The sequence below is a fragment of the Ornithorhynchus anatinus genome, chromosome 1 (assembly GCF_004115215.2).
Source record: "Ornithorhynchus anatinus isolate Pmale09 chromosome 1, mOrnAna1.pri.v4, whole genome shotgun sequence".
NCBI lineage: Eukaryota > Metazoa > Chordata > Mammalia > Monotremata > Ornithorhynchidae > Ornithorhynchus > Ornithorhynchus anatinus.
In genome coordinates, this window is record NC_041728.1 from 118,969,993 (window position 1) to 119,238,478 (window position 268,486).

General features: G+C 42.4%; 1 protein-coding gene and 3 non-coding genes across 5 annotated transcripts; 3 read left to right on the top strand and 1 right to left on the bottom strand.

Moving 5' to 3' along the window:
* The first annotated feature begins 7,340 nt into the window (after positions 1-7,340).
* On the top strand, positions 7,341-7,477 carry LOC114817730. Its single transcript, XR_003765590.1, has one exon. It is a non-coding gene; the product is annotated as a small nucleolar RNA SNORA7 (small nucleolar RNA).
* Positions 7,478-14,654: 7,177 nt separating this feature from the next.
* LOC114815918 lies at positions 14,655-14,792 on the top strand. The gene has a single exon (XR_003763713.1). It is a non-coding gene; the product is annotated as a small nucleolar RNA SNORA7 (small nucleolar RNA).
* A 6,840-nt stretch (positions 14,793-21,632) lies between these two features.
* LOC114816639 lies at positions 21,633-21,769 on the bottom strand. The gene has a single exon (XR_003764438.1). It is a non-coding gene; the product is annotated as a small nucleolar RNA SNORA7 (small nucleolar RNA).
* Positions 21,770-44,764: 22,995 nt separating this feature from the next.
* PIK3CB (phosphatidylinositol-4,5-bisphosphate 3-kinase catalytic subunit beta) lies at positions 44,765-243,258 on the top strand. Of its 2 annotated transcripts, XM_029067136.2 has the most exons (24): positions 44,765-44,891; positions 106,195-106,293; positions 157,179-157,365; positions 162,629-162,854; positions 169,839-170,062; positions 172,761-172,940; positions 173,816-173,986; positions 174,976-175,053; positions 182,763-183,014; positions 184,828-184,924; positions 186,480-186,610; positions 189,565-189,615; positions 197,214-197,402; positions 206,805-206,926; positions 208,050-208,193; positions 211,261-211,360; positions 216,615-216,793; positions 218,864-218,973; positions 219,801-219,879; positions 235,061-235,228; positions 236,580-236,703; positions 237,671-237,816; positions 238,738-238,870; positions 241,869-243,258. In XM_029067136.2, the coding sequence occupies exons 3-24, from the start codon at positions 157,210-157,212 to the stop codon at positions 242,004-242,006; spliced, it is 3,198 nt and encodes a 1,065-aa protein (XP_028922969.1). In that variant the 5' UTR covers positions 44,765-44,891; positions 106,195-106,293; positions 157,179-157,209; the 3' UTR covers positions 242,007-243,258. The 2 variants fall into 2 exon arrangements, with proteins under 2 accessions (XP_028922969.1, XP_028922979.1); XM_029067146.1 differs by lacking the exons at positions 44,765-44,891; positions 106,195-106,293; positions 157,179-157,365; positions 162,629-162,854 and having other exon boundaries at positions 169,939-170,021.
* Positions 243,259-268,486: the final 25,228 nt, after the last annotated feature.

The following is a 268,486-nucleotide window of genomic DNA, read 5'->3' on the forward strand; positions in this document are numbered from 1 at the left end:
TAACCATTCTCAAGTGACCACCCTCGCCATTCCCCTTCATTCCTGCTCCCCCATGAAAAATAGTGTGGCTAAGTGGTTAGAGCCTATCCACTGATAGACTCAGAGGATCTGGGTTCTTATTTCGGCTCTGCCACTTGTCTGCTATGTGACCTTGGGCAAGTCACTTAATTTCTCTAGGCCTCAGTTACCTCATCTGTAAAATGGGGATTGAGACTGTGAGCCCCATGTGGGACAGGGACTGTGTCCAACCTGAATGAACAGTGCTTGGCACATAGTGAGCACTTAAAAAATACCACCATTATTATTAACTTGCATCTGCCCCAGGACTTAGAACAATGTTTGGCACATGGTAAATGCTTAACAAGTACCATAATTATTATTATTATAACCTCACCTGCAGTCTTTCTCTTTCATTTATTTATGGCATTAAGCATAGCTCAAGCTGGTAAGGTGGTCTTTTGGCATAAGCCTCCCCGCAAAACTCCACAAGTTCAAATCTTCTTATTCCATCTAGACTGAAAGCTCATTAAGGGCAGGGAACGTGTCTGCTAATTCTGTTGTATTGGACTCTCCCAAATGTTTAGTACAGTGCTATGCACATAAGTGCTCAGTATATACAAGTGATTGATCTATTTCAAGCCTTCTTTAAGCCAGGTCTCATGGTCAGGAGGAAGTCTAAGAACATGGATAAACAGAAAACTAGCCCTCCAAGGCCTGGTCATTCCACCAGAGCAGTGACAAGAAATCATTAGCATGGCATAGTGGATAGAGCATGGGCCTGGGAGTCAGAAGGCCATGGGTTCTAATCCCAGCTGTGCCACTTGTCTGCTTTTTTTACCTTGGCCAAGTTCTTTCACTTCTCTGTGCCTTAGTTACCTCATCTAGAAAATGGGGATTGAGACTGTGAGCCCAAATCCATATTTATTACTCTATTTATATATATATATATATCTATATCTATATATGTATAGATATATATATAATTCTATTTATTTATTTTGATGCTATTGATGCCTGTGTACTTGTTTTGTTTTGATGTCTGTCTCCCCCTCTTCTAGACTGTAAGCCCATCATTGGGTAGAGATTGTCTCTATCTGTTTCCGAATTGTACTTTCCAAGCACTTGGTACAGTGCTCTGCACACAGTAAGCACTCAATAAATGTGATTGAATGGATGCATGAATGACAGGGTCTATGTGCAACTCAACTGGCTCGTATCCACCCCAGCACTTAGTACAGTGCCTGGCACACACTAAGCACTTTTTAACAAATACATCATTAGATCTGGGCTGATGCTTGGTGACACTACTAGCTTACTATGTGATCTTGACCGACAGTTTGTTTTACTGTTATTATTCTTATTATTTCTAATATCAGTACCAATATTAATGCAACTAACATTTGTTAAGCAAAAAGCACATTAAAGTAAGTGCTAGGTAATAACACAAAAATCAGTGTATGCACAGGTCCTCGCCCACAAGGTGTTCACAGTCAAAATTGAGGAAGCCAGTCCCATGGAACAGCAAGAATGTTTCCACGTGCATTTTAGCTAGACCACAAAGACAGAATTAGAAAATGGCCTTCCTGTAGTGCAAACCTGTTCGGAAACAGAAAAAAAATAGTTATGTTCATGTATTAATTTGTAGTAATGTTTATCTCCCCCTCTCGGCTATAAACTCGTTGTATGCAGGGAACACATCTCCCAATTCTATTGTACTGTTCTTTCCCAAGTTCTTAGTACAATGCTCTGCACACAGTCAGTGCTCAATAAATTCCATTAAGGATGATCATGATGATGAACTGTTGGACACGGGGTGGTTCAAAGCATGGACTTCTAATCAACCAATCATTGGATTTACTGAGCACCTACTATGTTCAGAATGCTGAATACTAAGTGATCAATTTATCAGTGATATCCCTCTAGAATGTGAGCTTTTTGTTGGCAGGGAATGTGTATACTGACTATGCTGTATAATAATCTCCCAAGAGCTTAATACAGTGCTCTGCACCCAGTAAGTGCTCAATAAATGCCACTAGTTTATTGATTGAGTGCTTAGTACGTGTAGAGCACTGTACTAAGCACTTAGGAGAGTACAGTACAATAGATATGGTAGACACACTTGGGAAAGTGCAGTAGAAATTATTCAACATGATTCCCTTAGAATCTAGTGGAGGTGGTGGGCGGGGGTGGGAGGAGGGTCTAAGAGAATTTAGTGGGGCATTACCAACAAGAAGTACTAGAGTAGATAAGATATATACATAAATGTGTGTGTTAGGGAGATGGAAGCTGTATGGGTTGGGATTAAGTGCTTAGTTGGCACTGAAGGGCAAAAGTGGTTGCTAGGGGATAAGAGGTTGGAAGATTCAAGATTAATTTGGGAAGGCTTCCTGGAGGAGACATATCTTCAGCAGGGCTTTGAAGATAGGGAAAGATAGGAAATGAGAAGGGGGAGGGAGTTCCAGGCAGGGGAAAGGATGTGAGCAAGTAGTTGATCATCAGAGAAACTAGAACATCTACATCCACTCCCTTGGAGAACTCATTCACTCCCCTGGCTTCAACTACCACCTCTATGTGGACGATACCCAAATCCACATCTCCAGTCCTGATCTCTTTCCCTCTCTGCAATCTTGCAACTCCCCCTGCTTTCAAGATATCTCTACTTGGATGTCCTCCCATCACCTCAAGCTTAACATGTCCAAAACACAGCTCCTTATCTTCCCACCCAAACCCTGTCCTCCCACGCACTTTCTCATCACTATAGAAGGCACCAGCATCTTCCCTATCTCACAAGCCCATAACCTTGGCACTATCCTTGACTCCTCTCTCTTATTCAACCCACATATTCAATCCATCACTAAATCCTGTTTGTCCTGCCTTCACAACATTGCTAAAATCCACCTTTTCCTCTCCATTCAAACTGTTACCACATTTATACAATCACTTATCCTATTCTGCCTTGATTACTGTATCAGCCTTCTTGCTGACCTCCCAGCCTCCTGTCTCTCCCCACTCCAGTCCATACTTTACTCTGCTGCCCTACAGAAATGTTCAGGACATGTTTCCCCACTCCTCAAGAAATTCCAGTCATTGTCCATCCACCTCCACAACAAACAAAACTCCTCATCAGTGGATTTAAAGCACTCAATCACCTTTCCCCCCGACCTCATCTTGCTACTCAACTACAACCCACACACTTGGTTCCTCTAAAACTAAGCTTCTCACTGTACCTCGATCACATCTATCTTGCTGCCAACTACTCACTCATGTCCTGTCTCTAGCCTGGAATGCCCTTCCTCCTTATATCTAACAGACAATTTCTCTCCCTCCTTACAAAGCATTATTGAAGACATGTCAACTATCATCTCTATGCAGATGACACCCAAATCTACATCTCCTCCCCTGTTCTCTCCTCCATCCCTTCAGGCTCGTATCTTCTCCTGCCTCCAGGATGTCTCCACCTGGATGTCTGCCCGCCACCTAAAACTCAACATATCCAAAACTGAGCTCCTTATCTGCCCTCCCAAACCCTGTTCTCTCCCTGACTTCCTTGTCACTGTGGACGACATGACCATCCTTCCCATCTCACAGTCCCACAACCTTGGTTTCATCCTTGACTCAGCTCTTTCATTCACCCCACATATCCAATCTGTCTCCAATGCCTGCCGGTCTCACATTTACAATATCACCAAGATCCATCCTTTTCTCTCCATCCAAACGGTTATCGTGCTGGTACAAACTCTCATAATATCCTGACTGGATTATTGTGTCAGCCTTTTCTCTGATCTCCCTTCCTCTTGTCTCTCTCCACTCCAGTTTATTCTTCATTCCACTGCTCGGATCATCTTCCTACAGAAATGCTCTAGGCATGTCACTCCCCTCCTTAAAAACCTCCAGTGGTTGCCTATCAGCCTCCACATGAATCAAAAACTCCTCACTCTTGGCTTCAAAGTTCTCCATCACCTTGCCCCCTCCTACCTCTCCTCCCTTCTCTCTTTCTACTGCCCACCCCTTACACTCCGCTCCTCTGCAGCTCACCTCCTCACTGTCCCTCATTCACACCTGACCCATCGTCGACCCCTGGCCCACGTCCTACCGCTGTCCTGGAATGCCCTCCCTCCTCACATCCACCAAACTAACTCTCTTCCCCTCTTCAAAGCCCTACTGAGGGCTCACCTCTGCCAAGAGGCCTTCCCAGACTGAACTCCCCCCTTCTTCCTCTGCTCCCCTTCCACCTTCTGCTCCTCCCCCTCTCCCCTTCCCCTTCCCTCAGCACTGTCCTCATTTGTATATATTATTTATTACCCTATTTATTCTGTTAATGAGATGTACATCTCCTTGATTCTATTTATCGTGATAATGTTGTTTTGTTTTTGTTTTGTTCTGTTTTGCTTTGCTGTCTGTCTCCCCCGATTAGACTGTGAGCCCATCATTGGGCAGGGATTGTCTGTATCTGTTGCCGAATTGTACATTCCAAGTGCTTAGTACAGTGATCTGCACATAGTAAGCACTCAATAAATACTATTGAATGAATGAATGAATCGAAGAAGCCTTCCCTGACTAAGCCCTCCTTTCCTTTTCTCCCACTCCCTTCTGCGTTGCCCTGAGTTGCTCCCATCCCAACCCCACAGCACTTGTGTACCTATCTGTAATTTATTTATTTATATTAATGTCTGTCTCCCCCTCTAGTCAGTAAGTTCATCATGGGCAGGGAATGTGTCTGTTTATTGTTATATCATACTCTCTCAAGCATAAGTGCTCAATAAATACAATTGAATGAATGAATGAAAGAATGAATGAAAGAACAAAACTCAGTGGGTAGGTTAGCTTGAAAGAAACCAAGATTGTGACCTAAAGTGTCATGAGAAAAGAGAGAAGATAAGTAGGAAGGATAGAGCTGATTAAGTGCTTTTAAGTCAGTCGATGTTCGGGTGTTCTGCTTGCTGCACAATGGAGATTTTTGAGGCATGGAGACGTTGTGTGCAGAATGAAGTTTGAGAAAATGTTTCTGGAAAACAGACTGAAGCATTTTCTGGAAAAGGGAGAGATGGAAGGCAAGGAGGTCAGTGTGGAAGCTGATGCAGTAGTTGGGCTATAACAGGTTCCTGGACCCACATGGTGGATGTTTGGATAGACAGGAAGTGGTGATATTGCAAATGTTATGGAGGTAGAACCAATAGGATTTGGAGACACACTGGGGTTGAAAGAAAGAGAGGAGTCAGGGATAATGCCAAGGCTTAAGGTTGGTTGTCAGCAGAGATGGGAAAATTAGGTAGAGAGGATTTGGAGGGAAGAAGAATATGAAGAATTTAGTTTCAGACATTTTGTGCTTGAGGTAGAGACTTTCATGGAAGACACAACCAGCCTGGAAGCAGGAAGAGATGGAAGATTAGAGGAGAGAGGTTGGGGCTAGGGAGAGAGATTTGGGAGTCAGGTGGTATAACTGAGAGTACTAAGTGCTTTGAGAGAGTGCAATATACAAAATACAGACACAGTTCCCTCCCCAGATTGAGTTTATAGACTAGAGGGGGAGATGGACATTAAAACACATGAAGAAATGGATATAATCTAATCAACAATGAATATAAGTTAAAATTCAATATTCAAGACTATCAACAATAAAGTACTAAAGTTACATGAGAAGCAGTGTGGCTTAGTGGAAAGAGCCTGGGCTTGGGAGTCAGAGGTCATGGGTTCTAATTCCAGCTCTGCCACTTGTCTGCTGTGTGACCTTGGGTAGGTCACTTAACTTCACTGTGCCTCAGTTACCTCATCTGAAAAATGGAGATTAAGACTGTGAGCCCCATGTGGAACAACCTGATTACCTTGTGTCTAGCCCAGTCCTTAGAACAGTGCTTGGTACATAGTAAGCACTTAATAAATACCATCATCATTATTATTACGCTGCTACACTTGGAGTGGCCGGTCTTTAGTTCATTCACCACTCCAGGTAAGGGAAGCCCTTCATAAGAAGCAGTGTAGCCTAGTGGATAGAACACGGGCCTGACAGTCAAGGGACCTGGGTTCTAAACCTGGGTCTGTCACCTGCCTGCCTTATGACTTTGGGCAAGTCGCTTGACTTCTCTGTGCTTCAGTTTCCTCATCGGTAAAATGGGGATTCAATCCCTGTTCTCCCTTCTCCTTAAGCTGTGAGCTCCATGTGAGACAGGTACAATAACCCATCTGCATGTAGGGCATCTACCCCTCCAGACTGTAAACTCATCCTCTAGACTGTAAGCTTGTTGGAAACAGGGAATGTATCTACCAACTCTGTTATATTGTACTCTCCCAAGTTCTTATTACAATGCTCTGCACACAATAAGTGCTCAATAAATAATGGCACAGAGTAAGTGCCTAACAAATACCATAATTATTATTATTAAAAACTGGAACGATGTTTTTTGTGGTCAGAGTGCTTCCACCTTCAAGGCGAGTGTCTTCATCCTCAGGGAGTCAGGAGGACGAAAGGGGTATTGAGGCCCTGGACTTTCTCAGTCCCTGCATCAGCCGTCCCTGCAGGATTTTCATCTTAGAGAAGCAGCATGGCTCAGTGGAAAGAGCCCTGGCTTGGGAGTCAGAGTTCAAGGGTTCGAATCCCAGGTCTGCCACTTGTCAGCTGTGTGACTGTGGGCAAGTCACTTAACTTCTCTGTGCCTCAATTCCCTCATCTGTAAAATGGGGATTAACTGTGAACCTCAGGTGGGATAACCTGATTACCCTGTATCTACTCCAGCGCTTAGAACAGTACTCTGCACATAATAAGCGTTTAACAAATACCAACATTATTATTCTTCTTATTATCTTATTAGTATCTCACAAGTCTCCACCTTTTTTAGCTATGAAATAGAGACTATAATTCCTTCCCATTCCTTGTTCAGGGGAATGTGGGGAGAAATGAAACCAAAGCAAACTAAAAAAAAATCTGACAAGTACTTAAAGCTTTTAAGCAAAGCCTGATAAATGAATAGTGATTGGTATTTCTATCATTGTAACATTTGGGCAGAAAAATCAGTCACCAACTAGGATAATGTTTGGAAATGGCAATGTTGCCAAGAGTGGTGAGGCAATTTAGGGGAGGGTTGTTCTTTGGGATTTTGTTTTTTGGGGGGTATTAAATAGAGGTGTTTGTTACTTCTGGTGTGAATTTTTGCAATTTTATTAAGTTCCACACTTTTTCAGCTGACAGCGTTGAAAGTCCAAGGGACGGTATAAATAAACTTTCTGCTTTAGCACTACCAAAAAGGTATAATTGCAGTATCTGCCTAGGTGTGAAGTCTGTTAAAGAAGGTAGGTAATGGTAGATTGAAGGAAATCTTTATAAAAATCCCAGGTAGATTCATCCTCCCCTCTCAGGTTCTCATTTGGAGAGTTTCCAGTACTCTACCAGTCTCGATATTGGAGGGAGAGTCAGACAGAGGCATACCCATTTCATTTCTAGCTTAGACAGTGGCTAGCAAGTGGAAGGCAATCTGCTACAATTCAAAACTTACCTATGCTGGGCAGCAGTGGAATGGGAGATAGACCAGGGTGGAGATTCAAGTTTATTGTGCTGAAGGAGGCATTGGTAATCCACTTTCATATTTTAACCGAGAAAACTTTGTGGATATACTACCAGAACAATTGCAGATAGAGAGGAGGTGTTTTGGGAGAGATGTGTCCTTGGCACTGCTAGGGGTCAGAGATGACTTGACAGCATAAAATAAGACAAAATTAATCTTAATGTTTTTGTTTATGTTGCTACAAGGAAGCACACTTAAGTATATAAAATCACAATTCCTATTAAGTGCTTTTTGGTTTGATCCTGAGGGTGAGTTTAATTCACTGAAAGAAATAGGAAAATATGGCAGAAGTACTAACACTAGATCATGTTCATTTTAGTCATCCCCCCAGAAGGAAGCTCTTTTTTCTGTCTTGGGGATTTTACCATGTAGTTTTTCTTAGGTAGTCTTTGTCCCTCCTGAAGGTGAAATTAGATGAACCCAAGGGATCAAATCTATGGAGAAAATAGGCCATAGGGTAAAATCTAAGGAGAACAAGAACTCTGTTTTCTACTTTATGTTCTCCTGACACCTAAATGAATATTGTTCTTGTTGATGATGATGATGATGATATATCACTACAGAGACTGGTCTCCCTTTGCTTCCTCCAGGAGGCCTTCCCAGCCTGGATTTTATACCTGTCTCTCCTGCCACTGAGCTATTCCTCACAATCTTCCTCCTCCTGGGAACTTTCTCCCCTTCTTCAAAGCCCTTCTGAAATCCCATATGATCCAGGAGACTTTCATCAATTGTTTTCCAATCTCCCCATTTTAATTTCCCCAAATTGCCACTTCAGGATCTCTGCACCACCTAAGCACTTAAATATCAATCAGTGATAGTCTGTGAGCACTTATTGGGTGAAGAACACTGTACTAAGCATTTATCACCACTCCACATTGCAGTTTTGTACATTTCATGTACTGGCTACCTCTTCTGATCTATAATTTATTTTAGTGTCTGTGACCTAAACACTTGAACACACACACATCCTTCCCATTACTTAAATATATATTCATCATTCCCTATTATTGTAATTTATTTTAATCTAGACTGTAATCTAGACTGTAAGATCCTTGAGGGCAGGGTAGTCTAAGTAGGAGGGAGAACAGGTATCGACTACCCTTTTTGCAGTTGAGGAAACTGAGGCAGGGACTTCCCCAAAGTCACACAGCAAGGAAGTGACAGAGCTGGGGGTTAAAATTCCAGTCCTCCAATTTCCAGGTTCATGCCTTTCCACTAAGCCACGCCCCTTACAAATATATGTGTGTGTGTATATATCAATATATATTGAATATATATATTCAATCCAGTGGCCTCTACCTGGCTCTCACAGACTTTGATTGACCATGTTCATTTCCTAACTGAAAGCAAAGCAGCAGCAGCGCCAGAAAGGGGTCGCCAGACCCCTTATTAAGGATGCTGTGGGAAGATAAGGTGGCACAGAACTGGTCAACTCTGAGACATAAATTTTTAAAGAAAAGTAAATGTGTTTGTGCCAATGATTTGATCAATCCATCAGTGGTATTTATGCAGCACTTACCCTCTGCAGAGAACTGGACTAAGCACTTAGGAAAGTGGATTCCAAAATAATATTCTAACTAAATCTCCGTGAGGATTGATGATATAATGTGTGTGCTAGGCAATTATTATCAATATTGCAATGGAACTAGAACTGCTAGAGGGATAAAAACTGTGCACAATTCGGGTTTTTGCTTTTTACAAATGAGCAGCATTCAGCATTTAGTTCTTTTACCTGAATTTTCTCATCTACACATTTTCTCAAATAGAGTAGAAAAGATGGTGATTCGTAATTCTCTGGATAATTTTTGACACTTGTTTAGATGGATAATGCCACACTTGGATGACAACCCGTTGAGCTAACTTTAGCCCTGTTACAAAGTGGAAGTGTATTTAGTCTTTGAGAGCAGCAGTCTCAATGTACACACACACACTATTCAGTTACTTCCAACATTTGACTTGCCTTATTCAGAGGATAAATATTAGCTAAAATAACAAGATTATACCTTTCTGGTTTAGACAAATGCCCCAGGATCTTTATCACTGACTTGAACAGGGATCAGAAATAGCAATCTGCATTCCAGAATTGGCTTTCAGCTGAAGGACAGCCCTCACTTTTCAACATTCTTGGAAATCTAAACTGCACTGCAGCATCAGCAGTGACCATGAGAGCAAAGAATGGCAAGTCAATAACTGAAATTGAATCACGGCTGAGGAGACAACTTTCCTATACTTAGAGAAGTCCGTTTGCTTAGATAATCTTTCATTTAGCTGAAAGTAATTTACATTTGATCTTGTAACCAAGAAAAAAACAAACAAAAAAACCCCTACTATTCCACAAGCCATTCATGGTGGTGTCCACACCACCCAAAGTGTGACTATTTGTCAATTTTGCAAGTTGATCAATGAAGACAGCCAAAACATACTTCAGGGGGAAAAAATCCATTTTGCAACCTGAATGATCCAATTTGGATGACTGCATTGATTAAATTAAGTGGATAGTTGGCAAATCTCCACTTTGTCATCATTGACAATGACATTTATTGTCAACATCATTTATTGAGCACCTTCATTGTGTCTTCCCATCATTTCAGTACCACCCTTTCCTTAGCTAGAGCCCTGCATGAGATGGCAATCTACCCCATCCTTTTCAGTCAACCCGGGCACCTCCTCATCCTGGCTTCCTCCCCAGTGAATGCTATGACCTGGATCATCCAATTAAAATGTGATCATGTGGCCCACTGAGACCTTTGCACACTGAAGAAATTAATGTTATTCCAATATGACTAGAATGAATGTGAGAGAAATCAGTAGCGATTTCAGAGGCCTGATACTATCATATCCCTGTCAAGACTGGTTAGGTCTAGAATTGAGGTATTACTAGACCCTGAGGAGAATTTTCCAAAATGGATGCATCTGATCTTTAGAAAGCTCTTCTGAGTCATGATTTGATGTACAAAACTTCCCGCTCTGCTGTACAACTGTGGCCCCCATGACTCTGCCACACCCCATAATGGAACAAGCATCAAGATGGTGGACCTTAGACTGTGGTATTGCTTAAAATAGTACAGAACAGACTGGCTGCCCTTCCTTCAAGCATTAATGACTTCAGCATTGATGGTGTCTCAAGTGGTGCTTCTCATTTTGCCAAGCCATTCCTTAAAGAATAGATGTTCGACAATTGGCTGCACTTGAACGCCGTCTCTCTAGACTGTATGCTGACTGTGGGCAGAGAATGTGTCTGTTATATTGTACTCTGTCTCTTGTCTGCTGTGTGATCTCGGGTAGGTCACTTAAATTCTCTGTGCCTCAGTTACTTCATCTGGAAAATGTGAGCCCCATGTGAGATACGAACTGTGTCCAATCTGTTGAGCTTGTATCTACAAAGTAGGCAAGGAGTAGAGTCAGGACTAAAACCCAGGTCCCCCGACTTTTAGGCCGGTGCTCTTTACATTAGGCCACGTTTATTTTGCTGCAAATGCTCTAACTTTCTGAGCTAGTATTTAGAATAGTCCTTGACACATAGTAACACCACCATTATTACCTACCACCATTATTATTATCCTTATCATGGGGAAACTTCCCTTCACTCTTGTCCAGTTCCTGTCCCAATTACTATTTCTCCTCACCATCACTGAAACCTTGCTCTCCCCAGGTGACTGTGTCTCCCTTATTGTTCTCTCTGGAGGGGGCCTCATCTTCTCCCAGACTCACTGAGAAAGGAGGAGGAGTAGGCTTCCTTCTTTCTCGTCTCTAGACTGTCAGCTTGCTGTGGGCAGGCAACATGTCATCCAACTCTGTTGTATTGTACTCACCTAACCTTTTAAGCCGTGTAGTGCTCTGTATATAGTAAGTGCTCAATAAATACCATTTATTGATTGAATGATTGCTACCAAAAGCCACTTCTGTACCATTCCACCTCCCCCACCTCTTTCTTTTCCTTTCTTTAAAGCCCATATCATCCGCCTCCACCACACACTCCAGTTGCTAATCACTGCCATCTACCACCCCCCAGGCTCCACCTCCAACTTTCTGAGCCATTTTGTTCCCTTTCTCACATTTCTTCTTTCTCCATCCTTATATTAATCCTGACTTCAATAGCCAGCATGACTTAATAATAATAATGTTGGTATCTGTTAAGCACTTACTATGTGCCAAGCACTGTTCTAAGTGCTGAGGTAGGTACAGGGTAATCAGGTTGTCCCACGTAGGGCTCACAGTCTTCATCCCCATTTTATAGATGAGGTAACTGAGGCAAAGAGAAGTTAAGTGACTTGCCCAAGATCACACAGCAGACAAGAGACAGAGGAGGGATTCGTTTCCAGGTCCTTCTGACTCCCAAGCCTGTGCTCTTTCCACTAAGCCACACTGCTTAGTGGATAAGGCACAGACCTGGGTTCTAATTCTGGCTTCCCCACATGTCTTCTGAGTGACCTTGAGTGAGACACTGAACTTCTCTGGGCCTCAATTACCTCATCTGTAAAATAGGGATAAAGACTGGGAGCTACATGTGGGATAGGGACTGTTCCCAACATGATTAACTTGTATCTACCCCAGCCCTTAGAGGAGTTTTTGGCACACAGTAAGCACTTATTATTATTACTATTATTATGATGATTATTATTAACCATATGGTTGTTTCTGAAGACTCTTTTGCTGCCAGCTTTCTATCACTTAAATTCCACTGACCTCCTGTTCCCCTCCAGCTCACCCACTCATCAGCTTGGACACGCACTCAATCTCATTATCTCTAGTCACTGTACAATCTCTATCCTCACCAATTCTGAAATCCCTCTAACCGACAAGAACCTCCTCACCTACTTTCTCTACCACACATCCTCTCCCTGCAAATCTACCCTGTTCCCCCTCAGAGACATCTGGTCCTCTGACTCCAACTAATTGCCTCAGGTCATATTTATGTTTATATTCAGAAGCAGCATGGCCTAGTGGATAGAGCTCAGGTCTGGGAGTCAGAAAGACCTAGGTTCTAATCTCAGCTCCACAACTTGTCTGGTGTGTGACCTTGAGTAAGTCACTTAATTTCTCTGTGCCTCCTCTGCCTCAGTTGTAAAATGGGGATTAAGACTGTGAGCCCCACATGTGGGATATGGACTATTTCCAACCTGTTTAGCTAGAATCTATGCCAGTGTTTAGTTCAGTGCCTGGCACATAGTAAGTGCTTAATAAACACCATAAAAAAGTGTCTCCCTCTAGACTGTAAACTCATTGTAGGTAGGGAATGTGTTTACCAACTCTGTTATACTGTACTCTCCCAAACACATAGTATGGTTCTCAGCATAAAATAAGCACTCAATAAGTATCACTGACTGATTGAATTGATCTACTCCAGTGCTTAGCAATAATGTTGGTATTTGTTAAGCGCTTACTACGTGCAGAGTACTGTTCTAAGCGCTGGGGTAGACGCAAGGGACTCAGGTTGTCCCATATGGGGCTCACAGTCTTAATCCCCATTTTACAGATGAGGTAACTGAGGCACAGAGAACTTAAGTGACTTGCCCACAGTCACACAGCTGACAAGTGGTGGTTCCGAAATTCGAACCCATGACCTCTGACTCCAAAGCCCGTGCTCTTTCCACTGAGCCACGCGTTTGACACATAGTAATTACTTAAATACTACAATTATTATTGCTGAGTGAGAACATGAAAACAATGGTTTTCTCTTAAACTTAGGACCTGTGAATTCTCTGCCTCAGCTTACAGTGCAGTAAATTTTATATGTGAATGAACTATTCATGGGAATTTGGAACCTGGGGCAAATTATTTGTTCTTGTTGCAGTAGCTGGCTTTCAAGCCCATTCTTCATCTGCTTTGTCTGTTTTTGCATCTTTAATCTGGAGCTGTTGTCACTTGATTCATTACTTGCTCTTCCACATCATCATGCTGTTTCTGAAACTGAACCATGAGCAATTTATCAGACTAAGTATACTGATAAAGGGGAAGGAAAGGAAGTCAAAAACACAGCAGCTCTACAAAGCACCTTCCGAATAAACATTTTTCTAGACTCTCGGGAGGGGTGACCCTTGCCAGGCTTCTCTGACCATGCCAGCCTGTAGAGTGATTCAGTAGCATTATGCTCTTTAATGTGCTGATGCCAAGGGCTGGTCCTGAAAGGAGTTCTAGTTGGAGTCATTTGATCTGTTCTTGGTCAGTGGATTTCATCTGACTTCCAAACTCCAATCTATCAGGAACATAAGTAAGTAACTCGTGAATTCACATATTAAAAACTACACCACTATTGGTCTTAGACTGTATGTTTGCAGATTTAAAAAAAAATTCATTGGACCCTCTTATATGCAGGATAAAATTTGTTTTTGTACTCTTATCCTGTGTATGGGATACCTTATTTTGGAAAAACTGACCAGAGGGGTGACTTTGAAAAAGTCAGATCATCCATTTTTGGAGTATTGTATTAAGCATTGGGATGGATACCAGCAAATTTCATTGGACACACTCCTTGTCTCACATGGAGTTCACAGTCTTAATCACCATTTTACAGTTGAGGTAACTGAGGCAAGTTACCTGCCCAAGGTCATACAGCAGACAAGTAACAAGGCCTGGTGGATAGAGCACGGACCTGGGATTCAGAAGGACTTGGGTTCTAATCTTGGCTCCATCACTTATCTGCTGTGTGACCTTGGGCAAGTCACTTCATTCCTCTGGGTTTCAGTTACCTCATCTGGAAAATGGGGATTAAGACTGAGCCCTGTATGGAAAGGGGGACTGTGTCCAACCCAATTTGCTTGAACCACCCCAGCGCTTAGTACAGTGCCTGGCACAAATATTACAGTTTTAACATTTGTGACACATCCCTTAACAAATGTTACAGTTATTAAGTAACATTAAAACCCAGATCCTTCTGACTCCAGGCTCATGCTCTAGCCACCAGGCCATGCTGCTTCTTCTTATGCCATCATCATCATCATCATCATTATTTACTAAGCATGAACTGTATGCAGACCACTCTACCAGGTTCTTGGGACCTTTACAGTGGAAGTAGAAGAGAGAATCCCTGTCCTTAAGGAGCTATTAACCCTCTGGTGGAAACAAGCAGGTGTAAATTGCAAAGATATAGTAAGAGCTCCCCTCTCAGGGTCACACCTGGAGAGTTTCCAGTACTCTGCCAGTCTCAGCTACGGGAGGAAGAGTCAAACAGAGGCCTGTCCATTCCATTCCTAGCTTGGGCAGTGTCTGGCGAATGGAAGACAATCTGCAACCAGTCAAAACTAGACCATGCTGGACAGCAGTGACACGGGAGAGAGTCAAGGGCAGAGACTCAAGTTTACTGTGTGGAAGGAGGCAGTGGTAAACCAATTCTGTATTTTTACCAAGAAAACTCTATGGATCCACTACCAGAACGATTGCAGATGGAGAGTGGGACTTTTTGGGAGAGATGTGTCTATGATATCGCTATGAGTCAGAAATGACTCGATGGCATAAGACAAGACAAGTAAGAGCTAGACTTAGAGCATGGATACAACTAGTGAAAGGAAAGCACATTATCGAGCAATGTGCTAAGCACTTGGGAAAGTACAGTATAACAGAGTTAGTAGACATGTTCCCTCCTTATAATGCACTTACAGGCTAGAGGGAATAATGGAATAAATAAGTGAACTATTAATAATGATAATGGTATTTGATATGTGCTTACTATGTTCCAGGCACTCTATTAAGCGCTGGGGTAGATACAACCAAATTGGGTTGGACACAGTCCTTGTCTCATGTGCTGCTCACAGTCTCAAACCCTATTTTACAGATGAGGTAACTGAGGCACAGAGAAGTGAAGTGACTTGCCCAAAGTCACATAGCAAACAAGTGGTGGAGCCAAGATTAGAACCCATTACCTTCTGGTTCCCAGGCCTGGGGTCTATCCACTATGCCATAAATAGATATAATTAGCTAATGAAAGGAAAAGTTAAAAGAAATGGAATAAACAGGTATAAATATATAAGTGCTGAGAGTAGCTGAGGTCATGATCATGGAGTTAGGGATTAGTCAGAAAATGCCTCTTGGAGAAGGTCAGTTTTTAGAAGCAGCATGGCTTAGTGGAAAGAACACAGACCTGGGAGTCTGACCTCACTCCCAGGAGACCTGGGCACTAATCCCAGCACTGCCACTTGCCTTCTGTGTGACTTCAAGCAAGTCATTTAACTTGTCTGTGTCTCATCATCAGAGGTATTTATTATCATTATTACTATTGTTATTATTTATAATACTAATATTGTGAAATGAATAATAATGGTTATAATGATACTAATGATTGTGGTATTTAAGTCCTTAGTATGTGCCAAACACTGTACTAAGCACTTGAGTAGATTATCAGGTCTCATGTGGGGCTCCTAGTAGAGAAGCAGCGTGGCTTAGTGGAAAGATCCTGCGCTTGGGTCAAAGGTCATGGGTTCTAATCTCATGTCCACCACTTGACTGTTGTGTGACTTGGACAAGTCACTTCACTTCTTTGTGCCTCAGTTACCTCATCTGTAAAATGGGGTTTAAGGTTGTGAACCCCATGTGGAACAACCTGATTAGCTTGTATCTATCCTAGCACTTAGAAGAGTGCTTGGCACATAGTAGGTGCTTAACAAATTCCATTATCATTATTATTATTAAATAAGAGGAGGTACAAGTATTGAATAACCATTTTGTAAATGAGGGAATTGAGGCACAGTGACGCTGAGTGACATGCCCAATAACATACAGCAGACAAGTAATGGAGCCTGGATTAGAACCCAGTTCCTCTGACTCTCAGGACCATGCTCATTCCACTAGACCATGCTGCTTATTATGTCTCCCATCTTGGGGAGGAAAATACAACTGAATTGGTAGACATGTTTCCTGCCCACAAGGAGCTTACAGTCTAGAGGGGGAGACTGACATTAATGTAGATAAATAATTCATAATACGTAATTCATAGTTATATACGAATATGCTGTGGGGTTGAGGGTGGGAAGAATACCAAAAGCTCACAGGTCATAGATCCAAGCTGCATAAGGGAGATGAAGCCAAGGAAAAGAGAACTTAATCAAGGAAGATGGATTGGAGAAGATATGACCTTAATAAGGCTTTGAAGGTGGAGTGAGTGATGGTCTGGTGAATGTGGAGATAGGGGGTGTTCCAAGCAGAGGGTGGACATGGGAAAGGGGTCAGCAATGAGATAGATGAGATTGGGGCACACTGAGAAAACTGGAACTAGAGGAGCGAAGTGTGCGGGCTGGTCTGTAGGAGGAGATCAGAGAGGTAAGGAAGGAAGGGATAAGGTTCATTCATTCATTCAATAGTATGTTTTGAGTGCTTTCTATTGGGCAAAGCACTGTACTAAGTGCTTGGAATGTACAATTCGGCCACAGATAGAGATAATCCCTGCCCAGTGACGGGCTCACAGTCTAAACGGGGAAGTCAGACAGCAACACAATACAGAACAAAACAAAAACAAGACAACATCATCAAGATAAATAGAATCAAGGGGATATACACCTCATTAACAAAATAAATATAGTAATAAATAATATATACAAATGAACACAGTGCTGAGGGGAGGGGAAGGGGGAGGAGCAAAGGGTAGGAGGGAGGGAAGGGAGGGGAAGCAGAGGGAAAGGGGGAGCTCAGTTGGGGAAGGCCTCTTGGAGAAGGTGAGCTTTCAGTAGAAGAGGGGAAGAGAGTTAGTTTGGCGGAGGTGAGGAGGGAGGGCATTCCAGGACAGGGGTAGGACATGGGCCAGGGGTCGATGGCAGGATAGGCTTGAACGGGGGACAGTGAGGAGGTGAGCGGCAGAAGAGGGGAGTGTATGGAGTGGACAGTAGAAAGAGAGAAGGGAGGTGAGGTAGGAGGGGGCAAGGTGATGGAGAGCTTTGAAGCCAAGAGTTAGGAGCTTTTGTTTCGTGCGAAGGTTGATAGACAACCACTGGAGGTTTTTGAGGAGTGGAGTGACATGCCCAGAGCATTTCTGTAGGAAGATGATCCGGGCAGCGTAATGAAGAATAGATTGGGGTGGGGAGAGACAGAAGGAAGGGAGATCAGAGAGGAGGCTGACACAATAATCCAGCCGGGATATTATGAGAGCTTGTACCAGTACGATAGCCATTTGGATGGAGAGGAAAGGTCAGATCTTGGCGATATTGTAAAGGTGAGACCGGCAGGTGTTGGTGACAGATTGGATGTGTGGGGAGAATGAGAGAGCCGAGTCAAGGATAACACCAAGGTTGCGACCCTGTGAGACGGGAAGGATGGTAGTGCTGCCCATAGTGAGGGATGTCAGGGAGAGGACAGGGTTTGGATGGGAAGATAAGGAGCTCAGTTTTAGACATGTTGAGTTTTAGGTGGTGGGCAGACAAATAGGTGGAGACATCCTGGAGGCAATAGGAGATACGAGCCTGGAGGGAGGAGGGGAGAACAGGGGAGGAGGTGTAGATTTGGGTGTCATCTGTATAGAGATAATAGTTGAAGCTGTGGGAGCGAATGAGTTCACCAAGGGAATGAGTAATAATAATAATATTAATGATGTTGGCATTTGTTAAGCGCTTACTATGTGCAGAGCACTGTTCTAAGTGCTGGGGTAGATACAGGGTAATCAGGTTGTCCCACATGAGGCTCAAGGTCTTAATCCCCATTTTACAGATGAGGTAACTGAGGCACAGAGAAGTTAAGTGACTTGCCCACAGTCACACAGCTGACAAGTGTCACTTCTGCTTAGAATTCCTTAACTCCCATTCTCTCCTGGACCCCCTCCAATCTGGCTTCCGTCCCCTCCACTCTACCGAGACTGCTCTCTCTAAGGTCACCCATGACCTCCTTCTTGCCAAATCCAGTGGCTCTTACTCCATTCTAATCCTCCTTGACCTCTCTGCTGCCTTTGACACTGTCGACCATCCCCTCCTCCTCCATACCTTATCTCACCTTGGCTTCATGGACTCCGTCCTCTCTTGGTTCTCCTCTTATCTCTCTGGCCGGTCATTCTCGGTCTCCTTCGCTGGAGCCTCCTCCCCCTCCCATCCTTTAACTGTTGGACTTCCTCAAGGGTCAGTTCTTGGCCCTCTTCTCCATTTACACTCACTCCCTTGGTGAACTCATTCGCTCTCACGGCTTTGACTACCATCTCTACACAGATGACACACAGATCTACATCTCTGCCCCTGCCCTCTCCCCCTCCCTTCAGGCTCACATCTCCTCCTGCCTCCAGGATGTCTCCACCTGGATGTCGGCCCGCCACCTAAAACTCAACATGAGCAAGACTGAGCTCCTCATCTTCCCTCCCAAGCTCGGTCCTCTCCCAGATTTCCCTATCACCGTGGATGGCACGACCATCCTTCCCGTCTCTCAGGCCCGCAATCTCGCTGTCATCCTTGACTCGTCTCTCTCGTTCACCCCACACATCCTATCCGTTACCAAGACCTGCCGGTTTCACCTTTACAATATCGCCAAGATCCGCCCTTTCCTCTCCACCCAAACGGCTACCTTACTGCTACGGGCTCTCGTTATATCCCGGCTAGACTACTGTGTTGGCCTTCTCTCTGACCTCCCTTCCTCCTCTCTGACCTCCCTTCCTCCTCTCTTGCCCCGCTCCAGTCTATTCTTCACTCCGCTGCCCGGCTCATCTTCCTGCAGAAACGATCTGGGCATGTCACTCCCCTTCTTAAACACCTCCAGTGGTTGCCTATCAACCTCAGACTTCAAGGCTCTACATCACCTTGCCCCTTCCTACCTCTCTTCCCTTCTCTCTTTCTACCGCCCACGCCGCATGCTCTGCTCCTCTGCCGCCCACCTCCTCACCGTCCCTCGGTCTCGTCTATCCCGCCCTCGACCCCTGGGCCACGTCCTCCCACGGTCCTGGAATGCCCTCCCTCCTCACCTCCGCCAAACTAATTCTCTACCCCTCTTCAAAACCCTACTTAAAACTCACCTCCTCCAAGAGGCCTTCCCAGACTGAGCTCCCCTTCTCCCTCTACCCTCTCTACCACCCCCCCCACACCTCTCCGCAGCTTAACCCTCTTTTCCCCCCATCTCCCTCTGCTCCTCCCCCTCTCCCTTCCCATCCCTTCAGCACTGTACTCGTCTGCTCAACTGTATATATTTTCATTACCCTATTTAGTTTGTTAATGAAATGTACATCACCTTGATTCTATTTAGTTGCCATCGGTTTTTACGAGATGTTCTTCCCCTTGACTCTATTTATTGCCATTGTTCTTGTCTGTCCGTCTCCCCCGATTAGACTGTAAGCCCGTCAAAGGGCAAGGACTGTATCTGTTGCCGACTTGTTCATTCCAAGCGCTCAGTACAGTGCTCTGAACATAGTAAGCGCTCAATAAATACTATTGAATGAATGAATGAAAGTGGCAGAGCCAGAATTCGAACCCATGACCTCTGACTCCCAAGCCCGGACTCTTTACACTGAGCCATGCTGCTTCTCTATAGATGGAGAATAGAAGAGGGCCAAGAACTCACCCTTGAGGAACCCCTACAGTTAGTGGATGGGAGAGGGAGGAGGAGCCCGCGAAGGTGGCCGAGAATGAATGGCCAGAAAGATAAGAGGAGAACCAAGAGAGGACAGAGTCCATGAAGCCAAGGTGAGATAAAGTGTGGAGGAGAAGGGGATGGTCAACGGTGTCAAAGGCAGCTGAGAGGTCAGGAGGATTAGGATATAGTAGGAGCCACTGGATTTGGCAAGAAGGAAGTCATGGGTGACCTTTGAGAAGGCAGTTTCGGTGGAGCGGAGGGGATGGAAGCCAGATTGGAGCGGGTCCAGCAGAGAGTTGGAATTGAGGAATTCAAGGCAGCGAATTCAAGGTGAATGAGTGCTCTAAGCGTTTCTGTTTGATGTGGTGGTGGATGGGAGGAAGTATACGGGCAGTCACTGAAGGTTCATGAGGAATAGGGAGACATGAACTAAGTATTTTTTCAGATAAAAAGATCCGGGCAGCAGAGTGAAGTAAGAACTGGAGTGAGGAGAGGCAGGAGGCATGTACGTCATCAAGGAGGCAAATGCAATAGTCCAGGCAGGATAGGATAAATGCTTGGATCATTTTCATTTTATCGCTTCTATAAACTTCCTTTCTCCATCTGTCCTTTCCCCACTCACTTCCTCATGAATACTGGAAAAAACTCAATGAACACTATTGTTCGATTGGAAGTTCCTTAGTGTAGAATTACCTGAAACATGACATCTTTTATATAAAAGTACATTTTAGCCAGTTTGGTATTGATAACATCTACATTAAGACCACTGCAACTGAGAGAAACATCCAACCGTTGCAGCTTATCTCCTTACACACTGCCCCTGCAACCCTCACTGCCGCTAATTAAACTCGAGCTGATCGTCCCTGGTTTACTGCAGAAAACAGAACGGCACCTGCAGCGTGAGGCCTCATGTGACCTTGGGAAACCTAGTGATTGTAGTGGCCGTTATTGAGATTTCAGGAATGCTGTGGACTCTGAATCAAGAGGTGCTTGAAATTCTGCTCCTCCAGCCGTAGCTCTTTACTGACTTGTTTTCATTTTGTGTATTGTGTGTTTGTCCTTTCCCCTTATGCTGTTTCAAAGTTTTATTATTTCATCATGCTTACCAACTCTGTTGTACTCTCCCAAGCACTTAGCACATTGCTCTGCACAGAGTAAGTGCTCGATAAATACAATTGACTGATTGATTGATTGCTCCCAATGTGTCTGTCTCTAGGTCCTCGCCCCAGCCTGTATTCATAGATTGTGAGCTCTTCAAGGAGCTGGCTCTGCATCTAATTCCCTCCTGTATTATCTTGTCTTGCATGTCTTGTGTTGTTGAGTCATCTCCAACTCACTTCTGTCTGTCTCCCCCATTTAGACTGTGAGCCTGTTATTGGGCAGGGATTGTCTCTATCTCTTGCCGAATTGTGCATTCCAAGTACTTATTATAGTGCTTTGTGCATAGTAAGTGCTCAATAAATACGATTGAATGAATGAATGGACACATCCCTCCCAGAATGTCCCAACTCCATCTGCAGTCGTTTTAGTAGTGTATCCATAGAGTTTCTTTGGTAAAAAACACCCTTGACTCTTTCTCATGCCACTGTTGCCCAGCATGGGTGAGTTTTGACTTGTAGCAGATTGCCTTCCACTCGCTAGCCACTGCCCAAGCTAGGAATGGAATGGGTATACTTCTGTTTGATCTCCCTCCCAGAGCCTGGACTGGTAGAGTACTGAAAACTCTCTAGGTGTGACACTGAGAGGGTTCTATTTTCTTGCCCAGCACTTAATACAGTGCTCTGCACACCAGAAGTACTGAATAAATACTATTACTACTACTACTAATAATAATGATTGTATTTGTTAAATGCTTACTATATGCGAAACACCGTTCTAAACACTGGGGGGATACAAGGTGATCAGGTTGTCCCTACTACAACTGCTAACACTGTCCTACTATATTTTCACCAAGATTATAGCTTCCTGGGCTAAAATATCACCTTCAACTACAGTGTCAAACAAACAAAAAAGCCAATCATACTTCTTCCAGTCTGTTTTTCTTAACCCTCTGGCATATAGCAATAGCTCAACAACCACAGGGTAGGTTTCCAAACCTGTCAGATCACTTTCCTTCAGATTATCGTGTGCCTTTGTTCATTTGAATGGTACTCATTTATAGCAGCATACATTTTTTTAGTCCCTAGAGGGATATTATACCCCTTACTGTGCTTTTTCCTCCCACTTCCTCTTTCCTGTAATAGTTCCTTAGTGAGTAGGAGTGTCAGCGTAATCCAGTAGAAGAAAGCTGTACTAGGCTGATGAGACACTGAGTTCTAATTCTGATTCTACTGCTGACCTGGCACCTTACCTCCAAAAAGTCAATTAAGCCCTCTATGCCTCAGTTTATCTCACCACACCCCTTTGTACCATATCAAAGAACTCCTCCCTCCTTTCTTCCCTCTCTGAGCACCAGCTTTCAAACATGCTCATGTCTCCCTCATCCCCTCCCACCCCAAAAATCCTTCAGTCCCAAGGCTCAGCTCCAGTTATCACTACATCTCCCTCCTACCAGACCTCTTCAAACTCCTTGAGAGAATTGTTTACAACCCTGTCTCCATTTCCTCTGCTCTAATTCTCTCCTTTATCCATTCCAATCTGGCTCCCATCCCTTCATACTGTGAGAAGCAGCATGGCATAGCAAGAAGCAGCATCACATAATGGATAGAGCATGGGCCTGGGAGTCATAGGTTCTAATCCCAGCTCCACTACTTGTCTCCTGTGTGACCTTGGGCAAGTTGCTTAACTTCTCTTGGACCTCAATTATCTCCTATAAAAAAATGGGGTTTGAAACTGTGAGCCCCAGATGGGAGGGGCACTGTGTCCAACTCAATTTGCTTGTATCCATCCCAGCATTTAGTACAGTGCCTGACACATAGTAAGTGTTTAGCAAATACCATCATTATTCATTCCACAGAAACTGCATCTCAAAGGTCACCAGTGGTCTTCTTGCCAAATCTAACAGCCTCTTCTCCATCCTAATCCTCCTCGACTTCTTAGCTGCCTTTGAAACTGTCAACCATTCCCTCTGGAAAAGTAATCCTCCTTTCTCTCTGGCCTCTCATTCTCATTCTCCTTCACAGGCTCTTCCACTGTTTCCCACCCTCTAAATCTGGGAGTTCCTCAAGTCTCAGTTCTGGGTCCCCTTTTATTCTCCATCTATACCCTCTCCCTTGCAGAACTCATTTGCTCCCATAGTTTCTACTATCAGCTTTATGTGGATGATTCCCAAACCTATGTCTCCAGCCCTGATCTCTCTTCTCTGCTGCCCCACCTTTTCACTTGCCTTCAGGATATCCCTACTTGGATGTCCCTCTGGGTTGAGAAGCTGCTCAAAAGAATTGATTATAGGGCCAGTGATTTACATTCTCTTCTCATAATGAGATCATTGAACAATTAATATGTCAGTCATATTTATTGAGCATTTACTGTAGGAAGAGCATTGTTCTAAGCAACTGGGAGAGTACAATATAACAGAGGGGGTAGACAGGCTTCTCGTTCCCAAGGAGTTCATATTCTAAAGGGGAACATAGACATTAAAATAAATAACAGATATGTACCTAAGTGCTGTGGGGCTGAGGGTAGATGAATAAAAGGGTACAAAGTGCAAGAGTGACAAAGAAGGGAGAGGGAGTAAGGAAAATGAGGGTTTAGTTGGGGAAGGCCTTTGGGAGATGTGATTTTAGGAAGAGTTTGAAAGTAGGGAGAATCTGCTGAATAGGAAGGGGGAGCCCAGATCATGTTCCAGGTTATGTTTTCACCAGTGTAATGGGTAAAACAAGCATAGGAATTTAAGCAATCAGTGCCATGCATTGAGCACTTACTGTTTGCAGAACACTGTACTACGCACTTGGAAGAGTACAACAGAGTTGGTAGACACGATCCCTGCCCACAGTAAACTTACAGTCTGGAGAGGGAGACAGACTGTAATATAAATAAATAATTTGCTATGTAATTGACAGATCTGTACATGAGTGCTTTATATCAGTTTTAGATTAGATTTTCCCACAGTGCGGCTAATATATCTATTTCTTTGGCAGTTTTGGTGGTTCGCCTTGCAATAAACTGATATTTCCAGAAAATGAAGCAGCATGGCCTAGTGGACAGAACACTGGCCTGGGAGTCAGAGGACCTGGGTTCTAATCCTATCTCTTCCACTTGTCTGCTCTGAGACCCTGGGCAGGAAACTTAACTTTTTTGCACCTCAGTGAGCTTATCTGTGAAACAAAGACAGAAACTGTGTCCATACTGATTTTCCTGATTATCTTGTATTTACCCCAGCACTTAGTACAGTGCCTGGCACATAGTAAGCATTTACCAAATATCAGTTAAACAGAAAAAAAGGATTGTGTGGCTTCCCATTCTATGGAACCCAGGGTAGGTGTTATGGCACCCCATACAGGTTGCTGAGAACTGGGGGTTAACAGGAATTTTTGAGAGCAATGTATTTTATGGAAGACTTTCCCTAGCTAATATATATTACAGCTTGGAAATGTGCCTCTGAGCGTACTCAGGGCTTCACCACAATTCAGGGATTATATATTGGTTTTCAACCAAGGTTTAATTTGTGCCAGGCCTCAGCCTTTAGAGTTGACAGTTTATAGCCTCAGCTACTTTGACATTGGCAGTTCATAGCCCTAGCATCTGTGAGGTTGCCATTTCAGTTAAAAGTTCAAAAGGAAGAGCTAAATTTTAAACTTGCTCACAACTTAGATGTAAGAATGAAGCATTCATTCAGAATGACAATAGCAGACTGTTCTTTCAAATAAATTGTTATGGCTGAATCTGCGGTTGTATTATTGTCCTTGATCATAATGGCAATACTGTTGCCCATTCAATAGCATTACAAATTAAAAATGTAAAATTATGTAATTGCCCAAGCCTCGGAACCCTTTTCATAAGAAGCAGCGTGGCTCAGTGGAAACAGCAGGGGCTTAGGAGTCAGAGGTCATGGGTTCTAATCACAGCTCCACCACCTGTCAGCTGTGTGACTTTGGGCAAGTCACTTAACTTCTCGGTGGCTCAGTTCCCTCATCTGTTAAAAATGGGGATTAAGACTGTGAGCCTCACGTGGGACAACCTGATTACCTTGTATCTATCCCAGTGCTTAGAACAGTGCTCGGCATGTAGTAAGCATTTAACAAATACCAACATTATTATTATTAGAAACAAAGTATTATTTTCAGCCTATGTGAACTTGAAAGTTTTGCTTGAGCTAAAACCTGGAGGTAATTTCCAGTTCCTGGGTTTGCTCAGTCATAGCCAGACTTGTCCTTGTCCTGCTCTTGAACTTCCATGGATAAAAATAGCCTCCCTGTCCAGAGTTGATGAACTAGCTAACAGCCAGGCCATTTTTAGTCTCATGATCTGTAGGAGTGGGGCAGGCTGGGGTATGCAGGAAGCAGAGAAAGTATCAAAAACATGGAACCATAAAGAAGAAGGGATGGAAGGGTCTAAGGAATCACAGGAAAGGAGTAAAGGTTAGGGGTGGGTAATAATAATGATAAATGTGGTACATGTTTAGTGCTTATTGTGTGCCACACACTGTACTAAGTGCTGGGGTAGATAAAAGGTAATCAATTCCCATGTGGGAATTCCCATGTTCACAGTCTAAGAGGAGGGAGAACAGGGTTTGAATCCCCATTTTACAGATGAGGGAACTGAGCCACCGAAAAGTTAACTGCTTGTCCAAGGTCACACAGCTGGTAAGTGGAGGAGATGGAATTAGAACTCAGGTCCTCTGATTCCCAGGCCTATGCTTTTTCCACTGGGCCATGCTGCTAGTCTGCAGCATTAAGATTCTAGTTTAATTCCTAATGCTAAACTATAAACTTCAGAATATGATAATAGTAATTTGTGGTATTTGCTAAGTGCTTACTCTATGCAAATTACTTACTGAGAGCTGGGGTAGATACAATATAAAAGAGTTACTCGATCCCTTGAGGTATTTATATTAATATCTGTCTTCCCCTTCTGATTGTAAGTTCACTGTGGGCAGGGAATGTGTCTATTATTTTGTACACTCACAAGCACTTAATATAGTGTTCTGCACATGGTAAGCACTCTATAAATATGATTGAATGAATGAATGATTGAATGAATGAACAATATAAGCAGATCAAACACAGTCCCTATCTCACGTGGGACTCAGGGTCTAAGGGGGAAGGAGAACAGATATTTTATTTCCATTTTTCAGATGAGGTAGAGAAGCAGCATGGCTCAGTGGAGAGAGCACAGGCTTGGGTGCCAGAGGTCATGGGTTCTAACCTTGGCTCCGCCACTTGTCAGCTGTGTGACTTTGGGCAAGTCGCTTCATTCTCTGTGTCTCAGTTCCCTCATCTGGAAAATGGGGATTAAGACTGTGAGCCCCACGTGGGACAACCTGATCACCTTGTATCCCCCCCAGCACTTAGAACAGTGCTTCGCACGTAGTAAGTGCTTAACAAATGCCACCATCATGAGGAACCTGAAGCACAGGGAAATAAAGTGACTTGCCCAAAGTCACATACAGAGAAGAGTCAGAGTTGGGATTAGAACGCAGATGTGCCAACTCTCAGGCCCATGCTCACTCAGCTAAGGCACGCTGTCTCTAGAAAATTAGACTAGTGGTTCATACTGACCTATGAGTCTGTGATTTTTTATAATAGACACATGATAGTACCTAAGCCTTCACCAAAACAGAACATTGGGGGTAAACTAACAAACCCTCTCACCAGCATTAAGGTATAATTTTATATGTCACCCAAATACCTGTGATATACATTGGAAGATAAAAGCTGGAGGTGAGGAGTGATTTCAGGAAGCTGAAAGCTCTTCCTTTCATTCATTCATTCAATCGTATTTATTAAGTGCTTACTTTGTGCAGAGCACTGTACTAAGCACTTGGAATGTACAATTCGGCAACAGATAGAGACAATACCTGCCCAGTGATGGGCTCACAGTCTAAACAGGGGAGACATACAGAAAAGCAAAACAGAACAAAACAAAACAAAACAACATCATCAAGATAAATAGAATTGAGGAGATATACACCTCATTAACAAAATAAATAGGGTAATAAATAACATATACAAATGAGCACAGTGCTGAGGGGAGGGGAAAGGGGAAGAGCGGGGTGGGGGGAGGAGGAAGAGGAGGAGAGGGAAAGGAGGGCTCAGTCTGGGAAGGCCTCCTGGAGGAGGTGAGCTCTCAGTAGGATTTCTGTACTAAGCACTTGAGAAAGTACCATACAATAATAAACAGTGACAATCCCTGCCCACAATTAGCTCGCAGTCTAGAGGAGGGGAGATAGGCATCAGTACAAATAAACAGACATCAATACAAATTCAAATAAAATTATAGATATATACACAAGTGCCATGGGACTTTGGGTCAGGGAAACGAGAAAAGAAAGCAAGCCAGGGTGATGCAGAAGGGAGTAGGAGATGAAGAAAAGTGGGGATTAGTCTGGGAAGACCTCTTGGAGGAGATGTGCCTTCAATAAAGCTTTGAGGAGGGGGAAAGTAATTGGTAGATTTGAGGAGAGAGGGCATTCCAGGGCAGAAGCAGGATGTGGGCTGGGTTGATAGTGAGACAGGGGAGATTGATGCACAGTGACACGCAGTGAGAAGGTTAGCACCAGAGGAGCAAAGTATGTGAGCTGGGTTGTAAAAGGAGAGAAGCGAGGTGAGGTAGGAGTGGGCAAGGTGATGGACTGCTTTAAAGTTAATGGTAAGGATTTTTTGTTTGAGGAGGTGGATAGGCAACCATTGGAGATTTTTGAAGAGGTGGGGTGACGTCCTTAACGTTTCTGTAGAAAGATGATCTGGGCAGGGGAATGAAGTATAGACTGGAATAGGGAGAGGCAGGAGGTTGGGAGGTCAGCAGGAGGCTTATGCAGTAATCTAGGAGGGATAGGATAAGTGATTGTATTAATGTGGTAGTAGTTTGGAAGGAGAAGAAAAGGTGGGTTTTAGTGATGTTGTGAAGGTGGGACTGACAGGATTTGGTGACATCGATTATGTGGGGTGAATGAGAGAGAGGAGTCAAGGATAATGCCAAGGTTAGGGGCTTGTGAGATGAGAAGGATGGTGATGTTGTCTATAGTGATGGGAAAGTCAGGGAGAGGTCAGGGTTTGGGTGGAAAGATAAGGAGCTCTGTTTTGGACATGTTAAGTTTGAGGTGACGAGACGACATCCAAGTAGAGATGTCTTGAAGGCAGGAGGAGATGCGACCCTGGAGAGAGGGAGATCAGGGGAGGAGATGTAGGTTTGGGCAGTTCATCAAGGTCTAGTTCTGGGTTCCCTTCTATTTTCCAACTATACTCACTCCCTTGGAGAAATCATTCATACTAATGGCTTCAGCTACCATCTCTCTTTGGACGATTCCCAAATTTACCTCTCCAACTGTGTCCTCACACTTCAACAGTCTTGCATGTTCTTCCTGCCTTTCAAGACCTTTCTAATTGGAAGTCCCACCAACAGCTCAAACTTAAAATGTTCTAAACAGAACTCCTCATCTTTGCACTTGAACTGTCTTCCCTTGTCTTTTGCATCACTATAGACAACACCACTATCCTCCCTGTCTCACAGGCCAGTAACCTTGGCATGACCCTCAACTCCTCTGTCTCATTCAAATCCATATATTCAACCTTGTTACCAAATCCTGTTGGTCTGTCTTCTTCCCTAAAATCTGCACTTTCTTAACCATCCAACTGCTACAATGCTAATTCAAGCACTTATCATATTCCATCTTGACTATTGTGTCAGCCTCCTCGCTGACTCCATTCCATAATTCACTCTGCTGCCCAGATCAGTTTTCAAAAAAAAAGTTCAGTTCACATCTCCTCACTCCTCAAGAACCTCCAGTGGTTGCCCATCTAACTCCACATCAAACAAAAACTTCTTACCATGAACTTTAAAGCACTCAATTAAAGCACTTTAAAACACATCCTACCTCTGGCCTGGAATGCCCTCCCTCCTCACATCCTCCACACTAGCATACTTCCCCTCTTCAAACCTCTGCTGAAAGCTCACCTCCTCCAGGAGGCCTTCCCAGACTGAGCCCCCCTTTTCCTCTGCTTCTCCTCCCCTCCCCATCATCCCAACTCCCTCCCAGCTCCACAACACTTGTGTACATATTTATTAACTCTATTTTATTAAGGATGTGTCTATATCTATAATTCTATTTATTTATATGATGCTAATGATGCCTGTCTACGTTTTTGTTTTGTTTTATCTGTCTCCTCTCTTCATTCAATAGTATTTACTGAGTGCTTTCTATGTGCAGAGCACTGTACTAAGCACTTGGAAAATACAATTCGGCAACAGATAGAGACAATCCCTGCCCGATAACAGGCTCACAGTCTAAACAGTCCCCTTCTAGACTGTGATCTTGTTGTTGGATAGGAATTGTCTCTATCTGTTGCCAAACTGTACTTTCCAAGTGCTTAGTACAGTGCTCTGCACACAGTAAGCACTCACTAAATATGATTGAATGATGAATGAATCCTCCCTGTAACCTGGAATTCCCTCCCATTTCATATGACAGACCACCACACTCCACAGCTTCAAAGACTTCTTAAAATCACATCTCTTCTAAGAGGCTTTCCCCAATTAAGTCCTCATTTTCCCTTTTCCCTACCTTCTTTTGCATCACCTATGCACTTTTATTTGTAGTCTTTGACCACTTGTTATTCACTCCACCCTCAGCCCCACAGCACAAATGTACATATCTGTAATTTATTTTAGTGTCTATGTGTGTCCCCACCAACCCCCACCCCAAAGACTAAAGGGTGCTTGTGAGAAGGGAATATGTCTACCACCCCTGTTGTATTGTATTCTCTCAAGTGCTTAGTTCAGTGCTCTGCACACAATAAGTGTGCAGTAAAAACCACTGTATAAAACTGAGGCAGGAGGAAAGGTAGTATTTCCTCATTATATCCCAATTAGACTACTATTTCAGCCTCCTCATTGATCTCCCTGCCTCCTGTCTCTCCCCTCTCCAGTATATTCTCCACTCTGCTGTGAAAAACTGTTTAGTCCATATCTCCCCACTCATCAAAAACCATTGGTAAATGTCTGCCATTCCACTTTCGCATCAAACCGAAACTCCTTACCATAGGCTTCAATCAGCTCTCTCTTTCCTACCTCTCTCCCTCCTACGTTACCTTACTGATCTACTACAATCCAATCCACACACTTCATTCCTCTAACACCAGCTTACTCTGTACCTTGACCTCATATCTTGCCGCTGACTCTTTGCCCATTCCTCCCTCTGGCCTGAAACTCCCTCCCCCTTCATATCCCACAGACCACCACTCTCCCGACCTTCAAAACCCTCCTTAAATTACATCTCATCCAAGAAGCCTTGCTTGACTAAGCCCTCATTTCCCCTAACTGCCCTCCCCTCTGTGTCTCCTATGCACTTGGGCATATACCCCTTAAGTACTTTGATACTCCCTCCAGTCCCCACTTATTTCTTGTGGTCTTATGCTTTCGAGTCACCGCCAACCCATAGAGTCACCATGGACAAATCTCTTCCAGCACGTCTCACCTCCATCTGCAATCGTTATGGTAGTGGATCCATAGAATTTTCTTGGTAAAAATCTGGAAATGGTTTACCACTGCCTCCTTCTGCACAGTAAACCTCAGTCTCCACCCTTGACTCTCTCCCATGCCACTGCTGCCCGGCTCAGGGGAGTTTTGACTTGTAGTAGGTTGACTTCCCCTCGTTAGGCACTGTCCAAGCTAGGAATGGAATGGACAGGCCTCAGCTTGACTCTCCCTCCCCTATCCGAGACTGGTAGAGTACTAGAAACTCTCTAGATGTGACCCTGAGAGGAGCCCACTTACTGTTTCCCCTATCTGTAATTGATTTTGCTCTCTGTCTGCCCTTTTGACTATAAATTCCCAATTAGCAGGGTTCATCCAGTCTACCAACTTTATTAGCTAGTACTTTCCCAAGTGTTTGGTATAGTGCCCAGCACCCAGTAAAGCACTCAATAAATACCACTGATTGACTGACCCAATCTCTCTTCTATTTAGCTCATAGCTCACTTTGCTGCCTGTTTCATTTTTCTAAAATGTCATTCTGCACAGCATGACCTAGTGGAAATAGAAGAGGACTGGAAGTCAGGAAATCTGGGTTCTAAAACCAGCTTAACCACTAGCCTGCAGTGTCACCTTGGGCAAGTCAATAATGATGACATCTGTTAAGTGCTTACCATGTGCAAAGCACTGTTGTAAGTGCTGGCACTATTGCAAATGCTGGCACTGTTCTAAGCAATTAAAATAAATAAAATAAAATTGTGGTATTTGTTAAGTGCTTACTATGTGCAAAGCACTTTTCTAAGCACTGGAGGATACAAGGTGATCAGAATTGTCCCACGTGGGGCTCACAGTTTTAATCCCCTTTTGACAGATGAGGTAACTGAGGCACAGAGAAGTGAAGCGACTTGCCCAAGGTCACACAGCTGACTAGCGGCGGAGCAGGGATTAGAACCCGTGACCTCTGACTTCCAAGCCCACGCTCTTTCCACTGAGCCACACTGCTTCTCTAACTACATTGGGCCTCAGTTCCCCATAAAATGGAGGTTCAAACACTTCTTCTCCCTCCCCTTTAGTCTGTGAACTCTACACATAGGACACTGAGACTGTGTCGTATCCGACTGCATCAATTCTACCCCAGCTTCTAGCACAATGCTTGGTGCATCGTAGGTGCTCAGCAAAAACTAAAGTTACTATTATTTATTATTATTCATCCAGGGTGATTTCGTTCATATCAATCGACATACTCTACTAAGCGCTTGGGTCCACTCCACTGTGTACATGTCTTTAAAGTAGGTAGCTTCCCCATATCTGTAATTTTTTTAGTGTCTGTCTCCACAGCTAGATGATAAGCTCCTTGAGTGCAGGGAACCTGTCTACTACTTCTACTGTACTCCCCCAAGTGCTTAGTTCAGCGCCCTGCACTAATTACTCAATAAATACTATTGATTGAATGAATATTAAAACACTTATTTATTCACCTTTCCAATAATTTTTCCTCAGATATGTATATTATTTTGTGACTGTCTCCCCAATTAGCTTGTAAATTCCTCGAGGGCAGGGATTGCCTCTTGGTGTCTTCACTCCCCCAAGTGCCAAGTACAGTGCTTAGCACTCAATAAAGCACCGATTACTAAAGTCCTGAGGACATTATATTTTCTTCACACCTAATCTGCATCCATAAATCCCGTCTAAATCTGCAGCTGGATTCCTAATTCTCTTTACTCCAACTAAACTTTTTTTATGGTATTGGTTAAGGATTTATTCATTCATTCGTTCAATCGTATTTACTGAGAGCTTACTGTGTGCAGAGCAGTACTAATAATACTACTACTAATAATGATGATGGTATTTGTTAAGCACTTACTATGTGCCAAGCACTGTTCTAAGTGCTGGGGTAGATACAAGTTAATCAGGCTGAACACAGTTCCTGTCCCATATGGGGCTCACAGTCTTAATCCCCCAGATGAGGTAACTGAGGCACAGGGAAGTGAAGTGACTTGCCCAAAATTACACAGCTGATAATCTGTTACCGATGTGTACATTCCAAGTGCTTAGTACAGTGCTCTGCACATAGTAAGTGCTCAATAAATACTATTGAATGAATGAATAAGTGGAGGAGCTGGGATTAGAACCCACAACCTTTGACTCCCAAGCCTGTGCTCTTTCCAACAAACCAGGCTTCTTCTACTAAGCCCTTGGAAAAAACACTTCAGCAATGAATAGAGACAATTCTTACCCACAATGGGCTCACAGTCTATAGAGGAGAGGCGTGGCTCAGTAGAGGAGAGGCGTGGCTCAGTGGAAAGAGCACGGGCTTTGGAGTCAGAGGTCATGAGTTCGAATCCCAGCTCTGCCACTTGTCAGCTGTGTGACTGTGGGCAAGTCACTTCACTTCTCTGTGCCTCAGTTACCTCATCTGTAAAATGGGGATGAAGACTGTGACCCCCTACGTGGGACAACCTGATTCCCCTGTGTCTACCCCAGCGCTTAGAACAGTGCACATAGTAAGTGCTTAACAAAATTATTATTAGAAGGGGGAGACAGACATCAAACCAAGTAAACAGGCATCAATAGCATCAATATAAATAAATAGAATTATAGGTATATACACATTATTAATTGTACTCCTACAAGTGCATACTTCAGTGCTCTGCACTGAGTAATTAATAATACTATTTATTGATTGAATATTAAAGCACTCCATTTACTATGTGGCAGGCACTGAACTAAGTGCTGGGATAGACATGAGGTAAGCAAGTTAAACACAATCCTTGTCCCACATAGGACTGACAGTCTTAATCCCCATTTTACAGATGAGGTAACTGAGGCACAGAGAAGTCAATCGATTTGCCCGAGGTCACACAGCAGAGATGTGGTAGAGTTAGAATTAAAACACAAGTCCTCTGACTCCAAGACCCTTGCAGGTATGCCTTAGTTGTTTTGATGTCTCCCCCTTCTTCCCCCCCATCCCCAAAGCTGTAAGCCTGTTGGGGGCAGGATTGTCTCTATTGTTGTATTGTACTTTCCAAGTGTTTAGTACAGTGCTCTGCACATAGTAAGTGCTCAATTAATCTTCACCACATCCTTTAACAAAAAAAAGTAATAAAAAAGTATCAGAACTGGAGAGAGATTAGGGATGATGTAGGAAGAACAAAACGAGGATAGATTACAGAGATCTATTCAACTACTGGATCTGTTACCTTTGGAATTGATATTCTCCACACGCTCAGGCCCATAGCACTAGTGTACATACCTACAGATTATATATTTTAAATTAATTATTCATCCATTTGATTGTATTTATTCATTCAATAGTATTTATTGAGTGCTTACTATGTGCAGAGCACTGTACTAAGCGCTTGGAATGAACAAGTCGGCAACAGATAGAGACAGTCCCTGCCATTTGACGGGCTTACAGTCTAATTGGGGGAGACAGACAAGAATATTTACTGAGCACTTACTGTGTGCAGAGCACTGTACTAAGCACTTGGAAAGTACAATTCAGCAACAGAGACAATTATATTTATGTCTGTTTCCCCCTCTAAACTATAAATTTGTTGTAGGCAGGGAACGTGTCTACCAACTCTGTTGTTATCTTACTTAACTTACTTCACCAAATGCTCAGTACATTGCTCTGTATACAGTAAGCACTTAAAAATTTTGATTGACTGGATCAAATCTACTTCCAACCTGCTTCCACCAGACATTTTATCTTTATCTTATTTGCAATCTACCTGCCAAGTATTTTTGCCTACATTTGCAGAACTCATAACCATGGATCTGCAGATTTCTACTCATTTGCTCTTTGCCAATTTCCAAGAACTGTCCTGAAATTAAATAATCAGTATTACAGAATTAATCATGTACATTATAACAATTAAAAAAAATTATGGGGAGCATTTGCCTTGGGTAATTTTTTCAATTCCCCTCAAGTTATTCCTATGATTAATTCCTCCATTTCTCTGGGCAAACTGTGGGTACATGTACTCTGCCACGTTAATCAGTTTGGACCACCCAAATAGTAACTGCCCCAAGCCAAGTATAACTGAGTTTGAGTAGGAAGCCAAGAGTAAACTAAATTGTCAGCCAAAGCCCATGTTAGGAACAATTGTCAGGAGAGTAAAAATAATAATAATGTTGGTATTTGTTAAATACCACAGTGCAGAGCACTGTTCTAAGCACTGGGGTAGATACAACGTAATCAGGTTGTCCTACGTGAGGCTCACAGTCTTTATCCCCATTTTACTGATGAGGTAACTGAGGCCCAGAGAAGTTGTGACTTGCCCACAGTCACACTGCTGATAAGTGGTAGAGCTGGGATTAGAACCCATGACCTCTGACTCCCAAGCCCATGCTCTTTCCACTGAGCCACGCTGCTTCTCCTAATGAAATGAGGACCCTAATGAGTAATGAAATGGGACCCTAATGAGGGAGATGAAGTTCTTTGGTGGAGGTTTCATAAGTTTTTCATTTAATGGAAAAATGAAAACAACATTGAAATAGGTGTAAAAAGGATCACAAGGATTCACACACAATCATGGAGGGGAGAAAGAGCAACAAAGCAAGCCTCCTAGCCTCCTTCCAAGACCTGTCTGCCTTCTACAATAATAACTGTAACATTTGTTAAGCACTTCCTATGTGGCAGATACTATACTGAACTGGGATAGATAAAATCTAATCAGGATGGACACACTCCCTGTCCCACATAGGGCTCATAGTCTGCTATGTGAGCTTGGGCAAGTCACTTAACTTCTCTGTGCCTCAGTTTCCTCATCTGTAAAATGGGGATGAAGACTGTGAGCCCTGCCTGGGACACCCTGATTATCTCATATCTACCCCCAGTGCTTAGAACAGTGCTTAGCACATTGTAAGAGCTTAACAAATACAATAATTATTATTATTATAACAACCAAAGTCAGGAAACTCAAGCAACGATTGATCAATCATAATTACTGAGCGCTTATTGTGTACAGAGCACTGTATTAAGCCCTTAGCAGAGTACAGTATAACAGTATATCTGTTGCCGACTTGTACATTCCAAGCGCTCAGTACAGTGCTCTGCACATAGTAAGCACTCAATAAATACTATTGAATGAATGAATGAACAGAGCTGATAGAATCCCTGCCCACAAGGACTGTCCAGTCTAGATGGGGACACAAGCATTAAAATACATTATGGATATGTATATATGTGTAGTGGGGGTGAGGGTGGGATGAAGCAGCAAGTCCTAGTGGATCAAGCATGGGCCTGGGAGTCAGAAGATCCTAGGTTCTTATCCCGGCTCTGCCACTTATCTACTGTGTGAGCTTGGGCAAGTCACTTAACTTCTCTGTAACTTCTCTGTACCTCAGTTCCTTCATCTGTAAAATGGGGATTAAGGCTGTGAGACCTATGTGGGACAGGGACTCTGCCCATCCCCATTATTTTATATCTACCTCAGCGCTTAGAACAGTGCCTGGCACATAGGAAGCACTTTATAAATACCATCATCATTATTATTATTATTAATAGTAATAATAAGGGCATAGAGATCTATGAGAAGCAGCATGGCCTAGTGGAAAGAGTATGGGCCTGGGAGTCAGAGGACCTGAGTTCTAATCCCAGCTCTGCCAGTTGATTGTTATATGACCTTGGATAAGTCACTTAACTTCTCTGTGCCTCAGTTTTCTCAACTGTAAAATGGAGTGTAAAGAGCCCGGGCTTGGGAGTCAGAGGTCATGGGTTCTAATCCTGTCTCCGCTGCTTGCCAGCTGTGTGACTTTGGGCAAGTCACTTAACTTCTCTGTGCCTCAATTACCTCATCTGTAAAATGGGGATTAAAACTGTGAGCCCCATGTGGTGCTTTGCACAAAGTAAGCACTTAACAAATACTTTTTTTTTATTATTTAGACTGTAGTGCTCCATGTCCAACAGGAACTGTGTCAATCCTGATTTTCTTGCATCTACCCCAGCACTTAGTTTGTCACATAGTAAGTACTTAACAAATACATTAATAATAGCAGAAGGGAGAGGAGTAGGGGAAATTAATATGAATTTGGGGAAAACCTCTTGGAGGAGATGTGGTTTTAATAAGGCTTTAAAAGTGGGGAGCCTGATGATGGTTTGTCATATCTGAAGAGGGAGGGAGTTCCAGTCCAGAGGGAGGCTGTGGACAAGGAGTAGAAATGAGATCCATATACATTGAGAAAGTTGTGTTAAAGTGTGAAATGAGTCAGGTTAGATAGGAGGGGGAGAGCTAATTGAGGGCTTTAAAACTGATGGTAAGGAGTTTCTGTTTGATCTGTTTGATGCAGAGGTGGATGGGCAACTTTCTCGCTTGTAAGTGGGAGGAATGGGACATTTCTGGATCCATCAGTACCTTCTCTGGGACCATATGCGCTGTCCTTCAACTGGGAATCAGTTTTGTGTCCACCCTTTGCAAATCAGAGAAGTTACGGCCTGGGGAAGTGCTGTGGAAAGGACTGACACATTTTGTTTATGCACTCACTTCAACTGAGTAATCCTTTTGTTTGTTTGTTTGGTTCACAGTCTGTCTCTCATTTCATTTGCATAGGTATTTCAATCGTTCTTGACACTTCTGGGCCTCCCCCATAGGCGGTGAAACGTCTTTGTAATGAAAGCTTCCCTTATCTCTTCCACATTAAAAAAAAATACATTTCCAAAACGATTATCAGAAGCTGGGGAACTTCAATTGAGCTGGTTTGCCCTATTAAATTTTGCATTTGCATTTTTAGAGAAAAGATTTTCTCCCTTTTGAGATTTAATTCAGCACATTTTTTTCTGGATCAAGTATAAGCCTCTTAAAGTGAAGACAAGAGGGGAGAAGGGGCAGAATTTTGTGCAAATACCAGTCTAGACTGTAAGCTCCACCTCTAGACTGTACACTTCGTATACCCAAGGAACATGTCCACCAACTCTGTTTTATTGTACTCTCCCAAATGCGTATTATAGAGCTCTGCTTACAGTAAACAATCAATAAATACCATTGATTGATGGATTGGTTATATTAACAAAAAGAAAACCCCAATCGCTGCTTTCATTATACCACGTGAAATGTAGTGGAAGTGTAGTCAGTAATAGGAATGTTTTCTGGCCAAAGCTCTACTCTGAGGACGAAAGTGGAAATGAGTCACCATGTGCCACCCTCAAACCTCGTTTTAAGACTTGATGTTTTCTGTTTTTTTGTTTTGGAATAGGAAATGAAACTTGGTTTCATAAAAAAAATCAAGAAGAATAACATGTTACATAACTTTCAGCTCCCTTAAAATTCCTTCATTCACTATAAAGGCAAGTTAGGACTAGTAGAAGTTTGTTTGTAAATAAACATGAATGTGGATCATTGATAAGAAGCACACTCATTTCAAAGTGTGTAATATGAAAAAATCCCTCAGGATAAATGGTTACTCATGGCCAGAGACTCAGTCTACTATAATTAAGTGATGTTTTTAAAGGGCTCGAAAATTACTCTGGTAAAGATCACCTCTTTGTCGTTGGTGGCCTAAAACCCTGTAGACTGAATAAACGAACTCAAGGCAGAGGCTGTTGGAGATGAGGGGAAGAGGAAATGAACCGATCAGTGGCATTTTGGGAACAGCTAAGAGAAAGGACTAGTCTGAAGTAATGAATGGGAGGGTTAGTCCTTAGCCCCAGTTTGAAGGATCTCTCTAAAATGTTCCTGACTCAATCCCTAGGGCTGCCCCCCTCCACCCTCCTCCTTAGATGTGTTCTGTCTGCCCCTGCTGTGCACAGTGTTCTGCCCCCTGGAGTTGTGTGCATGTTATCTGAATGCCCCCGTCTGAATTTCCAACACCTCCTGGAGATAACTTATTTAGGAATTACTTTCTCCCCCTGAAATGTTAGATCCTGCTCTAAGAATACCAGGGGTTGGGGCTCTGCTTCCAAAGCTCCTGCACGTTACTTTGGGCTCTGGCTTTTCTCTTTGGGCCTGGCCCTTCCTCACTAGTTTTAGTAGTCTTAAATTCTAGTATTTAATAACAATTATGGTATTTGTTAGTAATAATTATGGTATTTGCAGGCACTGTTCTAAGCGCTGGGTAGATACAAGATATTTAGGTTGGACACAATCTCTGTCCCACATTGGGCTCACAGTACCAGGGACTGTGTCCAAGCCAATTTGCTTGTATCTACCCCAGCGCTTAGTACAGTGCCTGGAACATTTTAAGCTCATAACTAATACCATTATCATTATTATTATTGTTAATAATAATCTCCATTTTACAGATGAGATAACTGAGGCATAAAGAAGTAAGTGATTTGTGCAAGGTCACACAGCAGACAAGTGGCAGAGCCAGGACTAGAACCCATGACCTTAATAATGATAATTATGGCATTTGTTAAATGCTTACTAGGTGCCAGGCACTGTACTAAGCACAGGGGTGAATACAAACAAATCAGGTTGGACACAGTCCCTGTCCCTCATGGGGCTCACAGTCTTGATCCCCATTTTGCAGATGAGGTAACTGAAGCACAGAGGAATGACTTGCCCAAGGTCACAAAGCAGACAAGTGGCAGATCCAGGACTAGAACCCATGACCTTAATACTAATAATTATGACATTTGTTAAGTGCTTACTATATTCCAGAAAGGAAAATGAAGCACAGAGAAGTTAAAAAACTTGCCCAACGTCCAACTACCACCTCAGTGCAGATGATACCCAAATCTACATCTCCTGCCCTGATGTCTCTCCCTCTTTGTGGTCTCTCATTTCCTCCTGCCTTCAATACATCTCTTCTCTATTAGAAGCAGTGTGACTCAGTGGAAACAGCCTGGGCTTTGGAGTCAGAGGCCATGAGTTCGAATCCCGGCTCTGCCACTTGTCAGCTGTGTGACTGTGGACAAGTCACTTAACTTCTCTGTGCCTCAGTTGCCTCATCTGTAAAATGGGGATTAAGACTGTGAGCCCCACGTGGGACATCCTGATTCCCCTGTGTCTACCCCAGCGCTTAGAACAGTGCTCGGCACATAGTAAGCGCTTAACAAATACCAACATTATTACTTGGATGTCTTCCTGTCACCTCAAGCTTAACATGTCTAAAACAGAACTCCTTATCTTCCCACTCAAACCCTGTCCTCCCCCTAACTTTCCCATCACTTATACAGAGCCCCACCATCCTTCTTGTTTCACGGGCCCCTAACCTTGGCAATACCCTTGACTCATCTCTGTCTACCCACATATTTAACCCATCACTAAATCCTGTCAGTTCGACCTTCACATCACTAAAATCCTCACTTTCCTCTCCATCCAAACTGCTACCATGTTAATCCAAGCACCTATCCTCTCTCATATTGATTTCTGTATCAGCCTCCTTGCTGATATCCTAGCCTCCTGTTTCTCCCCACTCCAGTGGATACTTCACGCCGCAGCCTGGATCATTTTTGTACAAAAATGTTCAGGCCAGGTTTCCCTACTCCTCAAAAACCTTTAGGGGCTGCCCATTAATCTCCAAATCAAACAGAAACTCTTCACCAACCGCTTTAAAGCACTCAATCACCTTGCCCCTCAGACCCCACCTCGCTACTCTCCTACTACAACCCAGCCTGCACACTTTGCTCCTCCAATGCTAACCTTTTAGCTATACCTTGATCTCGTCTCTCACCACCGACCTCTCTCCTACACCCTGCCTCTGGCCTGAAGTGCCGTCCCTCCTCATATCCAACAGACAGTTTCTCTCCCCCGTCCCCCTCTACCCCATTCAAAACCTTACTGAAGGCATATCTTCTCTTAGTCCTTCTCTAAGTCCTCCTTTTCTCTTCTCCCAGTCACTTCTGCCAAGTCTTGGCTTCCTCTCTTTATTCATCACCCCCTCCCACTCCCACAGCCCTTAGGTGCACATCTGTATTTATGTTATGTTAATGTCTATCTCCTCCTCCAGACTGTAAGTGCCTTGAGGATAGGGAATGTGTCTGTATATTGTTATATTGTATTCTCCCAAGCTCTTAGTTCAGTGCTCTGCACACATTAAGCACTCAGTAAATAAAATTGACTGATTGACTTGCCCCAGGGAGTTTACAGTCTAGAGGGAAATACATTAATGAATTAATTATGGATATACATATGTGCTGTGGGGCTGAAGATGGGTGTATATTGAGTTCTTAAAGAGTACAGAGTCAAGTGCAAGGGAGATGCCTAAGGAGACTGTAAGCCCCTCAATGGGCAGGGATTGTCTCTATCTGTTGCCGAATTGTACATTCCAAGTGCTTAGTACAGTGCTCTGCACATAGTAAGCGCTCAATAAATGCTATTGAATGAATGAATGAATGAGAGGGAGTAGGGGAAAAGATGATTTAGTTGAGAAGGGCCTCTTGCAGGAGATGTGATTTTAATAAGGCTTTGAAGGAGGGGAGAGTGGTGGTCTGTCAGATATGAAGAGGGAGTGAGTTCCAGGCCAGAGGGGAGGATGTGGCTAAGGAGTCTGTGGTGAGATAGACAAGATCGTCCTACAGTGAGTAAGTAACCTAGTGCTAAAGGAGCAAAGTGAGTGGCCTAGGTCGTAGTAGTAGGAAATCAGTGAGGTAAGGTAGGAGGGGGGTGAGCTGTCTGTCCGTCTCCCCCGATTAGACTGTAAGCCCGTCAAACGGCAGGGACTGTCTCTATCTGTTGCCGACTTGTTCATTGCAAGCGCTTAGTACAGTGCTCTGCACATAGTAAGCGCTCAATAAATACTATTGAATGAATGAATGATTGAGTGCTTTAAAGCAGATGGTAAGAAGTTTCTCTTTGATGTAGATTTGGAATTTGGGAATCATCAATGTAGAGATGATAATTGAAGCTATGGGACTGAATGAGTTCTCCAAGTGAGTGGGTGTAGATGGTGAATAGGAGATCAAAAGCTGAGCCTTGATAGACATACCTCACCCCAAATTAGAGGCTGGGAGACAGAGGAGGAGCTTGATTATGTAATGCTGTGCCAGAATTAGTGAGCTAAGGAGAATGAGTTAGCTAAGGAGAATGACTTCTACTCTGAGGCCATAATTTGTAAGGCTGAACATCCATTCTACCTCATTTCCATGACTGCAATGGGAAACTGAACTCTTCAAGGTTATGGACCTAGAGCTTGAACAGCCTTGGGCTGGGCTAGGGCCAGACTTAGTGAGGGGTAACGCTCCCCCTGTCTTTCCTTTCCAAGTTTGAGCCTCCTTGGGCAGGGGAGTCTGCGGTCCGAGGTAAGCATGGGTTATGGTAAGCATGTAAATCTGTGGTAAGTCTGATTCCACTACCTTTGAACACTACCTTCCCTCTAGACTATAAACTCATTCCTCTAGACTGTAAGCTTGTTGTGGGCTGGAAACATGTCTACCAACAGTTATATTGTACTCTCCCAAGTGCTTAGTACAGTTCTCTGCACACAGTAAATGCTCAATAAATATGATGGATGGAATATGAGCTGTACATGAATGGGAGGTTCTGGGAAAGGAAGTAATCACTAAGCACTACAGCTGAAGCAGGAGCAGCAGTAGTAATAATAATTGTGCTATTTGTTAAGCATTTACTCTGTGCCAGGCACTGTACTAAGTGCTGGGGTGGATACAAGCAAGTTGGGTTGGACACAGTCCCTGTTCCACGTGGGGCTCACAGTCTCAATCCCCATTTTACAGATGAGGGAATTTAGGTACGGGGAAGTTATGTGAGTTGCCCAAGGTCACCCAGCAGACAAGTTGTGGAGTAGCAGGAGAGCAGGAGCAATAGTAGGAGGAGCAGGAGCAGTAGTAGTAGTAGGAGCAGCAGTAGTAATAGTAATTATAATAATGTTGGTGTTTATTAAGTGCCGAGCACTATTCTAAGCGCTGAGGTAGATACAGTGTAATCAGGTTGTCTCATGTGAGGTTCACAATCTTAATCCCCATTTTACAGATAACTGAGGCACCAAGAAGTTAAGTGACTTGCCCAAAGTCACACAGCTGACAGGTGGCGGATCTGGAATTAGAACCCATGACCTCTGACTCCTAAGACCGAGCTCCTTCCACTGAGCCATGCTGCTTCTCTTAAATAAGCAGTAAGTAGTAAGAGCAGGAGCAGCAGTAATAGGAGCCGGATCAGGAGCTGCAGTTTTAGGTGCAGGAGGAGCCGTTAGTAGTAGGAGCAGGAGCTGCAGTGGGAGGAGGAAGAGGAGGAGGAGCAGGTGGAGCAGCAGTAGTAGGAGCAGGAGCTGCAGTAGGAGGAGCAGGAGCAATAGTAGGAGGAGCAAGCAGAGGAGGAGCAGGAACAGTAGGAGCAGGAGCAATAGTAGGAGGAGCAGGAGCAATAGTAGGAGGAGCACAGCAATAGGAGAAGGAACAGAAGCAAGAGGAGCTGCAGTAAGAGGAGCAGGAGAGCAGGAGCAATAGTAGGAGGAGCAGAAACAGTAGTAGGAAGCGCAGGAGCAATAGTAGGAGGTGCAGGAGGAGCTGTAGTAAGAGACTCGGGAGAGGAGGAGCAGGAGCAGGAGGAGCTGCAGTAAGAGGAGGAGAGCAGGGGCAATAGTAGGAGGAGCAGGAACAGTAGGAGGAGGGGCTGCAGTAAGAGGAGCAGCAGAGCAGGCGCAATAGTAGAAGAAGCCATAGGAGGAGTAGGAACAGTAGGAGGAGGAGCTGCAGTAGGAGGAGCAGGAGAGCAGGAGCAAATAGTAGCAGGAGCAGCTGCAGGAGGAGGATCAGGAGAGCAAGAGCAATAGTAGGAGGAGCAGCTGTAGAAGGAGTAGGAACAGTAGGAGGAGGAGCTGCAGTAAGAGGAGCAGGAGCAATAGGAGGAGGAGCAGGAACAGTAGGAGGAGGAGCAGGAGAGCAGGAGCAATCGTAGGAGGAGGAGCAGCAATAGGAGGAGGAGCAGGAGCAATAGGAGGAGGAGCAGGAACAGTAGTAGGAGAAAGAGTAGCAGTAGGAGGAGCAGGAACAGTAGGAGGAGGAGCTGCAGTAAGAGGGGCAGGAGCAATAGGAGGAGGAGCAGGAGCAATAGGAGGAGGAGCAGCAGGAGGAGGAGGAGGAGGAGCAGGAGAGCAGGAGCAATAGTAGGAGGAGGAGCAGCAGCAGGAGGAGGAGCAGGAGCAATAGGAGGAGGAGCAGGAACAGTAGTAGGAGAAAGAGTAGCAGTAGGAGGAGCAGGAACAGTAGGAGGAGGACCTGCAGTAAGAGGAGCAGGAGCAATAGGAGGAGGAGCAGGAGCAATAGGAGGAGGAGCAGCAGCAGGAGGAGGAGGAGCAGGAGAGCAGGAGCAATAGTAGGAGGAGGAGCAATAGTAGGAGGAGGAGCAATAGTAGGAGGAGGAGCAGCAGCAGGAGGAGGAGCAGGAGCAATAGGAGGAGGAGCAGGAACAGTAGTAGGAGAAAGAGTAGCAGTAGGAGGAGCAGGAACAGTAGGAGGAGGAGCTGCAGTAAGAGGAGCAGGAGCAATAGGAGGAGGAGCAGGAGCAATAGGAGGAGGAGCAGCAGGAGGAGGAGGAGGAGGAGCAGGAGAGCAGGAGCAATAGTAGGAGGAGGAGCAGCAGCAGGAGGAGGAGCAGGAGCAATAGGAGGAGGAGCAGGAACAGTAGTAGGAGAAAGAGTAGCAGTAGGAGGAGCAGGAACAGTAGGAGGAGGACCTGCAGTAAGAGGAGCAGGAGCAATAGGAGGAGGAGCAGGAGCAATAGGAGGAGGAGCAGCAGCAGGAGGAGGAGGAGCAGGAGAGCAGGAGCAATAGTAGGAGGAGGAGCAATAGTAGGAGGAGGAGCAATAGTAGGAGGAGGAGCAGCAGCAGGAGGAGGAGCAGGAGCAATAGGAGGAGGAGCAGGAACAGTAGTAGGAGAAAGAGTAGCAGTAGGAGGAGCAGGAACAGTAGGAGGAGGAGCTGCAGTAAGAGGAGCAGGAGCAATAGGAGGAGGAGCAGGAGCAATAGGAGGAGGAGCAGCAGCAATAGGAGGAGGAGCAGCAGCAGGAGGAGGAGGAGCAGGAGCAATAGGAGGAGGAGCAGGAACAGTAGTAGGAGAAAGAGGAGCAGTAGGAGGAGCAGGAACAGTAGGAGGACCCGCAGTAAGAGGAGCAACAGTAGGAGGAGCAGGAGGGAGGAGCAGCAGCAGGGCTGGGGAAGGCGGGGGACGGCGCGCCCCCGCGGCTGGGACCTAGAGCCCCGGGCCCCGCCGTTGCCTAGGAGACGCCGTCTGGGCGGGGCGCGGGAGCGCGCGGGGGCGCGGGCCCGTGTCGGGAGCGCGGCCGGCGTTGCAGGCGTGGGAAGTGGTGGGCGGGAGGCTGTAGAGCTGCCGCCGCTCGCCCCAGGACCGGCCGCTCGCCCCCGCTTCGGCGGACGATCCCCCGCAGCCACCGCAGGCACAGGTAGGTGTCGGAGGGGGAGCGCAGCGTGGGGGGCAGTGGGTGGGCCCGGACCCGACGTGCCTCCCCGGCCAGCCACCCCCGCCCACCCATCCCACCCTCCGGAAAGCGGCCGGGAAAATCCCCTCCTACCAGGGGCTGCGGAGAAGATGCCTCCGGGGCAGGGGCCCCAGATACAGATAATAATCACGTCGGCGTTTGGGCTCAGCACTGCTCTAAGCGCTGGGGTGCAGGCGGGCTCATCAGGTTGGCCCACGTGGGGCTCACAGCCGTCCTCCCCCTTTTGCAGAAGAGGCAACATGCAAGAGGAGGCCCATGCAAGAGTATCTGCTGAGCGCTTACTACGTGCGGAGCACTGTACTAAGCGCTCGGAATGGACAGGTCGGCAACAGATGGAGACAGTCCCTGCCCGGTGACTTGCCCAAGGTCACACGGCTGACAAGCGGCCGAGGCGGGATTAGAACCCACGTCCTCCGACTCCCGAGCCCGGGCTCTTCCATTCATTCGTTCAATAGTATTTATTGAGCCCTTGCTAAGTGCAGAGCAGTGTCACGGAGCCACCCTATTTCTCATATATATCTAAAAAATATGTACACATATATACACACATATATTGTAGACATTAAATAAATGCAGATTGGCGCGCACGTCTTGGAAGTGTCACCTGCAAGGCTCCTAAAGGGCCCGCGGGAGAGGCCTCCTGGAATTTAAAAAACTCACCAGAATTGACAATAATGACATAATGATGGCATTTGTTAGGCGCTTACTCTGTGCAAAGCACTGTGCTAAGCGCCGGAGAGGGTACAAGGTGATGAGGTGGTCCCACGTGGGGCTCACAGTCTTCATCCCCATTTTCCAGATGAGGTCAGTGAGGTACAAAGAAGTTGAGTGACTTGCCCAAAGCCACACAAGCTGCCAAGCGGCTGAAGCGGGATTTGAACCCACCACCAAGCCCGGGCTCTTTCCACTGCTTCTCAGCGTTAGGAAGGCTCCGGACGAGCTAATAATTACGGGGTTTGCTGGGCGCTTCCCCTGTGCCAAACGCTGTTCTGTACTTTGAAGTGGCCCGGCGGCTGGAACCGCTTTGCCAACCGATGGCAGCAAACGTGCATTTGGATATTTTTTCTTTCCGACTGGCAGTTTAGGCAAGGCTCGATTGCCCAACAGGAACGATTGTCCGAAATCTGCCTTTTGTGAAAGCAGTTAAAGGCCGCTTGGGGTGGGGGAATCATTTGGAAAGTAGTTAAGGGCCGCTTGGGTGGGGGAATCATTTGGAAAACCTTTTTAAAGTGAGTTTATTTTTATTATAGAGTCTCAAGTGACCCATTATCGTAGCTGCTATAAAATATAAACATGCTTGGGAGTCTGGAAAGAGACTGCCCTTTCTACATAGGGAGCAGCAAGTGAGGAGTGATAGTGTATTGTGAAGTCACCCTGGCTTAAAACTACAGTGGCAGTTTCAGTGCACACCGAAAGGATGCTTAGAAATCTGGTCCGTAATGATGAAATCAGTATGTTAATCAGGGGTATTCACTGGGTGCTTATCATGTGTAGAGCACTGTACTGAGCACTTGGGAGAGTACACCAGAGTGGAGCAGACACGTTTCCTGAACATAATGAGCTTCATGTCCCTATTCAAGTTATTGTCCCCGAAGCAACGTTTTTTGTACTGCTGGATAGAACAGATGGTTGAAACAGAAGTTACCTTTTTTTAAATAGTGTCTGTTAAGCGCTTATTATGTACCAGGCACTGTTCTAAGCGCTGGGGTAGCTAATTAGGTTGGACACAGTCCCTCTTCCACCTGGGGCTCACAGTCTTAACCCCCCCTTTCACACGGGAGGTAACTGAGGCACAGAGAAGTTCATTCAATCGTATGGAGCGCTTACTCTGTGCAGAGCACTGTACTATGCGCTTGGAAAGTAAAATTCAGCAAGAAAGAGACAGTCCCTGTCCATCAACGGGCTCACAGTCTAGAAGATGGAAGAAGTGAAGTGACTTGCACAGGGTCACACAGACAGGTGGCAAAGGTGGGATTAGAACTCAGGCCTTTCTGACTTTCAGGCCTGTGCGCTATCCACCAGGCTTCGCTGCTCTCCGTGAATGAGAAGCGAAACTACACCGAAAGTTGTACACATAATAAAATCCGTTCTGGAAATACAGGTGTGGTGCCCGGATCCCAAATTTCGAAACTGAGATCCCGTTTATCAAAGCAAAAGTGAGTTTTGTGTATCTAGGATAAGTGCACTCTGAGGGTGTAGAACGATTTATCCTGTTGATGGTAATATCTTGATTGGCCCTCATTGGAGATGGTGGGCACTACAGGTCCCTCCGTGGCTGAACTGGCCAAAGTGAATGAATAATTTCCAATTACACTCCTTGCATTTTTCTTTTCGCAAGCACTAGATTTCAGGATAGCAGTTTATCAAGAAAGCTTTATTTTCACGAGAGCCGAAAGTACTCATGTGGGTACCAAATATTTGTAAGGCAGAAAGCTCTTCGATTTACAGTGTTGTTTTTTTAAAATAATATTTTGCTACAGCTTCTCTTAACTTCTGTAAACAATAGTTTAAGTAAACACACCCAGTAGAAGACATGGATACAGCTGAACAAAATAGAAGAACAATATTGGTTGGATTATTTTAACATCCTTCCTTCCTCAAAGGGATGCTAATAAGAGAGTTGATGGGAAAGTGCTTTGGAAGAATGAAAGCGGTTTACAAAAACAAGGTGGTATTATGAGAATTGGTCTAGTCAATTATACCCACATTGTTGAAGTGCTTTTCGTTGCTTTGGACGGGTAAATCATTGCATTTATCTTCCACCCAACTTTGATTAAATGGTTGACTTTAACAATTTAGTGTTTAGAATATGTATTTTTGATGAGTTCAGAATTGAAGGAGAAACCTTCCTGTTTCTCACGGACATTGTTGCTTATTGAGGGAGTTTCCCTGTAACTGATAATTATCAACTCTCTCCAGTTACCAAAACAAGCAGGCCAAAAGGTAAACTGCAGTGGTCAGAGCAGTTATCGTCCTAGGGGAGACAGTCCAGGATAGGAAATTCAGAGGTCTAGTCATGGGACTTTATTTTTCCAAGTCTTTCTACCTTTGCTCCTTTTATCTCTGTACTTCTTTACATTTCTGAGTCCTTGGTAAACTCTGGTAAGGGCTGGAGTAACTCTCTCCTTGCTAACCTTCACCATCCCTGACTTGGAGCTTTATTAGAATTTATTTGCCCTATTTATGAAGAGGATCTAAAACTACGATTTGAGGTTTCGATCGGTGTAGTGGAAGGTTTGACCCATGCTGGAAGCATAAGCCCCCTACTTAGCAGTAAAGAAAAAGGAAGGGGAGGAGGATTGAGAGAGGGGAGAAGGGGGATCGCCTGGAGGGGTAGAAGGAGGAGAGGAGGAAACTAATTCCTCCTTCACAGAGGAGGCTTTTGCCTCCAGGCAGAAGGATTCAGATATTTTGACAGCCCCACCGTAGCAGTCAAAATGAATCTTTCAGTGGAACGGGTTCATCAGCAGCAAAGGTATTTATTGAGCTCGTGCTCTGTGCAGAGAGCATTGTACTAAGCGCTTGAGGGAGAGTACAATGCAAGGAAGTTGGTAGAAACGTTCGCTTGTCCACAGCTTGTTTCCAGTCTAGATGGAAGTAAACAAGGAATACACCAGAAGCAAACTGAATAAATGTCTGGGCCACTTTCAGATCAAAAAACCCCCATCAAACTTACCATCCAGTAATTGGTTAGGGAAGATACAGGTGACTAGGGGCAGAGTAATTATCCCCTAGGCGCTGTATTTCTGATTTGAAAGACAATTGGGAAAGGCTTATGAATCTAAATTGCTGGATCATGCAGGCATTTCTCAGTTTTGAGTTAAGACAAACCCGTCACTTAAAAACGTTTCTACTTTGCTTCCTGTTTCAGCTTTACAACGTACTGCTTTCAAATTTATGACAATAGCCACCTTTCTGGCACCAGCTGGGGGAAAGAGGAGCCTGTGGGGAAATGGAAAACACTTTTAAAAGCCTTGATGAGGGTTGGTGGGGGAGGAAGGGGGAGGTTAACTGAGGGCAGGGCGCAGAATGGGAGAGGTGATGGGGAAGGGAGGGGAAGGAGGTTGTTTTTATTTTGTATATTGTGCCTTTGTCCTTGTCTTTTATGCTGTTTTAGTGTTTTACTGCCTCACTGCTTGGATGTATACATCCAGTCCTCTCTCCTACCTGTATTTATCTTTATAGACTGTGAGTCCCTCTAGCAACAGGGTCAGTATCTAATTCCCACCTGTGTAACCTTTACCAACGTTTAGTGTGGCTTTGCTCACACAGTCAGCGTTTAATAAATCTCATTACTCTCTCTACCTGATGGTCTGATAGAGTTACCAGGGTGGGTCAAAGTGCCCATTTTACTTCAAAGATGGGAAAATCAGCCAAACTATCGAGTCCATTTTCCTTTCCTCTGACTCAGTATATGAATTAATGTCGCTACATGGCCCATCTATAATTGAGTAGGTAATTCTGGGTAATTTTGGGACCAATTCTCTATTTGTAATGTTGTTCCTATAGAAAATTCGTTCTGACTCGCTGCATTTCAATTTGAGACACTTTTCAGGAACATATTGTGTCAAATCTCAGGTACAGTCAATAATTCTTGGCTTTTGGGGGACAGTAATGACACGGTGAAGCAAAATCTACAGGTAATCCAAAAAATTCATTTCAGAAAATGCCTTCACTCCCCTCCTTAACCAACTCAATTACCAGAGCTGCTAATTAGTAGCATAACTGAATGATTTGATTGTTACCTTCTCTGCTTTCTCCATCTACTTTGGTGGATTAATGAGCGGAGAGGACGAAAGAGAAGCAGCAGTAGGACTAGTAATAAGGGGCTTTAGCTAATCAACAACTACAAAATGAACCCTGAATAATTTGGGTTAGGCTGCATTTGGCTATCTTAGACTTAATGCTTTTTGGAGCCCAAAGACTTGAATTCCAGGCATTCCATACCTGCTGAGCCAGAATGAAGAGAAGGCTCGGTTTTGAAGTGACACCAACAAGCAGTGAAGCTTAACAGTATTCCTTGAAGGAATTTGCATTTTGCTGGCAAAAAGGCCTTAACTAATGCCATTAGAAGCCAATTTTCAGCCTGTCAGGCTTATCTTAATGCAATTGGAAGATACTTTTATGCAGATACGGTATAGATTTTATTTACTCACAACATTAGTGCCCTTTTGTGAAGATACCTGAAACTGTTGAACATCAAAAGATTGAAATTTTAAAAGGTTTGCTTTTTCTCGGGCACAGATGGGCCAGTTTCATGTAGTTGTTCAAAGAATTCTGTTATTGGAATAAAAATAGCTATACTAAATTCTGTGTTTTAGAAGTGTAATGTTTTAATTTTTTAGTTCATTGAGATGAACTACTTAAACTTCTGCACTGTCTGTAAAATGGCTTTGGGAGGCAGAAGATGTGGGCTCTAAACCCGGCTCTGCCACTTGCCTGCTGTATGACCTTGGGTAAGCCGCTTCACATCTCTGTGCCTCAGTTACCTCATCTGTAAAATGGGGATTAAGACTGTGAGCCTCACGTGGGACAACTTGATTACCTTGTATCTACCCCAGTGCTTAGAATAGTGCTTGGTACATCGTAAACGCTTAACAAATACCATTATTCATATTATTATAATCAATCAGTGCTATTTATTGAGAGTTTGTATGCGGAACGTGTACTAAGTGCTTGGGAAAGTACAAGAGAGAAAGGTAAGGGAAGTGACTGAGTATAAATTTGTATACAGAAATGTGCTGCATAGGGGAAGGATTGAATATCTAGGTTGTGTAGGGGGTAGGAATAAATGAATAGGTGATGCAGCAGGGAGGGTGAATGGAGATGAGGTATTAGTCAGAGAAGACTTCTGATGAGATTTTAGTTGGGCTTTGAAGATGGGGGGAATGGGGAATGTGAAGAGGGAGGAAGTTCCAAGCAGAGGGAAAGGCGAGAGCAAGGAAGAAGAAGATGGAGGGCCCAAGTTCAAGGACCTTTGTATTAATGGAGCAAAGTGTGCAGGTTGGGTTGTAGTGGAAAAGGAGTGAGGTTAGGTGCTGGAGGTTAAGTGCCTTAAAGCCGATGGTAAGGATTTTCTGCTTGTTGCAAAGATGGGTGGGCATTGAGTGGAGGTTCTTGAGGAGTGGGGATACATGAGAAAAATGATTTTTTTTGTTTGGAAAAATGATACGAGCGGCAGAGTATGCATAGTGATGTCTAATGTGTAGCTTAAAGTCTGAATTGATTTTGATGTTAAAATATAATTTTCCCAATTTTGGTCTCTCCCATCATTGTGGTGATTATGACAACTAAGATTTCTTCATCTCTTTAAGTCCTAAATGCACATCAGGATTAATGGCTTGCAAAGTAATGACTTGAGCGGGAAGCTCTGAAATTAAAGAACAAAAGACTAACAAAATCAGCCTTCTGGTGTGCCCTGATGGCTCTTGAAAAGTTGGACGGCAGTGTGGTCTAGTGCATTCTCATCATTCAATCAATCAATCAATCAGTCAATCAGTCGTATTTAGTGTGCACTTACTATGTGCAGAACACTCTTCAGGGCTCTTGGGAGAATACACTCTTACAGAATTGGTAGACATATTCCCTAACCCCAGGAACCGTACAGTCTAGGGGACTACCATCATTTTGGTATAGTCATCAACTAAATTTGGTTTCTCATATGAGAAACCATATGAGATGGTTACTCTTACTGTCTTTGCTTAGATAGCTACAATGAATGTTTTTTGTCTAGTTTCACATCTTTGGAGCGGCTGCAAAATATTCTTTAAAACCCCTGATCTGATGGAAAGCCTTGGGACACAGTGAATCGATTCTGCCACTAATTCTAGTTTAGACCTTGGAAGAAATGTACTCTAGAATACACTCACACCTCCTTCATTTTATAAAATTGAGTCGTATTGTTAACTGAGGCATTGATTTCCCAGGAAGGTGAGATCGTGATGTGTGTGATCTTGCCTGTCTTCAAAGGCTTTCTTCAGCAGCTACAACTGCTGAGGCTGCTGCATGTAGTATTGAATTCCTAATAGTAAACTACAAGTTCCTCATCCTTTTGCCCTTGCTTTAAAATTTGAATGAACATTATCTATAACCTGTAGTCTTAAGCGCTAACCTTATAGTCCTCTAGGTTAATCAAGTTATAGGCAGGGAACGAGTCTGCTAATTCTCTTGCATTGTCCTCTCCCAAGCGCTTAGGATAATGCTCTGTACATAGATTGATTTAGAATGTCCAAGTACTGTACAACCAAGATGTACTGTGCTTAGTTTGTTTGGAGCATCATTCAGAAGTTTTCTATAGAGTAAGGAGGATAAATGATTGGTGGAAAAAGTCAAACATCTTTAAAAGTTTTCCTTCTCTGAAAAATGAAGAGTAAGAGTGAAAGCCCAATGTGGAACATGGACTACATCCAACCTTAGTAACTTGTATTTGCCCCAGATCTTAGTACAGTGCCTGGCACAAAGCAAGTGCTTTCCTTTTGAAAAAACAAAACTAAAGGAAGGAATCAAACATCAGCATTACTAAGAATGAATGCCACAGTAAGTTGGCAGCTGTAAAAATCTGGCCTTTTTTTTCCCGAATGGAGAAAATGATTGAATTATTTACCAATGCTCTATTTCCCTTATAATAATATCTTTACCAGGCACTAAATATTCCAACTGGGGAGCACATGTTGTGCCAACAAATAATTTAATACTGTTACTCAGAATGAAGTTAGGACAGATTGTGTTAGGTATTGGACCATTTAATTTGATCTACAGTAGAGTCTTAAAAGTTAATTATCCAGATTTCAATTTATACTGATTATTTGGGCGTGGGGTATTAAATTTTAGGCGTGAACCTGATTGTAGGCATCTTTAATTTAAAATTCAAGGAAACCCCTTCTCTCCCAAAGTAACTTGAAATTAAATTCCCACCCAGTGTCTCTGGTTAACTGCTGGAAATCAGAGTACTTTTTAAGCCCATTTCTTAAAACAAAGAACTTGTGAATGCCCTGATTATTATTTGTTAATAAGGGCTAAGAGATCATGAAAAGTTTACTTGTTTACAGTTTCTCCCTCTTCTGTTGAAAAGTAAGTTGTGTTTCAGAGCTGTTTTGGAATATTTCTGGAGATCAGAAAGCACTCCTTAGACAGACTGCTGTCATTTATCGTTGTTTCCTCAAGTAAAATGATTTGCTTAATCCTTCTATAGCACATTCTTCTAAATAAGTGTTATTTTGAATAACCAGTATGGGCTTTTTGGTGCATATATTTGCTTATGTCATCATATCTGATTATTAGATACACTTGCCATGTTGAAAATGTAAGAGAAGCAGCGGCGCTTAGTGGAAAGAGCACAGACTTGGGAGTAAGAGGTTGCGGGTTCAAATTCCGCCTCTGCCACTTGTCAGCTGTGTGACTTTGGGCAAATCCCTTGACTTCTCTGTGCCTCAGTTACCTCATCTGTATAATGGGGATTAAGACTGCGAGCCCCAGGTGGGACAACCTGATAACCTTATATCTGCCCCAGCCCTTAGAGCAGTGCTTGGCACATAGTAAGCGCTAAACAAATGCTATTTTTATTATTGTTATTATTATTACTACTATGTGTCTTGTAGTACCTACACACTTTTTATGCCTTTAGGAAAATCCTCTCGGATTCACAGAGGTATAGTGAAATACATCCTTAAGACACAGGCAAGGACTACAATTCTTGCTAAATATTTTAAAGGGGGAAAAACTGAAGGGATGACCTGCCCAGAGCAAATAAATACTAGAGTTTTAATACTTGGCGGGACCTACTTTAAAGGAACAAACCCCTCAGAGCAATGTTTCAGAGAAAGTTTCACTGTACTGTACAGGCACTTGCAGCTAGGAAAGTTGCTGCTTTTTTCGAACACAGTGGCCCATTTTTTCCAGGATTCTAAGAAATCCACTTTGTTTAGAAAATGAAATGTTCATCAACCAAATTGCCCTCTTTAATGACATTCTCGGTGCTGAATCCCAACCCCCTTCCTACCCCACACTCTGTCCCTCCCTTGAATAGAGGGGAGGATTTAAAGGGTCCTCTTCTGCTTTAAAGATTGAGAAGAGAATAGTTACCCCTCTGTGATTCTAAATATATACTCTCCTTCCCACCCTTTTACGATATTTATTTAGTACTTGCTAGTAATAATAATTCCAGTATTTGTTAGGTGCTTACTGTGTGCCAGGCACTGTACTAAGTGCTGGAGTGGATACATGCAAATCGGGTTGGACACAGTCCCTGTCCCATATGGGGGTCACAGTTGCAATCCCCATTTTACAGATGAGGAAACTGAGGCCCAGAGAAGTGAAGCAACTTGCCCAAGGTAACACAGCAGACAAGTGGCAGATCTGGGATTAGAACCCAGGTCCTTCTGATTTGCAGGCCCAGGCTCTATCCACTACACCATGCTGTTTCTCACTGTTCTGGGGTAGATACAATATAAACTGGCTCACAGTTCTTAATCCCCATTTTGCAGATGAGGTAACCGAGGCACAGAGCAGCATGGCTCAGTGGAAAGAGCCCGGGCTTGGGAGTCAGAGGTCATGGGTTGGAATCCTGGCTCTGCCACTTGTCAGCTGTGTGACTGTGGGCAAGTCACTTAACTTCTCTGTGCCTCAGTTCCCTCATCTGTAAAATGGGGATTAACTGTGAGCCTCACGTGGGACAACCTGATTACCCTGTATCTCCCCCAGTGCTTAGAACAGTGCTCTGCACATAGTAAGCGCTTAACAAATACCAACATTATTATTAAGTGATTTGACTAAGGTCACACAGCAGGCAAGTGGTAGAGCCTGGGGTCAGATAGAACCCAGGTCCTTCCAACTCCCAGGCCTGTTCTCTCTACCAAGTCAAACTGACTGTTCTCTCCCTACTTCTCTGATTATTTCTTCTGTTTTGTCCACTGACTCCTCCTGAATAATAATAATAATAATAATAATGGTATTTGTTAAGCGCTTACTATATGCAAAGCACTGTTCTAAATGCTGGGGTAGATACAGGGTAATCCGGTTGTCCCACTTGAGGCTCACAGTCTTAAATCCCCATTTTACAGATGAGGTAACTGAGGCCCAGAGAAGTTAAGTGACTTGCCTGAAGTCACGCAGCTGATAGGTGGCAGAGTCGGGATTAGAACCCATTACCTGGCTCCTAAACTCGTGCTCTTTCCACTGAGCCATGCTCCTTCTCCAGTATTTCAGCCTCTTTCCATGGGTGTCCCTCAAGGCTGTGTATTGGGTCATTTGCTCTTCTCGATTTACATCCATTCTCTGCAGCTCATTCACTTACCTGGCTTCAACTCCCACCTCTATATGGATGACTCCCAAATCTCTCATGCCATGACCTCTCAATATCCTCAGGAATTCTGCATCTCCTCATGCCTCCAGGACGTCTACAATTGGATGTCCTTTGAAAACCGTGAAATTCACCATGTCAAAAAGTGAACTTCTGATCTTTCCCCTTAGCCCTGTCATTCCCCTTCCCCCGGAAAACCGACATTCCTATCTCAATGAGCAACTTCTCCATCCTCCTCATCCCAGATGCTCACAACCTTGGAGTTATCCTCAACTCTTCACTTTTGTTCAATTCCCACATTCAGTTTATTGCCAATCCTAATGGATTTTCCTATACATTTCTTGGAACCTCCCCTTCCTTCCCACCCAAACTGCTACCACTGTGGCAAAATGTTTTCATCTTGCCACAGCCAAACTATTGCATCCACCTCCTCCCTGGTTTCCCATCTTCTATCCTCTCCCATGTCCAAGCTATGCTACCTGCTGCTGCACTGGATTGGGAGTCACATGACCTGGATTCTAATCCTGGCCCTGCCAGTTGTCTGCTGTGTGGTCTTGGGCAAGCCATTGAACTTCCCTGTGCCTCAGTTGCCTCATCTGTAAATTGGGGATAAAGATTGTGATCCCAATTGGGATTTACCCAACACATCCAATCTGTCACCAAAACCTGCCGGTCTCACCTTCACAATATCTCCAAGATCCTCCATTTCCTCTCCACCCAAACTGCTACTTTGCTGGTACAATCTTTCATCCTATGCCTACTGGATTATTGCATCAGCCTCCTTTCTGATCTCCCATCCTCCTGTCTTTCCACGCTTCAGGCTATACTTCACTCTACAGCCCAATTATCTTTCTACAGAAAGGCTCTAGGCATGTCACTCCCCTCCTCAAAAGCCTCCAGTGGTTGCCTTACAACCTTCTCATGAAGCAAAAACTCCTCACTATTGGCTTCCCAGCTCTCCATCCCCTTGCCCCCTCCTACCTCACCTCCCTTGTCTCTGTCTACGGCTCAGCCCGCACACTTTGCTCCTCTGCCGCTAACCTCCTCACAGGGCCTCATTCTCTCCTACCTTTGGCCTGGAATGTCCTCCTTCCTCACATCTGCCAAACTAACTCTCTTCCCTTCTTCAAAGCCTTACTAAAAGCTCACTTCCTCCAGGAGGCCTTCCCAGACTGAGCCCCCCCTTTTTCTTCTGCTCCTCCTCCTCTCCATCACCCCTTCTCCCTTCTCTGCTCTACCCCCTTCCCCTCCCCACAGCACTTGTGTATATTTGTACATATTTATTACTCTATTTTGTTAATGATGTGATATATCTATAATTCTATTTATTTTGATGGTATTGATGCCTGTCTATTAATTTTGTTTTCTTGTCTGTCTCCCTCTTCTAGACTGTGAGCCCGTTGTTGGGTAGGGATTGTCTTTATCTTTTGCCAAATTGTACTTTCCAAGTGCTTAGTTCAGTGCTCTTCACAGAGTAAGCGCTCAATAAATACGATTGAATGAATGAATGGTGTCGAACCTGATTATCTTTTATTTACTCCAGTGCTCAGCACACAGATACCATTAAAAAAAGTGGGCATTCAATATGTACTACTAGATATTATGAAAATAGACACAATGTCATTTCTTTTGTAAATGGGTTGTAGTGGCTTTAAAGTTTCCAAAGCATTTAACGAGCAGAGTTGTATCTGAAAACTAAGAGAACAAAAAACAACACAGCCTGAGAGAAACTATTTAATTGGCACTATTATTTATTGAGCATTCAATTTTTGGAGTGCAATGATAAGAGACAGGAGAATTACCACATAAACAAAAGACAGTTCTTGCCTCTTCTCCGGAGTTTACAAGTGAAATGAAGCTCTACAGTGCAAGTAAAAGTGGGGATGCAGGGAGGGTATGTTAAGGAAGCAGTTGCAGTACCTGGAGCCAGGTAAGGCCAGTTTGGAAGGTTTCAAATTTAAGATCACTTTAACACCATTTAGTTTAATTTCTGAAATGACAAATCAAAATATCAATTATTTGTATTTATGGAATGCGTACTGTGTACAGAGCACTGTACTAAGTGCTTGGGAGAGTACATTATGATAGAGTTGGTAGATATGTTACCCGCCCACAGCGAGCTTACAGGCTAGAGGGGGAGACAATATAAAAAAATTACGAATGTGTACCCAAGTGCTGTGGGGCTGAGGGAGGAGTGAATAAGTTCTTAATACAGTGCTGTGCACACAGTAAGTGCTCAATAAATATGATCAAATGAATAAAGGGAGCAAATCCCAGTACAAGGACGATACTGAAAGGAGTGAGCAAAGAGGAAATGAGGTCTTAGGGAAGGCCTCTTGGAGGAGATGTGCCTTCAACAAGGCTTTGAAGGTGGGGAGAGTGATTGTCTGGCAGATAGTGGGAGGGCTTTCCAGACCAGAATCAGGAACTTGGGCTAGTGGTCCATGGCGAGTTAAAGCGAGATCAACATACAGTGAGAAGGTTAGCCTTAGGGAAGCAAGGTGTGCCACCTGGGTTGTAGTTGAGGTAAGGTAAGAAGGGAGTAAAGTGAATGAGTTTTTCTTTGATGCAGAGGTGGATGGGCAATCACTGGAGGTTCTTGAGGAGTGGGAAAACATGGACTGAACATCCTTCCCATTTAAAATTAATGCTTATTTTTCATTATATTAATCAAACAAATGGCTATCATCAGTCAGTATTCCAAAGAATCAAGTGTATGCACAGGAAAACACAAAACTCACACAATTCCAAAGAGAAGCACATCCATGTGCACACAAAGAGTGAGGACTCAGGTTGGCAGGGTTTAGGCAGGTGTTCAGTCTGTACCTGGCATGGTCTAAGGAAAGGACTTCCAAAGTCCCGACTCGATTGCTTCTTCTCTCCCCCGACCATATAATAATAATAATGTTGGTATTTGTTAAGTGCTTACTATGTGCCAAGCATTGTTCTAAGCGCTGGGGTAAATACAAGGTAATCACCTCCAACGTGGGGCTCACAGTCTTCATCCCCATTTTACAGATGAGATAAGTGAGGCACAGAGAAGTTGAGTGACTTGCCCAAGGTCACTCAGCTGACAAGCGGCGGAGCTGGGATTAGAACCCATGACCTCTGAGTCCCAAACCCGGGCTCTTTCCACTGAGCCATGCTGCTACTCACACCATATCACACATTCCCGCTTTCTTCCTCTTCCTGTGAAGTTTTTGGTTTGGGGATTTTCATTTGCCTGTCTCCTTCATCTCCACTCTCTGTTTTTCTGTCAACAGCCCTCCCTTCTAATTGACAAGTGAAATTCAAGATAAGAGGGAGATTTACCCCTCTTTTCTGCCATTCCAGCATCCCTAGTCTGGGAATATAGGGCAGGCGAGTCTCCCGCAGAGTGGCTGCAGGTCAGTCTAGAGGTGACTCGCTTTGTTTTCTCTAGGAATGGAGGAAGTGTAGGAATTTCAAGGGAGATTACACCGTGCTTAGTGTAGGGCTCTGCCATAATAAGGAGGTATTTAAGTACTGTTGACTGAGTATTGCCTGACTTGGCAGTACAATTCATAATTAAGGCATCAACAGGTTTGAATTAATTGGCCTATCTGATTTTTAAAACATAATACTCTGTAGGTTTTCATGGTCAGGTCTTAGTTGTAGGGTCTCAAGGAATAGAAGAAACCAAAATTGGAGCATAAAGTTACCAAAAGTAACTCATCCATCCCATTATGATAATTGACTTTGACAGTAGCAGTAGCTTCTCAGAAGAAAGCTTTTTCATTCCCCAAATTAATAAGATGTTAAAATGATCTGATCATTACTTCCTTGTCAAGCTTAAATGACTTGAGTTGCAGGAGTGTGTGACTAGTTCCAGCCTTAGAGGTTGGACCCCTAAGCATAGTTGTTAATAATAATAATAATAATAATAATAATAATAATAATTATGGTATTTGTTAAACACTTACTATATGCCAAACAAGTGCTTACCAAATGCTATTATAATTATTATTATTATTTCTATCGGAGTCCAACCTCCAAGGCTGGAACTGTTAGTAAGGGTGTAAGACAAGGATGTATTTTATTGCCTATCTATTCATCCTTTATAATGAATACATGATGAAAGAAGCTAAATTGGATGAAGATGAATGGGGAGTAAATATTGGAGGAAGGAACAGAAACGATCTTTGTTATGCTGATGCTACTACCCTACTAGCAGAAAGTGAAGATTTGAAGGGCTGACTATTAAAAGTTAAGGAAAAAGATGGGCCTATATTTGAATGTCAAGAAGACAAAGATCCTGACAACTGGAAGTTTTAACACGTTTGTAGTAGATGGAGAGAAGGTTGGAAATAGTTGACAAGTTTTCTTTCCTGGGATCTGTAATCAATAATAAAGGAACTAGTAGTCAAGAAATACTCCAGAGATTAATGTTAGGAACACTTGCTATGAAGAGCCTGGAAAAAGTCATGAAATGTGCTGATATAATAATTGTCACGAAAATAGAAATGGTTAATTCTCTGCTGTTTTCAGTGACAAAGTATGGATCTGAAAGCTGGACAGTGGAAAAAACAAGATAGAAAGAACATTTATTCTTTTGAAATGTGGTGCTTGAGAAAGCTTTTTGTGAATACCTTGGACTGCCTGAAAAACAAACAAATGGATTTTGGAACAAATTAAGCCAAAGTGGTCTTTGGAAGGCCAAATGACTTTAAGATTAGCATATTTTGGACACACATCAGGAGGACTGATTCTCTGGAGAAGACACTAATGTTTGGAAAAGTCCATGGAAAACGTGGAAGAGGCAGACCAGCAGCTAGATAGAGACCATAACAACCATAACGGAACTGTTAGCAAGGTTATGGATTATGGCAGAGGATAGGTCGTTTAGGAGAAAATAGATCCATGGAGTCACTGTGAATCGGAAATGACTTGACGACACTTGATAAATAGTCCAAGTGCTTTTCTAAGCGCTGCAGTTCTGCTGCATACTTTTGAATGACCCTGAAAGTGGCACTTCACTCCCTGTACTCAGTCTTCTTAGGGATCAGAAAGGAATAAAAGCACTTTTCTATATCTACTTTAGGGCTATTGGGAAAATTAGAATATGAGCTCCTTGAGTAGGACCATCTTCTGTGTTCCTTCAGTGGGTGTACTTTCCAAATTGGTCTTCAACTAATTAGTGGGAAGTTCTGGCATCTTCCTTGGGGTATCTTTAATAATAATGTTGGTATTTGTTAAGCACTTACTATACGCAGACACTGTTCTAAGCGCTGGGGTAGATACAGGGTAATCAGGTTGTCCCATGTGAGGTTCACAGTCTTAATCCCCATTTTACAGATAAGGTAACTGAGGCACAGAGAAGTTAAGTGACTTGCCCACAGTCACACAGCTGACAAGTAGCGGTGAAGTGATGTACTTCTATTGTATGAGTAAAACACTTACTATCGGCAGGGCACTATATAAGCACTTGGAAGAGTACAACATAACAGTTGATAGACACATTCCCTGCCTGCAGTGAGCCATTGCAGAGAAACCATAGAAGTCGCATGACCTAGTGGATAGAGAGTGGATAGAGTGAACTGTGAACCCAGAAGGACCTGGGTTCTAATCCTGGCTCTGCCACTCTGTGAATTTGGGCAAGTCTTTTAACTTCTTGGTTGACTCAGTTACTTCATCTGTAAAATGGGGATTAAGACTGTGAGCCCATGTGGGACATTGACTGTGTCCAACCAGATTAGCTTATATCTACCCCATAGCTTAGTACAGTGCCTGGCATATAGTAAGTGCTTAATAAATACTATTAAAAAAAATGTACAGAACCCAGTCCTAAGCACTGTGGAGAATACTTGTACTTTGAGGCATGGTTTCTGAGCAACAAGGAGCTCACAGTGTAAAAATCAATTAGTCGTACTTTTGAGCACTTACTGTGTGCAGAACACTGTATTAAGCACTTGGAAGAGTACAGTACCCCCAAATTAGCCAGTATGTTCCCTGCCCATAACAAGCTTATAGTCCAGAAGAAAGACCTGACTGGGAAACAATTAGAGACAAAAATAAAACAGGTAGGAACAACAGCCATGAAAGGCAACAGCTCAGTTCCTCATCTCTTCATTGCTCCAGCCCTGGTGAGTAGCCCAAGCTCGTTGTGGGCCTGGAATGTTGTCTACCAACTCTCTCTTATTGGGCTCTCCCAAGCTCACCCTACAGTGCTCTGCACACAATAAATGCTCAGTAGATAACAAATGATTGAGTTCCACATTCAAAGCCCTTCTAAAGCCCTTCTAATAACCCCTGTCCTCCAACAAGCACTTGCTGATTAGTTCCCAGCAGCCGTAAGGCCTACTGCGAACTAATTTATCCATCTTGAGCATTCTTTATTTCTACGGGAAGCAGCATGGCCTAGTGGATACAGCACAGGCCTGTGAGTCAGAAAGTCATGGATTCTAATCCTGCTCCGCCACTTGTCTGTTGGGTGACTTTGGGCAAATCACTAATCTGTCCTCAATTACCTGTAAAACGTGGATTGAGATTGTGAGCCCCACGTGCTTGTATAATAGTGATGGTATTTGTTAAGTGCTTACTATGTTTCGGGCACTGTACTAAGCGCTGGGGTGGATACAAGCAAATTGGGTTGGACACAGTCCCTGTCCCGCACAGGGTTCACAGTTTTCATCCCCATTTTACAGATGAGGTAACTGAGGCCCAGAGAAGTGAAGTGGCAAGCCCAAGGCCACATAGCAAATAAGTGGCGGAGCTGGGATTAGAACCCATGACCCTCTGACTCCCAAGGCCCGTGCTCTGTCCACTATGCCATGCTGCTACTCCAACGCTTAGTACAGAGGCTGGCACATAGTAAGCGCTTTAAGAAATACCATTATTATCATTATTAATGTATTTATCAATTGCATGTTTGATCACTTTGATTATGCTAGTTATAAACATTTTCTGTATCTCTCCCCCCATTACAGTGCAAGTTCATGGGCAGAGAATGTCACTTCTCTGTTTTTTACTTCCCAATCTCAGTGCAGTTTGTTGAATCCAGTGGGTGCTGAATAAATACCATCACTACTAGGACACATTCTTTCAATTTCAGTTTTACACAGAGAACAGTCCGATCACCGTAGGCATATGTAAGTAGATAAGCAGAAGATTGCTCAAGTGATTGCTCTGGGCCTGATCCCTTGTGAATCACTAAATTGCACCTTGTAAACAGCTGTGACTTGAGCAGCCTGTTCACATTTGGACAGTCCATTAATAATACAGTGGGGAGTAAGTCCATGTAAAATTGGTCTTTAAAATGTGATGAACTCAATCTAAACTGTGAATTGCTCTGCTTTTCTTGTTTTAGGAGCAAACACATGCTGAACCTAAGGGCCCAGTCATTTAAAATAGCTCTTGAAAAATTCTTTACCTCTCCAAAGCAGTGACTTTCTAGTTTAATGTCAAAACACTGAATTGTAAATAGGAGCCTACAAAACTTGCTCTGAGTTTTCACATGAACTGCCAATTTCAAAATAATAGCCCCACAATACTTAATATCATGTTTTCATGAAAATATTTTGGTATTTATAAAAATGATCAGCTGTAATAAACTTTCACCTGACAAGTGATTAACCAGTCCTCTTTCTGAACCAAAGAGTATCATTACTATAAACACTACTTCATAAACCATTTTTCTTAATCTCTAAAATGATCAGAAATAAAAGTTTTATTTAAACCCTGAATTTTAAAGTATCCAGAGGTCCCATCCCAGTTCCACCCATTCTGTTGTGTGACCTTAGGCAAGTCACGTAATTTCTCTGGGCCTCAGTTTCCTCATATAAAATGGGAATGAAATATCTGTTCTCTCTCCCCCACTGTGACCGTGAACATCATGTGGGTCATGGACTGTGTTCACCCTGATTATTGCATATCTATTCTGTTGCTTAGTACAGTGGTTGGGATATAACAAATATTTAACAAATACCACAGTGTTACTGTTAGGCAGGATTGGGATGACCCACTGTGGAACTTAAAATTTAGAAAAGTGCAGAACTACATTTAGTGGGAAGAAGTAGAGTACGTGAAGCCCAGTTCTTAGAACAGTGCTTGGCACGTAGTAAGCACTTAACAAATGCCATAATTATTATTATTTTGGCTAGGCAGAGTTATTGTAACATTTCTGTGATTGATAGAAACGTTCCCTGCCCACAACTAGCTTGCAGTCTAGAGGGGGAAACAGACATGAATATAAATAAGTAGATTACAGATATGTACGCAAGTGCTGTGGGGTTGAGGGTGGGGTGAATTCCAAGTGCTCAAAAGGTTCAGATCCAACCTTTGGATGGATGATTCAGAAAGGAGAAGGTGTCAGGGAAAGAGGGCTTAATTGGCCTCTTGGAAGAGATGCAAGCAGTGATAAAACTTTGAAGATGGGGAGTGTGGTGGTCTAGCGTAATATGGAGGGGGAAGGAGTTTCAGGTCAGTGGGAGGATGTGGGAAAGGGTTCGGTGTTGATATAGATGAGTTGGTAGGAGTTGTAGTCCGGCAGATTTGGGGAGGAAGGGAGTTCTAAACTTGGAACAGTACGGGTGATAGGATAGTGGAGGTAGAATTGAAAGCGAGGTACAGTTAGAAGGAACTAAAGAGGAGCAAAATTGCAACTGGGAAGTTGCAGGTGAAGAGAGCACATGTGTGAGGGGGTGGCGAGCTGAACTAGAGCCTTGAATGAAGAATCTTGCTTTATGCAGAGACACGTGGGAAGCAGTGTGGGTTTTGAGGAGTGAAGAGATGTCCTCGTTCCATCGAGATGTCTGTCTCCTCCCTTCTAGACTGTGAGCCCGTTGTGGGCAGGGATTGTCACTATTTGTTGCCGAATTGTACTTCCCAAGCAGTTAGTACAGTGCTCTGCACACAGTAAGCACTCAATAACTACGACTGAATTGAATGAATGAAGAATGAATTGAATTTAATGAGCCTTACTTTGTGAGGGAGAGAAAGGGATACCAGGAGGGAGGATTCAGTAAAGAGGATTGGTAAAATTAGCCTCTCCTTGCTATTCATGTTAAAAGTCTTTACAATTTAATGCATTCAAATTCAAGGACCAATTACCAGTTTGAATGTTCATATATTTATTTACATTATTACATTTAATTTCTCGTTTTAGCACTTCAGTCTCTTTTTTTTAGTCACAGGAGCCTGAAAAGATGAAAATTCTGTTTAAAGTCAAGTGAATTGTTGAATGGCAGCCCGTTAAAATGAATAACATTTCCAAAATGCTAAGCTCAGCTGGCATTTAAATTTTACATTAGGAAGTAAATGAAGACCTTTAGGAGGAGCATTAAGTCATTTCGACCACTAGGAGATCGATCCGTTGCATTGCTAACTATATGGAACACACCTATCAGTAAAACACTAACTAGTCCCCTAGTGATTTGAAACTTGGTGCACCTGAAAAAGAATTTAACTTACTAGGGAGTTAATTTGTTCCCTGTAGAATTGTTTGAATCACTCAGTCCCAACCTCTCCTTGTTACTAGTTTAAGTATATCCGCTAATAACAGTAGTAATAATTGTGGCATTTGAAAGCACCTACAATGTGTCAAACACTGTCCTTCTAGACTGTAAACTCCTTATGGGCAAGGAGCATGTCTACTAATACTGTCATATTGTATTCATTCAATTCATTCATTCAATTCAATCGTATTTCATTCATTCAGTTCATTCAATAGTATTTATTGAGCGCTTACTATGTCTAGACCCCTGTTCTAAGCACTTGGAATGTACATAACGTCAACAGATAGACAGTCCCTGCCCATTGACGGGCTTACAGTCTAATCAGTATTTACAGTATTTATTGAGTGCTTACTGTGTGCAGAGCACTGTACTAAGCACATGGGAAAGTACAACAGTAGAGACAAACCCTGCCCTCAGTGAGCTCACAGTTCATTCATTCATTCAATCGTATTTATTGAGTGCTTACTGTGTGCAGAGCATTGTACTAAGCGCTTGGGAGAGTGCAATATAACAATAAACAGACACATTCCCTGCCCACAATGGGCTCAAAGTCTAGAGGAGGGGGAGACAGACATCAATATAGGGAGCAAGACAGGGAGATGCAGAAGGGAGTGGGAAATGCATGCTCTCTATTTGCGAGTCAATTTTTCAAAATAGAGATGACAGCAATGAAGTTTGGTTTATCGTTACCAACTAAAGTAGCCTTCATTTTATTATTATTATTATTATTCTACAGTCACTTGAAAATATAAATAAGCAAGACATGAGTACCAGTCAATACATTTTATAAAAGCTAATCTTTTACCTCGAAAAGAAGTGTGAAAAAAAGTTCTCAATTGTCTCTTTTCTTTATCTTGAACCTTGAGGGCAAAGAGAATTCTTGAGGCCTAAAAGTCTTTTGGAATGTACTGAAAGATTAATCTTGTGACAATGCCCAGCAGGCAGAAGTTTGATGCCTCTTTATCATGAAGATAGATTAGGAAGTACTTCAGTTTTTTTTCAGTGTTCTGTCCCACCCCCACTGGTAACCATAATAGCTGTCCTCTATGTTTTCCTGAGAGATGAACTGAGCCTAAGGTTAGCATTGAAATGTAAAGGGAAGGATTATGTGTTTGCTGTGTATTGGAGCCAGAGACCTGGGTGTTTCAGTTTGAACAAAACTGAGTTGAACCCTGGGCACATTAGAATGTCAAAACTTTAACTCAGGGCAAGTTGCTTGATTTCAAATGTAAGAAACCCCTCCCCTGCTTTTTGAATTACTCCCACCCATGTGTATCATCAAGCATCATTGATATTTAATAATAATAATGCTGGTGTTTGTTAAGTGCTTGCTATTCATTCATTCATTCAATCATATTTATTGAGTGTTAACTGTGTGCAGAGCACTGTACTAAGTGCTTGGAAAGTACAATTTGGCAACAGATAGTGACAATCTCTACCCAACAATAGGCTCAGTCTAGAAGTGGGAGACAGACGACAAAACAAGTAGACAGGCATCAATGCTATCAAAATAGATAAATAGAATTATATATACATCATTAATAAAATAGAGTAATAAATATGTACAAATATACCAAAGGGCTGTGTTGGGGGGAAGGGGATAGAGCAGAAGGAGGGAGTAGGGGCAATGGGGAGGTGAGGAGCAGAGGAAAGAGGAGGGGGAAGTCTGGGAGGGCCTCATGGAGGAGGTGAGTTCAAAGTAGGGCTTTGAAGAGGGGAAGAGAGCTAGTTTGGCGGATGTGAGGAAGGAGGACATTCCAGGCCAGAGGTAGGACATGGGCCAGGGGTCAACGACGGGACAGGCTAGGGGGCTCGTCCGGGATGTGCCAAGCACTGTTCTAAGCACTGGGGTAGATACAAGGTAATCGGGTTATCCCACGTGGGGCTAACAGTCTTAATCCCCATTTTACTGATGAAGTAACTGAGGCACTTGCCCAAAGTCACACAGATGACAAGCGGCGGAGCCGGAATCAGAACCCAGGAACTCTGACTCCCTAGCCACTCTTTCCACTAAGTCATGTTGCTTCTCACTGAGAATGAGTATTTGAGTGCTTACTATATGCAGAGCACTGTACTAAGTGCTTGGGAGAGTACATCATAACAGAATTGGTAGATGCATTCCCTGCCCAAAATAAGCTTATAGTCCAGAGGGGGAAGCAGACAATAATTAATATAAATTAATGGATATGTACGTAAGTGCTCTGGGGCTGAGGGAGGGATGAGTAAAGGTGAATGGGTGAAGAGAAAATGAGGGCTAAGTTGAGGCAGACCACTTGGAAATATGCTTTAATAAGACTTTGAAGGTGGGGAGAGTGATCATCTGTCACTCGATATGTCACTCTGTCAATATAATAATAATTGTGGTATTTGTTAAGTGCTTACTATGTGCCAGGCACTGTATTCAGCACTGGGGTGGACACAAGCAAATTGGGTTGGACACAGTCTCAATCCTCAGTTTACAGATAAGGTAACTGAGGCCAGAGAAGTGAAGTGACATGCCCAAAATTACCCAGAAGACATGTGGCAGAGCCGGTATTAGAACCCATAACCTTCTGGCTCCCAGGCCCGTAATCTATCCGCTACGCCATGCTGCTTCCCTACTAAGCCATATAAAGAGTTGTTAGATTTTCGTTGCCCACAGTGAGGGTACAATCTGGAGGGGGGGACAGACATTAATGTAAATAGATCATTTATAATGTATAATTTATTGACACTTGTTTAGATATCACCATATGGTTGTCATCTTCATTTGAAAAAGGTCAATGACTTTCTTTTCCAGAACTTTTGAGTGTCACCAGAGTTAGGAGTAAGAGCAGTGTTACTGGACTTGTTGCTCAGGTATTGTTCCCTAGAAAATACTTCCCATATCTTCTCTCCTTCCCCAGCTGTCATGAGCTGAAACAAAGACATGTCCTTACCAGAGGTGTCCAGCCAGAGGTGCCAATTTTTCATTTTGAGCAGGAGGTAGAGAATAATAATAATAATAAATGTGTACTGTGTGCCAGACATTATACTAAGCACTGGGCTGGATGCAGGCAAATTAGGTTGGTCTCAATCCCTATTTTACAATTGAGGTAACTGAAGCATGGAGAGGTGAAGCAACCTGCCCGAGGTCACACAGCAGACAAGTGCAGAGCTGAGATTAAAACCCAGGTCCTTCTGACTCCCAGGTCCACTAGGCTACCCTACTTGATGGGGGATGGGCATTTTCCATGTTTGCTGGGAGCAAACTGTATTCTATTGTACTCTCCCAAGTGTTTAGTCCTCTGTACACTGTGTGCTCTGCAAACAGATAAGTGCTCAGTAAATATCAAGGGTCCAGGATAGTAGCATGGCTTAGTGGAATAGCACGGGCCTGGGAATTAGGGCACCTGGGTTCTAATCCTGACTCTGCCATCTGCCCTGCTGGGTGACCTTAGGCAAGTCTCTTAACTACTCTGTGCCCCGCTTTCCTTAACTGCAAAATGAGAATTCATTTCCTGTTCTCGCTCCCCCTTAGACTGAGTCCCATGTGAGACAGGGACTTTATCTGACCTTACTAACTTGTGTCTACCATAGGGCTTAGAAGAGTGCTTGACGTGCAGTAAGGACTTAAAAACTTTTTTAAAAACTGAAAAAAACCCCAATGGTTCTGTGCATGTGTGTGGTGTTGGTTAAGGTGTGAGCACTGCAACACAGGTTTTTGTGCATCCAACATTTTTCAGGAATACAACCCCTGTGATAAGGGAGAACTGCCTGGAAAGGAGAAAAAACAATCAAGGAATGATATTTATTGAATGCCTAATGTTTGCAGAGCATTGTACTAAGCTCTTGGGAGAGTACATTACAACAGAATTGGCAGACACGTTCCTTGCTCACAAGAAGCTTGCAATTTAGAGCAGGAGACAGACATATAAATAATTAATTTATGATGTATAATTTAAATAATATAAAGGGAAATAGCTTTTGGTTATTAATGAATTATAGATAGGAAGTTAGGTTTCTCTGCCTGAGAACCATAAGGAGTGGAGGCATGTTGTAATCACTGTGGTTCAGGGAGCACTCAAGTGAGGCTTTTTTAGCAGCCTTGTCAAAACGGGGTCTCTATAAAGATGAGCTGTATTAAGAAAGGCTCAAAATGTTTATACTTTTCTAGTAGATGCATCAAGTCCTCAAGCTCTTACCCTGCTGAGAAACCAAGTCATTAACTGATTTGCTCTCAAGCAAAGATGTTACTCTCTCCCCTGTTCAAAGCCGTATTGAAGGCACATCTCCAAGAAGCCTTACCAGACTAAATCCCTCTTTTCCTCATCTCCCACTCCCTTCTGTGTCACCCTGACTTGCTCCCGTTGCTCCCCCCCAACCACTCCCAGCCCCACAGCACTTATGTATATATCTGTAATTTTATTTGTATTGATGTCTGTCTCCCCATCTATACTGTGAGCTCATTGTGGGCAGCAAATATCACTGTTTATTTTTGCATCGTACTTTCCCAAGCCTCTAATGCAGTGCTTTGCACAAAGTAAGTGCTTAATAAATATGATCGAATGAATGAATGACTAGAATTCTGACCTCCTGAGTGCTCCCTAGCAAGACCATGTCATGTCACTTTAGATTTGAGCAAGTTATCTGTGGTTGCTCATGAATAAGGGTTGAATTGTAATCCTTTTCTTAAAAACCTCCTTTAGAAAGATATTCTTGATGGAAAAATATATGTGAAATTTGTGGGAGGATTAGATTGGATTTGCTTTCCAGATAAAATGTACATTCAGTACATTGCTGTAGTTTTGTTGAATCAATCTGTCAGTCATACTTATTGAGCTTTTACTGTGTGCAGAGCATTGTTCTAAGCCCTTGGGCGAGTACAGTACAATAATACAACAGACATATTCCCTGCCTGCACCAAGTTTACAATATAGAGGAATGTAGGAATATGGGGGAGGGTGGAAAATATGTGGTTGATTAAAATTTGCAGACCAAACCCGCTGTTATTTTAACCAAATTTTGGCTTCTTCAACCATCAGATGTCAAGCGCTGCTAACATAGCAAGCAGCACATATGACTGGTTATTCTGGGGTAGATGCAAGATGATTAGGATGGACATGGTCCATGTCCCACCTGGGGTTCATGATATTAATCCCCATTTTACAAATGAGGTAACTGAGCACAGAGGTCTGAAGTGCCTCGCCCAGGTCACACAGCAGAAAAGTGGCAGAGCCGGGATTAAAATCCAGGTCCTTTTGACTCTCGGGCCTGTGTCCTATCCACTAGGCCATGATGCTTCTCTAAATGTTTCAGAATGGGTTGTAATATAATGCCCTTTGGTTTACTCTCCCCCACGCCCTCCCATGCCCCATCCAAGTCCTCACTGGGTTGTCAGCAAGCCCCTTTGGGTTTGGCATCAGGATTGCTCTACAGGATTGTTTGTGTGGGGATGCAATGGTGCGTAATGTCTTTTGGGAGAGCGCGCCCATTGGGTTTGCCAGTGGGCAAGCTCTTCTCGTGACTCTGCCACTCTTCTTCCAGTAAGACACATTTCAGAAACACGTGTGTCGGAGGTGGATTGCAGGCAGCAGTGGCCACGGTCACTTTGCGTGAGTCAATTTGCTGCTCCAACAAGGTGGCGTAGCTGTGCTTAGAGTTAGTTGATTGCACAGGAGGCATGTGAAGGGCTGCTCCTCACCACTCCCCAGCTCTATGGAATTACAGGGAAAACGAGATTCCAGAGCATCTACTGGCTCTGTTTGATCTTCCACTTGATCCCGGGCACCGGCTTTTCATTCTCAGTGAAAAGTTACAGAATTTGTGTACATATCTATGAATTATGTATTATAAATTATTTACCTGTATTAACATAGGTCTCCCTCCTAGTCTGCAAGCTCCCTGTAGGCAGGGAATGTGTCTACCAACTCTTATATTGTACTCTCCCAAGCGTTAGTAAAGTGTTCTTCACACAATAAGTATTCAAGAAATACCAATGATGATGAAGATGATGATGGAATGAACTCTGGGTGTGCTTTGAGGGAGACAGGGGAGGGCTGGGGGAGAGCAGGGAATGAAGGAGGAAGCATAGTACAGGACTTAGTACAGTGCTCTTCTGTACCAGTGATCGAGTCATAGGGATGGGGAAGGAAGTGGAAGCAATGGAGACAAAGGCGACTGTGTCTTCCTCCTTCCGTTTACCCTCCGGTTGCTACTGGGCACTGGGGACCAAGAGCAAGGGTGTCCCTGTTGGCCCCTTCCTGGATCCTCCCAGCAGCATCAGCTTGCCTCATTCCCGCCTGATCCGCTGCTCTGGTGGCTCGTGACTGGTTGGGGAGCTATGGTGGCCCACCCTGGGTGGCCGAAAGCTGAGGGGGTGAAGCTGATGGCATCGCCCCCATGGTGCCAAGCCCTTGGGGACAGTGGCCCTGATTGTGCCCAACTCTTGATTATGCTCACAAAGTCATCTTATTACATTTATTTTAGTTTTGGATAGGTTTCATTTCCATATTTTTCCAGTTATGGGTAAGGCTAATCAAGCTGATATATCCAGGAGTGCTTTTTAACCCTAAAAAAAGTGAACCTCATGGCCTATTGGATAGAGCATGGACCCGCGAGTCAAAAGGCCATGGGTTCTAATTCCGACTCCGCCACTTGTCTGCTGTGTGACCTTGGGAAAGTCACTTTACATGTCTTTGCCTCAGTTATCTCATCTGTAAAATGGGGATTAGGGCGGTGAACCTGAGGTGGGACAGGGATTATGTCCAACCCAATTGGTTTGTATTCCCCTCACCCCCAGTACTTGGCACACAGTAAATGCTTAACAAATACCATATTATTATTATTATTCCTTCAAGCACCCCAATTTTAGGAAAATTTGTATAATAATACTCACCCCACGTTCAACGTGGTTCTGATGCACAAAATCACGTTGTAGCAAGACTTGTAGGGTTGGTGTTTCTGTTACCGCTGTAGCCAAAATGAGCAATGGAAGCATATGTTATGACAGAGCTGACTGCCGTACTATGAGATGGAAAGCAGCATGGCTTAGTGAAAGAGCTTGGGTCTGGAAGTCCGAAGACGTGGGTTCTAATCCTATCTCTGCCAGTTGTTTGCTGTGTGACTTTGGGCAAGTCACTGAACTTTCTGCCTCAGTTTCCTCAACTGTAAAATGGGGATTCAAAACCTGTTCTCCCTCTTACTTAGACTGTGAGCTCCAGGCGGGACAGGAATGGTGTCTGACCTAATTAACATGTACCTATCCTAATTAACATGTACCATGTACCTAGAGAAGCAGCATGGCTCAGTGGAAAGAGCCCGGGCTTGGGAGTCAGAGGTCATGGGTTCGAATCCTGGCTCTGCCACTGGGTGACTGTGGGCAAGTCATTTCACCACTCTGTGCCTCAGTTCCCTCATCTGTAAAATGGGGATGAAGACTGTGAACCTCATGTGGGACAACCTCATTCCCCTGTATCTACCCCAGCGCTTAGGACAGTGCTCTGCACATAGTAAGTGCTTAACAAATACCAACATTATTATTATTATTATTATTATCCCAGTGCTTAGAACAATGTTGGACACATAGTAAGCGCTTAACAGATGCTTTTAAAAAGGAAAAAAAATATGGCTTTAGCAATTTTTAAATACCCTCTGATGTAATGCATCCGACTAGATATGGAGGCATCCTGGATATTTAAATAGCAAAGTAACCCTTTCCTTATTCTAAAGTGACTTCCTCTTTTAACTCAGGTGCTTACTGGCTCTGCATCAAATACCTACATATTTATGCCCTTTCTCTTCTGTTCTAAAAAAAAAAAGTGTTTGTCAAAAGAGAGAGATTGTTTCCCTCTCTGTCTGCAGAAGCCAGAGCTGGTTGAGGGCCAGCACCTGAATATTAGGAAGCAGTGTAGTCTAGTGGAAGGAGCACAGGCCTGGGAGTCAGAAGACCTGGGTTCGAATCCTGGCTGTGACACTTGCCTGCTGTGTCACTTCTGGACCCTTTATGCAAACCACCGTCAGCTCCATAGCACTTAATGTACAAATCTGTAATTTATATTTATGTCTGTTTCTTCCTTTAGACTTTAAACTCCTTGTTATCAGGGAACATGTCTTCCAACTCTGTTTTATTGTAACTTCCCAAGCACTTAGTTTAGTGTTCTGCAAACAGTAAGCACTTAATAGGATTGATTGATTGACTTCTCTATACCTCAGTTTCCTCATCTGTAAAATGGGGATACCTGTTATCCCTCTTATTTATGTTGTGAACCCCATGTAATAATAATAATAATAATAATAATAATAATGGCATTTGTTAAGCGCTTACTATGTGCAAAGCACCATTCTAAGCACTGGGGGGATACAAGATGATCAGGTTGTCCCACATGGGGCACACAGTCTTAATCCCCATTTTATAGATGAGGTCACTGAGTCCCAGAGAAGTGAAGTGACTTGCTCAAAGTCACACAGCTGACAAGTGGCAGAGCTGGGATTAGAACCCATGACCTCTGACTCCCAAGGTGGTCTCTTTCCACTGAGCCACGTTGCTTCCCATATGGAACAGTGACTGTGGCCTATCTCATTCTCTGGTATGTACCTCAGCGCTTAGCAATCAAGCAGTGGTATTTGAGTGCTTACTTTGGGTAGAGTACTATACTAAGTGCTTGGGAGAGTACAGTGCAACAAAATTGGTAGACATATTTCTTACCCCCTTAGGAGTTTACAGTCTAGAAGGAGAAACAGACATTAAAAAAAATATGGATATGTACATAAGTGTTGTGGAGTGAATATCAAGTGCTTAAGAGTTACAATTCCAAGTCCCCTGAGGAGGCTATTTATTTATCCTTGAACCATGGTACTCCAAGAATTTAAGAAAAGATGGTCTCTGGCCACACTCATGTGCTTGCTTTTCAGAACCTATGACTGGGTTCACATCTGTTGATATTATTTTCTTTAAAGAGTATTTAAAGTACTTACTTTCTAGCAGGTACTGTGATAAGCCCTTGGGTAGACACATGGTTGGACACATTCCATTCCAAATGCTTAGTACAGTGCTCTTCACACAGTAAGCGCTGAGTAAATATGATTGCATTTCATGTCCCACATGGGACTCACAGTCTTCACCCCCATTTTACAGTGAGGCTCAGTGGAAAGAGCACGGGCTTTGGAGTCAGAGGTCATGGGTTCGAATCCCCGCTCTGCCACTTGTCAGCAGTGTGACTGTGGGCAAGTCACTTCACTTCTCTGTGCCTCAGTTCCCTCATCTGTAAAATGGGGATTAAGACTGTGAGCTCCACGTGGGACAACCTGATTCCCCTGTGTCTACCCCAGTGCTTAGAACAGTGCTCTGCACATAGTAAGCACTTAACAAATGCCAACATTATTATTATATGAGGTAACAGAGGCACAGAGAAGTGAAGTGACTTGTTCAAGGTTACACAGGAGACAAGTGGTGGAGTTGGGATTAGAACCCAGGTCCTTTGGTTTACAGGCCCGTGGTTTTTCCACAGTTCCTTTCTGCTTCTCAAAATCTCCATTGAAAGAGAAGCCCTTTCCTGATCCTGACTGTATGACTTTTTCACCACAAGGTTCAAGTTAGAGGAATAGTCAGCTGGGGAGCCTGATTTCTAGCCCCTCCCTCATTTGAGCACTTACTATGTGTGCAGAGCACTGTACTAAGCGCTTGGAGAGTACAGTACAACAGAATTAGCAGACATGTTCTCTGCCCATAATGAGTTTACAGTCTAGAGAAATGCCCCAAAACCAGGAGGTCACCAAACATCACTGCTGTCCCCTCAGTAATCAAACTAACAGTAGCCCAGGATGCCTATCTAAATAATAATAATAATGTTGGTATTTGTTAAGCACTTACTATGTGCCAACCACTGTTCTAAGCGCTGGGGTAGATACAGAGTAATCAGGTTGTCCCACGTAGGGCTCACAGCCTTCATCACCATTTTACAGATTAGGTAACTGAGGCACAGAGAAGGTAAGTGCCTTGCCCAAGGTCACACAGCAGACAAGTGGCGGAGTGGGATTAGAACCCATGACCTGACTCCCAAGCCCATGCTCTTTCCACTAAGCCACACTGCTTCTCAAAATATAATTTTGGTTTAAGGTAAGGCAAGAGGATCCTCCCTTCAGTAGAATATAGACTTTATTTTTTGGGTAGGGGCGATGTGTTGTATAAAATAATCATTCATGACCATCTCCCAGTGTACAGGTTGCTGATTTCTGAATAAGGCTTTGAATAGCCTTTCCCCATCTCTTCCTCTACTTGCTTTGGGCTAATTGACCTCCCATATTGAAGTCATCCTGTGCCTCTCTGAGCTTTTTGCCTAGCTGCATGAGGGTCTGGAAGGAGGGAAAGGCACCTTGGAAAATAACTCATTCTTTCTTAGTACGTATAGTTACACATTTCCTTTTGAAATTCTCTTTGTACTATGATGATGGCTTCTGGAGAGCTATTGTCTGACAGGCAACTAAAAATTGGTTCATTTATCCCTGTCCCATATGGTTATGAATGTTCTTTTTTCAGTCAATAATTCAGACTCCTGCAACTGAATCCTTTCTATCATGCGTCATATCTACCTAAGCAAAGAGACCCCTTCGCCTGAGTTTGCTCTCTTTACTGCAGGTATAAAGAGGACAGATGGGGTTAAGGGAGTTAGGATGTTTGCATCATCAGTGAGCAAGTACACAATGACTGCTGGTGGGGTGGTTTAATGGCCGAACCTGTATCTCCAGAACATTCAGGATTAAAGTCGAAGCAGTTACCATGACTAGGAGCTTGTATTCACTTTGATGAACAACAAATATGAGTAAATGCCTCTCCCTCCCCCTATAGTGGTACAGCATTAGGGAAGAAAGTATGAGAGGAGAAAAGAATCTCATCAAAAGGAAGCAGGTTCGCTAATGAGAATTGTGGTAAAAAGTTAAGATGTACAGGATTCTTTTGTTCTAAAATAATGCCTAAGACATCTGAAGGAAAAAGAGGGAGCCAGAGGAAGAGTGTGTAGCTGTACTCACAGTTTCACCATTTTGCACTTAACAGAAACGTAGGCAGGAAGTGAAAATCAGTGTGGGCAGAGCACTTGTTATGCTTAGGCCATAGGAATGAGAAACATCTGAGAAGAAGAAATCTCAGGGAAGACAAAGTAGGCCCAGGGTAAGAAAGTCTTTTAGATGTCACACCCTGGATGTACTAAAAAGGAAGAATTGTAAATGATTTGAAATTTAATAAAGGAAATCAGTGGATTATTTTGAAAGCCGGTCAGCCGGTAAGGCAACATAAGCTTGAAAGACACACTGGCAAGAGCTCACAAAAACTGGGGGTGAGCTAAGGGAAGAAAATACATTAGGCAACATCTGGGTGAAAGAAGGAACTACAGGATCTCAACTTCCATTGAAGTAAGAAGTGAGCTTCTGCAGATAAAGATTGCCAAAATGGAGCTTTGGTCCGTTGCATAGAAGTAATAGTAACTGTAGAAATCTGGTCGGTTTTGAAATTAGGGTCAAAAGGCAATAAAACCAGGGAGAGGAAAAGGTTGAATTTCACCGCTCAACTTGGTGATTGCAGGAAAGGGGATTAACAGACTTTCATTTAAATGCCCAGGAGCAAGTTCATAAGTAAAAATGCTTCTAAATTGCACAGCACTTTTTAACTAGTGTAAAAACCTCGCACTGGGAATGGGAAAGAGAAAAGTTATCAGGTAATGAATGAAATAATAAATAAAAATTATCAAATAATCACTGGGTGTATGACACTGTAGCCAAATGAGGGTGCTTGTTTTAATATATGGTTTAGTTTCAGATATAAATAGCAATTGAAAGAAAGATTGCCCAAGAGGTTAAGATTAAATAGTGAGAAATTACAAAATTATGAAAGTGCATTTGGGGAACAGAAGGTCAGAAGGATGTAATTTGAGCTTTTTGGAGATTTAGAGGGGATTTTTGACAACAGAGGAAGATGGTTTGAAAATTGATTGCTTTTTCATGTGGAAATAAGTTAAAGCCAGGCACAACCTTCTTTAAAAAGGATAAAGAAATGCTGGGAACCAAAAGGTGAAAGGGCATTCCGGTACTGATTTATTTATTTCTATTGATGTCTATTCCACCTCTAGACTGTGAGCTTGTTGTGGGCAGAGAATGTCACTGTTTATTGTTGTATTATACTTTCCCAAGCGCTTAGTATAGTGCTGTGTATACAGGAAGCACTTAATAAATACCGTTGAAAGAATGAACGAATGAATTTGTTTAAGTTTTTGGCCTGTTATTATATGATCCAAAAACTGATAGCCAGAACCATAATGCTTAATTTCAGTTTTTGTCCTGTTCAATTTTCGCTGAGTCTTCATGCCAGCCTTTGAATTTTAGGTCAAACTTCTAGCCCTCAGATCTTGCCTTTGTTTGCTAGGAGCTTGATTTTCCAAAACTATCAGTTTTGAAGTCAGTTCCTGTCCATTAGGTTTGCTGGTTTAAAATATATATATATAAAAGAGGACTTCTTGCCTGTAGACTTAGAGACTTACCCACTGCCTTGCATGACAATTGTTAGTATTTGGGTGAATGCTAATGCGATTTATACTAACAAAGATATGGAAAAGTGGCATAAAGAGAACTTTTTCCTTTTCAGATATACTCACCTGGAATAACCCCAAATCACTGTCCATTAGGAGTTCACCTTCAAATCACTCCAGTGTGTCAATTAATTTTATTTATTGAATACTTACTGGATGCAGAGCACTGTATTAAGCTCTTGGGACAGTACAATATAACAGAGTTGATAGAAACGTACCCTGCCCACAGAAGAGCTTGTAGTCTAGAGGGGGTTGCAGGCATGAATATAAATAAAATAATTCTGGGTGTGTACATAAGTGCTGTGCAGTTGAGAGAGGAGTGCAAAGAGGGTATAAATCCAAGTACAGGAGTTTGAAGGTAGAGCGAGCAAACTTCTAGTGGATATGAAGAGAAAGGGAGTTCCAGACCAGAGGCAGGGCACGGGCCAGGTAGATGAGATTGAGGTACCGTGAGCAGGTGGGCATTAGATAATAATAATAATAATGATGGTATTTGTTAAGTGCTTACTATGTGACAAGCACTTTTCTAAGCACTGGGGTAGATACAAAGTTATCAGGTTGTTCCACATGGAGCTCACAGCCTTAATCCCCATTTTACAGATAAGGTAACAGAGGCACAGAGAAGTTGTGACTTGCCCAAAGTCACACAGCTGACAAGTGGAGGAGTTGGGATTAGAACCCACGACCTCTGACTCCCAAGCCTATGCTCTTTCCACTAAGCCACGATGAGCGAAGTGTGTGAGCTGGGTTGTAGTGGAAACTCCGGGAGGTAAGGTAGAAGGAGGCTAGGTGACTGAGTGCTTATAGTAAATGGTAAGGAGTTTCTGTTTGATGTGGAGGTGGGTGGTTCTTGAGGAACCTAAATTTAAATCCAAAATCTTGAGACTCGGATCTGTAAGCCCTGAACCCCTCCATTAATCTAACTCCTTTTATCAAGTGATCTACTCCTGTATTGGTAAGTTTCATTCTCTGCCCTCTTCCTTGGTTCCTTTCATGCTATTTTAGCTCTCAAATGTTTGGCATCATGTTGTTTCCCTTTCCTGGCTCTTCTTCACCTTTCCAGACCACCCTCCCCTCAGCCAATAACAATGAAAAAGGAAGATGCCATTAAGAAGTAACCATAAGGAAGTCATCAACTAAAATAACAGTAATGCAGTAGTGAAAATTTAGGAAAGTATATTGGGCATTTTGTATTTCTTGCATTCATAGTTTTGCAGATATAAAACGTTTAAAAATGAACGTGGGTGTGGATGTATTTAACAAGAAAATATTGATAAGAAGGTAATGTCTTAGTCACTTGGAATTTAACATCTTAAAATATTTTTGAGAAATGGGCATAAGGAAGTATTAGGAGGCTTAAAGATTATTTTGATTGCAGTTCTGGAGAACTCTTTTTCTTTGACATTAAACCAGGCAATTCTTGATTTCATAAGTTAATTGGGAATGAGACTGGTGTGGACAACAGAAAACCCAAAATCTGGTAGTGTAATAATTTAAATGCATTTTTACCAGAATTCCTTCATAAGAAATATTTGGATTGACTTCCAACAGTGTTGGTTGGTTAATTAACTGATTGTTGGAGGCTTAATAAATGCTGGAGTGAAATGGCCAAAACCTAGACAACAGCATCAGTAATAATAATAAGCAGCAGCAAGGGGCTTTGATAATGTGCAACTTAATGATAATAATAATTGTCATATTTGTTAAGCGCTTACCATGTACTGTATGAAGCGCTGGGGTAGATACAAATTTGTCAGCTTGGACACATTCCCTGTCTCGCGTGGGGCTCACAGTCTTAATCCCCATTTTACAGATGAGGTAATTGAAGCACAGAGAAGTTAAGTGACTTGCCCAAACTCACACAGCAGACAAGTGGCGGTGTCGGGTTTAGACCCACAACCTTCTGACTCCCAGTGCCGTGCGCTAGCCTCTAGAACTTGCTGCTTGCATAATCAAGCTGTAACCTGTAAACAAGCAGCATGGTGTAGTGGTTAGAGCATGGGCTTGGGGGTCAGAGAGACTTGGGATCTAATCCCAGATCTGCTACTCGTCTACTGTGTCACCTTGAACAGACTTAAATCTGTAAAATGGGGATTAAGACTGTGAGTCTCATGTGGGACATGGATTGTGTCTAACTTGAATATCTTGTATCTACCTTGGTGTTTAGTACAGTGCCTAGCATATAGTAAGCCCTTAAAAAAAAGTCAATCCCTGGGGAGTTGGATGAGTGTTGATTCTACACACAACTGCATCTTTTCAAGTTAACCATTCGCTGTAGAATGGGGAAGAAATTGAACTTAAGTGGCAGGCTGCAAAATCATGGTCTGTCACTGTGTGTGAGCATTTCCAGTCCTACGTGCCAGTCTGTGTTTTTCAATTTTTTGCCCATTTTGCTTTACTGTATACACACAGAAAGCATATATTTGAGGAAGATTTCCTCCCACTGGATCTTTTTATATACTGCTAAACATATTTTGTAATATGTATTTGGTCATAAGGAACTGAAGAAAAAAATGCTTCAGTTCTTTTTTATACTACTGTACTCTCTAAAGATGATACAATACACATCCATCACTTTTGAAGATAACAGTATTGATGGTGAGGTTTTCCATGTGTGAGTGTGGCTAATAACACTTCTGTCAAATGACAAGCCCTCCCACATTGTAGGCATTTAAAGGAAGTTCCTTTCTGCACCAGCCCACTTGCTACCTTCGGCAGTAAGAAGTGATTCTGCCACTTGTTTTCATCATCCAGCAGAGTTTATTGAGCCCCTACGCTGTGCTAAGTGCATGGGAAAGTACAGTAGAATTAACAGACATGATATCTGTCCTCTAATCTAATCTAAGTGTTTCTAATCTTGAGTGAGGGGCAGGTACCAAAATACAGGTGGAATGAAACCATAGACTATAAAAACAGATACTTAAGTGCAGTGGTTGAAGGGAAGAGGTGAGTACCCCGTGCTTAGGTAATGTTGAATTGGTATTTGGGATAGGACATATAAGAGGGTGAGGAGATGGGAGGTTAATCAGGGCTAATGCCTCATGGAAGAGATGTGATTTCAGAAGAGCTCTGAAGATGGGGGAGCAAAGTGGACTACCAAATTAAGCAGGAGGGAGTTTTGGGTAGAAGGGAAGACTCAAGCAAAGAGGTCAGTGTTGAGAGCTATGAGAAAGGCACAGTGAGTAGGAACAAAATGAGTGATGTGGGGTCTAGCAGGAAAAGAGCAAAGATAAGTAGAGGCGAGAGGTCTGAATGAGTGCCTTAAAGCCAGTAGCCAGAAATTTACTCTTGATGCAGGGTGGAATGGACAACCATTGGAGGAGGTATTGGAGGCATTAGTAACTTGCAGGGATGTTAGTTAGGATTACTGGCACAGCATGATATGACAAGTGCCTTTGTTGGCCTGGTGGATGTTTGGTTGTACAGGAAGAGATGGATTTTGCAAATGCAGGGGAGGAAGACGTGGCAGCATTTGGTGCAGAGTGAATATAGGAGTTGAAAGAGGAGGGAGAGTCAAAGATAATGCCAGAATAATAAGCTTGAGAGATGGGAAGGGTGCTGCCAGTTGTGATATGAAAAGTCAGGGGAGGAGAGGGTTAGGGTGGGAAGATGAATTCAGTTTTGGAAATGTTGAGTTTGAACTGGGATAGGACCCCTTTGTCTTGGCTTCACTGACACCATTCTCTCCCTGTTCTCCTTTCTGACCACCGCTTCTCAGTCCCTTTTGCAGGCTTCTCTGCCTCCTACCCTCTAATTGTGGGAGTCCCTCAAGGCTCAGTGCTGGGTCCTCTTCTGTTTTCCATCTACATCCACTCCCTAGGAGAATTTATTCACTCTCATGGGTTACAGTACCATCTCTTTGTTGCTGATTCCCCAATCTACCTCTGTACCTCTGACCTCTCCCTCTCTGCAGTCTCTCATTTGTTCCTGCCTCCTTCAAATATTTCTACTTATCTCCCTTCCTCCTCTCTCGCCCCGCTCCAGTCTATTCTTCACTCTGCTGCCCGGCTCATCTTCCTGTAGAAACGATCTGGGCATGTCACTCCCCTTCTTAAACACCTCCTGTGGTTGCCTATCAACCTCCGCTCCGAACAAAAACTCCTCACTCTAGGCTTCAGGGCTCTCCATCACCTTGCCCCTTCCTACCTCTCCTCCCTTCTCTCTTTCTACTGCCCACCCTGCACGCTCCGCTCCTCTGCTGCCCACCTCCTCACCGTCCCTCGATCTCACCTATCCCGCCGTTGACCCCTGGGCCACGTCCTCCTGCAGTCCTGGAATGCCCTCCCTCCTCACCTCCGACAATCAAAAATCAAATTCTCTTCCCCCCCTTCAAATCCCTACTTAAAGCTCACCTCCTCCAAGAGGTCTTCCCAGACTGAGCTCCCCCCTTTTTCTTCCCTCTGCTCCCTCTACCCCACCTCTCCGCAGCTAAACCCTCTTCTTCCCCCATTTCCCTCTCCTCCTCCCCCTCTCCCGACCCACCTCCTCAGCACTGTACTCATCCGCTCAACTGTATATATCTTCATCACCCTATTTATTTTGTTTAATGAGATGTACATTACCCTGATTCTATTTATTTGCCATTGTTTTTATGAGATGTTCTTCCCCTTGACTCTATTTATTGCCGTTGTTCTTGTCTGCCTGTCTCCCCCGATTAGAATGTAAGCCCGTCAAAGGGCAGGGACTGTCTCTATTTGTTGCCGACTTCTACATTCCAAGCGCTTAGTACAGTGCTCTGCACATAGTAAGTGCTCAATAAATACTATTGAATGAATGAATGAATGAATAATGCCCTGGTTACACCTCAAACTAATCATGTGCAAAACAGAACTCGTCATTTTCCCACCCAAACCCTGTGTTCCCCGCAACTGTCAATCACTGAAGGCACCACTATAGCCTCATAAACCTGTAACCCTGTAACCTTGACATTATCCTTGACTCATTTCTCTCATTCAACTCACATATTCAGCTTGTCATCAAATCCTGTGAGTTCTTCAATCACAGCATCTCTAAAATCCACCTTTTCCTCTCCATCCAAACTGCTACTATGCTAATCCAAGCATTTATCATGTGCCACCTTAACTACTGCATCAACCTCTTCACTGACTTCCCTGCCTCCTGTCTCTCCCCACTCCAATCCCTACTTCACTCAGCTGCCCAGATTATTTTTCTAAAAGAACATTCAATCCACATCTCCCCATTCCTTAAGAACCTCCAGTGATTGCTCATCCATCAAACAAATTCCTTACCATCAGCTTTAAAGCATTCAATCAGCTCACCATTTCCTAACTTATCTCACCGATATCTCACTTCAGCCCAGCTCACATGCTTTGCTCTTAAGCCCCAGTTTTCCTCATCTCCCACTCCTTCTGTGTTGCCCTGACTTGCTCCCTTTGCTCTCCCCCCTCCATCACCCAGCCCCACAGCACTTATGTATATATCTGTAATTTTGTTTATTTGTACTGACTGATGTCTTTCTCCCCGGCTCTAGACTGTGAGCTTGTTGTGGGCAGAGAATGCCACTGTTTATTTTTGTATTGTACTTTCCCAAGCACTTAGTACATTGCTCTGCACACAGGTAAGCACTTAATAAATACCGTTGAGTGAATAAATGAATACTTGCTGTGCCTCCATCTCTTCTATCCACCAACATCTTGCCTCTATCCTCCCTCTGGCCTGGATCTCCTTCCCTTTTTATGTCTGACAGACCACCACTCTTCCCACCCTCAAAGCCTTATTGAAATCACATCTACCAAAAGGCTTTCATCGACGGAGCCCTCATTTCCCCTTCTTCGTTTCCCTTCTGCATTGCCTATGCACTTGGCTCTGTACCCTTCAAGTACTTGATATTCACCCCACACTCAGCCTCAGAGCACTTTTGTACTTGTCTACTCCACCCTAATCCTTCTCAACCTCTCAGCTGCCTTCAACACTGTCCACCTCCCCCTTCTCCTGGAAACATTGTCCAACCATGGCTTCACCATTACTGAACACTCTTGCTTCTCTTCCAATCTCTCTGATGCCTCATTCTCAATTTCTTTTTCAGGCTCTTCCTCTGCCCCCCATTCTTTAACTCTGGGAGTGCCTCCTCAAAGTTCAGTAAAGTCCCCTTCTATTCTCCATCTATACCCACTCCCTTGTAGAACTCATTCACTCTCATTGCTTCATGTGTATGTCCTAAATCTACATCTCCATCCTTGATCTCTCCTCTCTAAAGCCCCACATTCCCTCCTGCCATCAGGGTGTCTCTACTTGGACAAAACTCTGAAACCTTAAACTTAACACTTCTGAAACAGAGCTCTTTATCTTCCCACTCAACCCTTGACTTTCCTGTAACTGTAGACAGCACCACCGTCCTCTCTGTCTCACCAGCCCTTAACCTTGATGTTGTCCTCAATTTATCTTGTTCATTCCACCCACATATATTCAATCTGTCATGGAAGAAGAAAGGCACAAATGCTTTTTTTATCATCACGAATCAGTGGTGTTCATGGAATGCTTAGTGTGTGCAGAACATTGAACTAAGTGCAAAATAACAAGGTGATAAGGTGTGTAAGGGATGGGAAAGGGATGGGATTGGAAATTCAGGTGGAATGGATAGATTTTGAAAGCAGGTGGGAGATCTTGAGAAACAACCAAGGAGACTGGATGAGGAGGTAGGAAGGAACTGGGGAGGTAAGGAGGAGATAGTTCACACCTGTTGGTTTTGATTTTTGTCAACAAAGTGCTTGGCAAGATCATCAAGGTTGCGAAAAAGGTACTGGGCATTTCAGGAGGGAGTTAAGTCTGGAGTAGTAGGTGAGAACAATGGGCGTGGAAATCAGTAACTGAGGAGAAATAGCATTGTTGAGAAAAGAGGGCCGAGTTATAACAGATGAGAATGAATGTGGTCTAATCAGCATTTACCTGGTGCCAGGATTTTCCCCAACAATGTAGGAGCAGAGGGAACAGAGGTGATTAAGACTTGGAGTTGGGGACATGAGATTGAACGAGGGACTCAAGTAGGGAGTGCAGGGAGAGAGGCAAGAGATAGAGTTGAGTTGATAATCTTCTCAGAGCCTCTCCTAGGAGAGCCATTCCGTTTTGAATTGCTGTGTGTCAGGCTGTTCTCTGCTTCTGTCTCCCAGCTGTTCTTAGCTATGCAGCATTGCCCCGAGGTCATGCTTTTTTGTGTCTTTCAAAGGTTTCTTCTGTCGTCATTGTTTTTTTGTCCTACTTAATCTAACCATATTGTTGTTTGGATGCTTTCCTGCCATTCCTTCTCCTTACGTGCTCCACCCAGAGAAGATGTGTGGGAAGGGACAAGCATTACTTTGATGTCAGAGGATTGACTCATTGTTTAAATGTTTTGCCATTTGATGTAAACCTCAAAGTGACGCTGATGATGCTACTCTAAAAGTCAGATGTGGTACTTGGGAGAATTCAGGTTTTAAAGTCATAAAGAAGATTAGGACACTATCCTCAATTTGGCTTGAAGCTTGGAGACATACTGGTGCCACGCACACTCTCTCAGTTGTCCTGGCCTTCTTGATTTGATTTCCTATCTCTCTGTCTATCCTTCATCACTGAACACTGTTCTCCCTAAGTAGACTTTAACAGATAGCATTGGAGATTTTTGACTGTGTTTAGGCTTGCCTGATGCAGGCTGGTGTACATCCTCAGTTGATGCTGGAGAAGCAGCATGGCTCAGTGGAAAGAGCATGGGCTTTGGAGTCGGAGGTCATGGGTTTGAATCCCGGCTCTACCACTTGTCAGTTGTGTGACTGGGCAAGTCACTTAACTTCTCTGGGCCTCAGTTACCTCATCTGTAAAATGGGGATTAAGACTGTGAGCCCCACGTGGGACAACCTGATTCCCCTGTGTCTACCCCAGTGCTTAGAACAGTGCTCTGCACATAGTAAGTGCTTAACAAATACTAACATTATTATTAACAGTTCATGATCTTTCCTGTGTCATTTTGTCTGTGTGTTTTTGTCAATCAATCGGTTGTATTGAGCACTTACTGTGTGCCGAGCACTGTACATTAGTGAGTATCTTGACTAAAGTAATTCCCGGATGTGTTGTTCAAGGACTTTCAGGAAAAGAGCTGGGAATTATGTTCAGAGACCTTACAAAAACAATCAACACCTTCAACTCCAGCAACTCCAAAACAAGTTGGGTGCTTCCAAAAGTCTATCAGAACCCTAATTAGCCATGGTGATAAGGCCAGCTGTGTCAAACTGAAGGAACCCTGACTAACCCATTTCCCATCACCAGTTTTGCTAAATCTGAGAGTGTATTAGATCCAGTCCCATAAACCTGCTTTGCACTCATTCTTGAAGTTGAAACAATGAATCCTGAAACTGGAAGCCCTTTTGGACCAATAAGCCAGTGGTGCTAAGCTTAATGTAAAATACCTTTAGGCCTTTCCTAATGGAAGAATTGAAGTTATTAGTGATCATTTTTGCTTCTTAGGAATGCTTATAACTATACAATGGGCTCACAATCTAGAAGGAATAATAATGGTGTTTAAGTGCTTTATTATGTGCCAAGCACTGTTCCAAGTGCTTGGGGGGATACAAGGTAATCAGGTTGTCCCACGTGGAGCTCACAGTCTTAATCCCCATTTTCCAGATGAGGTAACTGAGGCACAGAGAAGTTAAGCGACTTGCCCAAAGTCACACAGCTGCCAAGTGGCAGAGCTGAGATTAGAGCCCATGACCTCTGACTCCTAAGCCTGCGCTCTTTCTACTGAGCCATGCTCTCTTCACTATACCATGCTGCTTCTCTGTATTTCATATACCTCACCTTCTTGTGGACAGAAACTACAATGTTTATTTTTCATGTATTCCCAAGGACTAGTACCAAAGGACACTCAACAAATATCAGTAATAGTAATAATAAAATTGATGAGGCAGGAACAGGAGTGGGTTGTCCTTTCTTGACGGCAAGGGGCACCCTAATTCATGTTATTACGGGAGCGGAGGGAGGAAGTCCTTACTGTCCTCCTTAAATGTATCAGTGGGAAACCAGCTCTCCCACATTCCTCTTCCAAACCAGGGACATTTCAGGCCTAGGATCAGCTCAGGACATGGAAGAAATTGGTTGTCTAGGAGCTCAGACCCACCACCAACATTTCTTCGGCTACTACTAATTATTATTATGGTATTTGTTAAGTGCTTAATGTGTCAAACACTTTTCGAAGCATTGGGGTAGATACAAGTTAATTAGGGTAGAGATTCCCTCTAAGTAGGAGGAAGAGCAGGTATTGAACCCCTCCATTTTACAGATGATTAAACTGAGGCATAGGACTAAGTGACTTTCCCAAGGTCACACAGCAGGCAACTGGCATAGCGCGGATTAGAACCCAGGTCCTCTGACTCCTAGGCCCGTGCTTCATTCACTCATTCAATAGTATTTATTGAGCGCTTACCATGTGCAGAGCACTGTACTAAGCGCTTGGAATCTACAAATCGGCAACATCGGAACCGTGCTTGTTCCACGCATCCTGGGGTTTTCAGAACTTTTTTTTTTTTGGCGGAGGAAAACCTTTAAAATTTAAAGTATTCTGTTCTGGGAATTGAATGTCTCTTTTGGATCCAGGCTGGCATCAATAAAATATACCATGGTGCCACAACTTTAATCATTGTGCTTGTGTAGGAGTCATCGTGACATTTTCGTGATTATCCCTGTCTTTGGTTCAGATGTTTTTTTCTGGGCTTGGGCTGTTTAGTCATCAGAAATCATCCCCCACTCTCCTCACCTCCACCCCCACCCTGCCCCTTTTTAGACAGCAGTTTAATTGTCTAGGTGCAGAAGTGGATGCTTTTGTTTGATTATTTAGTCAGAGAGTCTGGGCAGTGGGTGTTTGTTTACAGTCTTTTAAGATCTGTTGCCCTGAGGCCTAACTAACTAAGGAATGGCAGTGGTGGCCACCAGGAGCCGCACCTACTTGTGTGGAGACCGCAGATCCTCTCAAATTTTACAGGTTGTTGTGTTGTAATCCAAACATTAGCCATGAAGTCCTTGAACACCTTGTGTTGAATGGCCTCACATTACATACCATACACTTAACTCAGGTGGGGTTAACCTATTAAAAATCAGGCATTAAGCAACTCTAGCAAAAAACAAAACAAAACACTTTTCTTCTGGTATTCACTGCACTTTTATTTCATTAAGCTCCTTGTGGGCAAGGATTGTGTCTATCAACCTTATTGTGTCGTACTTTCTGAAACTCTTCATTCAGTGCTTTATACACATTAAGTGCAGGATAAATACCACTGATTGCTTGATTGAAGCATCTCCAGGGTAACAAGTAACTAACATATTTGGGACATTAAAAGTATTTTTCTAAATACTGCTTTCCTCACCCCCTCATTTTCCTATCTTTTTCTGAGATGGCTGAGAACTTAGGGTTACTTATGCACTATACATATTCATTCAGTCATTCATTTGAACTTACTGAGTGCAAAACACTGTACTAATCACTTGGGAGAGCACAACGAGTTTATATATACTCGTATATATATTCTATATAATATATTATATATAATATACTATATACATATATATATTTCCTCCCTTGTTCTCTCCCCCTCCCTCCAGGCTCATATCTTGTCCTGGTTGCCTGCCCGCCACCTAAAGCTCAACATGTCTAAAACTGAGCTTCTTAGCTTCCCTCCCAAACCTTGTCCTCTCCCTGACTTCCCTGTCACTGTGGACGGCACTACCATCCTTCCCGTCTCACAGGCCCGCAACCTTGGTGTCATCCTTGACTCTGCTCTCTCTTTCTCCCCACACATTCAATCCGTCACCAAACCTGCTGGTCTCACCTTCACCATATCGCCAAGATCCACCCTTTCCTCTCCATCCAAACTGCTATCATGCTGGTACAAGCTCTCATAATATCCCGACTGGATTATTGCATCAGCACCCTCTCTGATCACCCATCCTCCTGTGTCTCCCGACTCCAGTCTACTCTTCATTCCGCTGCCTGGATTATCTTTCTACAGAAACGCTCTGGGCATGTCACTCTCCTCCTCTAAAACATCCAGTGGTTGCCTAACAACCTTTGCATGAAGCAAAAACTCCTCACTCTTGGCTTCAAAGCTCTCCTTCACCTAGCCCACTTCTATCTCACCTTCCTTCTCTTTCTACTGCCCACCCCATACACTTCGCTCCTCTGCTGCTTACCTCCTCACGGTCTCTCGTTCTCACCTGTCCCACTGTGGACCCCTGGCTCACGTCCTACTACTGATCTGGAATACCCTGCCTCCTCACATCTGCCAAACTAACTCTCTTCACCTCTTCAAAGTCCTACTGAGAGCTCACCTCCTCCAGGAGGCCTTCCCAGACTGAGCCCTCTCTTTCCCTCTGCTCCTCCTCCCCTCCCCATTCCCCCTACTCCCTCCCTCTGCTCTTCCCCCTTCCCCTCCCTACAGCATTTGTACATATTTGTATATAATATTAATTACTCAATTTATTTTGTTAATGATGTGTATATATCTGTGATTCTATTTATCTTGATGATATTGCTGCCAGACTACTTGTTTTGTTTTGTTGTCTGTCTCCTCCATTTAGACTGTGAGCCCATTGTTGGGCAGAGATTGTCTCTATCTGTTGCCGAATTGTACATTCCAAGTGCTTAGTACAGTGCTCTGCACATAGTAAGCATCAATAAATGCGATTGAATGAATGAATATATACACACTCTTAGAATGGCTTCCTCTTAGATATACATGCATTTCCCATCTGTGGAGTTGCTAATGTCATTTTGCGACATCTTATTGGAGGTATATATAATAGGTAAGATTGTGACACAGGGAGAAATAAAAATGTTCTAGGATCCAGGGCATTATGCATCTGAGACAATATTTACAAGCAAACGATTGGAAGGCAATATTGGTGATAGATTGGTCTTCAATATCATCTACCCACCATTGTCCCCATGCCCACATCCTCCCTTGGGTCTGGGATAATAATATAATAATAATAAAGATGATAATTGTCATATTTGTTAAGTTCTTATTGTATACTAAGCACTAAACTAAGCACTGGGGAAGAGACAGGATAATCAGGTCTCACATGGGGCTCACAGTCTAAGAGGGAGAACAGGTGTTGAACACCCATTTTGCAGATGAGGAAACTGAGACACAGAGAAGTTAAGTGACTTGCTCAAGGTCACACCGTGGTGGAACCGGGAGTAGAACTCAAGTCCTCTGACTCCCAGGCCTGTGCTCTTTCCACCAGACCATAGTGCTTATCTGGAACTCCTTCACCCTTTCCGTATCTGACAGTCCACCACTATCCACTTGTTTTGTTTTGTTGTCTATCTCCCCCGTTTAGGCTGTGAGCCCGTCATTGGGTAGGAATTGTCTCTATCTGTTGCCGAATTGTACATTCCAAGCACTTAGTACAATGCTCTGCACATAGTAAGCGCTCAATAAATACAATTGAATGAATGAATGAATCCCAACCTTCAAAACTCTCCCCACTTTCAAAACACTTCTCAAACCACACCTCCACCAAGAGGCCTTCCCTAAGCCCTTATTTCTCTTCTCTGACCTCCTGTCTGTGTCCTCTGTGGATTTGGAACTTTATTCTCACTCCAGCCCCACAACACTTTGTACCTATCTTCATTATGTACTAGTTCCCCTATCCATAATTTATTTTAATGTCTTTCTGTCTGTAGAGACTGGAAGCTCCTTGTGGGCAGGGATTACACATCTACTAATTCTGTTGTACTATTCTGTACACAGTAAATGCTCAGTAAATATCATTGATTGATTATCTCTCACACACACACACACACACACACACAAAGAGTTAAAATCTTACTGTCAATAGTGTCCTTCAAGTGTGTAATATAAAAATACTCTGATGCTTGTGATTAGGTTTTTTTTAAACTTTTGAACCAACATTGATACTCTTGCTTCAAATACAATAGCCACTAAAATTCTGTAGTAACATGTCATATAGAATTTAATTTCTACTTGCTGCTGCCAACCTTTAACTGTCCTAATGGCCCAAAGGTGAGCAACCATGTGAAGAATCAAGTGAACAAGAAGAGTTTAGACAGGTGACTTGAAGTTATCATTTTTCCAAATGGGCTTCTGAAACTCATGAAATTGTATTGATTTGAACTCCAATCCTGCCCCAAAAGCAATCTTTGTGTCTTTAGTTTGGAATAAGCTCTTTGTAGGCAGGAAATGTGTCTACCAACTCTCTTATTATTGTACTCCCCCAAGCGCTTAATACAGTGTTCTGAACACAGTAAGCGCTCAATAAATACGATTGATTGAAATTGTTTTCAGCTGATTTAGTTGGGGAGAAGTAGTCTTAACCTTAGGAAAATAAACCTCAATATTTTTTGCACTGACGCCAGTCTATATAGGGGAAATTAATGTTATTTTTCAAGTTTGAAGAATTACATCACTGATGTTAAAACCAGATCAGTGTCTGTGACTGTGTAGGAAAAGGCAAATACGCTGCCTGGAGCCTCCTTCATACTGTGCTCCCTCAGCTATGTGGTTGCGTTTTGCTGTTGACAGCACTTGCACTGATTTTCCTAAAGTTTCCCAAAGTTCCCAAAGTTTCTGGTGGTGAAGAGCCACTTCTCTTCCCACTCAGATCACTTCATTTCATTCTCTCCATTGTCCTTCCTAATTGACTAAACACATTTCTGAAATCATGGGAATACATTTTTCAGTGCAATATAAACAGTGATTCAAAACCACTAAAATTTAAGTATCTAAACTGGCATAATTGGCAGAGGGCAAACAGTCGTAAATCTTTACTTGAGTGTCTTGAAATGTAATTTAAAGCACGAAGTTTGTAATCATAGCATTTTACTTAACACCTTGCGTCCCATATCACAGGGATTTCCAAGCGTTCTCCCACTAATCCTCCAACTCATCTGTAATGTAGCTACGTTCATATTAGTATTTGTGTCTACTTGTTATTGAAATCTGATGTCTTCATATTTCTGTTTTAGGTAATCTCTCAGCTGGTCTTGAGTTTTGTTTGAGTTCCAGGCTCATTCTAAAAAGGTTTTCGTTATGGCACAATAGTTCTTTACCCAATGGATAGGCAGACATATTCATAGCTACCCACCCATCTTTTACTTACCAAACCATGAGCAAGTTTACATTTTCAGTATCTATTCCTCTTCTTTTCTCCTTTGTCCTCTTTTATTTTTACTTAAAATCTTTTTTTTGGGTATATTTCTATGGTCCTGAAGTTTTGTATTTTTTTTGTCTTTCACTGACCTGTATTCTTTTTTTCCCCTCCCTTTCCTGTATTCTTTGTTTCTTCCCCACCATCCACCCTTCCTCATCTTGCTCTTTAATTTCCTCTTTTTTATTTAATATTACTTTCTGATGGGGGGCTACTGTTCTCTTTTTCACCAAGCCATTTTCTGTTTGAGTGGGAGCAGTGGCCTATGTCTGGCACTTCTTCAGTTTTGAGTTCTGTGGGAGTCCCCCTCCCCCTGCTCAAAGAGTTGTGGGCCTGCTTCTCAGGCCAGGCAGAGAACAGAGAAGGCAGTTTGGCCCAGATATATTTGGGCTTCATTACCAAAGGGAGTTTGTGGAAGTTGTCTCCCCCCCCCCCACTGCCCCAGTGGGCTCTGGTTAGGCCACTTACATCTGGTTCTGATAGATGATGTGGTCTGTGCGAAAGGCATTCATTCAGGATGTGAACGCTACAGCTGAATCCAAAGGGCTAGATTGATTGGTTCGAGACAGCAGGTAAGACTGATGGAACAATTCATTCAGTTGTACGTATTGAGTGCTTACTGTGTGCAGAGCACTGTACTAAGCGCTTGGAACGTACAGGTCAGCAACAAAGAGAGACAATCCCTGCCCAACAATGGGCTCACAGTCTAGAAGGGGGGAGAGATATCAAAACCAGTAAACAGGCATCAATAGCATCAATATAAATAAATAGAATTATAGCTATATACACATCATTAATAAAATAAGTAGAATAATAAGTATGTACATATATATATATATATATATATACAAGTGCTGTGGGGTGGGGATGGGGGTAGAGCAGAGGTAGCAAGTGGGGGCAATGGGGAGGGGAGGAGGAACAGAGGAAAAGGGGGGATTAGTCTAGAAGTAACCCTCCTTACATTCAGTGAAGATTTCAGTCAGTGGTATTTTTTGAGTAGTGCCCACCGAGTACAAAGCACTGTGCTAAGTGGTTGGGAGAGAGGACTAAAGGAGGTTTTTTTATTTAATGGTATTTGTTAAGCACTTACTATGTGCCAGGCACTGTGCTATATTCTGGATAGGTATAAACTAATCAGGTTGAACATAGTCCCTCATGAGGCTCCCAGTCTTAATTCCCATTTTCAGAGAAAGAAACTGAGACCCAATGAAGTGACCTTGAAGTGAAGTGACTGACCAAGGTCACAGCAGACCAGTGGCAGAGCTGGGATTAGAACCCATGTCCTTCTGACTCCCAGGCCCATGCTCTGTCCACTAGGCCACACTGCTTCTCAGTAAAGATACATGTTCCCTACCATCAAGGAGCTAATATATTAGGGTAGTCAGGCCAAAATTATTTCCAAATAGTGGCAGAAAGATGGAGAGTGGGGATAGGACAGGAGATTGTACAGATATTTCAGGATTAAAATTTAGTGTACAAATACATCTTTCACCTATGTAGAGTGAACACTGAAAGAAGCTGTAGAATAGAACAGCCTTCATGTTACCAAGCTCCCTTCTACAGTCCTTCTTGTGGGCCTAGGAGACAGAAGGATCTTGCTTCCGGTCCCGGCTCCACCACTTATCTGCTGGGTGACTCACTTAACTTCCCTGTGCATCAGTTACCTCATCTGTCAAATGGGGATTAATTCTGTGAGCCCCATGTGGGACAGGGACTATGTTCAACCTGATTACCCTATATCTACCCCAGTGCTTAGAACAATGCCTGGCACATGGGGAAAAAAAATTCTAATTAAGCCTCCTTCTCTGAGGGAAACTGTACACTTGGACAAACGTGGCTTTTTCAGGATCTTACGGGTCATCGTGTTATGTTACTATTGTTAAGAGTGAAACTTTTTGAAGAGAAAAAAAAGAGTAGATACCAGAGAAAATGGGATTTGATATGCTTTTTCGGTGGCATCTTGGAAGACTTTTCCAGTATGCAAGTTTCTGCCTCTTCTACAGAGACTTTCCTTTTCCTGAAGCCATCTTTGGTTATTAGAATTTTTTCAGTGTTTATGGAACTTACGTATTTGCATGTGGTTAGACCCCTATCGGGGCAGGAGAGTTTGCATACATCAATGAAGTTTAGAGCTACGCCATTGAGAGATTCTCTTGTCAGGGCTACCCGTAATGGAAAGGTCTGAGCCGAAGCTTCAAAGTTGATTAACCTGTGCTGGGCGTCAGCAGCATGGGAAAGAGTCAAAGGTGGATTATCAAGCGATTAAAGTGTTGATCAGAGACTTGAGTTCTTACTGCGCAGAAGAAGGCAGTGGTAAACCACTTCCATATTTTTTTTTTTTAACCAAGAAAACTCTATGGATAATCCATTGAGTCACTATGAATCTGAAGCGACTTGTTGACATTTGAAGAAGACCACCCATGATAGCATCAGTACCCAAGTTAAAGTCACCTTCCCATCCCCAAGCATGCTAGATAGATTGGACACACCTGGGGTATCTGCTGTTTGCTCTCCCCTGCCCTAGGAAGCAGCATGGTGTAGTGGATAGAGCATGGGCTTGGGGGTCAGAAGGTCATGGGTTCTAATCCCAACTCTACCACTTCACTTGCCTGCCATGTGGCCTTGGGCAATTTACTTCACTTCTCTGTGCCTCAGATACCTCATCTGTAAAAAGGGGATTGAGCCTTTGAGGCCCACGAGGGATGGAGACTGTGTCCAACCCGATTTGCTTATAACTACCCCAGTGCTTAGTACAATGCCTGGCACATATTAAGTGCTTAACACAAACCATAATTATTATTATTACATCCTAGGCTAAACCCATTCCTCAGTCCTTTCTGGAGCCAACCTGAACCTTTGGCTTGTGTCCAGATGCAGCCAGCCAGCCTTTCCGGTATCCTCTGAACCAGAAATGAAGCAGAATAGTTCTACCATTGGGCAAGCCTTACCCCTAAAATTAGACAGATCCCAGTGAGGGTGGAGGCCTGTACCTGTCTCGACACTCATTATGATTTAGCCCAAATTGACTCCTGGGAGAGCTGGTACTGCGGGGTTTGGAGATGGGGTGATCAATGTAATTTATATACATATCTGTAATCTCTTTATATTAATATCTGTCTCCCCCTCTAGACTGTAAGCTTGTTGTCGGCAGTGAATGTGTCTGCTAATTGTTATATTGTACTCTCCAAAGTGCTTAGTACAGTGCTCTGCACACAGTAAGCACTCAATAAATATGATTGATTGACTGATGAATGGCCGATTGACTTGGGTTTTAATCCCACCTCCACCACTTCCCTGCTATGTGATTTTAGGCAAGTCATTTAACTTCTCTGTGCCTCAGTTACCTCATCTGAATAATTCATTCAATAATTCAGTCATATTTGTTTTAACTTCTCTGTGCCCCAGGTCCCTCATCTACATAATTCATTCAGTTGTATTTATTAATAATAATGTTGGTATTTGTTAAGCACTTATTATATGCCAAGCACTGTTCTAAGCTCTGGGGTAGATAAAGGGTCATCAGGTTGTCCCACGTGAGGCTCACAGTCTTAATTCCCATTTTACAGATGAGGTAACTGAGGCACCAAGAAGTTGTGACTTGCCCAAAGTCACACAGCTGACAGGTGGTGGAGCCGGGATTAGAACCCATGACCCCTGATTCTTAAACCCATGCTCTTTCCACTGAGCCATGCTAATTCTCACTGAGCCACGCTGCTTGAGACAGACATTAATTTATGGATATGCACACATAACTGCTTTTAGGCTGAGTGTGGGTTAATTACAGAGTGCCCAAAAGATACAGAATCCAGTGCAAAGATTATGCAGAAGAGACAGAGAGGCAGGGAAAGAGGGCTTAATTGAAGGATGCAATTGAAGGAGGTGGAGGAGAAGTAGGATGGAGAAGAGGCCATTGAGGTTAGCAAGAAGATCATAAGAGAAGCAACATGGCTTAGTGGATAGAGCACGGGCCTGGGTGTCAGTAGGACCCGGGTTTTAATCGTGATTCCACCACATGTCTACTCTGTGATCTTGAGCAATTCAGTTCACTTCCATGGGCCTCAGTTACCTCATGTTCACTTCCATGGGCCTCAGTTACCTCATCTGTAAAATGGGGATTAAGAGTGTGAGCCCCATATGGGACAGCAACTGTGTCCAACCTGATTACCTTGTATCTGCCCTAGCACTTAGAACAGTGCTTGGCATATGGTGTAAAGAACATGGTAAGTGCTTAAAAAGTACTGTAATTATTATTTTTACTATTATTGTTGGTGATCTTTGAGAGGGTGGTTTCTGTGGAATGAAGGGGATGGAAGCCAAATTGGAAGGGGTTGAGGAGAGGACTGGTAGGTGGGAGATGGGGCGATAACTGGAGGAAGCTATGGGATGAAGGAAAGGATTTTTTAGGTTAGTGAATTAGTCAGTTGGATTGGGAGAGAATAATAATAATAATAATGTTGGTATTTGTTAAGTGCTGACTATGTGCCGAGCACTGTTCTAAGCGCTGGGGTAGACATAGGGGAATCAGGTTGTCCCACGTGGGGCTCACAGTCTTAATCCCCATTTTACAGATGAGGGAACTGAGGCACAGAGAAGTTAAGTGACTTGCCCACAGTCACACAGCCGACAAGTGGCAGAGCTGGGATTCGAACTCATGAGCCCTGACTCCAAAGCCCATGCTCTTTCCACTGAGCCACGCTGCTTCTCCAATAACAATAGAGAACAATACAATAAAATGATCAGACATAATCCCTGCCCATAGGGAGCTTGTTTACAGTTTTAGAGGGGCAGACAGATGGATATTTTCATTACCCTATTTATTTTGTTAATGAAATGTACATCGCCTTGATTCTATTTAGTTGCCATTGTTTTTACGAGATGTTCTTCCCCTTGACTCTATTTATTGCCATTGTTCTTGTTTGTCGGTCTCCCCCGATTAGACTGTAAGCCCGTCAGATGGCAGGGACTGTCTCTGTCTGTTGCCGACTTGTTCATTCCAAGTGCTTAGTACAGTGCTCTGCACTTAGTAAGCCCTCAATAAATACTATTGAATGAATGAATGAATGGATGGGAGATAGGGAAGGGTGGGAAAAGAAACCACAGTAAACAGTTGAAGATGGTCAGGGAGGGATTAAGGGAGGGGCCGAGTGTTTTGATAAAGCGAAGGGATGGAGTTGGAGGCTCAAGTGGATGGGAGAGATTTTGAGAGGAAATGGGAGATCTCTTGAGATACTGCTGGGAAAGTTGGGAGAGTTGAATAAGGGACAGGAGGAGAGAGGAACTGGGGAGGAATCAATATAGTAATCAATAATCAACCCAATAAAGCAAGGGGCAGACTGGTCATTGGGTTATACTACCTTAACCGCATGTCTAAAGTTTCCAAAATGAGGGCACCATGGTTGTGGTCATTTTCAGATGTTGTCGTTCCTGGAAGCATGTGCATCTATGTTTGATGACTTTTAAAATGGGGTATCTGCTGTAAAGAACTCTCTAGGTCGCTGCCATGTCCTTTGAAATAAATAATGTTTCAAGTTGCGAGGTGCAGGGAAGAGAGAGTAAGTTATATTAATTAAACACTGTGTGCAGAGCACTGTACTTTAGCATTTGGTAGAATGCAATACAATATTGCATTGGTAGCTGTGATCCTTGCCATCTAGGAAAGTAGTGTGGTGTTCTTGTCTGTCCGTCTCCCCCGATTAGACTGTAAGCCCGTCAAAGAGCAGGGACTGTCTCTATCTGTTACCGATTTGTACATTCAAGTGCTTAGTACAGTGCTCTGCAAATAGGAAGTGCTCAATAAATACTATTGAATGAATGAATGATGAGGAAAGGAGACATTTTGGTGCCTGCTTGCTTTACCGTGGGAAATGCCTATTCCTGGAAAATACCTGGGTAAAATTCAACAGTAACCATAGTGTTTTAAGGGCTTACTATGGGCTAATCACAGGGAAGCAGTTTGTTCCAATATTGACAAAATAATAATAATGTGGTATTTAAGCGCTTACTATGTGCAGAGCACTGTTCTAAGCGCTGGGGTAGATACAGGGAAATCAGGTTGTCTCACGTGAGGCTCACAGTCTTAATCCCCATTTTACAGATGAGTGAACTGAGGCCCAGAGAAGTTAATAATAATAATAATGTTGGTATTTGTTAAGCGCTTACTATGTGCAGAGCACTGTTCTAAGCGCTGGGGTAGATACAGGGTAATCAGGTTGTCCCATGTGAGGCTCACAGTTAATCCCCATTTTCCAGATGAGGTAACTGAGGCACAGAGAAGTGAAGTGACTTGCCCACAGTCACACAGCTGACAAGTGGAAGAGCCGGGCTTCGAACCCATGACCTCTGACTCCCAAGCCCGGGCTGTTTCCACTGAGCCACGCTGCTTCTCTAAAACCAGTTTGAGTAGTCCAAGTTATAATCACAAAAGTCTTAGGCCAATACACTGATACTGATTCATCGTTTGTTTATTCATATTTTGGACAAATCTTTTTGTTAATATTTAAGGTGCTCTTTATTGACTTGTTAAAATATTTAGGTGGAACTAAGGAAGGAGAGTTTCAAAGCCAGTTTTGGCTGGCGTAGTACATTTGATTTTTTTCCTCAGAGATAAAGTTACACAAGCATAGCTAACCAAAGTTCATGTCATTAATTCATTTATAGGATCATGGGGCAACTTTATGATCATTGAACCATTTGGTTCTTTCCCTCTTATTAAAATGAGTATTTTTGAAAAAGTAATGCTTTCTGTGACTTGTTATATCAATGTTTTACCTGTGTCTAGATAGCTTTTATTCTTAGTGTTCCCTATTAAAAATCTCTACCCCAAAATGTGGATAATGGAAAAAGCAGCATTCCTTTCCTTTCTATAGCCAATCAATCAATAGTATTTATTGAGTGCTTACTGTGTAACAGCACTGTTCTAAGCACTTGGGAGAGCACAATAACAACAGAATTAGTGAACACATTCCCTGCCCATAATGAGCTACAAGGAGTCAGTCAAAACTTGCAAAATGATAATATCTTTTGCGTAGTAATTATTGTTTGCTATTTAATTGATTATCTTGGATTAGTGTTTCAAAAGCAGATTGAAGTGAACTCCAAAGTTATAAGACCTTGTAGTAGGTAGGAAAAACTTGTAGCAGCATGTTTGAGGAAGAGCCATAATTTATTATTGATAAGAAATAATATTTGCAGCACACCAAAAATCTAGAGTTTCTACTACTAAATAATCTACTACTAATAATAATGTGTTTTTTTTTTAAATCACCATGTGTCAGGCACTGTATTAAGCACTGGGGGTTACAAGCAAATTGGGTTGGATACAGTCCCTGTCCCACATGGTACTCACAGTCTCAATCCTGACTTTACAGCTGAGGTAACTGAGGCAAAGAGAAGTTAAGCGATTTATCCCAAGTCAAGATAAGTGGCAGAGCTGGTATTAGAACCCATAACCTTGTGACTCCCAGCCCCATGCTCTATCCACTATGCCATGCTGCTTCCCTTCACTAACTAATGTTAGTGTTTATGAAGCAGGCTGGGCTCTTTGTCCTACACTCACTCATTAATTTAAATGTTGTTCACATTGAAAGTGGGCTTACTTGCGCAAACCAGAATTGGCTGAGATAACTGAACGAAACTATTGAACACAGACATTTCCTGTGTATGTACTTTTTTGATTCAGTTCAGTGATATGCTAGCTGTGTTTATGTTTAGAAGCAGCGTGGCCTAGTGGATAGAGCACAGGCCTAGGAGTCAGAAGGATGTGTGTTCAAATCCTGGCTCTGCCATATGTTGACCTTGGGCAAGTTGCTTAACTTCTCTGTGCCTCAGTTACCTCATCTGTAAAATGGGGATAAAAGCATGAGACCTGTGTGGGACAGGGACTGTGTCTGACCTGATTAACTTGTATCTAACCTGACACTTAAGAACAGTGCTAAGTAAGAACTAAACAAAGCATAATAATAATAATAATAATAATAATAATAAAGATAATAATAGGGGAAATTGTAAAATATTTGTACATCTGAGGTGAATATCAAAATGTTATGCCTACAGGTCCATAGTCGAGTCAGAGGGGAGAATAGATAGGTGGAAATAAAGAGCTTAGTCTGGGAATGCCTCTTGGAGGAGATGTGACTTTAGGAAGGCTTTGAAGATAGGGAAGAGTAGTGGTCTGTCAGATATAAAGGGGTAGGGAGTTCCAGCCCTGAGTGAGGATGTGGGCAAGGGGTCAGTGGTATATTAGGATGGACATCTGAAGGTGAGTTTCACGTAGGATCATTATTCATTCATATTTACTGAGCTCTTACTGTGTGCAAAGTGCTTATTGCCTGTCGGTATTTCCAGCCAGCCTCAGTGGGTGGGGAGTTACTGAGAGTAGAGCTGCTCAGAATTCCTTGCATTTCTAGCCCTGCCAATTGCATTTTAAAGGCTTCCATAATCACTTACATTCACCACACCCCTTATTTAAACAGTAAAATAAAACATTATGTAAGGCAAATGCCTTAATAAATAGAAAGGGATCTATTCGCCACTTGTTAGTCTCTAGTCACAAATACATTTAAAGGCTTTTTGGGAAGGCATCTTTTTCCATCCAGGTATTTTCCATCTCCACCTCTTGTCGTGTTTCCTCTGACAAGCTTTCACCAAGGTGTTAGCAATAGGAATGGTAACAGAGAGGGCCAAAGGCAAGCTCTGATGATTTCTTCAATGCCTTTGCTGCCTTTTCTATGTTCCTAGGGATGTGGTGGGAAAGGGATGGATGGGTAAAAGAGGAAAAGTTAGAATTCTTTAAATTGTTCTTGTTTTATATGGTTATGAGAACTGACATATGCTCATGGTAATAAGATGTCAAAGGATGGAATCTTTTATTTCACCGAACCAAACCATATATCCTTTAACAGGCATGCTAGGCAAACTGTAAATTGCATGTAAGTTAGAACTGCTCCTCAGTACTTCTCTCTTGGACAGCCCAGCTTTCTATCTTTGTCAATATGGGCAACTTTGAATTTAATGCTATGATCTTCACTTTCTGGACTCACTGTGTGAAAATACAGGGGTGGTGTTGGATAGGACTACTGTCTATTCTGAAAGTAGGGTACCCTAGTGAGAAGCAGTGTGGTCCAGTGGAAAGAACACCATCCTGGAAATCAGAGGAACTGGTTTTTAATCCCGGTTCTGCCACTTGTTTGCTGTGTGACCTTGGGCATATGACTTAACTTCTCTATGCCACAGTTTCGTCATCTGTAAAATGGGGATTAAATCCTCCTTCCTCCTTCCGAGACTGAGCCCCATGTAGGATAATCATTATAACAGTGGTACTTGTTAAACACATACTGTGTGCCAAGCACTGTTCTAAGCACTGGGGTAAATACAAATTAGGTTGAACACAGTCCTGGTCCAACGTGGGGCTCGCACTTTTAATCCCCATTTTACATATGAGGTAACTGAGGCCCAGAGAACCCACAACCCAGATCCTTCTGACTCCCTGGCCCGTGCTCAATCCACTCGGAGTGCATTCAACCTGATTATCTTTTTTGTATCTACTCCAGTGCTCAGTACAGTTATTGACACACAGTAAGCACTTTACCAAAAGCAGCTTCACCCTCTCTCTGGAGGTTGCAGCTCATCTTCAGGTCGGGCAATTGGGTGGACTGGAGCTGTGGTTGAAAGTTTTCTAAAGTCACCTAACAGCTGGAAGTGCTACTTGTAACTTGGAGAGATGATCCACCTACTTTGGTGTGTGAGATTGTGAAATATTTGAAGTCTCCTTTGTATGAACTTTGTTGATGAGTGCTCCAGAATACTTCAAAATCTTTTCTGCTCTAGGCAGATGCTGTTGTTACAGGAAAAAAAATAGGGCAGAGAAACAATCATTTGAAGATGTGTACTATTTAGAGTCCAGGAAATAAATCCAGGGTGGGGTTTCATTTGTAGAATGTTAAGTCTTTGAGGCTGGTTAGAACTTCTGCAGCTTCACTTTCAGATGTTTTGTGAGTTATGGCCATTAGGCCTCCTTTTGACAGACTGGTAATTTAGCAGCCCACAGCAAGCTTACAGTCTAGAGGGAGAGACAGGCATTTATGAATAAATAATTTATAATATAATTTGATTTAAAGATATGTACATAAGTGTGGGGTTGGAGTGGGGCAGATGTCCAAAGGTCACAGTTCCAAGTGTGTAGATGACACAGGAGGGGAGAGTGAGCTGGGTAAAAGAGGGCTTAATCGGGGAAGGCCTCTTGGAGGAGATGTGACCTTCAGAGATGGAATCAGTCTGCAGCCTACTACAGAAGAGATCAGAAACCTACTTTGATGACACATGTATTTTTTTTCAGTTTCTGTGTTTATGTGTGTGTTTACAGGCAAGTATCTAATCATCTGCTTCATTCTAATTTATCTGCACTACTTCCTGTTATATCCTTCCTTCTGCTTTCACTATAAAGAGTTTTTTTAAGTCTCACTCATTAAATTGTAAACCCTTTGAGGACAGGGAGCAGTTTTTCAGAACTGTTGGACCCTTTCTGTGTGCCTGGTATAGTACTTAGTATTTGACAGGTGATCCATACAGATTGACTGGATCCACAGGCTAAATCTGGCATCCTGCTGGATTCCAAAAGACCAGGCTGAAGAGACTTAGCTTGTGACTGTCTCTGTAGTACCTCCAGTTTGGGGCCACCAGAGCTGTAACCAGTCTCTGGTGTAGTGGCTAGAGCACTGGCTTGGGAGCCAGAAGGTGATGGGTTCTAATTCCCCCTCTGCCACACGTCTGCTGTGTGACCTTGGGCATGTCACTTCACTTCTCAGTTACTTCATCTCTAAAATGAGGATTGAGACTGTGAGCTCCGTGTGGGACAGAGTGTCCAACTGGATCCAGTGTGTGGCACAAGTTAAGAGCTTAAGAAATACCAGTGTTATGATTAATCTGGAGGTTTATGGTCAGGACAGGCTGTGGGTTCTGGCACTGCAGGTTTTCAGTTTCGGTGTGGGCCTCAGCCCAGTGGTATCGCTGAGGCCCACGAACACGACTTCGGTCTCTCACCCACCTCCACCTCACCTCACCCACCTCACCCACAAAACCTGGAAATCTCTCCCATGAGCTCCCAGAACCACCATCCCAGCTGAGAAAGGCACCATGGTAACTGGTATTCATTAAGAAGTTGTATTTAAGTGCTTGCTATGTCCCAGGCATTGTACTAAGCACTGGGGTAGATATAAGATAATTGGGTTGAACAAAGCCCCTGCCCCACATAGGGCTCACAGTCTTAATCCCTATTTTAAAGGTATAGAGAAGTGAAGTGACTTGACCAAGGTCACAGAGCAGACAAATTGCAGAGCCAGGACTAGAACCCAGGTCCTCTGACTCCCAGTCCCTGGCTCTTTCCACTTGGCCATGCAGCTTTTGCCACCTTCCCTTCTGCTTCCAAAGGTCCCCACTCCTGGCAGGGATAGTAGCTGCTCCCATGAGCTCCCGGACCCTTCTGTTGCCACTGAGCCTTTGAGACAATGTTGTCAATTTGATCATAATAATAATTGTAGTATGTGTTAAATACCTTCTATATGCCAGGCATTGTACTAAGTGCTGGGGTAGATACAAGATAATCAGGTTGTACACAGGCCCTGTCCCACATGGGGTTCACAGTCTTAATCCCCATTTTACAGAAGAGGTTATCGAGGCACAGAAAAGTGAAGTGACTTGCCCAAGGACACACAGCGGCCAAGTGGCAGAGCTGGGGTTAGAGCTGGGATTGAGAAGCAGCGTGGCTCAGTGGAAAGAGCACGGGCTTTGGAGTCAGAGGTCAGGGGTTCAAATCCCGGCTCGGCCATTTGTCAACTGTGTGACTTTGGACAAGTCACTTAACTTCTCGGTGCCTCAGTTACCTCATCTGTAAAATGGGGATGAAGACTGTGAGCCCCACGTGGGACAACCTGATTCCCATGTCTACCCCAGCGCTTAGAACAGTGCTCGGCACATAGTAAGCGCTTAACAAATACCAACATTATTATTAACTCAGGTCCTTCAAACTCCCTGGCCCATGCTCTATCCACTAGCCCACATTGAGTTGTTTTTTAATGGTTCATCACTCCTGATGTGTCTGCCTTCTCTCCACTTAGATTAGCCCTACAAGGGACAGGGATCAGGTCTATTCCCCACCTGTGTTTTATCTCCCAGTGTTTAGTACAGGGCTCTGCACACAGTATACGCTTAATAAATACTACTGTTACTACTGAAAGTTATTGGGTGCAGTGTGGTGCGATGCTGCAGGGGAACTGGAGGAGGACATCACTGTCCCTGAACACCGCTGACCTATCCCTTTGTCCAGGGGACTGCTTGCTCTTTGGAGAATGCCAACCTGACTCCTGCTTTTACTTCTTTTTTTTTTTCAAAGAGATAAAATCTAGGCCTGTTGTGTTTCTGTTACTCCTTGATATAGAGAATAGAGTTTGATTTAGTAATAAGTAATAGAGTAACAATAGCGTGATTAGACTTAGGAAAGGAGATTTTGGTTATCCTGTGGATAACATTCTCTGGCTCTCAGGATGTTGTAGCCTCAATTTAGTAGGTTCAACAGTTTTTCTCCTGCCTTTTGTCTGGAGTGATGTACAGAGCAGGTCTGTCTGGGCAGGAGGCAAAGGGGAAATAGTACAGTTAAATTCATATGCGCATATCTTGTACACAATATATCCTGTTTGGGTAAACGAACTTCCTTATTATTGTTGGTAGTAAGCATTTTTGTAGCATTTCAAATTTCTCCAAAGGGCTTTCTGATGAGGAATTACTTTGCGAGATGGGTGTTCTTATGTATATTTTAATGCTACTCAGAGTGATTAAATAACTGGACCCCAGACTCCCCTGACAAGCTGGTCCAGGCAGTTTGGAGGGAGATCAAATCCAAAAGATGTCAGATAATCCTTTTAACCTTAATTACTCGACTGAGCAATTACACTCCCCTGTGGAGGTGTTCATTAGTTGTTCCTAATAGCCCTTCAGTTCTTGAAACACCCCATTCAAGTTTTCGAGCTACCTCACCCTTCTTTTGTTTTTCTCCAACTTAATTCCTGCTGAATTCCAATTACCTTCTAGTCAGTCTTGAAAATTGAGCGATATAGTAGTTGCAGTTCTGGGGAAGATTTTTAAGATAATTGGAACAGGAAAATAAGAAAAATGTATTTTAATTCATATTGGGAAAGTATGGAATTTTACTTTTTTTTCCTTTTCTCTGAGGAAAGTCATTAATGACAGTTCCATACCTAATGATGCACTGGAGGATTATTTTGTGTTCTTACCCACTTGTCTAAAATCGGATTTGGAATTAGCAAATGGAGGGGCAGTTTGGCTTACTGGAAAAAGCCTCGGATTCTGGGGACCTGGGTTCTGCCCCTTGCCGGTTGAGTGACCTTGGACAAGTCTCTTACTTTAGCTGTCAGTGTTCTTGTATAATGGGGATTCAGTCCCTGTTGTCCCTCCCTCTTAAACTATGAGCCCCATCTCTCCAACTTACTCCCTCTACTTTACCCTCCTCCCTGCCCCACAGCATTTGTGTGTATATATGTACATATTTATAATTCTACTTATTTTATTAATGATGTGTAGTTATCTATAATTCTTTTTGTTTATATTGATGCTATTGATGTGTGTTTACTTGTTTTGATGTCTGTCTCCCCCTTTCTAGACTGAGCCTGTTGCGGGTAGGGATAGTCTCTATTTGTTGCTGAATTGTACTTTCCAAGTGCTTAATACAGTGCTCTGCATGCAGAACGTGCTCAATAAATACGATTGAATGAATGAATTTATCCATTCAATCGTACTTATTGAGTGTTTACTGTGTGCAAAGCAGTGTACTAAGCCCTTGGGAGAGTTCAATATAATAATAAACAGATACCCCAGCATTTAGTATAATAATGATAATACTGATTGTGTATTTAAGCTCTTACTCTGTGCCAGACACTCTTTTAAGCTCTGTGTTCCATATGAGCAAATCGGGTTGGGCACAGTCCCTGTTCCAGTGTGGGGCTCACAGTCTCAATACCAGTTTTACAGTTCAGATAACTGAAGCCCAGAAAAGTGAAGTGACTTGCCCAAGGTCACACAGCAGCACAGCAGACAAGTGGTGGAGCTGGGATTAGAACCCACAACCTTGTGACTTTCAGGCCCATGCTCTCTCCACTTGGACATGAAACTGGGCATCCAAAGTGGCTGGAAACTTTCCTGAAGGTTCTGAAGAGAGGAGTGGAGCATCTCAGGGAACACTTGGTGGGGAAAGATGGATAAGACAGAGAGAAATAAACAGAGAGACAGCCTGAGAGGAAAAGGCCAGGATGAGGAGCAGACAGAAACAGCATGGGAATAGGGACAGCAATGGGTGGGGGGGTGGTGGGGAGAGAGGAAGAGTCTGCAAGGCAAAAAATAAGACAGAAGAAAAAAAAAGGATTGCAGGAACAGGGGATGAAGGCAGAGAAACAAAGGGTCACTTTGCTCAGATGAGCAGAGTGATCCCCATAAGAGTTGTGTAAAGAAAAGGGTGACAGAAAGAGATGAAAGGAAGTGAGTCAGGAAGGGAGAAGGAGGGACCATTGATTGAGTTTTTCTGCTTCTATTACACAGATCTGTAGAAAGAACAATCAACTTTACTGAAGATTGTTTATGTCCATGTCTTAAAATTGCACAGGCCACAAAAAGACCCAACATAATTTTTTAGTCAGCATCTGTGGCACGTGAAGTAAAGATTACAGTCATTCTTGTGAACCTGTCTTGATAATTCATAGTGTTCTTTTTTCTTTCTTGTTCTTCAGATCTTGTGACATTTTTCAGGAAAGCATTCTGAATTTTTTTTAATTCTCACAAGAGAACACATTGTCTCAGAAAACTGAAATGGTGGAGACTTCTCTCCAGTAAGTATCTAAGCTTGCATTTTAAAATACTTATTTCTTTCCAGAAAAATAAGGCTTTTTTAGGTGTTTGCAATATCAGTGGATTAATTTATGCTTTATTCAGTATACTCTGTACTTTTGTTTTAGCCCTTCTTTCAAAAGTATAGGCTTTTAGGAATAATGAATTCTAAATGGTTACGATCTAGCTTCTTCTAGTGCATTGAATTGTTATCTATGTTGCCAAGGATGGAGTCTCTGGGGATGTCTGTGGGATCACCAAAAAAAATAGGGGGGAATGAACATAAGCAATCATTTATATTGCTTGTTTTGGATCCTGAAGTTACCCAATAGATCTCAGCTGTGTAGAACTTGGCACAGTGGCCCATTCTAATTGTAACACCAAAAAATGTAGGGTAGTCATAGCAGGACTTGCATAAATGCCTCTGGAGTTTTCCAAGAAAATGACTTATTTTAGTCTATAGTAAAAGTATTTCTTTATTTCTAGAGAAAACCAGAACTGTTGAAACTTGTTGCCTAATTAAATTACTAAGGGAGCTTTGTTATTCGTTATAACTTAAGCATTAGATATGTACTACATAACATCTGCACAGACTTATAACAGGAAAGATAAATTTTTCAAGCATGACCCTTTCCCTCTTAAAAAACAGAACTTGATGCTATTAAAGTAGTATTGTTCTAACAGAGAGAAGTAATGCTAGCCTGGGCACTAATACTTTAGTGGGTGCTCACTTTTTATTTTAAGTGTAAAAGGGAGGAAGTGATCTAAAATCCACCTTTTATGCAAACTTGAATTGTGCAGCTGTTACTTCCTTGAAAAGCAGAAGAGGAAACAAAGTCAAGATCTAAGTGGAAAGACGTTATCAATCTGGATATTTCTTAAAAAAAAAAAAAGAAACCTTAAAAGGATTGTTGAATTCCCTCACAATAGTGGTGCTCATTTTCATAGATGACGTTATTGCCAACAGTTGCTGACCCTTGTGAGTTGTGCCTGAAAAATTCAAGGCGTGTCCAAATAATCCTATCTGTATTATACACGGACAATATTCTTCCTATCAGTTTAGTTTATCCATGGAAGTTTTAAAAACCATGGCAAAGCAGTGTGGTGTCTGTCTCCCCCCTCTATACTGTAATCTTGTTGTGTGCAGGGAATGTGTCTGTTTGTCGTTATAGTGTACTCTCCTACCTGCTTAGTACAGTGCTCTGCACACAGGAAACACTCAATAAATATGACAGGAAAGAGCAGGGGCGTGGGAGTCAGGGCCTGGGTTCTAATTCTGGCTCCACCACTTGTCTGCTGTGTGTCCTTGGGCAAGTCACTTAACTTCTGTGCCTCAGTTACTTCTTATGTAAAATGGGATTAAGACTGTGAGCCCTATGTGGGACACAGACTATGTGCAACCCAATTAGCTTGTATCAACTCTAGTGCTTAGTATAGTGCCTAGCCCATATTGAGCACTTAAGCCATTTGCAAAATAAAAAACCCTCCGATTTGCTATTTGGCAAACTGAAATGCTTGGAAAAGGAGAAGGGAAGGGAAGAAGCAAAGGTCTTTTTTCATTCCAGAGAAAGGTCTTTGTAGTTTTACAAATGTGCAGAGCGCGGTACTGAGTGCTTGGGAGAGCACAGTATAGCAGAATTTGCAGACACGTTTCTGGCCCATAAGGAGCTTACAATCTAGAGGGGGAGATAGGCATTGGAGGCTTCATCGTTTCTTCAAGCTAATGGTATATCACTTGGTAGATTCATACTTCAGGGTACACTAAATACTTCCTTTGTGACCTCAAAAAGCTCGTACTTTTTGAGCAACTTTGAGGTAAAATAAGACTTTGGTTTTATTTTCCCATTAAAACTGTGTGAGTTATTTTCCTGATTCTGTCCTAAAAAAGTGATCCTTTTTTTGCCAGATCACTGAAGCATTAGGGTAGAACCTCTACCATGCATTCTAATGGCCCTGACTATTGGACACCCAAATAATGAGTAATCTTTTCCCTTCCTTTCTCCTCCCACTGTTGGGGGCGCAATACAAACCCCAAACTGTCACTACTTCTTTCTTTAAATTATTACTGTAAATTATTTATAATGTCTCTCTTCCCCTCTAGACCGTAAACTCATTATGCACAGGGAATGTGTCCACTTAATTCTGTTGTATTGTACTCTCCCAAGTGCTTAGTGCAATGCTTTGCACATAATAAGCACTCAATAAATACCACTGATTGATTGATTCCTCTTCACCTTCTGGGACAAACTGATTACTTCTCTCTTGGAAAAACTCACTGAGCTTTCTATCCCTAGAAGAGTGGGAGAATGTATTTGAGTCAACCCTGGACTTGTGTTGCTATTTTTATTTTGTTGATCTCCCCATTTTAGTGGCATAATGCTCAGTCCAGTGGTAATAATAGTTTTGAACGCCCAATTGTTGCAGTTCAGAATAAAATAGAGAGCAATGAAGTGACTCTTTTCCTGATCTCAAGGAGCTTATGCTCTAATGGGAGAGACAAAACAATTTTTAGCAAGGTCAAAATAAATAGTTGAGTACATATGTACACAAATGCCGAAGGAGGTATGAGTACATTCACAGCTACTGCAGTGTTTTGTACAAAGGAAGCGCTTAGTAAATACTGTTACACTACTGTTGCTTGGAAGGATAAGGGATATTGGCACCCAGAAATTAACAGCTCTTTTTTGTGTTAAAAAAATGGTATTTTTAAGTGCTTACTATGGGTCAGGCATTGTACTATGTGCTGGGGTACACACAAGATATGTATATTGAACACAGTCCATGTCCCACTTGGTGCTCAAGCCTTAATCTCCATTTTACAGATCAGGTAATTGAGGCACAGAGAAGTTGACGTGCTTGCCCAAAGTCACAGCAGAAAAGTGGCAAAGCTGGGATTAGAACCCAGATTCTTCTGACTCCCAGGCCCATACTCTATCCAGGCTAGGAGTGGGAAGGATGGAGAGGAAGGAGCAGTTTGAGGAATAGAATTGTCGTTCCAATAGGGGCTTCTGCTATGTAAATCTCTACATTCTCTCCCCCACACTTCTGCTTCCTCATAATAATAATGATGATAATAATTGTGGTATGTAAGTGCTTACTATGTGCCAGGCAAATGCTGGGTGGGAGATTACAAGCAGATGGTGTTGGACATGGTCCCTGGGGAAAGAGCACGGGCTTGGGAGTCAGAGGTTGTGGGTTCTAATTCCGACTCCACCACTTGTCAGCTGTGTTACTTTGGGCAAGTCACTTAACTTTTCAGTGCCTCAATTACCTTATGTGAAACGGGGATTAAGCCTGTGAGCCCCACCTGAGTCAACCTGATAACCATGAATCTACCCCAGGGTTTAGAACAGTGCTTGGCACATATTAAGCGCTTAACAAATACCATCATCATATAATTATTACTATTATTATTGTTATTATTATTGGGCTCACAGTCTTAAACTCCATTTTACAGATGAGGTCACTGAGGCAGCGGGTAACTGACACAGAAAAGTGAAGTGACTTGCCCAAGGTCACACAACAGGCAAGTAGTGGAGTCGGGATTAGAACCCAGATCCTTCTGACTCCCAGGCCCATACTCATCCACTAAGCCACACTGCTTCTCCTCCTGCAAACCAAGCGCCAAATTTTCTGCTCCCCACCAGTCAGCATCATGAGCCATTCATTCTTTTAGGTGGTTGTCAATGCTGCTGTCTCCTGGGAGTAGTCTCAGCCCTGTTGCATAATCCTGATCCAACTCTGGGCTCGGATCTGTGAGCCCCTTGTTGGGTAGGGATTGTCTCTATCTGTTGCCTAATTGTACTTTCCAAGCTCTTAGTACAGTACTCTGCACACAGTAAGTGCTCGATAAATACGATTGAATGAGTGAATGAATGAATTTATGATCTTGGATCTGCACTTAGATCTGTGACCTTTTGGTCTTTGTTTTTTGCCCCACCCTCAGCCCCAGTGCACTTACGTGCACATCTAAAAATTATACATTATAAATTATTTATATTAATGTCTGTCTCCCCTTCTAGACTGTAGGCTTATTTTGGGAGGGTATCGTGTCTACCAATTCTCTTGTAGTGTGTTCTTCCAAACATTTTGTGTGCTGCACACAGTAAACTCTCAAATACCATTGATTAACGGATTGGGCTGCAAACCACTAGGCAGATTCGACTTCAGAAACTCTCCATTTGGAAACAGCTGTTAGGAAAATAGAAGTATGAGAGGCTCATTGCTCCTGTCCTGTGCTGCAATAGTGATTTAGCACACTCTTTGAACGTCAGTAACTGACAAGGGACCATCACCATTAAATGACCACCCAGATCATGGTTTTAGTACAATGTTATAAACTTTTCTAAGTAATTTTCTGCTGCTGGCTGAATTCCAGGCTCTAGGCCAACCATGTCCATCAGAAATTCATCTACACCTGCTTCAACCTTTCACTCTCTTCCACCAAGCAACAGTATTTCTCCAGACCTAATGACTCTTATGCCAACTGCCCACACTAGTTGTTTCAGATGTGTAACTCCCTCCTCAAGCCCCTTGTCCCCAACTCCCTAAACCCCTGCCCCCCCATCTCTTTCCCCTGATGATAGGACCACATACTTTATTGGTAAAACTGAAACCATCAGATATGATTCCCCTAAAATCTCCCCTGCTCCTCTCCAGTCCCTCCCTCTTCCTGCCCTCTTCTTTGACTCTTCCATCTTTTTCAGCAGTATCTCAAGAGGAGATTTCCTGTCTCCCCTTAAAATCTAACCCCTCCACATGCACCTCTGACCCCATCCCTTCACACCTTATTAAAACACTTGCCCCATCTCTTTTTCCCTCTGTGGTCACAGTCTTCACTCATTTACTTTCCAGTGGCCCTCCATTTCCAACATGCTCATGTATCCCCTTGTCTTATGCCGTCTAGTCGTGTCCGACCCATAGCAATGCCATGGACACATCTCTCCCAGAATGCCCCTCCTCCACCTGCAATTGTTCTGGTAGTGTGTCCATAGAGTTTTTTTGGTAAAAATATGGAAGTGGCTTACCATTGCCTCCTTCTGCACAGTAAATTTGAATCTCCACCCTTGACTCTCTCCCGTGCTGCTGCTGCCTAGCACAGGTAAGTTTTGACTTGTAGCAGATTGCCTTCCACTCTCTAGGCACTGTCCAAGCTATGTATGGAATAGGTCTGCCTCTGCTTGACTCTCCCTCCACTAGTCAAGACTGGTAGAGTACTGGAAATTCTGCAGGTGAGACTCTGAGAGGGAAATGTATCCCCATCCTAAAAAAAAACCCAAAAAAACCTTCCCTCGACTCCACGGCTCCCTTCAGGTATTGTCCCATCTCCTACCACTCCTCCAAATTTCTTGAGTGAGTCTTTTTCATGAGCTGCCTGTACTTCCTCTCCTCCAGTTCTCCTTGACCCCCTCCATCATGTCTTCTACCTACTACAGCTCCTTCTTAGCAGTTTCTTTTGCAGGCTCCTTCTCTTGCCTTTCAGTCAACTTGTCCCCTCCTACGTTCTTCACTGATTTCCTAATGCAACCCGGTGTGCACACTTCAATCCTCCAGTGCCAACTTACTCACTGTACCTCAATCTCGTCTATCTTACCGCCTACCCCATGTCTGTGTCCTTCCTCTGACCTGGAACTCCCTCACCCTTCACCAGCACTTTCCCTGCTGTCAAAGCTTTATTAAAATCATGTCTCCAAAAGGTCTTCACAGACTAAGTATTCATATCCGCTACTCCCTTTTTTTTTGTGTACCTGTGCACTTGGTTCTATACTCTTTAAGCACTTGATAAATTGTGTACGTTTACGTTTTGCCCCACTCTCAACCCCACAGCATTTTATTTACATATCCAAAATTTATTTTAATGTCTTTTTCCCTCTATAGAGTGTATGCTTCTTATGGGCAGGTAGAGTGACTTCCAGCTCTGTTATATTGTACTCTCCCACGAACTTAGTACTGTATTCTGGACACAGTAAGAGCCCAATAAGTACCCTTGATTAAGAAACATTTAAAGGGACCCTCTCCTTTTCAATATTGGACCTTCTTTTATAATAATAATAATAATGATTATGGTACTTGTTAAGAGCTTATTGTGTTCCAAGGACTTCATTTACAATATCACTTTTCTTAAAAAACAGCTCCAAGTGCACCTATCAGTGAAGAACTTGGAAAGGAGTTCACACAATTCTTTCTTAAGGCATACTTTCACTCTATTTTGGAAGGATCCCTGGGGAATGAGGGAACATTCTTCCTACAGTGGTCATCTTTATGGATAGAACTTGATGAGATTTAGGAAGAAACAGTTGTGTGCTTGTGCCTGAGATCAGTCAAGAGGCATGTTTTCTTTACTGCAGGATTCGTCAAGAATGTCATTCCCGTTATAAGAGAAATGAGTGTGATACTAAACTTAAAATGGTACTGCATGTTGGAGAGTGAACAGAAATCCTCTGAAGATGTAGTTTCTTTCTTGATCAACTTCAGTGACAGGTCTCAAATATCCCAAAGTACTAAATGAAAGAGAAAACTGACACTTTAAACATGTCTCCTTAAAAGCTCAATAGATTGTTTTACCAGTGTAAAAGGAATTATGCTGCTTCTTTGTCTTCTGAATTAATATTTAATATAATATAAATAATTTAATATAATAATATTCCTATTGTAGACTCTATTTTATTCTCCCAAGTGCATAGTGTAGAGGAGAGCCGAGCACTGGGAGTCAGGAGACTTGTTTTCTGATCCCAGCGCTGCTACTTGCTTGCTCTGTGATTTTGGGCTTCATTTTCTTTATCTGTAAAATAGAGATTAACCACCTGTTCTCCTTCCCCCCCTAATCTGTGAGCCTCAATGTGACAGGGACTGTGTCTGATCTGATTGCATTGTACCTACCCCAACACTTAGCACAGTGCTTGGCTCATGGTAAGTTTATTATCATAATTCATTCATTCAATAGTATTTATTGAGCGCCTACTATGTGCAGAGCACTGTACTAAGCGCTTGGGATGAACAAGTCGGCAACAGATAGAGACAGTCCCTGCCGTTTGACGGGCTTACAGTCTAATCGGGGGAGACGGACAGACAAGAACAATGGCACTAAACAGCGTCAAGGGGAAGAACATCTCATAAAAACAATGGCAACTAAATAGAATCAAGGCGATGTACAATTCATTAACAAAATAAATAGGGTAAGGAAAATATATACAGTTGAGCGGACGGGTACAGTGCTGTGGGGATGGGAAGGGAGAGGTGGAGGAGCAGAGGGAAAAGGGGAAAATGAGGCTTTAGCTGCGGAGAGGTAAAGGGGGGATGGCAGAGGGAGTAGAGGGGGAAGAGGAGCTCAGTCTGGGAAGGCCTCTTGGAGGAGGTGATTTTTAAGTAAGGTTTTGAAGAGGGAAAGAGAATCAGTTTGGCGGAGGTGAGGAGGGAGGGCGTTCCAGGACCGCGGGAGGACGTGACCCAGGGGTCGACGGCGGGATAGGCGAGACCGAGGGACGGCGAGGAGGTGGGCGGCAGAGGAGCGGAGCGTGCGGGGTGGGCGGTAGAAAGAGAGAAGGGAGGAGAGGTAGGAAGGGGCAAGGTGATGGAGAGCCTTGAAGCCTAGAGTGAGGAGTTTTTGTTTGGAGCGGAGGTCGATAGGCAACCACTGGAGTTGTTTAAGAAGGGGAGTGACATGCCCAGATCGTTTCTGCAGGAAGATGAGCCGGGCAGCGGAGTGAAGAATAGACCGGAGCGGGGCGAGAGAGGAGGAAGGGAGGTCAGAGAGAAGGCTGACACAGTAGTCTAGCCGGGATATAAGTTGCTCAGTAAATACCATTGAGTATTCTTTGCTTGTATTCACCCCAGCACCTTGTACAATACTTGGCACATAGTAAGCACTTAACAAATACCATCATTATTATTATTACTAACACTGAACTAAAAAGAAACTTTAAGGTTTTCCCCTGGTGAGAGATATTCTGTTACAGAAACAGATGTTTCATTTTAAAAAATCAGTATGAAAATATAATTTGCAGAGAATCTCATCCATCTAGCTAAAATTGTACTAAACAACTCCTCTTGCCTCAAAAAAAGTTAATTCATGGACAAGATAATGGGGGATATTGAGGATTGGAGATATAGCTTGGTCTAATGGATAGATTATGGGCCTGGGAGTCAGAAGAACCTGGGTTCCAAACCCTGCTCCAGCCCTGTCCTTCTCTGTGAAAGTCACTTAACTTTTCTGTGCCTCAGTTACTTCATCTTTAAAATGGAGTTTAATACTGTGAACCCCATTTGGGACTTGGATGTGATTAGCTTGTATATACCCCAGTGCTTAGTACAGTGCCTTGCAAATAGTAAGCACTTAACAGATATTGCCCCCACCCCCCCACACACAAAGGAATAGTTAATAGAATTTCTATTTTAAGGTTGTGTTGCAATCATGTTATTGAATGGTAAAGGAATGAAAGCTGGAGAAATTTTTTTAAGGAACTCCATAACATATTATATAAGCATATTGTATAATCAGAGCCCTCAATTTCAAAACCAACTTCAGTCAGTCAATCCCAGACTGAGATCCTCCTTTCCCTCTGCTCCGTCATGATTCTCTTTATCTTGATGATGTTGTCTTGTTTTGTTTTGTTCTGTTTTGCTTTGCTGTCTGTCTCCCCCATTTAGACTGTGAGCCTGTTATTGGGCAGGGATTGTCTCTATCTGTTGCCGAATTATACATCCCAAATGCTTAGTACAGTGCTCTGCACATAGTAAGCATTCAATCAATACTATTGAATGAATTAATGGTATTTATTGAGCGCTTACTATGTGCAGAGCACTGTTCCAAGCACTTGAGGAAGTACAGTACAAGATCATAAGCAGTCCTGTTCCCTGCCCATAATGAGCTTACAGCAGCTGTTGCTGTATTGTACTCTCCCAAGCTCTTAGTACAGTACTTTACACAGAGTAAGAGTAAGCACTCAATAAATAAATATGGTTGAATGAATGAGTTAATGAGGCAGACGTTAATGTAAGTAAATGAGCAATTTAGTAAATAATTTAAAGATATGTACATAAATTCTCTGGGGTTAGGGATGGAGCAAATATCAAATATCCAAAGGTCACAAAGCCAAGTGCATAGGTGACGTGGAAGGGAGAGTGAGCTGGGGAAAGAAGGCTTAATCAGGGAAGGCCCTGTGGGCAAGATAATAATAATAATTTATGGTATTTCTTAAGCGCTTACTATGTGCCAAGCACTGTTCTAAGCAGTGGGATAGATACGAGGTATTGAGGTTGTCCAACGTGGACTCACAGCCTTAACCCCCATTTTATAGATGAGGTAACTGAGGCAAAGAGATTTGGCCAAGGTCACATAGCAGACACTTGGCGGAGCTGGGATTAGAACCCATGTCCTCTGACTCCCAGGCCTGTGCTCTATCCACTAAGTCACACTGGTTCTCATAATTGTGCTTTGAAGTTGGAGAGAGTGGTGGTCTGGAGTATATAGAGGGGGAGGGAGTTAGAGGTTAGGGAGAGGGCATGGGAAAGGGATTGGTCAGGAGATAGACGAGATCAGGGCACTGTGAGTAAGCTGAAATGTGCGGGCTGGGCTGTAGTAGGACATTAGTAAAGTGAGGAAGGATTGAGTGCTTTATAGCCAATGGTAAGGAGTTTCTGTTTAATGTGGAGGTGGTTGAGCAGCCAATCGGAAATTCTTGATGAGTGTAGAGACGTGGACTAAACGTTTTTGTTAATAGAGGATCCATGCAGTAGAGTGAGGTATGGATTAGAGTGGGGAGAGACAGGAGACCAGGAGGTCAGAGAGGAGGAAGGTACAGTAGTCAGGGCAGGATAGGAAAAGTATGTGGATCAGCATGTAGCAGTTTGGATCTTAATGTCTATATCCCCTGTGAGCGCTTCATAAATACGATTGAACAAATGATGGACAGGTAAGAGCGGATTTTGGCAATGTTGAGAAAGTAGAACCAAGAGTATTTGGTGAGACATTTAATTCGTAGGTGGAATGAGAGAGTTGAATCAAGGACGATGCCAAGGTTACAGGCTTGTGAGACAGGGAGGATAGTGGTGTTGTGTACAGTAATGGGGGAAAACCAGTGAAGGACAGGGTTTCGGTGCGATGATAAAGAGTTCGGTTTTAGAACTGTTTAATCCAAATAACTCAAGTTACACAACCAAGTAACTCTGTCTTAAAGGCAGGGGGAAATGCAAGACTGCAGGGAAGAAGTGACGTCAGGGCCGGAGATATAGTTTTGGAAACATCTGCCTAGGGAGGGTAATTGAAGCCTTGGGAGCAAACATAGTTCTCCAAGACTTCATGCCATTCCCCCATGCCACCCATTTGTTCTTTATCTGTGTTTGCTTCAGGCCCCTTCAATAGAATTAGATATTTGCGTAGTTAGTAAAAAAGATTATAAAGATTATATTGTTTACATGCTGCGTACTTCTGGTTCCGGAACAATGGGATGTGCTGTAGCTTTTTCTTAGAAAATTCTTGGGGTTAGATGGGCTGTGGAGTCTGTCACAGACAGTGAGATATTGTAAGTTTCTGTGTGTCTGTAGCATGACCTTTTCTAACTGTTTTCTTAGCTACAAGTGTCTTATTAACCTCTTGACTCGCACATGACAGAGGAAGCAGTAAAGGAATATATTGATAGCTATTATGTTTGCTTGTAGTAAACAAGACACTTAAGATACTCAGTGCAAATATTTGGTTTATGACTTATATCACATAGTTATTCCTGGGCATGTTTAATATGAAACTGAAGATCACTTTCCTGAAATTTTTAAAAATAGAAAATCAGTATTCCATCTACTTTCTCAAATAAAATTCGGAATATACAGTATTCTGTAGTTCTACAGAGCACCCAAAATCTGTGATCTTGTTTCTAAGGGAAGTCCTGCTATATGAACATGAGGTCTATAGATTTCTAATCTCTTTCCCAGCATTACACATTTTTTAAAACAGTGTTTGTTATGAGCTTACTGTGTTTGAAGCACTGTTGATACAAGTTGATGCAAGGGTTGATACAAGTGAATCAGGTTGGACACAGTCCCTGTCCCACATAGGGTTCCCAGGCTTAGGAGGAAGGAGAATGGTCATTTAATCTTCATTTTAGAGTTGAGGAAACAGGCACAGAGAAGTTAGGTGACGCACAGAGAAGTTAGGTGACTTGCCCAAAGTCACAGAGCAGGCGATTGGCAGAGCTGCAGTTAGAACCCAGGTCCTCTGACTCTCAGGTCTGTGCTTTCCCCTAGGCCACTTTCTAGACCGTAAACTTATTGTAGCCAGGGAACGTGTCTGTTTATTGTTGTATTGTACTTTCCCGAAGCGCTTAGTCCAAAGCTTTGCACACTGTAAGCACGCAATAAATATGATTGACTGACTCAGCGCATCCTTCCCCAGCTCCCTCTCTTGGCCACCTTAAATCTTTCCCAATTTTCACTTTCTTATTCACACTTTTACCTGATGTTTAAATGTGGACAGGAAATGAGATGTGGATTGGTGTTGCCATAATAATGATGGTATGATGGTATTTGTTAAACACTCGCTATTTGTCAAGCAGTCAATCATTTATTGCTTACTATGTGCAGAGCACTGTACTAAGTGCTTGGGAGAGGCAATATAACATTTAACAGACACATTCCCTGCCCAAAACAAGCACACAGCCCAGAGGGAAATCTTTCTCTCTCTTTTTTTTTCAAATGTATTTGTGAAGTGCTTACTATGTGCCAGGCACTGTTCAAAGCACTGGGGTAGATACAAGCTAATCAGGTTGGATTCCCAGGCCTGTGCTCTTTCCACTAAGCCATGTTGCTTCGCTGTACAAGCACACCAATGGACAGTGCTTTTTAATGTAAAAATTTTTATTCTGGGTAAAGCAAATAGTCTGTAGCACCATAGGATACTAAATGATTACCTTCCAGGACAACATGCTTTTACGTTCTAACATCCCTACCATTTCTCTTGGGTATTAATGATAATAATAATAATAATAAGAATAATGTTGGTATTTGTTAAGCACTTACTATGTACAGAGCACTGTTCTAAGCGCTGGGGTAGATACAGGGTAATCAGATTGTCCCACATGAGGCTCACAGTCTTAATCCCCATTTTACAGATGAGGTAACTGAGGCACAGAGAAGTGAAGTGACTTGCCCACAATCACACAGCTAACAAGTGGTAGAGCCAGGATTTGAACCCATGGCCTCTGGCTCCCAAGCCCGGGCTCTTTCCACTGAGCCACGCTGCTTCATGGACTTTCCACCCATAGATTAATCCCAACTTTTCTTGAATTTACTATTTTCTGTTTCTAAATTTTATGCAGTTGTGTTCCATAGACATACCATTTATTCCATCTACTATGTGAAAGCATTACATCATCATCGATGGTATTTATTGAGCACTTACTGTGTGTAGAGCACAGTACTAAGCATTTGGGAGAATCCAGTACAGCAGAGTTCAAAGACACGTTCTCTGCCCATAGTGAGCTCAGATCTGGAGTATTTCCTTATATTTATCTGGAACTTGCCCCCTCTAAGCTTCAATAGGCATTTCCTAGTTGTGGTGTTATAAGATTTTAAAAATGACAATTCTTAGTTGATCCTTTCCACACCCTACTTGACTTTGTAGAACTCAGTGCACCTGTTTTTTCAGGATACATGCACCTTTGGTGTCTTCTCTATTGAGATTACAATTGTTAGTTGCTTTTCTGATTATTTTAGTTCCCAATTTCTAAGTGATTTCTAGTTTAACTTATCCTGTATGACCACAACTTTCAAAACTTTCCCTTCACTCCTCTCCCACTTCTCAAGAACTCGGTCCACACACTCTACTGCAACCTCCGTACCTTTGTACACATTCCTTAACCCACGCTGTATCACACACAGGAGGAAAAAAAATGATAGTATTTGTTAAGCGCTGTTCTAAGAGCTGGGGTAGATACAAGGTAATCAGGTTGTCCAATGTGGGGCTCACAGTCTTAATCCCCATTTTACAGATGAGGTACCCGAGGCACAGGGAAGTCAAGTAACTGGCCCAAAGTCGCACAGCTAAGTGGCGGAGCCGAGATTAGAACTCACGACCTCTGACTCCCAAGCCTATTGGATGGACCATGAGCCTGGAAGTCAGAAGGATTCTAATAGCAGCTCTGCAACTTGTGTGCTGTGTGTGATCTTGGGCAAGGCATGTCACTTCTCTGTGACTAAATTACCAATTACCTCATGTGTAAAATGGGAATTAAGACTGTGAAGCCCCATGTGGGACAGGGATTGTATCCAACCCAATTTGCTTGAATATCCTCCAGCGCTTAGTACAGTGCCTGACACATAGTAAGTGCTTAACACTTACCACTATTATTATTTTTACTAACCCTTCTGAAGTCAGTCAGTGGTAGTTTTTGAGCTGGTAGTTTTTGAGCATTTATCGTGTGCAGAACACTGAAGAAGAGTATAAGTAAATGAATATTCATTCATTCATTCAATAGTATTTATTGAGTGCTTACTATGTGCAGAGCACTGTACTAAGCTCTTGGATTGTGCAAATCAGTAACAGATAGAGACAGTCTCTGCCCTTTGACGGGCTTACAGTCTAATCGGGGGAGACAGACAGACAAGAACAGTGGCAATATGAGTTTGACTCAACTCTATTGTATTTAGGTTTTGGAATGGTGTGCAATATACAAGTGCTAGAGGTGGCTGACAGTTTGTTGTGTCTCCGATGGTTGGGCACCTGGTTTGAGGAAGTGGGCATCGAATGTGAAGAGAGCTGTGGTCAGATTGGGTGGGGAGGGATGAGGGTGGGGTGTGGATGGGAGTTCCAGACTGACGGAACAGCACGAGCGAGCGAGGGCCTGGAGATGGAAGAGTCGTACGAGGCATGGCTCCGAAGGCTGACTCGGGAGGAACAGAGAGCGAGTTACAGTCAAGTGGATAAAGACAACATATGTTAAGATGAGAAGAGTTGGTGGAACATTTTGAAACTGACTGTGAGGAGTTTTGGTTCAATCTAGTGGGAAGTGGGAACTAGAGGGAAATGGGGAGCCATTGGAAAGATTTAAGGAGGAGATAATAATATTGTTATGGTATTTGATAAGTGCTTAGTCTGTGAGAGGCACTGTAGTAGGTGCTGGGGTAGATAGAAGCAAATCAGGTTGGACAGTCCCTGTCCCACTTGGGGCTCACAGTCTTAATTGCCATTTTACAGATACAGAAACTGAGGCACAGAAGTAAAGTGATTTGCCCAAGGTCACACAGCAGATAAGTGGCAGAGCTGGGATTAGAACCCATGACCTTCTGACTCCCAGGCCTATGCTCTATCCACTATGCCACACTGCTTCTCTATGTGAGATGATCCTGGCAGCACTGACTCTGGGAGCAGTGTTGAGGTCTATCTCCCCTCCTACTGCCCAGCACAGAGAGCGAAGTTGTAAAATAATACCTGAGTATTGTGCAGAGGGAAGGACCTAGTTCTTGAAGCTTCTTGTTAGACGTGAAACACAAGCTCTCAACTAGCTTTGCTGAGTCACAAGAAGAGGGCAGGGTGGAGCAGTGTGACCTCATGGAAGGTCACGGGGCCTGGGAGTCAGAAGACCTGGGTTCATTCATTCATTCATTCAATAGTATTTATTGAGCGCTTACTATGTGCAGAGCACTATACTAAGCGCTTGGAATGAACAAGTCGGCAACAGATAGAGACAGTCCCTGTCGTTTGATGGGCTTACAGTCTAATCAGGGGAGACGGACAGACAAGAACAATGGCAATAAATAGAGTCAAGGGGAAGAACATCTCATAAAAACAGTGGCAACTAAATGGAATCAAGGCAATGTACAATTCATTAACAAAATAAATAGGGTAATGGAAATATATACAGTTGAGCGGATGAGTACAGTGCTGAGGGGATGGGAAGGGAGAGGGGGAGGAGCAGAGGGAAAGGGGGAAAAGAGGGTTTAGCTGCGGAGAGGTGAAGGGGGGGTGGTAGAGGGAGTAGAGGGAGAAGTAACCTCGCCTCTGCCACTTGCCTGTTCTGTGACTTTGGGCAGATCACTTCAACTTCTCTGTGCTTCAACTTCCTCATCTGAAAATGGGGATTAAATACCTGTTCTCCTTCCTAATTTAGACTGTGCATCAGTTCCATAACAGGCTGGGTCAGACCTGATTATCTTGTATTTAGCCCAGAACTTAGTACAGTATTTGGCACATAGTAAGTGCTTAACAGATTTTATTATTATTGTTGTTATTAAGGAAGGCAGCATGACTTAGTGGAAAAGGACACGAGTTTGAGAGTTAGAGGTCATGGCTTCTAATCCCGGCTCCACCACTTGTTAGCTGTGTGACTTTGGGCAAGTCACTTAAGTTCTCTGTGCCTCAGTTACTTCATCTGTAAAATGGGGACTAAGACTGTGAGCCCCATGTGGGACAACCTGATTACCTTGTATCTACCGCAGCTCTTAGAACAGTGCTTGGCACATAGTAAGCATTTAGCAAATACCATTATTATTATTATTTTCTCAGAAATGTGGAAAGAGAGAGAAAAAAGAAGGGAAGAGATGGAGAAGGACCAGAACAGGATGGGGTAAACATCGGTGAGGAAGGCAAGGAAGAATAAAGAATAAACTTGAGAGGAAAAACAAACAGGAGGCACAATAAAGAGAAGGAATGAGAAGCTCATACGCTGGGTGGAGGAGAGAGAAGGAGGAAGATAGGGTACAACAAGCAAATAGCAAGAAGCAGCGTGATTTAGTGGAAAGAGCATGGACCTGAGCATTGAGAGGACCTAAGTTCTAATTTGCCACTTACCTGCTGTGTGACTTTATTCAAGTCACTTAACTTCTCTATGCCTCAGTTATCTCATTTGTTAAATGGGGATTAAGACTGTGAGGCCCGTTTGGGGCATGGATCGTGTCCAATTTAAGCCCACTGTGGGCAGGGATTGTCTCTCTTTATTGCTGAATTGTATTTTCCAAGCATTTAGTACAGTGCTTTGCGCACAGTGAGCACTCAATAAATACGATTGATTGAATGAATGAATGAATGAACCTGATTATACTGTATTTATCGCAGTGCTTAGTACAGTCCCTGGCACATGGTAAGCTTATATCAAATAATCAGTGGAAGAAAGGGAAAAGCAACAATGAGGAGAGAAGTTCCAGAGGAACACAAAGCAGGAGGCATCTTGTTTTGGGTGGAAGGTTGTGGACACAGTAGGAAAGTTGCGATTAATTTCTGGAGAATGGGCAGGTGAGATGGTCAGCAAAATAACTATAGAAGGTTAGGCCCCTGGAAATTCCTTGTGGGGTTTGAGTGGTGTGAAAACCACGTGTTGCTGTAGAGGATACTTGTATTCATTGTAAAAAACCAGGTACCCTATTCTTTGTGATCAGTACTGATCCTCTCCCTTGCCATTAATTGATATTTTTCCCCTAAAATGTACCTTTCTGCTTTAATCTTCAAAATACACCTATTTGATATTTCAACTAAGTATTCCTGCCCCCCTTGGAAGCCCTTTTCAGGAGAATGTTTGTCCTGCAATCAGTTGAGCTTGTTTTCTGTGCAGGGCACTGTATTGAGTAGACCTGATCCCCTGCTTCAAGGATCCTACAATCTAGTGGGATACCAGATTTTATAGAGAAGCAGCGTGGCTCAAAGGAAAGAGCCCGGTTTTGGGAGTCAGAGGTCATGGGTTCGACTCCCGGCTCTGCCACTTGTCAGCTGTGTGACTGTGGGCAAGTCACTTCACTTCTCTGTGCCTCAGTTACCTCATCTGTAAAATGGGGATTAAGTGTGAGCCTCAGGTGGGACAACCTGATTCCCCTGTATCTCCCCCATCGCTTAGAATAGTGCTCTGCACATAGTAAGCGCTTAACAAATACCAACATTATCATTATTATTATTATATACTAAAATAGATTCTAGATAGAAAGCAATAGAGTATACTGATATTCTGAAATGCATTCGGGAGAGGGAGGGTTAAGGAGTAAGGGATGTGTGAGTACACAGGTGGTTAGGTGACACATGATGAAGTGGCAGAAGGGGGGTTATGAGGCAGGGCAATGGGAAATAAATCAGGGAAGGCTTCCTCGAGGAGGTGTTATTTCAGAAGGGGTGTTTTCAGAAAGGGCCTGACCCTAGGAGAAAATCCGCTCTGACTTTAGTAATTCACATTTTAAGAAAAAAATCTTCCAATTAAAATTGTTTTTAACTCTTTGACTATATACATGGTGATGATGTTGTTTGTCATCACAGACTCCACCCTTCCCCACCAGGCCTGGTAAAGTATAACAGCAAACAATGACTTCAAATCACCAGGTCCTTGAATGGTGTGCACACAGTAAGCACTCAGGGAAATACCATTAGTTGATTGTTTGTGTGACTGAGTGCTTTCCCCATGATAGTGCAATGAAGTAATATGACTATAAGTAGATACTGTGGACTGTGCAGTACAAATGATTAGACTGTAAGCCCGTCAAAGGGCAGGGACTGTCTCTGTTACCAATTTGTACATTCCAAGTGTTTAGTACAGTGCTCTGCACATAGTAAGCATTCAATAAATACTGTTTAATGAATGAAATGTAAAATGATTTGTTGTCTAGACTGTAGACTGTAAGCTCATTGTGGGCAGGGAATGTCACTGTCTTTTGTTGGGCTTTTACAAGAGCTTAGTATAGTGCTTTGTACACAGTAAGCATTCAATAATTTTGATTGAATGAATGAATTCAGGGCCAACTTGACACTCTTAGAAACAATAAGACAAATAGGACTTTTGTCATAATTAAAATCAGTGGTATTTATTGAGCATTCACTCTGCAGAAACTTTACTAAGCACTTGAGAGAGGACAGTACCTCAGATTCGGTAGACACATTCCTGCCCACTAAAAATTGATACTCTAGAGGGGAAGAAAGACATTAAATATCCAAGTACTGTAGAGCTGAAAGTGGGGTGAATGTCAAATACTTAAAAGGTACAAATGCAAGGGCAAGAGTGATGCAGAAGGGAGAGGGAGTAGAGGAAATGAAGACTTTGTTGGGGAAAGTCTGTTGGAGGAGTTGTGATTAGTTGTGATTTTTAAAAGTCTTTGAAGGTGGGAAGAGTGATTGATTGTCATATATGAAGGGGGAGTTCTAGGCTAGAGAAAGGACATGGGCAAGAGGTCGGCAGCAAGATAACCAGATCGACTAGTAAGTTGGTGTTGGAGGAACAAAGTGTTTTGGTGAGGTTGTAGTAGGACACCAGCAAAGTGAGGTAAGAGAGGGCAAGGAGATTGAGTGCTTTAAAGCCGCTGGTGAGGAGTTTCCGTTTGCAAAAGTAGAAGAGTAACCTTTGGAAGTTTTTGAGGAGTGGGGAAACACGGTCTGAACGGTTTTGTAGAAAAATGATTGAGGCAGCAGAGTAAAGTATGGACTGGAGTGGAGAAAGACAGGAGGCAGGGAGGTCAGCAAGGAGGCTGATACAGTATTCAAGACAGGATAGGATGTGATTGTAATAATGTGGTAGCAGTTTGGATGGAGCGGAAAGGACAGATTTTAGTGACATTGTGAAGGTTGAACCAACAGGCTTTAGTGATGGATTAAATATGTGGGTGGATTGAGAAAGAGGAGTTAAGGATAATGCCAAAGTTACACACTTGTGAGACAGGGATGATGGTAGTTCTGTCTACAGTGACAGAAAAGTCACAGGAAGGTCAGTGATTGGATCGGAAGATAAAGAGGTCTGTTTTGGATATGTTATGGTCGAGACTGTCGGTGGGGCACTCAAGTAGAGATGTCCTAAAGGCAGGGGTAGTTGTGAGACTGCAGAGAAGGAGAGATCAGAGCTGGAGATGTAGGTTTAGGAATCATACACCTAAATATGATAGTTGAGAAGCAGCATCGCCTAGAGAAAAGAGCATGGGCCTGGAAATCAGAGGACCTGGATTCTAATCCTGATTCTGCCAAATGCAACCTATGTAACCTTGGTCAAATCACATAACTTATCTTTGCCTCAGTTTTCCTATTCTCCCTCCTACTTAGACTGTGAGCACCATGCAGGACAGGGACTAACTATGTGCAACCTAATTAACTTGTATCTACCCCTCTGCCTTAACAAATTCCATTTTAAAAAAGGTTGAAGCCCTGGGAGCAAATGAGTTCTCCAAGTGAGTGGGTGTAGATGGAGCATAGAACGGGACCCAGATCAGAGCCTTGACGGACTCCACCAGTTAAAAAGTGGGAGGCAGAGAAGGAGTGCCCAGAGAGATGGGAGGAAAACCAAGAAAACCCAGTGGCAGTGAAGCCAAGGTTAGATAATGTTTCAAGGAGATGGGGGCGCTCCGTAGTGTTGAAGGCATCTGAGTGTCTAGGAGGATTAGAATGGAGTAGAGGTCGTGGGATTTGGAAAAAGGAGTTTAGTGGATGTGTAGGAGCAGGAAGCCTTAGTGAAGTTGGTCAGGAAGAGAACTGGAAAGGAGAGAGGCAGCCAGTATAGACAACATGCTCAAGGAATTTGGAGAAGAATGGTAGGAAAGGAGATGGGGCTACAACTTGAGATAACTGTTGGGTTAAGGAAGGGATTTTTTTGGAATAAGGGATACATTTTGAGCATCTGAAATAAACCACTGGAAAGTGAGTGGTTGAAGCCGACAGACAGGGAGAGAAGAAGGGAGGAGGGAGAGGGAAGCATTTTGATAAAATGCGAAAGGATGAGGTTAGAGGCCCAGGTGGAGCAGGTAGAATGAGAGGAGATCACCTCTCCGAGAACTTCAGGAAAAGATAGGAGAATCAAAGAAAGGTCAGGAGGAGGGAGGGACTGGGAGAAATAATAATAATAGCGATGGTATTTGTTAAGCGCATATTATGTGTCAAGCACTGTTCTAAGTGCTGGGGTAGATACAAGTTAATCAGGTTGTACACAGTCCCTGTCCCACATGGGGCTCACAGTCTTCGTCCTCATTTTACAGATGAGATAATTGAGGCACAGCAAAGTGAAGTGGCTGGCCCAAAGTCACATAGCAGTCAAGGGTCTGGAATTAGAACCCAGGTCCTTCTGACTCCCGGGCCCGTGCTCTATCCACTAAGCCATGCTGTTTCCCTGCTTCTCTGGAAAAGAGTAGGGGTGGTGTTAGGGAGATCATGCTTGATGGTTTCAACTTATCAATAAAGTGCTCTTATCAAATGAGCCTCCATGATAAAGTGAAAAAGAGCCAATATCATTTAACTTCTAATTTTCCAGCAAACTATAGCATGGCTTCTACTCTGATGATCCATAATTTCCCTTTTATGTTCACCACCATTGTGCAGTGGTGAGAATTATTTAATTTTCAAGATAAAAAAATTGGTTTGGGATAGAAACTATTGAAAGCCTTTGGTTGATCTCCTTTTTTTAAAAAAAACACAGTGTCAGGCTGACCCTGGTGGAGTGATTTCACTATAATTCTTGCATTCTGCTCATTCAAATCCATCTATTTGTTCTGGAGCTGTTTATTACTTTTCTCTGTGTTTGAAAGTTAGTTGTCACTGATGTATGTATGGTAGTTGGACAATACTGTATTTGATGAAATTGACTTTTGACAGCCCAGAGATTGATTTTGTTGGGAGGAAAACAAGTTCATTTGGATGTTTTGTGGAATTGTTATTTTGCCTTGGTATCAACCATTCTCCAGGCACAGAAGAGTATCTCCTCACCTCACTCTTAGAGCTGTGGAGATAATTTGAAGTCCCAAAGGAGAAAGAGAATTCTCTATATGCTGCTCTATGTATACATATGACTTGAAGGACAAGAGCAGGTAACTCTTGCCCAAGAGTAAAATATAACTGTGGTGTATTGCTGCAAGAAATGTTTTTAACAGACAGATTTATTAAGTGCTGTTTATTATTTGTAATGTGCACAAAGCACCATACAAGCACCTGGGAGAGAGTAATACAATGTACTTGGTAAAGTTCCCTGTTCACAATGAGCTTAAAGTCTAGAAGGAGAGACAAAAGATGTCAATATAAATATATTCACATATTAATGTTGGTATTTGTTAAGCGCTTACTATGTGCCGAGCACTGTTCTAAGCACTGGGGTAGATAAAGGGTAATCAGATTGTCCCACATGAGACTCACAGTTAATCCCCATTTTACAGATGAGGTAACTGAGGCACAGAGAAGTGAAATGACTTACCCACAGTCACACAGCTAAGTGGCAGAGCCAGGATTCGAACTCATGACCTCTGACTTCCAAGCCCGGGCTCTTTCCACTGAGCCACGCTGCTTCATATTATATTAGATATTAAGACACTACATTACAGCACCATGGCATTATATGAACAAAAATACTATAAATACTATACCAATTAATATAATATATGATTGATATAAATCCTTGATATAAATCAATTATGGATATATATATATATATATATAGTGATGGGCTAAAAGCAGTGCTATGGGGCTGAGAAGATACCCAACAATTTATTAAGCATTTATAATGTGGACAGCTATCTAGTAAGCAGTGGGCTAGAATACAGGAAAAATCACACAGAATTCCTGCCCCACAAGGGTCTCACAGTTGTATTTGGGGTCGGTACATATAGAACAATACTAATATGATAAAAATAGCAACATTCATGTTTATATTATCCTGCAAAATAGTGACATTAAAGAATTAAAATAAATCAGTGCTTGGAGGGGGCAATTTTAGAGAATATTTTAAATACAAAATGGGCGACAAGGGAAGGAATGGGTACACCAGTGAGTCACTTGGTTGAGTCTCTTCCAATCAATTGGTGCCCTTTTTATTGAGTGCATACTGTGCGCAGAGCACTGTACTAAGTGCTTGGGAGAGGACAATACGACAATAAACAGATGCATTCCCTGCCCATGATGAGATTATAGTCTAGAAGGGGAGACCGACATTAATATGAATCAATAAATTACAGATAAGTAATCAGAGAAGTGCTGTGGGCTGGGAGGGTGGACGAATAAAGGGAGCAAGTGAGGATGACACAGAAGGGAGTGGGAGAGGAGGACAGGAAGGCTTAGGGATGGGATGGTCCACGGTGTCAAAAACAGCTTAGCGGTAAAAGAAGATTGGGATGGAGTAGGGTCCATTGGATTTGGCAAGAAGATCATTGGTGATATTAGGCCAGTTTCAGTTGAGTGAAAGAGGCAGAAGCTGGATTCCAGGGGCAACAAGAGTTTTGGAGGAGAAGAAGTGTAGGCAGTAGATGTAGACAACTCACCCAAGGAGTTTGGAGAGGAATGGTAAGAAAGGGATAGAGCTGTAACTGGAGGGTGTCGTGGGGTTTAGGTTGCTCAGTCAAGGATGCTCAAAGGATGAACAAAGGATGCTCAATCGATGAGGATGATTTTTCCTACTTCATAACTAGATCATCTTTTATTAATTATTTATACCATTTCTTTAGAAGAAACGGAACTTTCCACCTGCAGTTTTCACCATTTTACACTATCTTGGGAGCCCAAAGGATTCTAATGGAGCCCTGTAACTGGTATTTATTAAGCACTTACTATGTAACAGGCACTGTACTGAGCACTGGGGTGGATATAAGCAAATTGGGTTGAACACAGACCCTGTCCCACGTGGGGCTCACAGTCTCAATCCCCAGTTTACAAATGAGGTATCTGAGGCACAGAGAAGTGAAGTGACTAACCCAAGGCAACACAGCAGACAAGTGGTGGAGCCGGGACTAGAACCCATGACCTCCTGACTTCCAGGCCTGTGTTCTATCCACTATGCCTTGCTGCTTTTCATGTAGTTTGGCGTAAGTCCACAAATCTGGGGTCTGGGAGAAACTAGTCAGGTCTAAAATCAAGATGAAAATTCAGAAGACAGCTCTAGTTTGGTCCTTAGTCAAGCAACTGGTATTCACTCCAATCAGTTACATCATGGCTTTGATGTGCCCACTTCATGGAATGCGAAATACTTTGCTTGATGATGGATTTTTATTGGGAGTCTCTTTGTAATCAGTCAACCAATGGTATTTATTGAGCACACACTTTGTGCAGAGCACTGGCCCAAGTGCTTAGGAGAATACAACAGAGATAGCTGTTGTTCCAGCGTGGCTCACTGGAAAGAGCACGGGCTTTGGAGTCAGAGGTCATGGGTTCGAATCCTGGCTCGGCCACTTGTCAGCTGTGTGACTTTGGGCAAGTCACTTAACTTCTCAGTGCCTCAGTTACCTCATCTGTAAAATGGGGATTAAGACTGTGAGCCCCACGTGGGACAACCTGATTCCCCTGTGTCTACCAGAGCGCTTAGAACAGTGCTCGGCACATAGTAAGCGCTTAACAAATACCAACATTATTATTAGTAGGTATGTTCCCTGCCCATAAAGAGCTTATAGTCTAGAGTGGAAGACAGACTATTAAAATAAATAGCAGATATGTATGTAAGTGCTGATGCCTGGGAGACTTTCCACTTTCTCCTTTGGGAATTCAAATGATTTGCCTAGCCCTAACAGTCAGGTGAGATGAAAGATATTCTTCTGTGTGTGGAAAGACAGCCAAGGTGACAAGGGGAAAAAAGAGAAAATGTATACAGGTCTGGTGGTTCCCCAATATCTGGATGGGTTCTAGAGCTATTGCCGACTGCATCCTCAAATTGGAATCTTCCTATAGATTTAGGTTTATTGCTTTTGGATTTGCACTGGGAAATGAGCTACCCATCAGAGGCACTCATCCTTAGAATTACTGGCCATCTCAAGTCCCCATGAGTTAGTATTTTTTGAGGATGGGTAGGGAAGCAGCTTGGGGTAGTGGATAGAGCACAGGAGTCAGAAGGTCATGGGTTCTAATCCTGACTCTACTACTTGTCGGCCTTGTGACCTTGGGCAAGTCACTTCACTTCTCTGGGCCTCAGTTCCCTCATCTGTAAAATGGGAATTGAGACTGTGAACCCCTCGTGGGATAGGGACTGTCCAACCTCATTTGCTTGTATCCACCCCAGTGCTTAATAAAGTGTCTAGCATATAGAAAGTGCTCAACAAATACAATAATAATAATTGTTAATAACTGTTATTATCAATGTTAGAGAAGCAGCATGGTGTCATGGATAGAGCTCAGGTCTGGAAGTCAGAAGGTCACGAGTATAATCTCGGCTCCACTTGTCTGCTGTGTGGCCTTAGGCAAGTCACTTAACTTCTCTGTGCCTCAGTTACCTCAGCTTTAAAATGGGGATTAAGACTGTGACCCCCATGTAGGACAACCTGATAACTATCTACCCCAGTGCTTCGAACAGTGCTAGGCACATGGCGCTTAACAAATACCATTATTATTATTATTGTATTTTATAATAAATACACTTTCTATGTGCTGTATTAAGCACCTACTCATTACTATTATCACCCCTCTGATGATTTGGATCTTTAGCCAACAACTGGGGTCTTTCTCCACAGAAAATCATTATGTGATTGCCAACCTGTCATTTCTAAGGCAACAGAACATCCTGTCCAAAATTGTCATCTAATCATGAGAAGAGAAGAGGTTTGTGTGAGTGGGCAATTGATGACATAAATTCTATCGCACACCACACATCTGCAAGCTTTCAGAGAGCCAAAGAAAACATGCCCAATGTTCTTACAATGTTTGTGCATCAGATTTGAAGGCTTTATTTTTCATTTAGAGATTTAATGAAGTACTTTTTAACTTACATTTTAAACCAAAATTTGCTCCCTTACTTTTGCAAAAGTCTTTCAGAATTTCATTTCATAATTGAGAACATTGTTGTTTGCAACAGCACACACCTACCTCTTGACCCAAAGCCAGAAGTTGAAATCTTGAGGGACATTTTTTTTTATTGTTGTCCTTTCTTGGTAGCTGAGGTTTGACCCACAAAATTGAGTTGTGGAAATTTCATTGCTGTTTTAAAGGCTTTTAAAAAATCTTGCCTTATGTTTTATCCACAGTCTGTTTCTATGGGAATAGTAATTCCAAGAACAGGCAGAAAATTCCATTTTAGCTGTTGGAAACTGGCTTTCATTCCACTAGAATTTCAGTGTATTTTGGGCCGAGTGCTTTATTCCAAGATAGTGTGACCACTTAACTGAGGTCATTTGTGTAGTGCATTCCTATTCGAAATAAAACTTTCTAAGAAATTCCCAGGACTATTTAAATAGCCAGGTCTTGGTATCTTAAATTAACATCGAGGTGATGTAGTATTAATCCCTATTGTGGGCCTGTGAACTCTGTTATATTGTGCTCTCCCAAGCGATTAGTCCTCTGTATGCAGTATGTATACTCAATAAATAAGTCGATCGAGTGATTGGTTCTGGGTTTTCTGTGTGTGTGTGTTTAATGGCATTTGTTAAGCACTTACTATGTACCAGTCACTGTTTTGAGTGCTGGAGTAGATAGAAGGTAATCAGGTTGGGCACAGTCCATGTCCCACATGGGGCTCACAATTTTAATCCCTATTATACAGGTGAGGTTATTGAAGGACAGAGAATTTAAGTGATTTGCCCAAGTCTTGTTTCCGAATGAAGGGTTAGTAGTTGTGAAAGAAGCCAAAATGTCAGTAAATGGACCCCCCCTCGCTAAAAAACAGCTTCAGTTAGAGGGACTGATGAGTCATGAGAGTAGGAGGAACAGTCAGTATTTATAAGAACATTATTCTGGGTGCTGAGAGGAGGTAAGAAAGAAGATACAGTTCCTGACCCAGGAGTTTACAATCTAATGTGGGAAGACAGGACAAACATTAAACAAAAACATAAATATAAAAGAGAGAAAAGAACACCAAAGTAAAGAAGCATATGACAAAACCATGTGATTTTACAGAAAACTCACATCAGTACTCCAAGGTTCCTGGAATGATTGGAAGGGAGTGAAGTGTTTTGCTGAAGGAGATGTGAGGCTTGGCAAAGAGGAATCTTCTAGGCTGGGGAAAAGTAATGTCACGTGTGGGGAATGGTTTAACAGATTTGCTTGGCTGAAGCTGAGAGGACATTAAGGGGTTTGCTTAACAATTCCATCTGCTAAATAAGGAACCTGTGAGCAGCCCAGATTACCCGTAAGGAAGGGGGTCACAAAAAGGTTGCTTAGTACCCAACATCACCCTCTCCTCCTGCTCCCGTTGGCACTTTGTCCAATAGGTGTTTGTTTCACTTTGCAACACGAGGTACTCTGGGACCGTTATTTCCTCTTCACATCATGCTCAAACCCAAGGTGATAGGTCTTTGTATGCATACCAGAAAATGGCTACTTTATGTACTTCCTTGTTATGGATGTGTTCATCCAGGACCCCCATTGCACCCTCCCAATATAGCCACCACCTTGATCTTCCTACTGACCCCCAGTCCATCTGCCTTGGCTTGCTCAAGACGCAGGGGATGGGAAAGGGACCTTCTAAGTGCTGAGCCACTGCAGTGGCCTGTCTGGTGCCTCACCCACTTCCTCCCCATCTCCTTTCTTAGCTGGCATACTAAGAAGAAAAGATGAGCACTTTCTGCTCTATCCAGATAGTTCGGGAATGGAAGCTCCATTTATTTATTTGTTTATATTAATGTCTGCCTTCCCTCCCTCCCCCATCAGACTGCAGGGGGCAGGGAATATGTCTATTGTTCATTTAATTTAATCATATTTATTAAGTACTTACTGTGTGCAGAGTACTGCATACTAAGTGCTTGGGAAAGAACAATACAGCAATAAACAGTGACAGTCCCTGCCCACAATGAGCTCACAGTCTAGAGCTGGGGAGACAGACATCAGTACAAATAAGTAAAATTACAGATATATACATAAATGCCATGGGGCTGGGGGAAGAGCAAAAATAGCAAGTTAGGGTGACACAGAAGGGAGGGTGCCGCAGAAGGGAGTGAGAGATGAGGAAAAATTGGGCTTAGTCTGGGAAGGCCTCTTGGAGGAGATATGCCTTCAGTAAGAATTTTCGGGGGGGAGGGGCGGGGGGGAGGGAAGGGGAGAGAGTAATTGGCAGATTTGAAGAGGGAGGACATTCCAGGCCAGAGACAGGATGTGGGCCAGGGGTCGTCAGCGAGACAGGTGAGATCGAGGCACAGTGAGAAGGTTAGCACCTGAGGAGCGAAGTGTGCAAGGCTGGGTTGTAGAAGGAGAGAGGAGAGGTGAAGTAGGAGTGGGGGCAAGGTGATGAAGTGCTTTAAAGCCAATGGTGAGGAGTTTTTGTTACGGAGGTGGATGGGCAACCATTGGAGATTTTTGGAGGGGAGGTGACATGTTCTAAACGTTTTCGTAGAAAGATCATCTGGGCAGCGGCGTGAAGTATAGACTGGAGTGAGAAGAGACAGGAGGCTGGGAGGTCAACAAGGCGGTTGATGCAGTGATCTAGGCGGAATAGGATGAGTGGTTGTCTTGTTGTATTGTACTCTCCCAAGTGCTTAGTACAATGTGCTGCACAAAGTAAGTGCTCATTAATACAGTTGAATGAATGAATGAATGATAACTGGAGAGTGAGATTGTACTACATCAAGTTTTGACCACATCATTAAGCACATAAAGGTTAGAGTTCCAGTATGTCTTTTGAGACCCTCTAGACTGTAAACTTGTTATGAGCAGGGAAAATGTCTGCTAAATATGTTGGATTGTACTCTCCTAAGCACTTAGTCCAGTACTCTGCACGTAGTAAGTGCTCAATAAACACCACTGATTGATTGATGAGTTTCATTTTGGTTTCCGCTTTGAATTTATCGATTTTTGAGTTTATTTCCTCTAGACTGTAAGCTCGTCCTGGGTAGAGAACATGTCAACTAATTCTTGTATTGCTCTCTCCCAAGCACTTAGTATAGTGCTCTACACACTGCAAGTGTTCAGTAAATACCACTGATGATAGTGATGATGATTTTTAACTCTGCTATTGATGTAGTCACCTCATTGTAGGTACTTAATAAAAGTACCCTTTTTAACAGAAATAGTGCCTGTACTGAATATAAAATCTTGAAGACTGTTTTCTGTGGTACTAAGTGCTTAGTATGTACCATTCACTGTTATAAACACTGGGGTAGATTCAAGGTAATCAGGTTGGACACAGTCTTTGGCCTACATGGGACTCACAGTTATAATCCCCATTGTACAAATGAGATAACTGAGGCACAGAGAAGTTAAGTGACTTGTCCAGGGTCACACAGCAGACAAATGGCAAAGCTGGGACTAGAATCCATGTCCGTCTTACTTCCAGGCTTGTGCTCTATGTCCAGGTAGAATATGGACATAAGTGCTATGGAGCAGAAGGTCATTTGAGTTTAGATCCTAGTGCATAGGTGATGCAGAAGGGAGGGAGAATAGGGTGTGTGGGGACATGAGAGGTTGGTCATAGTAGGCTTCTTGGTGGAGACTTGGGGGTCTCATACCTGGAAGGATGATATTTTTACCACTTCTGTGTTAAAAGCAGTGTGGCTCAGTGGAAAGAGCCCGGGCTTTGGAGTCAGAGGTTGTGGGTTCTAATCCTGCCTCCACCACTCACTTGTCTGCTGTGTGGCCCTGGGCAAGTCACTTAACTTCTCTGGGCCTCAGTTCCCTCATTTGTAAAATGAGGATTAAGACTGTGAGCCCCAAGTGGGACATCCTGATAACCTTGTATCTATCCCAGTGCTTAGAACAGTGCTTGGCACACAGTAAGTGCTTAACAAATGTCATTCTTCTTCTTCTCTCTCCCTTTCCCCGCGTTTAGACTGCGAGCCCATCTTTGGGGAGGGATTGTTTCTGTTGCCGAATTATACATTCCAAGTGCTTAGTACACTGCTCTGCACATAGTAAGCGCTCAGTAAACACTACTGAATGAATGCAGAAGACAGTTAAATATCTTAACTAGCAAGAACAATTTCCTCATAGTATTTAATTGTCCTAGTTGTATGTAATTAATCCAAATATGATTTTTCCAAGAGAAATGAATGGCTTAGTGAATAGAGTACGGGCCTGGGAGTCAGAAGGATCGGAGTTCTAATCCTGGCTCTGTCACTTCATTGCTGTATGACCCTGGGCAAGTCACTTCACTTCTCTAGGCCTCAGTTGCCTCATTTGTTAAATGGGGATGAAGACTGTGAACCCCTTGGGACAGGGACTGTGTCCAACTTGATTAGATAATAACTACCCCACTATACAGTGCCGGCCACATAGTAAGCAGTTAACAAATACCATTAAAAAGCCTATCCTATTATGATATTTTATTTGAAAGCAATTTAAGTGACAAGCCATTTAATTGACATAGAAGGTGACATTGTCGACTTTAATGAATACTGATTATGGCTCTGTAAAAATGGCTTTAATGGAAAGTCACATTAGCAGGAATATATCCATGAATAAAAAGTGTGAAAGAAACCAAATACCAGTCTTAAGAAAATGATGTATTGGTTTCCCAATCAGAAAACCTGAACAAAAATGTAAATGTTGGAATACAGCTCGGAAAGATTAGAACCTAACTCAAGGAGAATAATTGAAATCCCAATGGGGAGGTAGAAAGACCGAGGAAACATGGGAATGAACAGATTTCACAGGTAATGTGGAATCAAAGCACAAATGTCAGTATGTTAAACACTCCTTGTTTTTAAGAAGGTATATAGATATCAAGACATGTTTGCAGTTTTCTATTAAATTCTGATTACTGATATTCATTCATTTAATAGTATTTATTGAGAGCTTACTATGTGCAGAGCACTTTACCGAGCACTTGGAATGTACTATTCGGCAATAAAGACAATCCCTGACCAGTGACGGGCTCATGGGGGAGACAGCAAAGCAAAACAGAACAGAACAAAAACAAGACATCATCATCAAGATCAATAGAATCAAGGAGATATACACCTCATTAACAAAATAAATAGGGTAATAAATAATACATACAAATGAGCACAGTGCTGAGGAGAAGGGAAGAGGGAATAGCAGAGGGTTGGGGGGAGGAAGGGAGCAGAGGAAAGGGGGGCTCAGTCTGGCAAGGCCTCCTGCAGGAGGTGATGCTGTCAGTAAATTAACCTGAGTAAGCCCAGTGAAGGGATAAACCCACCTAATAATATAGAAAGAATGATTTATGAGGAAATATGAAAAGACTTATGGTTCTGTACCTTGACTAAGTGGATGATTTAGTAATAGACTACCTGTATGTGTTGAATAAAAATATGAAAGATGAATGAGAATTGATTAAATATGTTACAGGGGCACAATGAAACATAATGGAATGACATTTAGAAAATGAGCATTTAAACAACCTTTCTTAGCTGCAAGAGGTTTACTAGACTATAGATGGCTCTCTAAAAAGGAAGTAATGAAAACACAAGATGCTAGCAGGAGCACAGCTTTCTGAAGAATTTCAAAACATTAAAGAAAAGATGCCGAAACCTGGGGTTGGATTAGTTGAATTAACTTATCATTCACACCTTGAGTTTATTCATTTTCATTTGCCACAATTGCTATTGATATTAGTATTCACCACCAAATAAAATGGAACTGCCAAATTAGGAAGGGTCATTTTAATCACTTCCTCCTTTTGTATGCTAAATTGTTTTTTAAATGACAATAGACAGAAATAACTGCAAGGTTAGGAGTCTGAAATAGTATTTTTTCCTCCAGCTGTAAGCTATTTAAAATTCCTCTCATGCTAGTTTTTTGCGATCCAGATGGCTTCCTGGCACAGTTTCAGCTTTTCGATGTGAGGATTGTTGGTTAGTCATTCACCGGCAGCACCATACACTTGTCCAATCGGCCCATGATTCATTCCCACAGCAAAAACAATCAGGCCTGATCGTCCTGCCGTGGCGGAATTAATGATCATGATTATTTGGATCCTGTTTCTGAAAGACAGCGATCATCTCATTGAAAATAAAAATATTAAGTCATTTAGCTACTGTAAATTGTCCCACTTTAAGTTTTCAATAAGTCTTGTTTGTATCATAGTATAAAAGTTGTCGAAGTGCAGGCAAATTCTCCTTTCCTAGGTGTGGCATTTTCAGTTGAAGACCCTAAAGTATGGCTTGGGGATGTGTTTTATGTGTTTTACAAATGTGTGAAATCATAATAATAATGAATAATGTGGCTGAGTGCTTAAGAGCACAATACAAATGTTGTCACCTGACAAAGCGATGTTTTCGATGCCCAGTCTGCCCTTACCCCCTCTTCCCTAGCCACTCAGTTCTGCCCATCCTGCAGCCTGCAGCTTGTAGCCCACTCCTATCTGCTTTTTCCCTCTGTGGCCCTCTTGGTTGTCCCATCCTTGAGGTGTGTATAAGGCAGGACTTCAGGGCTCCAAGCATCTTTTTGGATGCCCTGTGCATCCTGGGTCCCCTAGGAGGGCAATGCTGAATTAGGAAGGGACAAATAATAATAATATTATTAATAGTGGTATTGGTTAAGCACTTACTATGTGTCAAGCAACATTTTAAGCGCTAGGGTAGAGGTAATCAGGTTGGACAAAGTCCCTGTCCTGCTTGGGGCTTACAGTCTTAATCCCCTTTTTACAGATGACGTAACTGAGACACAGTGAAGCAATTTGCCCTAGGTCATACAGCAGAAAAGTGGCAGAGCCAGGATTAGAACCCCCTGTCTTTCTGACTTCCAAGCCTGTGCTCTTTCCACTAGGCCATGCTGCTTCCCCTAATAATAATTATAATTATGGTATTTGTCAAGTGCTTACTATGGGCCAGGCTAAATCTATTGCTTCCCCTAATTCCTGCTACATTTGTTCTTCCTCCAGCTCCCACAATTGGAGAATAATTTTTGACTTCCTTGTTGTAAGTTCCTTGAGGATAAGGAATAACGACCTGTCGGTGTTGTACTCTCTTGCATACTTAGTACATAGTATTCATTAGGTGCTCAATAAGTACTTTTCACTTTTGGTCTTTTGAAAGGTGATTCTTGTGGAAATATCTTTGGCCATACCCAAACAACTCATCTGTAGTATTTATTGGCCACCTTCTGTGGACAGACACTGTATTAAGCCCTTGGGAGAGTACAGTTGAGGTAAAAGGTGCAATCCCTGCTGACAGGGAGCTTTCAAATTAACCGATCTACCTCCCCTGATCAAATCCTTCAGCTGAGTTCTTGAACCTCTAAGGATAATCAATCAGAAAACTCGGAAAGACCATGAAACTATTGTATAATGTAACAGCTGGGCAAGGAGGGTTCAAAATATCTGGCAGAAGTAGTGAATCCCCTCAGTCATATCCTCATTCAAAGGGTTTATCTTGGAGACAGATGAATAGTCCCTATGTATGGAAAAGCTCAAAGGAAACTTGCCCCCCCTATAGAATATGCTCTCATCACATCTCTTTATTTAGGGGACATGTAACAATAACAATTGTGGTATGTTTGTGTATGTATATGCATAAGTGTACCACAATTATCGTTATATGTATGTATATGCATAAGTATATACATCAATCAATCCTATTTATTGAGCACTTACTGTGTGCAGAATGCTGAACTAAGCCCTCGAGAAAGTACAATATAATAGAGTTGGTAGACATGTTCCCTGTCCACAATGACATAGTTACTGAACTGGCATATTTGTGTGTGCATCTCTATATGCACATATGAAGACAAGTAATAATAAGGTTTTGTTAAGCGCTTACTACATGCAGAGAACTGTTCTAAGCGCTGGGGTAGATACAAGGTAATCAGGTTGTCCCACATGGGGCTTAATTCCTATTTTACAGATGAGGTAACTGAGGCACAGAGAAGTTAAGTGACTTGCCCAAATCACACAGATGATAAGTGGTGGGGCCAGAATTAGAAACCACGACCTTGGACTCCCAAGCCCGTGCTCTTGCCACTAAGCCACACTGCTTCTCTGTAGCGTTTGGATTCAGGTGACTTTCAGTTATGAATTAATGGAAGATAGGACCGGCAAGTTGTCAGTGGAGAATATGGGCAGACCAGGTACCCTGAGTACTATAGAAAAAAGGTGCAGAATGGGGTTAAGAAGTACAGTGCTCAAGCTCTTAGTTCAGTGCTCTGCACACAATAAGTGCTCAATAAATACGATTGAATGAGTGAATGAACCCTTCTGCCAGTGTCTCACCTTGAACTATAGCTACCTGTCCCTCTCCATTCCATTTCCATGGGTACCCTGGAAGTGGAGGGTGTAGGTGTGGGTGAATTCTGGGTTAGCCACACTTCTTGGGAAAAGCGTAGTTGTGTGAAACCACAGCAGCTCCGCCTCCCAACCTTACATCAACCCTCACTTTGTCAGCAAACAGGAAAACTGAATGAAACTCTCCATCTTGGAAAATGCCTGTGGGAGAGGCAAGTACTGTGGAATGAGGCCGGGGGAGTGGATGGGGAAGGGGGATGCCTCTGTTATTCCTTTTCCATCTTTCTTCCTCCCTTTTACCCCACCTCTGTTGTTGCACTGAAGAGAAGGGTGTTCTGTGTTGAGTATTAAGTCTCACTGGAGAGACTTAAGTCTGTTTGAGGTCCCAGCATGACCTAGGGGGTAGAGCACATGCCCAGAAGTCAGAAGGACTTGGGTTCTAATTCTGGCTTCTTAAATTAGTTGTCTGCTGTTTGACCTTGGGCAAGTCACTTCACTTCTGTCCCTCAGTTACCTCATCTGTAAAATGGGCAGTAAGACTGTGAGCCCCGTGTGGAACAGGGACTGTGTCCAATCTGATAAGCTTATGGCTACCCCACCGCTTAGAACAGTGCTTGACACATGGTAAGCACTTAAATACCATCATTGCTATTATTAGTAGTAGTATTAGTATTATTATTTCTCCATCTTTTCTGGGAGAAACTTTTTAACAGGAGAGAGAGGTCTGGGAGAATTTGGAAGAAAGGGTGGAGAAAACCAACACCCTCACCCCAGGGGCAAAATTAGCCTGTTTCACCACTATTGAGAATAAAAGATTGGAATAATATTTGATAAGCACTTATTATGTTCCAGGTATTTTTCTAAGTGCTGGAGAGATACAAGATAATCAGTTGGATACAATTGCTGTCCTACATAGGGCTCAAAGTCTTAATCCCTATTTTACTGATGAGGGAACTGAGGACAGAGAAGTTAACTGCCTTGCCTGAGGTCACACAGCAAACAAGTGCTGGAGTCATGATTAGAATCCAGGTCCTTCTAACTCTCAGGCCCATGCTCTATCCACTAGGCCACACTGCTTCCCTTCCTAGGTCCTACTCTTCTTGTAATCCACAGATTATCAAAATACATAATTAACTCTATAGTTTCGGTTTCCCTCCTCTACTACATCTGGCTCCAGAGCTGATAATAAATTCTGGTTACCTAACAACTAGTTACATGGACTTTGAGCGTCAGCACTTTTCGATCCCCCTAGCCGTCCATTGGCAGGGGCTAAGGACCAGTGAAATGATCTTTGGATCTTTAGGAAAGGAAGAAAAGTTAAGGTCTAGGGAGCAACTGCATATTCAGCCCTTAAATGATTCACTGTACCGCATTTTCATTCACTTTTGTTAGGCATTTTGAAATGTTTACTCATTGATCTTGATATTGATTCATCTGCCTAGAGATCTCCAGCGGGGATCTAGGCCAGAAGATATATACATATATATGTATAGTGTCTTCTAAAAGTGGATCAGGGTAGAACTGGGCCAGAAGAAGGGCCAGTTTTGTGTTTCAGTTTTGGTTAAACAGAATACGATGTTGAGCTGGTGGTGTTCTGTACCTCACGAGCTCAGGTGACCCGGCAGGGTGCTTGGTACCACACCCTTCCGCCTTTGAAACTGCTGGTACAGAGGGACCAGCTGCTCTTCCACTCGATTTGCTTGGTCCAGTTCAGTGCTTAGGGCAGTGCCTGGCACATAGTAAGCACAGTGCTTAACAAATGTCACTGTTATTAGAATCAGGATGGCCCCGATTCGTACAGCTGTGATAAATTCTACATGGAATGAAAATTGCTAAACCTGGTGATCCAACTTCTTAATTTTACAAAATGACTCTGAAACCAGATTAATTTTATTCCCACTTTTCATGTATGCCATTGACATTGAACGAGTAATGTTTGACTCTAATCTTTGCTACCATTGTTGAATTAAGGGGTGGTTCAGATCTTTTTTCCCCTTCAAATAAGATAAACCTTTGTTATAGAATATCTTTTCACCTTGGGTTTATACTGGTTTTCTATTCATCAAGAGTTGTCTAATCATTAGTGAGTAAACTGATATGGTATTGGAAATGCTTTCTACTAATGAATAAAGGGTTTTTTGAGAGAAGGCAGGAATTTCCTAATTATTTGGCCTTATTTGGGAGAGGCCCAAAGATCATTTCGTAATGTTAACTGGTTTTAATAGCATTGCTTGGATGCATCACTGAGCTTTGATACAGGATTCAGCATTCCTTTAGCTTGATTTCATGGTCTCTAAAGACACATTAATAAGCATCAAGGCCCAATCCAGGGGGACTGTTTGGACTGTTAGGACTGTCCACAACGTATTGGGCAGGAGGAATAGCTATACTGCCTGAACCTCGGAATTGGAAAGGAGCCTGGGTGGAGCCAAGATGGAGGCTCTATTCTTTGCCTTTCTGTGGGCAGAATGAGGCTCCCCCACCATCCCCGGCCTGGGGACTGATGAGTTCCCATCATCCTCACCGACCAAGCTGCGGGCCGAGTCGGGGCTCTTGGCTCCATCAGCATTTCCTGTGGGGACGAATCACCCTATTCACTCTACCTGGGCACATTGCCCACTGTTGTCATCAGTGGATAGCAGCACCTCCAGGGACGGGTCAACAAAACTGAAGCATCTCGTGGCAGGATGGCATGCTTTTTTTTTTTAATGGTAATTTGTTAAGCGCTTACTATGTGCTAGGAACTGTTTGAAACGCTGGGATAAATGCAAGGAAATCAGATTGGACACAGTCCCTGTCCCATGTGGGGATCACAGTCTTAATCCCCATTTTACAGACGAGGTCACTGGGGCACAGAGAAGTGATTTGCCCAAGGTCACAGAGCAGACAAGTGGCAGAGCTGGAACTAGAACCCAAATCCTTCTGAATCCAAGGCCCGTGCTCTTTCCACTAGGCCACATTGCTTCACTGGAGAGGTAAGGGGAAAGCTTGACCTCACAAGGTCCCGGATTTGGGCCGAAAAGTTGCTTCTGGGCCAGTCTAGTAGGTGTCGCTCAGTGATAGTGAAGGACGAGGATGCCGCTCTCATTTGCTGGGTTCCTGCCAAACTGAGCATGGGTCGTTCTTTTTCCCCTAGCTCTGAAAGGAGCGGCTCTTTGCCCCCAAGGGCATGGATGACAGTAGTGGGCACAGTGCTCCAGGACTGCCTTGTGTTGGGCACCCTGTGATACCGCATAAGATAGCACCAACCCTGGGTAACGATCAACAGCAGCTCAGCGGGCAGAGCCAGGCTGCCTTCCTTATGACTCCTGTTGGATTCCCAGCCTGTCTGGGTAGGAGAAAGGTGGGAGAAGGGTGGTTGGATTGGGCCCAGGTGAGAGGACCAATGCTGATTTTTTGCCAACCAGGGATGCTCGGGATGCAGCAGCCCTAGGGCATCATCCTCTACCTGCTCTTTTTTCTTTTTTTTTAATGGGTATTTGTTAAGCACTTAACTAAGTATCATGCACTGTGCTTAGCACTGAGGTAAATACAAGTTAATTAGGTTGGACACAGTCCCTATCCCACAAAGGACTCACACTCCCAATTTATGATGAGGGAACTGAGGCACAGAGAAGTGAACTGACTTGCCCAAGGTCACACAACAGACAAGTGGCAGAGCTGAGATTACGACCCACATCCTCTGACTCCCAAACTGGTGCTCTTGCCACTAGGCCATGTTACTCTTTTTTTTCCTCCAGCCACCAATGTCCAGCCGCAGTGCCTGGCCAGAACCTAACAGTGGCATTGGAGGAGTAGAAGAGGAGAGCACTGTGTACACTCACATAGAGTACAGGGGACCTGGGACCAGAGGGCTGATCTCTAATAAGGGCGGTGAGCGAGTCAGGAAGGGAATGTCAGCCCCACCTCCCGTAGCAGCTCAAGCTCCCTGCCAGGTGAGTTGTAACTGCCCCCAGTGCCCACGCCTGCATCCCTGACTTCAGAGGAGCCAAGACCTTTTCCCTTTGGCTGCAGAGACCGCCCCTCCTGAACCCAGCAAAGCTGGGACTTTCTGTCCCTCACCCTCCCCAGCCGGGATAATAACTGTGGCAATAATTGTCGTATTTAAGCGCTTAGTACGTGCCAAACAGTGTACTAAGCTCTGGGGTAGATGAAAGATACCACGTTAGTACAATCACTCATCCTAGTCCGTCTGGGTTATGCATCAGCCTCCTTTTTGACCTCCCAACCTCCTGTCTCTCTCCACTTCAGTCCATACATCACTGCTGCCTGGATTATCTTTCTACAGAAACGTTCTGGGCTTATCACCCCCCTCCTCAAAATTCTCCAGTGACTATCGACCTCCGTATCCAGCAAAAACTGAACTGAAATACAGAGGAAGTGAATTGACTTTCCAAGGCCAGGCGAAGAACCTAACAAATTGAACTCAACCATGTACCTTTTTCAAGCTATAACTATTCGGTATAGCAATTAGGGTATATATAACTTAGTCTTCATATTCCTTGCATGAATTCTTTCTGTCTGCATTTAATATGTAGTTAATCTTGTGACTTTTTTTGAAGAAAGGTGTGTTACAAATATCAAACTCTTTTTGACAAATGCTACCCCAAACATCTTTTTTAGTAGATGAGAAATATCATCCTAGTTAGAGTGCTCACTGATGGCATTTACAATTACTGAACAGTTCTTAGGTTTCTCAGAAGTAGAAGATGGATGGTACATCATTTGCACCACAGATTTGCAAGGTAATGTAATGGTGCCATTAGGAAATTTTTGAGACAATCTTCACAGCCTAGGGTGTGTTGAGGGAGAATCTTATTCCCCTCTCTCCTTGCTTCAGAACCATTGCATTTTCATCTCAGGTACTCATAGATAGGGATACCACTTCCGACCTGCCACCCTGACAGCAGGAGCTGAGGTGGAGAGAGTCTGTGCTGGGTTTTAAAAATGAAAATACTGGAAATAAAGGAGGTGGGTGCAATATAAGAACCAGACAGGGGACAGATCAGTTAAAAATGGAAGGAACAGCTAGCTCTCTGTTTGCAATGGAAAACTAGGTCCAGAGTTTTGAGGTATCATGGGAAAAATGAAGCCAAGTACTTCCTTTCCCAGTACTAGTAGCATTTATTAAGTGCCAACTTGGTGCAGCACACTATATTAGGCCCTTGGTAAGTACAGGATAAAGGACCCATTCCCTGCTCACAGGAAGCTCTAACTCAGATTTCAGTTCCCGGTTTGCTTTCTTTCAATAGTTTGTCTTTCAGTTGAAGCAAAATTCCATCTAGTTAGGGATCACTCGTACTGTTGATCACTTTGTTCAGAAGCTTCAAACAACCAAGTTTCCACAGTTGGATATTTTGTTGACATTATTTTCCTCTCTTTGCTTCTGTGACCTTTGAAATTCATGTTTATTCGTGTTTATTTTTCACTTTCTTATCTTTAGAACAAGTTTTATTTTTTTGTGCTCCACCTACTAGATTTGTAGTGGAGTTTCTTTTATTTTGTTTTTGCATGTTAAGGAAAGCTCAGAACTTTTCTTCTCTCATTTTCCTCATCGTGCTAGTAAACAATTGATAGGATGGGAGTTGTAAATTCCAGTCGAATGGTTTTATCATCGTGGCTAATTGTCACTGCTGCAGTTCCTGGATGCTCCTTGAAAAGATGTTTTCATCCACTGCCTGCCTCCCTTTCTTTGATCTTCTGCTTTGATGAGCACACAAAAGACCTACTCAATGCAATTTAAAAGTGCCCCTATGTGCCCCTAGGAATAGTGAGGAAGGCAAGGAATGAAATTTACCCTTTCACTATTTTAACAGCTGTTAGCTTTAGCCTCCTTGGGGCACTGGAAGAACAATATCAATGCTTTCTTGCTACCTGGATAGATGCTAACTGTTCTTAATCAAGTAATTATGTGTAAACTCCATCAGTAAGACGTCTGAGACAGCATGGAATGGATTAAGAAGTCTTTAAATCTCAGCCCTTAAGTTGTAATGGGGTCAGTACTCCTTTACCTTTACCTTTAGAGAAGCAGCGTGGCTCACTGGAAAGAGCACGGGCTTTGGAGTCAGAGGTCATGGGTTCGAACCCCAGCTCTGCCACTTGCCAGCTGTGTGACTTTGGGCAAGTCACTTAACTTCTCGGTGCCTCAGTTCCCTCATCTGTAAAATGGGGATTAAGACTGTGAGCCCCACGTAGGACAACCTGATTCCCCTGTGTCTACCCCAGCGCTTAGAACAGTGCTTGGCACATAGTAAGCGCTTAACAAATACCAATATTATTATTATTATTATTACCTGATTTGACTCAGTCCACTCAGTTGCCCGATTCCCTGGCATGTAACTGATGCTCTGGTTGGCTCTTCTGTATAATGGAACCCAACGGTGCAGAAGTGAAATAAACAAGAGCAGTGTTCCATTTAATCCTATAGGAATGTGTTTTCCATCTCTTCAAAATATGAGGGAGTCAAGCTCAGTGTCTATTTAGGAAAATAGGAACCTAAGAAACACCACACTGGTTCAAGCCATCACTCAGCCCACAGTCCTGGAACAAAGTTGTTATTCCAACCCCCCCCCCCCCCCCCCCCCAGTAGCTGTAGTGATCGTAATAGTATTGTAGTAATACTATTATTACTATTATTATACTATTATTTTTATTATTATTACTACTATTTTTACTACTATATTTATTTTTAATACTATAATTATTATTATTATTACTACTATTATATTACTATAATATATTAGTATTATATAGTATTATAGTATTATATAATAGTAATATATAGTATACTATAGTATATATAGTATATATATTATATTATATATATATTATTATATTGTAGTATATTGTACTAATATATAATAGTATTTATTAAGTGCTTCCTGTGTGCAGAGCATTGTCCTAAGCACCTGTTAAAAGTACACAGATGAGAATTAGCCCCAGACCCTGCCCATCGAGGGTATAATATATAATAAATTGCATTATATTATATATATTATATTATTATATTGTAGTATATTGTACTAATATATAATAGTATTTATTAAGTGCTTCCTGTGTGCAGAGCATTGTCCTAAGCACCTGTTAAAAGTACACAGATGAGAATTAGCCCCAGACCCTGCCCATCGAGCAGCTCACAAGTTCTGAATGTAAGTCGGGGATAGGATTGGAAAAAGACATATCAGGAGCAATGAAACAATAAAACCCCAAAACAGCATAAAAGACAAGAACAAATAGAGAAATCACAAGGTGCTGTAGTTAGAGGAGCAAAATTTGAGTCTCCTCTTGTTGCAGAGTCCAAGACATATCCGGAGCCATCAGGATATGTATCCTGATGGTCTGTGAATCTAAATCCCTTCTGCGCCTTTTGACATCCCTTGCTTATGGGGATACTGCTTTAGGAAGTGGATTTCACTGGATTGATGCGTTTCATCATCATTTAATCCCTCAAATATTATTTGAGGATGAAAGGAGTTTCAAATTGCCTCAACCAGCAAAACCCTGCCAAAAGGTGAGTATAGGTCTTTGTATGACCCATGGGAAAGAGTTGCAATCTTGAGAATCTGTCTAGTAAAAGTTTGACACGCTAGCAGCTTCTGTACATTAGGCTTTTATTATGTGCATTATCTCTGCTTGACATCCAGCATAGCTCATTTGTTTATATTGTGGATGTCAAATGACAACCTCATCAAGGTAGAAATTAACACATCTGGGTGTATCCCAGTGAATGAATGTGCCCTACATTGTCTCTTAGTGAGTGCTTTACTACTGATTGTGATAAGCACACTTTTCTTGTCTCCTGTACAATCCAAACATCATAGCAGAGGTAGGGTGGTTTCTGCTATAACTATAGCTTTCTGTACTTTTTAATTAAAGTGTCTTTTAGAATTAATTAAATTCAGGCAGGCTCAGATTTTTTTTATTGGGGTGGAGAACTGGAGCCATCCCTTCTTTCGACTAATGGTATGATTATTATTGTTTTTTTTAAATGGTATTTGTTAAATGCTTTATTAACTAGAGAAAAGTAGATGGTTAGAATTTTCAGTGTTGAAGTGTGGAAAGTATGAATTAGCATGCCTATCTTCACACAGTCTGAGACATGGGCTGTTAGCAATACATGCTGGAGAAACAGGGTGCTTAGTGGAAAGAGCTCGAGCTTGGAAGTCAGAGGTCATGGGTTCTAATCCTGACTCTGCCACTTGTCAGCTGTGTGACTTTGGGCAAGTCACTTAACTTCTCTATGCCTCAGTTACCTCATTTGTAAAATGGGGATGAAACTGTGAGCCTTGTGTGTGACAACCTGTTTACCTTGTATCTACCCCAGTGTTTAGAACAGTGCTTAGCACTCAACAAATACCATCATCATTATTATTATTAAGCAAGAAAGTCAACTGGGAAAAAGGGGAAGAAATGAAATGCCAGTTTCATTGTCATCAAAGGTATCAAGAGGGTTCAAATCCCAGCTCTGCCACTTGTCAGCTGTGTGACTGTGGGCAAGTCACTTAACTTCTCTGTGCCTCAGTTACCTCATCTGCAAAATGGGGATAAAGACTGTGAGCCCCATGTGGGACAACCTGATTACTCTGTATCTACCCCAGCTCTTAGAACAGTGCTCTGCACATAGTAAGCGCTTAACAAATACCAACATTATTATTATTATTATTATTATTATTATTATGGTAAATAAAGGATCTTGAATATCGGACAGTGCCAAGCTGGTCTGAGAAAATGATGACTAGAATCCCTGGGAATCGAAGAATAATCATTGTGGTATTTGTTAAGCACTTACTATATGCAAAGCACTCTTCTAATCTCCAGTGGAAGGTCTTGGGGAGAAAGCATGACATCTGCAGCCATTCTAGGCTGTAGTGCTTTTGTGACTGTTCTACATCTCTGTGAATGCTAAATTACAATTTGAATGGGCAGGACTTTGTTGCTGGAGAGAGAGCAGTATCAGGAGGGTGGGAAATGGCTGTGTTTCCCCATCCTTAAGTAGTCACAGGCACATTTCTCATCTCCTACTGCCTCCTTTCCCCAAACCCCACCAAATTAAAAAGTAAAAAAGGAAAGAAATCAGACCTGCCATCTCATCTCCCGTCCTATAGAAACTAAGAATAGGCAAACAAAGCCTGGATTTAAGTTGTTGGTTCAGAGCCTTTTACTCATTCATTTTGAAATCGGGCCAACACTTTGCTCCTCTTTATTCCCATCCTGATTGTACGGTGCCCTCTTTCAAACCCTGCCAAACATATCCCCCCATTTTTCCTCTTCTCCCTTTTAGCTTTAAGGTGTTGCCCTGTTGAGGAAGAGGAATCAATCAGTCAATCCATCAGTGGTTTTTATTGAACACTTTTAGTGTGCAGAGCACTGTACCAAGTGCTGCTTGGGAGACTACAGGATAACAGGGTTGGTAGACATGTTCCCCACCCATAACGAGCAGGTCCTAAAAGCAGCAGATATGGTTCTGGTGTGAGAAGATTTAGTCCCAAAATGCATTTTTCAGCAACAAGAAAGTTGGTGACCTTTTGGCTTTGATTGTGATAATTGATTTGTAAGCCAAACCCGGAAACTAAATTTGGTTCAGAGGTTAAACATATCTTTCAAGAGCTGATCATTCCACAAAAAGGAGGACTGTCTTATAGCCCTTTAGCCATTTAGCCTCCCCTAAGGGTCCAGGAGTTGATGAAAAGCCAGAGGAGAATGGGAAGGGTTTAAGACCACAGAATTGTAACCACTTCACCCATGGTGACTCCCACCCTGCTCATACCCAGCCATGGAATGGTTCATTAACCCCAGACCGGCTGCGCTTCTCTAAGCCTTTCTGGGAAGTTGCTCGGTGTCCCCATGTGTTCCTCAGCACCAGAAGCTGTCCATTGAGCAAGAACTGGGCGTGGATTCTCTCCTGTGAGGGCTTGAGGTGGGTTCCCAACTAACACCGTGTCTGTGGGCTGCCCCCATGCTCAAGGACTCGTTGGTCGGTGCTCAAGGACTCGTTGATTGGCTGATGGATTACATGTCTTGTTTTATACTGTCGAGTCGTCTCCGACCCATAGCGATGCTATGGATGTGTTTACCAGAACGTCCCATCTCCATCTGCAATCGTTCTGATCACCAAATCCAGAGTTTTCTTGGTAGAAATACGTAAGTGGTTTACCTTGCCTCCTTCCGCACAGTCAACTTGAGTCTCCCCTCAACTTTCTCCCATGATGCTGTTGCCCAGCATATGAGTTAGGCCCAAAATAGACATCTATCTTAGTCAATAAGGTAAGAGCAACAGTAGTCAGCCCACACTAGAAAGGCTAAAGAAGATGATTAATAATAATAATAATAATAATAATGATGGAATTTGTAAAGTGCTTACTATGTGCCAAGCATGTTTTAAGGTAATAATAATGTTTGTTTAGCACTTACTATGTCCTAATCACTAGACTAGGGGCTGGGGTATTCATTCATTCATAAGTAATTTTGAGCACTTACTGTATGCAGAGTGCTGTACTATGAGATTGGGAGAGTACAATAAATCATAAACAGATACATTCCCTGCCTAGAACCAGCTTACAGTTTAGAGAGGGCGAGAAAGACATTAATATAAATAAGTTACAGATTTGTACAGAGAAGCAGCGTGGCTCAGTGGAAAGAGCACGGGCTTTGGAGTCAGAGGTCATGAGTTCGAATCCCGGCTCGGCCACTTGTCAGCTGTGTGACTGTGGGCAAGTCACTTAACTTCTCTGGGCCTCAGTTACCTCATCTGTAAAATGGGGATTAAGACTGTGAGCCCCATGTGGGACAACCTGATTCCCCTATGTCTACCCCAGCGCTTAGAACAGTGCTCGGCACATAGTAAGCGCTTAACAAATACCAACATTATTATTATTATTATTACATAAGTATTATGGGGCTGGGACGAGGCAGGTGGGGAAGGATAAAGAAGAAAATCAGGGTGACGAAGAGGGGAGTGGGAGATGAGGAAAGAAAAGGGTAGATGTAATGCCATCAGGTCAGACACAGCGTCTGTCACACATGGGGCTCGTACCCAAGCCCTGTCTTCCCCTGTCTCTCCCATCACTGTAGACAGTGCCACTATCCTTCCTGTCTCCCAAGACCGTAACCTGGACATCATCCTCGATTCATCTCACTCCTTTAATTCACATATTCAGTCGGTCACCAAATCCTGCCAGTTCTACCTTCAAAACATTCCTAAAATACATTCTTTCCCTTCCATCCACACTGCTACTAAACTGATCCAAGCATTAGATCTTGACTTTTAAACAATGATATTTATTAAGTCATTACTGTGTGCCAGGAACTGTACTAATCGCTGGGGTAGATACAAGCTAATCAGGTTGGCCATGGTTCAGTTCCACATTTTATTCAGTCTTAATTCTCATTTTACAGATAAGAGAACTGAGGCCCAGGAGAAATTAAGTAACTTGTCCAAAGTCACACAGCAGACAAGTGGCAGAGCTAGAAGTAGAAACCAGGTCCTCTGACTCCCAGGCCCACGTTCTTTCCACTAGTACACGCTGCCTTGACTACTCTTAGCTGATTTGCCGGCTTCTCCCCATTCCAATCCATACTTTGCTGCCCGGATCATTTTTCTAAGAAAGCATTCAATCCACATCTTCCCATTCCTCAAGTATCTTCAGTGGTTGCCCGTCCTCCTCTCCATCAAACAGAAACTCTTTACCATCAATTTTAAAGCACTCAGTTCTCCCTCTCCCACCCTACGTTGCTGACTTCCTACCATAACACAGCCTGCACACTTCACTTCTGTAAACACCAACCGAATCGTTGTACCCCGATCATATCAATCTCACCACCACCCTTTTGCCCTCGTCCTTCCTCTGGCCTGGAATTCCCTCCCATTCATATACGATAGATCACCACTCTCCCCACCTTCAAAGCCTTATTAAAATTAGTTCTCCTCCAAGAGGTCTTCCCCAACTAAGCCCTTATTTCCTCTACTCCTTCCTGCTGCATTGTCTATGCACTGAACACTTGATATTCACCTCATCCTTAACCCCAGAGTACTTATTTACCTATTTGTAATTTATTTTGTCTGTCTCCCCCAGTAGACTCTGAGCTGGTTGTGGGAAGGGAATGTGCCTACCAACTTTGTTTTATTGTACTCTCCCAAATGCTTATTATAGTGTTCTGCACACAATAAGCATTCAGTAAAGACCATTGAGGGATTGATTGATTAATAGAGAGAAAGAACATATATTGAAACTTCCATTTCACATATGAGGGAGTTGAAGCACAGGCAAGTGAAGTGACTTGCCCAAGGTTGCAGAGCAGGAAAGTGGTCAAGCCAGGATTAAGAACTAGGTCATCTGATTCCAAGGGCCAGGCTCTTTCGACTGTTCCAACATCGTTTGCTTGTATCCACTCCAGCGCTTAGAATAGTGCCTGGAACATAGTAAGTGCTTAACAAATACCATAAGTATTATCGTTTCCCTCTTTATAGACTGTGAGCCCTTTGTTGGGTAGGGGTTTTCTCTATCTGTTGCCGAATTGTACTTTCCAAACATTTAGTACAGTGCTCTGCACACAGTAAGTTCTTAGTAAATGTGATTGAATGAATGAATGAATACTAGGCCACACTGCTTCTCCATGAACAGTTAAAGGTAGGGTCTTCTGCCTCTTCCTCCTCACCTTCCCCAGTAGGGAATTTATATAGTTGTCAGTCAGCCACTGACTTTTAAAGTCAGCAAGAAGCCCTCCTAAATTTTTTGATCTGCCCTATTCACTGTGTATGAAAAAGAAGAAGATTTAGTCAGTGAAGGCAGACATGGAAATTAAATCTAAAGTTTTATGCCTTCTCCTTTCCCTTCCAAAGTACCACCTGTCAACCGTCGCCGGGGACAGGTTCTTTCGGAATCGGCGCGGGAGAGAGAGAGAGAGAGAGAGAGAGGCTGGAGATGGAAAACCTGAGTTTTGTATAGAATTTATTCCGCGGGGCGGATTGAATTAATTAATTATTTAGACGCGACAGTCGGCCTTCCCTTTTGGGGGAAATATGGTGTTAAAGCTTCCCCTTTGGGAGGAATTTGGTGTTAAAGCTTCCCTGATGGGAGGATTACACTAGTATGTTACTCGAGTGTGGGCGCACCAGGGCCCGCCCAGGAAGAGCTTGTTAATGGTTTACTAACAACGTGGTGAGGCGGCTAGTTCCCACCATGTGCGCACCCACTTGGGAGGAATCCACTTAAGCGTTCAATCTACTTATGCGCCGACCCCATTTAGGCCTTAGATTTACTTATGCGTTACTCGTGCTTTAACTCACTTGCGCGTTACATTCGCTTGTATGCTACCCACTTATGCACTAAACTCACATGTGCATTATACTCACTTATACATTGCCCGCTTATACACTAAGCTCACATATGCGTTACACTCATACGTTACCCACTTATGTATTTAACCCAGTTATGTGTTACACTCACCCGTCCCGCGACCCCTGTCTCTGTGCGTTGTTCCTGGTGGCAGAATGGCGTCTGGTGCTTGGGACAGGGAGAGACATGTGGGTGGCCGTTGCTACTGCTGTGATCTTCCCAGAGAGAACTGAGCACCAGAGGCAACAGGTATTTATTACCTTTGGTTTGGGTGGTCCCCACTTCCTTCCTGTTCAATCTCCGCCCCCTTCCACTCCCTTCCCTTCCATACCTTATTGGGTGGGCACGGAGGTGAGGGACACCTATCTTCCTGTCCTGCCTCCTCTGGCCAGAGAGGTTACGTCACTGATGGCATTTTGACCTTTGGGTAGCCAGTGCCCAGGTCCACCTTGGCACACCACCCAATGATTTTTACCCCTCATTCTAGAAGCCTTGGAACTTTAGAAGGTAGCAGGAAAGGAGGAGCTAAATAATCAGTTGATCAATCGATCAATGGTATTTATCGAGTGCTTATTGTGTGCAAAGCACTGTACTAAGTCCTTGGGAGAGCCAGTGCTTAGAACAGTGCTTGGCACATAGTAAGAGCTTATCAAATACCAACATTATTATTATTATACTGGAGTAGGTAGGCATTATCCTTCCCCTCAAGGAGCTTACAATCCAGCAGATGGAACGTATCTGCTAATTCTACTGTATCGTACTCCCCCAAGTGCTTAGTACAGTGCTCTACACATAGTGAGCACTCAATAAATGCCATTGATTGAAATTAGAGAGGTAAGGTAGGCAGGGGCAAGGTGATTGAGGGCTTTAAAGCCAATGACAAGGAGTTTGTATTTGATGCAGAGGTGGATGGGCAACCACTGGAGGTTCTTGTGGAGTGGGGAAATGTGGACTGAATGTTTTTGTAGACAAATGATCTGAGCAACAGAGTAAAGTATACACTGAAGTGGGAAGACACAGGAAGCAGGAAAGTCAGCAAGAAGGCCGATGTAGCAATCAGGTGAGATAGTATAAGTGCTTGGATTAACATGGGAGCAGTTAGGATGGAGAAGGATGGATTTTAATGATGTACAGGTTGAATCGACAGGATTTGGTGACAGATTGAATATGTGGGTTGAATGAGCAGCAATGCCTCAATCACTTAGCTGAGCCTCACACTAAGCTATCACCATCGCAACCATCACCTGAGGGTCCCAACAAGCACTTGGTGGTTGGCAGGAAATACCAGCCTCCCACTTACTAGAGTCTAGGCCTTCTATGTCACGTCGGTAACTTGATGAACTAATGTTTTGGGATTCTCCTTATTTGCTTACTAAATCACCATAGTCTCCACCCACTGTTTTTAGTAACTTGTCCTGGGAAGTTATTTCCATGCCTAGAAAGCATCCTACTAGTTTTGTTTTGAAAAATCACTGAAGACTTTGATGATATTGCATTTCATTTTAAATTGATTATTTGTTTAGGAAGCTATAGAGTCCAAGTGGAAATTTTAATTCATCTAGCCATTTATTCTACTTATAGATTTGGAAATACACCAATAGGCAATTCCTCTTCAATCCTTCTATGAAAGATTAACGTCTAAAGTCTCAGAAAATTGACTGGGGTAAATGCAGTTAGACTTTAAAAAAGAGCAGCATGAATAGACCGCTAGAACCACAGGTGAATTAATGTACGTAAAATCACATTTTTAATATCATGTAAAATGTGTATTACATATGTATGCTGGACCTCGCTAATATTGGCAAAGTTAAAAAAATTGGTAATTGTCAGTTTCTGCCTCTAACACAAGAAAATCAATTCCCTCATTGAGACACACTAATAGTCCATGTAATTAGGCTTGGAAGCTTTTGGTTTGAGAGATTGATGGGGCCGTTTAACAGTATAATACCTAACTAGGACTAAGAATAATTATCTTATGTTCAGAGCAATACAGAGGGAAGTCTGGTGTATGGAAATTGGTCATGATCGATTAGCTAACTCTGTAAGGGACTGATGATCCTGACTCTATCAAATTCCCTAGTGAAATAGAAGTAACGTGGCTTAGTGAGAAGAGCATGGGCCTGGCAGCTGGAAATTTCTAATTTGGGCTCTGCTACTTGCCTGTGTATGACTTAACTTAGCTGTGCCTCAATTTCCTCATTTAATACTGTTCCTGTTCTCCCTCCTACATAGACTATGAGTCCCTTGTAGGATAGGGACTGTGTCCCATCTGATTTTCTTGAGTCTCCCTCAGCACTTAGTACAATACTTAACATATAGTAAGTGCTTAATAAATAACAAAATTATTACTATTAGAATAGGGCCCAACCTCAAGATTTAGTCAATATTATGAAATAGAAAGAATACCAACAGAGAGCTAAAAAGATACAGTTTAAAGAATGATACTTCAAGCCACAAATCCAAATCCCCCCAGTGCTGACCCAACACTTCAGATTTAGCAGTGTGGTGTAGTGGAAAGAGCACGGGTTGTGAATCCAAGGACCTGGTTCTGTTCATTGACTCTGTCACTTATCTGCTGTGTGATCATAGGCAAGTTACTTAACTTCTCTGTGCTTCAGTTCCTGCTAAATGGGGGTTAAATTCTGCTCCTCCTATGTAGACCGTGAGCCCCATGTGGGACAGGGACCATGTCCAATCTGATTATCTTGTATGAACCTCAATGTTTATTACAGTGTTTGTCACATAGTAATCAAATAATGATAATAAAAAAGTGACATGACATCCCAGTTAGCCAACCCACTCACTGTACCTTGTTCTCATCTCTCCTGCCACTGACCTCAAGTTATACCTTCTCCTTGCCTGGAGCTTTTTCTTCATATCAGGCAAACTTCCCTAGTATGGGGCACTCGTCCATGAATTTATCCAACCCCCTTTAGAGGTTATTGATCCTTTTTATTGGCCTGTGCAATAGCAGCAAATTACATATAAGATTGGTCCAGTGAAATGTAATGCAGTTTATAACCAACTCAAAAGCTAAGAATGTGGAGAGAGCACTTCAAAAGGAAATCTTAATGTAATATTATCGTATAATATTAAAACACTCAATCACCTTGCCCCCTCCTACCTTAACTCTCAGCTCTCCTATTACAACCCAAACCACTCACTTCACCCACTCACATCACTCCTAATGCCATCCTACTCACTGTACTGTGATCTCATCTATCTTCTGCCGACCTCTCACCCTCATCCTGTCTCTGGCCTGGAATGTCATCCCTCTTCCCATCCAACAGACAATTACTTTTCCCCCCTTCAAAGCCTTATTGAAGGCATATCTCCTCCCAAAGATCTTCCCTGACTAAGCCCTCATTTCCTCTTTTTCCACTCCCTTCTGTGTTGTTCTGATTTGTGCCTTTTATTTACCTCTCCCTAACCCCATAGCACTGATGTACATATCTGTAATTTTATTTATATTAATGTCTGTCTCCCCCATAGACTGTGAGCTCATTGTGGGCAGGGAATTTATCTACCAACTATGTATTCTCCCTCAGTTCTCTGATCTGATGATGATATTCTTCTTTTTAATGCTTTCTAGGTGTCAACTCCTGTGCTAAACTCTGGGGAAGATACAACATAGATTGGGCATGGAGTTTTTCACCCACAGGGCACACAGTTTTAGAGTGGGGGAGAGCAGTTATGCTATCCCCGTGGTATAGGTGAAGAAACTGAGGCCCAGAGAAATTGTGTCATACAGAAAGAAAAGTGGTGGAGCCAGGATTAGAATAGAAGATTTCTAACTCCCAATCCTATGCTTTTTCCATTAAGAAACATCCACTTGCAGCTTTCCTACTGTTTAACCTAATATCTTAAGCCCCATTTTATGATATGTTCAGATAACTTTGTGCATGTACAAAGATGGTCTATGTAGGATGGGAATACTTGACAAGGAAGAATTAATGTTTGCGAATGGGGGAGTCCAGAACCATGCAGATTCATGATTGGGGAGGGAAAGCAGGGCTGCCCGGAAGACTAGTAATCAACAAAAATAGGACACAAGAAACAACAGCCATTATCTTTAGATCAACAGTTAACATGATGGTAGTTGCTGTTGATGACCTATTTTTCTTCCCTCCTAATGGGTGCCATGGGGAAGCTAGAAAAAAAGCACGAACCTCTTTTGTGGGCTCTCTTTTATTTCTTTGAGGTATAGGCCAAGATATGAAGTGACACAGTTCTCTGTGCCTGACTTACTTCAAAATATGCCGGACATTTGCCATATGTTATTGAGATTGTGACAGATAGCTATGCGTGTGCCAGTGTACTGCTGAATGCCAAGTGAGCCGAATGTACATGGAGAGAAGTGTGGGTGGTCAATTTGGGCACTATTAAGACTCTCAAGGGCTTTTATAATTATCATTAATGTGGATTATGAATCTAAAAATGTAGCATTTCCTCCTAATAGACACATTTTCCTCTTTTAATGTAACATCTCCTTTGATTCACTAACGTTTTGTTGCTACATAATGGCTCAGCCTTCCAAAATGAAATGATTGATGATAGAGTTGTGTACTTTTCGAATCTTAATGGAATGTGCTCATTATTATTCATTTCTAGGGCCATGCGGTTATGAAAGTGGTTAAATTCCATGATGCCTCCTGCTATGGCAGACGTCCTTGACATTTGGGCAGTGGATTCCCAGATAGCGCATGATGGCCCCATCACTGTGGACTTCCTCTTACCTACTGGGGTCTATGTCCAGTTGGATGTACCCCGGGAGGCTCCCATTTCTTCTATTAAACAGGTATGGTAGCAAATGAAATTACTGAAATCCCTTTGGGGAGGGGTAATCACCATTTCTTATTTTAAGAGTATTGGTGAGTGCATACTGTGGGCTAAGCACTGGGGTTCGAAGAGTAAATAGCTATTTTTTATTTATATTAATGTCTCTCTCCCCCTCTAGACTATAAGCTTGTTGTGGACAGGCAGTATGTTTCTTTATTGTTATATTGTACTCTCCCAAGTGCTTAGCACAGTGCTCTGCACACAATAAACGCTCAATAAATACAACTGACTGACTGACTGGAGTAGATACAAGTGAATAGTCCCTGTGCCACATGTGGTTCTAAAAAGGAGGGAGAACAGGTATCGAATCCTCATTTTACAGTTGAGGAAACTGAGACACAGAGAAGTTAAGTGTCTTGCCCAAGGTCACACAGCAGACAAGTGGCAGAGCTGGGATTGGAACCGAGGTCCTCCAGACTTCCCGGCCCGTGTTCTATCCACCAGGCCATGCTGCTTGTGAAATGGATATTGAGTTAGAATATCCTGAAAACTTTTGCCCCTTTTTTGCAAGCTCAGTGGAGTTCAACTGTAGTTTTTCAGAATATCTTTTTAGGACTAATGGGGAAGACATGGATTATGAAGGGCATTAATATGTAATGAGTAGAAACTTTAATATGTTTTGTATGGTAATTGTTGTAGAGAAGCAGCTTGGCGCAGTGGAAAGAGCCTGGGCTTGGGAGTCAGAGGTCATGGGTTCGAATTCAGGCTCCGCGACTCATCAGCTGTGTGACTGTGGGCAAGTCACTTCACTTCTCTGGGCCTCAGTTCCCTCATCTGTAAAATGGGGATTAAGACTGTGAGCCTCATGTGGGACAACCTGATGACACTGTATCTACCCCAGCGCTTAGAACAGTGCTCTGCACATAGTAAGCGCTTAACAAATACCAACATTTCTTTCTCTTTGTCCTAGTACATAATAGATGTGTGTATATGGAGACTGCTTGTATTTTCTGGTAATTCATTCATTCAGTCGTATTTATTGAGCACTTACTGTGTGCAGAGCACTGTACTACGCGCTTGGAATGTACATTTTCACAGCAGATAGAGGCAATCCCTGCCGACGGGCTCACAGTCTAAAATCATTCTTCTTTCAAATTAATAAGAATGATTAAGAACCAGTGTGGCTTAGTGGAAAGAACATGAGCCTGGGAGCCAGAGGACCTGGGTTCTAATCCCCATTCTGCCAGTTGCCTGCTATGACCCTGGAAAAGTCACCTCACTGCTGTGTGCCTCAGTTTCCTCATGTAAAATGCAAATTCATTCATTCATATTTATTGAGGGTTTACTGTGTGCAAAACACTGCACTAAGCGCTTGGCAGAGTACAGTCTAACAAAAACAGACATATTCCCTACCCACAATGAGCTTACAGTCTAGAGGGGAGGCAGACATTAATATAAGCAAATAAATTACAGAATGCCTGTTTCCCCTTCATTTTAGCCTGTGAGTTCCAAGTAGGACAGCGAGTATTTCTGACTTGATTAACTTGAATCGACCTTGGCTTCAGTGTAGTGCTTGAAACAAAATAAGTCCTTAGCAAATACCACCATTATCATTGTTAGTCATTATCACTATACATCACTTGGATATTTGAAATTTGAAAGTGTCATACGTTTCTAAAAGAACATAACCAGCATCACACTAGATCAGAACACTGGCCCATTCAGCTCATAAATTCTTTCTTCAGAGTCAAGCATTATCTTAAGCACTGGGATATGTAGAAAATAATCCGAGGAGACCCAGTCCCTGCCCCACCGTGTCCTTATTTGCAGGCTAAGATGGAAGGGCACCAAATATTTCCCTATTTCTCCCCCCCCCCCCCCCCCCCCCATTTTACAGATGAGGAGACTAACGTACAACTGAAATTTGCACATCAAGGAAGTAGTGTTCCTTGTCAGATTTTCCTTTTTCCCAAATTTAATTTGAAGTGCTGGGGCTGCTCTGCTTTTAGTTGGCCGAAGAGTGAGTGGTGGCATGCCAAAAGCTTTTTTTAATACAACACAATTTGCACAAAATAATACTAATGGAAATTCTTCCATTAAGTTTCATTATAATATATTGGGTATTTTAGATGAAGGGTAATTGCTTCCTTGGCTTGAGATTTCAAATTCATGACTTGCTCCACAAGCATAATTGTGTCTTTATTTTGGCCAAGGAATGTGCCTTTCTTATTACTAGGTGAAGAGGTTATAGGTTTGTTCCTAGGCACAATTTAACCATCAGGCATAACCTTAACCATGTTCATGATGCCTCCTGACAGATTCAGAGAAATGGGTTTTCCGCGAGGCTTTGTTTTTGTGCTATCTCTATCATTACTACAAGTACCATGGATTTTAAAGTTGGTTATGTACGAACCTTAGCCTTGTCCTCTACCAAACCCATTTCACCATTTCTACACAGGCAGAGAGACGTAGCTGGCCAAGGAGCAATTGCTTCCTTTGGCACTTTTGAAGTCTCTAAAAGCAGAAGTCATCTAGTGGTTATCCTCCAACTCAGCACTCCAAATGAGCCTTTTATTTCCTGGCCCATAAAGAGGGACATATTACAGAGTCACGGGGTTAGAAGGGTTCGTGAATATTTCATTGTAATTCTCTTATATTTCCAAAAGGCAAAGAGGAGCATTGTCATCATCTTTATAGTCATGGCCATCTATTTATTAAGCACTGAATTAAGCACCAGGTGGTCTATTAACAATAATAATAATGATGGTATTTGTTAAGCGCTTACTATGTGCCGAGCACTGGATACAAGGTAATCAGGTTGTTCCAAATGGGGCTCACAGTCTTCATCCCATTTACAGATGAGGGAACTGTGGCACAGAGAAGTTAAGTGATTTGTCCAAAGTCACACAGCTGGCAAGTGGTGGAGCTGGGATTAGTACCCACGACCTCTGACTCCCAAGCTCTTTATACTAAGCCATGCTGCTTTTCAAACAGCTATTACAACAGCCTCTGACCCAAGCCCTCAAGGAGCTTACAGGGGTTACAGTTCAGTGAATCCATCCATCAGTGGTATTTAGCGAGTACTTATTATTTGCAGAGCACTGTATTAAGCCCTTATAGTCCAATACAACAGAATCAGAGGACACATTTCCCACTCATAAAGAGCTTACAGTCTAGAGTAATTCAGTATTCAAAATAGCAACAATTTTTAATGAAACTGTTCATTGCCTGAGGGTGATGGTAAACTGAGTAAACTGAACTGAATTCAAACTCTGTATTTCAATCCCCTACAGCTGCAGTCAGTTTCTTCACATTACAAAGGGGGAGAAGTTTGAGTTTATGTCTCCCTCTCCCATAGGTGACACATTTCTTTACCATGTATGGAATGGGGGAGATCTGGCAGTGTCCATAATGCCAGGGATGAGAGGGCTTGGGGAGGACATCTCTTAAGAACATAATGATCAGGCTTTGAAAACAGTGGGCATACTGAAAACAATGCCAATATTAAAATACATTTGGAAACGTCAGCAAAATGTTTAAACTCATCTAGCTTTAAAATGTTCCCAGCAATAACTTTAAACAGAAAAGATAATTTTATTATTCCAACTTTCATATCTTTTGTCTACAAGTTTTAATTATTTGAACTGTATTTATTAATTAAAATTTTGGACTCTTAATCGAAAGATCTGTTGTTTCCTGGTAGCAGGGACACAGGATACCTTTGATTGCTCAGCATTATCTGGAGGTTATTTTGTAAGAGTTCATTCACTTAGGTTTGGAAAGATGACTTTGCAGCACAAGGAGGCAAGCAAATGGGAGGGGCAAATTGCTAAATTTCCAAAATGAAGCAGAGAAGAGGAAAACACATATATGTCTCTTTAGACTTAGATAGACTGTGGTTCTAGAGGATAATGCGATGAGCTTCCTGATTGTGTTTTGGTTTATAGACTTGTGAAATCACCCTAATTTTAAAAGGTATGATGGCCACATCTCAGAAACCCACACAATGCTTGGCAGCTATGTGTTTTATGGTCAAGACATTGCCCTTTGTAGATGTTACTAACAGCTGTGCTATTTCTTGTGGCAGAATTTCCACTCTCAGGTGACTTTGCACTTCAGGAAAACTTAATAATAATAATAATAATGTTGGTATTTGTTAAGCGCTTACTATGTGCCGAGCACTGTTCTAAGCGCTGGGGTAGACATAGGGGAAGCAGGTTGTCCCACGTGGGGCTCACAGTCTTAATCCCCATTTTACAGATGAGGGAACTGGGGCACAGAGAAGTTAAGTGACTTGCCCACAGTCACACAGCCAACAAGTGGCAGAGCTGGGATTCGAACTCATGAGCCCTGACTCCAAAGCCCATGCTCTTTCCACTGAGCCACGCTGCTTCTCGCGTCTTTTAGCAGTCATGTATGCTAAGCACTGTGGAAATGCAGTTACAATCAAATCAGACACAGCCTCTGGTCTGCATGTGTCTTCCACATGTGTCCAGTGGAAGAGGAGGGAGAAAAGGTATTATATCCCCATTGGGAAACTGAAGCACAGAGAAATAAAGGAATTTGGCCAAGATCATATACTAGGCAAGTAGCAGAGCCAGGATTAGAACCCCATTCTAACTTTTGCACTCTTTTTCCTAACCACGCTGCTTTTCTGAGCAACTTCCTGGTGACTATAGACTGGATGTTCCAATTTTCAATTAAAATATGGCCACCGTAGGTATACATGATCTGTTCAAATAATTTTCCCCATTGCCTGCCCTACTTTTTTGTCATTATCCATAAAATATGAAACAAGGTATTTTTTTTTCCCATCTATGGTATTTTTAAAAAATACTTACTATGTGCTAGGCACTGTACTAAGTGTTGGGGTAGATGCAAGCTAGTCAGGTTAGACACAGTCCATGTCCCCCATGGGGCTCACAGTCTTAATCCCCATTTTACAGATGAGGTAACTGAGGCACAGAAAAGTTTAGTGTCTTGTCCAAGGTCACAAAGCAGACAAGGGGTGGAGCTGAAATTAGAACCCAAGTCCTCTGATTTCTGTGCCCATGCTCTTTCCATCAGGCTATGCTGCTTCCTTGCTACTTGCACCCCAGATGAGATTTCATATTCATTCTGATTCCTAGAGTATTAGCCACACTAGAAGTCAAGGAACACTCCCTTAATTTTCCTTTCTCAAAACCATACTTTTGACTTCAACACAGAAAGAATTCAGCCATTTTGAAAAAAAGAAAGGAAAGTGTTTTAATTGTATCTTCATTAAAAAAAATTGTTTGCAGATGCTGTGGAAACAAGTGCACAACTATCCTCTGTTCAGTCTCCTTACGGAAATTGACTCTTACATGTTTGCTTGTGTAAACCAAACTGCCGTGTATGAAGAGCTCGAAGATGAAACCCGGAGGCTCTGTGATGTTCGACCCTTTCTTCCAGTTCTCAAATTGGTGACACGAAATTGTGATCCAGGAGAAAAATTAGACTCTAAAATTGGTGTCCTCATAGGAAAAGGTAATTTTGTGTTCTTTTCATTTATCCCATGGAGGAGAATTATGGTTTGGTTTGTAGATGTACATTCTTTATAGATATAGTAGCTTATGCAGTGGCTGTCAGTTTTATGAAATCTTTAATCACCGTGTTTGTTTGGTATTTCTCATTTGGGTTTATGAGTGAGTTTTAAGGGGCAGTGAGTCATGAGTCTCCAAAGACCAGAGTTCTGAATCTTTTGTTAATTCTGCAGACTTAATTCTGCTTGACACCACACCTATCAGCACATCTCAAGATATCTGTTGATTTGGTTTTTTCATTTGAGGACCCTCCAACTCCTCTTAGCTATATTTCCTCCCTCCCAGAAGCTTTAAAATCACTTATAATGTGTAGATGAAAATGTGGTTACAGTGCTCCAAACAGCTGATAATAATAATTGTGGTATTTGTTAAACACTACCTGTCAAACACTGTTCTAATCAGGTTGGAAACAGCCCCTGTCCCGCATGGGGCTCACAGTCAAAGTAGGAGGGAGAACAGATATTGAATCCCCATTTTACAGTTGAGGAAACTGAGGCAGAGAAGTTAAGAGCCATGCCCAAAGTAATGTAGCAGGTATCTGGCAGAGCTGGGTTCAGAACCCACGTCCTGTGACGTGGCTCTTGCTCTTTCCCCTAGGCTAGGCTGCTTCCAGGCTGATGGATGGAGGGTAATAATAATAATAGTAATAATGTTGGTATTTGTTAAGCACTTACTATGTGCACAGCACTGTTCTAAGCGCTGGGGGAGATACAGGGTGATCAAGTTGTCCCACGTGAGGTTCACAGTCTTCATCCCCATTTTACAGATGAGGTTACTGGGGCACAGAGAAGTGAAGTGACTTGCCCAAAAGTCACACAGCTGACAAGTTGCAGAGTCGGGATTCAAACCCATGACCTCTGAGTCCCAAGCCCGGGCTCTTTCCACTGAGCCGCTGCTTCCCTTCAAGGTGAAGTTTTAGGTTTATAAGGATGATGTATGGCCAGAGGTAGAGCAGAAACTTTGAATCAATTGATGGGATGAAAAAGTGAGAATCCCTGGCCTACTGTAAGCTTTCAATTTTATTTTGGGATGATATTGTATCTGTATTACCGATACGAACATATCATAGACAGTGTTTCCATAGGCAAAGTTGATAGAAAGGATATATTGATTATGACACTGCAAGAGAAAAAAGTGTCTGCTAGAAAATGAGGGGTTTTTGGAGGGGCCCAAATAATCCAGATTGGCTACATGTACCTAGCAATTCCTGCACAGTTTTTCCCAGGGAAAGGGAAGGGGGGAATGGAAGCACATCTCTTGTCCCTTTTGGCTTTGAGGAGCAGCATATTTGACGATGAGAAATCAACTGAACCAACTGCTTTCAACCCTGTGATCCCTTCCAGTCCCTTTCATTCTTTCTCGGTAAATTCAGCAGCCCAGTTAAATCCGGGAAGGGGTCATTCACTTTTTTTAGAGGTACTTATCAAGAGCTAATTATGTGCCAGGTATTGCACTAAGTGTTGGGGTAGATACAAGCTAATCAGGCTAGACACAGTACATATTCCACATGGGGCTCATAGTCATAATCCCCATTTTACAGATGAGGTAACTGAGGCACAGAAAAGTGAAGTGACTTCTTGACTCTATTTATTGCCATTGTTCTTGTCTGTCCATCTCCCCCGATTAGACTGTAAGCCCGTCAAACGGCAGGGACTGTCTCTATCTGTTGCCGACTTGTTCATTCCAAGCGCTTAGTACAGTGCTCTGCACATAGTAAGCGCTCAATAAATACTATTGAATAAATGAATTCTCCAAGGAAAAGAGTAGACAAGTGGATTAGAACCAGGCCCTTCTGACTCCACTTTCCATGGTCTATGCAACAAGGCCATGTTGGATGTATAGTCAGGGAGCTTTCATGCCACATCTCCTCAAGGAAAGATGTAGAGAGATCATTTTTCTTACCCTTCTTACTGGCCATAATTTATGTTTGGAATGAGTTGTGATTGGTTTTACAGTTCATTTCTGTCCAGTGCCTGAACCCATAGGTGAAAGTGCCTGGAACTCCTCTGACTATAAGTACTATTTTGAAGTAGTGACACATTCTGCTGTAGAGACCAGGCCACCAGGAGCCACTGAAATAAATTTATCACTGGCCAATCAGTGACATTTGTTTTTCGTGTTATTTTTATAATGCTAGTCTTACGTGATCTTTTCTGGTTTTGATGACTCAAGTATTTCTGTCGCAAGCCCCTAGTTCATACCAACTAGGACCTTCCTGCATCGAGGAAGCCTCAGTGACATGTAGTAGAGTTCAAACCACAACTCTGATCACCAAGGTTACTGTGAAAAGTTTTTTACTTACTTTTATCAGCATGTAAGGGAGTGGCACGTACACACATACACACTCACTCCACTCCACCGAGGGTCCAGTACCAGTCTGTGGTCAAAGGAGCCCATTCTGCCAATGCTTCTTTCTGCTTCTAAGTGCTGCTGCCTTCTGCTGCTGTCAGCATGCTTCCTTCTTCCTTCTCTGCTACCTCCAGCTCCTTATGTTGCTATGTGCCTCTTTGTGGCTTCCAGGTGTCATCTGTTCTGCCTGCTCCAGGTGCCTCCTCACGATTCAAAACAACTGCTTTTTATCTGCCTTCGGCTTTGAAGCTGTGGGTCTCCGTGGCAGTCATTAATTGGTCCAGGCTCGTTACCGGGTAGAACAGGGAGAGAAAGCCCCGTGTCCCTCCATGCTCCACCCCCACAGGCCCTCAATCACCTGCCTCAAGTAGAGCCCATCAGTGGCTTTACGAATCTCTTCCTTTCTGTTGTCGGCTTTACGAATCTCTTCCTTTCTGTTGTCATTCAGGGATCACAAACGGTCATTAACAAGGCAGCTTGTTATGGGCTCACCACAGTTTCCAGCCAAACCAAGCATAATTTTTCTCTGGGTCAAAGCTAATGCTGTATTTTTACCCTGGGTAAAATGTGAAAATATTTCCATATAAATGTAAACAATTTCCAGAGCTTGGGAATTACGTTAAGAAGATTACGTTAGAAATTGGGTTTGTAGTTACCCCTTGACTGCTCCCCATTAACATGCACCCATACACTTCTTTTGACACTATCACATTCTGTCCAGATGTGAAAACATGCTTTTAGGGAGAACTGTCTGTATTTTGGATAAAATTCAAATACATTGGATGATACCTTGAACACATGGTCAAGCAACTAGGTGATATTAGATTGAAGATAGCAAGTCTGAAAGTATACCAAAAAAAACCTCTCATCTCATCAGGTTTCTCTATTAATCATTGTCATTTAATCCAAAAAGAGACCTGGGGATTGAGATTGTGAGCCCCATGTGGGGCAGGGACTGTGTCCAAACTGATTTGCTTGAATCCACCCCAGCGCCTGGTACAGTGTCTGGCACAAAGTCAGCGCTTAACAAATACAATAACAATAATAAACTTTCCCTAAAACTATAGCAAAGATCCACTGCCAGGCACCTTATTGGGGATAGGGAAAAGGCAAGCCTCTTGTAGCCCTTGATGAAGCTGTTTTTTCCAGATTTTTTTTTTTTTACCAGTTTGTAGAAATTATCAGTTGTCTTGAGATAGCATTTCTGAGTAAATTGTATGGCTTTATTTTAAGACTTTCATTTTTAAATGCCACAAAAGTTGGTCTTTACAGTTGTTGATTGTATATTTGAGCACAACTAAGGACTGGTGAAGTCATGCATCATATCTAAACAATGGACAATTGCTAAACCTTCCACAAAGACTGTAACTTCTGTTTAGACTTGAGCAGCAAGCTGGCTGGGCTTCTCCTGCCCCCCAAGTAAACAATGGAATCTTTACTGACACACTGAACTAGGCAGTCCAAAAATATACTTTTCTGAAAAATTATGTCTTTATTCATTACATTTCCTTTGACTGTGCAAATAATTATTTTTGAAGCAGCTTTCTGGTTGCTTACTTGTGCTTTAAGATAGTGAAGGTTATGTTTCCTGATGTCAGACACTCAAAGACCCCTCCAAAATCATTGCTGTCAGCACAGCATCCTCAAGCAGCAAAGATGAAAATGCTCCCTGATTTTGTGCTGCTTAGTTTATATAATGATATTCCCCATAAGGTTTTGAAACTTGACAGTACTGCATTTTTAACATAAAAAGAAAATTTGATTAGTGATAGTTCATTGAGAAAATGAACTGTTAGGTAGCCTGGCGTATAAACCCAAAATATAACACAAATCAGTCCAACAAAATATTTCATATCTTACTGGCTTATACTAGAGCATTTATTCATAACAAAATTAATGTAATCACCCAATATAGAGGCATTACTATCCCTACTGAGGTTGTATTTCCAAGCTTGTTATAATGAATGGATTTTGGGATCAAGAATGTTGACTTTTCATTTTGATCATGAGGGCAGATTTAGGATGACCCATAGGTTGGGTGGAAGTATTGACATGAAGCACTGTCAGGTTGGGGTTTTGGGAAGAGGAGTGAGGGAGGGCAACAGAGACAGGAAGGAAAAGTGGAGCAGAGTGGGAAAGGAGCTTGGGAGAGGAGGAGGGAGAAGAAGGTAAAAGTTTTCACCTTCTTACTCTTTGTTCCCCACAGCCCCTGTTTCTCTAACCTCCACTAGGACCTGGATCTGTGCTATGTATGGGTTCCTGTCATTCCTGGGCCTGGAGCCTTGTGAGGACAAACCATCCACTCATTGGCCAGTTCACCTGTCAGTCTAGAAGATCTCTGGGGGATGAGACAGGGCAGTTACAGGGCTTCTGATATTCTACAGAGCTTTCTGCCTATGAGTTTTGGTATTGGTTAAGCACGTTCCATATGCTAAGCATCATACTAATAATAATTGTGGTATTTGTTAAGCGCTTACTGTGTGCCAGGCACTGTACTAAGCACTGGGTTGGATACAAGTAAATTGGGTTGGACACCATCCCTGTCCCACCTGGGACTCCCAGACTCAGTCCCCATTTTACAGATAAGGTAAATGAGGCACAGAGAAGTGCAGCGACTTAGGGTCACACAGCAGATGGTGGGTTTGGGATTAGAACCCATGACCTTCTGACCCCCAGGTCCATCTGGAATATTTACAGGCTAATCAGCTCAGACACAGTCCATGTCCCATGTGGAGTTCACTGCCTGATTCATTCATTCAATAATATTTATTGAGTGCTTACTATGTGCAGAGCACTGTACTAAGCGCTTGGAATGTACAATTCGGCAACAGATAGAGATAATCCCTGCCCAGTGACGGGCTCACAGTCTAACTGGGGGAGACAGAGGGCAGAGCAAAACAGAATGAAGCAAAAACAAGACAACATTATCATGATAAATAGAATCAAGGGGATGTACACCTCATTAACAAAATAAATAGGATAATAATATATACAAATGAGCACAGTAATAATAATAATAATAATGTTGGTATTTGTTAAGCGCTTACTATGTGCAGAGCACTGTTCTAAGTGCTGGGGTAGACACGGGAATCGGGTTGTCCCACGTGGGGCTCACAGTCTTCATCCCCATTTTACAGATGAGGTAACTGAGGCACAGAGAAGTGAAGTGACTTGCCCACAGTCACACAGCTGACAAGGGGCAGAGTCGGGATTCGAACCCCTGACCTCTGACTCCCAAGCCCGCACTCTTTCCGCTGAGCTACGCTGCTTCTCTAACAGTGCTGAGGGGAGGGGAAGGGGGAAGGGGAGGAGCAAAGGGTGAGGAGGGTGGGGGGGAAATAATATTTAGCACCATACAGACAAGGGAATTGAGGGACATTAATTCATTCAGTTGTATTTATTGAGCACTTACTGTGTGCAGAGCACTGTACTAAACACTTGGAAAGTACAGTTCAGCAACCAATAGAGACAATCCCTGCCCACAACGGGCTCACAGTCTGGAAGGAGGGAGGCAGGCATCAAAGCAAATAAAACAGCATCAGTATCAATAAATACAATTATAGATACATACACATTAATATAAATAAATAGAATTTATATAAACTAATTCATACAACTGAATTTATTGAGCGCTTAGTGTGTGCAAAGCACTGAACCAAGTGTTTGGGAGAGTATGCTGTAACAATAGACATATTCCCTGCCCTCAAGGAGCTTAAAGTCTTCCTTTCCAGCTCCAAGGAGTAGGGCTTATACTGTTCAAAAACCTGAAGAGCCAAAACCAGTGGCATACAGTGGCCTCTCTAGACCCTGTGGTATTGGTGCCTCTGTTCTCGAGTGAATCACCCATAATAGAATGGTGGATTTGATTCAGCATTTGAGTTTATTTTTACTCTTGATTCAAACAAGCATTCAACAAATCTGATCATATTCTGATGATCCTAATGTAGATTTGCTTAGTTAGAATTTATATTCCTGGTCAGAAGCGATGGAATGGAGTAGTCACTCTTTTAAAAGACAGTTTGAGTTCAGAATGTAGGCTTCTTTGAGGCACACATGGTCCTAAGAAATTTGGGGTTCACCAGGTGTTTGATGACATCTTCATCACATTGGTTCAATACCTATGAAATGTTTCTCTAATCTTGCTAAAGGAACGTAGAGAACCTTATTAGGTAAGTAACTTACATTTTACAGTTTAGTAACTATTACTGACGTGCACTTTAAAGTTGATTTATGATATTGGTTAAGGAAATTAGCCACCCATTATTTTATAAGCTTTCAAATGTTTTCACATATAGTAGATTGTTTTAATGTGTATGCTATATTTAGTTAATGGCGAAGCTCCATTTCTTTGAAAGAGATCTGGCTTATGCTTGGGGTTACATCTTGGTGAATGAGTAACTCTCAGTGATAAAAATATAAAAGCGTTTTTTGTCCTCAGTCCATATAAACTTTAAACTGCTGTGCTCATTTGTCTTCCAATTTCCCATGTACATCTTTGCTCCATTTCGTCAAGTGTGTTTGAGATCGCACAATACAAGCTGATTGTGGAGTTGTGTAATGCTTTTTTGAATATTTTCAGGTCTTCATGAATTTGATGCCTTGGAAGATCCTGAGGTAAATGATTTCCGCAGCAAAATGCGGCAGATCAGTGAAGCGAAGATCCAATCTCTTGTGGGACTGTCTTGGATGGACTGGTTAAAGCACACGTATCCACCAGAACAAGAGGCTTCAATCCTGGAAAATATTGAAGATAAACTTTATGGTGGGCACCTTGTAGTGGCTGTCCATTTTGAAAATTGTCAGGTAATGCTAGACAAGTCCTTGGGGATTACATCACCAAGCAGTCAATCACTAGTTTTTTATTGAGCGCTTACTGTGAGCAGAGCACTGTAATAACCCCAAGGGAGAATGCAACCCAGCAGAGTTAGGAGATGTGATATCTGTCCTCAAGGAGCTTACAAAACTGATCGAAACATGGGGGTACAGTACGAGTGACATTGACAGGAGTAGGGCCATTGACTAAAGTTTGCTATGGACCAAACTGAAGAATACCCACTTCTCGAGATTTATCTCTTTTCAAAACACAAATTTAAACATTTATGAGAGGTTTAAACAACTTTTAAACCAACACAGTTTTTTTGGTCTTATTAAATGAGTCTATTGGAATTATAGTCTTTGACTGGGAGATAACAACCCATAGTGAAATTTAATGAGTGGGAAGATGACAACCCCTAGCAAATGAATGGGAAGAAAAAACTGTTTTTAGAATTCAGAACATGAAACGTAATATAGTAATGAAATCCTACTAAGTGTATCTGGAAAGTTAAGATCCCTCAAAAACCCTATTTTTTTCCATGAAGAGAGTTTCCTTTAACTCTTTATTGTCTCTTTGCAGTAGAAGTTTCTATTGGTGTCATTTTGATGGTCAAGAAAGTGGTTCTTCAAGGTTCTACCTTTGGTGAATTGTTGTTTTACATCTTGACAGTGATTTTAAATTCTAAAGTTGCACCGGAATCCAGAAAGTCAGTTATTTGACTTGTGAAGTCTGTCTAAGAGGCACTTTTGAGGCTTTAAAGGTCCTGAAATGCTCTTGAAAATAAGTTTAGTTTCTTCAGCAGTCCTGTGAAGCAGTTGTCAAATATCTCCGGGTCTACTTTTGGGGGAGAAGTGGAACAAGAAATGGAGCTAAGAAATAACAGTAACAAATTTAGTGAGATTAATAATAATAATAATAATGATAACAATAATTGTGGTTTCTGTTAAGCACCAGATCACAGTTCTTAATCACCAATTTTTAAAGATGAGATAACTGAGGCACAGAGAAGTAAAGTGACTTGCCCAGGGTCACACAGCAGACAAGTGGCAGAGCTGGGATTGGGACCCACAACCTTCTGACTCTCAGTCCTGTGCTCTATTCAGTATGCCAAATTTGAACAGAAAAAATGGAAAGGTTTATATATGAAGGATATTCAAGTCTGACTCTTTTAATTAAGATGCAAATGAAAGCTTAATGTACCTTACAACTCTCTGAAAGGTTATACTGTTATACGTATCATCCATAATGATTATAGCCATGTTTTTCACATTTATAATAAATAATGGACACAAAATTGTACCGACTACTAATTGTGAGCATAATTAATGTATACAGCTAATTCTGTTTGATTTGTCGAAGACCTTGATGCTATATCTTTAACTGCCCACTGATAGCAAAATTCTCCTATGGGCATGTGTTTGATTGAAAAAGGTATGTTATTATCTACCAGGCATGACAAAAAACTTGCTTAGGCTCATAGTGCTGTTTCAATAAGAGTATTTGATACTAGAGCTTTTGGAGCACTACCAGGTACAATACACTGACTGATTGAGAAATTTTTCAAAACTCATCATCTCGGTCCTTTGGGGAGTGGTAGGTAATGGTATTTATTAAATATTTCGAGAAATAGTATGGCCTAATGGAAAGAGATGGGCCTGGATGTTCTAGGTTCATGTTTCTGATCCCAGCTCCTCCACTTGTCTGCTGTGCGACTTTTGGAAATTCACTTCTCTTCTCTGTGCCTCAGTTTCTTCACCTGTAAAATGGGGATTAAATCCTAGGCTCTCTTACTTCAACTAAGAGCCCCACATGGACAGGGACTATGTCCAACCTGATATCTTGCTTCTCCCCTAGTGCTTATGACAGTATTTGAGCACCTAAAAAAATGCCACTGCTATGTTTATTTTGTGAAGAGCACTGAACTTAGCACGGGGAAAATATACATGTGAAAATTAGACATGTGTCTCAGTGTTTTACATTTCTCCTAGGACAGCATATTAGATCGTAGTCTTAGAATGTAGGCTTCACTCAGGGCAAGTGTCATAGCACTTGAGATCCTACTTTTATGGATCTTGTACATTTGCAAGGACTTGGGGAAATACTTGGGAAAGAGGGAGTCCTGTTTTCTTTTTTTTAAGCTTTAATTTTTCAGAGTTCCAGAGTGAGAAGGTTCTCCTCAGGGAAAGTATTGCTTTTGCTTTCAGTCATTTAAAGAATATGACTTTAGGAAGAGTGTGGAGCTTCCTTGAAGGGGAGGGTAATGAGAGAGAGGTTAGATTTCAACTACTCCCTGATATCAATCAGTCGTATTCAGTGAGTGCTTATTGTGTGCAGAGCACTGTACTAAGCACTTCGGAGGGTATAATACAATAGAGTTGGCTGCTTCACAAGGAGTTGACAGTCTAGAGGGAGAGGCAAACATTAATATAAGTACATAATTTATAGAGGGCATGAACTTATTCAGTAGAAGTGGCCTGAGTAGTGGAAACATTCCTACATAGTTGGAAATGTCGGTTTGCTCAGCACAAGTGTGCCCCCTCTAAATGGCTGACAACCTCAGCAGGGCTAGGACGGGATCTCTTATAGAGAATATTGACCTGCTTTCCACAGTTCAATAATTGAATCAGCGTTAAATGTATAATATTTTAAACAGCTTGGTCTTGAAGCTATTTTGAATTCTTTTAGGATGTGTTTAGTTTCCAAGTATCCCCTAATATGAATCCTCTCAAGCTGAATGAGCTGGCAATCCGAAAACGTCTGACTATCCACGGGAAGGAAGATGAAGTCAACCCTTATGACTATGTATTGCAAGTCAGTGGGAAGCTGGAATATGTGTTTGGTGATGATCCATTAATTCAGTTCCAGGTATGTCAATTATAGAATCGAGGAATTGAGGGAAAAGTGACTTTTCCATTCATCAAGAATGTAATATGTTTCTTTTTTAAGTGAAGGAAATGGATGAGGGTTTTCCTAGGTTAATTAAGGTTCTCCAAGCTTTCTAAGGTTTTCAAACACCAAAAATTTGTCACTGATATTAAAAGGCTCTAAAACACCCATGGCGGTCAATTTATTTAGCATTGCATTTTTGTATTATGCACTATGGGTTTCCCATTTGTGGTAAATTACTTTTCCTTTCGGCTTTCCCAAACTGTGGACACTTTGTCCTAATTTTCATAGCAACCATCATGTCTGATTTTATAGTTAGGGGAAATCCATCACACTTTTTTTCCACATAGGAAACAGAATGCTGTGGAGTTGGGTAGTGGACAGGGAGCGGCTTTCTGTGGGGAAAAATTTATGCCACGCAAGCTTCATTTTATTGGGAGAAAAACACCCCTACGAAAACTATCTTTACTTCCCTCTTTCTTCCTGGACTCCTCCATCCCTCTCTACTACCACCCAGCATTGAATAAGCTTATCACCAGTCCAAGGAAAAGGAACGAACACAATCCCTGTACTGGTGCTCCAAGACCAATCCCAGTAATAGCTGTGCTATCTTTCATAAATAACTATTTATTAAAGTTTAGCACAAAGATCTCTCATCCTAAGCCATACACACTTCTGATTTTTCCTTCTAAATTCACAAAGGTAAGAAGAAAAGGGACAGCTGGAACACCATTTTCTAATGCTATTTAATTTTTCTTGATTTTTAAAGAGCAACAGCTAAAGGATGTATGAACTAAAACTGCTTTAGCAGATTAGCCTAAGTGTTGTAACAATCCTTTTCCATGTCATTATAGTATATCCGTAAGTGTGTGATGAACAGGACCCTTCCTCAGCTTACTCTCGTTGAGTGTTGCAACATCAAGAAGATGTGTGAACAGGAAATGATTGCCATAGAAGCAGCTATAAATCGAAATTCATCCAACCTTCCCCTGCCTCTGCCACCCAAAAAAACACGAGTTGTTTCTGTGAGTTGAACTGGTGAACGTTTGTTAACACAAAAGGGCATGTAATCTTGCAGTCATATGCATATGGCTCCTGTACAATTTCCTCCCACCCTTCTCCTTCCCATGGTAAGCCGTGAACTTCAACTAAAAGACCTCTTCTCGAGACATCCCATTAATTAGGAATGCATCCTTGATAACCACCACTCTTCTTTCCTTTTAATTTGGCATTCTATTTCATTTTTCCTTTTCATATCAGCACTCTTTTCAACAGCCATTTGACCCTGCATTTCATTCTAAGAAGGACTTGATTGGATTTTTTGTTTCTTTAATTAAAACAAAAGAGCATCAGATCCTGTGTAATTCAAATCCCATCGTCAAGGCTAAAAGAGAAGGAGTGCATGATTATTGAATTTGACATTGATAAGTTTCAAGTGGGATCTATTGATTTTCCAGTAATACCCATCAGCTTAACTGGTGAGGCTGCTCGGAACCCAAATTTGGGGACTTGGTGTATTCCCACTTAAAATTACTAATATTTTAATCATCACATTTAGTTAAAGTGATCATGTTCACAGATTGTGATTTGTAAGTTACATAAGCGTCATTCCTGAGAATAAAAGGAGGCTTTGTTCAAGGATACAGTAGCTTTTTATTTCAGCTGTGTTCTTGTATGTGCCTTGAGTCTTTTGAAATATAAAGCTTAGGAACATATTGGAATGCTCAGAATCATAGTTGTTCATGGTCAGCTACTAGGTGTGATTATCCTCTCTTCTCCCACCATGCCTGACACCTGGAAGCAGTGGGTGGTTTAAACAGTGTCTATTCTTTTGTTCCTTTGAGACATTAATAAGTCCTTTGAGTGAAAATGGGCCGTTTTTGGCAATGCTTTCCTTAGTTATCAATTTCAATATATGGTGTGCCTGGCCTTTTGTAATTACTTCCACAATTAATGCAGAATATGCTCTTCTGATACTTTAAAATCACTTTTTTTTAATCTGCTCCTCTTTCAGAGTGTTTGGGAAAATAGCAACCCTTTCCAAATTGTCCTGGTTAAGGGGAGTAAATTGAACACAGAAGAAACTGTCAAAGTGAGTACTACCCAGAGTTTCCTTTTTGTGGATAGGTCATATCATATCAATACTGGTCCAGTTCTGTTGATCACATGGGAGAGTTTATAATCTATTGAAAACAGAAAGGTCTACCTTGTACACTTAACATAGATCCTTTTATGCAGGAGACAAATTTGATATATCACGTTCAGTCAGAAGCATGCTATTTTGGTTGTAGTTGAATTATGTGGTCTTCTTAAAGGTCAAGGGTTTGGGTCACATGCTCCCATGTAAGTTGGTCTGTCTTTCTGTTCTCCTTCTTCTCACTCCTCCATCATCCCACTCCCCTTCTAAATTTTCTTTTTTTAACATGCTGAATACAGAGAAAATGCGACAGTATTTCCTAAAAGAAAACAGATAACTGCATTACAGACCACAAGTTGTTAACACATGGGAATTTATTGCACAATCCCACACAATTACACAAAGACCTTACAAGGCACATTGCCTCTGAAAGTGTAGAGCATGCATTTTCCCTATTTTGTTTGGCAGACAGTTAAGTGAATAGTTACATTACAGTCCAAGAAAGCAATTCAGTTAGCCAGCAGTGTTATGGGCATGATGCTATATTCAGGAACTCCTTTGCCAAAAACAACCAGGGTCTTGCATGGACACAAGCAGGGTGTTTGCCGCTGTGATCTCTGCTATTTCCATTCCTTTTCTTATGATCTGGATGCCAGGTGACCGAATCTTTCCATGCTATCAGTAGCTAATTTGCAAGAGGGGTCCTGTGGAAGTTGAGCATGTCGTGAAGTGAGGTTGGCTGTATTTATGAAATGGACTTTTGCTTTTATTTCTCTCAAGTTTGGATTCCTTATCTGCATCTCTTTCACGTGAGTCCAACTCCCACTGACATCTCTGAATTTCACAACCTTAATTGAATCAGTGTCAAGGCCATGTTAAAGTGTCACAGAATCGAGTTAAGCTACAAAGCTACAAAATGTGGCTTCCAAAGACACCTGAAATGAAACATGCCCGAAACCAAACTTCTCATCTTCCCACGCAAAACCCTGACCTCCCCTTATCTTTCCCTTTCCAGTAGGAAACACCACTATCTTTTCTATCTCTCAAGCTCTTAACCTTGGCATTGTCTTTGTCTCACCTCTCTCAGTCCACATGTTCAATCTTTCATCAAATCATATTGGTTTTACCTTCACTACATTCCTAAAATCTGTCCTTGCCTCTTGATCCTAAATGCTACTGCACTAATCTGAGCATTTATCAGATTCTGCCTTGATTGCTGCATCAAGTTCTTTTTTGATTTTCCTGCCTCCTGCTTTCCCTACTCCAGTTCTTCACTTTGCCACTCAGGTCATTTTTTAAATAAAAAAAAATTAAATCCTGGTCTCACCCCTCCTCAAGAACCTCCAGTGGTTGCCTGTCCACCTCCCCTCGACTAGACTAGACTAGACTAGTCTAGTGGAATCCCAGGACCTCGACTAGAAATTACTTTCCATTGGCTTTAAAGCATTCTGTCACCTTGCCCCCTCCTACCTACCTCCCTGATTTCCTACTACAACCCACTCTGCACACTTCGTTCCTCTAACACCAACCTGCTCCCTGTGTCTCGTCTGTCTTTCCACCAACCCTTTTCCCACGTCCTCCTTTTGGCCTGGAACTGCCTCCCCCATCAAATATAATAGACTACCACTCTTCCCACCTTCAAAGCGTTATTAAAATCAATCTCATCCAAAAGGCCTTTCCCAATAAAACCGTCTTTTCCCCTACTCCCTTTCCCTTCTGTATCACCTATATACTTGGATCTCTACCCTTGTTATCTTTACCCATGAAATCACCCCACTCATGACTCTTATATCTAGGTCCACAATTTATTTCAGTATCTGTCTCCCCCTTAAACTCTCATCTCCTTGTGGCCAGGGAATGTGTTTACCAACTCTTAGATATTCTCCCAACCACCTTGTACAGTGCTCGGCACATGATAAGCGGCCAATAAGTACCACTGATTCATTACATAAAAAATTGAGGGCAGACAAGCAGACGAGAGCTTCTACCATGAGTGGAATACTGCACTAAACTGTGGAAGTGTACAATAGATGTAGGAGACTTCACTATGGAATGGCGACAAGGGATACATAGCCACTTACAAACATCAGAAATAAGAACTTAAACAGAATATCTTATTCCACATGTAGAAAAGGAAGCTGTAAGTGCAAAAGCAGTAGCATGGCTTAGTGGATTGAGCAAAGGCTGGAAGTCAGCAGGACCTGGATTCTTATCCCGGTTCCGCCACCTGTGTGCTGTGTAATCTTGGGCAAGTCACTTAACTTCTCTGTGCCTTAAGTTACTTGATTTGTAAAATGGGGATTAAGGCTAAGAGCGCCTTATGGCACATGAACTTGATTAGCTTGAATATAAGTGCTTCAAACAGTGCCTGGCACATAATAGGCTTAACAAGTGCCATTAAAAAAAAAGTGTGAGCTTGGAGCTAAAATGCTTGATGATGTTGCAACATTTGAAAAAGTAAAATTAATTGGGGCAAGGCTTCCTGGAAGAGGTGAAATTTCAAAAGGATCTTGAAAATCTTTTTTACCATCATTAAAACCAAAAGTGTTTACTTGAATTACAATCAAAAATTGAGATTTGGAAATGAGAGTTACAGTGGGTTTTCAAGACTCATCTGTGGCAAAAGGGAAAAGAAACTTTGGCTTTGAGATCAAACTGCGGCTTTTGAAAAGTAAACAGGGATGCCAACTGCTGAAAATAATTTTTGTACAGTACAAATTCAGATTACTGATTCTCAAACATGTTTGCTGACAGATCATGAGCAGCATAGAGCAGGTGGGCGAGAGGCAACGGCTGTTCACATGGGAGCAGCCAGTCAGACTCACAACAGACTGTAGCAAGGCCTCGGGCATCTGCCACTTGGGATGAGGCGGGAATGGTGACGGTCCTGGGATTCCACCTGCCGTGACCCTGGGAGGGCAGCCTCCCCTTTCTCAGACACAGATACTTTTTTTTACGGGTGTACAGGCATGTGCAATTTTAGTTCATTTTCACAGGACATCCATGAACTCATAGACAGTTGGCAACCATGGTCAGAAACATAGTCTTCTGAACTGGAGCTATTGAAGGAAGGAACAAAGGACACAGAGAGTGACAAGGAGTGAATTCCCTTCTGAATTGACAACACCAAGTGCTCGTTCCTGCTCCTTTTCCCCTTCCCATAGACCTCTTAGCTTTGTTTCCTTGGGTAGGAATTGACAGTTTCCACAACTCGTGAGAAGCAGCACAGCCAAGTAGATAGAGCACGGGCCTGGGAGTCAGAGGACTTGGATTCTAATCTTGCCTCTGTCACTTACCTGCTGGGTGACCTTGGGCAAGGCACTTAATAACTCTGTGCCTCAGTTTCCTCAGCTGTAGCATGGGGATTTAATACCTGTTTTTCCTTCTTCTTTACTGTCAGCCCTGTGTGGGACAGGGACTGTACCTGGCCTGATTTACTTCTATCTACCCCTTTGCTTAGAGTTAGACTAGTACTTGATACACAGTAAGCACTTTGATGCCTTCATTTTTCTGAGAAAATTGGACACTGCTTTACCAGCCAAGAAATCTCTCTGAGTGTTTCAGTGTGGAGAGTGTCTTATAATAGATGTGTGGATGTGTGGGAATGTAGCTACAGGAGCTTGAGAATCCATCTGTATATTGTTAAATAATTTGCATACAAAAGACTGAATTTTAATAGGGCCAATGTTCCCTGAGGGAAAAATGTTCATTTTTACCACTAGTTATAGTTCTATAATGCTTTTCTTAAGTTCTTAACCACCCCTTTCTTCATCCTCACAGCATTCCAGAGGATTATATTGCATATATTTCTGCGAAGAAGTGCTTTGCTTTTTCGGAGGGTATCACTTATATTCCATACCACCAGAGAAAGTCATTGCAGACTCCCTCCTTCACATTCTCAGTAGGGAAACCCAGTGTTGGGAATGGAAAGAGTTCCAGGAATATAGCAATTTTTAACAGTAAACAGATCCTTTACACTGAGGTCCATCAGTATCTAAAGCAAATAAGTAATTTAGCAGGCTATCTCCTATCCTTCTTAGAAAAACAAATAGTGGTTTATAGGCCAGATAATACAAGATCCACAAACTGAAAAGCACTGCGGTATATCACTGAAAGAATTCAGATGATACAGTTAACTGTGGCAAAGGCAAGACTAGAAATCTGTGTCTTTGGGTTGTCAGTCCGTCAATCCATCCATAATAAAAATAGTCATAATTGTGGTATTTAAGTGCTAGGCTAGCTACTACAAAACCAGATTGGACATAGTCCCTGTCTCTAATGGGGCTCATTCTAAGAAGAAAAGGATGCTAAGTATTTAGCCCCCTTTTTACAGATGAGGAAACTGAGGAAAAGAGAAGTGAAGTGATTTACCCAAGGTCACACAGCAGGTAAGTTATGGTGCTATGGGTCCTGACTCCCAGATCATACTCTTTCCATTAGACCAGACTTCGCTTAATAATTGTTCTCTTCCCTTAATCTTTAAAGTAAACTATATTCTTTCTTTGTGCATTTGAACAAGGCATCTTGAGTGAAGGAAATAGGTTAATCTCACAAAGTGAGACATATATTAGATTTCTCTTATTTCTTAAAAAGTCAGGCACATAGAGATATTTTGACAGTGTCTCTGGAACCAGAGTTTTCCCTGGGAGTGCAGTTTGATTTACTGCATATCTACCAGCAGGAGGAAAGTTTTATGTTATAGTGCCTTATTTATGTATTTATTTCCTGGAAAGAAGGGTTTAGGTCATGTTGTCCTCGTCTCATTTACCATGAATCAGTGTAGAAGTGGAAGTCAATCTCTTGACTTTTCAGTTTTGACTTGAGCAGGATGAAAAACTTTTAAATTGATTTCTTCATGTGTGTCATAATATGAATTCCATTCTATGGGAACAGTCCTTGCTATTCTTCGGATGATCTTTTGGGAAGTGTTAGAGAAATGCAGGCTAGTGTAATGGAATCAATTTAAGAAAGCTCCATAGTGCATATGGGATTCATCGAAGGTTGGACGCTCCATCTATAGTGGTGTATATTAGTTTCAGTTTAAGAGAAATGATCGTCCCATTTCCTCATCTTCAGACTGGGTTAAAATTAGATGGTCAGACTAGAAATTAAAGAGGCTAAGTTAATGGACTCCATCCAGTAGGGAGAAAAATCAGATTTGAGAATTGATTGATTCTTATTACATGTTTATTTGTTTGCCTTGTTAGCTGGACTATCTGACCCATTTAGTATCATTTTTCCTTCTAATGTAAGTAGGTTCTGTTGAGAGAGAAATACAGCAAATTATTTCCTCATGTACTGATGACTAGTTATTTAAAACTGAGTTCTGTATTTCAGGGCACAGATTTGAGATGTTAACCTGAGATGTTTTTATTCATTAATATTGGAACCATATCCTAATGGATTACGAAAATATTACTTTTTGTTCTGCACAAGATGCAAATTATATTTAAAGGAGGCTATATTGGCCAGGAAATGATACCCCATTCCTTCATAACATGGGGATTGAATACACATTTTGAAGAAAACACTAAATTATTATGTTCATTAAGGCCTTTATTTTGTGCTTTTAGGGAATTAGAGTCTTCTGAGAGCTCTGGATGCAGTGCAGTGCAGTGTTGGAAGAAATGGTTAAATGTAGGAACACAGTTGTGTGCATCAAGGCACACCCAAGTTTTCCTTAAAGTGGAGTTTGTCAGAAGCGGAACCCTTGGGTTATAGAAGTCTTGAGTGCAATATTGTTTTTATAGCAAACATTTGCTAGTTATCTTTCTATTAGGGGGAAAAACCCCAAAACACCCTAACTAAAGATACATCATATCAGTCAATAATGCTAGAGTATTTTGGGTTTTTGGGTTTTTTTTCCCAAGATTTGTAGTTTGCCTGGCTGTTGAGGTTTGACACTCTAAGGTATTGACTATACTCTCCTTTGAGGATTTGTTGCTAGCAACCAATCCCTAAAAAAATATTTTCACATTTGAGCTTACAACAAACTATATGAAATGATTTCTAGAATGAAGCATGTATCTATCCCATTGCTTTATACAGTGCCTGGCACATAGTAAGCACTTAACAAATACCATTTTTATTAAAAAAAGAAAGAAGCTGTAAGTTTCAGATCACAATTTTTAATGATTTCTTTAGGTCTTTAAAATTGTGTAATTCATTCACCTTTATTTTCATTTCAGTACTTGCAGATCCCTTTTTAAATAACCAGACATGAGTAAACCTTTAAATAAAATGAGGGCCAAGTCTTAATATCGTATACCATATGCACCGAGTTCTTTTTGTATTTTTTATTTCACCTTTTTTTCATTTTTCCTCACAAGGCATTTGAGTAATGACAACACTATCGGGTTTGTGCTTTTACCAGCTTCTAGCAAGGTTACTGATTATGGCGGAAGATAGGACATTCTGGAGAAAATATTTCCATAGAATTCCTATGAATCAGAAACAACTCGACGGCACTTGATAATAATAATAATCAAAAATAGAGATATAATAGTCATGTTTATTGATCACTTACTGTGTACAGAGCAGTGTACTAAGCACTTGGGAGAGTGTAGGATACCAGTAGTATAACAGACACATTCCCTGCCCACAGCGGAAGTCGGAAAAAATTCATAAGAATCCGTGGAAGCTCAGAACTCCCAGAACCAACCTAATGTTTGGGGACTAAATGGACCCTGTTCTCCAAGAGCCAGTTCACACTTGACATCTTCTGTCTGGCATGTGTCAAGAGTGGAATCACTGGTCAGATTCAGGCCAGGTGGATTAGTCTTAAAAAGGAGTCAAGATTAGATCCCATCTGCTCATTTTACTTTCTTTATTTAGACTAAATGATGTTTTTGCCAGTAAACATCAACCATATCAAAATAATTTAATTGTGTCCACTAATCGTCTTGTCATCTCCCAAGGGGTTATCGTAGTACTCAAGTACTATTGATTGAGTAATCAGTCAACTAATTGTATTTATTATTTACTCAGTTCCCTGCCTGCAGGGATCTTAAAGTCTAGAGGGGATAGAATCAGAAAAAGAAGTCCTTATTTATCCCCTTTTCTGTAGTAGACTAAATGTTTGATTCTGAAGGACAAATATATAAAGGGAAAAAAGAGTTTTTTAATTGCTATCATTAAAATGTTAATTTGATTTATTTTCCCATGGTACCTTCGAGAAACAGCACAGCCTAGTTGAAAGAGCACAGGCCTGGGAGTCAGTATACCTGGTTCTAATCCCAGCTCCAGCACCTGGTACCTTGGGCAAGTCACTTAATTTGTTTGTGTCTGTTTCCTTATCTGTAAAATGGGGATTAAATAAATGTCTTTTCCCTCCCCTGCTCCCCCCACCCCCAGACTCTGAACCTCTTATAGGACAGGTACTGTATTTGATGTGACTATCAGTAAATGCTTAATAAATTCCATTGATTTAGTGATTGATTGCTTGATAGTAAGCACTTATTAAATACCACAATTACCAGCATTATTAGTATCTTAAATATGTTACATCTCCTGTCATCAGAATTAGAAGTTATCACAGGCCTGTGCCCCATCACTGGTTTCAGTGTTGATATTATGAAGTATTATTTTCTGTATTCATTCTGAAACAAAGTCTCATATTGCTCTTACTTGAATGTCTGTTTTTCCTCATTTTGTGTGCATGGCAGGTCCATGTCAGGGCTGGCCTCTTTCATGGAACTGAGCTCCTTTGTAAGCCTGTAGTAAGCTCAGAGATAGCTGGGAGAAATGATCACGTTTGGAGCGAAACACTGGAATTTGATATCAACATCTGCGATTTGCCAAGAATGGCTCGGTTGTGCTTTGCTGTTTACGCTGTGATGGATAAAGCGAAAACCAAAAAGTCGACCAAGGCGATTAATCCCTCCAAGTATCAGACCATCAGAAAAGCTGGAAAAGTGGTAGTGATTTTTTTTCCCCCTCTTTTCCCTTGTCAAACATAAAATGTGAATTTTATGTTTCTCCATCATTTATGCGTGTCTTCTTCCACTAAGGAAAACCAACCCCTCTTTGGCTTCCTGTTGAGATTCTGAGAGTTCAATCGACAAAATGAAGCAGTATTTAAAAAAAGTGATAACTAATAGAAAAACTTTTCACTGTCTTGTTACTTCACTCCTCTAATATTATCCTGAATGTCTGCCCTCTATCCTCCTCTGCCATATGTCCAAAGTCATTCATTCATTCATCCAATAGTATTTATTGAGCGCTTACTATGTGCAGAGCACTGTATTAAGCGCTTGGAATGAACAAGTCGGCAACAGATAGAGACAGTTCCTGCCCTTTAACGGGCTTACAGTCTAATCGGGGCAGACAGACAATCAAAACCAAGACAACATAATCATGATGAATAGAATCAAAATCTCACCCATAGCCCATTCTGTGGCCAGGGGCACAGCTCGAAGTAAGAGAACCTCTCCTGGGACTGCATCACCAATGGTAAAGGTTTCTGAGCAAGAAATCCCTTAGGCTCCCAGCATGGAATCCTGGAAATCACTAACAATGAGCAGTGACAACCACGGCCCCTACTGAGGCAAATGCCTTGGCAACCAAACTACTACTAACACATAGCACCGTGACACAGAATCAGAACTTGTTTGGGGTTGCGTCGGCCTCAACTGGGTCTCGTATGTTCATGCGTTCATCCAGTTGTATTGAACACTTATTGTGTGCAGAGCACTGCACTAAGTGCTTGGGAGAGTTCAGAATAACAATAAACAGACATATTCTGTGCCCACAGTGAGTTTACAGTCTAGAGGGAGAGACAGACATTAATATAAATAAATGTAAGTGTATATAAAATTCAGATATGCATTTAGCAATATGCGGTGTCTTTGCCTGCCCCCTTGTTCCACTCACTCATTCATTCCATCCTATTTATTGAGCACTTACTGTGTGCAAAGCAATGTACTAAGTGTACTTACTGTACTAACCTCTTAGGAGGAACATCACCCACAGAGTGCGAGAGGTACCTCCCAAACTAGTACCATCAAGTATCTAAATGGGCAGAATCTCCAGTCTGGTTTCGACAGGAGACTCCCTAACAGTCCTGAAGGACTCTGCCAGGAAAAGCGCTTTTTTGAACTATAAAATATAGACACTGGGCATGCAAACTTATTAGTCTTACACGCCGTGCCAGAGCAGGTTTAAATTGAATATCAATATCACAAAACCCATAAGTATTAAGCCTTTTTATATTTTTTATGCCATTTTTTATCTTCTGACATTAAGAGTATGGTAAACTAAACTTGGTTAACTTGATTTTGTTCCTATTCACTTAGCTGGAAGTGAAAAGGTATTTATGCTATTGTGTTTATCACACTTCAGAATATTTTAATTTCCCTTTGAATTTCATCATCATTCTGTCTACTCTCCCTCTCTCATAGTTTGATCAGAATATTTCAAATATTTTGACTTTTTTGTTCCCATTCAATAGACTGCAAATGTGTAATTTATACTTTGCAGTACCATTCCATTGCTGTATCCCATCTTACAGCAGGATTTGAGCACTCGTAATGTTTCAAATTTACCTCTTCTCATTAAGGACATTTCAAAATTGGAGTATGGGGAAATGTTATTTAATTAGGTCTAGTTAAAAATCACTTAACTTCCCTCTCACAACCTCTCCTTCTCTGCCAACTTGGGGTGATATGGCATTTTCAAATGTCAAGTCTATATTTAGCTCATTTGAAACAGTTACGTGTCTTTCCTCCTCAGCACTACCCTGTCGCATGGGTGAATACCATGGTATTTGATTTTAAAGGACAGTTGAAAACTGGAGACATCATACTGCACAGCTGGTCATCATTTCCTGGTAAGCTTTAACCTCATTCTGGAACTCTCAGTTGATCAGGCTGTACCCCTGAGACTCAAGAATAGCAGTAATTTGAGTTAATGGAATATTTAATGGTTCTGAAACTGACACTTGTCATTATCTCAGTTCCAATAGAGAAACAAGGAACTCTGCTCATTAATTGAATAGTTCCTGATTGGATGCTTTTGAATACAGTGGAGGATTTTTTTTAATGATGTACCCAGTTTCTATATTCAGATGTTTGCTAATTTGCCATATTTTATTTCTTTAATAATTCAGTCCAAGTCTTGGATTTGGGGAAATATTTTTATTTTAGAAATTGCATATGGTATCAAAAAGTTTTCTGTACTGTAACACAACTTTTGAAATCCATTTTTTAGGACACAATCCATATTTCTGTAATGTTGTTGCTGTTTTAAAATGTATTATTCTTAACGGCTTCAGAAAGGTTTTACTTGGCCAACTATTCAGAAAGGAAAATCTCTTCTGGCTCACTGTTTCAAAGCTGCTCTCTATTCATGCTTTAAAGAGGCAACTTCTCTAAGGGAGGGACTTTTTAATAAAGTGGAAAGGAGATCCAAGGGTCATGATAGAAGCCTGTTCCCTCCTCCCTATGGAGGAGGATCAGTTAGCAGAAATGCCAAAAGGAAGAGAGTTTGCATCAGTTTCCCACCTTGCATTTAATCTCTTCTGTCTCGTTTATGGAGGTTGGAGGAAATGGTTGGTATATGGTCCATGTGCAGAAAGTGAGGGAAGTGGCAATGTGATCCTCGCTGAAAGTTCCGTTTTCTTAAACAATTTCCTTAAACTGGGAAGAAATGACAGCAGTACCTTGGCATTAGTGGTTTTTTTGTTTATAGTTTGCCTATTCAGGATTGGCCCAGCAATGTACCAGCCTCCAACGCCCCATTTCTTCAGTATTTGGCTGGCAGCTTGTTACTTCCTCCTTTAGGAAATCTGAACGGTTGTGAGTTTTAGAGCACTAAACACTCAGCGCTCCAAGCGCAGTGGGTGACATATGCTGGTGATGTATGGGGTTTTACCTCACTGTCAGCTGTTTGTCTAACCAATCCCCTGCTCATGCCAAGGTACTACTGAAGGTGAAGTCTGGCCTACTGTATTCAGTCACCCGATCTCCTCTAGCATTTGAGCCCTGTTCCTCAGCCACTCTTCTTTGGGTAGAAAGGTCGGTTAAAGTGCTGTGTACTTGGATTTACTCCCCGTTCTACTGTAGTTCCTCATATTTTATATTGCTTTGCAAGCTTTCCAGCCAATTGGAAAGAGCTGACTCTGGGCAGAGACTGAATACATGTAGTTTTCAGTTTGATCGATTTCTACACTTTAATGGTTAGGCTAGAAGAGGAGATAAAATCAGATTAATGTAGGAATGGAATGATTATAAGTAGAGGGAAGATTTGCATCAGTGCAGAAGCCAACTAGCTCATCTAGCTGTCTTCCTGCATGATCCAAAACATTGTGCCTTTATTGCGGCAAGTTTTTTCATTTATGAAATGCTATCTTCAAATAGAATTAAAAGCCTATTTTCATATTTTAGATGAACTTGAAGAAATGTTGAATCCAATGGGAACAGTTCAAACAAATCCGTATACTGAAAATGCAACAGCGCTACATATTAAATTCCCAGAAAATAAAAGGCAACCATATTACTACCCTCCCTTTGATAAGGTAAAGTGTCTACTTAAAAGTTAGTGCAAATGGTAATATAATAAGTAAATAAATAGTGGTAACCTTTTTCACCTCTACCTTTCACCTTGAATGTAATTAAACTTTTTTGAACACTGAGCTCAATGACCACTTTGCTAAGTGCTGTTCAGAATGCAGGACAAAAGCCTCTGCCCTGAAGGAGTTCACATGCATAAGGAAAGAGACTTCAAGCTAAATCAATCAATCCATCATTTATTGAGCCCTTACTGTGTACAGAACACTATACTCAGCCCTTGGGAAAGTACAATTTAACAATTATTAACAGACACGTTCCCTACCCACAAAAGCTCACAGTCTAGTGGGGGAGACGGACACTAATATGAATAGTGTCTGGGCTCCTAGAACTCACTCTTGAAATGTTTATTTGATTGGCATAATTGTATACTGAAAAATGCAACTCCTTTTTGACCAAACTGTTACCTGGATTGCTGAGTTTAGGGAGCATGGGGAGTGACCTTTTTTTAAAAAAACAAAAAACCAAAAAACTTGCAACCATTTATGTACTGAAGCAAAACTGAAGTGAGTATGCCTGGCTGATTAGGAAAGGAATCTTGAGTTATATTTATTCAGAGCTTGCTTCAATGTAAACCTTCGTTCTCTACCAATTACAGTTTGTAAGAAATTCTTAGCCTCAGGACTAATTTTTAAAGTTAATCTTCGATTCTGTTCACTTTTGTTTTCAGTTTAGAATGTGTAAATTCATTGAAATAGGACTTTGCTTTTGCAGATGTGCCTATGGATTATTTTTTAAAACAGCTGTTTATCAGTGATATAACAGATAAACCAAGTTACCTTAGCTGATAGTACGTAAGATGTATTAGAGAAGCAGCAGCAAGTCACTTAATGTCACCATGCCTCAGTTTTCTCATCTGTAAAATGGGGGTAAAATACCTGGTCTTTCCCCATCTCTATCCGGGACATGGAATGTGTCCAACCTGATTATCTTATGGCTATCCCAGCACTTAGTAAAATGCTTAGTACATAGAAAGCGCTTAACAAATACCATTATCACCCTCATCATTTTTTTATGGTATTTAAGTGCTTCCTATGTGCTAGACACTGTACTAGTACTGAAATAGACATAAGCTAATCAGGTTGGACACAGTCCATGTCCCAGATGGGGCTCGGTCTTAATCCCCATTTTTCAGATGAGATATCTCGTGGCTCAGTGAAAAGAGCACGGGCTTTGGAATCAGAGGTCATGGGTTCGAATCCCGGCTCTGCCACTTGTCAGCTGTGTGACTGTGGGCAAGTCACTTAACTTCTCTGAGCCTCAGTTACCTCATCTGTAAAATGGGGATTAAGACTGTGAGCCCCACGACCTGATTCCCCTGTGTCTACCCCAGCGCTTAGAACAGTGCTCTGCACATAGTAAGCGCTTAACAAAAATACCAACATTATTATATCTGAGACCGAGAGAAGTTAAGTGACTTGCCCTGCATCATACAGCAGAAAAGTGACGGAACTGGAATTAGAACCCAAGTCTTCCAGACTCCCAGGCCCATTCTCTACTAGTTCAGGCTGCTTCTTGTTTAAAAGCAGTTTATTCTTGGCTGACTTTAGACAAGACAAACCTAATGTTTTGAATATTTTAAATCCATCTTTACTTGATGGTTCTATTGAAATCTGCCTCTTTAGCAGACTGATGGGATAATTATGATACTTTTTTGCAATTCAGCAAATAAGGATACTTAAAATCAGGCGGTCTCCTTGCATATAGGGGTAATTTTTTATTCCTTTTAGATTGTCGCTTAGTTTGGACCTCTGATTGTCTCAGAAATCCATCTGATATGCAGCTTGGCAACTGTTGCTTGGGTGTGCTGCCAGCCTTATTCACCGACCTGTCAGGCTGTTAATGCTTATGCAGCTCTCTTTCACCCCCATGGCAGCAATCAAATTGTGCAAAGATGCGTAGTAATACCAAGATTCCTAGGAATAGACTCTGAGGCCAGATTAGTAGTGCCTGGTAACAAAAAAATATTTTGATTGATCCATACAACATTCGTTTGGCACTTCAAATCTGTGTGTCTCATTGTTTGTATGCTTTATTGTTTGTCTTATTATTTGCATGTAGATTTGGGCCCACATACTTATAAAAAAAAAAACTTTGGGTTTCAGGGAGACCCAGCCATTGTCTTGGGATGAAAAGGTTTAGTTTACCTAAACACACCTTATCTTTTGTTATAATGGTGAAGTTCAAATCTGCCCTCTTCCTAAAAAGGACTTTATGTTAAGGATTTGTGCAGGGAAGATGCAAAATACAATGTAATGTCCAATATACGCTCAGTATTTCAGAGTCTTTCTAGATAATGGAATGCTAACCATCATGTCCTTAGTAGGTCCCAAGTCAATGGAGAAGCTGTGGGAATGAGAAAATTCATTTCCTGTATTATTAGAATAATCAGTCATATTTCCTGAAAACTTACTGTGTGCAGAGCAATTTACTAAGCACTCAGGAGAGTACAGTATAACAGAGTTGGTAGACAAGGTCCTGCCCAAAACAAGCTTAATCTAAATTTCCTGTCTGAAGTATTGTAGTTGGGGGGATTGAGGAACTTTTAACAGTATACTTCCTCTTTAAATAATTAAATCTGAACTCAATAATATGGAATTGATTTTTTTGAAGAACTATGACACATTTGCTTAATACCTTATACTTTTTTAAAATTGTCAACAGCCTTTTTTCACATACAGCATTTGCATAAAGTAATGTAGATGAATCACTGATCCAGAATCTAAGGAAAGTGTATATCAATCAATGGAATTTGAGTGCTTACTGTGTGCAAAGCACTGTACTAAGCCATTAGGAGAGTACAGTACAACTTATAATCATTGATAATAATTGCTGATGATCATATTGCCTGAATTAATAAGTGAGCCTCCCAGAAATGGAATTTTAAATTTTGTTTTTGCAGATTATTGAGAAGGCAGCTGAGATTGCAAGCAGTGACAGTGGCAATATGGCAGTAAGTATCGAATGGGAATGATGCCTTCGTTAAAACAGTGTTATTGCTGGTTATATTGTCTGTAAGGGAGCAGCAAATTCAAGTTAAAATATCTAAAAAATAATTAGTGACATTTCATTTGTCAATGCCTTCACTAGCAGTTCATTTTAACCTTAACAAATAGAGATTAACAAATGAGACAAGTAGTACTATAGATGTCTCTTATTCCAGAGGATGGACACAATCAGTCAATCAGTGATTCTTATTGAGCACTTATTATGTTCAGAGCACTGTACTAAGTGCTTGGGAGACTACAGTACAACAGAAATAGTAGGCACATTCCCTGCCTATAATGAGTTTATAGTCTAGATGGGGAGAGACGGACATTAATATAAGTAAGTTGTATCAATCAGTGTTTCATCTGCCGGAATATTGGAATAGTTTGGCTAATAAATGGTTTGTCATAACTTTGGTTGAATTGGTGATGTGACCTTTTTGGTGATTGCATTATTGTGCCCTCCCTGTCAAACTGAGGCTGCCTGCCTGATTAACATTAATGCTAGTGGGAGAGGGAAGATGTTTATGTTTTTCTATATGTATGTTCACGTTACTATAATAGTGACTCATTTTCCCAAGACTCAGTTGCCTTTTTGATCCAAGTACTGATGCCATGTGGCCAGTTCAGTGAGAATATATATTCCTTGGAATTGTCTTAAATTAACACTACTTAAAAGTGCTTATAATAATCTTTCTTCATATCCTTCAGTTAGCACTTCCAGCAAAGCCTTTCACTAACAAATTCTTTGTACAGCTTATCTTGAAGGCTGTATCATTATTTTCATTCTCCATTAATAATGGGAAGGAATGAGAGCTAGGTCCCATTTATAAATGTTTGCTCTGGTAATATTCTAATACTACAGCATATGTTTATCTGAACTGACTGCTTTACACATTTTTCAAATTATGGAAGAAAACCTTGAATTTAGATGACTTCATCTCCCATTTGCAGCATATGTAGTATTGTATTTTGAAGGGCCGTGTAGGCGGAAGTAAGAATGCATTAAGTTCCCAAAACATATCAACTAATTAATAGTTTCTTTATGCAAACTATTGTGCTAAGAACTTGAGTACAATAGAAAGAAGCTCCCCATTCCCTACTGTCAAGAAGCTTACCATCTAAATTAGGAAGACACAGATAAAACATACGTAAAAGTAGTAATAATAATTGTGGCATTCATTACACGCTTGCTGTGTGACAGGCACTGTTCCTAGCTCTGGGATAGATACAAGCTAAGCACATGGACACAGTCCATCTCCCACATGGGGCTCAACGTCTTAATCTCCATTCTACAGACAAGGTAACCGAGGCACAGAGAAGTTAAATGATGTGTTCAAGGTCACACAGCAGACAAGTGGCAGAGATGGGACTAGAATGCAGGACCTTCTGTTTCCCAGGTCCATGCTCTATCCACTAGGCCACGCTGCTTCTTGAGTGGGAAAAGTGGGAAGAACTAGGACATAAGAACTGGCATAAATGCATCAGAATGAAATGACCGAATATATGGGTACAGTGTACATATGGACTTGAGTGCCAGTGACATGAACATAAATATCTAAGTGCTAAGGGTGGGTGTGGGTTGATGTGACTGGAGTCCATTTAAAAAGTAAATATCTGAGAAAGAGAACCCCTTGAGCTTAATGTCTGTAAGGCCTAGGGCGGCATCAGGCCCAGCACTGCTTGGCTGTTGATAACTCTGGCAGGCCAGCTCCTCATGACAAATTCCTGAGCCCTCTAGTATTGCTCGGGAGAGCCCTGACAACTTTTTCATTACAAACTAAGTACCAGGAGATTGATTCTCCTGTGCCTTCAGTGTCCCGTACCATTAAGACTTAATTGTGACCATGAGCGAAGGCATGCCAACCACACAACCCTGCAGTTTTTGGCTTTTTCTAGATAGTTTAGCAATATGGGCCATTTAGCTAATAAGAAAAGTGAGTGATTTTCAGGCTAAAAACTTTGTTTCGGGTCACACAGAGGCACAGTGTGACCTACCAGAAAGAACAGCTCTTGGAGTCAGGAGAGCTGCGTTCTAATCTTGGCTAAGTGACATGCAAGCTCTCTGTACTGCTGTGTATGATGGAGAATAAATACCTGTTCTCCCATCCCCTTAAACTGTGAGCCGTGTGGAAAAGAGATTGTATTTATTGTATTTACCCCACTGGGTGGGGCTGTGCATGATATCTAATAAGCATTTAACAAATACCATTATTATCATTATAATTAGTATTAATAAAACTATACTACAGTTCCAAAGGTTAGCCATATTTATAGAACCTCCTGTTTGCAAAGTACTGTATTAAGAGCTCTGTTACAAAGGAAGAATAAAGCCAAGTCCCTGTCTTGAAAGAACTTACAGTGTAATTTGGGGAGCCAGAAAAACCAAATGTATAGAAACCTAAGTAAATAGAAATCAAAAGCTATAGAGGCAGAGAGTAAGACAATGCATACTACAAGCCACAAAAAAAGCTATAAGCAACTGCTAGAGAGGAGCAATTGAAATGACCAGTTTAGATAGGGTAAGTCTGAGGGTTTCTTTGAAGGGGATGTTTTTTCTATATAGAGTTTGCAGAAAAGAGGTGGGGAGAGAGTATTGTCTGGCCTAAAGGGAGCAGGTGGGCATAAGCAAATGTGAGAAGGTAGAGCAGGGAGCATGAATATATTTGATATGTAAAATGAAATTTCGATTTAAATTTAGTAGGTACGGGGCACCGTTCTAACTTTACTAAGTAAAGGAGGGAAATGAACAAAGATGTTTCAGCTGATAAGCTAAAGAGGTTAGAATGAGGGAGAGGCACCAACATCAAGACTCTTATGCAATCCATGAATAAGGTATCAAGGCCTGTATTTGGTAGAGCGTACATTAAAATGTTAAAAAATTTGTGAACATGGAGGAGACAAGTTTGAAAATAAAAAATTACCTCAGATACTCCCATTTTGACTAAATAATCCTTTATATTCCTAGTTAGTGCTTGCAACAAAGCCCTTTACAGAAAACATTTCTCAAAGTTCAACTTATCAGTACAAACATGATTTTCATTCTCCAGCAACAGTACATCGTCTGAGAGGAAAGTTAGAACCATGGTTCAAGCCATGGTTCAGAACTTGCTCCAATTACACAGTTTTTAAGTCATGGAATACGGCAAGCTTTTCTTGCTGCGTTGGCCGATCAATACTAAGTTAAAAAAAAGATTGTATCCACTTAATAAAATCAGTGGATCAATCGGTGATATCTTTTGAGTGCCTATGAGTGCAAAGCCCTGTGCTAAGCACTTGGGAGAATTCAACAGAAAACTATTAGACCTGATCCCTTTTTCTCATTTGAGGATTTTGAGGGAGCCTCACCTCAGAGTTCAGATAAAAGATGCAGCCTTTAAAACAAGACTTAATTTAAGGAGAAGCCTAAAATAGTGCATTTTCAAGCACAATTTAGCAGTGTTTTTCCTTGAAGATTATCCTAAAGAAGTTTCCAGTTGTGTAGTACAAGTGAACTTAGCGTTAGTGCCTCTTTAGGCTTTGATTTGTATTTTAAAACAAAATCCTTTAAAGAGTATAATTTTTTTTTAGGATTTCTTCTGTTTGAAGTCTGCCTTAACTGCCGGTCGTTGTTTATTTGCACCTTGGCATTAACAAAGCCTGTGCTTTTCGTAGCACTTAAACTAGGAACACATAGCTATTTTTAGACCATTCTCCACAGTTGATTCCAAAGGATTTTTTTTCCTAAGGATATTTACTTAGAATCGTTTTTAGGGTACCACGCTCCTTATCCAAATAGTAAGAGAAACAGTGTGACCCATTGGAAGGGGTACAGGGAGCCAGAGGACCTGGATTCTAATCCTGGCTCTGCAACTTGTCAGCTGTATGGTCTTGGTCAGGTCACTGAACTTCCAAGCCTAGGTTTTCTTATCTGTTAGAGCCTAGTGAGTGCAAGGCACTGTACTAAGGGTTTGGTAGAAACAATGTAGGGAGACACACAATTCCTGCCCTCAAAGAGTGTAGAGTATAATTGGAGAGACAAACATAATTGAAATATAGTGAAAACCAGAAGTATTTAGCTAGAAGCAGTAGCATATAATTGAATGTATAAATAATAGCTAAATATATAAAACAAAAATGTGTTCATGAGTGCTTAGGGTGCAGTTAAAGTACACAAGGGCTAAGGCTGGGCGTTGTCTTTTAAAACTTGCATATTAAACCTGTTGGAAACCATTGTGCTCCACCCTCAGCAAGCATAATCTCTAGACTATGCTTATTATGGGCAGGGAATATGTCTACCAAGTCGTTTGTATTGTACCCTCCAAAGCGATTAGTACAGTGCTGTGCACTCAGTAAGTGCACATTGTGTACCATTAATGATGGTGTAGTGAATGCCAATCGCTCTCTCGGAACTGGCCTCCCACAGAGCCCAGCCTGAGAATTTTCAACTCGGAGACAGCAGAGGTGGAGCCTAGTGTCACTGAACAGAGAGCTATTTTGCTATTCCAGAAATGCCCCGTGAGATAATTCAGCTAAGAACACTTAAATGAGGGGTAATTTATACAAGTCAAGTGCCAAAAATCTTACATCTATCCATTTTTAAATTTTATTTTTTTTAAATTTGTCTTTTTTGTTTGTTTTTCATAGTATTTGTTTACCGCGTACTACGTGCAAGGCGCTGTACTATGTGATGGGGTAGATGCAGGTAATCAGATCAGACACAGTCCCTCCCAAATGGGGCTCACAGTCTTAATCCCCTTTCTACAGATGAGGCAACTGTAGAAATTGCCTGTAGAAACTTAGAAACTGTAGAAACTTAACAGAGAAGTTAAGTGATTTGCCCAGGGTCACACAGCAGAAAAGTATGGAGCCAGGATTAGATCCATTGGGGAATGTCACTGTCAGTCTTCGAGTACAGAGGATGATATTGTGTGTGTGTGTGTGTGTGTGTGTGTGTGTGTGTGTGTGTGTGTGTGTGTGTGTGTGACTTTCCTCTCTGGATCATAGCCTGAGTACAAATGTGTCTGAAAAGACTGACAGTCTCTTCTGAATTGTACATGTTATTTCCAACTCTACTTCCTTGATTCATTATCTGACCAAAGCTATTGACTAAGTAGAGCACAGCTATTGATTAAGTAGAGCACCATTTTGATTGCTGCTTCCCAAAGCAACCTGAGCATTGCTAATGTCTCCTAGTATTTCACATCCACATCTGCTCCCTCCCAGCTCACACCCTTCGCTCTCCTCCAGCCAACCTACTTAGTGAGAAGCCATGTGGCCCAGTGGAAAGAGTACATTCCTAAGAATCATAGGACCTGGATTCTAATCCTGGCTCCACCACTTGCCTGCAGTGTGATCCTGGGCAAGTCACTTAAATTCTCTTTACTTAGGTTTCCTCTTCTGTAGACTGTGAGCTCCATGTGGGATCAGGAACTGTCCCTGAGGTGATGATTTTATATCTACCCCAGTGTTTGGATAATGCTTGGCACAGAGAAGCTCTTAATAGATACCATTATTATTTTAGATCATCAGCCCCTTGAGGGACAGGGTTTGTGTTTCATTTCTACCTGTGTTTTTTCTCCCCAAGTATGGTACAGTGCTCTGCACAGAGAGTTAGGCCTAAATAAATACTGTTACTGCTATTGTTCTCAATAGTAATGTGCCTTTTTCATCTCTTCCATTCAATCGTTTGCATTTATTGAGAGGTTACTGTTTGCAGAGCACTATACTAAGTGCTTGGAGTATTTCAATAGTGTTGGTATACATTATCCCTGCCTTCCAGGAGCTTATGATCTAGTGGAAGAATTTATACTTTTTCATTGCCTTCCCTTCTTCCTGAAATTTCCCACTCCAAATCCACAAACCCCTGCACTCTCCATCATCAACCATTTTGAAATCACATCTCCTCCAGAATGATTTTACCTGATTAATCCCCCCCCCCCACCTTCAGCACTTTCACAGCACCCAAGGACTTGGGTACTTATTCCTTTCTCCCTTCCCTAGCCATTCCTCTTATCTTTAAATTCTGATGCTTCCCCCAACTTTGAATTCATTTTATTGCCTATCTCCCTACTAGATTCTAAACTTGTGCATGAATTGTATCTAAAGTCTCTTATGTATCCTGCCAAGAGCTTAGTACAGTGCTCTAAACAAGGAGGATACAAATGATTATGGAGAATTCAGCCATCGATGGGAGAGTAGACAGCTGAAGAATTGGATCTGCAAAGATGTGCTATTTCAGGGGAAAATTTAATGAAGTTCAATCTGAAATTTCAGCTTTTATGTGAAGCAGTTTGTAAAATTAGAGCATTGATGCCCTGCCTTCAGTCTTATCTGTATGAGTCTGCCCCCTTCTGGACTTATCCACCTTAAGAAACAAAAAAAAACCCCATTGTCACTGATCTTCTTGAGGAGCCCCTTTAAAACTACATATTATTAAGATCTTGTTTGTGTTTCAGTTTAATTTGGTTCCCCCAAAGACAAGTTCCTTGGAGACTTATAACAGAATTAATCACACTTCTGTTCCCTTGCAAGTTTACCTGAAACCCAATTTAAAACGATGCCCTTGGTGAGTGCAGATCCTGTAAGTCACGGTTACACTGTTTGGAAGGGTTTTAGTTACAGAAAGAAAGCCATCTTGTCATCCCCTGTCTTGTTATTACTTTAGGTGACTTTTGTTGTGGATAAACCTGTAACTTTCTAAAAAAAATTTCCCAAGTCCATGAAGAAAACTGAAAGAAAGCAATGCAAACAGTACAATGTGTCATCTTGATTTTGGGGGATGGAGGGCGGTTTGTGAGGATTCACAAGGGAAATTGGCAGATTTTATTTTTTCCATATTCAGTTTCTACCAAATGAAAGATAACGGATGCCTTTACATTCTGGATTGAGATCACAAGGCCAGTTTAGATATTTTTGCTATGCAGTTGTGGTGAGTGAAAGCAATAGATTCTTTTGACTTCACTGGGAACCCATTGAGTTCCAGTAACACCTACGGATTGATCCAAATTTATTTGGCCAGCAAAGTGAAGTGCCTCAGTCTAAATAAAACAAAAGGCAATATTGCCACCTAGTGTCCTTAATCGAGATGTACAATGCCTTTCCCAAATAATTTGTGTTCAGTGTTAAATGTTTCCTTCACTGGCAGTTTAAAAATTCTCAAGCCCCACCTTGATAAAAATGCAAAAGCTTCTTTCCCTGCCCTACAAGAAATGCATATATATATAAAAATATGTATATATGTATGCATGTATGCATATGTATACACAATTTTATATATATATATATATATATACACAATTGTGTATACACACACACACACACACACACATATACACAATTTTTTTTTGCGGGGTTGGGAGAAAGAGGAGGAGGAAGAGATTTCTACTGAGGGCTGGGAACTTGGCCGCCATCTCCATTGATTGTACTCTCCCAAGCACTTAGTACAGTGCTCTGCCCTCAGGAAGTTTTCAGTTAATCCTGATGATGATATATCCACAACAGTTAAATTGTCTTTGGGGAATGAATTCTCTCCAGCAATGCTTAACATTACAGAATTTAATTTTGCAAATTTTGATTTCCTTAGAGTCGGGGTGGCAAAAAGTTTCACGTTGTTCTCAAAGAAATCATGGAAAGGGACCCCCTCTCTCAACTGTGTGAAAATGAAATGGATCTCATTTGGACTTTGCGACAAGACTGCAGAGAGAATTTCCCGCAATCATTGCCAAAATTACTGCTGTCGGTAAAGTGGAATAAACTTGAAGATGTTGCTCAGGTAAGATGAGGGGGAACTGTTACGATAACCAACAGGAAGTTTTCACCTCTCCTTCCCCATACCTCCTATTGCATGTCTTGAAAATAAGTCCTCAGTGATTGGTGTGTTAAAAGACTTGGTCCATGCCCCAGGAAGTATTCAGTTTAGAAGAAACTCTTAGTCAGGGATAAACAAAGGACAAAAAGAGCTTTCACATACACAGAGGAAGATAGTCTAGTGCAATAACAGAGATGCAACATAGCTATTTTTAAAAAATGTAAATGGCTATGTGGCTTCCTGGGCTTTCCTACATTGTACACCCCCTCTCCTCCCTCCCCCAAGATTTTAGCACTGTGGAAAAACCTGGACTTAATGTAGTAAGAGGGATTGTAAGGAAGGAGAAGGGATTGATATTCAGAAGCACCTGGAGGAGGTATCATAGAAAATTACTCCCTCTTTGTAATTGTTGATGAAGGGGTGGAGCCTGGTCAGACAGGAATGGAATATATAAGGTTTCTGAGAGGGCGAATGTTTGAAAGAAATGAAATCAAATAAAAAGTGTGTTTCATATACATAGGGTTGCATTTGGTTCTGTTTCCTTCAGACTAAACTGGTACTTTGAAATACAGTGCTTATCTAAAGGTGAAAAACAACTTTTTAAAAAACTTTTTAATTTAACTTTTTTCTAAGGTGAATTTATATTCTAAGGTGAATTTTAAAGCACTCAATCAACTTGCCCTCTCCTACCTCACTCCTCTCCTACTACAGCCCAGCCCACACATTTCACTTCTCTAATGCTAACCTTCTTACTGTGCCTCGATCTTTTCTCGCCTTCATCCCCTCAACATCCTGCCTCTGGCTTCGAATGCCCTCCCTCCTCAAATCTGTCCGACAGTTACTGCCCCCAACCTTCAAAGCCTTACTGAAGGCACATCTCCTCCAAGAGGCCTTCCCTGACTAAGCCCCCCTTTCCTCTTCCACTCCCTCTTGCATCATTCTGACTTGCTCCCTGTATTCAACTGCCCCCATGCCGACAGCCCCATAACATTTCTGTACATATCTCCAATTTATTTATATTAATGTCTGTCTCTCCCTCTAGGCTTTAAACTCATTATGGGCAGAGAATGTGTCTGGTTATTGTTATATTGTATTCTCCCAAGTGCTTAGTACACAGTGCTCTGCACACAGTAAGCACTCAATAAACATGATTGAATGAATGAATGAATGAATGAATGAATGAATAAGTAATTAATGTGTTGAGATTTTCAGTGTTTCTTGAAATATTTATTGGGTGAAATACTGACAGCCTTCACATATTCCAACACCAACACTTCCTAATTGGAAATTTTTAAGATGATTCACCATTTTAGAACCCCGTAGCTCATCCACGTAGGAAGCACCACTTTTTGTTTGAGGCCACTGAGGACAGTAGTATTGATGCCGGAGACCCCCAGGGATTTCTGTAAATAATAATAGTAATAATGATGGTATTTGTTAAGCACTTACCATGTGCCAAACACTGTTCTAAGTGCTGGGGTAGATACAAGGTAATCTGGTTTTCCCACATGGGGCTCACAGTCTTAATCCCCATTTTACAGATGAGGTAACTGAGACACAGAGAAGTTAAGTGGCAGAGCCGGGATTAGAAACCACGACCTCTGACTCCCAAGCTCATGCTCTTTCCACTAAGCCACGCTGCTTCCTTAAAGAATGACATCCTGCTACTGAGCTCCTCCCATAAATTCAGCTCTTGGCAGATAGGTTTCCTTATAAATTTTCCTTGTGTTGTTTTTAATATTGCTAGAGATTTAAAATTATTGATTACTGTCACTTTGGGAAAAACACAGAACCCTAAACCCTTAGCAGTTTTATAGCTTGCCTGCTGCTGAAGTTTTGCCATCAGAGGGGCCATTGACTCGACATTTTTAAGGAGCTCAAACACCATCCAGTCATTTGCAATTTCTAGAAGCTCATCACTGAAATGATATTTCTTAAAACAGAATTTAGTACCTAATTCGATAATCCTGAAGGAAAAAAAGCATTCCAGGAACTCTTGGGATGCTGAAGGACAATAAAAATATGAACCATACAACTTAATTAGCTTACTAACTTCATTAACTTATATTTGTAGTCTATTGTACTTAATTCAGTTGAGTTTTCCATCTTCCTGTTTTTACTGCAACTACATGAATGTAAAAATAAATTAAAGGATAACACATTTCAACCACATAAATAGCTGTAACTCATCTGTAATTTTATTGAAAGCTAAAAAAAATTAGCCATGCATATTCATCAACTGACCTACTTCATTAGCTGATATTTGAAGACTACTGTACTTAATTTAGTTGAGTTTTCCATCTTTGTGTTTTTAGTGTGCTGTTGCATGATTATAAACTCAAATTAAAGCAACATATATTTCAGCCATATAAATAACTATAATGCCTGTAATCTTATTGAAAGCTCATTAGTTCAAATCAGTACAGATGTGTTTTGTTGGACTGTGCCAAACATCATATCCACACTCTACCCCAAAATAACTGTTAATGTCAAGTGTGTTTCATTTACGCTATTTCTCTTCCAGACTAGACTCTCGCTGAAAAGGAATCAGTTTAGGTCATAGTGACAGCTTGAAAATGTCATGGCATTTTTCCAAATATACTCCGGCTTACTTTTTTAATGCTGTGGGTTTCTTTTTATTTTTCTTGACTCATTTGAAAAAATATAGATATTATGGAAAAATATTAATGAATTGAATAATGGAGGAAACTGTAGAGGTATGAATTTTAGAGTTGGTCCCATACCCTGAAGGGAGAATGAGAGCTTTTGTCTTCCTGCAACTTGCCATACCAGCTCCAGTTCATGCATTTGCATTTTTATTGAACATTTGCATTGTTCCGCATTTCGTTGTTCACCTGAGTGCAACTTCAGAGTGTATTTGATTCCATTGATTTATCTATGTAATTAGTTCTTTTCTTGCCTCGTTAAAAAGGAATCTGAGAGAATTGTATTCCTAAAGTTCCAGTATCATTCTAAATCTGAATTTTGTGCAGAGAGCAGGTAGAACCCTGTCTGGTGTATTTATTATGATCTACCTCGATATGTACTACAAAGTAAAACCAATGCGTGAGTGAAGGAACGTATTTTCATAGTTTTCTTTATCAACTGCCAGTAGGAATTTTGCACTATTTGGTTTCAGGTCATTAGGAAGCATATGTAATTCAGGTTCCTGGGGAACAATAATGTTTATTTTCCTGAGGTAAACATAATTTAAAGTTCTCCTGTAGAGTGGAAGGGATCCAGCAACAGAGGCACATTTAAAACTGAACTGTGGAACAATGTTGTTTGTAACTTTGTATAGAAAAAAAAAATCTATAGATCTCCTGTTTCAGTTTGCTGTGCAATTCTAAACGAGGTAGAAAAGAATAGATTTCAATATTTTGGTTGGAATTCTGCCCAGCTTTCCGTCTACTGCAATAGATTCCAATTCTAGTAGACAAGAGCAAATTATGCACATTCCCATATGGTCTCAAGACCAGTGCACAAAGGCCTGAAGAACCAGGTATTTAGTATATTCAATTTTAATTGGGCTTGCAATGCCAAAGGCTTAACTGAACCATGTATTAAATTAGAGGTTAATCGAAGTAGTATTTATCGTCATCTTGTGTCCCAAAAAGAGGTATTATAGAGGTTTGTTGCCCTGCTTAATCACTTGCATGAACAGTTTATTATTTAATCAGACTATCAGAGTAGGAAAGAACTTCAGGATCTAGGTTCTATCCTAAATGTACTTGCTTGTCTTAGCCTTAAGGAGCTCTGGGAAAAGAGTTAATTTATCCTTCCTTGTTATTCTCCTTCAGTGTGAAATCACCCTTACAGTCTATGTGCCCAAATAAAAAACCAACTAAACGTTCATACCTTTCAAAAAGTACTTTAGCGTACTTGTCGACAAAATTGTCAGAAGGTTAGAGTCCTTTTCCCCTAGTACCCATAATATATTGTGCTGTATATTGATCTGGGACTATTTGCTCTTCACAAAGTCTTCTGTGCTCTAAGTTTTTAACAGCTCATTTAAAAAAAATCAGAATTTATAAAATCAGAAAGTCCAAGTGCTATAAAAATTCATTCATTATATTCAAAGAACTGTTCTCCCACCTACTTAGACTATGAGCTTCACCTTTAAGAACTGGACTGTGTCCAACCTCATTATCTTGTATCTACCCCAGGACTTGGTACATAGTGCTTAATAAATACCCCTGTTATCATTAATATTTTGTGTCTTTTTTGTGGAGCTTAAAGATGCTATCCACTTTTCTCAAAAAATACCTTATTGAGTTAAATAGTTGGCAGAAAATAATATTAGGGATAGTAGTAGTAGCATTTACTAAGTACCCACTTGGTGCCGTGGATGGCACTAGGTACTTGGGAAGTAAAGAATAAAGAATAATAATAATAATTGTGGTATTTGTTAAGCAGTTACTATATGCCAGGCACTGTACTTAAGTGAGGGGTAGAAAAAAGATGATTGGGTGGACACAGTCCTTGTCCCACATGGGGCATATTAGGGATAGTAGTAGTAGCATTTACTAAGTACCCACTTGGTGCCGTGGATGGCACTAGGTACTTGGGAAGTAAAGAATAAAGAATAATAATAATAATTGTGGTATTTGTTAAGCAGTTACTATATGCCAGGCACTGTACTTAAGTGAGGGGTAGAAAAAAGATGATTGGGTGGACACAGTCCTTGTCCCACATGGGGCTCACGGTGTTAATCGCTATTTTACAGATGAGGTAACTCACTGTCTTAGTCCCCATTTTACAGATGAGGTAACTGTGGCACAGAGAAGTGAAGTGACTTACCCAAGGTCATAAAGCAGACAAGCGACAGAGCTGGGATTGGAAACCAGGTCCATCTGACTCCTAGGCCCATGCTCTATCAACTAGGCCATGCTGCTTCCCTACCTCAAGGAACATACACTGTAATGGGGAACACAAAAATATTAACACTAGTAGGGTCAAAATAAATAATTGAGTAATCAGATGTAAAATCCATCACTGGGATTTATTTACTGAATGCCTACTGTATGTGAGGTACTCTCCCAAGGGCTTAGGATATACATCTTGCCACAAAGGAACTAATTAAAGGAGCGGACAGATGGAGAATAATTAATTTACCAAGACGGGGAGCAAGAAGAAGAACACGAACATAGGAAATAGTACAGATAGGTCAGGATGAAATAGTGAATGAATAATGAAATAATAGATACAGCTCCGATATGCAATTGGGTCTGTACCCTTTAAGCACTTGTTAGTCACCCCTGCTTCAGCCCCCCCATCCCCGGCACTCAATTTATTGAAATATCTGCCTCCCCCTCTAGGCTCTAAACTTCTTGTGGGAAAGGATTGTTTCTACCAGCTTTGTTGCATTGTACTCTCCCAATGCACCTAGTACAATGTTCTGCACATAGAAACTGCTCAATAAATACTATTGATTGATTAATTACAAGTAGGGAAATCAGCATGGCCTAGTGGATAGAGCACGGGCCTGGGTGCTAGTCCTGGCTTCGCCGCTTGTCTCTTGTGTGACTTTGAGCAAGTCACTTAACTTTTCTGTGTCTCCGTTATATATGTGGGACAGGGACCGTGTCCAACCCGATTATCTTGTATATAGGAAGCAGCGTGGCTCAGTGGAAAGAGCATGGGCTTTGGAGTCAGAGGTCATGGGTTCGAATCGCAGCTCGGCCACTTGTCAGTTGTGTGACTTTGGGCAAGTCACTTAACTTCTCGGGGCCTCAGTTACCTCATCTGTAAAGTGGGGATTAAGACTGTGAGCCCCACGTGGGACAACCTGATTCCCCCTGTGTCTACCCCAGCTCTTAGAACAGTGCTCGGCACATAGTAAGCGCCTAACAAATACCAACATTATTATTATTATTATTATTATTATTATACACCAGCGTTTAGTACAGTGCCTGGCACATAGTGTTTAACAAATATTAAAAAAAATCCCATCATACAGTTTGTTAAACAATGGCCCAGTGGAAATATTTGTCCAACATCATACTCAGACTTAAAACCTACTCAGTGTCCAGCTGCTCAGCACACTGCCCTGTCCCACAAAAGCAGACCATAAGCACAGGTGTAGGCTTGGAAAGGAATTGATTGGCTGTAAAGGAAACCAGGTCTTCACGGCAGTGTGAAATTGAAATAGAGCCCCTGCCACTCAACCTCTTGGAGCCTTCTGCATTTCCTCGAACAGAGAGTCCCACGAAGACACTGATTAAAAGGAGATGATTAAGACCTAAACTCAGCATTCCAAATGCCCTTTCCTCAAAATGATTGCCTAGTGTGCTTTCTACTCATTTACCCTATTTTTTTTTTTACTCCAAGAAGATGTGTAGTTTTTATGGTGTGTGTGACTAACGGTAATAGCCTGTTCAGAATTTTTCAAGTTTCTCAGTTGCACAGTACTGAAATGCTGCTTTGTTTAGTTTGAAGAACTCTTGACACATAAATCCAACATTATAAACAAACTGCTCACAAAGACAATTGCCAAATATTAGTGCAGAGAAGAGCCATAAAGAAACAATCCTCCATATCACTAGCCAATATCGTCAGGGCGCGTGGATGAGGTGAATGAGGCGGAACAGAATGGGATTTCAATGTGCACAGTCCCAATCAGCTTAAAACTTAGCTTCTTGGATTGGAATAATGCCATGGATTAGTTTTTGAGCACTTATTTTGTATTGAGCATTGTACTAAACTCAGGAGAGTTCAGTCCAAAAGAGTTAATAAACACATCCCTTGCCCCCAAGGAGCTTTCAGTCTACAGTGGAGACAGACATTAATGTAAATAAATTATTCATACATTCATTCATTCAGTAGTATTTATTGAGCCCTTACTGTGTGCAGAACACTGGATATGAATATGTGCTGTAGGTTGAGGGTGGGGTGAATGCCAATTGTCCAAAGAGTATAGATTCAAATGCATAAATGACACAGAAGGGAGAGGGAGTTGGGGAAAGGAGGGCTTGACTGGGGAAGGCCCCTTGAAGGAGAAGTGACTAGAGTTGCAGCATGGTGTATTGGAAAGAGCACATTCCTGGGAGTCAGAGGTCCTGGCTCCACCACTTACTAGTTGTGTGACCATATGCAAGTCACTTAACTTCTCTTTGCCTCATTTCCTTCATCTGCAAAATGAGGAGTCGAGAACCAGCACGGCATACTTGATAGACCACAGGCCTGTGAATCAGAAGGTCATGGTTTTAATTCTGACTCCACCACTTGTTTGCTGTGTGACCTTGGGCGAGTCACTTCACTTTTCTCGGTCGCAGTTAACTCATCTGTAAAACGGAGATTGAGACTGTGAACCCCATATGGGACAGGGACCCCAGCACTTAACAGTGCTTGGTAAATAGTAAGTGCATAACAAATACCATACCATAATTATCAGTACCTGTTCTCCCCCCTACTTAGACTGTGAGCCTCATGTGGGACAGGAGCTCTGTCTGACCATGCTTAGTACAGTGTTTGGCATATAATAAGTCCTTAACAAATACTATTATTATTATTATTTTATCATCATCCGCATGCAATGGTCAGGTTTCTGGCCTTTATTCTTGTAAAACCAACAGTGCTTATTCTGGCAGTAGTCCATCCTTGTCTGAATTTGGGTCAGTGTAACTTTTTACTCCTCCTTCCTCCTTGCCCCTGTACCATTCAATCACACCAGTCTTGTGTTGCCATCTGTAAGATTCCCCAACACTAGTACCCACCTCGCCATTTGCACTGAGGTCATTCAGCTTTCAGAGATGAGGCTAGGATACCACGAAAGCACAGCTTTGCTCAAACTTTCCATTGATTTTTGTCATTTTCTGCCTGCAGAACTACCAATAGTATTTTTTTTTAATGGTATTTGTTAAGCGCTCTCTAAGTGCCAGGCACTGTTCTAAGCACTGGGGTAGATACAAAGTAATCATGTTAGACACAGTTCATATCCTACATGAGGCTTACAGTCTTAGTTCTCATTTTACAGATGAGGTAACTGAGGCACAGAGAAGTGAAGTGACTTGCCTAAGGTCACACAGAAGACTAATGAAGGAGTTGGAGTTGAGTGCCTCCTCCTGTTTGGCTCCTTGATTTGACTGGAATTGTAATGTACTGTGTGGACCCCTAGAGGCCTGGAAGAATTGATTTGTTTCCTAAAGGCGAGCAGGATATTCCCTACTTGCATTGAATCAAGTCCAGTGCTCTTAAAGGGTACGCTGGCAGTTTTCCCAAGTCAGAGACAATGATAATAGTTGTAATATTTGCTAAGTGCTTGCTATGTGCCAAACGCTGTTCTAAGAACTGCGGTAAATGCAAGATAAGGTAATCAGGTTTCACCTGGGACTGTAGGAGGGAAAACAGGTATTGAAAATGTCCATTTTGCAGATGAGGGAGCTGAGGCATAGAGAGCTGAAGTGACTTACCCTAGGGTCACACAGCAGGTATGGAGTGGAGCCGGGCTTAGAACCCAGATCCTCTGACTCCCAATCCCATGGGAATCAGGTGGACATTCTATCTAGTGTAGTCGGTCACACTGATCTGAAGGAAACACACCTATAGCTTCACTAAATGAAATGAAGATCTTGCAAGTGAAGCATTTTTATGCTGATGCAAACTCTTAAAATGATAAAGCATATTCTTATCTGAATAGATTTTCTCCTAAACCAGAGGGAAAAAAAATTTGTTTCTCACCTGATAGTAAAAGAGTTTTATGGTATCAATTTCCTCTAGTAGGTTTAGTAACTGACTTGTAATGTTTGGTTTATTATGATAAGCAAAAGCTGATTATTATCATTGTTGCTTTCTCCAGAAGAAAAATAAATAGCTTGGTACCATTCACTTTTCATTACTATTACTTCATATTAGATGAGGTTTTCTTGTCACCTGAAGAATAATTAGAAAATAAGGTAAATTTCCAGCAACTTTAACTCTAGGTTTAACAGTAGGTTGTTAGAGTTATAGAAGATTTAAAGCCCCATTTTTTCAAATGATTTTAATGCAAATTAATATATAGAACAAATATTGAACCCCAACAAATGAACAGCTATATTGGACATTTTAATGCTTACCATTTTCCTTTCCCTAAAATCTGTTTTTCATTTTTGTTATTTTTATGAAAGCTCAATGAACCAAGATGTAGTTTAATTATAGTAATAAGTTCTTGGCTTGTTTTTTAACTACCCTTTGACTTTGTTGCAGAAAACGGAATAAAGAGTTCTGCTTTCAGTTGTGGAATCGGCAATAGAAATCATGTTGGAACTTTATTTTGGCATTTTGGATGATGAAACAAAATTTCTCTTCTCACGGAGAGAAAAAAAAAATCCATACTTCTTCCATTTCTTACACCTCAGGACCTAACTATTGTCTATTTTTTAACAGCTTCAGGCTCTTCTTCAGATATGGCCTAAACTTCCTCCTAGAGAAGCCTTGGAGTTGCTGGATTTTAATTACCCAGACCAGTATGTGAGAGAGTATGCAGTGGGATGCTTGAAACAAATGAGGTACCTATACTTTTAGTGTTTTTCTGAAATGCATTAAACTTAGAATGCTTGTAAACTAAATTCTTGTAAAAAGGAAGAAACCCAGAATTATAAAGAGATCAGAGAAGTGTCTGTCCTTAACTCTGAATGTAAAAGCCACGTGCAGATACTCAGGTGGAAGGTAATCTAGCAAAACTTTCCCTGGTACATATAAATCGGAGTTTATGCATTTACAGGGAAAAGGGTAGCAACGTGTTAAGCCATAAGCGATCCCAATTATTGTGTGTCGAAACTGAGGTATGTGCCCCTAGTTGGGTGGCCTTTGGAGATGGGAGAAAAGGAAGTGAGGAGTCAAATATTATGAGAATCCTGAAAGACCACCCAAATAGCTCAAATGAATTTTTCTGAGCTAATTTTTCCTGTTTGTAATTTTCCCTTAGGATAGTGAAACATCTCTCTAATAAGGTCCAGAAGAATGAGATATTTGATGTTTTCTGTGAGATAACAGGGTTTGTAGAGAGAGTATTATGGCATTTAATAGATGTGGTTCTATGATAAATCGGCTGTTGTCATCTGCAACATGATTGCTCTTTATCCTTGAATTCTAGGCATATTAAATAGAGATTATTTTAACATTGAAATAAATTATTAACTACATATTATGACCTTGAAATGTAAACAAGTAATTTTTCTATTCACCCCTGCTAACTTGATGCCTCCAAAGCGCAATTTTTGTGTCACACATTATTAGACAATCATAGCTAATATTTTTTTGGAGGCTTTTGAAACAGGGCCCCATTGATAGCTAAACTTAAAAAGAGAACAGTTTGCATATTGTACTTATGAGGAGAATGGAAAACATGCATTATAAAGGAAGGTCTCATATAAGGAAGCAACTGTATGATGTTTGCCCATATGCCAAGCTTTGTAAGATTGAAATGAAAATCAAATTTCTCTCTGTGTGTGGAAGGATTATAGGTCCTTTACTTTCTTGGTTGTGTCTAAGTACACAACCCCTTTGTCAAATGGGATATCACAAGAACTTACATTTATTACTATCGTAACCATAATTATGGTCCAGTCCCTGTCATTATTTTTGTTTTGTTTACCAGTCAACTTATTCAAATTATCTTTTTTCTTTTAGCGATGAAGAGCTCTCTCAATATCTTCTGCAACTTGTGCAAGTTCTGAAATATGAACCTTTTCTCGACTGCGCCCTCTCCAGATTTCTATTAGAAAGAGCACTAGCTAATAGAAGGATAGGCCAATTTCTATTTTGGCATCTTAGGTAAGCCATCATTTTGCAATTGAATTGTATCTATAAACTTTTCTACATTTGTTTTTACTTCAATGCACTAGCGTCTTTGAATTAAGAACTCAACATTCATCCTGAAAATACAAATGCTATATTTCTAAATTTCATTAATCACTTCATCAGCTGCTTAATGGATCATCACATTTGTAAAGGGACCACAATATTGAGAAGGTTATAACCAAGTTTTGTTCAAATCGCTCTGCTTTCTGGTAGACAAGCCTATACACATGAGTGCAGTGGGGAGCATGCTTGCCATGAGTAATTGCAATTAAGCTGCCCTCTCTGCCCCCTCTACCTTCTACTCCCTGTAATCCCTCTCCACCTGAAATCATACCCACAAGTCACTATTTAGGCACTCTCCCAATCCAACAAGTAAAAGACAGAATGGAAGTCTTGACTTATCTCATCCCTTGCCCTTTCATTCATTCAGTCGTATTTATTGACCACTTACAGAGCCCTGTATTTCCTCGCCTCTCCTTCCTCTGTCCCTTCCACCACCTCTTGGCTCTGAAACTTGCCTCTGAGGAGGGCCACCGTTGAAAGTTGTGGGCCTGCTTCCAGTCTTGCAAACTCCAGAGGCACAGTAATTCAGCCACAGCCGGGGAAGACGTTTAAGGGATTAGTAGCTTCCTGCTGCCATTCTAGGCTCCTGCCTTGGCCTGGGTGAGGTGATAACTGAGAACAGTTCAGTCCCATCATATGGACAGGAGGGCAGCAGGTTTCGAAGTTGGGCCCAGACCTGCCCCATCAGGGCACTGGTGGTTCTGGCAGCAGACCCTGAGTGGTGGCGGTCAGCAAGCAGTGTGGGTGCTCTCTGGTTGGCTCTCAAGGCCTCGGCTTCTCCATCTGTGTGTTCTGTTGCCGACTTGTTGTTCATCCCAAGCGCTTAGTACAGTGCTCTGCACATAGTAAGCGCTCAATAAATACTATTGAATGAATAATTGTTATTATTATATTTGTTAAGCCCTTGCTATGTGTCAAGCCCTGTTCTTAAGTGCTGAGGTAGATACCAGATAATAAGATCAGACACAGTTCCTGTCTCATACAGACTTGCAATCTAAGTAAAGGGGGAGAACAAACATTGAAATCACATTTTAGGACATGAACAAACTGAGGTACAGGCTAGTTACATGCCTTGCCCAAAGTCGCACAGCAGGAAAGTGGCAGTGCCGGGATTAGAACCTAGGACTTTGGACTTCCAGGCCTGAGCTTTGGCCACTAGGCAATGCTGCTCCAGAGAGAGGCACATAGAGGTGTTTCCAAGCATTTTACTAAAGAAAAGGCAACACTATATGGATAAGAATGAAATGTCCAAATTGAAGAAGGAGCAGCAAGGAAATTTTTTAAAAAATAAACCCAAGTGTTTTTTAGTTCTCGCTATTGAGAACTATCAACCCCTTCCCCCTTTCACTTGGTAAATCGGAGGGAGCAGAGTCCCATTTTGCTGTCCGCAGAGCACCTCAAACTCCTGAATCTCTGAGGAAAGTAGCAGAGCAGTACTTAGTAAAGTACACTGCACACAGTACGCATTCAACAAGTACCAATGATTGAAGAAGGCAAAGAAGAGGAAGAGAAACATAGCGTATTGGATAGAGCACGGCCCTGGGAATCAAAAAGTCATGGGTTCTAATCTCAGCTCTGCCACTTATCTGCTGTGTGACTTTGAGTAAATCACTTTACTTCTCTGTGCCTCAGCTCATTTTTAAAATGTGGATTGAGATTATGAGCCCCACGTGGACAAAGACTCTGTCCAACCTCACTTGCTTGTATCCACCCCAGCTCTTAGTACAGTGCCTGGCACATAGTAAGCATTTAACAAATATCATAATTATTACTATTATTATGTAGGACAGGGACTGTGTCCAACCCGATTATCTGGTATCTACTCCATTGCTTAGAAGAGTGCCTGGCATATAGTAAGCTCTTAACAAATACCATTTTTTTTTTTTAAAAAAAGAGTAGGACAGGATAAGAGAAAGCTTCTGCCTAGACATAGGACCTAGCAATTCCTTACATAGTATAGATGAGGCTGCTCATCTAGCACTAACTAGGTAAAATTAGTTTGTGCTTAATGAGGCTCTTGGCAGGACTGAGCTGTTCAACATCCTGGGAGGAAAAGTTCTAACTAATTTAAGCGGCACACAATAGCTCATATTCACTTTCAACTCACTTGCCATTAATTAAGCTGAGCTCAGTTCTCTCCATTTGGTAAGTTAGATTCTTTCTTCACATTCATAGATGATGATGAAATCAACAACAAATTAAGCTACATCCTCTCTTGCCTGATGTAATCTGTCAATTCTGTTCTTAGGCAACTAGACATTTTTTTGTTTTGTCCTAATACTCTGTTAATTGGAAAATACAGTTTTGCATTTGTCCTTTGACTGACCTTAATGTTTTGTTGAAACAACCATGTGGAAGGGGAATGGAGAGTTGGTTTTTCATTTGGTGAACTTTCTTATGGAAAAATCAATCTGAGTAATAAAAATAATAATAATGGTATTTGTTAAGCGCTTACTATGTGCCAAGCACTGTTCTAAGCACTGGGGTAGAATCAGGGTCCTCAGGTTGTCCCATGTGGGGCTCACACTTTTAATCCCCATTTTACAGATGAGGTAACTGAGGCAAAGAGAAGTGACTTGCCCTAGGTCACACAGCAGACAAGTTGCAGAGTGGGGATTAGAACCCACGTCCTCTGACTCCAAGCCCAAGCTCTTTCCACAAAGCCACAAGTAATAGTGCAGTATTGAAAATCCCTCCCAGCGTTTCCTCCACTTACTTGATAGCTGCCATTCCAGTCTTTCCTTCAGATTTCAGCAGTATTACACATTATTCAAGGAAAGACACTGTGCTCCAGGCCTTCCCTTAGCAGTGTCAAATCCTGCATGTAGAGAACTTGTCTGGATATCTTAAACCCTGTCATAACTAATTTCGCAGTAACAACAAAAGTAAATACTGTCTCCATCCCTTTTCCATTACTTTCCAAAGTGTCAAATTAAAGTACCTAGGTAAATGAACTCTTCTTCCCTTTTGTCTTTAGATCAGAAGTGCACATTCCTGCCATTTCTGTGCAATTTGGTGTGATACTTGAAGCTTATTGCAGGGGCAGTGTTGGACACATGAAAGTCCTTTCCAAACAGGTATGGTTTGCGGTTTTTTTGTGTGTTTGGGTTGAGGATGTCGTGCAGCAGCACGAGAGCTCATATAACTTGGAGAAGCTAGTGGCGAGGTAGCCTTTGCTGAAAACTGAATCGTAAGGGGAAATTCTGCTCCTCTAGCCACAGCTCCCCACCAACTTATTCTTATTTTGTGCACTGGGTCAGTGTCCTTATTCCTTATGCTGTCTCAAGGTTTTAGTGTTTCATTACTCCCAGTATATCTGTGTCTGAGCCTTCCCCTTACCTCCTCCCCCTAAAGTCATATTTGGACCTGTGTCTAATTCACACTCAAATAGTCTATCCCAGCATTTAGTATGGTGCTCTGTACACAGTAGATGATTGATAAATATTGCTACTGCTGCTCCTACTTTCTCTTAATCCTAAAGTATGAAATACATTACTTTTCCATAATTAACACCATCAGGTTTCTCCTTGCTAATTGGACTCATTTTTCTGGTCCATAGCCCAGCTCACACTCTCCATTCCTTTTAAGCTAACTTCCTTACTGTGTCTTTTTCACATCTTTTTTTCCCTTGTTGGCCACTGGCTCATGTATTTTGCCCTCCCTGAGATTCCTTCTCAGTTCAGGTCTCATTACAGCTCTACCTATTTTAAAAAAACATCTGAAATATCATCTCTTCCATGAGTCATTCTGTGATTCTATTCTTCCCTTTTGATAACTTTCCAACTGCCACCTCACCACATGTACTCCAGCTAAGTATTCTAGTACTCAAAACTTACCATTGGATTAAACCAAATAATTTCTCCTGTTGTTCTACTTTGAGTAATAGAGATATTTGTAAGCAATGGAGTAGATACAAAATAATCAGGTCTGAACCACACGGGGCTTCCAGTCTAAGTAGGTAGGAGAACAGGTATGGAATCCCCGTCTTACAGATGAGCAAACTGAAGCACAGATAAATCAAGTCCCTCTCCCAAGGTCACACAGCAGGAAAGAGGCAGAGTTGGAATTAGAACCCAGAGCCCAGGTCTCCTGACTGCCAGGCCCAGGCTCTTACCACTAGGCAATGCTGCTTAATTTTAAAATAAATTGTCTAAGTCTGATGGTTATACTAAAGTTCCAAAATCATATTTTAAAGTCATTATATAAAAAGTGTTTTGGGGACTAGAGATCCCAAAGAAAATCCATCTTTAGAATCCATGAAAGCTTTCATCTACCTCAGGAAGCTGCTATTGATGTCCGTTAGTCAAACCTCTGACATTTCTTATTCAAGTGTCAATTGGGATTTTCAACCTTCCATAAATTCATGTCACCATGCTTACCAAAATGCCAGAGCAGGGACACTGTGTTTGCCCATTTTCAATAAATTCACAAACTCTTCAGAAATATGAACTAATGTTGGTTGTGTCCATGGAGCCCAGAAGAGTACTTTGTCATCCATGATCACTGTAGCAGTGGCTGTGATCTTCAGAGTGCTGCTACTTCACCAGTCCCTTTCTCAGCAGCTGTAGCGAGCATAGATTCTCCAGCGCTTACTATGGCAGCTGCAGTGGGTACAGCTGCTCCAGAGTTTCTCCCAGCAGCTGAGGCATCTGATCTGGTCTGACGACAGCTGCTCCAGTGTTTCTGCTGGCAGCTCTGACATCTGAGCTGCTCCTGATGGCCCTTCCAGCAGGTGCAGCTGCTCCAAACTTTCTGTCCGCAGCTGCAGCATCTCAGCTGCCCCAGAGCTTCTGATGTAGCTGCGGTAGGCAGCTGGAGCATCTCAGCTGCAAGAATCTCCAGATAGCGCTCAGTCCTGATGTTGGGTGTCCCTTCCTAATCTCTGGCTGCAGTTTTTAAGCTAAAGAGAAAGCAGCAGGCACAGCTGCTCCAAAGCTTCCATCAGCAGGTGCGATGTCTCAGCTACTCCAGTGGCAGCTGCAACGGGCCTGGTTGCTCCAGTGTTTCCAATGTTCGCTGCAGCATCTCAACTGCAAGAATTTCCAGATAGTGGGCAATCCTGATGTTGGTATCCTTTCCTCTTGTCTGGCTGCAGCTTAAGCTAAAGACAATTGTTGCTAATCATGGCACCTGATAATAACATTATATAAGTAGAATTAAAAATGGGTCTTCTACATGCACCATTTATGCCTACCTGAATGTCACCCCTCTAGGGATCCCTATTTGAGAACCCCTACTGTAGATATTGTACTGCAGGCATGCTTCACTGAGTTTCATTGCTGAAACTGGTATTTATCATGCCTTTTGTAAATGATATTTTTCCATCTTATAGCAGTGTAGTTTATGAATATAGCATAACAAAAACCATAGGTAAATCATTATATAATGGCCTGTCAAACCCCAGAAGAAACCAGTTTTAGCTACTAAAATGTGGTAGTGAACCTCCAGAGAAATTACCCCCACCTGTTTCCAGGTCATACACCAGACCCATGGCCCATTTCCATGAGCCTTGCCTTTTGGGGAGTTAAAGTGAAATCATTTAAGCCAAATGAATTTTAGCCAATCTGCAGGAGGTATGTCTGAGGCAGAATTAAAAGCAACAGTGATTTTTTGGTAGCTCTGACAAGGGGTTGATCGAAAAGGGAATAGGCAGGGAAGGAAGAGGCATTTCTAAATGCAACGAAGTTATTCTACGGTTCCAATGTTAAGGTCTGGTTTTCTGTGTAGCGAGCCTACTGTTGAAAAGTTGAACTTGTTTTCTAAAACAAGAAAAGATAGAGAATCCATACACCATGTAGGAAAACTGTGATAAAAGCTGTCAGTTATTTCAGCTCTCTCCCATAGACTTTCAGCCGTTTCATCTGGTCTGGCCCCCAGAGTCCACAATGTGGGGGTTCTTGACCGGAGCCTGTAGGCTCCCGGTGCTTCTGACCTTGGATGGGCTGGCTCCTTTCCTTTCCGCTCACTTTATCTTATTAAATCGCAAAATGGACTCCACCGATATGACAGGTAGGGAAAGAAAGAACAACAGAATTAATGGACACAAATTGTGTTGAATGTACTCCCAGATGTTATTCCTAAAAACAAAAGGAACATCAGTGAATACCACTTTAAAACACCCCTTAGGAAACATTTTCAATTTCTTTGGTGTCACTGAGATGGCCTCAAGTGCCTAATCATTTCCCAAATGGGATGGATATTTAATATTTTTGCTTGTTAATGTGCCCTGTAATATAAGAACCGGTCAAAGGGTTTTGCTGTTAGATTATTTATGATTGTTCACACTTGAAAAGTTCCTTCCCTCTTCAATGCTCCCTGTTGTGTTTAGCACAGAAGAAACAGCTTCCTTACAAATGACTGCTCTTTGGGAAACCCCACTGAAATGGCACAGGCGTAGGCAGAAGATTCAACAGCCTCAGAAAAACGATGCCTGTTCATTTCCAGTCCCGAGAGCAATGGGAGAAAACAACTGTTTTTCGAGGCAATCCTTGTTAACACCATCAAGTCATAGGGAGATTAGGTGGTGAAATGTTTAAGTGAAGTTTTCTGGTGCACTTTCCAGGAAGTGGATGTCAACACAATCAAAGATGGGGCAAAAAAAAAATCCCAACTGTGCAAACACGGAAGAAATTCAAAGTAGAAATACTTCAAAAAGTTCCTGTTTGCACAGCCCAGGTTTCATTTTGTTCCCTGGTTGCCAGTGTTTGTACAGCTCCTGGGATTGTGGAAAAGGAGAGAGCCCCGGGTTTGGACAGATGGCTGACCTGGCAGGTCTCCACCGAATCAGTTTATAATCACGCTGCCTTCAGCTGCCACAGTATCCTGTCTGATAGGCTTCAGCTTATCTCCAGAAACTGTGTGCTTGAATTCAACAACCAACAGAGAGTGTGAGGTTTCCTTGCATGTAAACATGCCGTTGAAAATGTTCAAGTGGACATCCTTCAGTGATTAGCTATTTGGGTAATGTTTAAGGCTGAGTGTATTTAAACAGTGTAGTCTGTAAATCACTTGCTCCTGACATAGCAACAGTTTTCTTGAAAGAGGGTAAATTAGGGCAAAATTACTATAAAACAAATGGCATTTGTGCCCAGTTTGCCACTCATGAGAGTACAGTATTTTGATGATCTATAAACTGATTTGAAGAGCTATACTAAACTGGCCACTCTGCTTCTGAGTTTGAAATTCAGCCTAATCAGTTTGCATACTTGGAAGCAAAGTGGTACAGTTACCACTGACTGGCCACTACCTGAGGTTAAGAAAGATTCTCACAGAGTTTATTTTTTTCCCACCCCATGCTTTATTTGGGAAGAATATCTGTTCCTTTGCATAGGGCACATCTAGTCAAGTTTGCATGTCATAATAGAACTACCTTTTCAGTGATGTTGCCAAGCTAATATTTTTGCCTGAGTAGCTAATAACTCTAAAGTGATTTATTGTCATTCCTCTGAAAAATGACTCCAAAGGGACGAGGAGGCAGGAAGACAAAACTAGAGAGCATGATGTTAGGTAATTGTAAGTGAGTGTGCTTATGTGCTATGTACACATATTAATGGAGGGACTCTAGGTGAGTATCCTTGGGAGAGTTTATAATTAACCCCCTTGGAGCTGGGTGGACAACTTTGGACCAGGATTGGGCTGGCTGGGGAATTCTTCCTGGGAAACCTCCCTTCTGAGTCCTTAGAGCAGGGGCCAGGACCTTGAGGAGTGGTAGATTTTCCCAACTTCTGACTGAGTCGCTCTGATTCTGAGCAGCCTCTTATGGGTACCAGCCACTCTGGGATTTTCCCAGTAAACCCATGGCCTGATCCCATCCAGCCTTGATCTCCTTTTCTTATTCTGAGGTGGGCTCTGAGATCATAATTCAGTTCGTCTCCCCCCCACTGCCTCCCCCTGCAGCAAGGAGTGAGACCCAAATGAACTCTAGACTCCCCTGCAGTTCTAGGCTCCGGACAGAAACTAACTATTTTTAACTCCTGGCCTCTTCTGAGTTCAGGGCAAGAGTCGGAAATGGGGCCCAAGTGTCGCTTACACTGTGAATAACTGGATGTGATCAAGCTTGAAGGGTAAAGGTTATTAGGTTAACTGTGAAAGAATCACCATTTGTAGTTTCTCTTGGAGTATGGAAATTAGTAGATCATAAGTGGGAATACGCACTGTTCTTCGCTAAATGGGAAAGGTCATAATTTACAGTATCGTGTTTCTGTGCTTAAATCACTTATTTCCCAGAGGCTGCAGTGCTATTTTATTGTATTATAGCCGTACGTGTTCAGGAAGCGTAACTCTTCATCATCTATACTCAAAAATCAATCCTTAAGAAATCTTCTTTTTCAGGTTGAAGCCCTTAATAAGCTGAAGACCTTAAATAGTTTAATGAAACTGAATGCAGTCAAGTTAAGCCGAGCAAAAGGAAAGGAGGCTATGCATAGCTGTTTAAAACAAAATGCTTACCGGGAAGCGCTTTCTGATCTCCAGTCACCTCTGAATCCCTGTGTAATACTCTCCGAACTCTAGTAAGTTGTATGCTGCTCTCCTGTTGGTGCTGTCTTTTAAATGGAAATAGAAAGGTGACGGGCCAGAGACTTTGAATTATAAGAGCTGTGAGCAGTTGTCGCAACAGATCACTGGCATGATGTGCTGTAAATGGCCTAGGTAGTGTACATCCAGTGATCAAATCTCAATCCCTTGTTGGCATGCCAAGAGCTGACCAAACCACCTAAGCCCCAGAACTGGTCCTTCTCTGCCTGCTCTGAGCCACCATTCCTAGCCATGTTCGGAGGAGGACCGAAGAGGGAAGTTGTCTATGGTTATGGTGCCGGAGTGTGTGCATATGTGCTTGGAGAGAGTGGATCTCGGCCCCTCTCTTTTGAGGGTCCTATAACTTGTCTGTACTTATGTGGGCAGGGAATGTGTCTCTTATATTGTTATATCATACTCTGCCTTGCCCTTAATACACTGCTCTGCCCACATAGTAAGCGCTCAATAAAGATGATTGACTGGAATTGACGCTTCTGAGGCCTTGCCAGAAGCCTCAAAGTTGCCCTGATACTTCATCAGTTGATACTATATTTAGTATTTTGGTTTTAATTGATTGAACTTTTGGTTTTTGTTAAAGATCATTCTGATTTGTAGTATTTCTCAAGCGCTCACTCTGTGCTAAGCTACGGGGAATCAGGGTGGACACAGTCTTTGTCCCACACAGTGCTGACAATCTAATTCTAAAGGGAAGGGAGAACAGATATTTCATTCCCATTTTACAGATGAGGCACAGAGAATTTCAGTGACTTGCCCATATCACACAAGTGGTGAGCTAGGATTGGAACCCATATCTCCTGGCTCCCATCCCTGTGCTTGTTCTACTAGTTCATACTGCTTTTTGTGCAGCTTGATGTCACCTGTGAAATGTTTTTGTCAGTGCTTGGCCACTAGCTTTCATTTACCCCAGTGCTTAACACGTTGCCTGGCTCATAAAGAAGCCATTATTATCAATCAGTCAATCAATCCATGGTATTTAGTGAGCGTTTACTATGAGCAGAGCACTAAACGCTTGGGAGAGTACAATTCAACGGAATTAGCAGAATCGTTCTCTGCCTGTAATTAGCATACAGTCTAGAGTTGTTTAGTTTTCCATATTTTGACAAGTTGGGAAAAGGGCAAGACTGGCATTTTCCTGTAGTTAAAGCAATCTGACTTTATAAAAAAAGAAAAAGTAACCTCCATGTGCCACTTGTCTCTCTGAGGTAAAAAAGAAACACATTTTTCAGTGAGAGGAAATATTTTTTTCAATTCAAGCTGATGGATGTCTTATCAACTCTAGTATACCTCTTAAAGGAGCTATATATGACTGTGCTAGTACATTTACTCGTGGGGCAGTCAAAATATTATATAAACACAGATGCTGGAAGATACAGGAACCATTTCTCATGTGTAGCGTGGCTCAGTGGAAAGAGCAAGGGCTTGGGAGTCAGAGGTCATGGGTTCTAATACCGGCTCCACCACTTGTCAGCAAGTCACTTAACTTCTCTGTGCCTCAGTTACCTCATCTGTAAAATGGGAATTAAGACTGTGAGCCCCACGTGGGACAACCTGATTACCTTGTTTCCTCTCCAGCGCTTAGAACAGTGTGTGGCACATAGTAAGCACTTAACAAATACCATCATTATTATTAAGCACTTAGTATAGTGCTCTGCACACAGTAAGCGCTCAATAAATATGGTTGAATGAATGAATGTGGTTCTATGTAAGCAAAATGCTGATTTTCAATAACCAAAATGTTGGAAATTACTTATAAAAAAACTAGGTAACTCAACCTGAAGGCAGTGAGTATCACACAATATTGTGTACTATGTAGCTCTCAGCATCATATTCTAAGCCCATCATTGGGCAGGGATTGTCTCTTTCTCTTGCCGAATTGTACATCCCAAGCACTTAGTACAGTGCTGTGCACATAGTAAGCGCTCAATAAATATTATTGAATGAATATTCCTGTTTCCAGCATTTTCAAATGGTTTTGATCGTGTATAAAATTCTGTTCTCTCTAGCACTTTAAAGTTGAATTGACCTAAAGGTTTTCCCTTTTATAGTATTGAGAAGTGTAAATACATGGATTCTAAAATGAAACCCCTGTGGATTGTGTACAACAACAAGGTGTTTGGAGGTGATCCAGTGGGAATCATCTTTAAAAACGGGGATGGTAAGTGAAAACAACCGCCCCCCTTGTTTCCTCGTAATCCTTGCCTTTTTACCCGGTGCTTTTGGGGGGTAAACATGTGCCATTTGAAATCCACTAAGCTGTTTCTGCTTATAGCCTTAATTTTGGGCTTGGCTGGGTCTCTACCTTCCTTCTCTTGGATGAACTCTCCCTCCCCTGGGACTCACTTCTCCACCAACAAGAAACAAGTCTTTTGCTGGTTAGACTATGCTGTGAGTCCTCACTATTCACTCAGTTGTGTGCCTGAACAAGAGGGGATGAAGGAAAAAAAATCAGGCTTATATTAAATGTTGTATGTGGTTATTCTGCTTCCATTTTCTAGATAAAACTAAAGGCCCAACAGTTAATGTGTTCATTCACTCATTCAATCGTATTTATTGAGCACTTACTGTGGGCAAAGCATTGTACTTAGCACTTGGGAGAGTACAATATAACAACAGACACATTCCGGCCCACAACAAGCTCACAGTCTAAAGAGGGAGACAGACATTAATATAAATAAATAAAGAAATTACAGATATATACGTATGTGTTGTGGGGATGGAAGGGAGGATAAATGAAGGAGAAAGAGCAGCAAAAAGTTTTTTGTTAGTGTCCTTCGGGAAACAATTGCCACCGAAAAGTTACATTTCTTTTTAGCATTTTTGATGTGTCTGCTCCGTAACTCCTTTGACGTCTACGTTTCTTTGGGCTGCTGCTGTAGATCTTTTTCTAGTTCTCTTAAAATGACCTTTTGGCTCTGCATGGTGGAATTATGTAATTGTTCATTAGACACAGTAGATTGAAGGCAATGATGCTTTTCCTTTTAGATCTGCGACAAGATATGTTAACACTCCAGATGCTGCGCCTGATGGATTTACTTTGGAAAGAAGCAGGTCTGGATCTCCGGTAAGAATCCTTACAAGTCCATTCCCCAGCACAAGAACTATAACCTTCCTTTTTCTCTTCCCATTTTCACCCTCTGTGAGGTTCCAGAAACTCCGATTTTTTTGCGTGGTAGTGCCATTTCTCTGTCTCACCTCAAGTTGGTGATCATTGGCGTGCTTTTCATTCCAGCAACAGGCTGGACTGGTATTCTCTTTATCTTGATGATATTTGTGCCAGATTATTTGTTTTGTTTTGTTCTGTTTTGTTTTGCTGTCTTTCTCCGCAGTTTAGACTGTGATCCCATTACTGGGCAGGGATTGTCTCTATCTGTTGCCGAATTTTACATTCCAAGTGCTTAGTGCAGTGCTCTGCACATAGTAAGCCCTCAATAAATACGATTGAATGAATGAATGAGCCGCTGTCTTCTGAGGAATCTTCCAGGCCCTATCTGTAAACAGCTTATTGAGGGGCACCAATGCCAGGTGTTCAGTGAGCTGCAACTGGTTTTTCCTCTCTGAGTCCTGGTCTAGTGACTGTGCTTAGGCAGTGCTCTATAGATCATATGTGCTTCAATCTCCTCTAGAACTCAGGTTTTCCAAACCTTAAAACACCTTTGACAATGGAATTGTTCATGGCTGTGCTCTCCCAGAAAGCAGATATTATTTCATGTTTTCCTCACCCTTGTCATTAAAGTCCACTCTAAGTCATCAAGATCAGTACTTAGTACAGTGATGTGCGCACAGTATGGGCCCAGTAAATATGATTGAGTGCAAGGACTCCTATACACCTAGAGCGGGTTGATGCCGGGAACAATACTGCATTTTATGACTTAAAGTTCTAATGTTCAGTGATTATTCCTTGGGATTTCTCCTGGGCTTCACCTCCCCTTCTCCTCCCTACCTGCTGATGCCCAGATCTTTACTGCTCTTTGGTTAGCTGAAATGGATTGACGTTTCAAAGCCAATGCCAGAAAGTAGAAATGAGGGAACGAGATATCCAGAATGACTATAAAAGCCAATTCCTTTTTCTGCTTTTTCAGTCCAGGTGGTAAAAATAGTGATCGACGTTTCTTCCTTACCCCACTGACAGTCCAATTCAGGGCCCCATCTGGCTGGGACTTGGAGGGTCATGGTCCTCAATATTTATCAGTACTGGAGTCGAGAGCTGGAAGGCTCCTCACAGCCCTTTGGCGGCAGCCAGTAAGATCTGGTTGAGGAGAGAGATACCGTGCTTGGGGCAGGGAGGATCTCATTATGCCATTATGGTTGGAATTTCAGCCTGTGATAGATTTTAGAGGTTGCACCTTAAGAAAATCATTTCCCTACATTTAGTTTTTTCTAGCCTAGGGATTTGCTTTCCTGACTTCCTCTTTTGGCTTGTTTAGCACCTTCATGTTCTGATCGCTTCTCCTGTTAACAAAGGGACTACTCAGTGCATCAACAGAAAACTAGTTCTAACGTTCTGGCTTTTATTGCCACCTTGAGTTGATTAATCACCTTCTTCTGAAGATCTCAAAATAGCCATTACCCATTTTCTATGATCATTGCTGACATTTATTATCACAGGCCATCCAAGATTCTGATCTTTATGTCTACTGAGTCCATAAGGCCTGCAGCATTCTCATATCAACGCATCGAGATTCATGCCACATGTCCTGCAGTGCTTCAGTTTGATTGGCCCACTTCAGAACTGATCCTCTTTCTCTGGTTTCCTTGGTAGGATCAATTTAATTCAAAACCTCAGCTCTTTTAAACTTTTGTTTTAATTCATTCTCTTCAAATTTGAAGCACATTGAAGCATGAACCTAGCAGAGTCCATTGTTACCGAACAGCAATGTGAAGACAGCAACATGTGGGAGTATTATAAATAAATCTAGTTTCTGTTTGATGTAGCGTAATGGATGCCTGCCTGGAGAAAGGAACTTTTCTTTCTATTGGAATCTTCGCTGGCTTTTTGTACTTTGACCCCACGTTTAAAAATATGCAGGTCATCAGCCCTTCTCCCAGTTCATACCTTTTCACTGGAACTTTTCTTATTGTTTCTAAAAATATACATTTCCTTGTCCCTGTTATGTTATCCGTCTTCCTGTGGGCAGCTGTGCAAGTTAAATTGGGTCATGTTGTGTATACACTAGGCCCAGCTCTTCAGTGTTGGATGTTCACCTTCTGTGAGTAATAACTAGTATCAGCATGTTTTTATGAGGACTGAGATTCTATTGTGGTCCTGACTGAGGATTTTGATTGCCTCCCATGGAAATGACTTTTACTCATTTTGGCCATCCTACATACACCCTACATTTGAAAGTCTATTTGGCCTTTTCACATGTTCAGTAACCATTGGAGAAAATGTGCTAGCCCAGAAAAAAGTTTGACTGGCCCAGTCCATTGTTCCCTCTGGAGGTACTAGAAATAAATGCCAATCCCCAGGCATTAAAAGTGATACACCTTAATGACCGGTTTCTTACAAGGTTGAAAACTTCTCCCCACTTTTTGTATTTTCCATTTATGTTAGGTTAAGACTCTAGTTTCTGAGGTACAAAGCCACTCTTTCATCTCAGATGGCAGCAATTAGCCATCACTGTTACAGATGTTGACAGGCCAAAAACTCTAAACAGCCAGTGCCACTCCTTGATCTGCTTTGCTGATAGAGTGAAAAAAAAATTGGATTCCTCCCCATTCTAGGGGCAACATCTGGTGCAGCATCCTGTTGCCTGAAAGTATAGATAGGGGGACTTCCAACAAGTGACATGGCATTGATCACCTAAGTGATTGCATGGACTCGTAATTGTAATATTTAGGTTTATAATCCATTTTACTGTAGCATATCACAGTGCCCCTCACATTAATTCCATCTCATGACATCAGTGGACTACATTTAATAATAATAATAATAATAATAATGTTGGTATTTGTTAAGCGCTTACTATGTGCCAAGCACTGTTCTAAGCGCTGGGGTAGACATGGGGAATCAGGTTGTCCCACGTGGGGCTCACAGTCTTAATCCCCATTTTACAGATGAGGGAACTGAGGCACAGAGAAGTTAAGTGACTTGCCCACAGTCACACAGCCAACAAGTGGCAGAGCTGGGATTCGAACTCATGAGCCCTGACTCCAAAGCCCATGCTCTTTCCACTGAGCCACGCTGCTTCTCCATTTCTTTACATTTCTTTAGCAGTGTACAATACTGGAACACAACAGTTCCTAAGGAGAAATGAAGAAATATATCTAGTGTAATAGAAGCAGTGGGATGGTCCCAGGTATAGTACAGTTGTTGAAAGAAAGATGATCTTCATGTGGGACATGTTTTTTGCATATTTATAGAAAGTGCAAGTAGGCTTTTCAATGAGCCTTGAAGAAGCAGGGCTATAAAGACTGCAGTGATGTCTTTATTAAAACATTTCTCTTGCAAATATAGGCAGTGGTATTTACTGAGGACCTTGTGAATGCCAAGCACTGTCCCAAGCACTTAGGAGAAGAATAATAATAATATATGGTATTTGTTAAGTGCTTACTGTGTACCAGGCACTGATAAGCAAACATATCTTTGTTGTCCTTAAGGAACTCACTACTGAAGGAGTGAGTTAGGTAGACTAACTACAAATAATAATAATGTTGGTATTTGTTAAGCATTTATTATGTGCCAAGCACTGTTCTAAGTGCTGGGGTAGACACGGGAATCAGGTTGTCCCACATGGGGCTCACAATCTTAATCCCCATTTTACAGATGAGGTAACTGAGGCACCGAGAAGTTAAATGACATGCCAAAGTCACACAGCTGACAAGTGGCCAAGCCGGGATTCGAACCCATGACATCTGACTCCAAAGCCCGTACTCTTTCCACTGAGCCAAGCTGCTTCTCCAAACAAATAGTTTGGAGGATAACAGGAAGCACTTTAAGATTATCTGGATGAACTAACAGAATAAGTAATCCAATTTATAAAACATGCATGTTCATAAATCCCGAGACTATGAATAGAATAAACTACATAAATGCTGAGTAGCTACTGAGTTGATGCAATGGGGGAGTTGTGAATTTTTCTGGGGAAGCTTCCCGAAGGAGGTCGGTTTTTAGAAGGGATTTGAAGATGGCGAGAGCTGTGCTCTGTCCAGTGGATATGGTCAGGGAAGTCCCAGAGAGGCACAGGGATAGAGTGTGAGTCCAGGAAGAGTGGGGTTGTTGAGTGAGTTACATTCAGGACTAGTACACTGGATTGAATTTCATTTGTCACCAATTCATAAACAATGTTTTGTGTTCTAGGCCCCACCTCATTTCTTCTAGATCCTTAGGCAGTGTAATTGTGTTCATTCAGTAATATTTTTGAGTGCTTACAGTATACAGAGCACTGTACTACATGTTTGGGAGAGTACAATATAACAGTAAACAGACATATTCCTTGCCCGCAATGAGCTTACAGTCTTAGAGGGACAGATATTTGAAAGCCTGCTTTAAACCCTGGGCTCAGCGGTCAGTTTTTTTTTTTAATGTTTATTTGTTTTAATGGTATTTGTTAAGGGCTTACTATGTGCCAGGCTCTGTATCAAGTGCTGGGGTAAAGACAAGCTAATTAGGCTGAACACAGGTCCCTGTCCCACATTGGGCTCATAGCCTCATCCCCATTTTACAGATGAGATAAGAGAGGCACAGAGAAGTTAAGTGCTTGCCCAAGGTCACACAGCAGACACGTGGCATTGAGACATGAGAAGCATCATGGCCTAAGGATAGAGCACGGGCCTCGGAATCAGAAGGACCTGGGTTCTAATCCCAGATCTGCCACTTGTAAAATGTATGCTTATACACTTGTGCTTTAAAATGGGGATTAAGTCTGTGAGCCCCATGTGAGACAAGGACTGTGTTCAACCCAATTTGCTTGTATTCGCACCAGTGCTTAGTTCAGTGTCTGCCACACTGTAAATGCGTAACAAGTACTACAGTTATTATTATTATGTGATGGAGCTGGGATTAGATGCTCTGTCTCCCAGGCCCAGGCTCTTTCCACTAGGCTACACTGCTTCACAGTTGTGATGCTGATTCTCAGTGGAGTCTGATCCTTTCGTTGTCTGGACAAAATCTTTGGTTTTGAAGCTATGCTGGGTGCTCCAGCCTCAGACCTTGGCTTCATCTCCTCAATCTTTCTAGTGTGGTAACATGAATTTTGTAGAATTATTGCATCTCTCCACATAGATAAGCAAAAACCTTAAACAAACAGACAGTCATCAAAATAGGAGTCTTTGGAGAAGATTCCATTGAATTGTGTCTAGAATTGTGCTCCAGCCTAAGACCTTGACATCATCTCCTCAATCTTTCTAGTGTGATAACATGAATTTTGTAGAAGTATTGCATCCCTCCCCATAGATAAGCAAAAACCTTATCAAATGAACAGTCATCAAAGTACGAGTTTTTGGAGAAGATTCCAATGAACCATGTCTAGGATAACAGAAATTTGAAGAGACAAGTGGCAGAAGGAAGTGTATCTGTTTTAGAACAATTCATGTATATACAAAATTAAGCACTAACATCATTTTGCTTTAGAATCCGAAGAGAAAGCTCTTACCACCCAAATGATAATACAAAGAGGCCTAGAAGGTCATTCCTTCTGCGGGACAAGGATCCCCCCCTTACCTTCAAGGAAGCAGCTTCAGAGTGTTTGATTCTAAGATGGATGCCTGCCTGGCGGTTGGTAGGTGAAGGTAGGGTGAGCAATGGAGTGACCAAGGAGGTCAGTCAGTCAGTGTATTTATTGAACACTCATGTGTAGAACACTGGACAAAGAACTTGGGAGAGGACAGTACAACAGAATTCTAAACTGTAAGTCCTTTGTAGGCAGGGCGTGTGTCATTTTGATACATTTTACTCTCCTAAGCACTTAGCCAGTACTCTGCACATAATAAATAAATACAATTGATTGCTTGATTGAACAGTTAGTAAACACATTCTTTGCCTACAAGGAGCTTAAAGTCTAGAGGGGGAGGCAGACATTAATGCAAGCAAATAAATTACAGATATGTACATAAGTGCTATGGGGCTAAAGATGTGGTGAATTTCAAATGCTTAAAGATTTAAGTGCATAGGCAATGCAGAAGAGAGAATGGGGGAAAAGAGGGCTTTATTACATAGGACTCTTGATGGGAAGAGATGTGATTTTTAATAAGACTTTGAAAGTAGGGAGATTGGTGCTTTGTCATATTAAGGAGGAGGTGGCATAATTGAGGTAGAGTGAGATTAACATTTGAAGGGCAAGGTGTTTGGACAACAATGTTGGGAGTGGGTGAGCTGATTGAGTGCTTTAAAGCTGATGGAAAAGAGTTTCCATTTGAAGTGGAGGTGGATGGGCACCCCCTGGAGCTTCTTGAAGAATGGGGAGAGCAGGACTGAATATATTTTTTAAAAAAAAGCATTAGAGAAGCAGTGCTTCCTAGTGGATAGAGCACATAGGCCTGGGAGCCAGAAGGACCTGGTTACTAAACCCAGCTTCTTGTCTGTTGCATGACCTTGGGCAATTCACTTAACTTTTCTGTGCCTCAGTTAATTCATCTGCAAAGTGGGGATTAGTACTGTGAGTTCCATATGAAACATGGACTATGTCCAACCCAATTAGCTTGTATCTACTCCAGCACTTAGTACAGTGCCTGGTACACAGTAAGCACTTAACAAATACTATTAACAATAACTAATCTGGACAGCAGAGTGAAGTAAGGACTGGAGTGAGGAGAGACAAGAGGTTGATACAGTAGTCAAGTTGGGATATGATGTTTGCTTGGATCACTATGGTAGCAATTTGGATACAGCGAGGAAAATGTGGATTTCAGTGACGTCGTATAGGTAGAACTGAGAGGACTTGCTGACAGATTGAATATGTGGGTTGAATGAAGGAGATAAGTCAAAGGTCCTTCCTACGTTACAGGGTTGTGAAATAGGGAGGATGGTGGTATGCCTACAGTGATTGGAAGATTTGTATGGGAAGAGGAAGAGTTCTGTTTTGGACATGTTTAGTTTGAGATGTCTGTATGACATCCAGGTAGAGATGTGCTGAAGGAGGAAATGAGAAACTGCAAAAGAGGAGGAAAGGTCACGGCTGTAGATTTGGGAATCATCTGCATAGAGGTGGTAATTGAAGCCATGGAGTTGAGTGACATCCCTGAGGTAGTGAGTGTAGATGAAGAATAGAAGGGAGGCCAGGAGTGAGCTTTGAGGGTGTGAGTCAGAGGTGGAACCCACAAAAGAGATTGAAAAGGAGCGATCAGAGAGAAAGAGGGAGATCCAGGAAAGGACAAAGTCAGTGAAGTCAAGGGTGGATAACGTTTTTGGGAGGAAGGGGTGGTTCCCAGTGTCCAAGGCAGCTGAAAGGTTGAGGGAGGATTAGAATGGAGTAGAGGCCATTGGATTTGGCAAGAAGGAGATCATCGTGACCTTTGAGAGATCAGGTTCCATGGAGTGTTGGGAGCAGAATCCAGATTGGATGAGGTTAAGGAGAGAATTACAGAGGGGAATTGGAGGCAGCTGGTGTAGACAGCTCGCTCAAGGAGTTTGGAGACAAAGTGTAAGAGGGAGATGGGCTATAACTGGAGGGAACCATTGGGTCAAGAAAGTGTTTCTTTTAGAATAGGGCATACACGAGCATGTTGGAAAACGGTGGGGAAGAAGCCCCTGGAAAGTGAGGGGTTGAAGATGACGGTCAGGGAGGGAAGAAGGGACGGGGCAAGTGTTTCAATAAGGTGTGAAAGGATGCGATCAGAGGTGCATATGGAGGGAAGTAGGAGATCAGAGAGTGGCCAGAAGGAGGAACTGGAGAGAAGTAGGGGACATTTTAGGGAGATCTCACCTGATGGTTTCAGTTTTATCAATAAAATATGTAACCAGGTCAGGATAGAGATGGGGAGCTCAGGGGCAGGGTTTGATGAGGGAATTAAACATTTGAAACAACTGTTGCAGACAGTGGGCATGGGAGTCAACAAGGATGGAGAAGTGATGTTAGGCAGAGGAGAGGTCAGAGCTCAACAGATGAAGATGAATTTCAGATAGACTAGGTCAGCCAGGTGTCTGGATTGCCAACCAGCGTGGCTCCACAGTTTCAGTAAGTTGATCCAGGGAATGCGGGTTGGTAGGAGATGGGCCAAGGGTCAGACACGTGAGGGAAATGAGTTCAGTGGAGAGAGCAGTGTTGAGGGTGTCAATTTGTGTATCAAGAGAAGATAGTTTGTATACAGACCAAATTGGTCATAATGACTAGAAAAATGGAGGGGTCAAAACATCTCAGGTCTCTGGCAGGGAACAGGACAGATTTGCTGGGAGTGGATGTGAGGGATAGAAGGCAGGTGAGGAGGTTGTTGGATAGAGGAAATTCAGAGATAGTGATGGTTGGATCTGAACAGTAACTAGAGATGATGAGTTCATGCATTTATCCAAGTTGATGTGTGGATGAGGTGGAGTGGATCAGAAGGTCATTAGAGTTGAATCAGTTGAAGCAAGCAGTGAAGGGTTATTGTGGACATCCACATTGAAATTGATGTCTCCAAGACTTTCCCTTGGTTTCCTTTCCCAAGCCGTGTAAAACACTTTTCTCTGCAACTAAACGGTTTTCTCTAGGTACGGTTGGAAAAACGGCCTGCAGGAGAAAGGGAGGAAGGATGACGATGAACACATAGGTGAGAGGAATGGGACATGGAACATGGAAAAGCAGGAGACAAAGGCTCCAAATTCCATTAGACATGTCTACCAACTCTTTTACATATGATATTCTCCCAAATGCTTGATATAGTGTTCTGCACACTATAAACATTCCATCGATACAGTTGATTACAATCACATCTCCAAGATGCCTTCCCCTACCCCACCCACAGCCCACAGCACTTATCTTCATATCCATAATTTATTTTAATGTTTGTCTCCCCTTCTAGGCTGTAACCTCTTTCTGGTCAGGCAGTGGGTCTACCAACTCTGTTGTATATTGTATTCTCCAAGCACGTATTAAATCGCTCTGCAAAGAGTAAATGCTCAATAAATACAATTGATTGCTTGGTTGGTTGGATGAGTGCTTCTTTGCATATACAGAGCTGCCATTCTCTTTTACTTCAGTGGAGATGAGCAGGGTGACTTGGGTGAGCCAGACAACCATCCATAACCATCAGTCTCTACTACGTGGATATTTATTTCTTCTCCTTCTGAATAACTTACCAATGTAAGTTAGTAATTGTAACTAATTATAACTAATTATAACTTACTAATTAACGCTTAATAAAATGTGGCTTCTGAATCTGACCAGTTGCTTAAATGCAGCTTCCTCCTGCCAGTGTTGATGGGAGCTCCGACACTATTGTGATGGAGATGGTATTTGTTAAGCGCTTACTACGTGCCAAGCACTGTTGCCTCGTGTGAAACATTCAAACATGCTAGGTCGTTTGTTAAAGCATGCATTGCACGTTTCCCTGTCAAAACTGCAGCGAAGGAAGTTTTGCTACAGTGATATTCACTGGCACGTGTATTGGGCCCTTAACTGTAGCTGGGAGAGGGTAGAAGAAATAAAGTTAGTAGTGCCTATTTGCAGAGTGCTATTGTTGTGACGAGCCTGTGATAGACTTTGTTTGCATTATTTCACGAACACTGAGAAGCAGCCTGGCCTAGTGGCTAGAGTGTGAGCCCAGTAGTTGGCAGGAACTGGGTTCTAATTTCTTCTCTGCCATTTATCTGCTATATGACTTTGTGCAAGTCACTCAACTTCTCTGCCTCAGCTACCTCATCTCTAAAATTCATTCATTCATTTGTATTTATTCAGTCAATCATATTTATTGAACACTTACTATTTGCAGAGAACTGTACTAAGCACTTGGAAAAGTACAGTACAGCAAAAGGAGAGAGACAATCCCTGCCCTCAACGAGCTGTAAAATGGGGTTTAATACTGTGAGCCCCATATGGGACATGGACTGTGTCCAACCTGATTAGCTTGGGTCTATGATAGCACTTAGTGAAGTGCCTGGAACCTAGCAAAGCGCTGAACAAGTATCATTAAAAAAATTGATTGATATCCTGCCAGAGTAGGGAGAAAGTAGGAATTTTGTCCAGATGAGAACACAGAGGGGTAAGAAGGTGGTTGAGGTTTCTCAACAAGCAGAGCCAAGGATAGAGAGAGATCTAGGCTATCTTCTCAGCATTTGTTTTGCTGTAATCAGTGCCTGAAAATAGGTGGCAGGTTCCATTCCATCAGAAGGGGGTCCCTGCCCCTCTCAGCGGGGGGGGGGTGGGGGTGGGGGGGGGATTGGGGGGTTGGGGGAGTTCCCTTTCTAAATGTTTGCTAGGTTTAAATTAATGTATTAACAAATCCTCCATTTTCTAGAGAGTTTGTGCTGGCCAGCATAGTGAACGGAAAGCAAATGACATTTCATTGCTCTGGATTGCTGATAGAGTTGTCAGGGCTCCTACAAGAAGTAGCCGAATGACAGATGTTGAACACAAAAAGGCCCGGGTGAGATGGACAGGACCCGAGGGATTTGTCCCCAACTTGACTCCTGTCAAACCGTCTCTCTGACGAGGATGTTTTTCCCCGCTGGTTGTAAGCCATTCTGTCCTCAAGGGGCCAAATAGCTTTCATCATTGAACTTGCTTTTGAAGAGGAAGTCATTGGCCCCGGGCCCAGGGAGGCTGTAAGTGGGATGGGATGAAATGCCAGGAAGTAGAGCCAAAGTGCACTTTAACCTGGCAATGCTTGTCGTGTCATGATAAGGAGAGTCAGCCCTTCCCCGCATCAGGAGAGCTGGACTTGTTACATTAGAGCTCACTTTCCATTACCTGCCTATTTAGACCAAAACGAGTACTTGGAGTCTGGGGGAGGGGACACAAATTGGTTTTGCAGAAAGATAAGGAATCAGGAAATGCATATGAGAAAAGAGTGAGAGCAAGCTTTGTGAAAGGTTTTACGGAAGAGTTCAGTCATACAGATCTTTAAACTGTTCTGGTACATTATCTTTTTCACTGGAGCATAAAATACAAATTAGCCTCTCCTCCTTAGCCAAACCCTTAAGTCTACATCTCTACATCCATTTTCTGTGAGACAAGCCCCTTATCCTTGAATGCGTCCTCAGGTTTCTCCAACTATTCAGCCAGGTTCTTTGATGTAGCCCCACTTTAAAGGTGAAGATGGGAGGCAAGATCCTTACGCTCAGAATTGGTTTTCTAGCAAGACAAAAAAAAAATCACTTTTGAGTTGAGTCAGAAAGAGATGACAGTAGGGGGCTGGGAGGAAAAATGATGGTATTTGTTAAGTGCTTAATATGTGCCAAGCACTGTTCTAAGCACTGGGGTAGATACAAGGTTGTATCAGGTTGTCCCACATGGAGCTCACAATCTTAATCCCCAATTTACAGATGAGAAAATTGAGGCACAGAGAAGTTAAGTGACTTGCCCAAAGTCACACAGCTGACAAGTGGAGGAGCTGGGATTAAAACACATGACCTCTGATTCCCAAGCCCATGCTGTTTTCACTAAGCCATGCTCTGCAGCTGGGTGCAGATTCTCAGGGTTAGGACACTGGCCGAGAGGAAGTAGCTGAGAAATGGAACACACTCCTCAGCCATGGCCCACTTGTGCCATACCTGGGTCATTTCTCAACCAGAAGCCCGGCTGACACCTGCCCCCACCGAGATTCTCAACTTCTGCGGACAAAAGGGCTCTACACTTGATCAGGAAGCGTTTCTGCCATAGCTATTCCTTCTCCGAGCATGGCTGTCTAAGCAGAAACATTGCCTTTCTTCCTTTTATGCATCTAGCTTTCTAGGCTTTCTGTTTTATAAAGGGGCTAGGACACTGCTGTTTAAAGGTGTTGTTTAAATCCAGAAATTAAGGTTTTGTTGTTTTTTTTAATGTTTAACCGAAGTCGGGACTTGAATTCCAATGGAAATGAATTTGACCAAAGTGATTCAAGTAGTAAAGCTTTAATAGAATGCAAACCCAGAGTTCCAGCTGCTCCCTTAGGAGACTGCAAACTTCACCCATAAGGTACATGCTCCCCTTTCTGAAAGCATCCTGCAACCAGCTCGCCCAGACACCATTTCTTTTAGCATTCGGCTTGTCTCTCTGTGTCCCACCCACTTCCTCTACACATATGATCAAAACGTACCAGCTGTGGCTGAGGCTTTGATCTCTTTTACCCTGACTCTCTCTGCTTAGACAGTTTGCCCTGCAGGTAGGCCGCTGTCACCACCAGTTCCTGGAATGGAGAACGGACTAGACTTGAGGTTCTGTTTCATGGCTCAACCCCCACTGAAAAACCACTCTCCATCTGCCACCCAAAGTTCCCCTCATTTTCCCTCCCAGCTTGCCTGCAAACCCCCAGAATCTGGTGCCTGACAATGTATCCCTTCTGGGCTCTCCATTCAGCATTTGATATCAAAATGATTTATTACTTTTAGTACTAGATTGTAGTTGTTCTGCTTTTACTATTACTAAGCACTGTGCTAAGTGCTAGAGTAGATATGGTACAATCAAATAATAATGATAAAAAATAAGTGGTATCTGTTGAGCACTTACTATGTGTACTAAGCGATGGGATAGATACAAGCAAATCAGGTTGAACACAGTTCCTGTCCCACATCTGATTCACAGTCTTAATCCCCATTTTACAGATGAGGTGACTGAGGCACAGAGAAGTGAGGTGACGTGCAAGGTCACACAGGAGACATGTGGCAGAGTCAGGATTAGAACCCAGCCCTTGCTCTATCCACTAGGCCACACTAACATTTTCTTTGTCCTACACAGGGCTCACAGTCTAAGTAGGAGGGAGAACAGGTAATCAGCCTCCTTTTAGAGAAGAGGAAACTGAGGCCCAGGCAAGTCAAGTGATTGGCCCAAGGACATACAGTGGGCAAGTGATGGATCAATTAATGGTGTTTATTGAGTGCTTACTTTGTGCAGAGCACTATACTAAGCACTTGGGAGAGCTCAAAACAAAAGAGTAGATATTGCCAATCCCATAAGGAGTTTATAGGCTAGAGGGAGAGGCCAACATTAAATTACAGCTGGATAGGAACATAAGTGTTGTGGGTCTGGGCTAAGGGTAAAATTCAAAGTTCTTAAAGGGAACAAACCCAAATGCACAGGTGCTAAAGAAGGTAGGGCTAAGACAGGGAAGTGAGCACCTCATCCGGGAAAGCCTCTTGGAAGAATTGGGACTTTGGTAGGGCTTTGACTTTTGGGGAAGAAAACCAGATTAGAATCCAAATCTTTTAGCTGGTGCTCCATCGTGCCACTCTGCTTCTCCAGAGGGCATCAGGTTTAAGTCTCCTAGGAGTATATTGTCCCTTCCCCAAATTATTTTTTTATATCCTGTCCTGGATTTAGCCAGAACTGAGGTGAGAGTCATTTAACATCTGCCAGTATGCTCCTAATTCCATGTCATGTCATCAAGGCCCAGCTAGCCCTACAATTATTTTAAGGACAAGAATGTGAAAGGATAATTTAACAGAGGAACTGAGTGAAAATTTTCCTATCTTTTTTTATAATGCAGCTGCCACAGCTGGCAGATTGATTAAAATTCTATTATGGTTCACCTACATCTCTTTTACTGTGAGAATTGCCTGGTTCCCAAACCTCACCCCATTCCAACACGAGCGAGGGTGCACAATTAATTTTTTCAATAATGCTTTCCAAGCCTAAGTGGGCTCATGCCTTCAGGAGGGAGAATCTTCCCTAGCTTTCCTAATCATGTAATATCCAGAATGCCTGTTGAAAACACACATTGTGGCTGTACTGAGGAGCTGTTGCCCCTTCACAGAAATGGATTGATTTGTTTAAATTAATATCTTAAATGTTAGTACTTACTAGATATTCATTCATTTAGTCGTATTTACTGAGCGTTTACTGTGTGCAAAGTACTGTACTAAGCACTTGGGAGTGTACAATATAGCAGTAGACAGATACATCTCTGCCCACAATGAGCTTGCAGTCTAGAGAGCCATTTTAATTCAGTTTACAAAGTGTAATCTTCCTATTAAACTCTGATATTGCGAAACCCAGGTGCACACATGGGGACAGTAGCATTTAAGTGTCACACATGTCAACAGAAATTCTTGGGACACACTCTGCCTTTTCAAGTTTTAAAAATCATCAGTCGAGTGAATGGTCAGAATGTTTTCTGTTGACTGTAAGCTCCTTGTGGGCAGGGATTGCATCTACCAACTCTGTTGGATTGTACTTTCCCAAAGACTAGAACAGTGTCATAGTAAGCGCTCAATAAATGCCATTAGTTGATTTTCAGTGCTTCCTAATTTAGGAAATGATGGGCTCCCACCTGCAATTAAATCATTTAATCAGTGATATTTACTGAGCACTTACTCTATGCAGAACACTGGACTAAGCACATACATATGTATGTAAGTGTTTATATTTATTCTAGGATCTACCACCTTTGTTTGGGCCAGAGTTCACAGGGAGCCCAAGTTTAATAATAATAATGATGATGGCATTTGTTAAGCACTTACTATGAGCAAAGCACTGTTTTAAGTGTTGGGGAGGATACAAGGTGATCAGGTTGTCCCACATGGGGCTCACAGTCTCCATGTCCATTTTACAGATGAGGTAACTGAGGCACAGAGAAGTTAAGTGACTTGCCCAAAGTCACGTAGCTGACAAGCGGCGGAGTCAGAATTTGAAACCCATGATCTCTGACTCCCTCCCCAGCCTGTGCTCTTTCCACTGAGCTATGCTGCTCTCTGTGTAGAGGGTGCTCTCTTCACTTTTGGCTGATCAAATATGAAAATGGTTTGAATTTGGGGCCCTACATCTCATTCAATTTGTGCAAATAAAGAATCAAATTGAAAACACGGTCAGTTGGTTAACCAGCTCTTCCTTTCATCTGTCCTTTTAGAGTATGTTTTGCTTTGACCTACAGAATTTCTATTATGAAATTTTTCACCAAGTCACTTTGTGAATAAATTATGCATGTATATGGGTGACTCTGGAATTTTAAACAAATCATAGTAAATAGCACCATCTGTTGCCTTCCTAAGAAATTACTCCTTAACAGAAAGCAGAAGTATAACAAGTTGCATCTTATGGTTATAATAAAGAAAAGAATGGGTGCCAATAAAATGAAGAGACTGACTCTGTCAAGAGATAACCTCTTATTAATGTTTAAATATTTAAGCTTAAAATAAAAATTGGATGCAGTTCTCCTCATGCTTCTTAAATACTTAATCATCTTTTTTTTTCTTCCAGAATGCTGCCTTATGGTTGTTTAGCAACAGGAGACCGCTCTGGTCTTATTGAAGTTGTTAGCACCTCTGAAACGATTGCAGATATCCAACTAAATAGCAGTAATGTTGCTGCTGCTGCTGCCTTCAACAAAGATGCTCTTTTAAACTGGCTCAAGGAATACAATTCGGGGTAAAGTTTTCCATTCTGTTGTGTCCTTATCACCTTGATAGGGAACCCTTCACTCAGGATTTAGAACTTTTTTTTTTTTACCCTAGTCAAGTAAGTTGAAAGATTTCAGTGATATGTGGTCTAATGGAAAGAGCTTGGGTCTAAATGACAGGAAGACTTGCGTTCAGAGGCAGCTCTGCCACTGCTCAGATGGGTGATGTCGGATGCTTCACTTAACCTCTCTCTTCCTCAGTTTTGTCATCTGTAAAATGGGGATGATGATAATACCCACCTCTCTGTAGATGCTTAGCCCAGTGTGGGACTGTGGGACAGGGGTGTATCTGATCTGATTATTATCTATCCCAGTGCTTAACACAGTCTCCTGATTTCCAGTCCCATCACCCTTTCCACTAAGCCACTATGCTTCCCATGAAATGAGACAATTGGTTCAAATGTGGTTTGGAAAACTAAAAAAAGCCAATCAAATTAGCAGATAGCTTATAAAGCAGCAAAGGAGAGATACCTGTTAACGGTTTTGTCTAGGGTTTTGAGCCATGCCAGAGAGTAAGGCTGATTAATTTTTGTGTGGGCAAACGTAGCTCCTTAAAAATAAACCAGAAAAGCGTACAACTCTTAAGCCAAACTGTTAGGAGTGGGAGTCCTTGTTTATATTTCCAACTCTGTTAAAGACTTGCTTGGCAGCCTTGGCAGCTCTTTAAATATTGACTCTCTTCGGTTTCTTGCAGGAAGTGGAGAATAATTCTTGCCTGGTCCTAGTGTATAAAAATCAACTCCAGCCTGTTTAATCTGCAGTTTATTTTAGAATTGTCTACAGAACTAGCTCCATTCATCGATTTTGTTTAGGTCTAACGAAAGTGCTACAAGTATTGTTTTAATATAGACCCAGAATGAAAGTTATGGGTGGGATACCCACAACTGGCATTCCTGATTACTTAATGCAGTTGTAATTCTGATACGGTACTTGCATTGTTATTCATATAGAAAGATGCCTTCACCACCTCTCCCCACCACCCTAATCCACGTAAAAAAAAAAAGAAATCTTTAAATGAGAAGTCAATTGGATAAATTCACTGTGGGGATTGACAGTTTCAGAGAAGCAATATTTTTGGAATATTACAAACATTAAGCTTTGATCTCCTGGGTCGGCCTGAAATAGTAGACCAGTAGGTAAACCAAGAACATGTGCTGCTTTTCTAAAGCTGTTCTTAAAGTTGAAATGGGTTAATTATCCCCGTGGGAGCCAGCTGGCTCTTTGATGATACCTGGAGAAGTAAAGATTTTGTTAGCTTCATTGAAGTTAAATAATACCTTCTAATAAGTACACTGAATGATTTTTTTTTTTTTGGTTTAGAGATGACTTGGATCGAGCCATTGAGGAGTTTACCCTGTCCTGTGCTGGCTACTGTGTAGCTTCTTATGTTCTAGGAATTGGAGATAGACACAGCGACAATATCATGGTCCGGAAGACCGGCCAGGTATGAGGTGCTCCCTCTTGTATATTCAAAGTGTCTTTAGTTGCCTCTGTGGGGAGGTGGGATCACTTTTGCCTTAATCGTTGGGCTCCTTTCCTCTTAACAGGCATCTCAACCAGAATTTGGGAAGTAACACTCCAGCCATCCCTCCTTCCCCCTTCCCTGTCTTAATACACATTCTAATAGGAAACATCCTTTAGGAGGCTAGGTACTAGCCCCATTCCCTCATTGAGGTGTTTCAGCAGCTTCTCACTGCACCCTGGAACTGCCTTTCCCACTGAGTTGTCCCCTTGGACCAACAGGAAATTTCTCAGGTTTCAGGATGATCAATCCTTACCTGGTCCATAAGAAAACAAGTCCTGCATCATTTTTGACATTTTCCCCTGGAGCAGGTAGTGTTCAGTGTCCTACGGTCTAGCAAAAGCAGGTATAAAAGTGGCTAGGACATGGTTCCCTGAGGACTGCTATAACTCCAGAGGATCCAGCCCCGAGGCAAGTATCCCAGTAGACTCAAGTATCCCAGGGGCTCCAAGTGCAGCCCACCACCCCCACCCCCCACCCTCCCCGGCAGCTTCTTTCATTACAGAACCATTTTTCTGCTGTGTGACCTTGGGGAAGTCACTTAACTTCTCTGTGGTTCAGTTACCTCATCAGTAAAATGGGGATTAAGACTGTTGGCCCCTTGTGGGACAACCTGATTACTTTGTATCTACCACAATGCTTAGCACATAGTAAGTGCTTAACAAATACCATAATAACTATTATCATTATTATTATTAATAAAAGCTACTCCCCCTCTTTTTGCAGGCATACAATATAATCCCCTCATTTCCTAAGCAAACCCCCTCCCTCAAACTCTCATCAGTTTGGGGGCTGAACACAGGCCTGAGCAGTTTGCTTTCTTGTTTGAACCGTGCCAGAACAATTCAGTTCATCTGCCAGGGAAATGAAATCCAGTTTGTTTTCACAGCTCTTCCACATTGATTTTGGACATATTCTTGGAAACTTCAAGTCTAAATTTGGAATTAAAAGGGAGCGAGTGCCTTTCATTCTTACCTATGATTTCATTCATGTCATTCAACAAGGAAAAACAGGAAACACTGAAAAATTTGGCCGGTAAGAATTGTCTTGATGTCAGCATTAGTGGTACATCAAACACCATCTCCTCTGAACACCGGGACAGGGTTTCCTAATCAATGTTTCTATTTTAAGGAAAGATAGTTCCTTCATGGCCCACTGTCCTGCTTGCTAAACAGTGCTCTGTGGAAACAGTGCCCTGAAAACACCAGGTTTCAAATATAGTGTTTCATCTTGTCATTTTTCAAGGCTGTGTATGTAACACTTCCTAACTTCCTATGCTTTCTAAAACTTTGATTAGAACATTTATTTTACTTTTATTACACATTTAGGTAAAATATCAAAACCAATCAAGCAGTGGTATTTTTTTGAGCACTCACTGTGTACAGAGCACTGTACAAAGCACTTGAGAGAATACAATATAACAGAGTCAGCAGACAAGTGTCCTGCTCACTCAGGGAGCTTAAAGTCTGGAGGGGGAGACAGTCATTAATATAAATAAATTACAGATATGTACATAAGTGCTCTGGGGCTGAGGGTGGGGCGAATAAAGGGCACAAATACAAATGCAAGGGCGACACAGAAGGAAGTGGGAGAAAAGGAAAAGAGGGCTCAGTTGGGGAAGGCCTCTTGGAGGAGATGTGGTGGTCATAAGGCTTTGAAGCCGGAGGAGAGTCAGCCCTCGATGTTGGATAAGCACTATGTCTAAATGAAATGTCACATTTCCATATAGCATTTCAAGTGGGGCAGGGTGGATGCTATCTAGATAGGGCTGTTTAGCTTGAAGTTCTGTTTGATAGTTTCCATATCTTTACATCTAAAAGTCAAAATTAAACCTGCTCTTAAATAAAATGATTTGGCGTTTGTTTCAGAAAGTCAAGAGTACTGCCATTTTCTTTTCTCCCAAAGGTGTTTTCCATCCGTACCAAAGACTTAGGTGCTTTGTTTTGGCACTTTTAGGTTCCGTCAATGCTGCGAAGATGCTTACCTAATTCTTCGAAGACATGGGAATCTTTTCATCACTCTTTTTGCACTGATGTTGACTGCAGGGCTTCCTGAACTCACCTCGGTCAAGGATATACAGTATCTTAAGGTAAAAAAAAATCATGTCTCCCTTCTTGATAGTTCACTTGGAACTCAATTAACCCATCAATTACCCATCTTGGTAACCAGAAATGATAATGACATAGTGTATTAGTTACCACTGAAAAATGATTTATTTTACCTAATGTACTGGAGGGGGAAATGTAACTTTTAATATGAATTTTGACTTCATCTTTGTTGAGATGGCAGCAATAGAAAATCCTTTCCACTGTGAAAAGCAATCAAGTAACATAGCTCACTATCAGTAATATTCCCTATGTGGAGAGCACTGTACTAAGCAGATGGTAGAGCTAGTTACTAGATACGATCCCTACCCTCAAGGTATTTACAGTTTAACCTAGGTGTCTGCCACCTTTCTGTGCGGAAGAGCCATATTGAATAAAGCCTTTGAGAAACTGGTTTGCAAAGAGTGAATCCTACAATTGAAAGGCAAGAGAAACAGAAAAGGAAAGAGAGAGAGAAGGGAATGGGAAGGAGAGAGGGATGGGCAAATTTGTACTAGGAAAGCAGCAAGGTAAGATAGAAGGGAGGGAGATGATAGAGTGCTTTAAAACCAACCATAAGAAGTTTCTTTTTGATGCAGAGATGAATTGGCAACCACTGGAGGTTTCTTAAGAGTAGGGAGATGAAAACTGAATTAAAAAAAAATTTTTTTTTTTTAAAGAAAAACAATCCAAGCAGCAGAGTGAAGTAAGGGCTGGAGTGAGAAAAGGCAGGAGCCAGCGATGTCAGTGAGGAGGCTGGTGCAGTAGTCTAGGTGTGATAATGATAAGTGCTTGGATCAGCATGTTAGCTGTTTGGATGAAGATGAAAGGGTGGAATTTAACGATGTGACAGTAGAACCGATAAAAGTTGGTGATGCCGAATATGTGGATTGAATGAGACGTGAGTTGATAATGCCATGTTCATACCTTCTGAGTGAAGGAAGATAGTGGTGTTTTCTACACTGGTGGGAAAGACAAGGGTAGGCCTAGGTTTGGGTGCAAAAATGAGGACTTTTGTTTTGGAAATGTTAAATTTGAGGTGCTGGTGTGACATATAAAGAGAGATATCCTGAAAGGCAGGAGGAAAATGGGAGACTGAAGAGGAACAGAAAGGTTAGGGCAGGAGAAGTGGATTTGGGAAACATCCACGTGGGAGCGAATGAGTTCTCCAAGAGAGTGGATGTAGGTGAAGAACAGAAAGAGACCTAGAACTGAGACTTGGGATTCCCTCAGTTCTGGAGTGGGAGGCAGGAAAACTGGAAAAGAGACTGAGAAGGAGTGGTCAGAGAGAAAGAAGGGGAACCAGGAAAGGACAGTGTAAAGGAAGTCAAGGTTGGATAACACTGCCACAGTGTTGAAGGCAACTGAGAGGTCAAGAAGGATTAGGATGAACTAGAAAGCATTGGTGACCCTAGAGAGGGGGCAGTTTTTGTGGAGTGTAGGGGACAGAAACCAGATTGTAGGTAGTCAAGGAGACAGTTCGAGGAGAGAAAGTGCAATCAGCAAACGTAGACAACTTGCTCAAGGAGTTTGGAGAGGAAAGGTAGGAGGGAGATGGGGTAATAATGGGAGGGAACTGTGAGGTCAAGGAAGGGTTTTTTTAGGCTAGAGGATACTAGAGCTTGTTTGCAAAAATGGGGTTGAAGGCATTGGAAAATGAACAGTTGAAGGTGGCTGTCAGGGAGGGAAGTAGGGAGAGTGGAGGGGGGGTGTATAGGAGGAAAGTGTACTAGAGAGACAGGGAGATTTTTAAGAAGGTCACTCCTAGTGGTTTCAATTTTATCAATAAAGTACATGGCCAGGTCATTAGAGGCATGAGTAGTGGGAGTGGGGCAGGGGGTTTGAGGATGGAGGTAATTATCTGAAATAACTGGCATGGGCAGTGGGCATGGGAGGCTAAAACGATGAAGAAATAATCTTGCCTAGGGAGGAGATGGCAGAGTTCAAGCAGGTGAGGATGACTTTTAGATGCACAAGGTCAGTGTAGTGTCTGGAATTCCACCAGCAGCACTGCTCCTCGTGTTCAGGAGATGATCCAGGGCTCTGGGTTAGTGTATGAGATTAGCAGAGACAAGGAAGCAAGGGAGTTGAGTGTGTCATTTTGTGCATCAAGGGAAGGTGGTCCGGTTATGGAAACCAAATGGGGTGTAATGACTAGAAAATTGGAGAGGGGTGTCTAAAAATCAGAGATCTCTCTGGGGGAACAGGACAGATTTGTTGGGAGTGGGAGAGAAGGCAGGTGAGGCTGTTGTGGTCGGTAGAGGAATTTCAGAGTTGGTGAAGGTAGGGAAGGAAGACAATTACCAAATGCTGGATTCCATAAACAGCAACTCAAACATACACTCCCTAATGACATACAGACAAGAAATATATACAAAAGAGACAAGATAATAATAATAATAATGTTAGTATTAAGTGCTTACTATGTGCCGAGCACTGTTGTAAGCACTGAAATAGGTACAGGGTAATCAGGTTGTCCCACGTGAGGCTCACAGTCATAATGCCCATTTTAAAGATGAGGTAACTGAGGCACCGAGAAGTGAAGTGACTTGCCCAAAGTCACACAGCTGACACGTGGCAGAGCAGGAATTAGAACCCATGACTTCTGACTCCTAAGATGGGGCTTTTTCCACTGAGCCATGCTGCTTCTCTATCTGTACATAATTTATATATTTATCAGTAAAGTGTGTACTCTTTATAATAATGTCTGTCTCTCCTTCTAGACTGTAAGCTCACTGAGGGCAGAGCAGATGTCTACCACATCTTTACAGTGCACCCTCCCAAGCGTTTAGCACAGTGCTCTGCACACAATATGCCTTCAATAAGTACTCTTGATTGATTTTTTTGCCATCTCCCCATACCCTACAAGTTCGATCATCACAAAGCTGCATTAACAGTGAAGCATGTGTACAGACCAAAACAAGAAATCAGCAGGGGTGGGTGGATGCAGTAGGGAGGGAAGATATTTTATATCTGCAAAGTGACCGACTTTTCTTTCTCTAGGATTCTCTGGCTTTAGGGAAGAGTGATGAGGAAGCTCTAAAACAGTTTAAGCAGAAATTTGATGAGGCGCTGCGGGAAAGCTGGACTACCAAAGTGAACTGGATGGCTCACACCGTGCGGAAAGATTACAGATCATAAAGGGGCACGTTCTCCTTCTGGGAGCCTGCGGGTGGCGGTTTGGGTTTCGTTCAGGATTTGCACTAAACTGAACAGTACTCTGACAGAAGGTATTACAAAGGGAACCAATTCCTGGAGCGCAGTAGCCTGAATGATCCCTGATGATTGCACTCTGCTATGGAATGCTTGACAGAGACTCAACACAAAAATCTGTAAACACCCTGGATAATCACTTCCTGCTGACTTTGCACGCGGAGAGCTACTAGATGTGTTCTTATCTCCCTTCTTCCTGTTGGGTTGTTTTTTGTTTTTGGGGGGTTTTTTGGTACTTTTAAGAAAGGATGTAAATGTCCACTTTGTGTGTCATGGTAAAGTACTCTAACCTAGCCAAAGAGTTGCACAAAGCTTGACGTGTAACTGGTGGCTGATTTTAAGCTTCAGAATAAGACTTCTAAATTATGGGCATCTTTTTGTTTGATTTATTTTTCCTAAGTCATGGCAACTAAAGATTACAGTATCTTATGAGAAATCTGCCACACTTCTAGAACCTTGTACATTCTATTGTAAATATTTATCCATTGGGTTTACTGAGAATCTTCTGGAGTGGCAAATGGTATATATATATTATACATATATATATATGAGGCATATATATATATTTGTAAAATTTCTAGCGAGAGTTCTAATCAAAAGATATCTTGTCTTTGGTTTTCTTCAGAGTGAGTTTGTTTTGCCAAAAGCAGAGCCTTTTTCTTAAATTATGTTTTAGTGAACAATATTTGATCCAGTGGCTTCCATAATAACTGGGATGCATACATATTTGTGCACAAGCTGTACCAAGTATGACATAGATCCTAAAGACCTGTGTGCCCAGAAGTCAAGAAAGACTATGGAGGAAATTCAGTATTTTATGACAATGCCACATAAGCAGTCTTAAACTTGATCTTATTAAACCTTGTATTCATGCAGGTTTTCCAGGAAATAGGTTGTTTAAAATGGTGACCAAATAAATTGAATTTTCTTTTGATGAGGTACCAGATTTTAGGGTGCTAAATGGAGAGCAAATTTGATAAGTGCAATACAAACTTCTGGTTTCAAAGAGTAAACATTATTGTCTGACCATCAGCAAGATCAGCCTAAACTACTGCTTGTTCTCCAAAGACACTGGTAGCTCTCAATTCTGATATTTGAAAGCAACTTTAAATATTTACCTTTTGACTAAACATTTGTTTTTCATGGGGATTCCATTAAAGATTATTTTACTTTGTTCATAGAGTGGATTCTTTGTTCTTCTTAAACTTCTCTGTTTCAGTGTAACAAGGAAAAGTAGTGTGGGACCTTGGATAAGTTGCTCAACTTCTCTATGCCTCAGTTCCCTCATCTGCAAAATGGAGATTCAATATCTGTTCTCCTTCCTACTTAGACTGTGAGTCTCAAGTGGGATCTAATTATCTTATATTTATCCCAGAGCTTTATATAGTGCTTAGCACATAATAAGTGCTTAACAAATACCACAATCATTACTATTATGGAGGAGCAGCACATGAAATAATTTTTAGAGAGTTGAAAAATCTCCCTGAAGCAAGTAGGTTTCTCACTGTGGGTGGGGTATGAAGGTTCCAGAAAGACTGGCTTGGCCTTGTTTGATCAGAGAACCACTCTTTTACCTGACTTATTTCCACAGCAATAAGCAGTACTGTCTTTTCATCCTACCACTGCTTCCTCTTCTCCTGGCCAATATTCTCATTTTCCCAGGGTTCAGACTTCTAGCATCAATCATGAGGATGAAAAGGGGGAGAAGAGAAAAAGGTTAGGGTCAGAACAGGTCTGATCTAGGACAGGTGGAGCGGCTCCAGTAGAGGCTCAAAACAAGCTCAAGTCAAAATGCTAAAGGAGAGCTGGGCATTCCTGGACAGCCCAAGTCCCAGGGTCTCTGATAGTGGGCACCATCATTCCTTTATCTGCTGCTTTCTGACAAACCTCAGTTCAGAGGTTCAGCTGGACCCAACTCAGCTGAAAAATCTGTTCAGAAGAAAGTGACAGGCTGATTATTTTTCCACAGCCACCCTCCTTTTCATCCCAGCCATGGTGTACATTTCAAACACACCAAGACGGGCATCTTGATATTGGCACCATCCATACCTCCCATATGGGCATCAGTAGTCTCGACCTCTTCTCCATCTTGGTCCCATCCACCTTTATAGCCTAAGGTCAGACGTTTATCAGTCATATCCACTAGTGACTTGCAAAGGTGGAGAATGATTCAACAGGGCATTCCAGCCAATTACTTTTTAATCTCACTGGGCTGTTAAATTTCTTGACCTGTCAGATTTGCAAATGTCACCTTAATCAATCATACTTATTAAGCCAAAACTGTAGGTATGTAGAGCACTGTACTAAACACTTGGGAGAGTAATAATGGTATTTGTTAAGCACTTACTCTGTGTCAAGCACTGTTCTAAGCACTGGGGTAGATACAAGGGTATCAGATTCTCTCACATGGGGCTTACAGTCTTAATCCCCATGTTACTGATGAGGTAACTGAGGCACAGAGAAGTTAAGTGACTTGCCCACAGTCACAAGCGGACAGGTGGCAGAGCCAAGATTAATAATGTAATAATGTTGGTATTTGTTAAGCGCTTACTATGTGCAGAGCACTGTTCTAAGCGCTGGGTAAACACAGGGGAATCAGGTTGTCCCACGTGGGGCTCACAGTCTTAATCCCCATTTTACAGATGAGGGAACTGAGGCACAGAGAACTTAAGTGACTTGCCCACAGTCACACAGCTGACAAGTGGCAGAGCTGGGATTTGAACTCATGAGCCCTGACTCCAAAGCCCGTGCTCTTTCCACTGCGCCACGCTGATTAGCAACCTTGACCTCTGACTCCCAAACCCATGCTCTTTCCACTAAGCCACCCTGCTTCTCTACAATATAACAGAATTGGTAAGCACATTCCCTGCCCCTAATGAGATTCTAGTCTAGAGGAGTAGACAGATATCATTAGAAACAAATAAATTACAGATATGTACATGAATTACAGATATCACCTTTCCCGCTGCCTACTCTTACCCTTTTTGCGGTTCATCAGCACGTTCAGCTAATAGAGAAAAAAATGGGCCCTGCCCTTGAGTTTCCGATAGCTGTCCCAGTTGATTGGGGATGGGGTAATTAATCTGTCATTTGACTTCACTGGGTAAGGTGGCTTGGAATGCATAGGGGTGAGTATTGCGAATTTAATCAGCCTTCTCTCTAGCTGAAGAAAGCTCCCTGATATACATATTTATATATAACAGGATTGAATGGGAGACAGGTAAATGCAGGGACCAGGCTGTGCTCCTTTTACAAACATTGGAAGGCCTTGCCACCTTACCTTCCCTGATGATGGATCAGAACTTCTGTGGCATTAGCAAAGTAACGAGAAGACACAAGTTTCCAGGCAGTCTGCTCCTCAGTGGCGCCTAACGGTCTCAAAGGTAGAAACTCGATGGCATCCGCATACTGGGCTCTCTTGCCTCAGCAGTATCTGCAGAGTCAGAGCCAGTTTCAGTACCTGTTTCAACTTCCTCGATTGCCCACCCTACGAGGTGTACTGGGATCTTTAAACAAGTCTCTTCAGCATCCTTTTCTGCAACTCCAGTTTCTTCATATGTGCCACGAGTCCTGCACAAGGCACTGGACATGCCCCAGGCCCAATTGTGGATAGGAAAAGAATTCTACGCACCAACAACTGATAAACATTTAAGCACTCCTGGCTTTTTCCAGTCAAATATTGATTCCTTTCTGCATAAGAGTGGGTAAGGATGAAGAGGAGGAAGAGAACGACTGTTCCTCTTCCTTAAAAAAAAAAAAATCAAGGTATATTCATTTTTCAGACACAGGCAAGTTGTCTTACTAAAAGCGTGGTCTGGTGGAAAAGCAAGGGAGTGAGAACAAGGAGACCAATGTTCTAATCACAATTCTGCCCCTTGCCCACTGGGTGATTGTGACTCAGACGTTTTATCACTGGGCCTTGACTTCTTTGCTCTGTAAAATAGGAATAAGAGCCCTTCCTCCATCACTTTTAGATTGCAACCAATCTGATTATGCTGCACCTCCCGCAGCACCAGGGCATGATATGTGCTTACTGAATATCATCATTATCATTCTACTAACTCACTGAGCAGTTGATCATTGAACAAAAAATAAGGCTTCCCCAAAAGGCTCTTAACATAGAAACACATTATCCCAACTAAGGTGCCTGGGTAAATATTTGTGAGGAAAACATCAATCCAGAGCTAAAATGATCTGGCCACACTGTTAGAATTGAAAGTGCCAAAAAGATCAGAAAAAAAGTCATGTAGTGAAAGATGCAGAGAGCCTGGAACATTAACATCCTGAGCTCCTCTTGGGATGAGTCAGGTACTTGATACTCTGCAATTTTACTGTTTTTTGTTTTGTTTTTTTTTAACAAAAAATGACTGGTTGACGTCATGTACTATAAACTGTACAGGATGTTTTCATAAGCTCTTCAGAGTTGGGTAGAAAATTTTTTTTAAAAAAACAGAACCAAGGCCTGTGTGGGTAGTTGTTGATCAACCCTCAAGCGTCATCAGTTCCTTCAGGCAGACTCAAGTCTAGCTCTATGAGAATTGGGGGATGGAGAATGAACTGGAGGCCCTGCTGGCTAGAAATCCAACCTGTTGGCAATCGCATCACCACCCTGGATTGTAACACTAGGCCCTTGGGGTCTTATGACCCCAAATGGTGGTCAGTGGTGCCCCCTGACCTTGCTCATCTCACCCTCCCTGTGATTCTCCTCCCCCTTGGGGCCAGGGTTGCTTGGCTGTGCCCTCAGTGGGGACAGTCCTCAACAGAGCTTTCTCCTCCTCATAGGGGTTCAGAGAGGTGTGGTTCCTCCTTACCTGGTTGTCCCTTGGATTCCTCTCTTGCTCTTCTAGATCTATGGTCATTCTGTCACCCTTGTCCAATATTCATAACCAGGGGAGCTCTGGTGAGTGTATGTGTGTTGGTGGAGGTGGGGGGGTGAGCACCAGGAGGGGAAGACCAAGGCACCATACCCCCCATCCTAGCATTCAGAGGTATTTATTGTGTGCTCCCTGTATGCAGAGCACTGTGCTTTGCGCTTAGAAGAGTACATACAACAGAGTTGGTAGACATGTTCCCTGCCCACTAGGAACTTACAGTCAAAAGGGCAAGACAGACATTAGACCGTCTCCTCAAGACTGTGAGCTTATTGTGGGAAGGGAAAGTGCCTATTATATTGTTGTATTCCCCCAAGCTCTCTGCTCTGCACACAATAAGTGCTCAATAAATATGATTGATTGATTGATTAAAATTAACTACAGATATGGACATAGATGTTGTGGGTATGAGGATGGCATGAATATGAAGTGGTTGAAGGGTACAAACCCAAATACATAGGTGACACAGAAGGGAGAGAGTAGGGGAAATGAGGGGTGGATTAAGCAAGGCCTATTGGAGGAGATGTGATTTTAATAAAGCTTTGGAGGTTGGCAAGTGGTGGAAATGCCCTTGATGGATTGCCTGGCCTACAGATCCTAATTTAGTTTCTAATTTCAGTTCCTAATTTCATTCCCATTCACCATCCCAGTCAAAACAGCTAGGGATAGGAACAGACTTGAAGAGACAGCTGCCACCACAGCTTACAGCACTTTCCCTAGCTCATCTATGTGGGCAAACTGAGGCCCGGAAACCAAGGACCTGGAAACATTTGGGCAAAACAAAAACCCACTTCACAGAAAGTGTCTAGCAATGAAGTTTTCAATGATGAATTGGAGGTTTTTATATTTTACTTGGGCCAATAATTTTTAAAAGGTATTAGTTTTCTTTCTATTCATTCTTTCACCAACAAATCTGTTTCCAGTACATCTGTTGAAAGACAGTGCAAGAGAAATACTTTCAATGTCATGTCATTGAGTACTAAAACCTTCTTTTCAGAAACAAAAGTGGGTGGAAAACAGAATGCTTTTGAGTCCCAGACTTTCATTTTCCTGTTCGGGATTGGGTTCTGGCTTCTCTCATTTGACCAGTTTGCTAATTCTCAAAAACAGAGGAAAGGCTTCAGCCCTGGCCTGTTTTACAGTCACCTCACTTCACTGCTGCCTCTAGGTTCTGTTCCTCGAGTGTACAACCTGCAACCAAACATGATTTTTCCTTTGACCCAGAAGGTCCTGGGAGGCTGCAGCTGGACTTCCTCAGATGCTTTCGACCAGGCAATTTCCCAAGGGCATCTGACATCAAGGGCCAACCTCCCTCGTGGCCAGAGCCCAGGCCCACATTCGGAGGGTGGATGCCCCAAGGGACAACCTAACTCAGTCACATTTCCTTCCATGGTAACAATAATGATGGTATTCGTTAAGTGTTGTTTATGTGCCAGACACTGTACTAAGTGCTGGGCAGTCACCTGCCTCACAGTATCATCTTCTGACTACTGCACAAACACCCACTCCGATGAGTCAAATTGATCCCCATTTATCCAAGAAGACTCTCAGTTAGGTTGAGTGACTCACCCAAGGTGAGTTTAGAAGAGCAAACAGATTCGGGTGTCCTGACTCCTGCCCCCTGCTCCTAAATCACATTTCTACTTTCCATTCTCTTCCCGCATGAAACAAGACATCCTACTTAGTCTTCCACACCAAGCCACTTACCCCCAACGATTGGCAAAGTTGATCGAGCTCCAAGGCAGGATGACCTGAAAGGACCATCGGACGGGGAGAGAGAGAGAAGGAATGGGAGACCCAGATGGGCCAGCTGACCTCTTAAATGACGGTCTCCATGGCAATCACTTACACTTAGATAAAAGCCGACGGGTTGGGTGCTCTATGGTGTGTGGGAAGACCCCGTGCCATTGTCCGAATGGTCTTCCAGGGACTCCTGCTGGAGCTGCACCTGTTCAAGAACGGGTTGGCCTACCCAGCGAACTGGACCTGGGATTGCATCCTTTGTCATAGTGGTCCAGCAAGCTGTGCGCGATGAAGCCCCGCTCGGAGTGTAGGGTGTCGCACCGTGGACAGACGACGATTTCACAGTGGGGGCACATTTTCCCAGTGGCACGATGCCCTGGAGAGCCGGTCTCCTCTCGGACACATTTCACCTTCTTGGGGCCCTTCTGGTGCAAGTATTTTGTCTTGTCTTCAAGAACCTGGTTCTGCCCCTGGAGGCTGGAAAGGCAGGAGAATCATTTTGATGTTCCTTAAGAACTTACTATGGCCAAAACCCTGTGCTTAACTCTGTGCTAAAAGCAAACTTAGCTGTTCAGAGCCAGTCCCTGTTCCACAATGAGCTCACCGCCTAAAGAGGAGGGAGAACAGGCATTAAATCCCCGTTTTACAGTTTAGGAAACTGAGGCACAGAGAACTATAATGACTTGCCCAAGGTCATATAGTCATACTATAGACAAGTAGCACAGCCAGGATTAGAACCTAGATCTCATGACTCTCAGGCCCAGACCCCTTCCATTAGGCCACACTGCTTCACCTTGGAGGAAGAGACCTCTTGGCCTTCAACACTATTGTTCCAAAATTTCCCACATATCGTGCCCAATCCCTTCCACCCAGATCGGTACTGCTTTTTTAAATGGTATTTGTTAAGCACTTACTAGGTGCTAGGAACTACTGGTATAGATCCTAGGTATTCTGGTTGGAAAAGGTCCATGTCCCTCACGGGGCTCACATTCTTTATCACCTTTTACAGATGAGGTAACTGAGGCCCAGAAAAGTTAAGTGACTTGTCCAAGGTCACATAGCAGAAAAGTGGTGAAGTCGGGGTTAGAATCCAGGTCCTTCATGCTCCCAGACCCATACTCTATCCATTAGGGCATGCTTCTTCCTGCCTTGATCCAGGCTCTTGTCTTGTCACTGCTGGACTATTATAGCAGCTTTATCATCTGGCTCTGTCTCCATCCTCTTCCAGGTCCAACCTATATGGTCCTGCACAGATTTTATATCACTCCACTCACATCATCTCCACTCTTCAAAAGCCTCCAAAGGCTACTCATCTCCCTCTGCATCCTGCAAAACTTCATAATTTGTTTTTGAGGCTCTCCACCCAACTCTACCTATATTATGTATCAACCCCTTACACCTGCTACTCAGCAGCTCGCTCTCTTTGGTCTGCCCAAGCCAATCTTTCTTCTGGACCTAACTCTCAATTCTACCACCTCCATCCCCCCACTCACATTGTACTCCCAAACCTCTCCCCTTCTAATCTGACAAACCACAACTCTCAATCTATAGTTCTTATTAACACTTACTGCGCTACTAAGTATGCTTGGAAAAATAGAATAACTAGATCTGTTTCCAAGCCTCAAGGAATTTACAATCTAATGGGGGAGACAGACGCTGAAATAATTTAATCTACATCCTCCTTTTTGCTTTGCTTATCAACTTGGGTCTGTTCCCCTTATAACCATTTTGATATTCACTCCACAGCTCTTAGGTACACATTCAACTATAATTTATTTTTATGTCTCTTTCCCCCATAATATGTAAATTCCTCGTCAGGGCTCACATCTATCTGCTCTGTTGCACTGAACTCTACCAAGATCTTAGTATGGTGCTCTCTACACATTAAGAACTCAATAAATATTATCGACTGATTAATAATTTACAGCCAGGAGGAAGGGAATCAGTGGGGCCTAGAGGATCAAGTTTGGACTTGAGAGTCAGAAGGACCTGGCTTCTAATCCAGGTTCCTCCACTTGTCTGCAGTGTGACCTTGGGCAAATCACTTAACTTCTTTGTGCCCCAGGTACCTCATCTGTAAAATTCAATCAGCTCACCCCACTGTACCTCACCTCACACATCTTTTACTACATCTCAGTTCATTCATTCCCCTGCTCTAGCGCCAGTTTACTCACTGTGCCCTGATCTTGTCTATCTCACTGCTGACCTCTTTCCCATGTCCTACCCCTAGCCTGGAATTCCCTCCCCCTCCATATATGCCAGACCACCACTCTCTCCACTTTCAAAGCATTTCTAAGGACAAGTCTTCAAGAGGCCTTCCCCGATTAAGTCCTCCTTTCTGGCTCGTTCTCCCTTTTGCATCATCTATGCACCTTAATCTATAACCTTGGGAAATTTGGACAATAGAGAAGCAGCATGGCTCAGGGGAAAGAGCATGGGTTGGGGAGTGCGAGGTCATGAGTTCAAATCCCGGCTCTGCTGCTCATCAGCTATGTGACTTTGGGCAAATCACTTAACTTCTCTGTGCCTCAGTTACCTCATCTGTAAAATGGACATTAAGGCTGTGAACCCCACATGGGACAGCCTGATCACCTTGTATCATTTCCAGCGCTTAGAACAGTGCTTTGCACATAGTAAGCGCTTAACAAATTCCATCATTATTATTTGATATTTTCCCCACCCCCAACCCAAAAGCATTTATATACCTATCCTTAAATTATATATTATAAATTATTTATTCCTATTAATGTCTGGTTCCCCTTCTAGACTGTAAGCTTATTATGGGTGGGGAACATTTCTACTAATTCTGTTGTACTGTACTTTCCCAAGCGCTCAGTATGGTACTTTGCACATAGTAAGTGCTCGAGAAATACAATAGATTGAGAACCAGAGGTGAGGAGGTGGAGGTGAGATCCCTTCTCTCTTCCTCCCCATCTTCCTCTTTCCTTCACTGCCTCCCTTCCTCTCCACTTCTTTCCTTATCCCTTCATAAACCCACCCCACACTCACAATGAAAAATCATGTCCTCTGTTTTAACATTTATGTTCCTTGTGGACAGAAAACAAGTCTCATGCTACTATTGCACCTGTACAAGCATTTAGCATGGTGTATTGAGCCTAGTGTGTGCTCAATCAATCCCTTGATCTTTAATTGGGAGTCCAGGGATGGGAGTTTCAGAGAGTTAATCCGCGGAGGGTGCAGACAGAGGCCATGTCTCTGCGGCCCAGAGGTGCCTCTCTGGGGCCTTAGCTGTTGTTCCTTCTATGGAGCCTTTCTTTGAATGTCTTGCCTACTGAAGACATATAGTAGGCATGGCCCCAAATGTCATTCTCCACATTTCCAACTAAGAAATTAATGTTATATAACTTTGCTGTCACATATTCTTTTTCCTTTGAATTAGTAACGAAAACCTTTCATTTCTATGTTCACAACACCTCTAGAATCCACCTTTCCTAAAGTGATCCACCTAAACTGACACCATGCTGGTCCAAGCACTAACCCCTTGCCTACATCCTTCCTCTGGCCTGGAACTCCCTTCCCCTTCATATATAATGGACCACCAATGTCACCATCTTCAGAGCCATACCAAAATCGCATCTCCTCCAGGAGGCCATCCCCAGCTAAGCCCTAGTTTTCCCTACTCACTCTCCCTTCTGCCTTGCCTGTGCACTTGAATTTGTACTCTATAAATAACTCATATTTACCCCACCTTCAGCCAACAGCACTTAAATACATATCAGTAATGTATTTTGATGATTGTTTTGCCCTTTAGACTTTAAGCTTCTTGTACAATAGCTCCTGTTGCACTGTACTCCCCCATGCACTTAGTACAATACTCTAGACACAGGATGTTCCCACTAAATGCCACTGATAGATTAATAGCCCTCTTTGACTACCGCAATCAGCCTCCTCGCTGATTTCCCTTGCCTCTAGCCCCTCTCCTCTGCATTACATACTTCATCTTGGTGCCCAGATCATTTTTTCTGAATTGTCTCCCCTCTCCTCAAAAGCCTGCAAAGACTGCCCATCCATCTCCCCTTAACTGTGATATTTGCTATGAGTTTTCTATGTTCCAAGCACTGTAATGAGCAATGGGGTAGATCCAAAATAAGGAGATCAGGCCACAGTCCATAACCCACATGGGGTTTACAGTCTTAAAGGGAAAGGGCAAAAAGTATCTTATCCTGATTTTTACAAATAAGGAAAATGAGGTAGAGAAGTTAAGTGATTGCCCAGGTCACACTTGCCTGGATCAGATAAGTGGCAGAGTCTGGATTAGAACCTAGGTCTCTGCTTTTTCCTCCAGGCCACAGTCCTTCCTTGCAACCAACAGCAACTCCTCACCATTGACTCTAAGATACTCCATCAGTTCTCTTCCCTTACTTTCCTCACTCCTCTCCCATTACAACTCAGCCCCCACTCTTTACTTCTCTAACACCAAACTACTCATTGTGCCTCATTCTCATCTCTCTCTACAGTGACCCCTTGCTCATGCCCTAGTTCCTGCCTGACACTTCCTCCACCTTCATATCCAAAAGGACACCACTCCCTTTCTTCAAAGCCCTACTAAAAAGAACGTCTCCCCCAGGAAGCATTTCCTGACTAATAGCTCATCTTCTATCTTATTTTCCTCCCCAGTTGCATCTCCTAACCTTTTGAGTCCACTAAGCCCTCAGGTACTCAGTACACCCCTCCTCAACTACCACAGAACTTATTTACATACCTTTGCATTCACTTGCTTCCCCTACCTGTAATTCATTTTCACACATGGGTCCCCCTCAAGATTGTAAACTCCTTGTGGGCAGAGATGTGCCTATGTGTCTACATGTTTATTCTGTCTCCCCAACTTGATTGTGAGCTCTTTGTGGACAAGAAGCATGTCTACCATCTCTGTTGTACTGTGCTCTCCCAAGTGCTTAGTACAGTGCTCTTCTCCTATTAAATACCATTGATTGGTCCCCTCATTGCTCACCCCATTCTCTTTTTGCCTCTTCCCTTCTGACAAACGAAAGACAGATGTTTCCACCATCTTCTCTTCCCAGGATCTGGGATCCCTGCAACCCTTTTAGGGGAAATGTGGTGATGTGGGGCACAAGTGTCATAGGGCAAACAGCATAACCTAGAAGAAAGAGCACGGGTTAGAGGTCCTGGGTTCAAGCCCAGATTCTGCCACTTATCTGCTTTGAGATCTTGAACATGTCACGTAACTGCTCTGTGCCTCAGGTCCCTCATTTGTGAAATAGGGATGCCCTAGTGGATAGAGCACAGGCTTGAAAGTCAGAAGTAGCTGGGTTTAAACCTCTGCTCCACATGTCTGGTCTGTGTCAAATCACTTGCTCTGTGGGCAAATCACTTCACTTCTCTGTGGATCAGATCCCTCATCTGTAAAATGGGGATTAAGTCTGTGAGCCCAAAGTGGGACATGGACTGTGCCCAATCTGATTAGCTTGTAGATCCCAGAGATTAGCTCAGTGCCTGGAACATAGTAAGTGTTTAACAAATACCAAAAAAAATGCCTACGTTTCCTCCTACTTAAGTCTGTGAGCACCGTGAGAGACAGGAAGTATGTCTGACCTCATTATTTTCTATCTACCCCAGAGCATAGTACTGTGCTTGGAACAGAGTAAGTACTTTACAGATACCACCATTATCTCTGAGCATCCCAGGAGGGGGCGCCTTCAGCTTCCAGCCCCTGGAAATTCCTTGGTCTGACACGAACGAAAGGAGCTATTGCAACAGAACCATGGGCAGGGAATATGTCAATTTACTGTTGTATTGTACTTTCCCAAGTGCTTAGTACAGTGCTCTGCACACAGTAAAGCGCTCAATAAATATGACTGAATGAATGAATGTACCAGCCCAAAGAGGAGACAAATATCCTCATCCTCCTGCCTAGCCTTTCTCCCACCGAGGAAAATGACTGTCATGCAGAATTGTAAATTTGAGCTGCCCCCTTCAACGGGGAGCTTGCTAGTCATAATCCATTGCAATGATACTGAAAGTGGGACTTAAATGGCTCCTAGTGTTGAAACCTCAGTAGCCAGAGGGTGAGTCACCCTGAAAGGCTGCTGCCCACATGAGGCCACAATATAAATAATTAATAATTATGGTACTTATTAAGTGCTTACTATGTGCCAAGCACTGTTCTAAGCACCGGGTAGATACAAGGTAATCAGGTTGGACATAGCCCCTGTCCAACATGGGCCTCACAGGCTTATCTACATTTTATAGATGAGGTAACAGGCACAGAGAAGTTAAATGAAATGCCTAAGTTAACACAGCAGACATGTGGCAGAGCCGGGAGTAGAAGCCAGCTCCTTCTGATTCCCAGGCCCATGTTTTATCCACTAAGCCACACTCCTTCTCAAAAAGGGCAGGATGGATGGTACCCTTCCCACACCAACAGCCCACTGGTTGTTTGCTGAGGGTTTCCAGTTGGAGGGGAGAAGGGTAAGGGAACACAGCCTTTTTTGCCCAGCTCTTGGCTCTCTGATGAGATTGGAGAGCTCCCAGAGAGCCAGTCTGAAAAATCCCAGCATCTCCAAGTAATCACAACCTCCCTAGCACTCCCAGCTGCTCCCCACCATTGCCTCTTCCCTCAGAGCCCCTCCCTCTCTCTCTCTCGCTTCTGCACTCAACATGAACAGTGCTCCCCATGTCTGAGAGACTCACTTCTTAGCTGGGAAAGGTACAGAAAAGAAATTCAGGGCAGCAAATCTCTTCTTCAGAAGGCACTCTTTTCTTTTCCTGCCACTCCTAGGCTCTGTGTTTGGCTCCTCTTTGCTCTCTCTGCTTGTTTTTCGCCAGCTAATGTTACCTAGGGTGGCAAGAGATACAACAGTGAGTTGACCTAAAGGCGACTTGTCCCGCAGGTGGAAGACCATGTGGGCTTGGATCGGCATGGGCTATCAGATCATTGCAGGTACACTGGGTTCACAATGCTGCACTAGAACCTGGCCAACAATGGCACAGTTGACTCTCCATCTAGAATGTATGCTCGATGAGGGCAGGGTTTCGATGAGGGCAGAGTATGTGTCTGTTTATTGTTATATCGTATTTTCTCAACAACTTAGTACAGTGCTCTGCACACAGTTAGCACTCAATAAATACAGTTGACTGACTCAGATAAGACTAAGCCCTCATTTTCCAGACTCCCTCTCCCTTCTGCATCTCCCCTACACTTGGATTTATAGCCTTTATTCACTCACCCTCAGTCCTACAGCACTTAGATACATAACTACAATTTATTTTAAAGTCTGACTCCATGTCTAGATTGTAAGCTATTTAATGGGCAGGAAACACATCTATCAACTTTGTTACATGGTACTCTCCCAAGCACTTAGTACAGTGCTCTGCACACAGTAAGCGCTCAATAAATATGACCGATGGATTGATATAGGATAGCTGAGCTACCGGGGAGGGAGCAACACACTAACCTTTGCAAATCTTGGAAAGCATCTCACTGGGAGGAATCTTGCTGGCAGGCACTTCCTTTCAGGTGCGGCAATTACCTGCTTGATAAAATCCTCAGAGCAGCCAAAAGGCTGGTGATGAAACTTCTGTTTAACTAAGCTGTGAAGCATCAAGTGAGCCTATGAAGAATTGGTTTCTATTAGCTCCAACGCTCAACCAGCTAAGGTTTGAAGGCAAGAATAAAAAGTCTTCCTCCTAAAGAAAAACTGCCCCAAAAGGGTAAAGCTGGGTAGCGGGGTTTGACAGAGAAAGACAAAATCCCCGCTGCAGCTCTGTACAGATCACTTGCAATAGCAGAAGTGTGAGGCAGCAGGAAGAAAGGAGTCTTGTTGATGACAGCAACTGTTTGGAAATTATTCTTCCTCCCCATTGGTAAAAACATTTGATTAATCTTCATTTCCGTATGTTACTGGGTTCTCTTTAAATAGCATCCCTTGGCCTAGCTAATGCAGTTAAATTCTCTGGTCTCCATTTGATATTTGGTAATTATATTTGCTGTGGTTCAGTTGATATGCCTGCTGGTTTGCACTTGCTGAATGTCCCTCCCTGGCGTGGGTGCATCCTTCAGGTTTTCAGTACTTAACAGCAATGTGGCTTTATTAAGCAAATTATGGAAAACCCACTTTTGGCCAAGGTAATGAGTAGCGAGTGGTTACGGAGAAGCAGCATGGTGTAGTGGATAGAGCACAGGACCTGGGAGTCAGAAAGTCATGGTTCTAATCCCAGCTCCATCACCTATCTGCTGTGGGACTGTGGGCAAGTCACTTCACTTGTCTTTGCCTATTACCTCATCTGTAAAACAGGGATTGAGACTATGAGGCCCCATGTGGGACAGGGACTGTGTCCAACTTGATTTGTTTGTATCCACCCCAGCGATTAGTCTAATTCTATTTATTTATTTTGATGCTACTGATGCCAGTCTACTTGTTTTGTTGTCTGTCTCCCCCCTTCTAGACTGTGTGAGTCCATTGTTGGGTAGGGATTGTCTCAATATGTTGCCGGATTGTATTTCCCAAGTGCTTAGTACAGTGCTCTGCACACAGTAAGTGCTCAATGAATGACTGAATGAATGAAGGAAGGAATACAGTGTCCGGCACAAGGTAAGCACTTAAATACCACAATCATTATTATTGTTACTGCTCAACTGTCTTGCCAATGGCTATGGAATGTGACTTGCCAACTTGAACTCTTGTTTTCTCTTTGTCCCAGAGAACTGGTGTTCCTAGATCATCTCAATTAATCAATAGTATTTATTGAACACCTACTCTGTATAGGCAGCTACTGTAGGGAGACCTGAGAAATGGAACAAGGAGGACAGAAAAAGCATTTTAATCAATCATAATTATTGAGCACTTACTGTGAACTGAGCACTGTATTAAGCACTTGGGAGAGTGCAATATAACAGAGTTGGTAGACATGTTCCCTGCCACCAAGGCTACAACAAAATTAAGCGGAGAAGCAGTGTGGTCTAATGGAATGAGCATGGACCTGGGAGTCAGAGGACCTGCGTTCTAATCCTGGTTCTGCCACTTGACTTCTGTATGACCTTGGGCAAGTCACAACTTTTTCTGGGCTTCAGTTTATTTGACTGTAAAATGAGGGTTCAATACCTGTGGACCCCATATGGGACAGGGAATGTGCTCAACCTGATTCCCCAGCACTTAGTAGACTATTTGTACATAAGAAGTACTCAAATACAATTATTATTATGAAACCCCCAGACAACGCCACAGATCAGCTGAAAAGTAAAACTGGAGTCAGTTGTTGAAGACAGATCTCCAAGGAACACTGCCATAAAAAAGAAAATAACTCTCTGTACAAAGCCTTCATATGGAAGGGACAAAGAGGCAAAAGAGAAAATAGTACTAGGGACTATAGTAATTAGGTGCAACACAAGGGCCAACCTTGGACAAGTCACTTCTCTGTGCCTCAGTTACCTCATCTGTAAAATGGGAATTAAAACTGTGAGCCCCATGCAGGATAGGGACTGTGTCTAACCTGTTTCACTTGTATCCAGCCCAGTGCTTACTACAGTCCTTGGCACATAGTAAGCACTAAATATCAGAATAATAATTATCATTATTATTGTTATCATTTAAGACTGTGGATGCTGCATCATCATTTTCAATCCCACAAGTACTCGTAAGTGAACATACTGTCAGTGGTGTCTTCTTCGAATATATACTCTGTAGAATACGGTGTAAGCACTTCAGTATAATAGAATTAAAAGATATGATTCCTGCCCTCAAGGAGCTTACAGACTACTGGGGAAGACAGAAACAAAATAATTCATTCATTCAATCATATTTACTGAGCACTTACTGTGTACAGAGCACTGTACTAACCACTTGGAAGCATACAAAAGAAACATTCTTTTCCCATAACTAGCTTACAATCTAGAGGAGAGGAAGAGACATTAATATAAATAAATAAATTACAGATGTATACATAAGTGCTGTGGGACTGGGAGGGGGGATGAACAAAGGGAGCAAGTCAGGGCGATGCAGAAGTAAGTGGGAGAAGAGGATTGGGGGGGCTTAATCAGGGAAGGCCTCTTGGAGGAGACGTACCTTCAATAAGGCTTTGAAACAGGGGAGAGTTATCGTCGGTCAGATTTGAGGAGGGAGAGTGTTCCAGGACAGAGGCAGGACATGGGTGGAAAGTTGGCGGCGAGATAGACGAGATTGAGACATAGTAGGAAGATTAGCAGAGGAGCAAAGTGTGCAAGCTGGGTCATAGTAGGAGAGTGGTGAGGTGAGGGAGGAGAGGGCAAGGTGATTGAGTGCTTTAAATTCAATAGAGAGGAGATTTTGTTTGATGTGGAGGTGGATGGACTACCACTGGAGTTTTTTGAGGAGTGGAGAAACATTGACTGAATGTTTTTGTAAAAAAATGATCCGATCAGCAGAGTGAAGAATGGACTAGAGTGGGGAGAGACAGGAGACAGAGAGGTCAGCAAGGAGACTGATGCAGTAATCCAGATGGGCTAGGAAGAATGATTGTATTAATGTGGATGTATTAATGTGGTAGCAGTTTGGATGGAGAGGAAAGGCAGATGACAGATAATGACAAATAAGAGGAAAAAAGACGATGGAAAAGTAGATATGTGCCTAAGTGCTTAAATAGCACTTGTGAGTTAATGTGTACAAAAATGATGGTCATGAATTCAGAAGTGCAGAGGGGGTAGTTGGGAGAAGAAAATTAATCAGGGAAAGCTTCTTGAAGGAGGTAGGTACCTGGCTTATAGTAAACACTTAACAAGTACAATAATTATTATTATTATTGCTATCAGGAGGATCTTGAAGGTAGGGAAAATCATGATCTGGAGAATGAGGAAGGGAAGGGTGTTCTATGCAGCAGGAAGGGTATGAACAAGGGAGTGGAGGCAGGAGGAAGTCAGGTGATTTCTATATGAATGAGGAGGGCAAGCTGGAATATAGAAGGAAAAGAGAATGCCCAAGGAGGAGGAGATATCTAGTTGAGTACTTTAAAGCCAATAGTCAAGAGTTTCTGCTTGATGAGGAGAGAAATGGGCAAGTACTGGAGCAGTTTCAGATTTTTAGCTCACTCATCAAACCCCTGTTTCTGCCTCACCCTATCTCTTGCCCTTAATGGCCTTTCCACCTGCTTTATCAGTAAATGAAGCCATCAGGCATGATCTCCCTAATATTTCCTCTCCTCTTCTGCAGTCCCTCCCTCCTCCTGTCCTCAATTCAACTCTCCCATCTCTCCTTGCAGTATGTCAAGAGATTGTCCACCTTCTCTCAAAAATCTATCTGCTCTACCTGTACCTCTGCTCCCTGCACACCTTATCAAAGCATTAATCCTTCCATTTGTCTCTTCTTGACTGCAATCTTCAACCGCCCTTTCCCTTGGCTCCTTCCCTACTGCTTTCAGTCATGCCTATTTCTCCCCTATCCTGAAAAAACTCTCCCTTGACCCCATGGCACCTCCAGTTATCACCCCATCTCCCTAACGTTCCTCTCCAAACTCCTTGCTTAAGATGTCTCCACTTATTCCCCCCCAACGTTTTTTTTTTTCCCCTCAGTGGTATTTGTTAAGCACTTACTATCCATGAATTGTATTTATTGAAGGCTGGTTGTGTGCAAAGCACTGCACTAAGCATTTGGGAAAGTACAATATAATAATATAACAGAGTTGATAAACACATTCCCTCCCCACAGTGAGCTTACTATGTGCCAGACATTGTTCTAGGAGCTGAGAAAGATACACACTAATCAGGTTGGACACAGTCCATGTCCCAAGTGGGACTCAATCAATCAATCTTATTTATGGAGCATTTACTGTTACTAAGCATGTGGGAGAGTAGAACATCACAGATGTGGTAGATTCCTTCCCTTCCTACAGTGAGCTTTCAGTCTGGGGGGATACAGACATTAATATAAATAAATTACAGATACATACATAAGCGCTGTGGGGCTAAAGGAGGGGTGAATATAGGATGCAAAACCAAGTGCAAGGGTGATGTAGGAGGGAGTGGGAGAAGAGGAAATAAGGGTTTAGTCGGGGGAGAACCCACCAACTTTGAAATAGCATAGTAAACATTCAACCAGTACCATTGATTGATTTATTGATTGAATGGGGAGATCTGTTTCAGAAAACTAATCCTGGCAGCACTGCGAAGTTTGGACTGGAGAGGAAAGAGGCAGGAGGCCGGGACACCAGTGAAGAAGCTGGTTCATTGATCAGGATATGACAAGTGCCTAAGCTCAGGGTGGTGACCTTTTGAATGAAGAGAAAGGGGAGAAAATGTCATGAGAAAAATATAATTGGGTTTAGAGACAGACTGAATGTGAAAATTGAAAGAGCGAGGAATGAAGGATAACACCAGGTTGTGGGCTTCAGAAGCAGAGAGGATGTTAGTGGTGTCCACTCTGATGGGAAGGTTAGGGTGGTCGTCCTTCAAACCCCGTTTGTCATTTCAGGAATCTCAAGGATTCCCCAGCAGGAAGACAATGAAAATTAGTTTCCAATTTCAACACTCATCCCTTGCTGGCTGACCTTTTTCCTGGAGGATTCAAAAATATGTAAGAGACTTGAGGGAGCAAGTCAGGTCACTGGAAGACTGTGGAGAGGCTGTACTGTCCTCAAACTGAGTCTATCCTGCCTTTTGTCCGTTCAAGGTGCCAAATTTTTCCCTCATAGAATTCACAGGCCAGGATGGAATCATTTGGCTTTCAGGCTGGCTCCGTGCCTTGGTTGTTTGATCCTTAAACTTGCATTTCTAAGTCTCTGAGATTAACCTGTCAATCATTGATTCATATGAACATTCTTGGCTTTGAATTGTCTGTGATATTGTATAACTTTTCTCAAATGCTGTTTGTCCTGGAAGACTACCAGCTCCTCTGGAGGCATCCGAGTCTCACAGCTTCAGCGCAAGCAATGATTCATTTTCTCACTTGGGACTGTAATCAGGTCTGTGACCCACACACTCCACCATGACATAAACAGAATAGAGTGAAGGAAATTTTTGGCAAGCTGTCCCCAAAGGGGAAAATTCCAGATAAATGTTTTGCTTTTTTTTTCCCTAAGGACCCTCACTTAGGTTAAAGTCTGACCCCTTAGGAAAGGGAGGAGGTAGGAAAGCCCAGAAGATATTATATGAACAACTGATAATGGAGAAAAGAGGACTTCAGAGAGTTGCCAGGCTCTGTCACCAGCAAACCCCTGGTCAGAACCACAACTCCTGGAAGCTGGGAGGCCTGGACCAGCATTCCACACAGTAGCAAACATTTTCTTCCAAGCCAACTCCCATAGTCTCCCTCTCCTCGGTCTTACTGCCAGAGGTGAGCAAGGAAATCAATAATTATGGGATTTTTTTTGTGGGTAGAAACAAAGTCCCAAGAGTATTTTATCAACTCCCGCGTGGGACTAAACTAAACTTCTGACACCATTATGTCATCTGTATTTACAAAACCATCAATTCCAAGTTAGAAGATTTTCAGGTCAGTTTGGTTTGTTAAGTAAGGTGATTGACTCAATGGCCAACCTAAACAAGATAGATAAATTGAAAAGAAGACTAAGCCCTTATTTCCTCTTCTCCCACTCCCTCCTGTGTCATCCTTGCATTTGGATTTTCCCCCTTATTGACCCCTCCCTCATGCCCACAATACTTACATACATATCTGTAATTTATTTATATTAATGTCTCTATCTCCCTCCAGATTGTAAACTCATTATGGGCAGGGAAAGTGTCTGCTAATTCTGTTGTACTGTACTCTTCCATTAATAATAATGATGGTATTTGTTATGCGCTTACTATGTGCCAAGCACTGTTCTAAGTGCTGGGGGAGATACAAGGTGATCAGTTTGTCCCACATGGGGTTCACCATCTTAATCCCCATTTTACAGATGAGGGAACTGTGGCCCAGAGAAGCGAAGTGACCTGCCCAAAGTCACACAGCTGACAATTCTGGTATTTGTTAAGCACTTACTATGTTCGTTCATTCATTCATTCATTCATTCATTCATATTTATTGAGTGCTTACTGTGTGCAGAGCACTGTATGAAGCATTTGGAAGGTTCAATTCAACAATAGAGACCATCCCTGCCCAACAAGGGGCTTACAGTTTAGAAAGGGGGAGGCACACATCAAAACAAGTAAGCAGGTATCTACAGCAACAATATAAATACAATTACATATATATATTCATCAAAACAAGTAAACAGGCATTAATATAAATAGAATTATAGATATATACATATATATGTGCAAGTGCTATGAGGTGGGGACAGGGGGTAGAGCAAAGGGAGCGAATCGGGGTGATGGGGAGAGGAGGGGGAGCTGATGGAAGGGGGGCTTCCAGGCACTGTATTAAGTGCTGGGATGAATACAAGCAAAACAGGTTGGACGCAGTCTCTGTTCCATGGGGCTCACAGTCTTACTCCCCATTTCACAGATGAGGAACTGAGGCCCAGAGAAGTGAAGTGACTTGTCCAAGGTCACTCGGCAGACAAGTGGCAGATCAGGATTAGAACTCAGGTCCTTCTGACACTCAGGTCAGTGCTCTATCTACTAGGTCATCCTGCTTCCCAAGTGCTTAGTACAGTGTTCTGCACAAAGTGCTCAATAAACATGATTGCTTGATTGCTTAGTATGACGCTCTGTACAAAATAAGCGTTGAATAAATACCATTGCTTGATTGAATTCAGGGAGAGAAAAAATGGACCTTTGACCAGAATTTTCTTGGAGCAAATCCAATGTTTGGCACAAGCCAACCTTAGGAGTGGTCCCAGGCAGACAGATTAATGCTTTTGGTATCACATGCCTCTACTCCAGTATCAACATGCACGTGGATGATTGGATTTGTTTTCTCACCTAAGGTCACATGAGTTTCACCTCTCTATAACCCTGGAAGCCGAGAGGCTTGCATTAGGGGGTTCTATGAACTTCCTCCCAGTACTACCTCACTATGAAATCCTGACTCTTCCTGACTGTAAGCTCAATGTGGCCAGGAATGGGTCTACCAACTATACTCTCCCAAGTGCTTAGTACACTGCTCTGCACACAGTAAGCGCTCAAGAAATACCACTGTCTGATTGATTCACAAGGCCAAAATCAATAACACCCAGGAAAACACCTCTGAACCGTTTTAAGAGATGAAGAATGGACAGGAAGTAGAAGCAGCCGGGCCTAGTGGAAAGAACATAGGCCTGAGAATCAAAGGACCTGAATTCTAATCCTGGTTCTGCCAGTGGTTGCTATGAGACCTTGGGCAAGTCATTTAACTTCTCTGGGCTTCAGTTTCCTCATCAGTAAAATGAAGATTAAATACCTGCTCTCCCTACCTCTTAGTCTGTGAGCTCCATATGGAACAGAGACCGTGCTGACCTGATTATATTGTATTTATCCCAGTGCTTAGTACAGTTCTTGGCACGTTTTAAAAGGCTAACATATGACACAATTATTATTATTATTGTAGTTACAGTAATACCACCTTGAATTTCTTTGAATTTTTTTTTTTGTAAAGTGCTTTCATAACAGACATCTCATGTGTCCTCACAACACTCCTGTGAGGTAGGAAAGGGCATAATTCATCAACCCCATGTCATATCAGGAAAGCTGAAATGCAGAGAGTAATAATAATAATGGTGGTGCTTGTCCATTGTCACACCACAAATCAGGGAGAGAGCTGGACTAGGACTCAACTCTCCCTATTTCCAGCTTTGTACTCTTCCTACTACTCTGCAACTGTTACTGTCCAAAATCTTCCCTAAAGAAGCAGTGTGGCTTAGTGGAAAGAGCCCGGGCTTGGGAGCCAGAGGTTATGAGTTCTAATCCCGACTCCTCTACTTGTCAGCTGTGTGACTTTGGGCAAATCACTTAACTTCTCTGGGCCTCAGTTACCTCATCTGTAAAATGGGGTTAAGACTGTGAGCCCCACGTGAGACAACCTGATAATCTTGTATCTATCCCAGCATTTAGAACCGTCCTTGGCACATAGTAAGAACTTAAATACCATTATTTTTATTATTATTATTTAGCCTCAAAGTATATGCTTGACAGCTCCTTCAAGAGGCTCTCAGACTAAACCCTCATTTAGTACATTGAGCACTTAGTACAGTGCTTTGCACATAGTAAGCATTCAATAAATACGATTGAATGAATGAATATTCCCTACTTGATCTCCCATCTGCATTGCCTATGCACTTGGATCTGTTCCCTTTAAGCATTTGATATTCACCCTACCCTCAGCCCTACAGCTGTGCATATTTGAGAATGATTTTAATAACTTCCTTTTCAAGACTGTAAACTCCTTAAGGGTAAGAATGCTGCCTTCCAAGTCTGTTGCATTGTACTCTCCCCAGTGCTTAGTACAGTGCTCTGGAAACAGTAAGTGCTCATTTATTGACTGATTGAGGAGGGCAGCCTTACTTGGTATCTTTTTATGGTTAAGTGGAGCTCCTTGGGACATAGCCAGTCTCTAATTAGGGAGTATTCCTCTAGACTCCAAAACAAATGACTAAAGTCATCAAACTGGACACACATTCAGGTACACGAGTCGGGCTGATGGGATGTGCTTGTTTTGGGGATGGTTAGCATGTGAGGTCGTTTGGCCAATCTCAAAACCTGACTGCAAACTGCAATAGCAACACTTTTATCATAAGTTTGAGAACTAATAAAGTTCAAGGGCTGCCTTGAACATCTCCTCTTGGAATTGGAGAACTAGAGAGTTGGAAGGGACCAGAAATCTCTTTTTTATACTTATTGTCTGGATCAGAGATAATTAGGGAAGAATACTGTTTCCCATCCTTCCCTGCAGTATCCTCAGAGGAGATCTCCTCCCTCCTCGCAAGTGCCACCCCCTCCACCTGCGCCTCAGACCCCATTCCCTCTCACCTTCTTAAAACCATCGCCCCTGCCCCCCTCCCTTCCTTAACTTCTATTTTTAACCACTCAATCTCCAAGGGCTCCTTCCCCTCTGCCTTCAAACATGCCCACGTCTCCCCAATCCTAAAAAAACCCACTCTTGACCCCACTTCCCCCTCCAGTTATCGTCCTATCTCCCTACTACCCTTCCTTTCCAAAATCCTAGAACGAGTCGTCTACAATCGATGCTTAGAATTCCTTAACTCCCATTCTCTCCTAGACCCCCTCCAATCTGGCTTCCGTCCCCTCCACTCTACCGAGACTGCTCTCTCTAAGGTCACCCATGACCTCCTTCTTGCCAAATCCAATGGCTCCTACTCCATTCTGATCCTCCTTGACCTCTCTGCTGCCTTTGACACTGTCGACCATCCCCTCCTCCTCCATACCTTATCTCACCTTGGCTTCACGGACTCTGTCCTCTCCTGGTTCTCCTCTTACCTCTCTGGCCGATCATTCTCGGTCTCCTACGCTGGAGCCTCCTCCCCCTCCCATCCTTTAACTGTTGGAGTTCCTCAAGGGTCAGTTCTTGGCCCTCTTCTGTTCTCCATTTACACTCACTCCCTCGGTGAACTCATCCGCTCTCACGGCTTTGACTACCATCTCTACGCAGATGACACGCAGAGCTACATCACCGCCCCTGTCCTCTCCCCCTCCCTTCAGGCTCGCATCTCCTCCTGCCTCCGGGACGTCTCCACCTGGATGTCGGCCCGCCACCTAAAACTCAACATGAGCAAGACTGAGCTCCTCATCTTCCCTCCCAAACCCGGTCCGCTCCCAGACTTCTCTATCACCGTGGATGGCACGACCATCCTTTCCGTCCCGCAGGCCCGCAATCTCGGTGTCATCCTTGACTCGTCCCTCTCATTCACCCCACACATCCTATCCGTTACCAAGACCTGCCGGTTTCACCTCTACAATATCGCCAAGATCCGCCCTTTCCTCTCCACCCAAACGGCTACCTTACTATTACGGGCTCTCGTTATATCCCGGCTAGACTACTGTGTCAGCCTTCTCTCTGACCTCCCTTCCTCCTCTCTCGCCCCGCTCCGGTCTATTCTTCACTCCGCTGCCCGGCTCATCTTCCTGCAGAAACGATCTGGGCATGTCACTCCCCTTCTTAAACAACTCCAGTGGTTGCCTATCGACCTCCGCTCCAAACAAAAACTCCTCACTCTGGGCTTCAAGGCTCTCCATCACCTTGCCCCTTCCTACCTCTCCTCCCTTCTCTCTTTCTACCGCCCACCCCGCACGCTCCACTCCTCTGCCGCCCACCTCCTCGCCGTCCCTCGGTCTCGCCTATCCCGCCGTCGACCCCTGGGTCACGTCCTCCCGCGGTCCTGGAACGCCCTCCCTCCTCACCTCCGCCAAACTGATTCTCTTTCCCTCTTCAAAACCTTACTTAAAAATCACCTCCTCCAAGAGGCGTTCCCAGACTGAGCTCCTCTTCCCCCTCTACTCCCTCTGCCATCCCCCCTTTACCTCTCCGCAGCTTAAGCCTCATTTTCCCCTTTTCCCTCTGCTCCTCCACCTCTCCCTTCCCATCCCCACAGCACTGTACTTGTCCGCTCAACTCTATATATTTTTGTTACCCTATTTATTTTGTTAATGAATTGTACATCGCCTTGATTCTATTTAGTTGCCATTGTTTTTACGAGATGTTCTTCCCCTTGACGCTGTTTAGTGCCATTGTTCTTGTCTGTCCGTCTCCCCCGATTAGACTGTAAGCCCGTCAAACGGCAGGGACTGTCTCTATCTGTTGCCGACTTGTTCATCCCAAGCGCTTAGTACAGTGCTCTGCACATAGTAAGCGCTCAATAAATACTATTGAATAAATAAATACTATTGAATCTCTCTGTGCCTTACTTTTTGGGTGTTAGATGGTGCAGACTAATTTCAGGGCATCCTTTTTTTATGGTATTAGGTGCTTACTGTGTGCCAGGCACTGTACTAAGTAGTGGGGAGATATATGTTAATCAGGTGGGACACAGTCCATGTCCCACATGGGGCTCACAATCTTACTCCCCATTTTACAGATGAAGTAGCTGAGGCACTGAAAAGTAAAGTGAGCTGCCCAAGGTCACACAACAGACAAGTGGCAGAGGAGAATAAGGTCTTCTAAGACCTGTCTTTTCTTCTGTAAAGAAAAGTGTCTACCAACTCTCCCAAGTGCCAAAAAAATCACCCAATCACTGGCATTTTTTTAATGCTTACTGTGTGCAGATCATAGTACTAAGCACTTGGAAGAGTACAATATAAGAGAGTACTCTTAAATGAACCACTATGTTCTCTCTTCACAACCAGCTTGCTTCCTCTCCAGTCCCCTGCTTGCCGGAGAGCAGGAGGATCCAGGCAACCTAAAGCAAACTCTTCCAATGTTCATCTTTGGTAGGGTGGCCGATATTGAGGTTTGGGATGGAGGTCATGAGACCATTGTTGGGAGACTCAAACTATGTAGCAGGGAGGGAAGGAGAAGGATGAGGTGGAACTGTGAGCTTGTTTAGGGAAGGAAATATGTCGGTTGATTGCTATATTGTACTCTCCCAAACACTTAGTACAGTGCTTTGCATGCAGTAAGTGCTCAATAAATATGATTGATTGAATGAATGAATGAATGGTAGGCAGGTAGTTCTGGAAGTAATTTCAAAAGGCAGAATTATGGGATCAGGGCAGGTGTCAGCAGCAGCATGATAGTAAACAGAACACTAATGGATGATGTGATCAGGGCAGTTTGGAGCACAGTGGAGAAAGAACAATAGGGCTGCAACAAGAATACATAATTCCATTATCATCAGGAAGCTACTGTTGAAGGCAACAATGAAGAGAAAGTCAGTCAGTCAATCCTATTTATTGAATTCTTTCTGTGTGCAGAGCACTGTACTAGGAGTTTGGGATAGTACAATACCACAATAAATAGACATTCCCTGCCCACA

Coding starts and splice junctions, on each gene's coding strand:
- PIK3CB (XM_029067136.2), top strand. CDS start 157,210: ATGATGCCTCCTGCTATGGCAGACGTCCTTGACATTTGGGCAGTGGAT. Junction 162,855..169,838: donor TGGTGTCCTCATAGGAAAAG/GTAATTTTGTGT, acceptor GAATATTTTCAG/GTCTTCATGAATTTGATGCC. Junction 211,361..216,614: donor TGAAAGTCCTTTCCAAACAG/GTATGGTTTGCG, acceptor CTTCTTTTTCAG/GTTGAAGCCCTTAATAAGCT.